This window comes from Lonchura striata, chromosome 6, assembly GCF_050655825.1.
Source record: "Lonchura striata isolate lonStrDom1 chromosome 6, ASM5065582v1, whole genome shotgun sequence".
Classification (NCBI taxonomy): domain Eukaryota; kingdom Metazoa; phylum Chordata; class Aves; order Passeriformes; family Estrildidae; genus Lonchura; species Lonchura striata.
Window position 1 is genome coordinate 32,688,536 of NC_140708.1, and position 269,908 is coordinate 32,958,443.

The window sequence follows — 269,908 nt, forward strand, 5'->3', positions numbered from 1 at the left end:
TGCAGTTCAGATCTTTGGTTATGATTCAAACAACCAGCCTTAGAAAAATCCTTCAGAATCATGGTTTATGAAAACTGTAGACAAAATTAATTGTGATGGATTGGGGAACTAAGACCACAACAGTGGGAATCCCCCCAGCTAGAGTGAGGTGGTGAAACGCCCACCTGAATTTGCTGTGTCCTGTCACACGATGACCAACGTGGGCCCCATCTTTGCTGGGGTCAGTGGGCTTGGAGCCCAGTGCTGGAAGCTGGGGAAGGCCAGGAGGCAACAATGCTGGGCTGGCTCCAAGGACATGGGAGAGGAATCTCTCCTGGCATGGCCAAACTGCTGTTGGTCATGACAGCTTAGTGCCAGGTCCTCTGATTCATCCCCAACCTAAAGAGGTTCCAGCTGAAATGGTAGAAGATTTAGAGGCATCAGAGATGGACTGAGTCACTAAGTAAACCATAACATGTTGACTAATAGGACATGTCTAGTAGAGTCCCCACAACTGAATTGGGAATGATGGCAGATCCGTGACCTCTGGATCATCCGTCTTACACAAAAAAAAAAAAAAAAAAAAATTCAAGGCTCCTCAGACAACTTATCTAAAGGGGTGTTTATTTTGTAAAGCAAGACTGAATTTCTTAAAAAAAGAACCCCACCTCATCCATCTATCTACACTCTCCAGGGTGAGGTTTTCTTTAGAAAGAAAATAGCCAAAAGCTAATTGCATGTAAGTTTAGACATAAGATATTTTAATGACACTTAGAAGGTGGGGAACAAAACCCCTGTCACCAAGTTGATGTTTCTAAAATATCTGCCAAAACAGCTCTTTAAAAAGATATTTACACCTTTATTTAGTTCCTTCTTGTGAGGAATGTTTACTGCAGTCCGTAGATGTGGTTATGTCATGTTTCCACTGTGTTTTCATTCAGTGTTGCTCTGTATTTGTGGTTTTCTCATTTGTGACAGTCTAGTAACTGGAGCCATTTGTACCTGAGCAAATAATATCAAATCTGAATACTTTATAAATATTTACAATATTTGGTGTGTCTCCCACTCACATCAAATGCAAAGTATAAAAAGCAAAAACAAGCAGAAACAAACAGAACCTGTGTTATGTTATAATAAATATTTACTGTATGTACTATTGACTAAAGAGTCCCATACAGCTATTTAGGAGGCATTGTTTCTGTCAGGCTGTTCTATATTAAAACACTCTAAATGAAGCTGTTTGAGAATAAAAATGTGCATGTTAGGGAATGATTGATGCCTACAACTTATTTAATTTTTTGGCAAGGGGAAGTAGTTCTTTTTTTCTCCCTGAACATGTGGGTAGTGAATTAGGCAGGAGCCTGGGACTCTCTGGCACAGCTGCAGAATTCATTGGAGTGAGGTCCCAGTGCAAAACTTGAGGGGAAGATGACCCTTTGGGCCCACTGGCTTCAAGCAGAGATCCCAAACAATCTGCACTGAAGGCAGAGAGGGCAGTGGCAAAGCAGCAGCCATGTTCCTTGTGTAGCAAAGTCAGCCTGAAAATAGGGAGGAAAGAAATGCAAGGTTCACAGAATCATAGAATCATTTAGGTGCAAAGGATCTTTAATACAACTGAGTCCAGTCATTAACCCAGCACTTCTAAAACACGTCCCTGAGTGCCATGTCCACATGCCTTTTGAACACCGCCATGGTGGTGACCCCAGCACATTCCTGGGCAGCCTATTCCAATGTCTGAAAACCCTTTCACTAAGGAAATGGCTCCTAAAATCCAGTCTAAACTCCCACCTAGCTACAAGCTCCTTTCAGGTAGTTGTCGAGAGCAATAAAGTTCCCCTCGAGCCTCCTTTTCTCCAGGCTAAACACCCCAAGTTTCCTTAAGCCATTCTTCATAAGACCTGTGCTTCAGACCCTTCCCCAGCTCCATTGCCCTTCTCTGGACATGCTCCAGCCCCACAATGTCTTTTCTTGCAATGAGGGACCCAAAACTACATGTTTTTGGGATTCAAGGCGTGGCCTGCTCACAGCTGAGAATGGGGGCACAGTCACTTCACTGGTCGTGCTGGCCACACTGATACAGGCCAGGTTGCACTGACCTTGCTGGCCTGGGCACACCTGGCTCTTGTTCAAGCACGGTTGACCCAGCCCCTTCTCTGGTGAGCCACTTTCCAGACACTGCCCCCAGCCTTCAGCACTTTCTTGTGGTGTCCCAAGTGCAGGAGTCAGCACTTGGCTGCGTTGAACCCCATACAAATGTCCTCATCCCATCGATCCAGCCTGTCCAGATCCCTCTGCAGAGCTCTCCAGTCCTCCAGCAGATCAACCACCTGGGTGTTGTCCTCAAACCTGCTGAGGGGATGCTCAATCCCCTCATCCAGATCATCAGTCAGGATGTTCACATGAACAGATAAATGCTGCAGAGCAGGGAGAAGGAAGCAGCTCAAGATATTTGTTTCCTCTGTTTTTTGAGCAATAGCATTACCAAGTCCTGAGCAAAGGCATCCTTAATGAACAAACAAAGACTTTTTAGCGTGTCATCAGGTCCTGCTCCAGGTGGAAGATTAGATTTGTATCTGCAGGCTTGGTGTTATGAGGGACCACCAAAGTTTTATGGATCAGTTTATAGAAGATCTCCCTCCCCCTTCCTCTTTACTCCTCTTATTTCTGTAGCCAATTTTTTCCTTTTGTTCCTCTACTGTGTAGGAACTTTTATCTTTTCTTCTATGCTTGTATTATTTTTCTAAGTGCCCTGTCCCCAAGCATCTCTATTTCTTTGAGATATTTATTCTCACAAGATTGCTATATCCCTTTTTTACCTATCCTGAAGTATCACTTTGAGTCTGAGATGGAGTTTAGGAGATCTGGGTTAAATTCTAGCTTGGCTGTGCAGTACCTGCCAGCGTGACTTCCTTTTGCTGTGTCCATTCCTTGTTTGTCACAAACAAATTGCCTCATATTCTTAGCCACCCATCTGCAAAGGCTTACTGGCTCACCTAATTTTAAATAAGTTTATTGAACTTATGTCCATAAGCCAGGTGGCTATAATTTTTAACACATATTTTGTCTCAATTAATCTCCAAGGCCAGTGTTCTCTCACTGATTCTGCAGAGAGGCTCTAAGATGTGGTGTTCTGCAGAGCTTGTGCCTCTCCTAAGGTGACAGAAACAGGCAATATTCAGGGGGGTTTTCCCTCTGCTCCATCCCAGCCAGTTCCCTGCAATGCAGCCCTGAGGGTCCCTGGATTTGGGATGAAAGGTCTTTGGGTGGTGGGCCATGCTGTAGGGTACACTGGCATCTGCTGCAGGGTGTGGTGAGGTGAGATAGGTTGGAAAAGGGGATTAGATAATGACATTTTAGGAGAAGGATCCAGTGCATAGACATGCCACAATCAGTGACTGCTGGAAAAGACTAGAGAGGAAGGATAGGAGAAATGATAGGAGAAATCCTGCCCTGTTATTCACATGCTTTCCCAGGGCATGAGAGACTCCCTGTTAGACACAGTGCTGAACCTTTAGTCTGGTTATTCTTATCTAAATGAAAGTAGAAATTCTGGTCTTTGTGTAGGCTGTGTTGCACATAACTGCAGATGCATCTAAACAGTTTCCTCTCAAAGTATTTTCCAGGACTATTCCTTTACCCACCTCCTCAATCTCTTCAAGCTGATTGAAATCCAAATTCCTGCAGCATTGGCTGTTACTGGGTACCCCCTCTGACACTGCATTGAAATCCATGTTCGAGTGAAATAACAGTACTTTAGAAAAATAGATTTGGTCTGGGTAAAAACTTGTCAAAACACTGAGATATGGTTTGGCCTATTTGTAAAACACACGGGCAGATCCCCTGCCTGAGAAGAACTTAAATTGTCAATATAGAAGTTGAAAAAGCTCATTTCAATTGGAAATTCCAGCTAAATTGTTCCCAGTTAGCACCAGAAAGGAATGCTTTAGACTAAGACAAAACAGATGCAGGCTGTTAGGTCCCATTGTACAGCAGCCCTCCCTTTCAGGGAGGTAGGTGGCTGTGCACTGAAGTCCCCCTGACTTGTAAACAGAGATAGAGCCAGCTGCCTCCACACCACCAATTGTGCTGCTTCCTGGGCTCTCCCAAAGCACACAGGGAAGGGCAGGAATAAAACCAACCACCCAAGCACCACTACCCAGGAGCAGAGGAGCCCTGCACGCTTCGGGCCCTGGTAAAAACTCTCCCTTTGACAACTGGCTTGCTCCAGGCTTCAGTGGCCATTTGAAGGGATGTGCCTTCAAATACCCCCTGCCTGGAGAGCCAGAGGCAGCCCTTGGTCCCTCTGGAGCCTCCCTGGAGTGCTCCAGCAGTGGAAAGCAGCCCCTGAGCAAGCCTCCTGTGAAGGCTGCTCTTCAAGCTCCCCACTCACTGCAGGCTTTCTCCTGCAAGGCCCCCAGGTTAACCCTCCTCCTCCTTGTCCCCAGACTGCCAGGCAAGGGAGTTTGTACTTTTTGCAGAGTGCATCAGGCGCTGGAGGAAAGAGCTGTTGTTTAAACTCCCTTTCACTGCGTGAAGGATGGGATGGAGATGCTGCAGGATATAGGGAGTAGGAGAAATGGGAATTAAAGGCACTTCAGCTTCTTCTTTCCTCTCCCCCATATTTGTACAGTCTTGGAAATGGGAGTTGTCCACACATGACATCATTCCACATTAACTACTGATGAATTAATTCCTTGTGTGTGTGCTCTTATATCCCAAAATAAGAGTGTGTTGTTCCAAATCTCCTACCCTAGATAGAGCAGTTTTAGAGTAAAGGGTTTTAAAAATGGGATTGGGCAATATGGGTTTAATCTGGTTTAAACTATTTGCCATAATACACTTTGTCTCTTGCTCACTCCTTGTATGGATGCTGTCATGCCTACCTGACGTATAGCCAGGAGAAGCCTTACATGGACACCAGGGGCCAAGGGAGATATTGCCTCAGTCATTATAATAAAAAATAATTCTTAAGACAAGAAGGTAATCTGCACTATATTGCCCTAATCTAAACTAGTCCTTGAAAAGGAACTGAGCAGGGAAGAGCAGTGCCATGGCCTTTGGGGAATGGGAAACAGAATCTGCACCTGATGCATTCATATTGTATCAATAGGCACCAGTGTAAATAACTTAAACAAGAAAATAAAAATCCTAACTAGCTGTAATGCAGTGCATTTTCATATATTTTGGGACACACAGTGTTGAAAGATTGGGGTTCTATAAATGCCTATTAAAAGAAAAGGCTCATTGTTTGAAAAATGAAAAATGTCTTAGGACTGCCCCCTCCTGCTCCTTCACCTTATTGTTTTTGCAACAGAAGTGTTTCCAGAAGCTATAAAAACATGTTGCTTTTGTTAAATGGATTACTTCCCTTCTTGTGGCACAAAAACTGGCTGACCCCACTGACAGGCAAAACACATTTGCAGTGGTAGTGAGTGACTGAGACCAACAGGTAGCCAGCAAAGGCTGGGCCAGGTCACAGCTGGTGTTGGGACAAGAGTGAGGCCTGATCCGTGGTACTTTTTGCAGGTGGAATTCTTGTTTGCAAAAGCATTTAAGCAAATTTGTGCTTTATAAACGTGTCTTTAAAGAACAGCACTGTAGGTCACATTTACAGGGTGTTCCACAAGCCCTGGGGGTGAGCCACACACCTTCAGAGGAAGCAGGCTGCAATCCTGCCCCATGGCAGGACTGGAAAGAGCCTGGGATGCCCTAGCCCATGTGTGCACAGCAGCCCTACTGCAAATCTCAGCTGCTGTTTCCAAAAATGCTTCTGTAATTCTCTAACAGACAGTGGTCACTACACCCTTTGGTTGTGCTTCCTTAAAACACTCTGGGTAGAAAAAGTCAGTTTTAATGAGCATTGTGGAGTAATTTGACCTAGAGAAAGGACAAGTAATAAAGCATTAATTTGCTTTACAAGCAGAAAATTAACTATGCATGTGTGTGTGTAAATTCTTCTGGTGGTCTCTTTGTCTAGAGCTTCTGCAAAGTTTTCTTTAGAGCATATGTGAGTAGTATATTATATAAGCAGAGAAATGTGAGAAAAATCCCATCTCTGGATCCACTTGCATAGTGGATCCTAAATGCCATATATAAGCCTGTATTCTTCTAAGGGCATATACTTTTAAAGACATGCTGAAAGAGGTAATAAAATATCTAAAAGTCTTTTAATATGTTCTAACTGATACACAGTTTTAAAAGATTGAATGTCCCTAAAACCGGAAGTGTTTTTGAAATAGAAAGTGCTGTTTGAAAAAATATCCTAGGATGGGTGTCTCTATTTGTAACCTAATCTTCAACCCCACTGATTTTTGTAAAGGAAATTATTCCAGAAGACATCAGAGGATACTCAACAGAACATAACTGGTAGTGGGAAGGGCAGGAACAGGATGAAAATCCCCCATTGCCATTGCTACCAAGAGAACAGAGAATTTCCTTTTACTCAGGGTGAAGTTTCAGGTGGTAAACAGCCTTCAGAGGTTCTGCAAGTATTTTCTCTTCCTTGCAGATATGCCTGTTTGCTTAGAACATGTCTGTATGCCTATTAATCAATTAGGACATAAATCCCATCTCTAAGTAAACAATCATTTTACTGTCCAAATTTACATGCCTTGTAGTTATGGAGCACTGCCACTGAAGGGCCTCTCATCAGATGGTGCCTGGAAGTGGGACCATTTTTCATCCTAGTAATGAACTGATTTCACAAGTGGCTTGCTTTAGAGCTCCTCCTAAGGCACTGTGCTCTGGATTTTGCCTCTCTGTTCCTTCCTTGCCTTGTGTGTTGGCCCATATGAGTATGGAAGACTAAAACAGGGACATTGGCCTGTGGGAAACATCTTTAATCAATCTGCAGAATTTGGGAGGTCCTTTCCTGCAAGGTGGCATCTCTGGTGCCTAAGATCAGCCCAGGACTTGGGCTGCTGATGCCTGTTTGGCTTGGCTTTCTGCCTGGGCCCTTTCCTTTGTCTCTTCTCAAAAGAATCAGGATGCTGAAGGTGTTTTCTCATGCATCCCCATTGCCAGCTCAGAGCAGAGTGTAACCAAAATGAACAGCTATGCTGCAGATGTCTCTCTCACTACTTAACAGCTCTTTTCTCTCTCTCTTTCTTTTCTACAGAACTGCATTTCCCAACCCTTTTTCCCTTGAGACACCCAGCTGAGCTCCCCCTATAAGTGTTTAAATCCCCTGCTGTCAGCTTGAGCTCTGCTGATTATCTGGGTCGAGGAGAGCCTGCAAAAACTCAGTGCTCTCAGAGTCTCTTTCCCTTTGCACCTTCCCTTCCCTCCTTCCCATTTTCCACTGCATTTTGCCTCTTTTGTCTCCATTTAAACCAAATCTGGCTCATGCAGAGCCTTGCTGGTGCAAGGGGTGTTTCTCCAAGGATGTGTTGCATTGCTTGGCTGTGATGCACCACCCCTTAGCCAAAAAGATCCATCATGTCTTGCCTTGCCTTTTTCTCATCTCCTCTCTCCCATCCCCATGTTCTTCTTCATTTTCTATCTCTTTGCTGTTCCTCTCTCCAGCCTGAGGTGGGTCCTGCCCGCGGGGGCTGTGCGTGTGAAGCGCAGCTGTGTCGCTGACACGCTTCCGCGCGCATCCGACGGCGTGTGAGAGGTTAACAGCAGTGGCATGTGCAGCATGTGGCCCAGATGTTCCTGCCACCCCCTGCACTTTCTCATGCGATTCGTTCCATTGCTGGTAGAGGTTATGGACTTGAGATACGGGGGAGGTGAAGTAGTGGATGGGAGGTGGAAGGAAGGCTATCCCTGACCCTCCCAAGCTCATCTTATGCTCCTGCGTGTTCCATTTGAGGACTGGGGATGGGCAAGGGCAGGTGTTGTGTCTAGGGGTGGATGTGCTCCATCTCAGGGGAGGATTTCCTTGAGTGAAAGCTGTAGCTTCTTCCCAAAACACCAGCTCTTCTTTGGGCACTGTCCTTGCCTGGGCAAGGAATACGTCAGCTGACATAGTTAAAATCCTGTCCAACCTCTGAGTTGGACATGGTTAAAATCCTATCCAACCTCTGAGATACCCTTTGCCTATCTCTGGCATGTCTGAAGAGATTGTTCTTTTTTAGTAAGTTCCCAGTTTGACCCATGTATAACAAGGAGGAAGAGAGGGTTAACAATAACATCTCTAGTACAGAAACCTTCCCTACAAATACCAAAGCAATGAGGTAAAAATCCATTTCTTCAATAAAATCTTTGTAAGATTTAACAGGGGCAAAAATAATGTATTTCCCTGTAAACTCACTCTGAAAAAAGACCAATCTGTCTTGGCAGAAATTTCCAATATATATTCTTCCTGAAGCAACTATTCTGCAAGAAAAAAAAATAATTCCAAACTGTTAAAGCCTGACCAAGTAGGTTATAAGCAACCAAACCAGGTCTTGTGTGGGAAAATCTCACGCAAGCTTAGCAATAGGTGTTGTTAACAGTGCCAGCTATAATACACACACAGAATTCAGCATGCATCTCCAGGAAGGTTTTTATGACTGATCGAATGTACTTTCCTTGAGAAGTTCCCTTCCAAGTCATGTGCTGTTGCTGTGCAAGGCATAGAAATCTCCCCTGGCCTCGCTGCATTCAACAAGTCAGGGCTAACAATGGGAACCGTGTTCGTCCCGAGGAGGCCGCAGCATTCGCAGGGAAGCTGGGCTTGCTGTACAATGTCAGACACTTTTTATGGGCTACATTTTTCAAAACACCGCAGGCGGAAAGAGGGAGCATTATCTGCTAAATACTCCAGGGAGGGCCTTTATGGATTTCTCAAGGGGGCTCAGAACCAGTGATCTGAAAAGATGCTGAAGTTCCATTGTGCGCTCTGTTTTGCCTGATTTGCATGGCTGAAAGAGGGGGTAAGAAAATGGACTCTGTGTCAGAACCTGAGACAATAGACAATGGTCGGAAACAGCCCGAGGTTTGTAGGAAAAAATTCTTTCCTCCGTTTTATCTTTGTCAGGATAGAGTTTGGCCTGTGGACTGCAGGATTATGCCTGAGGGTCAAGCCAAGAGGTTTCCACCTCTGCTCTTCTGGGTGACACCAGTGCTCCGAGAACACACTGCAGGGAGGAGGAAAACTCATTTCAACCTCACTGGATTCCTGGAATGTGTAAATGTCCTGAAAAACTGTTTTTGGTTATTCTCCTGTTTCTTCCCCCAAATTACATACTAATAACTTTGGTATTAGCTTTGCACTACCTAAAGCTAAGCAAAGCCAGTGTTTCTTAGTTTGCATGTTGGGTGTTATTGTGTGCTGATTCAGGGAAAAACCTGGGCTTGCCAGAAACACAGAGTGCCAAGTCACAAGTGTGAAGAAGTTCCTTATGCAACTCAGCATCCTGACTTAGAGGGACTGCTGTAGGAAGGATCAGCACACCTTTTCTCCAGACCTGCTTCACCTGTGGCTTGCACAGTGAGTGACCAATTAGGAAGATATTTTTAGAGACAAATCTCCAAGTGTGCATGAGCATTTGGGACCTAGCACTGGATCCCTTCAACATCACATAGACTCCAAAAACGAGCTTCCTCTCCCTGTACAATAGATAGTAAAGCCCTTCTTGTTTCTGTTTAACCTAACCCTGAGCAAACAGGTACAGAAGTTTTGGAAATACATTCTCTGGTGAGAAATTAGGGAAGAGGAGCTGGAGTGGCAAGTCTCCTTGATAAGCAGATGGCAAGATTTGCCAGTGATGGGAAATCCATGGTCAGAAGAATTGAGCAGAAGTCTGGACTGGGGTGCAAGAAAAGTGCTCTACTTCTTGGGTCTTTGCTCTCCTTCCTTGTGTGAAGAATAATGCTAATAACCTTATTGAGCAGAGTGATTTGATACCACACATGCAACAACACCATGCCTGGAGTTAGAGCTGTAGGTTGGCTTGGCTGAGTCAACACATCCCAGAGAAGTCCCCACACTGGAATCCGGCCCCTGGGAGTCTGGAACTTGGGCAAGCATGTAGGACACCTCCTTGCTTCATGATAGGCAGTTCATAGCATCCAAACTTCATGTGGGTCTCTGCACTGAGCCCAGACACCAGGCTTTGCAAGGTTTGCACTATGCTGATTTAAACCTGCCCACCTGCTGGTGCTCTGAACCTCCTTCTGTAAAGAGGAATGAAAGGTACTGTTTCGCTTAAGTCTGCTCCCATGAAGGCAAAATGGAAATTGTTTCATCTTCAGGGCTTCATTAAGTCTCATAAGAATTACATAAAACTCCCTCTCGCTGACTTTCCAAGGAGAAATCCTTTGCCTTTGTGTATTTATACTTGCGATGGATGCAGCCCTAAAAATGAGCTTGGATTTATTATTCATTATGTTTATAATGGCACAGATGTGTGCAGAACTGAGCAATGGGGAGCAGTAAATCAGCCAAAACCCTTCTCATTCCTGCTCTTTCTATAACATTTTCTACCTCATTGGGGAATTTTAACTGTTAAAGAGTTTCTGCCCAAGAACTGGCAGACCAGAGAAACAAGAAGCAAAGTTAGGTTGTGAGATGTCTATGTAGGTCATTATCTTCTTTGAGAGCAATGCTGGAATAAGATATTTCAGAATTTAAATTACATTTGACTATTATATGATCTGTAGTTTTTACCAGAACATTTACCTTAGTTTGGTATCTGGACTTTTCATAGCTAAAATATTTGAATATACATATTTTCTTTTCCTTCCAGAAAAAAAGGCATGAAATATGGGTTTTTATTCAACTTTGTAGTACAGTATTCTGTGTTTCCACCATGTTTGCTAAAAATTCCTTAAAATTTTCAATATCCCCATGAATCTTGAGCAGTGAGAGTGTACTACATTGTGACCAACACTTCACTTTAAAATAAAAAATCCAGATATTTTTAAAACGTTCTTCCTCCCTGGGAGCCAAGAACATGCCTTGACTGTGGAGCAGGAGATATTTTATTTCGGCAATTCTTAAATGGAGAAACACCCAATTGATTCAGTAGCAGAAGTGTGAAATCATTTACACAGAGAACAGCCAACTGAGGCCATAATGCCACTGCTCCTGGAGTGTCCATGCCTGAAAACAAGCCCAGCTTGTCATTTATAATCATTTTCTACCCTCTCAATAGGCAAACAATGCATTTGTCAAAATCCTATGCTGATGCTTTCAGATTTAGTTCATTAGCCCTCATTGTGTTGCTGCGGATGGATCACTGCAAACCAACACCCAACAAGCTCCTTATTTTATATTAATTGTGTGTCAGCAGTAGTGGGGAAACTGTATCTTTTCCTCTCGTTTCATTATATAGTTTCAGGGTATTTTGTCAGTTCCAGGGACCAGAAGTAAACCCTCTTTCCCAACCCTCTGTTCTGGAATCCAGGCTATTTGTTTGGTTTAAAGACAGTTCCCACTTCTGTTTATAAACCCTTTGCTTTGTCTTATTGCTAGAAAAGCCAGAAATCCCATACCATAGGGGCTGATTGATTTGCCCTAGACACCACCAATGCAACTGCCCTTTAAGAAGAATATCCTGAATTTCTTGGCTACTTCCTCCCCTCTTCTATTGTCTCAGAACTTGTCCACACTGGAATTCAGTGCTGAGTTTAGCTGTAAAACTCAGTGTAAATACAATTTCACTCACCCCACCATGCCAGCTTTGGAAGTGGGGAGGACAGACACTCCTAGTCTTTGCTGATCCATATAGGGGTGAGCTGCAGCCTTGGTAGAGTTGTGTACTCGTAATAAACATTAAGGGAGTCTTTAAACCAAGACATGAGTGGGAAAAGAGGAGGTGATATTCACCCACAAGATGGAAAGCAGACTGCACTTTCCTCAGGCTTTCAATTGTTCCAGCTGCTAGCAAACTCCTACCTCTCTGAACAGTTCTTGTCCTTTCTTGGGTTTCTTTCCTAATTAAGTTGGCACACTCCATCCATTGCTCCATCTCCCCTCATGGCTTATTGCAGTTACAATGGCAGGTGATGTTTTTGGGAGTTCCGACTGCCACGCAGAGGAGGGATGTGGAGAGGACATCCTCTCAGAGAACCTGGTATTATTGAAAATAAATGTGTACAGAAAATCTACAGGAAAAAATTAGTTCACTTTGCTAAGCCCTAGAAAGACAAAAAAAAAAAAAGAAAAAAAGACTTGCTCTAGTGATAGATAGCTTGAGGTCTCTGAAGCTAACATGTGTAACAAGGTCTATTAAAAAATCACTTAGCATATCTATCATACTATCATAACTATCATTCTTCTAATACATGCACTGCTAAAAGTAATATTAGCTCTTGTGACGTGTTGCTGTAACAAAGTATGTTCAAGGATGTATCATCTCTTCTGCACACTCAGTAAGGAGGATGAATTTTTTGTCAAAGATCTCTCCAGAGGTCTTAGATCTGATGGAGGGAGCTGCTGTGGTCAGCATATGCAGCAATCCTCCCTCTCCATGCCCAATTATCTTCCAGGGAATGGCTTACAAACATGTTGGAATCAAGGCATTTAGCATACACAAGATTCTGACTTTTGAGCACAGATGGGGTATCTTGGGCACTTACCAAACACATGATTGCTGCTATTTTATCTGCCATCATGTTCAATCCATGCTCTACTCTTGTGGGAGGAGGATGTTTCATAGTTTAGAAAAGATGCATGAAAGCTTAGAGAGATTAAAAAACATGGTTGCTAATCCAGCAAACCTGAAACACCTGAAATATCCTGTTGACAATTTTGTCATGTTAAGAATCCATGGCCTATATTTGTAAAGAATGTATTTTCTTCTCTCTCCTGTACAGGGAGCAGAAGTTTCCACTTAACTTTGCACAGGAATGCCCTGGTCATCTTCCAGAGTGGTCACAGTTGATTTAGAAACTCTGCATGAGCATGTTCATGAGGAGCTGGAATGATGCCTCCACTGTGCCTGGCACTGCATTCATCATTAATGAAACTCCACATGACTTGACATGACTACATGATAAAATTTATCAGGCTCTTGGAGTTATGTGACATCTGATTTTATATTATCACTAGATGGATCACACCTCAGAGTGTTTGCTGCAAAGTGTAACCACCACAACCTCTCCACACACAAAGATGGACAAAATCATTTGCAGACCAGTAGAAACAACAGAAATCCAGCCAAAATCCAGGTCTTTTGCTGCTGCACAGGTATTTGAATTAGGGGGTGAAACTTGACTGACAGCTCCTTTACTGTAGAGAAGCATGTCTACGCACATTTCTACAGAGAACATCTGCAATGAGGTTTTACCCAGGATGCCCTCCCCTGTATCTGTCAGTTCTCAAATAAACCAATATATCATTGGCTTTCATTTGTTTTCTTGCTAAATTTATTTGCTTCAGTGTGAATTATTCTTGGGAAAGGACACATACAGTAAGTCCTTGAAAGACAGAGGAAATCCCATGGATCCTGTTTTATAGTTTGTGTTGAATGTTGCCACAGAAAACATGAGAAAATTCTCTCCTATAGTCTATCAGTGTATAGATAGACTCCTCAGACTACAGTCTTGAAAGATTTATGGTCAGACAAAAGCAACATTTTCAGTGTGGAAATGAGCTACAGCAATAAACAGAAAAAATCTTTTATTAGAGAAGGATACATCTAGCTGGAAGTCTGGGAAATCCTGATTTAATCTACTGATTTAATCTACTGATTTAATCACAGTACAGGGACTATGCCAAATTTTGGATGGAGTGAAATTCATGATGTTTTAATTCTCTGTTCAAAAATGTACATGTTTATCATGTAGTCATGTAAAGTCATGTGTAGCTTCATTCCTTATGAATGCAGGAACAGGGCACTTATCCCATCTAACCAAGAGCCAGGCTTAGTTGAAGGAATTCTTTAGAGATGTCAGTTTATCCAACCAATGGTTGGAATTGTGGTGAGCATATCAGAAAGTGGAACTGAGTGCACACACACTTCTTAAAAATTGATTGTTTGGCTTGAAATCTCACAAAACCAGGCGTTTCTTGCGAGATTTGATCTGCTTCCTGCTTCAGACTAAGTCAGCAAGATAATAGAGAGCCCTTGTGTTTGGGCTGGAGTGGTGTTCCTCATCTCCAAAGAGATGCTTGAAGTATTTTGCCCATTACGACAAATGTCCACAGCTTTTGTGTGTTGACAACATTGTAGCAGTTTTGTGGGATAGAATGATATTTTTTTTCCCAAAACAGGAAAAAAAAAAAAAAAAGCAATTGAAGGAACAGCAGGTAGTTCAGGTATTCAGGTACTGGGAAACACAAACTCCAAGCCCTGGAACAGCATCATTCATTTATGACCTTGCTACAATTTCACTTCTACATTTTGAAATCTTCACATCCCCCAAAAAGAAACCATGGCTTGCTCAAAATAAAACTCATTGTCATGGATGGGAGAAGTCACTACTTCTGACCTCCCTGGTTAGAAATGACTACATTAACTAGAGAACAGAGTTCAGCTGTTGAGCAAAAGACTCATTACTGAAGAAAATTTCAGACTTTCTCTGGCTAAAACTTCACATAATTCACATCCAGGAACTAGCCAGACCCATTAGGGGTTGGTGCCAAGTTGAGTGACAGCCAGGCAGGCTCATGGGCTGCCTTTTTTTAACATGTAATCTTAGCTCAACGCTCTTCTGTCCCATGGCTGAAGCTCCTGGGTGCTATTAATGTGCATATACTGGTAAGAATTTAAATGCTGAAGCAACTAAATTAATTGGAAAACAGAACAGATCAATTCTTCATGCAATTCTTCTGTATGTGTCCCAAACTAATTGATTGCTGTCAACACTAGCAATATCAGACCCTTATATTCACCATGTGATATTGATCTGAGAAATGGCTGGAATTGTTAAGTTTTAGCAATATTTGAAAATTTGAAATGCGGGAAAAAAGTCAATGAAATTTATTTATATTTTCCTTTTAGTTTTCAGCCAGCTTAAAAATTGCATTACTGGACAGAGGAGGGGATCTATTTTATTTTTCTTTCTTCCATGTCCTGTTAAACTAGTTCCAGAGGATAAATTTTGTTCAGAGTGGAACAGAAAACTGGTTGTATTCTTAGATTGGTTTTAAGATGAAAATTATTTCAGTAAGGAAGAAAGCATGAAGCAATAACCAGCCTAGTAGAGTTCACTGTTCAGTCTTCTTTGTTCTTCGTGGATCCAGGTCCAATTGCAAATAGAACACATCCACTAGAAAACACCTGACTTATGTTTAGAAATTATTAGTGACAAAAATGAAGCAGAAACTTTCTGGGTTTTCCCAATACTGACAGATAAAACGGTATGCCTGGCTTTAATCTGAAATTATTTAACCCTGAACACTATCCTTCCTTGAAGCACATTTCCCTAGCCCAGCAGTCTCAAGCTCAGGAAGATCAAGGAAAGGGAGTTCTTAAAAATTTAGTTACATATACCTTAAAATAAATGTGAAATAACCTGTAGTTGAGGTGTTCTTTTTCTTTTCAAAACAAATCTCCACCACATTCCCACAGTTACCCAAACAGCAGCCCATTATACAGTGAGTACTCAATGGTCCTTATGAGAGCTGCACAAAAGGCTGATCCTTTCTAAGGCTTGTAAGAATTTATCATCATTGTCATCCTTAAATTTACTCTTCTATTGGAATTTCCTCCTTGTTTGACAGCTGCTTTTTCCTTCCATCTATCACAATTTAGAGTGACTAATCAGGTTAGTCACAAACCCTTCAGAAATTTATCCTCCAGGGTACTTTTTATTTTAGCTTGGGGAGAAAAGCATTTCAATTTACAACATTTAACAGGCATCCTTCTGCAGTAGCCATGAGGGTTTCTCTTTAGTTCAGATTTACATATGCAAATTATCCAAATATCAGTGCAGTTATACAAAAGAATGAGATTTAAAGAAAATGATCTGGAGATTGGAGGATGAGAAGATAGTTCAGAAGATCTGTCTGCTCTGCTACAGCGTCATTCTGTGACCTGCAGCACTATAAAGTGGATGTAATAGGCTGGACATTAGTTGTTCTATAAAGCAGTTAAAACAATTATTATCAAATTTTTTAAGAAGTGAACTCTATTTCAGAGTTTCTGTTCAGTGAAACTGCAAACATTTGTTTTACTTCTGAGATGTCACCAATGATGCAGCTATAGTATCTGGGATTTTTGGGATCACTGAATTGTAGAAAGGCAGATGGGCAGGAATTCCTGACCCAGTTCCTGAATAAAGTTTATCTAAACCATGGATTCCTAAACTTCAGCCCACAGATTCTTGCTTTTCTGTAGAACATTTCTAGGAGGAGGTGTGTGGGGGGGAGTGTCTCAAGCAAATCTGAACATGAGAAATCCCATTAACACTGGGCTATATCAGCTGTATGTGAAGCCCTCTGAGGTGCAATTTTAGGAGTTCACAGACTGGAAAAGGCTAAAAATTAATTGTGTAACCTGTGCTCAAAGACTGCCTTTGATATGAAATTTAGCAAGCTCCCAAGATAATGCACTCCTGGTCTTTTCCCTTTTAACAGGTAAAATACTTCTCCTATGTCTAGCCTTCACTTGAAGATCATTATTTCTTGTCCTGCCCTTGGTGGCTGTGAGGAATAGCATGTTCCTTTTCTCTTTGCAGAGCTCTTTTACATATATGAAGAGTGAGTACCAAGAAATTGTTCTACAAATACATTTATCATAAGATGAAAAGAGAAAGGTATCGCCAGATGATACCAAGGGGGTGAAGCGTTTAAAGCCTTTTTTTGTATCAGTGTTCATTTAAAAGATCAGTTGAGAGCAGGAGGCTAACAGTATTGGAAAATTAATTGAAAAAGGATGGGAGTTCAGCACAAAATAATGAAAGAAGTGAGAAAATTAGATAAGCTTCATGTTTTATAATTGGCTGAACCTGATGATCTTCATCCTAGAATATTTTGAAAGTGGACTGAAAAGATCTTAGATACCTGTGGTTACCTTTGAGAAGCCAGGAAAAGCTAAGTAAGATACCAGAAAACTGGAAAAGGGCAAACCTATCTTCATACAGAAGAAGGGAAAACAGAGGAACATGGGAATTACATACCAGCTCATCTATATTTTCAGCTCCAGCAAATATCAAGCAATTTAGTTGTTTGGACACATCTGGGAAAAGAAGAATAACAGTCAGTGTGGGTTTGTCAAGAGAAAATCATGTAATCTTATTTCCTTTTAGACAGGAGTGGTGAACAGAAATGAAAGTCTGATTTTGTTTAGGAATTGACAATGGCTGATAAGGTGATAGGCCTTAAACTGAAGAAAGAATTATTCAGAATCAGCTGATAAAATTCTTTAGTAGTGTCACTCAAGAAGCAGTAAACCAGGCTGTCTTGGGAGCTTGTAGGCTGTGCACCACTGGAGATCTCTATGAACAGGTCAAAGCAATGTCTATCAGCAGTGATTTAGATATTGCTGAGATTAATTCAGGGGTGAGGAATGCATTGAATGACCTCCAAAGATCCCCCTTAGCCTTATTTTTCTGTGGCTGTCTCCTGTAAACTTCCTCTTCTCTAGACAGAAAAAGCTTCATTCTTTCTGTCTCTCCTCATATTTTCTGTTCCCCAGGTCTCTGATCACTCCTGTTTATCCCTCCTAAATGCCTTACAGTTGCCACACTCCTTTCTTGCAGTGGGATAAGAATTATCAGGAAGATGCTGTCAAACCCCTGGCACATGCCAGAGGAGGAGGATGAAGGCTCTGCTGCACAGCCCCTTCTGCCAGAAACTCATCCTTAGAGCAAAACCTACCACAACCTAAGAATTAATAAAAAGTGGATTATTTTTGCCATATCTCTGTGTTAGTTCACATAAAACCATTCCTGCATTTCCTGCCTAAGAACTGGTGAAGAGAAACTTGAGTCCTCCAGTACTTTCAGGGATCTCCCATTCTCAGAAATTTCATATTTTGACATAACGTCAGCATTCCTCTCTGCCCTACTTGCCTGCTTTTCCAGCCTGAAGTAAAAGGAGTCCCATCAATAATAAAGCTAAAAAATAAAGACAGCATGAATTACTATATTCTTCTCATGGTACAATAATGGAGAAAGGTCCCATGTTAGGCGGGGGGAATCAATGTCACTGTTTCAATACTTAAGAATCAGAAGTGATTCAGTGCATAGAGCAAAATAGCAGCTGTGTTCAGATCTCAGCCATTCACTGGAGAGAAAGAATAGTTTTCACTCATAAAAATGAGTATGTGTCTTTATTCTGTCATGGGATAATGAGGCACCTTGGGCTTGATCCAAAGCTCCCTGAAATCCAGAGAAAGACTCTACGTTGACCTCTGTTCACCCTAAACCAAAGAGGAGAATCTTTTGGAGCTGGAAGAGCTTCCCCTTGCTCTTCTTTTCTCTCCCCTCTTGAGTCCCACACCACTGCTAACCTGCCCTATAAAGGAAGACCACCAACAAATAAAATCTCTAAGGCTGACAAAAGGATGTTTAAAGACACGTCAGCAATTTAAGCTACAAATCTCAGTGCTCACAGACACAAGCTGCAGTGTAGATGCCCAAGGTGCAGCTCTCTGCCATGTCATCCCACAGCAGGTGACAAGTCCCCTGGCAGCCCATAGCCTCAGGGCCACCCACCTGCAGCAGCTGCACGTGCACAACTGCAGGGGGAAAATATTACACTGTCCTACAGCTTGTGATCCATCAGAAAACAGTAATTTCTCATGGAGGATCAGGCTTATTTACTAGCATCACACCATTCTTGAGGAAAGCATCAGGAGTGAGGGCAGGATTGCCTCTTTTGGTGGTAGACTGCCCTGGATTGACCTAAAATTGATCCTAAGGCTGCAGCTGTAGCCAGTGTTGACAGTAAAATCAAATCACTTGAATTGCCTTGAAAATACCTAACCATAAAAACAGAAATCTGTTATTTATTATGACAGAACTATCACTGGGAGACCAAGGGCCTGTGACAGACCTTGCTTGTAATATATGCCAGAAACATTCTTCTCAGTTTTTTTTTAATTCTTGCTTAGACAATTTAAAGGAGAGACTAGTTAATTTATTTTTATAGGGAGGAAAACCACCTATTGCTCCAAAACTCTTTGAAGATTCATAGAGGTACTTCCAACTGTAGTCCAAAGTGGCCTGGAAGAGGAAGACCTCCAGAAAGTTGTAGAGCAGGAGCCCCATTATTGAATTACAACATGTTCTTGTTTTTGTTTTTGTTTTGTTTTTTTAACAGTATTTTGTTTCCTATTTTTTTTTCCCTTAGCTATTCTTCTTGTCAAAAAGTCACGGAAAGGGAAAGAAAAAAAGAAACTTTAACAGCAGCCTTCCCTGCCTCAACTCCACAGACAGCCATCTCACCAGATAAAGCACAGTCCTGGAAGGATTCCGTGCTCTTCTGCCAGAAGCATTTGGAAAAAAAAAAACATTTGGGCTCCTGCAGAACAGGGCACCATTTTTGAAAAGGTCTCTGCACTGAGAAAGACAATCGATTTTCTTCTTTTGGCCTCTTCCCCATGCAGCAGTGTTTTATAAAGGCAGAGAAACAGAGAAAAGGATCTGAAAGGGAGCGTTAAATATTTCACTTTCCTGTTAGCTGGAAAAATCAAATATGACACCTCTCACCATCTAGAAGTTTGCTTCTGGCTCTCTCCTCTTCTGTTGGGTTTTGGGTTACATCTCATGTTAAAAGGCTTGGGGCAAGGAGTGGGTGAAATTAGAGGAAAACTCGATCTGGAGGCAAACTTGAACAAATACTGAGGAGGGAGTTTGGTCTTATGGCTGGATACAATGCTGAGTTTGCTCTAGTGATTTTTCACATGGTGGGCTCCACACTGAATTCTGGGATTCCAAAGTAGTATCCAAAGATATTCCAAGGCATTAGGGAGTCACACAGAGCTGTTAAAAAAATGGGAGTTGTCAGTGCTCTTTAACTCTGCATCTTTCTTTCCAGCTCTGTGTGTCTGTAAGTGCCTGCAGGGGAAGGTGGGAAGCAGGTACAACGTGGAGGTGTTTTCTGCCCTTGAGATGTTGCCAGCACACTTCCTGTGAGGACTTTGGCAGATGTTGCTGCAGACTCTGTATTGTGAGAACAGGCTCTGTTTCCTCTTTGCTTTATGCCAGTAGTGGACTCTTATTTGGCTGCAGCTAGAATTGTTACTGCTGGTAATTGTTGGATGGAGAAGTTTGAGATGTAAGGATGAAAATATGGGCTCCTGCTGCCACCCTGCCTGTGTTTGTTGTGAGAGGCCTGAGCAAAGGGAGCTGTCTAATTTGGCCTTAAGTATCTGTTGATGTTGATCTGTGCATTCTTGGGTTTATACATCAAATTTTATGTTTACTTCTCTGTACATGCCTGTAATTCATATAAATACAAATATATTTTAAATATATCCCTCCTCACTTAGATGTACCTGAGTTCAGCTCTCAGTCTGAAATACAGATATAGCCATGTCTTAAGTATTAAATTTCAGTACAAAACTCCCACAATTGTTTGAAAAGATTGTACAGCAGCACTCTAGAAGAACTCTAAAAGATCAGTGAGTAGGACTTACTTTATATATACATATTTTAAATTGATACATTAAATATTTTAATTTTTGCCACTGCATAGGAAAATAACAAGGTTTTATTTCTTCAAGGGGAGATTTGCAATTCACTTTTTTGCTCTCACAGTACTGCAAATACCTCCTCTTTCTAAGTCAGTAAAGAAGTCTCTTGATAGTGTTTTCTTATGGGGGTCATTTCCTAGCACAGAAGTACTTTATCCCAAATATTCATTAGACATTAAAATGACATAATCCTGCCCAAACATTAAAAAGCTCTTAACTGGTTCACACTAGTTGCTCTACTCAAAGCTCCCTTTCAGGGTTTGTAAAAGTAGATCAAAGACACATCTGAGCCCTGCCTTGTGTTGCATTCATTCTGCTAATGCAAGGCTGCTATGTCCCAGGATTTGAGACTCCCAGTATCCCCTCCAAAGTGAGTGTGCCTGGCTCAGCTGGGAATCCCAGATCTACTCTGTGCTACTGTTTAGATGGAAAGGAGGAGGAAGGTCCCAAGCATGCCCCGAACATTTCTGCTTAGTTTGTACCTGGCTCCCCCTTTATCTGATGTTCCAGCTTTCCTCAGCTCTCCTAGCCCAGGAAATTCCCCATCACATCTCAAATGATGGCACAATGTCCACTTTCTGTTCTGTTTTAGACTGAATCTTAACACTAACCTCATTATAAGCTGTGTTCAGGCACTACATGATGGGACATGTGCATTCATAGTTGCAAATGCCCACTGGGTGTTTTTCAGGTCTCTATGAAGAAGTTGCCCTTTTGTTCACATCTTTGCCACTTTTTTTATGGCAGGAAGGTCAAAAAACAAAAGCTGGGCCTTCCTTTACCCTCTTTACCATGTGAATCCATGAGATAGTGTGTCTGTGGGGATGGGAGCTGCCTCTGCACAGAGCAGACAGACAGAGGAGCTTTGAGCTGGAATCACACGGTTGTGAAACGCTCGATGCCTTGACCTGTAACATGCGGCTGTAAATTCCTCTGCTCTTGTTATGTTTTCCAGGGGTCATGGTCTTTAACAGTTTACTTAGTGGAGGAGGAGGAAAGAAGCCCTTTGTATTGTTGAGCAGGGGATGAGAGTTTGCCTTGTCCTGGCAGCTGGTGCTGACACAGGGCTGTTCTTCAGGTGTTGCTTTGATGGACAGTGCCCCGACACCCACAGAGCAGCAGGGGTGATGGCAGCCTCCACTTACCTGGCTTTGGTTAAAGAGGAACCTGTGGAGTGTGTCCAAGTGGGACCCAGCGCTGCCTTTCTGGTGTTTTCATTGCATTTCAGATAGAGGTTGAGCTTTGCTCCAGACTAATTTTCTGCAGCGACCTGCTGAAGTGAACTTTAGCTGTGGTGCAATGAATGCACAGCCAGGCAGTTGTGGTGACAGGTTTGCATTCCTACAAAATCCAGCAGCAGATTAAGTCAGGCTGGAGTCCCAGGCTACATTCCTTGAGCATCTCTGGAGTGGGGAGGAGCAGATGCTGCTTTATTGTGTTCTGAACTGTCTTTGTACAGCAAAGCAACCTGACACTTTCAGTGAGTCACAGCTGCCTGTCTCTGCCTGGGATCTTCCTACATCCATGGTTATTTTGGTACTCAGGGACACCACAGCGCTGAGGTAGGTACTTTGAGTCACATTCCCAGAGGTGTTGCCAGCTCCTCTTTGGCTGGTGCCAGACCAAGCCTGAACTCAGTGTTCCTAGTGCTGGTAAAAATAGCACCAGGATGCACCAAATGTCCCTGGCACAGCCAGGGCTAAAAGCTTCTGGGCTGGTCAGAGCTCCATCTGCGACCCCACACCCAGTTTGGACTCTGCAGCTCTGTGGTCAGGAGAGGAAGATGGTTCAGACTTGCAGTGGTGAAAACTCCAGGGCTTTTCATGCAAACGATTAACTCTCTTGCCTTAAAAAATACTGCCTCTTCTGGCAACAGCTTTGAAATTAGAAGGAGCAATAGCAGAGTCCTAAGTGACTGCTGGCAGCACTTGTTGTTTTGTGACACCTGGGCTAGGAAATACATTGTGTGAAACCGAATTCCGTTCGGATGCGAGGAAGTGGGAGAGTATCCTGAGCACAGCCAGATGTGACCCCCAACCCCGCTCGTGCAGTAATCCACATACACACATCCCACAGACCTTCTGCCAGGCCCTGATCCTGAAGAGAAATCAGTGTACTGCTGTAGGTTTGACATATAAAGGACTTCAGCCGTTTTGTTTGTTTTGTTGCCTGTTTTGTTTTGCTTTGTTCGTTGGTTGGTTTTTAACTATTTGGTTTTTAGCTATTTTTCCCCCAGAAAAGAATAATCCTGCTGTGTTAGCCTTTCACTAGAAAGTTAGGGTCAAACATGCTGCTTGATCTCTGACACCACTTGTACTTTTTCCTGAGAACTTGCCAAGAGAGGGCTAACTCAGGCAGCATCGAAAGTTCAACATAAAAAAATAGGAGGTTATAAAATATGTTCTTATTTTATAAAATAGGAAGATATAAAATATCCTCTCTGTGACTGTATTATGGAAAACAAGGTGACAAAAAACCATGCAGGTAGAATGGGGATGAAGGCAAATTATTAGATTTCTCCAAGGCTCAAAATACTGATAAGATGAAGGCTTTGTGTGCTTACAGTTCACATGGAGGGTTGAAGTAAAAAAAGAAAGTTTCTCATGCAAACATAGAAAAACACTGCTCCATTCTCATATCTTTTTCTGTGTCTTTAACTGCACATCTTTTCACCTTTTTAATTTTAAAACACATGTGTGTTAAGCCTAGAATTTCCTGTGGCTACAAGGAATGGGGTCTGATTGATCCTAATAAGGGACACTCTAAATGAAGTGCTTGGACTTGCCCCGGGCACTTCTATCTGCAGGTGCTGGGAGCCCTTGCCAATGTGAATGACTTTTTGGAACACAAGTGATTATTTACTGCTGAAGCAAGCCAAAGGCTATGCTTCTCCTTGCAGCTCGCAGCCCTTGGCCTCCAACAGGAAATGTATTTCGTTTTCAAATCCCTCTCTGACCAAAAAAAGAAATTCCAGCAAAACAGCCATAAATATTCAGAGAGTCTCCTCTTCTGTAGGGGAAAAAAACCTCATGAGATTGGGTTTAAAATGAAATATTCTGTAACTAATCTATTTTAGGACCAGTCTGGGGTCAGTTTGCTGCATGTGGGAGTCAGCAAGATGACCTGGGAGAAGGTTGCCACACCTTTTTTGCCAGCCATCCCACTTTTAGAAACTCTGAATATTACCAACATGATGTTTTCAAATAAGGATTGCAAAAGGGTTTATTGTTTGATCCTCCTCTTCTCAGTTTGTCATTGATTTCCCCCATCAAAATAGTTTGTGCAACGAATCCCAGCTGTATTGCTGGTACTTTACTAGCCAGCAAATACAATCCAAATGTTAATTCTTTGGAGCTGAGAGCTGCGTGCCAAGAAATGAATAATCTGTGCAAGGCTAAACAAACAGTTTATTGACAGGGTGGGGTGGGGTGCAGGTGGGGGGTGGCTGGGCTCAGAAGCAGGCAAGCCCAACCAGAAGGACATCAAAGCTGCTTCTGTCAGAAGACTCAGCCACATGTGATTTGTTTTCTCCTGCCACTAATTCAGTTACAAGTTGAACTACCAATATTCCCAGGCAAGAGTGTGAGAGCTTTCCAGCCCAAGCACAGCAGGCAGGCGAGGCAGATGTTTGCTCTCTGCTCATCCCAACTTTGTCTTGTTTGGGATGTAAGTGTGCATGGACGCACTCAGGCCTGGCCAGACACTCTCTACGCTTGTCTCTACTTTATATATGGAGCACAGGAGGCAATTTGCAAGTTAACAGTGGCATAACTCTGGCAGCTGATGGCAATGTGATGGGGCTATTCTGATGAGATTTAAACCAATAAATTTCAATTACCTTTGCACCTTCTGCCTTTCTCTCTCACATTATCCAGGAGGTCAAGACCAGAAGCAGGATTAAAGCCTAAATCCCCAGAGTCCCAAGATAGCAATAGTGCAGACCACTCATTGCAAATGCTACTGGATCCTGACCCCAGATATGTGCTGTAGTAATCCACTTTGCAAATTCTGGACCAAAGCCAGAGCAGGATCCTGGGGATGCTGCCCAGCCAGGTCTCTTTCCTCTTCCATGCTGCAATGTTGTATTTTTTTTTTTTGGGGGGGGGTTGGGGGGTGTGGGGGTGAGGGGGATGGGGCTGGGAAGGACTGGATTGCACTTAAAACCTGAACCCAGTAAAATACAGAGAGAAATTCGAGGCTTAATGTTAAAAATAAAATATCTACTCAAATTTACAAGAGCCACGTGCTGGGGAGATTAAGTGAACAGGTCTCTGCTTCTTATTCCACTTTCCAGATGCACTGACAAAGAAGGTATCTCCACTTTTCCATTCCCCCCCATGGCAAAGAGGGTCCTGCTCACCCAGGGGTGTTCTTACACCGGCAGTGTCCCTGCTGGAGACACTCATCCTGCAGACAGACCTTTCCAGGCTGCAGCTCAGAGGAGATGGAGGCATTCCCTGGCCCCCCTCAACACCCATCATTGCCCAGACAGGGGAAGGGGAGGGCAGCATGATGGTTTAATAAGTACAAGGCAGGAAAAGTCCCAGGTGAGGGTGTTGTGATGACAGGCTATGGAGCTGCATGCACAAGCAGTTGAGTCTGTCGGGGGTTAATCTAACTCAGGTACTGATGCAGGCATTTAGATAGTGGGTAACTCATGCTGTCATTAACCTGTCAGCATTATAGCAGGAAGATTATATCTTCACAAGTATGTATTGATCTGGAAAGGGACGTGTTAGGCATGACCAAGCTTTTTATATACTGTCTTTTACCACCTGCTTTTCCCCTGATCAAAGATGCTTGATGTGTGTGGTCAGTGCAAAGAAAGCCATGTTTTCCTCTAGGCTGGAGAGATGTTTCTCTTTGTCCCCTTCCCATTATCTTGGGTGCAATCTAAATATCTTATTACTTACACAGCCCCTTCCTTTCATGCTCATGGGCAGAGAAGATTGGGTTGTTGTCTGTGTATGTTGACCACAGCCTTTTGCAGAGAAATTTGCACTTGCTGTGTGCACTACGAGCAGCTCAGGTGCAGGACAGCTCTGAACTGGAAGCTGTGTGTAACACAGGACTTTATTGGAGCTGGTAAATCTGTTCTCAGCAGGTGACTTACTGGTTCAAGGACTGCTGTGTGATGAAGTAGATCCCCAGCTTTTGGAGTAGAATTGGTTCCTCCAGGCATTCAGGCCTTGGGGAGAGTTCACCAAGGTGTGCTGCCTAGAGATGCATTCCAACATCTGTTTTCTGTCACAGCACACCAGAAAATGAAAGTTTATGGCCTTCATTTGGGAGAGGCTGAGGAACAGTGTGCATGACACAAGGAGAGGACAAGGGTTACAGCCAAGGGTTAGAGCCATAAATGTCTTAATATGCACCAAAAAGCTAAAATTAAGGACCATTGCACTGGCAATTCCTCCTAGGGTAAATGGTCTTTTACAGGCAACAGATTCTTCTGATGACATAGCATATCCATTCCCTGCAGTTCCCAAACTGGGGCAGTGGACTAGAGATGGCCCCCAAAACCATGGCAGAGTCATGCGTGCAGTGCCTTTGGGTGACTACCCAAGGACAGGACCTTGTGGTAGCCCACAGGAAAGCTGGGCAGTTGGCAGATATTCAAAGGACTAAAAGTGCAGGAATGAGCCACCCTTACCAGCAGGATAGTATTTCCATTACTGAGTAGCATCAGGATTTCTCACAGCATTGTGGCATCAACTAAAATTGGGATTTTTTTCCCACCTTATATCATGTGGATTGGCAAACACCCCAAAGAAAAGTTTTGCAGTATGAAATCAAAAAGAATTCCCTAGCACTGGCATAAAAATGCTGGTATTGGTATTTCTTACATTGGATAGGAGACTACATTTCTGTGAGTTGTGCTGATGAAACTTCAAAGGACAGGTAACCTTAACTTCCATTCTCCTGGTTCCCTTGCTCTGGGGATGGAGACCAGAAGTTAGCTGAGTTCAAGCAGATGTTCTTTGTTCATTGTTTAGGTGAGAAAACAAAGGTAACTGGAATGGAGGCATTCTCTGGGGGCTGTGCATGGGCTGTTGTCCTCCAGACCTGCTCCTGCAGGGACAAGTCATGGAAGGTCAGAGGAATCAGTTGTTCATCCTTTCCCTGTGCTCACCCCAAAGCACTGCATGAGATGTGAGCAGCATTTAAACACTTTCCTCTTTTATTTTCTTGCAATTGTCCCACTCGGCACAACCTTGTGCTTCCAGGGTCTGAATTGGAGATACCTGGGGAAGCATGAGACCAAAGAGTCTCCCAAGAACTGTTCTAATTTGTCATCAAAATGTTGACTGCATTTAAACAAACCTTGCTCAAAGCCTCCTGAGAAGAATTGTCTTCCAGGGAGGTGGTAGAATCACCATCTCTGGATGTCTTTAAAAAAAGACTGCACATGGCACTAGGTGAGGTGTTAGGGCATTTGTTGGACTTGATGATCTTAGAGGTCTCTTCCAACCTCATTATTCTGTGATTCTGTGAATTTATTTTCAACACTGCAGTGGAAAACTGGCAGCTCCTGGATAGGAGGCAGGTGGGAGTTCAATGGACATGTGTGGCTGGCCCTAAATCCTCCTGCCTCAGACTGGGAGTCTATAGCATCTGTTGGCAGCTGGGCTCTGGATTGCTGCTGGATGTGTGCAGGGCAGTGAGTGCACAGGCATACAGGTGCACACGCTGTTCAATTGCTCACAGAAGGTGCCTGCACTTCATTTATTCAAACTGAACCACAGTTCTGGGCAGATGACAAAATGGCTCTTCCTCTCCCCTTAAACATATCCAGAAATTAGGATTTAACGTTGAGAGCAGAGCAAAAATTTCACTGACTCTAGTGCCTGCACATGGCACCCCCGGGCTCCCAGCTCACCCAGCCCTTTGCGAGGAGGCAGCACTGCCTCACTGGGGCTTGTGCAGTCATGGCTATTCCTTGTGAGTGGGCCACACAATGATATAGCACACAGAAAAACCATAAATGGAGAGAGGAGGAGAAACCAGCATTCTTGGCAAAAATATGCCAAAGGCACGGCTCTTTGCCATGTGCTGTTTGAAAGCAGGCAGGCATTGGGCTGTCCTTACCAGCCTCCATCATTTGAGGGCACCCCAGCCTTTGATGCTGGCTGCAGGAGAGGTCCTGGCAGGGCTGCTGACTTTCACTGGAATGCTCTCTTCCCTCCAGCCCTGCAGGTCAGTGCTGCTGGGATTTGCTTCCTCACTGATGGCAGGAGCACATGCTGGGCTCTCAGGTCACCAGCCTTATTGGTATGTGGAGGATTGGAGGTGAATTGCCTAAAGGAGAGATGCTCTAGCATGCCAACACTGCTATTGATTAATGCTAATTATAATTTAATTTAACCTCGAATTAGTTTTAATCAATTGTCACATTCTTCCTGGTATGATTGCAAAGATGATGTACAGTAGGGAAGATAATTGTCTTGAGCTTTTCCCTGCTTGCCAGATGGCTATTTTCTATCCCTTTCTTTTGCTTTTAATGAAGCTGGGTGAATAATTTATTTACCAAATTTAGTTGCTGCTGCTGCTTCTTGTCCTGTGGAACTATCTGTAAGCATAGTTTGAGCCTGATGCCTGGAACAGAATTTCTCATCACATGTTATTGGTTCTTGGTCTGTACAACGCATTACAGCCATTTGATCCTGAAAAATCAAGCAGGGTGGTTTCACTTTAATCAGGCATGTGGTGGAGTACCATGACCCTGGCCATACTGTTGCTGTCAGTCATAACTCTGGGGATCCAGTTTTGCTTGAATTTTCTGTAACCGTTTCTTTAAAAAGTGGTCACAGTCATGTTTCTGTCACCCAGAGTGCTTCCCTTCAAAGGGGGAAGCAGGGAGAAGGAGCAGCCACATCTGTGCATCTGGATCATTGTCCCCAGGGCTTGAATGCAGGCTCTAGCAATAAGAGAATGGCAACTCCACTTCTTCTCCCGAGGGGCCAGCTCCTCTCTGTTACAGCACCAGCCCTCTTAACATTCTCCTCTGTGGTCTTCCCACTGAAGCTGGAGAGACTGGTTTTGTCTGAATATTGCCATGACAGCCTGGCCTTTCCATGTTGCATTTGAATGGATGGTCACAGAATAGATATAATCAGAGACACTTGTCCAATGCTAATAATAGCTCTGTCTGTCCAAAAGAATTACAAAAAAAGTATCAATTCATTAATCACCCCCACAGTTTTTGTGTACATGACTGATGAAACATCAGGCAGTGTTCCCTGAAGGTCAGTAAACTGGGGCAGTTATCCAAAATTACCTTCTGAGGTCTCTCTGAAAGCTAAGGGAAAAGTGAGCAGAGCACAGTCCCATCTATTCTTGCCGAGGATCAAAAGCAACTCAACAATACCTCAGGGCATCAAAGACAGCTGATAGATCTAACAATAACATCTTGGAGCCCTGATATTCATCTGTAACCTGGACTGCCCGTGCAGTGCAGTCTCTGTGCTCCACTCCATCTGTACCCAGACCAACACGGGTCAAGAAAGGCTGAAACTGTCAGGCACTCGGGGAATTCACTTCCCTTCACAACTTCCTCATTAACCATGCCCACACTTGAAGAACAAAAACAACACAGCCCCATCGCCAGCATTCAGCAATAGCTTGTTTTGGCACCTTCTCTGCACCTTCCGGAGATGCCTTCCACCCACCCTGTGGTGGTTTCTGGTGGGGCAGTTTCTTCCCCCAGCCCTGCCACCAGGTATCTGCAACGCTGATCAAAAGCTGTAGTGGACAATGTGGGCTCGTTTCAGCTCTTGGGCAGGTCACGTCCCTGCCACCAGTGCCACTGCTCATCTTGAGCCTCTGCTGTGACCTGAAGAGAGGCAGTGACTGTGTGGGAAGGTAGATGTGGCCCCTCTGCTCTCTGCTGGCAAGGCTTGCCACATGGGCATTGGCCTCCAGGGCATTTCCTCCCTTCTTTTCCCTGCAGAAGACTGGAAGAACCTCATTGTTGGAGTACTCAGAACCTCCCCTGCAATAGAAATCTGAAAGAACTCGGGTGCTTTGTAAGAACCATACATTCATCCCAGGACTATGATCTGACTTGTTAATTTTTTTTAGTTTTAGTTAAGAAAATAAAAGGTCAGCTTATGTGTACAGCTGAGCCTTCTTTCCTCTTATCCAGCCCATTCTGTCCCCAGGGGATCAAATTATGTGGGCTCACATGTCCCAGGCAGATAGTTATGTCTTGGTTCAATGTTATTTTATTATAACCATTTAAGTTACAGGAGAACTTCAGTGAAAAATAAAACTATGGTAAAGAAAATCCATTGCTCCATCGAAACGAAAGCTGACCCCTTGCTCGTCTCTGTGCATGGGCTGGATAACAAATCCATTGTAAGATTAAAATGAAAAAAGGAGGAAAACCAAAGCTTGTTTTGTTCATATAAACATGGACTTTCGATTTATTTTTCACAGAGCTTTGACTGGGCAACAGAAGAAATGTGAGATATCTCACAATGTTCCCTTGGCATAACATGGTGCTTTCAGTCTCATTATTATTGCATTATATGTAGCACATCTGTTACTGGTCAGGAGCCAAACTATTTAATTCTATTAGATACATCTATACAGCTAAGTGATAATCTACACCAGGTTTATGGAACAAGCACTTAATTCTTGGCAGGGAGTAGCTCAAGACTTGATACAAGAGCAACAGAATATATGCAGTGTAGTTGTAGATCAGTGTCAGAAACTGGCCAGAAATCATTTCTGCATTCTTCAGCATGCAGGCATTCCAGTGTGGGAAACTATTCATTCAATTTATTGTTCTAACATCTGTAAGTTATTGGGTGAGGGGTAGGGGAGAGGGAGAAGAGGAAAATGCTCAGAGGGTAAAACGTTTACCTAACAAAATACTAACTCTTTCAGGGGGTTGCATGTCAGCACTCTGTAAATAATAGGAGCCTTTTAATGCACATATGGTAGTATTTACTTCATGGAGGAGGTGACACAGAATCCTGCCTTGCTCAGAAAGTTTTGTGCCCTGATGCTGCTCAGGCATATAATTTTTGCTGAACATATTTTTGTCTCAATCCATCTTTTATCTCAGTGAACACATCCACCAAAGCAAAGTCACGTTGCATCGCCTCTGCTCACAAGCACCCCTAGAGCAGGCTGAATATCAGGATGTGGGGTTGAAAGAAAGAGCTCAACTCCTCAGTTCTGCTTCCCTTGCAAGGCACAATGCAGCTCCAGCATTTGCTGGATGGCAGTTTGGATCCTGGTGCTTTTTCCCTCTACCCTCTCTGCAAGACCCTTCCAAACTTTGAGAGGAAGAAGCCCTGAGCCATGTGTCTTTCCCAGAAATAAGCAAACATGATTTTAAACCCATTTTGGAGGGGAGGAGGAAGGGCACTGGGAGGTGATGACCTGCTCAGGGTTGCACAGGATGTCTGCAGCAGAGTGGAACAGGGGCCAACTCTGAACAGTCAACAGTTCCTCTACCTTTATCCACCAGGCCATCCTTCCTTCCTCTATGCTGAAGAGTTGAAACAATTCTGGAAAAAAAAAAAATTAAAAAAGGGGAAAAGGAAAAAAAAAGAAGAAAAAAAAAAAGAAAGAAGAAAAAGAGAGAGTCTCCACCTGCAGACATTTCTGACCTTCCACTGACAGGGCTTTTCTTTTCCTTTCCTCCTTCCCCCCATCCATTTTTTGGTCTCTCAGAGGAATTAATTGGATCTATTTCTCAAGGAAGTGATGTCAGGAGACCTGGGTGTTCCAGGAATAGTTATTTCCATATGATTTGAACAGGCTCTTACACACTCTGACACATACATTGTAATTTAAACAGATCTGGTTCTTCGGATTGAAGGCCATTTATAAGAGTCTCCAGCTGGAGAGGAATTCATTTACTCATGGCCTTTGGGGAACAGCAGCATCCTTAACTCTCTGCTGTCTCCTCCAATACCTGGTGTCTAAAATTTCCCTGAACTGTCTTATCCTGATCCTGACCCTGCCCAGGTAAGAACACACTGTTGATTTCAGAGGTCCTGCTCTGCTGTGGGTGAACGTGGCTGAGCTCCATGGCACATTGGATTCAGCAGGCTCATAATTCCAGAAAAATCATTCCTGGTCATCACTGGCAGTACTTGAGCTCATTTTAGAAAAAAACAGTCTTTGCACCTGAATTTGCAAGCTGAATCCAGGAGGATAAAAAAAAGGCTCTGAATGAAGGGAAAAGGCTGTAATGCTGAACTGTATTTAGGCTGTGAGCTTTGGGGACAAGTGCTGCATTTATTTTTCCCATGGAGTTGCACAGCATCTAATACAGTCAGGTTCTGGTTCAGGACAGATGTCTGACATGCAACTATATAGTGCCAAAATAATATCATTAAATACCAGTAATAACATCATGAGGTAATAAATAGCAATAAAACCTTGGAGGGAGGCCAAGTAGAAGGGTCTTCAAAGGCTGTGCTGCCCCCTGCTACTCTTGATTGTGAATTGTACATGGTCTTCAACCCTAAGTGAAGTGGAGATGTGTCAAAGAAACGAGGCTTTTGCTTAGTGTGTGGTCACAGCACTTGGGGATGGGTGAAGGAGGGAGAAAGGTCTGTGCCTTGCTGAGCCCCTACACCTTCCCCTCACACCCAGCACAATGTCCTTCTGACCATCCAGAGCAGTGCCAGGTCTTGTCACTGGTCTGGTGACTTCCAGAGGTCATTTTAAAATCATGTCATGATTTAGCATGATACAAATATCAGTTCCCGAGGGATGTCATGTCAGGGATGCCAAAAGCAAAGCCAGTGACTGGCTGAGGCTTATTAGGTCCCAACACAGCCCTGACCTGTCTTCTCCCTTTAGCTGAAGGCCTTGGGCAGGGCCAGTAAGGAGGAGGAGGTCATTGCTGTCAACAGCAATTTGTACCACACCTGTCAACATATCCACTTGTAAAAGATAATTTCCCAGCACATGGGTTTCTGTCCATTAAAGAAATATCTCACAGCCCCACATGGCCTGGACACACCCTTCAGGGGGCTGACTGAAGGAAGGAGTCACTGCTGAACTTCTGACTTCCAGCCAGCTTCTTCCAGGGGAGCTTTGATCTCTGTGGAGCAGGGAGCAGAACAGACACATCCTTTGTCCTGACCAGCCTGCTCCCACCACTGATTCTCTGACTCACTGTGGGGAAGGATTTATAAGGACTCCACATACTTTCTTGAAAATGGGGAAATCAAAAAGACCAAATTCAAATGGTGAGAAAAGTCAAATGTGGTTTTTACTCTTTATTTGCCATTAGCTTTGATAACTGCTCCAGAGTGCTGTACCTTGTGACAGAGTCCCCTGGGGTTAATGCTGCCCATGCTGAGCATATATGCTGATATCCAGAGGATTAGGGCAGCAGGTCTGGCATCACACAAACTATAATTAGTGGCAAAATTCGTATTCAAATGTTGAAGTCCTTGCCAGTTACCCCACCAGAATCACTGTGCTTTTCACAGCACCATTTCTCTCTTTCCTCCTCAGAGTTCTTCAACTATACCAATGAAGCATCCTGGCATTATGCTGCAAGATGGCTTTTTGCAGTTAGCAACTTTAAACTTTTCAAAAGAAATGATTTTTTAGTTGGTTTGGTGTTTTTTTTTTTTTATTGTTGTGGTTTTGTTTGTTTTTTTCTTTTTTTTTTTTTCTGATTTTTGGTTTGGTTTGATTTGGTTTTTGTCCTTTCTATGAAATCTGGCAAGATGCTGGTAGCACAGGTATTCCTTACTAAAGTGATTTCTCAGGCTGGGAAAATCTTACATTTATTATACAAATAATACCCCCTATGCCCTTGAAGTCTGTTCACCATTTTAAACCTACACATGTGATGATACCAATTCCTGATGCTGGGTACCAAAGAAAATGCTCTCACCCATCTTCTGTGCAATCTTCCTTTTGCATGTTATTTGCCTATACACTTGATAGGCAACTGTAATCCCTACAAAAAAAAAATATTTTGTCTACGATTTCCTTGCCATGGTCCAGAGCAAAGGACTAGGGACATGATCTCAGAACACCATTGCAAAAAGATGAGTAACAGGCATTTAATTTCCAGGGCTGCTCATTAGGTATTTTTTCTTGCTCCCTTCCCATGGGAGAGAAAATTATGTAAATGGAAAACCTCAATGGGAGTAGTTTGCAGTGATTTGGATTACATCTGGAAAATGGATGTGGGTTCTAAGATGCAGGAGTTTCACCTGGCAGAGCACAACGTGTTCCTGCAACCAGAGCTGGATGAAGCCTTGGCTTTGGTGCCACCACAAATCCACCTTTGGAGAAGTAAGGTGTTTCTGTCATCCTCTCTTGTCACTTACAATCCCCAGGGACCACTTGTAGGAGTATAGCCAGCCCCTGTAAGAATCATTCATCTGCCCATCTACAAACAACAGGATTCAATTCCCCTCTATAAAATCAGCATGGGACTGTGTAGGAAGCATGAGGACAGGAAAAGCCCAGCAGAACAGCCCCTGGGGCTAGTGCAGATCTGCTGACAGTTCACACTGCTTGCTGCTAGTGATAGCCCATTGGTCATGGTATTGGACAAGGTTTTCAGAGGTCTGACTTCGTTTTCTGGTTTTCCATAATATTTTTGTGCCCTAATTCCCCACTTCTGAAAGCAAAGTTGGTAGGGGAATACACATCCTTCTTGAATGTTGTGAGGGGTATGACCCTATAAATCCCACACAGTTATACCCTCAGTCACACTGCACTGTTTTTAGAGCCTCCAAGTTCTCCACATGCAGTGTAAAATAACCATTAAATCATCTGTAATGAAGCCAACTTAACTGTAATTCTATAAGGCATGGATTGGGGACATGTAACTAGCAGATCTGGTTAGAAAATGTGGGAAACTTTTCAAGGGAGAATTAAAAATAACCTTTGTATTTATTTTTATCCAAATTTACTTGTTTGCCTAAATGAACACTTCCTTCCTCCTTTAAGCAGCCTTAATTCTCTCTTTCTTTTCTCTTTCTCATTTTTTCATTTGAAAGAGTGAAGGAAAGAAGGGAATGAAAATCAGTAGGGAAGAGTGAAAACCTGAATCTTCAAACCTTGCTGGTTATTTTTTTTTGAGATCATTGAGCTGGGGATTTTTGTTTGTTGGTCTCAAAAATGAATACTTATGTAAATGCCAGAAATTTCTGTTCCATCAAACGGGTTGTTTGTCACTGGAAAGTTTGGCTGCATTGAAGAAAGCCAGGCCTGATCTTCTCCATTGCAGTTGGGGAAACTGAAGTGAAGCACTGGAGTGATGACCCTGAGGCCACATGCAAGGGGTCAGTGTCAGAAAAGATATTGAGATAGAGGAATCCCTGGCCCGTCTCCCATGTCTGGACCATCACTGCTCACAAGGCAGCTACGTGAGGTCTTCTACTGCAACCACGCTGTGCACAAGGAAAGCCTGGAGGGCTTCCCTCTCCCCCTCCTCACAAAAAAATGTCCCTACATCTCAAGATTCCTTTTCACAGCCCCTTCTGCAGCAGCGTGGTGAGGGAGCACTCCAGCATGGCTCTTGGTGATGGGTGTAGGAGGCAGAACGTTGGCGCTGGGGACAGGTGGCAGGTGGGGGGACAGGGGGCACAGCCAGGAGCGTGGCGAAGGGACTGTGCACATACAGCTACAGATGCCTGAATTAATTGCCTGCTGTTTACAGCTTGGGTTTATTGCTCAGCTTTTAATTAACTGTTTCCGGATTTAATCTCACAAATGTTCTGTCTTCGTCCTTGTTTAATCCGGCAGTCTAATGGCAAGCTGATTTATGCAGATCAATACTGTTTACAAACATGAAAGCCGCCAGTCAGTGTTTGAACTGGAGGCGTGATGGCATTGGTTATCAATAGCTGAAGCAGCCTCAGCAGGTGGCGTGTCAATATGCAGCCAGTCAATATGCACGGAGCAGCCAAGATTAAAACTTTTTTTAGCAGGAGTGGGAGGGAGCTGCCTAAACTCATATATTCATATTCATATATGGAGGATTTACTACCCGCTCCTGCTCCTGTTTTCTTTTATTCATTTGCAGCCATCCGAACGCAGCGCTAACGAGAATAATCAGGTTATTTGAGAATGTAGGTGGTGGTGGTGGTGGGGAAAATATCTGTTCCCACAATCTGTTTCAGACTCTCTCCCTGAGCCAGCTCACCTGCAAAGGTGTTTCCCCTCTATTAAACTATTTTAAGTAGCAGCAAGGGAGACCTGGCTTGGTCTTTGTATCTATTTTACCATTGATTTAAATGGAAATTACCGAAGGTATTGGATAATTTTCAATTTACTCTATTGACTTCAATAGTCAATAGAGAGACATTCAGCAAATGCTTCCCTGAAAACAAAGAATGAAAACCCAGTGGCTGGGAATTTTTGGTGAGGGGATGCATGGACAGAGCAGCTGTTGATGTGAACCTGTTTCTGCAGCCTTGTATCTCCTTGGACCTGCTCTTCTGCTTGTGCTTTGTGCAGCTGTTGGCATAATTGTGAAGGGGGAAAAGGGTGTTTTCCCACTGAGTTGCATAGGTTTGAATAGCACAGAGTTTGAGCCCTTAAAGGACTGATGAATGCTTATTTTATTGCTCTCATCTCTGTTAAAGTTCAGTGGCCCTGTTTTTAACAGGCCAGGTTAATCACGTGCAAACCTCTGGAAAAGCAGAGCTAAAGTTAATCACTAGTCAGGGCTAGTCAAAGCTTTCCTTGGGAAGAGCTATAGGCCTAAGCATGGAACACAGACCCTTAGCCTGATTTTATCTGATAGAACCTTAATCTACCAAGGTAAATGAGATCAGGCTTGCCTGTGCCTTCTCTTTATTTGTGCAGTACTCCCAACACCAGCCGCATTCAGGGGCCAAGGCCCTGCTGTGCTGAGGTTGGTACAAGCAAAGCTAATTGCATGTTGGCTAAAAACACAGCTCTTACACAGTTGTTACACCTTTCATAAATACATTTCTAATAATCAGCCAACAACAGCACGGGCAAGCCAGAAGCATAACACAAAGCATAAGAATAAATTGCATTTAATTACAAGGAGAATCTAATTAAGCCTGATTTTCTTAGGCCAGTGTTAGACTAGAAGTAACTTCATACACATTAATAGAGTTGTAACAAATGTGACCCGTGGTATAATGACAATGACTACTCAGGGGTGGATTGTCAGAGTGATGCACGGCGTGACATGAACACCATCCCCTAATTTCAAAGGTGCAGAGTGGATCATTTTTATGCAGAACACAAGGGCTCCGATCCCCTCGTTACCTTTGTGCCTTGGTTTTATGCTTTTGGCCATTTGCAGCATTTTCCAACATTTTCCAGTCTGTTTGTTCTAGAATTCATTGTCGATTCAGTAGCCAGGAACAAGACTCTTGGGGCAACAGCCACGGTGTTTGCTCTGGGGTCCTGTGGCTTCCTCGGATCGAACACCCTCCACAGCCTCCCAGGAGGGTATTTTGTTCTCTGGGTTCAGAGGCAATGCCACGATGGTTTAATCTGGACTCTTCCCAGATGACTCACAAAAGGGGGAAAATAGGACATGGGGAAGTGGGAAATGCGGGGACATTGTGGGAATGCCGGGCCAGCCAGGCTTTGCAGAACCAAGCTGGATTTCAAAGTGATGCACCCTTGTGTATGGGCGAGCTGGTTAGAAGCTGCTGATCTGTTCTCTAGCAACTTGTGGCACACCGCAGGCTTTGTAAGGCTGGCAAAGTCGGAGCAGCTAATCAATTCTGCTTTATTCTCCTCACCACAGACCTTCGCCTGCAAAGCACAGCGCCGGTTTTAATAGTGACATCTTGAGCGCCTTTCAGAGTCTGCTTGAAAGCAAATATAGGCCTTTTAATAGGTTATTTTAATGCATTAAACTATGGAGAGGAGGAAGAGAAGGGGAAAAAAAAAATCCCTGGCACATACATCTCTGCAAAAGTTTCAGAGTCTGGAAGAATCTGATCCAGAAACAAAAGCCCTTTGAATCTCTCCCCTTCCCTGCTCCCCCATGCCTGGCTCCCCCTCCCCTTCCTTCCTTCACTTCTCCCTCCTCCTGCTGAGCAGTAACAGTGCCAACTTATCAGATACTTTTAGCTGCCAGCTTCCCAGATACTTTCCTTTGAATGTGACCTGGCAGCAGCTCGCTGCAACTTTTGAACTGCTATGTATGTCATATGCTAAGAAGAAGAAGAAGAAGGAGCTGAAGTATAATGACTACTGGAATACGCGATTCAAGACAAAGTCAAAATGCTTTCAGTGGGGAGCGTGAGGCAATTTATTTTAACTCGTAAGGCAACTTTGCTATCCGACAGGTACGGGGGTGGGGAAGCGAGCAGGATAATCGCCGTGTTTTATCTTCACCTGAGGGCTGCGGTCCATTGCCAGCATCCACAAATTGCCCCTCCTGAGAGCCCCGAGGAGCCCGTGGGAGTCTGGGGTGAGGAGGGAGCGGAGGAAGGGCAGGTGCCTCCTGGCCAAGGAGGCACCTGCGGGCACCATCCAGCCCTGGCCAAGGGCGAAGGGGAAACTGAGGCAAACTGAGTCCTGCTGCTGCAGCAAGGCTGCACAGGGAGTAGCACCAGGGATCAACCACCTTTATTCCCATTTTTTGAGCCGTTGGGATTCTTCTGTTATAGGAAGGAAAAAAAAAATACCCAGAAATCCGAAATACACATGGAAACAGGCAAACAGCTAAGTTTCCCACATCAGTACCAGCTCAGGAAAAGGCAATCATCATTCAATGATAATTAGATCTTTTTTCCTTTTCTAGAGAAAAGTATGGATTTTGACATGTTACTTTAAAATTGCACAAATCAGTTATGGAGAGAAACATCTCAAAGCAAATTCCATTAACAACAGTACCTTCATTAAATTCATGCAGGAGAAATAGCTTTGATTTTTAAAGTAAATTTTCTTTTGGTAAGGTGGGAAGGAACAGAGAATATTTCAAGGCTGAGACATGGTGCAAAGTGATGTCATTTTTGAAAAGATGTTTCAAGTGATTGGGCACTGTTTTTTCAACTTTTGCCTGGGAGGAAATGGTTGAATTCCCAAGTATTTTGTTTCACAACAGGGTGGATGCAGTGTTCATGGTCTGTGGGGTATTAGCACAGAGGAGAAGCCAGTTCTTGAGCAGTTCTAATACTTTTAATACCGACAATGCCAGGGATCTCTCTGCCTGTGGCTGCCAGTTGAGGCTGTTAATAAAGAAGGAGTGGGAATGCTGAGACAAGAGGAAGGTGGTTCGAGATGTTCCCTCCAGCTCTAGGTTGTATTCTCCAGGAAACCCCCAAGTGCCCCGTGAGCCTCTGCTTAACCCTCACTGAAACAGGTAAACTAGTAATTATTTCCTATAAAGTTTATTAGTGTCCTTGGCACATTTCAGCAGATGCAGATTAAGACCACCTTGGCCCCAAGGAGTTTGCTGGTACACTGCCACCCTCACCGGGGCTTGGCAGGAGACTTAATACAATAATTTCACAAAGCGCTTTGAGATCAGGGGATGAAAGCTGCTACAGAAGTGCAAAATATAATGATTAATTGCCTTTTCTTGGTGGGAAGTTGCTATCATCTCTTCACTTTCTATGGCTGGCAAACCGGAGGGAGTATTTAACTTTTAAAAAAACCAACATCTTTACAAAGTAACAAATTAAGATGCAAATCTGGAGGGGTTTTTTCCCCTCTTCTTTTTTTTTTTTTCCCTCTCTCTCTCTTTTTCTTTTTGCTAATTGGCAGAAAATTAATGACTGTGTTTCTGACTGAGCAGATGCTCTCGTCAAAAAAGGCAGATTTGGAATTTCTCTAACCCTCCTTTTAAAAACACATCAAGAAGGCAGTAGCATGTGGCAGGTCAGAAATTAAGCGAAGGTAACTGTACAGATTGTAAAGAACACAAAGGAGGTTTTGTGTGTGCATGTGGGTGAGTGAGTGACTGAGTGTGGGGGGGTGATATTCCCCCCCCCCCCCCCCCATCTCTCCCTTTTGTTTTAACTTCCTTGCATTGGATTTTATGGGGGTTTTTGTTTTTTTGTTGTTGTGGCATTTTTTTTAAACCCATATTCCACTGCAGCTCACAATTAGCAGCCAGGCCTCTGGGACCTAATTAACCAATTCAATTAACAAAAAAAGCATACAAGTCACCCTGACATTTGTCAGCCATTAGGAGGGATGTCAGGCTGGTAGGTTCTACCGACACATTAATGATGATTAGCTCATTTGCGGCTCACTTTTACCCCAGGTGTCCACCTGGAGAGACTGGCACAAAACACTCTGCAGACAGGGAGAGGAGCTGGGGCTGGGGAGAGCTTTCCTGAAACTGTGGTGACCCTCGAAGGGAGTCTTGACCTTTTATTGAACGTATAATCAATAAGATTTTTGCCTCGGCTAAGAGAAGCTGCTGTCCCCTCATCTGGCTCCTGTGCTCGCTAACCTTCAGAGGAGCACTCGCCCAAAGAGCCAGGGGACCACTGCTTGCCCCAGGGGCTGAAAACCCTTGTTTTTCAACTCCTTCAGTGGCAGAGAAGTCTTTATAAACATTTTCCTTGTCGATAGCGCTGTTTGCTTGCTTACCACAGCAGGGCTCCTTCACTTGGCTGGGGCTGTTCCTCAGTTCAAGCCAAGCCCTTTGTTCTCAGGATTGATTAACTACAGTACTCTATATAATATAGGCAGATATTTATATAGACATCGCTTCCGTTCCTGCCTCTGATCTCCCTTAATTTAACTCCATTTCCCCAGCAGCATTGATTTGATAATAAGTGGCTGATTGTTACGGAAATGAAACCGAGAGAAACACTGTCAAAGATCACTTCCAGGATGGAGAGATGTTGCACCCTTTGAGGATTTTCCTTCTTTTTTCTCAGCACCTGAGTGCAACTTTCCTTTTCTGCCCAGGGTTGACTCTGGGTCACCTGAGACTGCATCTGGCTCTTGCCATCCAGAGGAGAGCCAGATGTGGCTCTCCCTGCCCCCAGGGGCTCACTTAAGCTGGATGGAGAAAAGGTATTGCTGAGATTTGCTCCTGAGGGGACATTCATGGGGTTGGCCAGGGTTCACGAGCAGTTCCCTTGCCCTGTGGAGGCTGTGAGGGTATTTCAGGTGAGTGAAGAAGGGCACAGTGGTGGGAACACACCCCCACGAGTGACACAGTGGGATGCTGCCAGCATCCTGCTTCATCCCACCCAGCCCTCCGGCCTTCACCATCCTTCTCCAACAGAGGCAGCCCAGTCCCAGCTGGGTGCTCATGGTGCTGTGTAACATAAAATGAGAAAAAAACTACGTGCACAGGAGTCACCAGAAGTATCCCTGGGGTTTCTCAAAGCTTCCTTCTCACTCAGGCCTGTCTGACAGTGCTTTTCTCGGAGGAGCAGAGCTTATCAGTTTCTTTCTCCTTGCTTCTTCCTCTTGTCCATAGCACTGCTGGCCAGCCCTAGCCAAGAACAAACTACAAACTGCTATCAAGGAATAGATTTCTTCCTTGATTTTGGCATTTTGCAAGTTTCCTGCCCTCAGGGTGAACTCTTCACGTGCAAAGGCAGCGACAGCGAAGTGTGGAACCCAGGCACACCATCTCCGAGCAGGGGAGAAACCCAGAGAGCAGTTCAAAGGCAATCAGGTGCTTTGCTTAATTTCAATTAAATCCTTACTGCCCCTTCACATCACCTAATCACTGAGGGGCTGATTCAGCTCCTTCTGCAAAACAGGACATGTATCAATAGCCAGAGCCAAACACTCCTTCCTGGAAATCTGCAGTGCACAATAGTAAATACAGAGAGCCGGGACTATTCATGTGTTAACAATGCAGCGGCAGCAGCCCTTTATTGTCACACACATTGTTAAACCCACAAAGAGCAACTGGTAGGTTAAATCTATTTTAGCTGGGAAAGCTTGACAAAAATCCTTGCCACCAAGCATTTGATACTGATCACAGTGTCACATCAGGGAACAGCAAGCTCAAAAGAACAAGTCATTTTTTTTTTATTTCTGAACTTTAGAGGCAACGGCCTCTCCTCTTCGCTGGCTCCCCAGGTCTTAGTCCTCTTAGTAGGAGGTGGTCTTTTTTTTTATTTTTATTTTTCTTCATGCCACTCAAGGAGAGCAAATTCGCAGGGGTGGGGAGGGGAGGGTAAGAAAAGCAGGAAACATAGAATGCTGTATTGAGGCAACACAGGTGGATGGGAATGTGAACAGAAGCTTCTTTCTCCAGGGAAATCAAATGCAAACCTCGGGATGGCAGCAAAGGGTGTGGCTTGCGAGGCAGCAGGACCGCTGGTGGCAAACAATCACAGCATAAATCAGCTGTCTCATACAGAGACAGCCTACCTAGAGCATCTCTCTGAAATAAACACCTGGGTATTAACACAAAAGGCTCGACTCAGATGGGTCTGTTTGAGCTGTAAACATTACTGTAGCCTATTCATTTTTTCTGGGAGTTTTCTATGCAATGGGACCAGGTGTATTTTCCCCCTCCCTGTAACATGCCCCGTTCTGAAATAATGCTAATTATCATGGGCAGTCTCCACAAAGGTGTCTTAAAAAAAACAAAAACAAAAACAAAACAAAAAAAAAAAACCACACAAAAAAAAAACACACAAAAAAAAAAAAAACACCAAACAAACAAACAAAAAACCTCTGGGTCTGGAAATGGACAAAACTCCCAGGAAGAAGCTGGGAAAAAATTCTTATACATCACCATTTGTTCAAATTGCAAGGATCACAGAATACTGCCAGGAAGGTCTGGCGTGACAAGGGGACATTAGTGTTATCCAGCTGGTGGGGTCTGTTGCCTAGTGGAATATTCTTATTTAGATGATGGCAATGAGTGACTCCTCGAAAGGGTAATTCAAAGCTTCCAAAGCAGGATCCCACACTGATTTTATAATCCACGTGTTGGTTTTATAGGGACATTGAAGATAGCTCTGTGATTGTGGATGCCTTTCGCATTAAGGTGCTCCTCTTAAATTTTACAGATGGATTTTTAACATTCATAGAAATAACAACACTGGGAGGATAAAACCCAGGGCTCTCAACACAAACCACCCATGCCTCAGAGTAACAGGGTCAGCAGGGGATAGGAAATTGCAAATGCTATATTTTCTGGGAAGAGTGGATGACCTTGGGTCCTTGAAAATCCTTCTATGTATATATGGGTGAAGAGAGGAGTCTGGATTAATGTCTTTGAATGCAAAAGAAACTTGGAAAATGCCAATAGGCAGTATTTTGAACTACCTACCAGAGGACATTGTGACTGGTGTGTCATACAGGGAAACCTGGGATTAAGGAATTTACCAGCTAAAACAAACTTCACATTTCAGAACACTAAAATAATTTTTCAAGGGGAGGAAAAAAAAAGATTCAGTTCAAAACCAGGGTGGTAGTAAACTCAGTGATCCTCATAAGCATCACCACCTTAGCTTGGACACCCAGGTGCCTTTCAGCTACCCCAGGGACAAGGGTAAACTGCAACTGCACCTTGATCCCACTGCCAGAGGCTGATGTGGCTCCTACACCAAGTTTCTTTGTCGTACTGCCACTCTGCTGAGAACCTTATGGCTCAATTTTATGGATGAATTTTATGCCATTGAAAGTCAGCCAGGCAGTGTGGAGAGGCTGTTTGCTCAGCCATAGCAGGAGTATCTGAAAACACTGACATCTTGTGACAGTTTGGAGTGAGATGACAACAGAAAAGAGATGGAGAGCTGGCAGGGTGTCCATGCCTCTTCAAGAACTGGAGATTTTAAGGTGGCTTTTACATTTATTGCTATTTTTCACATGCCTTCTGCACCACAGCCCATTTTTGAGGCCCCACTGCTGCCAGTGTGGGCAGGTTCATGTGGCATTGAAGGGGTTTGAGCCCTGAGTTTCTGTCCACCTTGCTGCTGATTCACACTGTTCCCCTTCAAACAAAGATGTGATAGCCTAAATCTTGTGATAGCATCTGTAGCTGATGTGGGGGCAGTGCCACTGTCACACTCTCCTGCCACCTACAGCCCCTCCTGTTTCCCACAGACCCCTTCCCATCCAGTGATGACTCCCAGGACTTGGTGGGCTCACCCTGCACTTCCCTGGACACCTGCAGGAGCAGTGAAGGTGACTGACCCCCTGCCCAAATGCTGAGTGAAGAATGACAGCAGCCCCACCTCAATAAAACATTTTGTGTTTCAGAAAACTGGTTTTAGCTTCTTTAAGACCACAATAAGAAACATCTGGCTGATGCTGCCAGTGGTTCAGAAACGGGGCAGGGTTGTGGTGTGTGCTGCTGCATCCTTGCCCAAATTGTCATCATGGCTCAAAGGGCCAATTGAGTGGCTGCCCTCCAAAAGAAACCAGAGGGAAATGTGCTGTCAGAGAAGCCACACCGAGTCCCTGGTCTGGACCAACCATCAGATTCTCCAAGGTTTCATCTTGTATTCAGGTCTTTGGTTTAGATTGAATGTTGTTTATCTGTGAAAAATAGGTATTCTTAAGCCTAGTCAGTTAAACTGGGGTGGCCTTTTCTAGCCCAGCCAGATTTTCCTTCCCCATGGGAGGAGTCAAGTCTCAACAGACCTGGGGACTGCCAACCTCAAATGTTTAAATTTCAGAATCAGGAGATTTGCCTTAAAATTACAAGATGAAAAAGGAATTGGAGCTGCTTATTTACTTAGCTCTTTGCTTAGGTCTTTTGAGGAGTGAGTATCATGTTTTTGAACTTTACTGGCAACCACTGTGAAAGATTTTTTTTCTTAAAGAAATGACAAGATTTTCATAAATTCATATGTCTCCTGGAGCTGGCAATTTAAGGAAAATTATCAGGACTCAAGATAAAACTGTGAAAGCTGGCATTGTTGGGACTCAAATTGAAAGTTATTTTGTAACTTAGCTACAGAGTAGAAAAGCAGTAAAAATAATGTGATTATAGGACATTATTTATTCCATATCTAACAGCTATATAAATACTATTAAATCTTGCCTGATTAGCTGAATTCCTTTTCATTTGCAGGAATATGTTATAAAGAGTATCAAATAAATAAATGTTGACAATTATGGCAAAAAACATAAACGTCTTGCTGTGAAAATTTAAAGCAAATTTGTTATAGTTTGAAATGAAATAGCTGGTTAAGAAACCAGTCAGCGCTTTCCAACATCTTTTATTAAAGAGAAGCTAGACTGTTTTTAAATTTCTTTCTTTGAAAGATCCCAAAGTGTTACGAATAGTCTGCTAAGCAGAGTCCAGGTAAGGCTGATGAACTGCTTTAACCAGCTTCTGTTTCCAAAATTAAAGTTCTGTGGGCAGAAGAGGTCGTCAGGGTGGCTTGCTTTTTCCTTATTGAAGTCGTGTTTGGGCTTCACAGATTTTAAAGCCAGAAGGGACTATTATGATTCTCTTGCCTGACCTCCTACATAACACAGACTGCAGAACCTCACCCAATAATTTTCGCATCAAACCCATAACTTCTGTTTGATCTAGAGCATATCTTTTACATCAAGACTGGATATCTTCTTAAAGACTTCAAAAGTGATGGGGAATCTACCAAGTTCCTAGATAAGATAGTTTGAATTTGTCTAACTTCAGCTTTCAATCACTGGATCTCATTATGCCTTTTTCTGCTAGATTAAAGACTCTTCTTCCATCAGAAACCTCTTCCCATGTAGGTACTTGAAGACCTGGAGAGGGTGAAAAGAGAGGATGATATTTCTTGAATGGTTGAAGAGAATGTGTCACCTTAACAAAGATAAAAACTTATCTGTGGATATTCTTTATTTTCCCCCCAGTTTAGTGCTGGTAAAAGGTGAAACCAGTAGTCTGCTCTGGTGAGCAAAGATTACTGCCAAGAATAAGGGCTACAGCATCAAACTCTGAGTAACTCATTGTAAGGTGTATTATTGTGTATTTGAAAATATCTGTCAATTAAATTGCCCTTTTTTTTTCCAGGTGGAGGCACTATTATATAGTAGGATGAAGCATCTGCCCATATGATTGGACATTGTGTTTTTAACAGTCATTTACAGTTTTAATTCACTCAGGAATGATCCATTTCACAATTTTTTTATCCTTTTCTTTCTAAACACAAGCACAAGAACAGCATCACCTCAGGCTACGTCTGTTTTAAAAATGTTTACTACAGTCCTAGGAAAAAGACTATTTTTTGTGTGTGTGAATCTAGATGAAGGGCTAATTTTTGCTGTAGGCTAATTGTGAAATTACATACACGTTAAAAAAAAATAAAAACCAAACAAGCAAAAAAATACCCACAAACTGAAATGCAGCACCTCCATTCCCAAACAACTCCTTTCCTGCCCCTCTAAAACAGTCTTATTGTTATAAAATAGGAGAGAACAAAGGAAGTATAAGAAAGAAATATTTGCTTGGAGGTCAGTAGCTTCTAATTCTCTCCATGAATGACCTTTTCCTCCCTCTTCAGACCACTGACAAGAATCCCAGAGATTATTTGGCCAAGGAGTTTACAGGAACATTACACTGGGTGTTGTTTGTCCAAGGTGGGTAGTGCCATAAAGTGTATTCAGCTGGAATGCTCCACACCTTTGTGTGAAGGAACAGAAGAGATCATTAATGAATAGTGGTAAACCACATGGTCCTGGATTCATGTTATAAACTCTGTCCTGCATCCTTTGTGACGAGACACAGCACTCACTTCCACACACACTGCCTGACTTGAACAGAGTAACATTTCCAGGCCAGCACTCGAGCTCTCAACCTCATATCTGGTGGTTTTCCAGGGCTACATCTTTCCAAAGGGAATGTCTGACTGTATATTATCAATGGCTTTAGGGTTTAGGAAAAATTGAGATTTTTTTTTTTTTCCATTTCATTATGCAATTCTTGACAGTCCGAGGTGGAGCCAGGAGCTCTGCAGGATCAAGTCCTCAAAACAGAAGATGGATATAATAACAAGAATTATTTTTTTTCCAGAGAAATTATTTTCTTACATCTGAAAAAAACCCAAATCTTTTTTTAACATCATGTTTCACTTTTTCCATTGTGCACACATTAGGGATAAGGATGGAAATAGCTAATGATATTTTTGGCCCAGCTCAGTGATGTTTTGGATAAAGATAAAATTCTGGGTGTTTCAGCAGAATTGGCTTTATCAACACCATGAGGTGCTCCAGCCTCTCCTGTGGGTTTGGCCACGTGCTGGCTGGGCAGTGGAGGTCTGGCATTTGGCCAGTGTCATCCAAAGAGCTGAAAGGGCCTGAAGAAGCTGGGAGAGTTACGTGCATACAGACAGGTCTGCTTTATTAAAACAGGCAGGGCACACAGTTTACTTTTTGGAGCCAGCATCTGCCAATACAAACGAAACTTTCCAGTGTTCAGTTGGAAATTAGCCCACAGAACCCAGTCTGAAAAGCACTGCTGGATCTGGAACTAACAGGTCCCTGTTCAGCCCCAGCAGAAGAATGCAGGCCTGCAGCAGAAAATCACTGTCCTTGGTGATACCCAGGAACTCTTAAGCAAGGAATGTTAAACCAACATTGGTAAATAAATTTTTTTAAGTAAAGGCTCTTGTAAAGGCCACTTATTATCCCAAGACATTTCATCAGCTCCCCATGGATATGGCAACCTGTCTCTTCACAAACAGGTGACAGCTAACACTGCTTCAAGAGATGGAAGACCTGTTTGAACACAGATTTCTTCCTATACCTACCAGAAGGTGTTTTGTTGAAGAGTGTGAGTTTTCTTCCTCTGTTTTTTTGCAAAGAAAATATTTCCCATGCACGCTCACTCCAAATGGCTGAGCACACCTGTTGGGGGTGCAGGATATATTTATAATATTTCCTTACATTGCCTCCTCTGAAAACATTGATTCTCACCATCAAGTAAAAGTATTTTATGTAGTTTTCTTCCTTGTGTGCTCCACAGTTTCCCAGGGCCTACATTATTAATCTTCACAGCACATAACACTCACCCAAAATTCAATGTGGTGTTCTGTAAAGGTTAGTACTCCCAGAGCCTTTTAACAAATGAGAGATCACCAGATATTGCCTCTACTGGATGATGCTTCATAGCTACCAGAAATCTGCAAAATAACCTTTCACAACTGGAAATACTGGATGGGAACCAGTCTGAAGGATGGCATTAAGACAGACCTAAACGCTGCATTAAAAAGCAGGCAGTATGCACATGGTCCTGTAATTAATATTTTTTATTTAAACTTACCTTTAAGGCTATCTTGCATGTTTACATTTGCATTTGTTATCCAGCCTCTTCCATTATATTTATGAAGCAATTTTTCCATGGGGTATCCCCTAGTGTCATGGAAAAACATTTCCAAGGTAACAGAGATCCACTAGAATTTGAAAATTAGACAAAAAATCTTATGCACTCTCCCTGTAGAAGAGTAGAAATTCAGTTTGGCAATGAAATAGAAAATTGAAAAATTTAGCCAAAATTAAAATAATTTGTAGGAGAAGACTGTGTTTTCTACTCAGTTCCTTTCTCTTTCTGGTTAAAAAGACCTGACATGTCAGGAATAGAAATACATATTTTACATTTTCTAGCAGGATTTCTTAGTGAAAAAAAGAAAAAAACAAACTTTGTTTTCAAAAATTGAAAATGAGAGTGGATTGAGGAACTATTTTATGGTTTTTGAAAGGAAATGCAAGCTTACTGCTCCCAGGCTCCAAGATGAGCTAACTCTGTATGATAGCTCACAGCCCAGAAAGTGAGAGTATCACCCTGCACTCAGTTCTCAGCTGCCTTCACATTTCTTGCAGTCAAGCCTTTGTCATAGAGTCAGGGCAAGGGTGGGCAGAGATATTTTTTCCCCAAGCAGCATAGCATACATAGCAAGAAACAAACAGAAATGGTCACAGACCACCCTGATGAGGAGCTGGTTCTCCTGGGCCATCTCCTGATGCCCCACCAGGCAGCAGGATGGCATCCTCGGGCAGGGGCTGTCATGTAGGATGTGGCACAGCTCCAGAGAAGGCGCCTGGGAGAGACAGGAAGGAAGCTGAGCTGCTGCTGGAGGAAGGCTTCAAAGAGCACCGCTTCTGAGGGTAAGAAATTCTGGGCTCAGTGGCTTGGGGTTTTGGAACTCCCAGTGCAGACTTTGCTGAACACATACAGGTTGTATCCTGAGCTGGCTGTCTTGGATCTTGAGCTGGCATCTTGCCTCATACTGGGCAGGGAGTTTCCCAGATCAGGTACTGGTGCATGGTCCAATGCAGAGCATGTTTTCTTTCTTCTGCTGGGCTTGTCCTGCTGCTTCTGCAATGCAGGAACCTTGCTAAGGGAGCAGAGCCTTGTTGCTCCCTGCCCTGAGCTGGCAGCTTTTGTGAGGCTGTAGCAGAGACCACTGCTGGCTACCAGAAGCCCAGGAGGTGTCAATGCAGCTGTGGAGACAGAAAACCACCTCTGATGCTTTTAGCAATCAGCCTGGCAACCCCACTGCCATTCTCTGGTGCTCTGGGCTTCCCTGCCCACGCACAGAGCAGCCTGTGTTGATGAAAGCAGCTGGTCTGAAGGTGTCTGCACCAGCAGAGCCCAGCAGGCTGCTGGTGGCTGAGTCAGGCACTGCCTGCCCTGCAGCCCCTGGGTACATGGGCATCCTGGTGGCAGCAGTTCCCCTCTGTGGTTCCCATGGCAGGTCAACCCAAACCTGCTCCACTATACCCCTGGGGGATTTACAGCTGCAGGGATAAGGTGGAGAGGCAACAATAAACAACACAATGCTTTAATTTGTTCCCACTGTCACAGTAGCACCTTGAGCACCGTTAGGAAGGTGGCACCTGGAGGAATGTTCTCCAAAAACCTCTTCTAAAGGACTGGACTCCTCACCGTGACCTGGTGTCCCCCTTGGAGGCATACAGAGCTGTTGCTCAGCTTGGTTTTCCTCTATATGAAATGCAGTGAGCAGAAGTAGCAACCCACTTCACAGGCATGCTGGGAGACCTCCTTAATGAATGTGCATGAAGGACCCAGGGTTGATAAATGCAAAATAACAAATAAAGAAAACCATGGAGTCTCAGAGCACTGCTAAAGGAAGTCAAGCATGTGATGAAAAGAGCTTTTAATAGATCCTGACCAAACCTCCCTGTGTTACAGGCCTGTGAGCAAAATGCAGTTTGCCTCATGCCACGTGTGAAGATACTTAGAAAGCCAATTAAAACTGTAAGTAAAGTCTGAAAATTTTAACTTCATTTTTTTTTCAGCGTGAGATTTTTAGGCTGTCTAATCCTAGGCACATCTGAGCTGTAAAGCACCTGTGCTGTGCTGTGGTTTGGTGAACCAGTGTTGATATCCTGGGCGATAGCATAAAATATTCACAAAGACAAATGTGAACTGAAGCTGTACAAGCTCCCTCTACTAGCTGTGTGGACCAAAAAAAAAAAAAATCAACCTAAAAACAAACCACCCAAAAAAACTCCCAAGAAGACCCAAAGCAAAAACAAACACAAACACAAAAACCAAAACCCAAAAAATATCCTACCAGTTAATGTAGAAAGCAATCAGAAGTGCCTCCACATATGTGACTTAGTCTTTGTGCTTTAAAAGCTAAATTATCAGGGTTTTGTGAAAAATGGTCTCCTGACAAGTCAGGTGAATTTTATTCCTTGCTTTTTGCTGCTCCAGTAAATTTTATGCAGCTCTCCAGAGAGGCTCAAGCTTACAGCTCTTCTTCCAAAAATGTTATCTTTTCTGTCTTTGTTGCATCACTCTCCTTGTCAAACTTCCACTGCTCCAGTCCCCAACTTTTTTAAATGGGCCTTTCCTGTTCATTTTTGTGCTTTAGTGGCTGCACATAGCCAAAAGTTTTTCTTCCTGTCAGACCTGAAACACCCCTGAAGTTAAAGTTCCCTTTGACAAAAGAAGAGGGGCATGGAGACTTGGAAATCTCCTGAAGAGAGAAAAAACAGTCAGGATGGGTCTGTGAGAGGCTGGTACTATGGGTGCCCATGGGTTAAGGCATCCTTCCTTCACAATGCCTTTGAGGATGTGCCACGACTTCCTGTAACATGTAAGGTTTGGACAACACTGGAAGAACAAGTAGTAGAGAAGGGAGGGTGTTGGAATCTGAGGTATTGATGATTCCGAGATTGTAGAAAGTCTCTGTCTCTCAGCCCCACTGCCAAAGCAGAAGTCATAATTGGTCTGTGCTGGTTCCAAGGTTGTTTATTCTGTTTATCTCTCACATGTTCTGCTGCCCTGCCCAGCTCTGTCCTGCAGGGCAGCGTGTGGGGCTCTGCCCTCAGTGGGATGTTACAAACATTAAATACCAGAAACTCCCTGGGCTGGATTTACAATAACGTGCCAATATCTGTCACTTATGTTGGACCGTGTGTCCCCAGCCTGAACCAACAGAAAAATGCCAACACCACAGTGAAACATGGAGGGCATGAAGAAGGAGAAAAAGGACAAGGCACACCCAATTTCCTCCATCTTATGCCCTTTAGACCCCTAATCTAGAATCCTAAAATTTTACTTTTGCACCCGTGCCACACTTAATTATTACTTATATCAAACACTCAGAGCTTGTAATTCATCTTGTAAGATTGAAAACTCTTTTCCATGGACAGAGATCACAGCCAGTGTCTCTGGGGGCTCTGTCCAGGGGGGTTCCTGACCCCTGCCAGGGTCCCAGACCTGCCAGGGCAGCCAGAGGGAAGCCCCAGATGCCCACAGGAGGGTGTGGGATTTGGGGGATTTTTTGTTGTTTTATTCTTTGTGATTCCATAATATGTAGGATTTGAGGCCCAAAGTAGAGGCTGAAGGAGCAGAAGCCTTTCCAGGTACTGTGTGAAGGCAGGAATAGCAGGGGCTCAGGCTGGCCTGTCTCAAACTCACCCTTCAGGGCAGGGTTGTTTACCACTGTTCCCTCCTGGCTTCTCCAGAGAACCATGGCATTAATTAATGCCACGTGGAATGCTGGGGACACCTGCCCCTGGTCCGTGGGGGCCTGGTGACCCTGCAGTGGCAGGAGGTGGTGGCTGCTCCATCCGGGGGAGGACTCGAATGCCTGACCCAGGAGCAAACAGCCCAGTATCCTGTTACCAGCCCAGCATCCAGCTGGATCCCCAACTCTCCCCTCTTTTTATTTTTTTTATTCCTTTAAAGGGCATTTGCTGCACCAGCTGCCAGAAGATCTCAATTGCATCATGTCAGCAGATCCATCTCAGCCTGGTGTTTTATTTCGGGGTAGGCTGGGCTCAACTCTTCCGTTAAACGATTGAAGCCATGCGCGCCAAACTCGAAACAGGCTCTGCTGGAGGAGAACAATAAATATTGAAGACTTGAGGCAAGCCTGGCTTTTGTGACGTTTGATGACAACTGGTATCACTTACAAAAATTACATCATAAAGAAAAAGCAATGAAATTGCATGTCATCAGGCATAACTAAATGTCAGAAGAAATATGTGTATCCTTTGTTTTCAGATCCAAATTCAGTTTTAACATTTAAATGAAATCTAGGACCATTTTGATATTTATCAGGCACCATTACAAAAAGTCCTAGGGTATTTTTGTTTGCTGACTTGCTCATTGCCAAGGGTGGTGTGTTGTTTATGTTCCTGTTCTTTCAAGCCAATTTATGCTTAGTGGAGCATCCTCTGAATTGAAACATCCCCTTCCTCTTTACCCCACCCACTTATTTTTGTCTGTTCTCATCCTCTGGAGGACTCATGGGCTGGCAGCTTGTTGAAAACCTCACTGTAATCAATGGCAATACTGGGCCTGGAGTGAGATTCACAGAGGTCTGGTATTAGCAATAATCCATGGGTTTATTGAGATACTTGGAGATGTAAACACTTTGTCTCCTGTTTTTTCATAAGCTAAATAAAATTAGGACTGTCTGGACCACTGCACCACAGCTCTGTGGTTCAAACAAAACAAACCCTCCCTCTTGACATAAACCTCAAGATCCTATATATAACCACGGATGTTAAAATAAATGCTATTATTAAGCAACTTTAGAATTTTCAGCTATTCTGAGTGCTTTAATATCTATTGCTATGCACATTAAAAAAAAAAAAACAAACAAACAACAACAACCCAAAACCAACCGAACAAACAAAAAAACCCAACAGAAACACACTGCGAAACCTTAAAATGCATTTCTTAGTATTGAGGTCCTTTTCCTGGTCAAATTCTAAAAATTTTTTCTTGTCTTTGCATGAAGTGGTAGATCACATGAGAAACCCGGCCTGGGGTTCATTACTGTGTTTGTCAAGTTTCATTTTTGATAATTGAAACAAATGTAAAAAGTTACAGTTCAGGGAGGAATAGGTAGAAGAAAGTAGAAATGGCACTCAGCAAGCATCTGGGAGGGTACAAATGTCATTTCTCTTTGAAACAGCACACAACAGCATTCAGCACCTTTTACAGCAACCCACATCTCTACGGTGTCTGAAACCAGTGAGCTCTTTGAGCAGAAGGGCTTTGCCATTGCTTTCATTGTTAACAATGTCCCCTGATGTCTAATGTCGGGGGAAAAAATATGCTCAAGTTTTCTGATTCCACCATTGCAGATGAATGTGTTCCCATCCTCCTGTAGCCTGTACACAAAAGGTGCAGCTGCCCCACGTGCATCTCCAAGGCAAACTGTGCGCACACAGCTTCAGTGTCTTCTCACACATCAGCCAGAACTTTGGATTTAAGCACTTGGAAGACTGGGTAAAGCCTGCCCTGTACCTTTATTGCAAGTTAAACCCCCTGAAGATTTCAGTGTTTTTCATTCAGAAAGCTGCTAGAAGGGGCCGGGGAAGTTGCTTTGGACTCTGGGGGATCTAAACCCAATTAAACTATGCAAAAAGTATATTTCTGGAACAATTTTGCAGTAAAAGTTACAGTCAAGTTTTACTCGTTGAGTTTTTTGGCTCATCCCTAAAGAGCCAAAAAAGGGGGAAATGTATTAATTTTTTTTCCTCCTGGATGGTGCACAGGCTGCCAGTTCATGCAAGCTGAATAATCATTGCTGGGTGTTAGGTCTCAGATTTTCTGATGATTTTAAAGCAAGACAGGGGCAGCTGCAGTTGTTTTACACTGAGGAATTTCAAAGAATCATCATATGCTTTTTCTTGTAGTTGAAATGCTTAAAATATTCCTGTTCCTAAAGTAAGCTGAATTTACACACATTTATATGTATATATAAACAAACACATACTAAGACTCTAAGTCTGCTGGGAAAAAAAAAAAAGTAGCAGTTGAAGCAGGAATACATCTAAGTTATTCTGGGAGATTATGAAAGCATCAAAAAATAAATAAAACCTATAAAAAACCCCAAACCACGAACAAAAAAAAAAAAAAAAGAAAAAACAAAAAAGAAAAACAAACAAACCACAGGGAAAAAAAAAAAAATCAAGCATTCTTAAGGACAGGAAGATATTTCATTGGCTTTGCTCATTTGCATGTCAATGCCACAATGCCATGCCAGCTTCATAGCAGCACTGGTGTCTGAGCCCAAGGGAACAATGTGAGAGGTCAGAGCAGCACATTTGTAGGTTCACTGATTTCTTTTCAGCATGCTCAGGAAAACAAAACAGGAGTGGAGAGACAGGATCTGCATCCTACGTGGTGATTTGTCACTGACCTTTCAGGTCTCCAGCACAAGCATGGTGGCTGGTTTTCCTTTACACTGCACAGTGTGGGGCAGGGAAAAACCCTGGAATTCCACTGTGGGCTTTGCTGCACCTTCAGAGTCAGCACAGCACCCATCTAGGTATGCTTTGGCTATCAGCTCTTCTGAGCCAGAACTGAAGGTCAGGGTGTCTTCAGCTGAAACAGGAGCAGTCAGCTTTAATTATTACTGTCAACTTCTCTAAAGCCTTGTATCTGAATGTTCCAGAGCATTTAATGGATTTTAAGGGGTAAATTTGGCTCTGTTACACACACAGAGTTTTCTTAAAGGATGTTGTATTTGTGGCTCTGATTTGAAATAATTAACGAAATTTCATACTATTACATCAGCAAGTGCTTTTAGGAGGAGCCTCCAGTTCCTGTGTGACATGGAAAGAAACTCTACTGATATGTGGGGTTAGAATAGGAAAAATATTGAGTCTGAGGATGGGAAAGGTAAAAAAGCTTGGTAAGAAGCTCCTGTTCAGTAGTTCACAGGTGAAATATTCGACTGAAATTCTGGCTGCACCTTATTGGTATTACACAGGACTCCCTTATCTTTCCTTAGCACCTGCCACTGGTTTCATGATCTCAGCCCTGAATTTTGTGGTTCATGCTTTCAGGTAGTTATGGTTCCCTTCAGGCTTAACTCTGGGCTACTGCCTTCATGAGATGGTTAAGAACTTAGAACTTGCAGGTCCAGGACTCAACTTTCTCTGTGGAGCCAGCTCCAAGTTTTCTTAACAAGTCCTTAACCATGCTTAAAGAAGTCCAGCTGTTGTCACATGATAAACACAAATGGCTACTCTGGACTGGACCTCTTGCTACAGCTACTACTGGTTTAATTTTTATTTTCTTAAATGCCTGGGAACTTATGCCACCATGCTGTAGTACCAAAGCAAGAACAAGTGACCTGCAGAGGAATCCAAAATCTCTAAACAAACTAAAAATAAATTCTGCAGCTGGAGGATACCAAGAGGAAAAGGAAGAGCTGCCAACACATGCAGCATTTTTCAGCCTATCATTATGTGCCAATTTTAGTTTCTCAACCATTACTAGCAGTGGCCAGAGAATGTGAGTGATGTTCATTAATTACCATTTCCCTGCCAATGCTGATAACCAGAACTTTCTTCCACCTCATTGATGTGCAATCTGACTTTTCTTTCTTTTTTCTCTTTTTTTCTCACTTACAAAACTTCCAATTATCTTTGGAAGCAGGAACTTTCACCAGGTCTTAAGCCTGCAGATTTTTTCCTGGATTGAAGTTGTGTCTGATTGATTTAAGTCCTGTTTTACACTTGTTTGCACATTCTCGGACACTGAATGTTGATCAGTTTTTCTGTCATTTCAGCTGTTTTTAGGTGATGGTAAAACCTTCTCTTCTCTGCATTTTTTTTTTTCAAAAGACAATTTAAAAACCCCAAACTTTCTTTCCTTTTTCAAAGGGAGCAAAAATATCCATTTGGGGAAGATCACATTGTGTTAATAATGAAGCAGAGTTTGTGGGAGTAAACCATCTAGAAAACTGGTGAAAGCTGAGATATTTGTGTTACTCTAGCTCATGTTTTGTTGTCACCTGAACAAATGGTGAACATTACCTTCCATGCTCTAGCCACAATAATCAAAGTACCTATGAGCAAGGGCTACAAAGAGAGGCAAAGCCACTTGGCTTTATAGAAGGTGATTTCTCCTTTACTTCTTCTGTCTTGCTTGTATTTTTAAATTAGCAGGACCACAATGATGCTGATCCATTGTCATTGGCAAGACTTTAATTATTTTGTGCAAGAGCTAGCAAGTGATTTTGAAGGCTACAGGGTTTTTGCTCAGATTTGCTCCAGTATTCAGTGGTTAATTTTTTTCTCCCTACATGGAATATTTAGTCATGGTTGAACAAATAACAGATGAGCAAGTTTGAGAAAAGTGAAAGCTAATTTAAACCATTGATTCAAGACTGCTGGTATAGTCAGAACATTTTTTCTAATGTTCCTGTTAACCTAAACTATTGTATCTCAAGCACAAAAGGAAAAATGCTGGAATTTTCCATAGCAATATTCTCAGCCACTCCATCACTTTCTGTGAGGCCAAGTTAATAGCTTTCCTCTCTTTAAAAGATAAAACCTGCTCTGCCCACAAACTTAAGGCTTCCTTTCTGAAATGATCCCTGCAGTTCTGTGTCTTAGGCTCTGACTTAACATACTCAATTTACTTCCTGTGTTGGCACAGAAGATCAGCCTGTGCTTCTCACCTTTAAACAACCTGCCATTGAAATCAGAAAAGTGTTTAGAAGCAAACAGGTCTATCTCAGTGATGGCTAGACAGTGTTTAGTGAAAAAGGTTTTGATGGCAAAATAACAGTATTATCCAGATTTCCATCAATTATTCTGAACATATCTCGTTTCTTCATAAGTTCTAAAGAGTACCGGTGGTCTAGTTTGATTTCTTTTCTTATCTTAATCACCTGGCCACTAGCATTTACGAAAAAAAGGTCTTTAAGATTGGATGTAGTAGAAATAATATTTTAAAAAGTAGTAACTTTGGCATGTTTCTCTCATGTCTCCTTTACGGTATTCAAGGTAGTTTTTCAACTTTGATTTGGTTTACCCGCAGCTTTATCTTTATAGTTTCGTATTAAATAAAATCTGATTCATACAGGAAGCATTTATATCCAAGTCATGACACCATGAAAAATACATGTAAGCTCCTGATTAGGTTCCTACCTGAGGAGATGCCCAGACTGACCATTTTGCACCTGTTTTGTACCAAAATACTATTTCCATTCTCCTGTTTCTGAATGAGAATCTGGTCACTCTTTCAGGTCATTTTTGTAGGCAGATTGAATCTTTGCTCTTATCCCTCCATCCTAAGGGACCCGAATCTTTGCTAATTCTACCTTGGGACCCTGAAGCATTTTGTTTCTTTCTGTCCTTCAGGCTGTACCACAAAGAAAATGAACCAGGCTTGATCTTGTAATTCACTGTCAACATTTCTGAAAGTCTGTGAAGAACTCTGCTAATAGTGCTTATGTATTTGCATAGCCATGATCATGTTTGAGTGTTTAGCTGAATTCTAGGAACAGTCAAGCCTCATTAACTAAACATAACTTTGGTGAAAAAATTGGGTCTGACATCTTCATGGACATAAATGCCCTCTAGTGACTGGTGAACACTGTAAAGAGCTGTACTTTGGGTACAGCCTGTGTATTCTTGGATTAATATCTTGTATGTTTGTCTTGAAGAGTTACTTAGATGGACTGTTGGCAACTTACAGTACTGGTCTCTTATGGGAAAATTCAGTGAAGTTTAGAGTTTTTTGAGAAAACATTCACTCTTTATTCTTTAACTCCATGCTTAGACTGAAGATAAACCCCTCTGATACTGCTCTGTTTTCTCAGTTTTTCCTTCTCTCTCTTTTTTAGATAACATGAGCAGATGATAGCTATCACTTTTGCCTGACAGCCCTCGGTGCCATTTTCTCCCCCAATATGGAGCAGCACATCTGCAAGCAGCATTACTGGGTCTAATTGTGCTTCTAATTGTGTTTTTCCACAACTGGAATAACTTAATTCTCCTTAATGAGCAGGAGAACTGAAAACAGGAGGATTGGAACTGCTTAATTCTGTTCCCAGCTCTTACTGTGAGATAACTTGTACAACTAGATCTTTAATATTTTAATTTTTTTTTCTTAAAGCTCTTGGATCCCTAATTCCTAGTTTCTGTTTCTGTTAGCTGGGGTTCAGAGATCAAAGGAGCGCTCTTGCAGAGAAATTACAAGATGCCCATTGCCTTTACTTTTTAGCATGACAGTGCCAACCCCTCTGGAGAAGAGCCTACCACTGCTTCTCATAGACCCATGGATGGATGGGTCTGCTCCCAGTCCGAGCTTTCGTCAGTGGAGGCAGAAGCCTTTAAAGCTGCACTTAACCAGCACCTTGAATCTAGACCTCATCCAAGCTGTCATCAGACCAAGAGATGTCTTTCATCCACTTGACTGGGAGATACAGGTCTTTCCCACTGGCACAAGGTGTGACAGCCACCAGTGGCACGATTTCCACACTGGAACCCAGCACCCTGCCACGCCGTGCTGGCCATCCTCTACCCAGCCTCTGACCGCCCAGCTTGGACCTGCTGTGCTTCCTGCAAACCCTCTCTCGTGTTCCGAGGCGGGTTCACCCGATTCCTGGAATTCCTCCTTCCCTGCTCCCAGCCATGCTTGTCCTGCTGTGTGTGCAGCGTTCTGGGCCGCTGGCAGCCCCGCCACGCCCGCGTGGCGCTGCTGCTGCTCTGCGGGCCAGCGCATCGCTGCCAGCGAGCTCCTGCTGGCCCCCTGCACCCACCCTGCGCCCTTTGGTTTGGGTTTTGTTCCTTTCATTGCTGCTCATCCCCAAATCTTACATAGGACGAATACAGGGCAGAGAAAGAATGATTCTTTTCTTGGCGAGAGAGCCTTGCAAAGATCTACAGTCAGCATGTGAATGCTGTCTGGGGAGGGGGAAAAGCAGCTGATCTTGGCTATGTCTCAGGGTGGCTGAAGGTTTCACATTAGTCTGGGCTGATTTGTTTGGATCTCTTTCGCACTAGGGTGCTTGCAATATCTGCTTTACAAACATATTCTGTGTTCTTTCATGCACGTGTGTTATCTTCCATGTTGCTCTTAAAAGGATTTGCCATTGCTATTCATATTCCTGTCCCTTTTGGGTGTCATTACCTTCTGCCATGATAATTAAACCAAAAAGAGGGAGGGAGAAAATAACCATACAAATAAAAACTACAGACTAGTCATATTTGACAAAAGCATCAATGTTAAAATAGAGGCTTTTGATACCATGACTGCTTCCTTGTTATGCCTAGCTAACGGAAAATGCAACTGATGTTGTGTTTTTTAGTGATTAAGTGGTTAATGATTTAATGAACTAAAAAAAAATCTCATTTGTTGCATCCCTTGGACTCAGAAAAAACCTCAAAGAGCTGATTTTCTGTGTACCTCAGTCCAATATTGCTACCTGCTGGGATATGAACACAATCTCTAAATAAATTGCAAGTGGCCTTGGGCAAATGGAAGAGTTTCGCTTTGATCTTGCTAGAGAGAATGAACTCAAATGTTCAATCAATCAAATTCATAACTTCTAGCTACAATCGGCCTGACAACAGCCTATTATTTATTTTTAAAATCATATATTTCATTATTGCAAAACACACAGTCTCTCGTGGGGGGAAAAACCTAAATTATTGATAAGCCTTGTATGTGACTGAGTTTGTTGGTTTTGACATGCTTGTCACTAACTATTGTCAGGAAGAATTTACTAAGATGTTTAGTCTGAAAAGTTGGCCAGGAATGTGTGTTGTGCCACATTTAAACTGGGTAGAGAAAACTTTAATAGCTGCTTTCTTCTTGAATTCCTAGTTGGTAAAGACAGCTGAAGGCAGACTGGGCTTTCTAGTGTGAAAACAATGCGTTAGAACAAGCGCCCTTTGTTTTAATTGCTGCAGACCAGATGATTCAGTCTCTGAAATTATCCATGAGTTGGGGATATGAAACTTTTACTTGATTTGTGTATTTCTTGAAATAGCAATTCTCAGTCTGCAAAATATTTATGTGTACAGAAAAAGGAGAACAATTAACCCCACACCTCAAGAGTCTGTTTTCAATGGTGTTTGCCAAAAGCATCTGAAGAGTGGGTAAAGGAAGAGTGTATGAGGGAAGTCTGTAGGGAAAGTCATCTTATTATACAAAAGCATTTACAGAGATGTTATAATGAGTAGTTTCTCCAGCCCAGATGGAGTTTGTGAGGAGGCTGTGCAGACACCTGGATGTAGCTCCTACATCCCACAAGGAACCCCATGCCTGACCTACCAGGTGTGCCTGGTACTTGGTTTTGAGTTTTGTAGGAGAGCCCACACCTCTTCACTCCCCATTGCTATTTATGTGACCCTTATGGGTCTTACATGTCTGTAAATAACTACTAATACTTCCTTCTTGATGATGCAGCTCCGGAGCAGATTGAGGGACACCTCGGATCCATGAGTATAATATAAGCAAAAATCTGCATAATTAACTAAAACACTAATAAGTCACACAGTCATAGGGCTGAAGATAATTTTAATGGGAAGGTTATAATATTACAAAATCAAAGTGATTGAAATAAAACTTGGTTTTCTTCTAAATTCTGGCTCTCTCTGGAGATTCTAAATAAGTTATTCTATTTCAGCTTAGTATAACACTGATTTTTTTGTTGCTGTTGTTGTTTTGACATGGCTTGATTCAAAATGAAATATTTCAGGTGGCCAAAAGAAGAAAAACTAAATGTTGTCATAATCCCCAGAATGTTCTTTTAGTAAGATATTGAAATTATCATTTTAGTACTTCTGGCTGTACTTGCTCCCAGACAATTTGTTCCATGAACTTTTGGACGATATTTCACCATTTTCTATTGGTTTCACAACAGTGGAGTATCCCATGGGTTACAAGTTCCATGAGAAGATAGTGGAAAAGCTGAGCAAGAGGACTGATTGAACCAAACTTTAACTATCTGAAAGCTGTGAATCTCACCCAAGGTCTTCCAGGGTGCTTCTGCAGACCCTGCAAAGAGAGCCCCTTCCAGGAGATGGTTTGCTTTGTGCTGAAGCACTTGAGCATGGACAACCTTTCTCCACAGGAACGGAGGTTACTATTATAAGTACTGTTTGTTTTTTTGACAGCTTTCCTTGTTTCCTTGTTTTAGCTGCCACCATTTCATGGTTTGTCAGAAGCAACTGTGCAAAAAATCTCCAAACCTTTCCAGGTCCCTCTGTTCAGATGTGTCAGAAACAGCACCACAGGAGCAACAGGCAGCTCCAATAAATCTTGGGGGCTTTGGGAGCTTCCCTTCCTGGTGCTTGCTTTGCAACTCTGAGCATGAACTCACACCATTTGCCTGGTCTATATCACATATGGCAGTCCTATTTGCACCTAGGCTTGAGTCCAGACAGCAAATGCCTTTTAAGCCCCACTCCAATTCACACTTGTTGCAAAGCCTGGAAAATTAAGCCTTTCTTTAGGCTTTCCTCCTGTGGTATCATTGCACTGTGTAATTATAGAGACTGTAATGTTATTTTATTATGAAGATTTAGCAAGATGAGCAGTTTGGGACACACTTAATGCCTAACATGCAGTTCAACTTGGCTTTGATTTCCATTATGAGATTTATTATCACAGGGAATACACACTTCGCTTGACTCTGCTGTGTGCCTGTCTAAGCTGATACAGTAGACTTTTTAAAACTAGAAAGATTCATTTGTTCTTTTTAATGTCTGGGACTAACTTTTGCATGGAAGGAATGTGTTGCCTAAATATAATGTGATCCTTCCAGGTATATAGTGGAATAGAATAATTTGCTTTATATCTGTTTTTGTCTGAGAAGTATTTCAAAGATCTTTCCTGCCCAGGTTTCCATAGGGCTCTAAGCGACTGTTGTCTGTTTTCAGAAGTTCACAGGTCTATCAAAATGTACAAATCATATCTCTTCCCTCTTAGCACTCACACAGGCTCAGATCATTGTGGGGAGGCAGTGCCAGCGTTGTGTACTTTGCCAGATGCTTAGCTGCTGTGATAATGAGGGTTATTAAGGGAACAGGGATATTAGCTGCTGCAATCCATGATAGTGGGGGACTGTGCCTGATGACTCAGAAAGTCTCCTCAGCTGCTGTGTTCTTGTGTTTAAGGAAGGTGGTGTTTGTTACCTGCCAAGCAGCCTCTGATTTACAATCTCAAAGCACTGTGAAGTGTCAACACCAAATTAATTTCTTTGTGTGTCAGTTGTGATCTCAGAAAGTCCCTTCTGATACATGGTGGTTATGGAAGAGTGGCGAATTCAACTCTGAGGTTGTTTTGGTTTTTTGGCTCAAGTGAACATCAGAGGAAATCCTTCCCTTTTTACTCAACTGTGCTATTGAGAAGAGCAGAGAAATGGCTCAACTATGCAGCTGGAGTCAGTTGGAAGTGTTTTCAAAGGAAAAACAGCACTTGAAAACTGGATTGTCCTGTGATTTCTCTTAACCAGGTATATTTTGCTTTAACTATAAAACATAATCCCAAGCAAGCCACATAACCATCTGTTTATCAACTTATCCACTTGGAAATGAACATGCAGCAGGTAATTCTGCTGCCATAGGTGGCTCGGCCATGTCTCTGGAGACGATTAATTAATAATTATCAATCACTTCTGTCTGAATTAAGATACCCTCTGCATCAGTTCACAGCAAGAGCAGATGTTGAAAGTTAACCACACATGGCTGCACAGGGGACCATTAGAAGATGTTTGTCACCCAGGACAGGGTCCTATCGGCATTTTGTGTGTCAGAAATTATTCATTGACTTCAGCAGCCACAGAGTTCTGGCCATGGCTTGGAGTGCACATAGCAAGGGTTTGTTTAGGAAGACTTTTGATAGCACAGCAATGCCTGCTGCCTTCAGTTTTGGGGAATGAGACAGCTGGAATTTTTTCTAAGGAACCTGTGCATGTTGCTGCCTCAGCCTGTGTTAGTTTTCTTTCCCATTCCAGTAATTTATCACAGCATTTCATGGCTGAAACCTGGGATTCAAGGACACCTTTTTGTCCAGGCAAGCAATTGTGTGCTTTACACATACACCATATGTAGGCACTTCTGAAGGAACCAAAAGTGCCATCTGATTGTTTGCTTCTGGATTTTCCATATAGGGCTCCCCATTTGGGTATTGGCATGTTAACATACCAAAAACAAAAACCTGCCTCCAGAAAGTAGAAATCATATAGACAACCTGATGCTTTCTCCAAGTGAAAAGTGGACGTAAACAACTCAGGCAGTGTAGGATGGTTCAGTTCCTTGCACTTGCTGTGAAAAATTCTCTGATCTAATTTGCTCAGGTTCTTGGGATGCTGCTCATCTGCATCATGGGCTTTATCAACATTTAATTATAGCCAATTATCTGTTTCCTCAAAAACATAATTATTGATGAATTTAATATTCACCCTTCTAAAAGCCTGGCCACAATAAACTAGGGAAATAGAGCTTTATCCCTAAAGACAAGCTGATTTATTCTAGCAGTGTAGCTGTAATGGGACTCTGTGAGTTAACAAAGGAACAAAAATGAAGCAAGAGGTTGATAATCAGTACACACAGGCTGGAAGAAAGGTCCATGTACCAGGCTTGGATGGCAGCTGGCCCAGGCTGGCATAAAGCAGTGGGTGATTCAGGGTGCCCAGGTACCCAGCCGAGCTCCATCTACTTCTGCCTTTGACTACATGGGCAGTGCTGAGCTCCAGACTTTACCTACACAGAGCATTTCCAGCTCTTGTCCTTATTTTGGTTTTTGATGCATACAAGAATTCAGGTGTGATGAATTCAGTGTGCAGCTGGTCCATGAAGCTCCCCAGGAAATGTTACTATGCAGCACCATTGCAGTTGCTGGCAGGTTCCCCACTGTTAGGTGGAACACCTTGGCTTTTGCCATGCTGTGGTGTTGCTTGGAGGTGTTCTGCTCCCAGGGGGAGCAGCATCTGAGCACAGAACCACTCCTCAATGTCCATCCTGATCCTGGCACTCAGCTTGCTCTCTATCCACCGGTTTCAGATTCACTGTATAGGTGGAGGGCTTGATTTCACAGGGGCAATGGAAAAGATTTGACTTCATGACTTAGACTAGAATGACACTGACAATGGGTGATGGCCAATTTCTGTTGGTCTCATTGTGTTATTTTAGTTGAACTTCTTAAACCATAAAGTGCTTATATTGCCATTTTTATCCATGTGGTAGCACAAACTGCAACTCATCTTCTGGATATAAGATGTGGTTCTCTATAAATGCATGGGAGAGAGTGGATTATGCAAATATGCTTATTACTTTGTTATGGTGCTGGTGGTGGTTTGTGCTTTCTTTGCCTTTGGTTTATTTTTAATTTGAGCTCATTAACACTTGAGGCAACATGCATTTTTCCTACAATCTGAGGAAAAAAATCATAGGAAAAAACATTGTTGCCACCTCTATTATGCCTGGGCTGAGACATAAAAACAAAGAGGCTGCACATTGTTGACCAAGCCTCTCATAAATCCCCCCAGCTCCCCCTATGTCAGTCCTTGTTTTCTCACTCCTGAGCTGAAAGTATCAACCAGGAGCAAACATACAATGTTTTTGTAGTTGTTTCCTTAGAAATTAGGCAGCTCTGCTACACCTTAATTGCATATATGGCAGATCCCATCATAAGTCATTCTGACAAAAAGGCCAGGGAACGTTAATATTTTTGTTTACAGTATGTTAAACAGATGTTTTTTTCAGTGTAGAGATAAGACTACATTAAATATGGTTTTATAAATAGAGGCCCTCACAGCTTAGCTCCTCTCGGGACTGCTCTGATTCGCTTGTTGGATGATTATAATGGGTTTTTAATTACACCTGTTAGCCAAGGTGTATATCAGAACTAAATTACAAAGCACCTTACAGTCAAGATTTTTCCAGTGTACAATAAGCTGAAAAACACTTTTTGTCCATAAGGACAAAGACATTATTTTTCACATTATCAAAATTACAGAAGCTTTCTGGGCAAACATAGTGATAACACAGTAGATTAAGAAAGACAAACTTTTCCTTTCTTTATTTTTCTTATTTGTTTATTTTGGAAGGTGCTTAGTAATTACTCCCAGCAAGTTTAACGCCTTGTGAGCAGCTAACTAAGCCTCTGCTGGTTTTCATACTTGGTGAAATTTGCAGCAGGCTTGGCTTTGTCAAAGAGTGTCTTGATTCATGATGTGTGTCAGGAAGCATCACTTCACTGTGCGAGTCTTTGTCTTTCAGAAGAATTTTTTTTGAATTATTGGTGGTTTTAGTGAACTGATTACAATAACTATTTAGGTCTGAAGTTCTCTGAAAAGCACAAGAGCAGGTTCTTCAATAGTTTGTCTCTTAAATGCAGAAGTCTGCTTGGAAAAGATGCTTGTCTCAGGGTATAAAAAGACATTTCTTTGGTTGTTACAACCTGGGTAATGCTGACCCCAGCTGTTTGCCCCTTTAGCAGCTCATCACTGCCTAGTGAAAAGAAAAAGAAATTTCTTTTCCCCACATGTTTTGAGAATGGGAGGGGTTGATTCTTTATAAAATTTTGGGAAAGTAAAAACTCTTCTGTAAAGGAAGAAGGGTGGATGTCAAATGAAGGAACGGTGAAATAGTCACCTATAGATACCATTGTTGAAATGCTGTGCAGTCCAAGGACTTTAGTCAGACATAGAAAGGGAGAAAGTGCAAAAAGCAAAGCTGATTGCCATGTTTACCCTGCCTTGGAGAACTTACCCAGAGGGCAGCCTTCCCTGTTGAGTTTATTTCCCATAAATGTGCACATGTACTAAGGAAGCAGTATCTCTATTCTTGCCTCATATATCTTTCAGAGAATGAACTTTCTGTGTTTCTGAAGGTATTGCTTAATGGCCGAGGGGTAAATGGACCACTTGAGATAAGCCATATTTGAAGGAGCCTGTAGGCATGTTGTTCATGAACTTTAATTTTTCCCTGAGTGGAACTGGAAGACAGTAAGCTGAATGTTGAAAGGTGGTGATGGAAAAGTAACACAAAAAGAAGGAGTAGGAAAAAATGCAGGGCATAAAAAAAATAAGAATAGATGAGTAGATGGGAAAATGGAAGAAATGGCAATGAAGAAAGACATTAGTGAGGCAGCTGGCACTAAGTCATTGGTCCTAGGATGAGCCTTCAGAGGAGATTTTATTAGCTCATTCTATTATTCTCATGCAGAGAGCAACTGACTATAGATATTGGCTTGAACACTGTTTCCAGACACGGGTTTCAACCAGTACAAGTGTTAATGCCAGTTTGAATAAAGCATTTGTCACAGATAAAAATGAAATATGATCCCCCTGGGCTCTAATCTGATGATGAACAGTGGTGTTGTCCATTGTGCTGATTCCAGTTCTAGTGAAATTCAGAGGTTTCACTCATACAGGGTGTCATCAAACTTCAGCAGGAGCCCCTTTTAGCACCAGGTTAAAGGCTGAGGAAAAGAGAGGCTAACTATGCTTCCATGGCAGCCTTATCTTTTGGAAATGCCCAAATAATGGCTGAATCTTGTTTGGTTTAGATGTGGTACATTAGAGCTGGCATGGTTACAAATGTCAGTCCAGTTGGTTTGGGGAGTAATACTTATTATTATACACAGCTCCTGATAGGAACACGAACACAGAGTATAGAAGGCCAGATCTGCAGCAGGTATGAATTTTCTACACAAAAATATCTTCTGTTCCATTGAACCAAATAGCTCTTTCACTTGTTAAATGTCTGCCACTTGTTTGCTGGATGTTGACAGTCAGGGCTCTTTCCAAATGTTCTCCTCATTGCTCTGCTGGCTTTGGCCAGTGTGTGATGTCTGGGACAGCCCCTCCCAAATGAGCACAGCAGGACTGCCAGTTTCTGACTTTTTCTTGTTTTCAAAAGGGAAGCAACAGTGAAATAACTGTATAACTTCCCTGATGTTGCTGAAGTGAACCCAGGTAGCATGTTTATCACAGATCACATCTCTCTCAGAAATCAAATTACCTTTGATCTCCAAATCCTCCATTTATTATCATTCAAGACCAGAAAGCCTGATTGATAAAAATGAAGGTAGAACCATGTTCAAGAAGCTGGGCATGGCCTCTGTTGCTCCTCCTTTCCTGAGGTGTTTGAGCCCATATGAGGGGACTCACATGCTTTAAGGCCTCCAAATGACAGTAGAGTGCACTGGCAGTAAAAAGAGATATACTGTAGGGCTGTGGCAACTGGAGTACCCAGCGTTATAACAAGTAGCTCTCCAGTTGCTGTCAGCCTTGACAAGCACCCTATTGAAATGCAGATGCCTCCTTCTTGCACCCAAGGAAGCAAATGGTTCAGCCAGAGTTCTTTCCTCTGGCTCTAATGAGAAAGAGGGGAAAGGATGAGCTTTTGATAATACCTAATCATCTCGGCTTGTCTGTGCCTCAGGGCAGGGCCGTATCATGCAGGTGCTCAGTGCATTATCCCGTTATGAAATTTAATATTTGGCCTTTCCTACCCACAATCCAGCCAGGGAAGATGCAGTGGTATCTGAGGATTTGCTCCCTATTTTTTGACTTTGTGGCAGTAAGTGGGAATGACCTCAACCTTGACAGAAGATAAAATTTTATACACATTAGGTGGATGTAAATAAATATTTCTTGCATTCTAATATCCTTCCACTTAAACATTATTACTAAAATCTCCCTTCTTCCTTTAATCACCAGAGCTAGACATTTCTGAGCTTTTGAAAAGAGACAAACACGCAACAAATCGCGCTTGACTAATTTTGTTAAATTCTACAGAAAAGCAAATGTGAAGTCAAGTCTCTAGAGGTCGAGTCTTTGGCAAGAGGAATTTATAAGCAGAGTACTATTTGTTCTCTGATTATTTGCTCCGCTGACAGTAGATGAAGAAAAGACGAAGCAGAAGATTTGTGCTAATTTAGAAAAATGTTTGAAAATGTTTGCCTTGCAAATCCAAATATATTAGCTAAATGTTATTGAATAATAATGAGAATGGGCGTTTATTGACTGAAGGACTTTGGAACTATGCAAAATTAATTTGTATTTATTTAACACTGCCTTTCAATGGATCTTTGTTCATGTTTCTGCAGCTTGGATTTCTTTGCAAGAGCTGATCTCTTTTTATAGCACTTCTTTATTTTAGTAACCAGCCTAAGTGCCTTGGTTCCCTAACAAAGCTTGAACAAGAAACGAAGTAAATATACAAAGCAAGGGCTTGCTTCTCAGAGGTGCTATTGTTTGTACAATGGTAAAGTGCCGGCATCTCTGCTGAGGCCTGGGCCACCTCTTGCTGGATGCGTAGTAACCCCAAATCTTCCCAGACAAACAGCTGAAAGAAAAGAACTCTGTTATCTTTGACTTGCAGGCAGAGAGCTGAAGTGGGGAGCAAGCAGGAGACCCGTCCCAGTCTCTGGTAGCAGTGATCTGGGCTTCCCCGAGCCACAACCCCTTACCCCAAGCACGATTCCCTCCTCTCATCCTAGACGAAACTCTCCACCTGATGCCTTTTTCTTACACAAAGAGAAATGTTTCATCAGATTAAAATGAAGAAGGATGAGTGTCATAGGTAAGGAGATCTGAGAAGGACTTACTAGTAAAGAGTAGCTATTAAAAGCAAAAAATCAAGATCTTGCCAATCTTTCATACAAAGATGACGTTGTCCAGCCCGTGCCCACAAACACCATGTGGGAGGTGAAATTAGTTGAATACATCCTCTTCCTCATCCTTCCAGCACCCTGGGTGTCTTCCTGGTGTTTATGCATCCCATTTTGTTGTGCCCTGAAGTACAGCAGCGCTCAATCCTGTGTGGTCAGCTCTCTGCTGGATGTCATTCCCCTGAGGGCCAGTGTGGAACAAGGCCAGGTGTAGGCTGACAGACTGGGGCTGCAAAGCCCCCCGTGTCTCCTGCTGCACCCCATATAAAGGGCAGCTGGGCTTATTTCATCCCTCTACATCCTTTGTGGTGCAGCCTCAGGAGCCTGTTTAATCCTTCTTCCTTGCTGAGATGGGATTGAGCAACCTCTAAATCCTTTCTGATACTTTCCTCAACAGCTCCATCGAGGGCACACTACAGCATTCTGCTGCTCCAGGGGGCTGGTGGCCTAGGCTCAACATATCTTTATGTCTCTGTGGAACACAGAGAGTTGTTACTCATTCCTCTTTCATAACAGCCATTCACATGTCAAAGATTTTGCCCTCTCTGCCTTTGTCTTTAGCTTTAGACTAACCAAACCCATGGGGTTTTGCCTCTGGTGTGGGTGGGGCTTCTCCGAGCCCAAGTGCTTCCACATCCCATCTCTCCATCACTATGGAGCCCAGGTCCTGTGTGTGTCCTTCCTGTATCTCCCAAAGACATGAGGATCCCCCCACCCTTCCCATTTTGGAAATGCCACCAAGGATTTGTGGAGAGGCCAGTGAAAATGTTTCACAGTTTCTCTGGAAAAATAGAATAAACAGCATTTTCCAATAGGAACAAAAGCAGAATGTCGTGTTCCTTTTCTCTATGAGTGTGGAAGTGTTAAAGGCTGTTAAGCTCTGCTGAGGACAAGGTAAAAGGAGTCCCCAGCATTTCTGTAACAGTTGCACCGATGCCTGCAGGTACATGTGTTATCTGTAGCAACACAATACTTTTGCAGAGGGCTTTGGGAAGTGTGGGAATGAAACAGACTCTTTTTAATCTCATTTATTTCCTCAGGCCATCTGGATTTAGTAAACACTCAAGACAACTGACAGGAAAAAGTTGAACCTTAGAACTAACAGGTTGATATGTGCATTAAAAGCCAGGACTTTCTGCACTCCAAGCATTGGCTGGATCATTGGCTTGCTATGAAGCCTTAATAGCTTTTCTGCAGTTTATATGTCTCAAAATAGGCCCAGCTCTGACTTCTTGCCTCATGGGGTGTTGGGAATGTTTATTACTTATTGCTGAGAGTGGACAGCATTACTGAAAAAAAAGCTCTCACTCAGTCTTATCCAAGGCTCATTAAAACCTTACAAATGTGGCTTGTGCAAAGTCATTCTCAGGAGTTACCTGTTGAATTTGCTTTACACCTTTTGTGAGAATGGCAGAGCTGAGCCTTTCAAATGGTTTCTAAATTAATCTGCTCTCAATCTGGTCAGGAGAATCTTAAACTGGCTTCAGTGGAAGCATGGGATACGGTCCAAAGGAAAAGAATCGGCACTCTGGGAGTTTGAATGAAAACTAGTAACTAATAAATGAAAAGTACTTTTGTTTATCCATGCTGGCAAGCAGCCTGTCTGTAGTGGGAACACCAGTGCCCAAGTATGTTCTTTATCCATTTGGATTTATATGATGCTAAAATGGGAGCCTGGCCAAAGCAGGAGGTGCCCCTGCCACGAAAAGCAAGCTTAGCTCTGAGAGCTGTTTGTGAAATCTATATGAAACAGAGCTCCCAACTCCATGAAATCTCTCTCTTTCCCCATTTCTGTTTGTGTCTGTCTAGCACAGACTTCCATTAAAGAGGCTGCTACATTGCTGACCTGTGTGCAATGCTCAGTATGGTGGGACTATTAGGATGCAAATTGTGCAAATCATCAGCTAGAGACCTGTATGTTTTTTGGTCTCATAGTCCTTAAAGTTCCTTCACTGGGAGGATTCTCAGATGGTTTAGTCAGCGTGGATCTTTTACTGCCTTGAAGTAGCATTAGGTGTCCAACTCACCAACACTTGTGTGACCATGTACCTACCTCTCTACTTGCTGGTGTCAGAAAGGGGATGAGTAAACCATAAGTTCACTTATGGGTTTAAAAGCAAACTTGTAAACCTTGATTTATTTTGATGTGAGGGCAGCAGAAGGTTAAAGTGGTATTTTTTCAGTATTGGCACCTATCTGATGCTTACCCTTATCTATAGTCCTGCTGTGAGGCTTGTGTAGTTTTACAGAAATTTATGTCATGGTAAGTGTTATGAAGAAGCTTTATTGTTCCTGATCCAGAAAACTGAGGATGCAAATATTCTGCTTAGACTTCAAGGTGGATTTTAACATTAGGAGTGTATTTTAGCATAAGGAGAAAGAGCTATTTAATGCCTTTTCTTGGGGGTTACACTCAAGTTACTGGGTTAAGTGATAAAATTTGGTCTATTTATTGCATGAATGAAAAGCTGCTGGAGGGAATTTTGAGGACTCATTCAGCTGAGCAACACCTTAAATATCTTCCTGATTTTGGTGCCTGAGCACACTAATTACAAGACCCTCCACAGCTGAAACTTGTGTAGGACATTTTATTCAAGTCAGGCATATATTAATAGCTGCTACAGCGTGATAAAATGCAATGATAAAACAATCTCTAGCTGCAGCATCATGGAGGGGCTTTTTAAATTGCAGACAAAAAGCTCCCACCTATTGCAAGGCATCTTGGTCAGCTTCAGCTGCTTCATGTGGTCCACTGGAGGGGGAGTGGGTGGTTTCATGCAGGCTGGTAAATCTGAACCCTGATTTGACACCACCTCAGTCTGAGGTTGAGCCATTTGAATTTCACGGGTATGCAAAGTGATTGGGATGGAAGGTGTGGGGGGAAGAGGCTTTCAGCTAGTTAGAGCCTTACGCTGTTCTTGGTATGATGCCTCCTGATGGGAAGCAGTCTAATAAAGCTTCCATTTTCAAGTTGAGATAAAAGCATTACCTATCCAATAGATCTGTGTGTAGAGACTAATGCCTCTCCGCTTTGTTTTCACGTATTATATGTACAACTGGCATTAATTGTTACATTTTCCTTATGTTTTTCCAGTATGTTTTTAATCTCTGCAGGCTGTATTGATTTTTTTCCTGTGTTGCTTCTACACTTGCCACCAGGACCTCCTTGTAGATAAGGTGTTTCAATTCAGCGTGTGATATTTCTTGGGAAAACACTCTAAAACACTTTTTTTCTTTTTAAATGTGTTTTTTTTTTTCTTCTCTCCCCCCTTTTGCGATGTATTAAAAGGAAGATGTTGGAAAAGAATTCAGAGCACAAAGCAGGGACTTGGAATGCCCTTTCTCTTTCAGCAAACCCTTTTATTCTACTGTGAGGAATGAAACGCTCCTGTTACAGCAAACACAGACTTGTGTTTTACAGCAAAAGCTGTTTAAAAGGTTATACACAGACTGTACACAGAGTTGAGCTTGGTAACAAGAGTGTTTCTGTGTTGCTAATATTAAGAAGAGAGCACTCATTCTGAAGTCACAGTTGTTACAGTAGGAACCTTCCTTTTAGTGCTTCTGTCATCTCTTTAATGCAGAGCTGAGGGGGTTCTGGTTGGAGAGCTAGGAGTTAAGGCAACATATTAGGCTGTCACAGGATTAGGCTTGGGGGCTACAAAAAGGGTGTCCTTGGCTGTTCCTCTTGCCTGATGGATGATGATGGGGCATAAAGTTTGACGTGGGGTGGGTAAATCCAGTGGTCCCAGATAGAGAAATCACAATATTTTGTAGGTTGTTAAGGTTTGTGATGCGTTCCTTAAAAAAAAATTAATTAAATTTCATCATTACCTCAGTGCATACAAACAGCAGACATGAAACAGTCTGAAAATATTGTGGAGGTGGACTCAGCTGCCATCTCCAGGCAAACAGAGCTGCTAGAGATGGCTTGTGGTATGTTGTGATCACCAGTGCTGTGCAGATGTGATTTACGTTCCTGTCACGCATCTCCCACCACCCCAGCATCCCAGGCAATCCGTATGGCTCTGCCAGAAGGCAGCTTTTCTCTCAAGCATGCTGCTTCTCTGCTGCCAGCCCCCACCTATGCCCTCAGCTGCCCAAACATAAACTGAGTTATTGAAACTTGCTATGAGCACAATTCACCTTGGCCCAGCACATCTAAAAAAACGTGTCAGAAAGCCCAACCACAGCACCCTGTGAAGGTCCTACGAGGGGCAGTGGTGCTCCTGTTCCCCCACCCTCCTTTGTCAGCCAGCTCCTCTGGCAGCCCTGGCCCAGGGGAATGGGAGTCATATCATTCAGTGACAAGTCCAGGGGAATCCACATCACTGCTGAGCCCTCTTCAGTTATAAATTTAGGGGTTTCATTTGTCTTGGGAGGCAGAACCTTTTTCTGCCCTATGCACTCGCCTGCACCCATGGTTGCTGCCTTCTCTTTTTCCTGGCGTGGGCTGTGTGAGCCTGCTGCCCTGTCTGCTGCCTGGACAGTATCCTGCTGGTTTCTGGATGTGGTATAAACAGGCTAACCCACATTTAGCAGTTAGAAAACTGTGCTTGGAGCATCATGCTGTGCACTTCCCACAGCCTGTATGATGTGCAAGCCAGCAGCCCTGTCTGCCTCAGCCATGCATCATTATCTGGGCCCTTCAGATCCACTGCTGCTCATTAAGTTTCTTCTTTAGCATGACAGTGTCCACCTGTGCACCCCAAAATGCCAGGGTCCCTCCTGGCTGCTGCTGCCAGGGTGATGACCCTCACACAAAAGCAGTGGTCACCAGAGGTGATTTTGGGAGACCACTGGAGCTAATTCAGCTCCAGACTGGTGCTGCTCTGGGGAGTGGAGGACAGGGAAACACAAGCTACCCTTGTTACCAGGTGCAGTAAACTTGTTTCTCTCCTTTGTCTCCCTTTATTTATGCCCAGTGTTTGGGTGCATTTGGCTGCCTACGGATCCCCCACAAAATGTGCTTGGGGTGATTGCACTGCATCCACTACTTTTGCCAGTACTTCTGTGGTGATCTCACTGTTCTGGCAAAGTTCTCAGGGCAAGATAGAGAAACTCCCCTTCAAAGCTCAGGGCTCAAAATCAGACCAACATCTCCCATAGCACTTCATTGCCTGGGAAGCCTATCTCAGCTGCACCTCCACATCAGCCTGAGATGTTCCAGCATCCAGCCTCCCACAAGCAGGAGAGGGAGAGGAGATGAACTTCCCATCAAGTATCAGGACAAGGGAAAGAGCAGCAGCCCAAGCATCTCCCAGTGATGCTCATCCTTTCCTGCACAGTGAAAGGAGTTGCCATGAGTAGGTCAAAGAACTACACTCTGTTGTCACGAGCTGTACCTCGGGCAAAATACAGCTGAAGGAAAAATCAGAAACCTTCCAACCCAGTCAACTTGGATCCTAAGCAGAGTGAACAATGTTAGAGCAGGACTACATTTCCATCTGATGTCCCTAAATACAAGTGATCCGTTTAGAAAATAATTCAATAATAAAAAATTCAGCCACCTTAATCAGAAATAAGCCCTGATTCAACACAGATGTACAAAAAAAAATGTTTTGAATTTTTAGGTCTACACCCCGACCCCAGAGAGCTAAACACTGAATCGTCACTGCTCTGAAATGCATGCTGTCTTCTGGAAAGTTCTCCAAAAGGTGAAATGTTCTGTGGTTTGTTTTGCTTCCAGACTGATCTAACTAACCGTTCAAACTTTCAAAGAAACTGTGTAGGAGCCTGACATTTAAAGGAGGGGGGGAAAAAAGAACTTGGGGGAGGAATACAAATTTGAAAAGATGTTTTTCTGCCCGCCCTCCCCGAAGGAGAGCGTGTCTGGACGCTGCTGGGCAGGAGGTTGGCCCGTGGGTGTCCCGGGGCTGCAGCAGAGCGGGGAGGGCAGGGGGGAGCCGGGGCCGGGCTCGCCCCGCTGCGCTGTCCGGCGGAGGGGATCGCTCGGCTCGGCTCTCCCTGCATGGCGAGATGCTGCTCGCAGCAGCAGGAGCTGTTTGCAGAGACTTCATGGGCCACGGGAGAGTCACAGAGCGTGCTGCACACCGCCCATCTGCCCAGGAGCCAGACGAGCCTTGTACTCCCCTTAGACAGTACAGGAATTTGCTAAACTAAACTGGGGTGCATTTCCAGTGTGCTGTTCCCACTCTGCAGTATGCAGAATTTCCATGCATGCATACACATGCAGATATATAATAGAATCTTATAGAGTATATACAGCAATGATATATGCAAGTATTTTCCCCACCTATTTAAGTATTTCTTCTATATTTTGAGATACATCATGGGTGAAAGTCAGTGATTTGGAAGCACAATAAAAAATTTGCCAGAGCCTATGTGTAAGCCATGAAAAGGTGTCCCTAGGTACAAGCTTTCTGAAATTTAGCACAAGAGAGGAAAACCTGCTTTTTCCTTAGGAAACCATCACCAGGCAATACATATTCTTAGAGAAAGTTTTTTTCCTTGCCATACTGGCATAGACAGACTCACATAAATGATCTGGATTTAGATAAAAACTCCTGAGGTCTAAATGTTGACATAGAAATGGCAAAGTTCCCTGTAATCTTGTTGAGCAGGTGCCCATGGGTTACTCAGTACAGCTTCACTCCTTTGCAGGTCCTAATGGAAGGTGCAGGTCCGCACTGAGTGCCAGAATGATGCTGTTAGGACTGGTAAGAATTTAGCTCTCAGAACCCGAAATAAATGCCTCGTTCAGGAGGAATGTGGTGGATGTTACTGAGGCTCGTGGCAGTGAGGTGTGGAAACAAACTATTAGGTTAAGTCCTCTCCCTTGTCAGCACTGGATGTGGAGTGCTGTCCTCCAAAACGGTACTCACACTAATTCTTCTCACTCATGTCATGCTTCCCATTGAGTAAAATCAAATTCCAACACTGTTCCTTTCTCTGAGCTTCCCTCTGCATCCTGTCTCTTTTGTTTCTAACAGAGGTTGGGAATGCTGTCTGCTCAGGATTGCAGCTTTCAGCACCAAGACTTGAACTGAAAATAGTGCCTTATTGGTGAGGTGAGAGACAAAAAATATCAAATAGAGGTTAAAAGTGCATTTTCAGGGGTTTCAGTAAAAAACGCAATCTTAAGAGAGTATTAACTTAATAATTCAATCTTAGGAGAGATACAGCTATCTGCAGAAATTTTTTAAACTAAGTTAATATTTTGATTTATTGGAGAAATGCAAATCAAGATCTCTCTTCCTTAAATAATTTCAATTTTACCATTTTTCTTTCATGCAAGAAACCTGTAAATCTCCTGGTTTTCTGTTTCCTTTTTTTTTTTTTTTCCTCACAGTAAGATAAGCTAAGAATATTCAACAAAAATTTAGAAAGAAATGTATTTACATGAAGTAAAATAAAATGTATAAAAACAGGACAGTAACAGGTTCTCTTTGCATTCCTTTATTGACTTTTGGTTGTTGCCTGGAAATTTTAGGGGTATATTTTGCTAAAATTATTTCAGGACTTACATCTTGCATATTCCAGTTACGTTTTAAATATTTCATATTATCTTAGTGGCATATTTTCTCTTATCGAGAATGACAGTCATTAACTTCTTGATGTTTTTAATGCTGGGGTTTCTTACATCTGGTTTATAGCTAACAAAAAGGTGTGAACTGATTTGCACCAAATTCCCTCACAACAGCAAGAGTTTATAATAAAAAGTGATTGTGAAAGTGAGGGAAACATTAAATATAATGGCAGAACAGTTCTTTTAATCACTCAGAATAGGATAAGCATGAAATGCAACTATAATATGAATGATAATCTGAAGGGGGACGTAACAGCTGAAAGACTGAAAGAATTTCAATTAAAATATACTCAGCTTAACTGATTGTGCAGATAAAGCCCACCGATACAGCAATGATGGGCACTCCGTACATGCCAGTGTAGATTTCCCGAGCACACCCAGCAGTTGAATTAGAAATTAATTTCGATACAATTATTATTTTTGCCTGAGAACCAACCGCAACAGAAAGTCTCATTTCATCTTACGAGCTCCCGGCGCACAAAGCGTTTCACCGTCGGGTATTTACCCGCCCCGGTTTTGTTTGAGACCCGGGGAGGGACATTTGGAACGCGCCGCAATGAGCAAATCCTCGTGCTGCTCCTTTGTTCCGGAATTTTATCCCGAGCTGTAATGAGGGGGAAGGCGGCGGCGCAGCCGGAGCCGGGCGCGCTCCATCCCTTCGGCTGTGTGTCACTGCCCTCTCGCGGCCCGCGCCGCGGGGACCGGGGACACGGGGGGACACGGGGGGACACGGGGGGACACGGGGGGACACGGGGGGACACGGGGGGACACTGCCACCCCGCCTCGGAACCCCTCGCACCCCACCGCGCCTCTTGCCTCCGGCAGCGCTGGGGACCCCGCGGCTCGGAGCGTCCCCCGGGCCGCCACCCCGCGGTCCGGTCGCAGCCCTGCGGGGCCGGGGCCGCCCGGCTGCGGGGCACAAGCCGTGCCGGGAGCGGCACCGCCCTCGCCAGCGGGACTGCTCGGGCTGAGCCCGCTCCCCGTGCCCGGTCCGTCTCTCCGTACCTGGACATCAGAGGATGCTGCAGCCCGAGCGGTGCCTGCCTGCGTGGGGCTTCTGTAGCGCTCAGGGGTTATGGGCTGTGTGATGGCTACTTCAATACTTAACCGAGCATTTCAAAGTTCCCCTGTGATCTATACATACGTGACATTTAAGACATCTTTCGTGTCTGTTTTGTTCCCATAATATTTTTTCTTTCCCACCAGCTGCTTCTTTCTGCCCCTTCCTCTCCTCCCAAACCGGGCAGTGCCTGTCTCACACTGCAGCGCTCGGCACAGGGGCTGCAGGCTCAGGAGCAGCCCGGCTGTGGGCAGCTGCCCAGGGAGCATCCCACACACATCACAACTTTCTCCCAGAAATGAAGTTTCTTGTTCTCTCCTAGTCCCGAGTGTGCTGCCAGTCACACTGATTTGTACCAAACTGTGCAGTACACGTGCTCTCATACAGAAAATTGTGCCTAATTCTGAATCTCAGTCACTTACCTAAGACTGGTTAGGAGTCAAGCTGTGACCATTACATTCAGATCATTTATGACACCAACTTGATTTAAACATATATCTCAAGAAGCATAAACCTGTGTCTTCTGACTTTACTACAGTTTTAGATGATGGTAAGAGTCAAAACCACCACTGTAATTACCCATTTATTTCTCATTGTGTTTTCTGTAGTGCCCATCACTGTAAAACCTAGGATATGATGTTTTAAGTTAAATAAATGATGTGGAACTTAGATCTTTCTTTCAGCCAGGCATTTTTTACAGCATCAGAGCTTGAGTGCAGACTATAAGCCTTGTCTGTGCACCACGTCTTTTATTGCTTCCTTGCTTGTACAGTGCAGCTTGGGGATTTTAAGGCAGAGGAGGGTGTATGAATTGCACAGCTCTGTACCACAGATGGAACAGATCCCTGATGTAATTCTGCTGAAGTAGGAGAGCTGTAAATGAGAAGGGGTTTTGCTCAATGTTTAGTATATCCATTTCACCAAGCAGTGCTCTGCCCAGCCCCTGAAGCCTCGTGCTGAGAAAGAGACAGCTGGTGGAGAGCACTTGTAGGTTTTAAAAGAATTTTAACTGAGCAAGAGTCATATTTCCTTCTATTTTTTGTGTCTCTGTGAAACTATGTAGACATCACTTTTTATTTTCAGGGACATAGCAAATCAAAGCCAAAGCAGGTCTGAGTTTTTCCTCTGATGCCCTCCAAAGGCATGGGAGTCTTCCATTAAGATGTTGTTGAATCACTGGTTTTATCTTCTGCTGATACTGAGCTGATGTTCCAAGCATGGGGAAGTTTCTTACAAAGATGTTTTTGCAAAAAAAAAATGAGGAGAAGAGGCATCCTAACTCTGTTTCTGTGAGGTTCTGGAAATTATGTATCAGTCGAACTGGGGCAGCTCATGAAGGTAGCTGCCATTTCTGCCTATTTTCCCAACTTTTTCAACCACACTAAAAAGAAATGCATCTGGTCTTTGAAAAGGGTGGAGAGAAGCATATGGGGTCATAGGAGCAGGCAAAACTTCTACTGGGACCATCCAACTCATCTGGTCAGGCAGCTCTGCTACATTATTAATATAAAAGTGTGCACACACAGTTCTCAATCTTGTATTCTGTGAATCATTAAAACCTTTCAAACAAGGATACCTTATTTTAAGTCTTCAGTATTTCATATGCCTCTAGCATTGAGTGCAAAGATGTGGAGAGAGTAGAGAGGAGTCATCTGATTTGTGGCTAAAATCCCAAAGGACCAAGGGCTAAGAGATATTGAGCATCCATTTCAGAAGGTGTTCCCACTGCAGACTAGAGAAACCTGCAGTTCCTGCCACGCAGATGTCAGGTGTGTGTCCAGTGCTGGGAAGAGCTGAGGGACTCTGTGGCTGCAGCCCCTTGCTGTGACTGTGAGTTGAAATGCAGCTCCCTTTGCAGTGAGAGGGAGTTTCTTTATTTGCCTGGACTGGGGTGAATTCTGGGTTGCCATGATTTTGCTTTTCTGCGACTCCTGTCCTAGTGAACCCTATCTTGTTGCTCACTGACATTTTCTTGAATGCAACTGTTACAGTCAGAACAGAAGGTGAATACTCAGAGATGTTTTTGGAAGCCGGTTGCAAAGGCCAGGTTAATGGTTACTTGTGTGCTAACAGACTCTGACCCACATGGTGCAGCCAGAGCAGTGCAGAGCGTGGCTATCATCTGCTCACACAGCACAGGATGGCACAACACAGACCTGGAGTAGTGCTGTCTCCTCGCTGCCTCATCTCTCATTAGCAGCAGCCTCTACAGCCAGAGATGCTTCTTTCAAAACTTAAAAAGTGAGCGTGAATGCTGTTCAAAAGCCTGCTTGTTAGAAGACTAGAAATGAGTGGCAGCCTGAGCCAGAGAGATATAGAAGACTTTAAATACATATATATGAATCATATATGCCAGCCTATGAACCGGGGTATATAGAAACTGACCTTTCTCTTTCATCACTGCAGAGTAAACAAACTGCAGAATTTGCTCCATCCATGTGTACTTGTCCCCTCTATGCTGTCTGTCCCAATGTCACACACTGCAGCTGCATTTGGCAGCTTGACTCCCTCCCTCTTCCCTCTATTCCTTCTGTCCCCTGTCAGCCAGCACAGCAGGGTACCCATTCATCTATCCCCCCTGTTTCTTCATCAAATATATGATCCAGTTCATTCAGGTGCAAGGGTGAGTCCTGATCAGTTGGGCAGAGGCAGGGTAGATCAAAAACACAGGAACACCTTGTAGGAGAGCTGTCAAAGCAGTCCCAGTTTTACTGGGACAGACGCTACATCTGTCTCAGATACAGAAGTTTAGGTGACTGGGTGATCACCTGGAAAGGCAGAGATCCTGCTCCTGGTGGAGGAAAAAAAAGTTATGGCCAAGGAAAGAGAGAACAATGTAAAGGTCTACCACAAAAAAAAGCACATGAATGGAGCACGTAGAACTGGTCTAATACATATTCAGGTATCAAGACTTGAGGTCACACTCAATGTCAACACATTTCCACAGTGTTTTTTGAGGATGTATCTGCTCCAGCTTGAAGAAATTCCACAAGAGTAGATATGGTTTTCCATTTGGATTCCCCAATGTTGGGGCACTTTCAGATTCAGCAGGAAGGGGTGCTTGGGCTTGTTGTCTAGACTGTGCTTTTGCCAAGTAAGGTTGGATCAGGTCCTTAATGTCCCCTTCCATCATGGTATTTATGATTCTATCATTTTGTGATTTGTTAGCTAAATTGCACAAAAAGTTAATGTTCTCAAGGCTGAAGATCTACATTCATTTTTTCCTTGAGGTAAGCAATCTACATCAGAAAATATATGTTTTTCACTCACAGAAGCAAACAAACATTCTACATCAAACTGATGCATAAAATAAGCAAATAAAGCACCCTCCTGTGAGTACACCAGCTTTCTAGAAGTCCTGAGTAAGCAGCATTAGAAATCTATTACTTCATGGAGGCTAGAAATGCTTTACTTAATATTGTTAGCCCAGTTGACAGTTTTGCTAACCTCTTTCCCTTTAGAACATTTTTCATGTAAATATTTTTCAACAGTAAGTATATAGATGCAGTGTGGTAAAGAAGCAGGGAAATATAAGAGGAGCACATGAAATACCAACTCTGCAGCCTGATCTCCACCTGCTCTTTAGTGGATGCCTGCACAGGGAAACTTCAAAATTCCCTTCCTAAAAATAAATCCTATCTCCTCCAGACTGCACACACATGCTTCATACATACTGCCAACACACAGCCTACCTGAGTGCATTCAGCTGGGAGCTCTGGCCCCTCGACATAGCAACTCTGACCCTTAAACATGAGTAAGAAAAACTCAAGTGTTGCAGACAGGCACCTCAGTGATGCCTCTGAGCACCAGATCCATGGTGCCTTTTGTGCCCAACTCCAAAGGGCCCAGGTGCCACTCAGGATAACTGGCTTCATTTCAGTGTAATGCTGAGATCTAGTTATGAAATAGGAGTGTGAGCTCTTTATTTGTTCTTGACTGCTGATTTCAGGCATTCACTGAGGGACAGCCATCCCAGAAGATGATAGGCATCTATTTAAACAGCCTTTTTCTCATTGTTCCAAAAGAGACTTTTTCCTATAAATTTCCAGATAAAGGTGAAACCATGGCCACAGAGAATTACAGATCATAGAAAGGTCAGGCTGCAGGAACACTCCCACCTGCATGCCCTGAATCCTACACAAAGTATTTCCTGAGCCTAAAAAGCAGGAAGAATGTTAAAGACTCACTGTAATGGAAATTCTGAACATGTACTAAAGCACCAAGCGTTAAGAGAGGTTTAGGTGATAGACTGGGGAAAAGCATTATTTGTGAGGAAGTGATGTCATAACTGGAAAAGCCATCCCTTTCCTTTGTGCAAGGTCCAGCCTTGTGGCAAGATCAGTGCTGGAAGGGGCTGTGAAACATCTCTGAGATCCTGCTACAGAACATTCCAGCAGTGCTAGGACAGGGGACAGACTGATGAAAATCACGTGAAGTTGTGTGATATTTGCTGTTTTCTGGCAGATTGGGTTGTTGGATGATTCAGCTATGTGCAAACCTCTGTCTCCTCCCTGCTGTAACGTCAAGTTACCTTCACTTCTCCTCTCTCCCTTCCTGTGCTGCTTATTTGGATGGAGGTTAGGTGACCTGGCATCCTTTATTCATCAAAGGAGCCCTGTAATATATGTACATTTGTTCCATGTTCATGAGGTTAATTTATTTTTTGGCAAAAAGTGCAGAGAAGCAGCCCTGAAGATAAAAATCCTGTATTTTCCCTCCCAGCAACAGACAGTGCTGCCCTGCTGCAGTGGTTGTCCTGCAGAATTTCTCCTGCCTCATCTTTAACACCACAGGGAATTTCAGCAGCTTGTACAGTCCTTGGCCTTGCTGAGATCAGGATAACAGCACCAGCCTGTTATGCTAGCCTGGTAGATTTTTCAGCTTCCCCTACCTCCTCCAAGCTATAAATTGGATTGGAGGAACCCAATTTTTTTTTCTCTGGGGAACCACAGAGAATCACAGTTGGTGACTGATGTCATCCTGTTTCACTACCCAGCTGTAACTCATGGGCAGGAGATTTGTTGTCTTCAGCAATTAAATGATGGTTTAAAAACTGGTTATCTATCCCTCTTATGGCAGGAAGTGTTTCTTTAATTGTGAAACTTAAAACCATCAGAAAACTCCTGTTTGTCCCACATGAGCTATTATGGAACTTTTGAAAAAGAAGCTGCATTTGTCACTGGGGAATAATAAGTCTTATTTATAGAGTAGCCCATGCATGAAATCCTCTGGGCAACTAACAAAATACAGTCTGGCTTTAAAAAAAAACAACAAGTAAAGTCTGAAAAAATATCTCCATGTAGCCCAATAAATGCCAAGAGGGGTGAAATAGTTTCTTAATGTTTTAAAACCAAATGTGGTCAGCAGTAAACGAGTGTCAAATGGATTTTTAACAGACATTTTCTGGAGTTGCTTGGCTATCCTCTTCCAAACAGTTGGTAGCTGTGTGGGATGATCAGAAAATGAAGAGAGAATACAGCTGAAGAGGTGACAATGTCTTGACCTTCAGCTCATCAGAGCACCCCTTCCGTCTCTCAGCAACTTTCATCTAAAACTGCTGGAAAAAACTAATACAGAGATGGCTCTGCTGAACACCAAGTGACATTAATTTTACCCTCAGATGTGGCAAATTAGGAGAAAAGGCTGTCTGTTTAAAATATTTCTGGGTTAATTCTTGAGATCCCATCGCAAGGGAGGAAATTTGGGGTTTTCCTTTTGGTTCATGTGAGCAGGGTGGTGCCATTCTCTGAAGGGGCTGAAGTCACGAGGGGATCTGGGAACTGCTGGGCCACCCTTGAAGATCTGCTGGTCCCAGTGTCAGGGGTGGGTGTGACTGAGCATCACACAGAGACAGCACTGCGGGAAAAGTGTAAGAAAGAACAATAATATCCAGACCCTTTTTATCCCTGGCAGGAATACATGTGAAGATCCAGGGAAGAGACTGAGGACCAGAGCCAGAGGTGCTCTGCATGTCAAGGTTCTCATCTCTACTTGCTTTTTGAGGAGAATAAGAATGAATTCAGGATGCTATCAAAAACCAGATGATAATTTATGCAGGTACAATGCATCTCTTAATATCTTCCTTCCAACCACATTTCCTGCATGTTGCAGCTTTTATTTTAATTATTGCATTCCAAATGACTTGCCTTTCAGTCAGCAAGACCGAAAGATCTTGAAAGACCCCAGAAGTAATTTATGAGCAATTATCTGATTTTCATTTTTAGCAGCTTGTACTGTTTCGATTTCTGTCACCTTGGAATATTCTTCGCTGCAGTGTAGATAATTTAACTAATAGAAGGGACACCCATTTAAAAGGGGGCTTTCTAATGACAGGCCCTGCTGAGCCTGCTGACACTGGTGCTGGTAGTTGGAATTATTATGGTGGTTCTCAGCATTTTCATTAATCTCTTCTGCATTCTCTGGGGTTTTTGAGTTGAAATTTGCCAGGCAAGGTCTTAGCAAAGTAACAAGTTTTATTCTATTTCCTTAGGGCCTTTTTTCCTATTGTGGGAGTCTATTAAATAAGTTAAAAGTAGTTCACAAAACTACAAATGAAGATGGTGACAACAGGCTGAAGGCATATGTAGGGAGAGCAATGACTGTCTTCTGGAGCAGCAAATTCCCCCTTTCTCATTCTCTTCTCCTGAACATCTGGGTCGAGTGTGATGGGGTGGCAGTGTGTTGGGAGACAGGAATGAAATGCAGGCAAAGAGCCCTGTGAGGGCTGGCAGATGGGTCTCCCCCACCTGGCAGGACATGCAGAGCAGGATGCAGAGCATTCACATTCCCTCTCTGCTTGTCCAGGCACAGCTGAGGTGTCCTCCAGCAAGTATTGGAGAGTGGGGCAAGATTGTCAGTGGGGCAGCACAGTCACATCCATTGTTCACTCTCTCAGCCCACCAAGTGGCCACTAAGTGCAGGAAATGGTCGGGTCTGACAATGTTTGACCAGCCCTGAGAGGATAGGGGGGTCATGGGAGAGCTGGTGGGACCAAAGCTCTTGCATTCCTGAAGCTCCAAAAGGTTCCCTCTTGGACAGAGAGCCCCATGGAGGTGATGGAACCCAGATATCTCTTGTCATCACATCACCAGCTGGGGAGAGGGTGCCCACAGCTCTTGCCAGCCAAGCTAACCAGAGATGCCCTGGCAAAATGAGCATTTCCTCATTCTGGTCACTAACAGAAATAATCTTTTTTCATCCCCCTTGTGTTAAATTTGCTTATTGAGTCTGCTGGTGACTCAGAAGACAAGAAAATTTCTCTTTTTGCCTGTACAGCATTGACTGCAGGAGGTCCCATTTTTGTGTGGAGCATTTGGGTGCTACCACAATCCAAATCACAAATAACAATTTTTGTGTTTATCTTGTCTTTTCTTTGATCTTTCCCACACTGTGATTGCTGATAGATTCAGCTAGCTTAGAAACAAATATTTATTGCAGCTATGCTCTTCCATAAATATTGTATACTTTTAATTTTTTTTTTTTTAAGTGTGTATCTAGAAGTTAAAGGGAAGGAAATCACAAGCATTTTGAAAGGCACAGGATGTAGGCATGTGTCCCATGTCTGCACTAGTGCCAAGCTGAGCACAAATACCACTGCTATTCTCAGCAAACATCAGAGCCTTTAGACATTTAAACATTCAGCATGCAGAGGAAGAAAAGGCATGGCAGCTACCAGCTAACTGGGAGGTTTTGTTTTATTTCTCTCTCTGTTCCTCTTGAACGCACTTAGAGGGGATGGCTCAGAGGATTCAAACTTCCTTGTATGCTTGTAGGGAAAAAAAAATCATCCCTGCTTTGGGAACCCAACTTCTCTACCCAAGTGGGAAGTCACAGATGTAGCACATCAGTAGGTAAGAGAAATGCTCACCTTGCCCCCACCCTGGCACATCAGAAGTGAAACCTAGGTCAAATCTTTTCATGTGTTGCTCATAGTTTCTTTAAAATAGTGTTTCCACTGATGCACACCAACATGATGAACATTTTTTCATGTATTATTAATGCGTTTCTTTGTACCATGTTCCCAAAAAAAAAAAAAGTTTTGATTTATTCTACACCTTAAACCCAATGTGACAAACTAGTGAGATGGCAGCAGGCTGCCTCTTTCTTTCTCCAAGATTTGAAAACTGAACTTAAAAGTCTGGAATTATACTCAGATGCATTCCACTCTTGTAATATTAACATTTTTTTTATTACCTGAACTATTTTCCCTGTCTCCCTTGACTCCCACAGCAGGGACTCTCATATTATTTCCTGCAGTGTTCCACCCCCACTTTCAGAGACCTGGATTTGAGGAGCTGCCCTACCGTTTATCAAAGCTTTTCCCTTGGTCATCAGAGAGAGTCTTGTCTGGTTTGGGCTCTATGAAATTGTCTGCTTCTACTTTTTTCCTTGCTTTTTCTTCCTCTTCTTTGTATCGAGTTATCTGTTCACAGCTGAGTAATCTCAGTAGAACTGCGGGGATGGAGATCTTCTTGCCTCACGTCAAAGATACAGAACCTCTTTCAGCTGAGCCAGGCATTGGCAATACAGGCAGGTATTTATAAGTGCTCACACAAAGTAGGCATGAGGTGTCCTCTGTGGCAATTCGGGTGCAATATTGTATTGATCATATATACCTCTGACCTCCTCTCCTGCCCTCTAACCCTACAGTTCACCTCCACCAAGACTAACTGCTTTCTGTCTTCTTTACTGCTCAGTGCCTCTCAAGCAGCAACCATCTTTCAAGGAAAAACAAAAGAAAACAAAATAAAACCCAAACAAGACACTCAAATCAGAAAAAGAAGGTCTTTGTTTCTTTTCTTCAAGATGTAGGATTTTCTCCCAAACCAGGGCTGTAAAATATATAATATCCATTCTTAGGTGAGCTGATATATTTAGATCTCAGTGGATTGTAAAAGACATTAAATCATCACTGTATTTATCCCACACAGATTTGGAAAGAATTTGTTTGACAAGACAGGAAAAAATATTAAGATTTAGGTGGGTTGTGAGATAATAGATTTGAAATTGCCAGTATTGTTGTACAGAGAAAAATCACAGATCATTTCTCAGTGAAATCAATGCTACTAAATTTGTAGATAGTGTCCATCATCAGTAAATATTTTCAGGATATGATATTAGTTTAAGTGATACAACTGCAGAGTGGTGTGATATGACTCTAAGCAAACATTTTTGTTAAACTTGCTTGGGGGCTATATTCTTTGTGAGCTTTCAGCTCTCCTGTTGGTGATCTTTTCTTCACAATGCAAAGCCCCTTCCCTGCCTGTGCTTTACTTCTGAAGCTCTTTAAAAACATTTCTCCCTGCAAGCCCTTCTGTGGTGCAGGGATTTCACACAGGTGAAAATTTTCAGTTGTCCCTAATCTCTGTCCATTTGTCTGATGGTCCCCTGCGTGGGAGCTTCTCAGAATAGAAATGAGTCTCTCCTTCCTGAGAGTTTGGAAATCATCTAGCCCAAATCAGCATCTGTGATAAAGATGCTGACAGTGTTGCAGATGGCTATTATTTATTTATGTTCTTGTAACAGGGTAATGGAGTGCTCTCACCTAGTGTTAATAGAAATATCTTTTTACAGCAGCTACACACACACATATATATATAAGAATACACATAATGGAAGTATCATAAACTTCATTAGTTAGGTCCTCTAATATTTTCTTGAACATAAATCTGAATCTCCTTTATCTCTAATTGTTTTTCAGTTATTTGGGGGAAAAAATATTTTTTTCCCCCGAATATCATTGTCTCATTTCCTTTTTAAATAAATAGAGAAAAGACCCCTCTTCTGCTGTGTTTTCATGTTGCAGCCCTTTTGAAACCTGGGCACTTGTGGGGAAAGTCATCACTTTCTGTGGCTACTCTGGGTGACAGCTGCAATCACAAAACACTGATGTTTGCTTGAGATCCTGAGATATAGGCAGAAAGCAAACTTGGAATGCTAAATGGAATGTAAGGAAACAAAATCTCATTCTAAGAGTAACAATCAATCTGTTAACCTGACAGTGAAAAGGAAACCCATATGAGCTATATATACCAAACCAAGATTTACCAGCCTGGCTCAAAGCACGCTTACCAGAGGGTTGAAGGAAACTGTTTTGCTCATGGTTACAGAATACAAAATCTGCAAGGTATTAGAGCACATTTTGTAAACATAAAAAGTGGGAAAATCTATAGAATAATTTATACATACTTTTTCCCACTTCTTTTTTATGACAGTATAACTCTGCCCATACTGTGCAGAAAAAAAAGGGTTTTCACAAATTCGTGATGTTAACTGTTGAATCTATATTTATGAGTTTCCATGATGTTCCTGTAATAATAAGATTATTAATGTCCTTTTTACTTAATATTAGGCACTAAGGCAATCAATGCATGAAATTTCCCCTCCCTAGCAGTGGCTGGTTCATTAGCCACGGACTGCTATAAAAACTGGGGTGAACATTATGGAATCTGCATTTATTTTTAGCAGGGACTCGATATTCTGTGCAAATCCAGCATGAGAAAGGGGAGTGTATTTCTCATTGGCAAAGAATACTTTCCAGAATGGCCTCATTCAAACACTTTATACCTTTTATTTCTAGTCCTGTGCCCTAAGGTGCTGGTGAAAAAGCATGAAAAGCACAGAGAGGTTTTTTTGGTGAAACTGGTCCTCTGTTTTGAGTGATGTCCGCAGAGTGTGGTTCTACCAACAACTGTGCCCATTGAATTCTTTGTCTAGTTCCCATTTTTGGCAATTAGCTCACAAGAACATCATGTTGGGTTCTTTCAAAAGCCTCACACGATCTTCAGACATACCTTGCTCGTGTTTAATTCTGCTCTGTCCTTAGTATCTCCTTTCCTTTCCAGTGAGACCAGGTTAGATGGGGAGGCAGCTCCCAAAACCTGGATTTCTCACCCTTCTGAGAACCCAGCCTTGGTGACACCAGATCTCTTGGTGGGCATTGAGTGGCCTCACCATCCATGTGTGGTCACAAAGGCCCTAATTCAGCGCTGGAATCCCACCGGGGTGGCTGCGCACCGATGGCACGGTGCTGAAAACGTCGCTCTGGCAGGCACAGCTTGTGAACATAATCAGTTCTTATGCTTTAATCAATCAGATTGGAAGTCCACTTGATCAGCTGAAGAGCTTGCAACAGCATGTGAAAGGGACAGCTATGGAAAATGCCATCATTAGGAGCATTCCCATAGTGTCTATGGCCCTCCATAAGCAGGCAGACATCCCAAAGCAATGCACACAATATTTTCAAATTAATATAAAGTGAATATGAGTGGCCTTTGTGAGTTTGATGTATATTCAGGGGAAGCTCAAACTGAGACTATGACCTGAATTTGGAATTGAGTGCTCCTTTCAGTTAAGTAAAAGCTCATTTTTCATGACTAGAATACATTTATTAGGTGAACCAAAAACCCCATAAGCAGACAGTTTTAGGATTTCAAAGTGCCTTCATACAGGTTCTAGGAAACAACTTGCAAAACATGCAGGAATTTATACAGAGATGTTTAATAAATCAAAGAGACACTTACAACAATGAACATCACTCAGTTTAGGTGATTAGTTCTTTACAGTCATTAGGATTGGAGACCAGAGTGTGTGGACTAGTCTCTTTTTATAGATGATTGATGGGATGAGAGAGATCAGAAACAATATTGTAGACAACAGATGAACAGAGAATATTAAAAAAGCAATGGGGGGAGGATTGAAGCCCTGCTGAAAGATTAAAGAATAGAAAGAAGTACAAATGAGCAAATCAATTATTGTGTGAAGATTTCTAGGATGCTGTTTAATTCATATTGGCCTGTTCTATATTTAGTTTCCTCACAGTTTCTTTTTTTATTGATGTTTCTTTTAGTTCCCTCTCTGGAATCTGATTCTAAGATGCATCACTGAATCATCCTTTGAGGGGAAATGTTACAAAATGAGACCCAATCTAGCAAACATTTTCTGACATGAGCCGTCTTGCCTTAACTAAGCAAAATTCAATGATGCTGTTTCAGAGTATGAAAACCACTCAAAAAAGCAAAAAGTTTGGAAATATGGGCCATGGAGGGGGGGTTCATCTTCTTTGGGAGGGAAGGGCAGAGAAGGAAGGAGAAGGAAGGGGAAAAGACATGCTTTTTCCTTCCTCTGGAATTTGCTTGAGCAGCCAGTATATGGGGCAGGTTCATGGAAGGATGGACCCACAAATGTCCAGAGCAAAGGGGATTTATGTGCAGCATCTGTCTGTCAGACCCCCTTGCTGGATGCAATGTCAGGAGCTGGGCAGTCCCACCATGGGATCATCTGTTCAGGACCAGCTTCAAGGTCCAGAGAAGCTGGATTTTCCAGCTTCTTCTCCTGCCTGAAACCTTCTTTTCCAAAGTATCATGTACATGGCGTGAAAGATCCTTTCCTCAACAGGGGTGTTTGCTTTGGTTTTTCGGGTCTCACTCAGGTGCACAAGTGAGGATATCAGAGAGGAGAAACCTTTGTGCTAAGGACCCACCATGGTAAAGGGAAAAGGGGAAATAAATACAGATTTTAAAAACCATATATTGTTATAACAGACCACAGACTTTAAAATAATGTAACCATATTGCTTTGCTGTCTTCAACATGTCACAAAAGAGATGAGATAAGGCTGTTCAGGAATCAGTTCCACTTTGGAGCACATTTGCATTAGTTTTAATAATAAATTATTCAGTGCCTGGCTTAGGAATTATAACATCACTGTAATTACTTTTAATGTAAACACTGATACGTGCCGCCACCTATACCAGCACCTCCACATTCCAAATTTGCAGTGAAAACTTAGGAATCATCTAATGCTACTGTATGAGAAGTGCTACTTTACACACAAAATATCAACTTTTTCTCAGAAGGTTCTTTTTAACAACAGCCAAAAGAATTTACTGATATCCTTCTTGTGAAGTGTTTCATAGGAACATAGTGACTTTTGCCTCTTTTCTTCTTTCTGGAAGACTATGATGCTTTACAGGAAGATTGTCAACCAGGATGTTCATGTTATTACCAAGGGCTAGGAAAGGAGGAACTTGACAGCTTCTATCATGAAACACTGTCACGGTAGGCTCATATAAAAATTTCTCAACCTTAAAAATGCTCAACTTTTGGTTTAGGAGTCTGGAGCATGAAAACCATGGTGACTTTCCAGTGAGCTGATACAGTTGTTGTTGTTAACAGGACAAGCCTCACTGGACACTGTCTGCATTTCCCTTTATGAGCCCCAGACTGATTTTTCATGGTGCTGGGTCTGTCCATTCCCAGTGTTGCCCTTTGAAAGTTGTGCTGGTGGTGTGGGCACAGAGACCCACTGGGCTGCAAATACCTTGCTTCCATCACTTCCACTGGGTCTGGCTCTTCGTTCTTTCCATCAGTGTATCTTTAAAGCCTGTAATGTTTGATTGCAATGAGAACAGAAATTGGAGATTAGAAAAGGTAAAAAAAGAGATTTGGTAGCTGCTTGGCCAAGAAAAAAGGATGGTTAAAGAGGACCAGAGGGAAGAAGACAAACTGTGCTGAATGCAGTGAACCAGGGGGAAGAACAGTGGTTGAAACTTTCAGAGTAAGTAAGGTAAATTAAGTGGAAATGGGACTGCTCACAATTCCAGTGGCTAACTTACAAACTATTATCCCTGAAGCTATTGATCTGGTACTCATATTTAGCATTGCTGCTGGAGAGACAACTTTCTCATCTGAAAAAGTCTGATAAAAACCATGATCAGTTTTACACTTCTACATGGAGAAAAGTGCAAACCATACTGTGCTGTTTCTGTTACAAGTTTCAGAATCTTAAATTACAAAAAAAACCCGCTTATTTGACTACAACTATGTTAAAAATGAGCTTGAATACTGAATCAGTGTCTACAGAAGAAACAGCTTTTCAGAAAAAAATCCAGGTCAAAGTATAGCTCTGAGATGAGGGAAGAAAAAGAGGAATTGTAACGTGGGGAAGCTGAGCTTGAAATTAATCTACACCTTTATGCTCAACCAAATTGGCCAAGTTCAACGCAAAACCAAGATAAGCATGACATAAGGCTACTCATGTCACTACCTCCACAGGGAGAACAGGAAGCTAAGGCAGGGTCTGCCACCATGCACAGCCTTCCAGCTGGCCATTCAGAGGAATAATTCTGTCCATATGCACCATTAGAATATATATGAAATTTTAAAATCTGCTTTATATACTTATTTAGTGTGCTGCAGAAGAAAATCTAAACATTTTAGGAGAATGAAATATTTGTATCATTTTTACTGAAGATTCTTTGGCTCTGTCAGAACTGCATAGCTGTGCTCATGACACTCGTGCATCTTTGCACCTGAAGTTGCTTGTCTCTGTTATTTCAGTCATTCAGACAATTAACTGAACAGCATATTAAATTATTCTGCCAAAGAATTCACAGATATTTAATATGTGTATTAGTGTTTGAACCTGTTGGATTCCATTCTTGAAAAAAAAGATAAGTCGATGAAAAATTTTTAAGTCTCTTTAAATTAACAACACTACAGCAAATGGGAAGAAAAATAATTTTTTAAATTGCAGTAATTATTATTTAATGATGTATATTTGAGGCAGGTCTTGATTTTTTTTTTAAACTCAAGTGTTTCCTAATTTGTGATTGCCTCTAATGCATGCAAAATAGCATGGGGGTCATATTTTATTACATCTTTGCTTGTATGAGTTCCCTCAGATTAATCTTCCTGCTCTCCACTTTGTCTGGAGAACGACCAATGGGGCCTGTGGAAGAGGTGTTTGGTAACTGGAGCAGAGAGACTATATTAGCTCTACCTTTGCAGTCTAAAAATATCTCTGGTTTAGGATGGTTGGACAGAATTTGGCCCTTGGGATTTATAGCCTAGGCAGGTTAAGTGAGTGCTGTGCACATTAAATGCAGACTTTGAGGTAGGCCATCACATCTTTCCTAAAATGATGTTACCCTACGGTCAGATTTTTGTTTGTTTTTAATACTCTGTAAATTTACTACAGGGGCTTTGATGCATGTTTTTCAGCTTTAAAGCAAAGCTGTCTTCCTTCATCCACCACTTTACAATTTTAATGCTTTTAGCAGGCAGCTCCAAGACACAGAAATGGGCTCAGAAAGCAGCACAGCTAACAAGAATATCTGGAGCTCTTCTAGGAAAGATTTAAAAGAATACCCAAGAGGCCAGGAGAGGACAGAAAATCTTTTAGCTGGGCATCTATCAATCTTTGACTGAGCACGTGGACAAAGCTCCACCATGGCAGGTTGTTCTTCAAGATGCTGTTTATGCACCTTCAGAGGAAGAGTTTGGTACCAAATCAGTGCCAGAGAGATGCTGCTGCTCCTGGTGTGCATCCCTGGGGTGGTATTGCCTCTCTCTCCAACCAGTTCAGCGTTTTGCACCAGCTTTGAGCTAGCATAAAGCCTTTGATGAGTCACTTCTGGGTTACAGCAGGATGGGCAAGGGTAGAGCCCTCTTGCACGTCCAACAGAACTTTCTGCTGCCTGCACTCATTCTGTTTTTTGTTTGTTTGATTGTCTTGAAGTTTTTAACAGTGCTTTTGATCTGAAACCAAGAATTGAAACCATCACTGGCAATGTGCTGCTAGAGAGAATTATGAAGCATAATGCAACCACAACACTTTAAATGTTGATTTAAGGGATGTCTAGACCTCATGCTGGCTTTCTGTACCAGTATTAATTTCTCATAGAGAATATCCCTCCTCCACTTTCCAGATTTTATATTAAAAGTCATTTCCTTATACTGTCTCTCAACTCCAGTCTTTCTGTAAAAAGAGGAATAACAGGGCTTCTGCTTTCTCATTTTCATTTGCAGATTGGAAAGGGCTTGTATTCAATGGAAGTGGAGGGAACACTAAAGAGGAAGCATGAACATGTGTAGGGCTTTTGAGTTATTAGGTTAATTTAAGAAAGCCACAAAATGGTGGCAGTGTAAAAAACCAAAGTCAAAGAATCATATTCCATGGCATTGCTGTTGACTCTGAAGAAAGATGTTCTTACCCTTGAGGGCTGTGCCTTGTGCTCCTGTGGGCTGATGCCAGCAAGTATTTCTAGAACTTGTGCTTTTGTTAGATTCACATAGAAGATGTTTTCATCTTTCTTTTATCTTTAGAATTTTCTCTCTTCCCTCACAGTTGTGGTGATTTGTTTATTCTGGTGTTAATATCTAGATCTGCAGTTAGTGTGTCTAACAGCATAATAATCCACATACACCAGACACACAGAGGTAGATTCAGCACAGAATATTCATTTGTGTTGGAGGATGGAAAAGAGTTATCAGCCAGGAATGGTTTGAAATGCTTTCCAGGGTGAGAATTCAAGTGATCTGTACAGTGGCAGAAAAATATCCAAGAGTAATATTTTTTCAGTGAAAATTCCCATTTTAAGGGGAAAAAAAAGGACAAAGTAATGTTTCTGCTGTTTATTCTGGCAACCAAAGCTGCTCAAGCATTATAGACTATAATACTCAGTAGTAATTCCAAATAAATCATTTGAGACTACAGTTGTTTCGGTTGGCTATTTTTTCCTTCCTTTATAGTAGACATCATATCTAGGACAGGGTATGTCTTTTGCCTGGAGCTGCTCATTAACACAGGAAAAAATAGTGAGCCAGAAGAGTTTATTATCTAAATAGACAGGACATTGTGAAAGTAGAGAAGTTACTAGTCACACTCTTGTGATGGGAATGAAGGAGTATTTAGAGAAATTATTTGTTCAAGACGATATCAACAGTGATACAGAAAACCCCCAGCCCACCATAGTCCTGATCCAGTACTTCAAACGTTTGTTTTCATCTATTTATTCTCACTTTGAAAGGATTTGATAATTTTTATCTTTTTTCCCCTACATGTTTATTATTGTAAGACACCTGAATTGTCACAGAGAAATGTTTCATGTCTGATGTGCAAGCCATGATCACTAGGATGGGCTTGGAGATGTAGGAATAGTCAATTCCCCCCCAAAAAACCCACCTCTACCTGAGTCCTGCACCACCCTTGAAGCCTCTTGGCATGCACAGCAGTGTACCTTATGCAGTCCCATGCCCAGAAGGGGGTGGCCATGGACAAGGCTTGTTCCTGATGGACAAGGAAAGCAAGATGTGCATGTGGGCTCACAACTTTGAAATGTCAGAATGGTCCCAAAGCTTCTTTTCAATTCCTTGAAGCTCCCTACTGACAAAATATTTCTGTATATAGGAAAGTGAAAGAATGATTTTCACTTGTTTAAACTTACTGTATAACTTCACTCTATCTCCCAAAACCAGAAGGAGTTGCAGGGAGGTTTGCCTTCCCATTGGATCTGACATGAGGACCACTTTGCCACTGTCAGGGAGCAGAAGAAAAATTGACACACTGGACATTCTCACTGGTCAAAATCCTCCTAGTAGAAAAGGGAGAGCAGCAACCTTGTGCCTTGCATCTAATTGGGTAGATTTATGTGGTATAAAAGGACCATGAGCATTGTGCTAGCTCTCTGTACATGGCAGAATTTCACTCAGCAGCTTGGAAGGTCAGTTAAGTATTAAATAGCACCCTGGATAACAGGGTAAGATCACTGGTTGCCGTGTAACATTTTTTTACATATCATGAGCTGTGCACAAGGGCATATCTAAATAAAATGCATAGGAAATAGCATCACACAAATATGATCTACATTTTTTCTTGATCAAAGAGGCTGAGGAAAAAAATAATTAAAAAGTAAAAGCCTTATGCAATGAGATTTAAAAGAAAACTTCGGAGGCTGATAAGACGCATCTGGCACAACTTCAAAGTCCATCAAAGTACATATAATCAATGTTTGTCAATAGCAGTTTTGCATCCTTTAATTTATCCTTCATGGATATAAAGCATGATGTTATTAGGATCCAGTCCATACCTTAATTCTGTTTGAGATTTGATGAATCAGGGCTCTATTAAAATTCAGTGCAAATCAGCTTACTCAAGGACACATTACATAAAGTCATGTGTTATCTAACTCCTTTTATCTTGCTGTCTTTCTAACTAGTTAAAGAATCTGCAATTTTGAAAACTTGTATTTGTGGCTGGCCACCAACATACTGACTCAAACACATATTGCTTGTAGGCACCTGTTTAAGGTATGCACGTGTGGCATAGTCAGGATGCCAAAATTCTTTCTGTATTTTTGGTATATGAAATCTCCTTTAGGAATGTTCATGCTCCAGAGTAAGGAATCATCAGAAACAAGGTTCTCTGGCATCCAAATTTCAGTATCTCTCTTTGTCACCACAAAATCACATTCAGGATGGGAAATTTTGAAGGCCTTGTGATTTCACTGTTTTCTTCCTCATATTTCAACATGTGGACACTATTTCTATCACTTTCTTCCTTTTCAGGTTCTAAACTGTCTTGGAGAAAGAATGGTCACTTGATTTGTTTTTGTAACATGCAGCACAAACAATACCTGATCAGCAAAAGTTTGTCACCATTTCTGCTACAGAGGGTTGTCAATTCTCACAATAATTCTCTGATTTCCTGTGTTGCTAATTTTGTTACAAATGCTTCAGCCTCAGAGAATAAAGGTTACTCAAGAATTTAGATTTTTAATTTAGAAAAATAATAAATCCCGGTTCTCACATTAGTGGAAAAAACTTGAGAACATGAACTCTGATTCATGTCTGAAATTCAGAAAATAATAAAATGACAGGTTTTGTTGCTTTTAAAAATTATACATTATGTAACAAGGCCTCACTGTTTTTCAGGTGCGAGAGAAGTAAATATGATTCACACTTTTTTTACAATTCAAAATAATAGTTGAAAAATAATTCTAATACATGGTAAATGCTTGTTTTTATTGTTAATTTATACTGTTCCCATCCTTGTTGCTTACTGATTTGCAACATTTGCCACTGGTCAGTGCAGTGATTATCTGGACAGGATGCATTATTTGATCAGGGCAATCTGTTGAACATTAAACAATATTTGAAGCACGGTTAATTATTTGCACTGAATTAGCCTGGCCTCAAAAGACTGTGGCTTGTCTGAAAAATCATAGGCAAGAAGAAAAAGCTAATTTCGAATTAAAAACAAGGATGGTTATCAGTGCTTTGATGCTTCAGGTTCTTCCACTGGTTATTCTTCTAGGGACCACATGTTTGGGCGTGAGTATGTTTTTATTCTCCTTTTCTTTCTGTGTGCCAGCTCTGCTGTATCTGCGTTTCAGGCCATTGAGGTGATTAAGTTAATGCAACGTAAGAGGGAAGCCCCATGGGTTTGTTTGAAGCAGACACCTACAGTGTCAAGGAATGGCTCTTCTGGGTACACTGAGTGGCCACACCATTCCCAATGGTCTGTGGTGGGGAGTGTGGTCTCTCTCCTGGCCCAAAACCCTGGGCTGCAGCATGGGCAACTCATCTTAAAATCATAGAATGTTTTGGGTTATAAGCACCTTAAAGATTACCTTGTTCCAACTCCCTTGCCATGGGCAGGGACAACTTCCACTGGAGCAGGTTGCTCAGAGCTCCATCCAGCCTGGCCTTGGGTGTTTCCATGGATGGGGCATCCACCATCTCCCTGGGCAACCTGTGCCACTGACTCACCTCCCTCACTGTAAAAACTTTCTTCCTTATTTCCAGTCTTCATTCTGAAGGGAGAAAATATCTGATTAAACAAGTCAGGTAGGCCCTGCCTCAGCAGCTTTGAAAACACTTCTGAAAAAGTAGAATATGTTTTGAATGACTGAATTATCATTGTCGCTAATGTGGGAGGAAGGTTAATGGCAAAATATTCAACACAGCTAGGGGTGACCAGAGCTCTGCTCTGGCAGAGCTTGATATACTTTCCTACATCTATTCATCTCCTCTTTAAAGAAGACTGGAAGAATGACTTGTAATCAAAGAAAAGTTAAAAGTCAGTTTTTAAAAAAATTCTTTTGTTCTTCCAAGCAATCAAGTAGATTTTCTCATGAAGGAATCTGAGGTTCTTTAAAACATCTGCTTTCTTAGTGACTTTTCCTATGTGTGCATGTTCACATTTACTGAAATGCATTACAAAAATTCAGATGTTGACATGTTTAAATTGAATTATTTGGGAAAAATATATAGTGAGGGTGTTTAATGGGACATAGATTTTTTTAAGAAGTCTGGAATTTGAGATGAGTGATTTTCACAACTTAATAGAGTAATTAAAAATTAGTGTATCACCAGGACACATGCCACACTTGGTCCAGTATGCATGTAGCATCTTACTGAGAGGACCAGCTCTAGGGTACTTAAATGCCAGTTTTACAGACTTTGTGGAAACCCTGTCTAATACAAATAAGTTCAGCATGAATTTGGCAGTGTTAATTCATGCTCAGTTAGGAAGATATGGGGCCAGTCTTAGACAACATGAAGTTTTGCCCTGTTTTTTTTCTAAAGAGTCCTAAGGGTTAGTTTGAGTCAATGCTTTGACATTCCTAAGTTGACTTTGCTTTAAAAATTGCTATGGAAAATGTACAGTATATCTCCTCCTGCTCCTGAAAATTCATTAACATTGCTAAAATGCAAAAGCAATTCTGCTGTCACTGAAAAGCAGCACGACAGAATATTCAGCAGGCTAGCTTTTAATAAAACATGTTTTTTCTTCATAATTAATATAACAAGGTTTTCTGGCTTAGCACTTGGCATGGATCCCAGAAAAAAAAAAAAAAAGAGGGAATGAGTTGCCATGATGTGACCATTGCATGACAAACAAGTTACGAGAGGATATTTTTGTCTTAATGATTTGTCCTGAAGAAAAAGTTGCACTGAAATAGTTTGAATGAAAAGATAATAGATGCTGAACTTTGCTGAAACCACAGAAAACACTCTTAAATTCATATTTTCTTCCTTTTCTAGCACTATCTTTATAATTTTTATTTGAATTTGGTTTTAGAAGTTTTTATAAGTAATGAGATGATTAACAAATATAATTGGTGAAATATAGCAGAAGTCAAACATGGGTTTAAGCAGTAGTTCATGCTGAGTTAGTCACAATAGAACAAGAAAATACTTGGATATTCATGGATCTGGCAGGTTTGGAGCAGAAACCTACGACAAAAATTTTCATTCAGTTCTTTCATACTACCTAAAAAGAAGCTGATTACATCTGCATGAATCCAAACTATTTCCATAAAAGGCATGGAGAGCTGCATGGAGAGCACTGAATTTGGTCCTTTACTTTAGAATAATAATAATGGTGATGTAACTGCACCAAAGATTGTTTTCACACATGGCAGGTCTTCTTGGGTTGGGGGTTTTACCCCTGCTTTTCATTCTACTTCTGCTCAGCAAGACACTGTAGTAGAAATATGCCTGCCATCAAGGTATTGTATTAAGTATTCCTTAATTAGTCAAAGAGAAAGCCAAAGAGCTCTGCTGCAACGGAGCTGTGTATCCTCAGTTATCCAGACTTGTATTGAGGCAACTCTTCTGGAATGCACTGAGAGCTAAATGACGTGCTTAAATGTTGTGCTGAGTTGGGCTAGAGAAATCTGGAACAGGACAATAGGAAGTTGGATCCCACAGCACTCCAGTGACAGCTCTTCCCGTACACCGGGCTGCAGCTCCCACTTAACTGTGTTCTAAAGTGATTCAGCGGGAAAAATCGTTATTTTAAAATCTACTGGTGTTCAGATCAGGCCTTTTCCTTGTATCAGATATCCCTGCAAACTCACCATCCCTGGCAGAGGGGAGGAAGACTCGCAAGGGTCAGGGTAGCAGAGGTGGCTCTTCACTTAATATTTTGGAACTTCAAAAAATCAATGTCCACTTAGTTGTGATGGAAAGTGTTTTGAAATCATGAGCCTTGCCCAATCCAATAACCAAGTGCATTTAGTAGTGGAAAGGGAAGGATAAAAGTATTACATTAAGATCAAACAATTGCAAAAAGGAAACTGTTGTCATAAGGGCCCATCTCCGTCTCGGAGAGCGCAGGATACTGCCAGCAGTGCAGGCCATTCCTTGCCTCAGGCGCTGGAGGCCAACATTTTTGGGTGTTCCAAAGCCAACTCTGTCTGGCATCTCTTTCTAACCCCCAATGGATCCGTTCCTGTTGTAAAGTCCCCTGCTGCTTCCCTCGCCCTCCCTGCGGGGCTCCGCACTGCGCCGTGCCGGTCCCCGCGAGGAGAAGCGAACGCTGCCGGGCCCGCCCGCATTGGTGGCCATGGGGTGCAATGTGCAATGCCCTTCTGCAGTGCTCGCCTAAATTTGCCTGATGCAGCAGGAAAGCAACACAGCCCTGGGAGTGCCCCCAGCTAATTTTGCACCGTGCTCTCGGAGAGGGAAGCGTTCCTCGCTGACCCCCGAAGGCAATCAGCTTATGCCCTGCAGCGTGCAGGTTGATATCCCGTGTAACTAAAGGGTCTTAATGACTTTGCATAAGCTTTAAGTCTAGCAGTATAACCTGCATTCCCAGTACTGGCTGCAGGAGTGTTTGATAGCACAGGCGCTCGTGTTAGTGTGACTAGCTGGCTCCTGCACCCCCCTGAATTTCTGTAGTTTCCCTGTGCTGCGGCATCCAAAGCTGACCCCATTTTTCACCTGGGAGCACAAGTGCATTTCAATCACCAGCGAGCTTTGAAAACATCCAGCTGCTACCAGGCCACCTCTTACGGAGCAAAGATTAATTTGGCAACTTTGATCTCCTGGAAAACAGGAGCAGATAACTCCTGAGCAGAGGACCAAACTGGTTGCAGCAGCAGCTCTGAAGGATCTTGCTTTTTTTTGGATCCCTGTGGGTTTTGTATCAGGAGCTACCATGGGAAAGGTTCACCGCTAAATAATCAGCAAAATGAAGATTTTAAGTGTGAATTTCTCTGGGGCTGGTTGATAAGGAACACACCAGTTACTCTGATGCACAAATTGCAGTTCAGTGTGGAGGCAGGAGATGCCTTGTTAGCAGAAAAGTGAAGAAGTGAAGAGGTTTTGGTGGAATCCTTTGAGAGAATGGTTTCCCAGGCTAAAAACACAACATGTGTTGCATGTGTGCTCCAGATGATAATATGCCCTGCTTTCATTATACTGCAACCATGGCCTTGGCTGAGAAATACAATGTCATTGCTGGAAAAGCCACTTTCCCTTGAAGTTCAAAGACTGTCACTACCCAAGATGGTTGCAGGCAAAAATCTGGCCGATTGTAAGAGCATCAGAACTGTCGATTCCCTCCTCCTTTGGCAAGCAGCCCAGACAAAGGTTCCTACTGAGAGCTGTCAGCAGGATCAAGGGGTTCACTACAAGAAGGCAGTAGCTGTGTCTGCCCTCGTGGCTCCTTCATGGCTTGTGTCACTTGTGGATGGAAGTTGATCAAATATCCATCTTCATTCTTCAGTTCAACCCCATCCCACCTCCTTCTTGGCTGCAAAGCTGTGACTGCACTCATGAACAAATGAAAGCATAATCTTTGTTTTTCTGCCACAGAGGCCACTTCATGACAAGTTGCAGGAGAATTTGCAGGACTTAATGCAATTGAGTGAATAAGCCAATTCCTACCAATGCAGTTTAATACTGGAATTCCTGATGTGCTTTGTTGCAGTTTCTGTGCATGTATAGAGCTAATTTTTGTCTCTCTTAATACACTGTCATGTAAGCTTGAATGATTACCCTGTTTTCTCTAGAAGTCTGTTTTGCACACATGTAAATTCACAGCATAACCCTGGGTTGTAACCTTTTTGCTCTCCTTCTCCACCTGCTTTTGTGTTTTAGTGATTCATTTTTATTGTAATAAGAGGTAGCAATGTACCCAAGACACAATAAACAGTTCAGCTGGAGAATGGTCTTGGCAGCTGTAAATAATTTCCCTTGAATTTGGGGCCAAATCTTCCTGGATTTATTCAGAAAGAATTGCTAGAGATTTACTGGACATTTTTGTCTGAGAAAGAGCCATAGGATTCCATCCTGAGATAAAGAAAGCTCATGGTTCTGTCATTCCTGTTTGAAATCTATTGCATTTCATTAGTCTCTCTTTCTTAAGGAGTTGAAATGGAATAATTGCATGTATCATGTATGTGCAATGTAATTAGTACAAAATCTATTTAGCAAGATGTTGAAGATTCTTTGGAAGAATGACATTTTAGTGAAGTGCTAATCATTACAGTGACGAAATACAACAAAGGTCAGGTGAAATTAGGATATTTTGAATGTCACAATTTTTTCTAGGAGACCTGTAAATGTAGTTGGCTCCATAGTCAGCAGTGCACTGTACCCATGTAAAATGTCTCTCTGAGCTTTTTTTTTTCTGTTTACTGTTTGGGTTTTGTGGGTTTTTTGTTGTTGTTGTTGTTTTTTGGGTTTTTTTTTTTTTTTTGTGGTGGTTTTTGTTTTTTGTTTATTTTTTTTTTTTGGTAGGGTTTCTTTTTTATGAGCCTGAAGTAGTAAAATTTAAAATTGCTCTCTGCAAATTCTTCCAGCTCTGCCCCTCATCACTGCAGAACTGCTATGAACAGAATCCAGTGATTTTATTCCCTCTTGAGAGAGCACACAAAGTATCGGTGTCGAGCTGCAGCAAGGAGACCGTTTGGTGAAACCAGCCCACGGTCTCATTTCTTCTCCTCCCGCCCCACTTCCTTTTGTTCAAATCCTGCTCCTCCTTGGGCTCAGCGTTGCACCTCGTCGGAAGGACAAGATCCTCCTCTGCTGGCCACGAGCAATACGGCACTGCAGGCAGGGGCCCTGCCTTCTCTGCCCCTGCCTGCCTCCCTCCTGCAGCCCCCATCCTGCATCCCACATCCTGCATCCCCCATCCTGCATCCCCCATCCTGCATCCCACATCCTCTCCAGCACACAGGAGAGAAGGAGTGAGCTCTTCCTCCTCCTCTGCTGCACACCACCATGGCAAGCTTCACGCCATGAGTCAAAAAGCTGAAATTCGGCCCCCTCCTGGCTAGCAGGGGTGAAAGTGCTTCAAAACCAGTGTGGTCTGGTGAGTGGTTCAAGAGACCCCAGGACAGAGGAGAAAACTCTCCATGCTGAGAAGTCAGCTCTGCCTGAGGTTTTGTCCCTTGTGGCTCTGCTGCTGCACCTTGTGACAGGCACACGAGGAGGGAGAGCTGCAGCACAAAAGGAGATACAGAAGCCTTACAGTAAAGATAGTGTTTAACTCCTGGATTCTTTATGCTGGGTGCTCCAGAAGCCTTTGTTCCTAGTAATATTTATACTGTGGCAGCAGACAGAGGCTTTCATCCAAAAGCGGGAATCAAAATCTGACTCAGTCACCAGCTACCAAGCTGCAGGATGATACTGTAAACCTGCACATTGTTGAGGGCACTACTTTATTGTAAGAGGGAGTTTGGGGTACCTGTCTTTCTGTGGTCAGCTCTACCCATGTTTGGACAGAGCAGCAGGTGGATAACCTGGGAAAGAAAGTAGTGCAGCACAATGCTGCATCTGTCATCTTTCCTATTTCCTTGGGGTATGAGCATTGTGAGACTGTCATCTCCACCCTACAGCTGGGGAAACTGAGGCACAGAACAGCAGGGTGCACCTCACTCAGCCTGGGCTGAAACGCTCCAGCATTCCCTGGGGTGCCAAGGGCTGCCCCCAGTGCAGGGGCAAAGTCACTCAGTCAAACCTTTCAGAGCCAAACCCTTTCCAACCCCATAAGGCAAACACCACAACAGGGCAGCACCGAGAGCTGGAGAGTGAGATGAAATGTTACTTGCATCATCGTGCTCCCAGTGCTGCTCCCTTGTTCTTTGTTTCATCTGTGCCTCTAAAAGAGAGGAGTACACTTGCAGGGTTTGTTTTAGTCTGTGTTTATGGATGAACACTACCACTAATTGTAAATGGAGCAATTAGACCTTTTAGTCTCCACTGGGGTCTGGCAAAGGATCTGACAAATTCTGTACCTGCACTCAAGAAACATATACACCAAGGACAGAGCTTTTACAGCCTTCTCATTTACCATCATCTCTGCACTAATTCAGGAGGGGCAATTGTGTGAGGATGTGTGTCCTTCCAGCTGCAAAGGATTTAGTGCTGTATGTGTGTGGCTCACTCAAATGCACCTGGGAAGGGGCTCTGCTGAGTGGTTCAGGGGACATTGCTCTCATTAAAGTCAGTGGGGAAGGGAAGAACTGGAGTTCCTGTTCTCCCTGGGTCAAACACAAGAGGGATGCAGAGATGCCTGAAGCAAGAGCTCATTTATATATTCCAGACAATATTCACAAACATGAATTCTGAGCTTTTTATTTTGTCCTGTTTCTGATTCATTGCTTCTGATTCATTTGTTCTTAGTCTCAACTTGCATTATCTGAGATTTCTTTCTTCTATATATAATGTGTGACTAATCAGGGCACATATTTACAGTTAATTTTATCTGTAGCAATGCATAGGTGCACATAATAATTGTATTTGTATGTATACTGTCTTTACTATGTGTGTTAAATTGTTTTGAAATACATTTTATTCCCTAAAATTATGTGAGGGATGAAGAATAGCAGCTTCAAATCTCCTTCACACCCACTGTTAGCATGTGTATCCTCACTGCAGGTGGGTAATCCTGTCCTCAGCTGGGATTTAGAGCAAGAGGGAAAGCAAACGGAAATTGTCACGCTGGGGATGTGTCCTGGTGTAGAGTCAGTGCCTTTCCTTTCAGAAAAACCTCACTCACACTCTTCAAAGGCTAAGAGCTCTGCCACGCCTGGGCACCTCCCAGGCTCCAGCTTTGGCAGCCAGCTGGAGCATGGCCTCTGTCAGCATCTCGGAGAAGCTGGACAAAGAGCCAATGTGCCATCACCTCACAAGCAAAGAGACAACACGTTCAGGTCAGGTTTACTCCAAATCAGACCAGCCCAGCAGCTTAGGCTGTATGCTTGGAAAAGCCAGACTCTCCCAAGGGTTGTTGACATTTTGTTACCCTTTTCAAAGAGCTCTTAAAATCTAGGTCAGCCAGCTCCAAAGTGGGGGTGGGAACATCCTTGTCTGGACATCCATCCAGCAGCAGAGGCAAACAGAATCTTTGTACTGTAAGCAAAGCTCTGTGCTGGCTTTTGCTTTATCCAGAAAATGACTCTCTGACCTTTATTATCTCATGCAGGCTTCTCATTCGTCCTTCTGGGCCAGCATGATGGAAGGTAAGTGGTTTCAGTTTCCTCATTTCCACTTCTGCCTGCCACAAAACTGAGAGGCTGGCAACCTGGTTCACTAAGACCCTTCACTAGTGCCCAGTGCTGAATTATATTAACTTCATGGAGAGCCTTGCTGTGCTTAACATATGGTCTATGATCAAGTTGAAAGTCTGTTTGACTTTGGACAAGTGATATGGTGGGTGCTTTCAGACCCTCACATGTTCTGTGTCAGTGCAGGAGACAATGCTGCATCATGTCCCAGCCAGGGGTGTGTCTGACACACTGGAGACAAAAACAGAGGTACAGCAGCACTACCAACATGCAGCTGATCACAGGGCTCTCCTGGATCACACCTGGAACTCTCAATTCTGTCCCAAACCAGGGCTTTTCTGCCATTCTCTGCTTTCTTGTTCTTTGGGAACTCGTGGGTGATACAGTGGGCCATGGTCTGGAGGAGAGGTCATGATGCTGGGCTGCAAACCTCACAGAGAGATGAGCAAAGAGCCTAGCTGGCGATCAAAACTGGAGGCCAAATAAATGAAGGCTGACTTTCCCTTGCAGCATGCAACTAACTGTGGAACTTATGCCTGCAAGGCTTAGTCCCAAGTGCTAGATGATTCAGAAACAAGCCCATGCAAGTAAAAATCGTTAAAGGCTGTGTCGCATTAAGATGTTGATAAGGGAAAAGCTGTGATGAATATTGTGGGAAGATGTGTAGGTGTGTGAGGATTTGTATATCCTTTCACAATCTACGTGGTCCATGTATTAGATTATGATTTTATTGATAAGTTTAGTATTTTTGAAGGTAAGCCCTGTTCTTTCTTTTCTTGATTTCAGTGGCTGTTGGACCTGAGTTTATAATGCATATCTAATTAAATATTACAATAATTTTGCTCTTTTTCCTTCAAAAAAATAAGGTGGATTTTAGTATGCACTCATTATTCATCTACATTCCTTTTCATTCCAGTGGTATTTGGGTTTTCAGGTCAAACCAGAAATCTTGTTACTCATACAGCGGTGCCCAAATCAATGTTGCTGTTCTAACAACCTGTATGTAGAAAACAAATTTCCAAATAATTTTTATGTCTGAGCTCAGTATTTGGGTTCTGCAAATATTTGGCCACAGTCATGCAGTTGATTCAGGGTTTACACAGCCTTGTGCAACCTGGTTGATCTGTTTTTTGATGGTAGCTTATCCCTTTAACAATTTAACTCATACCCTGCCTTATGGTGTATGGTCCTACATCTGTCTCCCCACTGTTCTACAATCTTCTACTCCCCATCCCCCTTAGCATCTCCAATCCTTCAGCCATCACGATTCCCCTTCCCCATCCATCCCTCTGAGGAAAAAAGTGCTGCAAAACTGCTTTTAAGTAACAGTCACAAAACTATTTGAAAGGCTTTCTGGCTTTGTTGTTAGCTGGTCTCCCTTCTTTCTGAAGCTGCAGCTACTCCCAGCCACAGCCCACTTGGAAGGGAGGAAATACTGTGAGGTCTCATCTCTGCAGAAGTAAATGTGGAATATCTCATTATTTAAAATACAGTCAGGATTTCAGCCTCATAAAAATAAGACTGCAATAATCTCAGAGCTGGGGACAAAAAGTATTTAGGGGGGTGGTAGGAAAACTCATCCTGCTTAAATTAGGCCAGATTTCAGTCCGTCTCCAGAGGTTCAGAGAGCTTGAATAAATGCTGGGTATTTTCTGGCACTCTTGATGTGTGTTGGCAATAGGCTTTAACTCTGCACATCACTCATCTTGACAACTGCAGTCCAACAAAGTTACCTCGTGATTCAGGTCACCCGATGGCATCCTAATGCATCACTTTCCCACTTGGAACATTAGTCATCACTTGATCCAGGGAAGGTTTTGAAAACAGTGTGACTGTCGGCATTGGGGTATCTGTTCTCTCCGTAACAGAGAGCCCATGTCAGCTAATGAACAAGGGGATATTGATCAGAAATCCATTGCTTGATTGACAGCTCTTGGCAATGTGAAAAACTGCAGATGAAAGCTTGCACAGTTTAAAAGATCACCCAGACCTCAAAGCTGATTTGAAGCTTTAAAAGTCAATCTCTGTCTATCAATTATGGGGGGATTTTTTGTACTACACAGAGGAAAGTTATTCTTTGAAAATTTGCATGCAGGATGTCTAATTTAATTTCATGTAATAGTCACATTTCAGTGACAAATGTCAGATCACTGCTTTTTTAAGCATGTTAAGGTTTTCCAGCACTTACAAAGAGCGAACACTCTGATTTAGTAATATGTTTAAATCAACCAGTGTATCAGACTTTGTGCCTTAATTATGTGCTCAGATAAAAAAAAGTGTTGCTTTTGCTTTACTAAACCTATGGCTTGTTATGAATAATTAAAAAAAATGGAATGGGAGCACTTCTTAAATAAGAGATGTGGAAGCCAAATAGTTATTTAGTGTCAGAACAGTGATAAATAAGAAGACATCTCTTAGTTTGATATCATATGCCCCAGTGAGGGTTTTCTGGTCTTTGTTTTTCACTGCTTTGTGCAGCTGGAGATGACATGGAACAGCTGGGAGATGGGAAACATCACTCATGTGACCTGAAGGAGCTATGTCTGTTTCTCAGTTTCATGAAGAGGGATAGCAATGGGGAAAGCAGGGACACTGGTCATTTCTCAGATCTGTTGCACTCTTACATCACCTTGGCTGGTCTCCCAGCCAGTAACCTCAGCTTCCTGACTCCCATATCCACATGGGGGACAGGGTCCCCAGTAGGGTTTGCTGATGTCTTCTGAGCCCTTTCCACATGCACCCTGAACTCCATGCCTTGGCCATTAAATTTCTTGAAATGGTAATTGCCAGCCCTTGAGGGCTGCTCAGTGTTGGCTGTTTTACCTCAGCTCTGGCAACCTGAAGCTGCCTTCTTCAAGGGCTGCTGGGTGCCCAGCTGGCCTCAGGTGTGCTATAGCCTCTCCCAAAATTGCCCCATCTGTGCACATGGGGGATTGTGCCCCCAACCATCTCAGAGCCACCAGAAGCACATCTTGCAAAACGTGAATTACATCTTGGCCATTTTGTTTACAGAAGAGATGAACTTAAAAATCCTTCCTAACATGTCAAGTAATTACATAAGTGTGCTTAATAAATGATTAATCTGTTGCTGAGAAATCATGCCAAAAAAAAATCAAGTGACAGTAGTGTAATTTCTTAACAACACACAGAGCAGTCGGCTTAAAAACGAGGGTAGGTGATTCTACAATGGCTTAGCTATTTGTGCTCATTCAAGGCACTAATTTTTCCACTGTTGATTCAGGAGAGTCCTCACCAGCCTCTGTAAAGCATGCTGGCATGTTTGCAGTCTGCCTCTAGTAGTTTTCACTCCTCTGTTCATCCTTCATAACTTTTAGCAGGTATATTTTTCCATAAAAAAGGATACCCGGTCCTTCAGACAGCAACTGTGGAATAAAAGCCAGCATGCCCCTCTAAGATTCTGAAAATAAACAGGGGGTACAAAATCAGACTACTTCAGAAAGTTCCCTCAACCTCAAGTCGTTTGCAAAATTTCTTCTCCAACAAAGTGAACTTGGAGGCTGAATTTCAGGCAAAACTTCCTTTTTGTTTTTCTTCCTTAACTACATCACATTAATTTTAATTTTTTTCAGTGTAGACAATGTCCTTATCTTTCAGCAAGATCCTTCTGTTCCTCAGCAAGGCGTACACTTCTGCAACACTTGCACATAGTCGAGACTCAGCTCCTGTGGAAATAATGAGCTGAGGAAAAGGAGTCTTGACTTGACATAGCAATAAATGAGGTGAAACTTTCCTCTATTTTTTTTTTTTTTGTGAGAAACGAGAGTTGGCATGTAGGAAAAAAAAAAAAAAAAGAAAAGAAGATGGTTCTATTTTAATATGAAATATAAAACACCCATTGTACAAATGTGAAATTTCTTTCTTTTTTTCAGAAGCAAAGAAAGAATAAAGATAAAGGCTGCAAGTGAATGAATGAGGAGAGAAAACTAAGATAATGCAGTCGATAATCAGTTCAAGGCAGAGCATTATCCATGGGGCCATCGGTCCAGCCCTAGGGAAGAGCTTTTTAAAATGTCTCTGTACGTGGCTTAGCTTTGCTCATTACCATAGCTTGTCTTTGAAACACTGGAGTGGCTTCCACTGGCAAGCGCTGTACCTGCTCAAGGAGCCGCCAGCCCACTTTAATCCAAGCCCCCTGCATGGCTGCACAGCCGCGCTCCCCGCGGGCCCCGGGACTCCTCTGGCTCCCGTAGGCCACGGGCTGGCAGAGCCAGGGATGGGCTCCTCAGCCCCTCCCTGCTTGGAGGCTGGTTTGTGGGTGAGAAGTCCCAAAGTTGTGCAGGTGCCTTCCCCCAGCTGCTCTCGGGATGGGGCTCTGTGTCCCCTGTGCCGGGAAGGGCCCTGCTTCATTCTGCAGCAGCACTGGTGATGGTCAGCAAAGCAGCTGGACAAAGAAAATCCCTTCTTCTTATAGGAAGCTAAATCTCTTTTTGTGCTGGTACCAGCCTCATCATCTGCCCTGGCTGTTGTGCCACAACGGGGCCTCCTTATGCTTTTGCCTGGAGAGCCCTGGCCTGCATCCCTTCGACTTCCTGGTAGTCACCAGAGGAGCCATCTGGGCAGCCAGAGCCCCAGTGCCCTCCAGGAGCATCCTTGAGAGAAGCTCTGGGGCCAGCTGTGCTCAGGCTGGCCATGCTGAGCACTAGGTGAGCTCTGCTTATGCCAAGGAAGACCTGAACAGCGTCTTTGTTCCTCAAGATGATCACTAAACCCACTGACATCCCAAATGAGCTGAAAGAGAAAAGTACTGTCCATCTCAGGAATAACTTCTTTCATAACTTGTCTACTTCCAATTTTAATTACTCTGTTCTTTCATTCTCTTTTCACCCCTGCAGATGAGGCTGATGACTATGAGAACTACTACTACTCTACAGAACCGAAGCAGGACACCAACCTCCAGCAGGAGTTCTCGGAGGAATTTTTCTGGCTCAAGACAGTTTTCAGTGACATCTTTTCCATGGAAGGTACCTGTCAGGGGTGGGCAGGAAGGCAAGGAAGGGGTAAAATCCCAACCCTGTGTTTGAAGCATGAGTGTGGCAGGTCTGGCTGCCAGCCTGCTCTCAAAATGCCTGCATCAAAGGGATGAGTTAGGAGAATTGTTTGCAGTGTTCTTCTTTGTATTTCTCTTGTAAGGATCCTGTGTTTTATCTCCAGGTTTCACAGGATGGATTCTGATAATGCAGAACATTTCTGATTGCTACTACAAAAAAGCACAGACTTATTTGTCTATAGACACTGTAAGATGTAATTGCTCTTTTCATGGGATGTATGTTCTGTATTTATGCTGGGAACCAAATGTAGAGCAGGTTTGGTTTTTTTTTTAATTTTTTTTTATTTTATCAGTTGCAGGGGTTGCAGGGGTTTTATTTCCTTTTCATTTTTTGTTTGCCAAACTTCAGGAGAACAGGAAAGGATCCTAGGGATTGCTCAGAGGACTCAAAAGGAGAGGCAGGGAAGTTGACTATCTCTGCTCAAAGGAAGGGACTTGCCCCATTACAACTCTGTAATCGGGCAAGGGGAGTAGAGGATCTCCAGACCCAAAGCTATGAGCCACTCCAGCTTGGAATAAACTCTGCAGCAACTCATACTACTCCTGTGGGTGCTGGGTTGATGCACAAGCACAGCACTTACAGGATGCTGTGCCTAGGAAGACAGACTCCTGCAACCGCAAAATGCAAGAAGAAAAAGCAGGTGATGAAGGTTGAGAAGCTGAAAGATCTTCATCCCTATCTCTGCAGACTCATGCTCATCCAGCCCCTGCAAGAATGGTGGTACATGTGAAGCCAGAGGAAGTGACTTCAGCTGTCTCTGTCCTGCACCATATGGTGGGACTACATGTGAAAAAGGTAATGGCTCTTTTGCTAACCTACATTCCTTATTTTTGTAGTTAATGCTAATGTTACAACTTTATAAACCCACTGTTTGCTGAGATGAGTGTTCTGACAGCCCAGAACAGTCATGTCCATAGCTCTTAGGACCTCATCCAGGCCAAAGTCTGTCTAAAGAGCATCCAGTGAAATAAACTTCAGGAGTGCAGAGAGTGCTCCTCTATGCCCTGCAAGGTGGGCTGTGGGGAGCTGCTCATTGGCACCACAGATTTTTTGCCATAGATGCCGTGAACAAGAAGTGAGATCCCAAGTCCTCATCTGTCAAATGAAAGCTTCCTTGGACTGTCAAGGGAAGGCATCTTCCCTTGATCCCTGCAAGGGCACAGTTCTTGTGCACACACAAATGCTGATGATGTGTTTTTTATATATGTTTTATATGTGTTTTATGTGTGTTTTCCACAGTGGAGGACACGTGTCTGGAGAAGAACTGCCACTTTGGTGACTGCCTGATTATATTAACCCCACCTTATTTTAAGTGCAGCTGCAAGCCTCCCTACAGGAGACCCTCCTGCCAGCGTGGTGAGCACTCAGCTGGGCACAAATTGTGGTGGGGCTAGCATGGCCAATCTGCAGTGGGAAATCACCCACTGCAGAGGGTGATCCTGCCCTAGTAATGCTGCAGCTCCCATCCATGGGCCAGGCCAGTGATGAGTTGTGTTTGATTTGCCAGGTGGTGGTTCAGTCACTGGTAAAACCCCCAGAGATATGCATTCTGCAAAATTTCATGAGAATTCAGAGAACTCAGCCACTCCCAACAGGCTGAGTGGGAGTTCTCCCCAGTTTCCACTAGGTATGCAAGTGGCTGTGTAGTGTTCAGCACCTTGACAAGGCTGTTGTGTGTTTTCCACATTGACAGCTTCCAAACAGTGCAGCCCAAACCCTTGCAGAAATGGAGGCACCTGCAAACGGAACAGATACAGATCAAAATTCACCTGCGAGTGCCCTGAACCTTTCAGAGGGAGATTCTGCGAGATCGGTATGTCACAGCCCCTCAGGGGGAGGGAGGGCTGAACCTCCAGAGAGCCAGGGGCTGGCTTCCCCCTGCAGCCAGACTAGCTGATGCTATTCCTGTAGCATCCTGTGGTGACCTCCTGTCACTGTCCCAAGAGCCTGACTACACTGAGGCATCAGGGACCTTGGAGAAAGGGTCAGAGGAAGAGGCTGACTTCTGCAGCTACTGCTGGCACAGGGACTTGAAACAATTCTAATCTTGGTGTTTTCTAAGTGTGCTTTGGCAAGGTCCCACTGGTATATAATAAGTGAGGACCAGAGGTCCTCAGAGGCTGCACGTCACAAAGGGAAGAAATGATGGGATTTCCTTAAACATTCAAAATCTACTGTAGTGAAGATACCTGCCCAGTTGCCTGTGACTCTTCAGGCCGAGGGGACTGCTTCTGATGGGTGACATTTGAAGTCAATCAAGCTAGATGTTGGGACATTATTCTAATTTCTGGCCTGTGTACAATAAGGAGCATAATTACTTGTCCCAGAAGGCACTTCTGATCTGCCATAAAATGAATGTACAACAAGAAAGGATGGAAGAGGAACCACTTTGAGCAAGGAACAACACAAAAGTTATTTTCATATAAGCATTGTCTTTCTACAGGACCAAATGATTGTTATGAAGAGGATTCCTCTACATATAGAGGTAGGGTGAACCAAGCAGAAAATGGCAGGACCTGCCTGCACTGGAATTCCCACCACCTCTTGGATCATCCTTTTAATGCCTTTATGGAGGATGCTGACTCCTATGGCATTGGGGAACACAACTTCTGCAGGTAATATTTTGAAGAAGCAGCTGTAGAGGTCTGTATCAAAGAGATCCTTGAGGACAAAACTGCTCACAAATTTAAGAAACTGATGGTGTTAAGATTTCACATCTTTTTAGACACTGCCTGCCCATAAAACACCAGAATGTTAGAGATGCCTTCTCTAACCATGCTGATATGAGGTTCCAGAAGTTGCCTGCTTTGTTTTGAACCAGTCCCACATTTTTCTTATGGCTAAGATAGGGAATAGGCATGGGAATAGTAATATGGCAGTATTGTATGCCTCACTCAGGCATCTTCTTTGTCAATCTTATGAAACATTATCTTTGTTCATCTCCCATATGGGAACATGAAGCTTCCCCTTAAGAATCCTCAGCTCCTTCACTAATTTCATGGAGATTTTCCCATTCCCCAGGAAACGGAGGATATCAGTTCACTGGCTGATTCTCTCAACTGTTCCCTTCAGGAATCCTGATGAGGATGAAAAACCCTGGTGCTACATCAGGAAAAATAATGAAGTGGATTGGGAATACTGTGATGTTTCACCCTGCTCAGGTAAAGAATTAATAGCAAGTGATTTGGCAGCATGTAGGTGGTCTAGAGCAGCAGGTGACTCCCTGCTGGCTAACCCTTCTAGTCTGATATTAAGTCTGCATTGTACATCTGCTGTCTCTTCCAATGCAGCTGAAGAGACCCCAACAGAACCCCCTACAGACCCCCCTGAAATATTCAAAACATGTGGACAACCAGAAGTTCATAGGACACTCAAGAAGATCTATGGTGGATCCAAGGCTACACCTGGAAAACATCCCTGGATGGCATCTCTGCAGACACAGACTTCAGATGGGAATGAACATTTCTGTGGTGGAGTGCTAATTAAATCATGCTGGGTTCTTACTGCTGCACACTGCCTTAAGTAGGTGCATGTCCTATCATTAGGATGGTTTGTGAAGGTAGCTTGGTATCCAAAATATTTGCAATCAAAATGATTGCTAGGAGTCAAATTGAAAGGGAAACATATATGTGGACAGAAAAAGAAATTAAAAAGAAATTTAAAAAAATATTTATATACTTGAAAATTGTGCTAACTGAAATAAAAAACTTAGGCCCCACTCAAACAAAATGAGCCAAAGAAGTTGTGTGAGAGGAAAACAAAAAACAGAAAGTAGGAAGATTTTGCAATGTGTAAAAGAACTATGCAAACCTCAAAAGATATTGGGATGCCATAAGCAACATCTCCTATTACATCAGAATTAAGTTCTTCAAAACAGTCAAAATATCCACTTAGCTTTAATTGTTTTCTGTATCAGCTAGCTTAGAATATTACATTTCTTTCAACATTTGTATTGAATCCGTTGGAAACCACCACCCTAGGAAACAGGTAAATTACACACTGGAAATAATTTCAACACATATTATTTTAAATATGCTCAGACAATGGCAAGCAACCCTACTCCCATAGCTATATGAGCTGCCACTCATCAGCACTGCCACAGTAATAGACTGTGCACACTGCTAGTCCGCCCTAAAATGTAAACAAAACCGTGTACAAGCAGCTTTAAATCACTTTATTTCATGATTGCAACAAGTTAAGAGCACATGCATATTCCAACACCACTGCTTTCCTATCTAAGCCTTCCTATAATGATTTTAGGAAATCTTCTTGCCAAGCTTTACAACAGGCAGAAATAACTTGACTTCTTGTTACTAAAAGTGCAGGTTTACACCACCACTGATATAAAATGTCTGTGTATAAATTTTTTTTTTTTTTTTCCAGAAAACCAAAACGAAACATCCAAGTAGTCCTTGGCAAGCAGAACCTCAAGAAGAAAGAGGATCATGAGCAAATATTTGATGCAGTGCAAATAGTTTTACATGGCAAATACAGAGAGGTGACGGGTCATGCCCTATACAATGATATTGGTAAATCCTTTATTTGATACTCTCATGGCTCACCTCCAACCTTTGTTGTTTGAAGTGCCTCTCTCCCACTGAAGTCAATGCAAAATTCTCATTGATACTATGCTCTGGAAATAATCAGGGAAAATTGTGATCTAGACAAGATTGAATCTTGAGATGTAAATTGTGATGGGCAAGCAGGAGGAGCCGAACAATAGGAACAGGTCCAGCAGAGGGGGGCAAACGGAATGTTGGGTTTATGCAGCTTGGCATGGTAACAACTGCTAACAACAGGGATCAAAGTTAGCTCCAAATACTTTTTCTTATTGTTTATCTCCCCTCTAGCACTACTTAAACTGCAGCCTGTTGATGGTCACTGTGCAGTGGAAACAAAGCATGTGAAAATAGCATGTGTCCCCGACTTCTTCCTTCCTGCTGGGACCTCCTGCTTCATTTCTGGATGGGGCACTACAGAGACAGGTACTTGTGGGCTAACTGGATTTTGGTGGGTGCTCCAGTGGCAAGGTGGACTGCTACTTTCAGTAGTAATTGCCAGACCCAAATGAGGACTTAGACAGTAGTGAAACCAAGACATGGAATTCAAAAATAAAGTTAGCTAAACCATGCCATGCAAATTACTCATTAGCAGAAATCTGCAACTGCAAAATCAACCAAACCTGTCAGAGTTCTGATAAGATGCCTGATGCATTTTTTAGCCTGCCATCCATCTCTCCATGTCATGGTCTTATCTGAAGACAGCTACAGAAGCAAGGCAGTATCAAGAGAGGCTATTGTATAGCTTGTGCGTTTCAAGACAGGACCAAGAAAGACAGGTATTTTCACATGGTTTTCCAGCCCATTGAGTCAGATAAAGCTCTTTGGAAGCAGCATCTGGACCTTCAGATGAACTGAAAAATAAAAAAACATCCCAAGCTTTTCAAGTTCAACCAGCCCTATCCAAAACCCTGTCTTGCCCAAGGTAAATCCTAAGGGGAGAAATTATTATGCTTAAAAAAAGATAATGGCAATTTTCTGAAAAATGCATTATCTCATGTTCTGATTGATGTGTTGCTGTAAAGCAGCAGAAGAAAAACTTGCCACTGAGGCTGCAGTAGGTATCCCAGTGCTTTGTGACTGATACAGCCTGATAAGGTACATGGGACCGAATTCTCCCTTTGTATAACTCTCACTGAAGTCCACAAGAAACAACTGTGTTCATTTGATCAGAATGCACCAACAGAATTTAATGGACATTTTTTTAAAGTTACAAATAAAAAGTCTCCCTTAAAAAGGGTAAGGGGTTTTTTATGGGTTTTTCCCCCAACAAAGAATATCAAATACCCTGTACGTGTTCAAACTAAATGGATCCTTCTTTGAGCAGAGCTATTATTAGCATTTCAGGAAATCACTGCAGAAATGGAATATTTCCTGAAACTCAGGCAGAACCAAACTTATAAACCACCTTTAATTATCTACAGATGTAGTACTTTGAAACTAAGGCTATTGCCTTTAGATGTCAAGTTATGTCTTTAGATTCACTGTAATTAATCATTGCCCTTAAATATTGTATGATTTTCAGTTTTCATCTGTTTCATTAGCTTGCATGTTAAAGCATCTTAATAGTAGCAGTCTTAGAAGTGCTGAGCAGCTCCAAGTCCCATGGGGATCTTTGGAGCTGCAGATAACCAGCACCTTGGAAAAGCAGAATTACACAGAGAGACCTGATTGGAACTAAATTCTGAATATGTGATTTAATTTTCATTTAGACAACAACTCTGTCCTGAGTGAAACTTCAGGGTGCAGCTCATTGGAAACTTATTATTTTATCCAGATAGTTCTTTCCATCCCAGGCTAGCGCATGCATGTCCTCTTGTGTTCCCCCATCCCATCTGTTTGCCAAGCAAGCTGGTTTTTTGAATAAAAGACAATTATGACAGGAATGGGAAAAAAGTGACTTCATTGTTTTGGTGCATATACCATAGGTGATTTATCCCATCAGCTGTTAGATGCCAATGTCAAGCTGATTTCACAGAGGAAATGCAATGAACCCAAACTACATAATGACAAACTGGACGATAGCATGTTTTGTGCAGGAAATCTTCGGAAACCTGGAATCGATTCTTGTGAGGTCTGTTGCTTTTTCTGTATTTGAGCACTAATTTTTTGTGTAAAGAGTCAGGCTGTGTAGAATTTTGGCAATGTGTTGCATATGTATCTGTTCTCACATCAGTGTATTTCAACAGCTTTTCTGCAGTACCCTTTGAGCCGTCCATCCTTAGAGCTAATATTGCCACTGTCACCTACAGGTGGATCTGTGGAATAAAGAGACTTCTGAGGCAGTTTGTCATCATAACCTGAAACCTTGCTCTTTTTTCCCCTCTATTTTGTTATGGCCTCTACTTCAACTGCCAAGTCTAATCTGATTCTCACTATCAGAGCTAAGGCTTGCAAGAGTCAATATTGATATTTCTTTTCATTACAGATGACACAAATGTGAAACAAGTTCATACTTATACCATTAAAAGGTAGAAAACAGTTTGAACAACACTTCCTAACATGTAAATTACCACTGTAAGGTGTAAAAGAAATCAGAAATGAAACACAAAAAATGAACAAGCAACTCAGAATAAGGCTATTTTGAGGCTTGTGAGACAACTTAAATTTTCATTAATTCCAGGGATCACATCTTTATCTTTCTGAGTTCAGACTCTGAATTCCTGGTACTTTCATGCCAGGGAAATTTCATGTGACCTTGTCAGATTTATGTCACAGACTGGAAAAAATTGAAAACTTACATCCAGAAAGTCTGGTATCACTTGACCTGATCACAGAACTGCAAGTCCACTTAGGGGCTAAGCAGCATCTGATGGTACATCTTTTAGGAAAAAAACATCATTACAGCTTCAAAGTCTTGTGATGAGAGAGAGGTATTCTGATTTTGGATACTATTTTGCTCCATGCTTTGAACATGTGTGCTTTCCTTCATCAGGGAGACTCTGGAGGCCCCCTGACTTGTGTACAAAATGGCTCCTACTACGTATATGGCCTCGTGAGCTGGGGTGAAGGATGTGGGTTAAAAAACAAGCCAGGAGTTTATACCCAGGTGACAAAATTTGCCAGCTGGATTAATGCTGCAATTCAGTCTGCATCAAGGTCATGAGGAGTGACTTGGAATGACAAATGGTAAGACTGAGAGTTTTACTGTTTTTATTAATTCCCTAAATGCCTCATCTTTGATGAAAAAGATTAGTGATATTTTCTCATGGCCTACATAGGACATACTTCAGCACCATCTTGAAAATAGCCCTAATGTCAGTGAGTTTTTCTGTTGTGGGCTTTGCAATAAGCCCACATTTTGTAGCTAAACGGATCGGAAAGTAAAGCTACTCCATTTCTTCTCCAAACAAATCAAAGGCCGTGATATCATGTTTCTAGATCTGCTTTACAAGCTGTGAAGTTTCTCCCATCTCAGCTGCTGCCAGACATTTCCTCTTCCCCTCATGCTTCTGTCTAAGCTGTGTTTCTTCTGAACTCACCAAAGCTATTGGTGTGTGCTCTTAAAGCCTGTACCATTTTTTACACACATAAGAATCACCATGTGATTGAGTTTGCAAGATTGCAGCCTTTGGAATTTCCTGAGGAGGGAGGATTTTTAAAAGCACTTCTGTGGGTAAATAAGTACAAATTTCATTAGTGATGCGTTTCAGATTGAAAAACCAAACAAACTTTCAGTAATAGAATTATCTACTTTATTCCTGACTAGAGAATAATTACATATTATGCTCCAGATCTACAATGGTTTATATGTACTTAACCAGTGAGAGCTAGTAGTACTAAATGCTATTAAAAAAACTGTCTAAAACCATTGGGTAATTTGAGAGTTCTCATAAGATGTACCTGTCAAATTGTGTCATTTTTGCCCAATGATTCTGCAAATAAATTTGAAAAACAAGGGATTGGTATTAAATCAGGATATAAATAATAGACTTGTTTGTGAAGAGTAATTTTCTTAAAACAGTAATTTCACTCTCACTTGAATTCCGGGGTTTACAACCTTCTCTAAGCAGCTACCTAATGTGTCAATAGCTACTACCCCTACTGCAAAGAGTGATTCTGATTTTTTACTTTGGAAGGTTTGGAAAAAACTGAAGAACTGATGATCTGAATACATTCTGATAGTCTAGAACAGATTCCCTGATGTCTGCTAGAAGACCTGCCTTTGGCAAGTCAGTGATAACTTTTCTCCCACTGGCCTTTGACTTGTTAATCTCTTAAACCACCTGAATCTTGCTTTTGTATTCTCTTAGGTAAATGGTGCCAATATTCCAGGAACACAAAAATATCCAAAAATTACATACATGGAATAAGAGTCACCTGATTTATTCATTACAAATTATTTCATATTCTACCATCAGTGGTACAAAGCTGAGCCTGCCAGTCATCTAGTACTAATTTCATTTACAGCTTTAAATAAATAGCAGAATCTGTAATACATTCAGTGATAAATCACAAAGTATCCACACAAAAATAAAATTGTCTGTTATAAATTGCAATGTTTTGATTGCCTCTTAAAACAAAAATTCTTAAATGCCATCTATTGTATTTCCCAGAAAACTGGAAAAGCTACAGGATTTGCAGGACAAGATGAAGAACTATTTATGTTATGTCATGCTTCTGTTTACTTCTGATAAAGCTGCATTTGCCTTCTCTTGACTTGCAGAATTTCTGAAGCATCAGGATTGACGCCAACTTGCTGAGATCCTTCTGTCTCCAACTGGTCCTGTAAAATCACAAGCCAAAAAACTGTGAAACCTGCCAGTAGACGGGGAGGGTTTTAACTATTATCCTATAACAATATTTCATATTAAAAATTACACAACTGGCAAAAAATCTAAATCACTGTTCTGCATGGAGTGAATTTCTGCTGTGGAGAAGTGCAAAATATGGACCTGTTCATATAAGTGAGATACCTCACATACCAAAGGACTAAATGTGCTCAAGTCCTAGTTTCTATTTTGAAATAAAAAGCAAATCAGCAAAGGCCTGGGTTCCACATGGATTGCACACCTGTGGGTTTCCCTGGGGTCATCAGGTCATTATCACACCTTTGACTTAAGAAGATACTGCCTGTAATTCCCACTGCCTCCATTACTCAACCACAGTTTTCACTTATTTCCTGAGCAACTTTTCAGATGGGTATGTAAATCATGGATATATACTGTTTCTCTTGGTCTGGATTATTGTTTGACTTCTTACCAAAATTAACAATTAAATGATCAAAGCATCTCAAGTGCAGTGCTTCTCTTTCATTATAGCTGGATGCTTCCTAACTGTAAGGGCTATGAGACTCCTGTATGGACTTGGACTGCTCTCTTCTGCTGGGACACTGCAGCCTGGGAGTCATCCCTGTGACAGAAGGAAAACCTGGACGATCCCTGCTTGTACTGCCTTTAACCTTGAGCTGGACAGAGGCAGAGGAGGCTGGAGCATTGCCCCTGGCACAAAGCCCCCCACAGCACATATTACGCTGTCAGGCACCGACGCTCATCCTATCAGTACGGCTGCCAGGGGAGATTACGTGGCAACATGGAATTACATGGCAGCAAGTGGTTCCTGATTAAATTAGGAAAAGAGAATGGGACTTGCATGGGGAGTCCCTTCTACCTCTGCTTCTGCTTTCCTCAGAGGTACTAGGACACTTGGAGATATGACATCACCCACAAGTTGGGGAAAGCACATCCTGACATGACACTGCTGAATTCCCTTCAATGGTTCCTTCAAATTAAGATGTGCACTAATGCACAAAGCTTCATGAGGGAAGTGCACATATCCTGTTCAGGTAACAGGGAGAACTGTAGACTCCAGGGAGCATTCAAAAGTGTTAGACAGGATGTGTGCAGGTAGGGAGCAGAGCTGTTGTGATTTGTGAGAAGGATGGTTTGCTCTACTTACAGCTCCAGGTCTGTACTGAGTAGAAGCCTGCAGCAATCCCATTTCCCGAAGGTATGCCAGCTCAGCAGCTCTTCTTGCCATTTCAACTTTGTGAGAGCCTGGGGGAGTCCAGCCAATGCCTCTGAGCCAGTTCAAGTCAGACTTGTATTTTATCTGAAAGAATGAAACAAGGACCAGGATGTATTATTTTGTTGCGCTCTAACCAAATCACATGCCCTGGGTATTCAACAGAGAGCATATAAAGGAGCAGCAGAGTCAATAATAAACAAATTATTCATTTTTAGCAAGCAGACTGTGGTTCTTTCAAGGTGATTTTGTTGGTAGGTAAGGTTTGCAAAGGAGATTGCACAGACAGCTGCCAGTTTAGGGAAGGACAGCACTGTTCAGCCACACTTACATCACTCTGCAGCTTGTAGGCCTGCTTTGCATGTTTCACATTTAACTGCTCAGGGTCACAAGTGTATTGGTGCAAGGGCTGCCTGTAGTTAACATTGCTTGCAAGCTGCTGGCTTCTCTTGGCATGGAGGAATCCTGGCTGGTTGAGGTGACTCTGGAACTGTCCCATGTTTAGGGCATAATCACTTCTGTACTGGAGGTCACTCTGGAGTTTCCCCACTCTGAGGACATGTCTGATTTTGGGATCATCATTTGCATTGAGGAATCCAATCTGCTGGCCTCTGTCTCTCAGGAAGGCTTCTCTGTATTTGTACTGCGTGAAGTACAGAAGAAAATCTCATTTTCACATTCAAATTACCTTCAAATTCTGTTATGAAATAACTTATCCTCTCCTGGCTATCAATCATGTTTCCTGTAGTGCACAAAGACCAAGGGTTTGTTTGATATCAAACCACATCTCCTAATCTAACAAGACACTTTAGAAGAATTATTTTTGTGATCATTTTTAAAGGAGTGGAAAGACTTAGGGGGCCTAAAATGCTCATCTCTCAAAAGTAATCAGAGATCTTCCTACTGTTGCACTCTTGGGTACACACAATACACAGCTCAACCAGTGAAGCTCCTCCATCTTTAACTTTCTTGCCAGCTGTGGTCTTCTGTGTTCAAAGATAACCCACTTTATCCTAAACCATGCTTTAACTATTCATAGCCTAGTACATATATTATTTGATTAAATCATAATATGTCTTCTTCCCAAGAAAAACTCTTGGGATATAAGACAGAACAGCCTGGTTTTGGACATTACTAATGGCAGACTTCAGCTGGAAATCTTTGCACTTAAGCAGTACTTTGTTTCATTGGATCACCAATTTTCCACACCAAAACAAAGCTCATTCATGTCAGACTTCACCCATTTTTACAGGATGGGGTGGCATGGGAAGAGGTTTGGGAAGTGCTTGAAACAGAACAATTCTTACATCACTAGCAATCTCTCTTGAAGCCTTTGCTGTCTGGAATGGGATGGCGTCAATCCTAAAATCATAGCCAGATGCCCTTGTCTGTTCCCAAGATGTTTTATACAATTTCTGTGTTGAAAAGAAAAGAAAAAAAAAGTCATTTCCCCCTGCAGTTTCTTAAGTGCAGTCCCATAACTGCAATAATAAATGTTTTATCCTACTGGGCTTATTTGTATCAAGAGTCATCAGTACTATCTCCAAGGTTTTGATCCAGTTCTATAGCACTTCAACTTCTTTTCTATTCACCATAATGATAAAATGCCTCATCTGAAAAGTGCCACCAGGGTTTCCTTTTGTACTTGAATGTGGTTGTTTTTGATGTGATTTAATTTCTATTAGAAACTGTGATGCATCAGTCACATCAATATTGCATTGATATTGCCCTTATTCTCTCTTTTGATGCATCCACTCACAGTGTCTTGGGTTTCCTGGCATCCTAATTTCAATACCAGTTATTTCAAGCTTTTCAAATGATCCTCATCTCTATCCCCAGCCACATGTGGCTTCATTAACTCATGTGGAATAACAGCCGATTCTAATGTGACTTTGAGGATGTGAATCACATTTACATCCTGAAGAGAAATTGCTCTAGATTTGGTTCTTCTTCTATTAGTAGCTTTCTTAAAATAGCTTCCAGTCTACAGGTCCTACTACACAGCCATGGTATCTTAGCTAACATTTTCAGCTGTCCCTTTCTGATTTTATTCATTTGCTTTCTGTCAGTCTTTGATTCATCCCTCCTGGGGTTTGTGACCATAGGAAAAGAAGTACAAAATCCACTCCACATTTTATGACAATCTTCTGTTTCGCTGGTGACTGTACTGCTAGGTGGTAATAAATTTGAAAGTAAATTTAGATGCCAGAAATCCTGCAAGACAGCCAGGGCAGAAGCAATGCAAGCATCACCGTACACCCTGCTAGCAGGGATGACCTTTCATTTGTGTGCAATCTTTGCACGTAATATTTGCCTTTTTACATTTTCCTCTATTGCTTCAAAATGTAATTTCTACTTGTTTCTTTCACCTGTCTCAAAGCTCCTAGCAAACTAAGGTCATTCTGACCCTACGGGTAAAGACAACAGCTATTTAGTCAGGGAACAGGACATTAGGAATAGACTAAGTTCCTCTGTATGAGATAATGTGAAAACAAATTTTCTTTAAACTAATTCCACTCACTGATTCAGTTACATCCATTGATGACAACTATGCCTAAGGGATCATTCCAACACAGTGTTGCAGCTTCAGAAAGGTAGAATATATAGTCTAGGAAAAAGGAGTCTCCCTCCTCTCTCACCCAAACAAAACAAAAATTATTTTAATTTGTATCTAATCGTATCTGTAATGAAGGTTTGAAATTCTTAATAATAGCTTACTGCCCTCGAAAATTAAATGACTGCTCAAAAGAAAAATTAGCAGACTTGTCCAGATTCCTCCAGCTCAAACCTAGAAACTGTTGGCTGTTCACTGCCTCTGTCTTCTTTTAATTCTGGACAGGTTCAGAGAATTTGGCTTCTACATATATGCAAGTTTTTATTCCCAAACAAGTTTACCAAGTCGGCTGCCCAAAGGAGAAGGTTTGCTTACATCACTGATGTAGAGCGCGTTCTGGCGGGCTCGGATGAAGTCCGGATGATCAGGAGGCAGCGTGTACCTGTGCCTGTCTTCAGAACCTCCAGCCTTGTACAGTCTCTGTGGGGCCAAAAGTCATTGAATGCGGGTGATACTGGAAGCAATGTCAAGATCAATTCTTTCATGCATTATGGTACAGCAAAAGTTAAGATCACTTATACAGTAGAATGAAACCTACATCATTGCACTGGAGGTAGCTGTTTTTGGCATGGATCAAACTCGGAGAGTCAGCCACAGCAGTGAACTTCAGACTTTCTGGCTTCTGACGGTACTTTATCTGACAGGGGCAAGAGGCAACAAAAATAAACAAAGGAAAAAAAAAAAAACCAGGAGATGTTTCTGTTAATGATATATGACAATTCCAGGAGTGTGATAACTGGGGTAAAACATAAAAGACACTTTTCTGAAGCCACTGTTCTGCTTTAGTCTCAGTTGCTCTTTCAGCTAGGGTCTGGGGATGCCTTTGTATCAGGCAGAGAACTTTTTTGTGAGTGTGTCTATGTGTGTGTGTGCACAAAAGACTTCCCACTAAAATTGACATGCAAAAAGCTTTTGAACACTACACTTTTGACAGCTCATAATTTTTCTCCATTAATGCATGATGCTTAGCAGGCAAATGCCCCTTCATTGTGGTTGTCAGTGCTGTATCTTTCTATTCAACTTCCATAACCACCTGCTTAGAATTTCATAATGGAGTATCCTGCATTTATTTATTGCTACATGTTTTGCTTATACTCTTGTGTTTCATTTGGAATGGAAAATATTCAGCAGGTGTCACACAGTGGACTTGCGTCTCCCATACTGCTTCTTGGTAACTTACACCTTGTATAAACAGGCTCCCACATCAAAAGGAAATGATAAGCTACATTCGTAAGTGTCATGTAACGAGGAGCCTTGATGGTAAACAATTCCTACAGACTTGCTATCCCATGAAAGATTTATCAGTTACCTCACTGATGAGCTCTCCAGCCTTCTTTACACTTTCTATCTGCGGAGATCTCAGAGCCATCCAACCAACTCCTTTCATGAAGTTCAGGTCTGATTTATAGCGATGCTGTTAAAAAGGAAAATCGTTATCTATCAGTTTTGTACCCACAGCTATTAAGGTTTTTTAAAAAACTCCCTGGTTCATATTCACATTTTGAGGTTTTTCATTTGCCATGCACATATCAGATCGTAAAGCCAAACTGTTTGCATTTGTTCGTTCCACCAGGAATTAAATAATGTATCATATGCAAGTTACAAGAGAAGGCCCCACGAGTGAATTAGTATGACTCAAAGCAGTAAGTAATAACCTGTTTGTACTGGGCGTAAAGGAATCTCATTTGAAATAATTTTATGAGGTGAGTACAAGTCAGGAATACTAATTATTTTATCTGGTTCATGGTTCCTCGTTAACCCCATTTCTAGGAGGACACATTACTCTTTCTTTACTCACATTAAAGGCTTGCTTTTAGCTCCTAATCTATTAAAGAAAATCAGGCAGACCCAATAAAAAGTGAAAGTCAGCAAAGTGCCTGGAATCCCAACAATCCTGACTTCACTTTAGAATCATTGTGTCTCACTCTACGACTAATCCAACCACCCAATTTTCTTTTTTGTTCTCGCCTATATGTAAAAAGGACATGACAATCAGCTAACTAATGTGTGCTGTACATTACTCTACTAGGCAGTGAGGGCATCAGGCAAAACCATCATCACCTTTTGTCTGGACTCCTGACTTGGGGTTCTAAAGGCAAGAGCCAAGTGCTGAGGTTCTCCCTCACGCCCTAGCCTTTCCCTGTCTAGGCAGGCTCAGGAGTAGCCTGAACTACTGGTACAGCCTACCTACTGAGGCTGGCAGGGTCCAAAAGAAAGACTTTACCTCACTCTGCAGCATGTGGGCTCTTTTGGCACACTTCATCTTCATGTCTTCTGGGAGTGCTGTAAATTCATGGAGTCTCTTTCTGTAATCTTGATCACTTGCTAAGGCCTGGGCTTTCCTGGCATGGACAAGATTGACCATGTCCATGGGCAGATGAAACTGAGACCACACATCTTGGGATCCCTTCTTATACTCTTGTTCACTCTGTAATTTGGCAGCGTGCAAGCAGTGCAGCAGCCTGGCATCATCCAGAACACTCCTGGCACCAATGCATTTTCCTCTCTCCATTACAAAATTGTGTTTATATTGGTACTAAAAAATTTAGAAAAAGGGTAAAAGTGAAAATGTGCCAAACTTAGACCAGCTATTCCAGATAAATACCTTAAGATAAATTACTAAAACATCTATGTTTTCTGTAAAACCAGTCAAAGTATGTAGCAGTAGAAAGCAATTATTTGAATATCTCATTGCTCTCAAATTTAAATATCACAGGAGCTAAAACATTAAAGTTAAATGCATCTCATTGTATTTTCTGAATATGCCCAAAACATTGACCATGTTTAACCTCAAATCTGTACTTTTATTATCTCTCTATGAATTCTATTCCTATAGCTCGGAATGAGAATGTGAGAGAAACAAACAAAAGACAGAAGAAAAAGAAATCCATACAAAAGCAAAACACTGTGCACTCTGTAGCCTTCAGATTTGCAAATGCCACCCAGCTATTTTAAAGAGTAAATTCAGTTTTCTTGGAAAGAATAAGAACCAGCAACCCCTCATTCTCATCTTAGCTGGGACTATGACTCTCCCTGTGATCTTGCATTTATCCTCTCTGTGAAATAGTGATGATGATGATAATGCTTATTTATACAGCATCAACAGGGTGCTTAGAACTTTAAAGGAAAGGCCTGGGCCCTGAAGAGTTCATAATGTAGTTGAAATGGGATAATAACACTTATCTACCACACAAGAGAGTTGTGGGGATTAAATTACAGCATCTAATGTTTATAAAGTGCTTCCAAGATGAAGGGCCAAATTCAGATCTGTTGTAAGTGGATGTAATTCTATTACAGACTTGTACCCTCTCGAGCAGATCTGAAGCTGTAACCAAAAGCACTCTGCAAAATATGGTTAAGTATATATTATAAATTACAACTAGAAATGGTTGCTTCATTAAACAAACACATGTGAAATATATTTGTATTTTATCACATTAGAGATACAGTACGCAACTAAAAACTACACAAAATGAAGACCTTTTTCCATCTTCCTAGAATTTATTAAATATCTTGTGAAGGAGGGATGAACCTAGGCTTTCTGAGAAATGGGTACCACCATGTCTGAGTGTTTTGCATACAACAATCTAAATGATAGGATATTTATAAGGATAAGATTACTTGTTTCCTCTATTTTAGAAGTTAATGGGATACATATATACAGGAATTTGCACTGATTTTTACTTCCTAACCAGACAGGGCACTCCTGAGTTTTGGAGATTGGAAGAACCCTCAGCCTTTTCTCATTTCATTTCAATTTGGAAATACCAAATACTTCCAAAAGTCAGTTCAAAACAGAGTGGACAGAGTTATCAGGCACTTTATAATATGAGGAGCCAACTGCCTGAAAAAGAGCAGAATTCCTTTTCTTTCTATTTGCAAATACTTTAATTCATTTGCTATTTCCCACTGGAAGATGTTTAACCTGGCTTGGTTCCCGATTAGCAGCAATTCTTCCTCTTCTTTTTTTTCCTAATTCACACAAAGAATCTCATTCATAAGTAATATATTCTGTCTCACACTTGTCTCACATGGTTATGGAGTTGCTTTAATTCAGTAAAATCTGCTTTAGACATTGTTTTACATGAAGTTAACAGAAATTAGGCAAGAAGGGAGGTTGAATCATTCAACTCACATCACTGGCAATTTCTCTGGAGGCCCTGGCAGTCTGGAACGGGAGTGCTTCCATTGTCAGCTTGTAGCCTTGAGCACGTAGATTATGCCAAGATTCTCTGTATTTTGCCTAAAGTAGGAAAGGCATATGTAGACTGCTGCTTTACTTTTAAATGCACAAAGGAACAAACAAAGGAACCATCTTTCATTTGTTATTCTGTGTTACAGTCTCATTCTTTATAATCAAAGGATTTTTTTTTTAAATTATCTTTGGGAAATCCTACTAACTCAGACAAAACATGTCTCGTTCTTTATGTAGATTTAATTTACTCACAACCGTATATATGCTAATGGAGATAAGTATCATTATAATCAAATCGGGGAAAGCATAAATAGAATAGACCTCAAATTTCCTCGACTTATCCATCTTCCTTGCCACTGCACAATTCATCCTGCATCTGAAATAATTTGTAAGAAATACTGAACAAATTCTTACATCACTGAGGTTGGCTGCATTTATTCTTGCCCGTGTAAACTCTGGCAGACCCAGGGTTGGTGTGTAGTGATGCCGACTGTCCTCTCCTGCTGCTTTATACAGGCGCTAGGAAAGAGATCAAAGGGGCAACAGAAATTAAATTTCTCTCTTGTTTCAATAATACAACAGCAGTACTTAAGTTGTTAATGATTGTGACAACTGTAGTCAGCCATCTTTGAAAATAGCTGAGGATATCGTTGAAATTGCAAAGTTTTTTTCTGGGCATAAAGATGGGGCTTTTGCTGGGCATAAAAGACATTTACATTAATTTTTATAAATATATGATGGCTACATTCTCAGTCTTGCATTGTTACATTCCCAGCAGGGCAAAAGTAGACCTAAGAATATCAAGAGCATCATGAATGTGTGTGAAACAAAAAGGCAAGCATTTCTGGTCAACTGGGCATATTTTCCAGCCTGAATTTTTTTCTTCAAGTTATTATATATGATTTTGATAATTTTTCTACAGGTTTTATCTTGGTTTTTTCAGATTTTAGAAAAGTGATTCTTTTCTAAAAAGAAGAGAGTCCTTGAGAAGCCCTCAAAAGTGGATCATAGTATGCAAATAAGCTCCCTCTAGAACACTCCACAGTCCTGATTTTTGAGTCTCTGTTTCATGCAAAAAACTTGATAATGGAACTCTGTTGTATGGATACTATGTGAGCTTTTTGAAAGATATTGGATTGAAAATGGTATTAAATGTTTGAGAAAAAAAAAGATCGATCTAACTGTGAAAAGGCACAAATCAGTGATGCTTTCGCTTTTTTTGATGCATTTAGCTTTCAGAACAGGGCTGTCTCTTTCCCAACTCCATCCCCAGCTTGCTGCATTTTGAAAAGCATATTTTCTGATTCACGTTAGGAGAGCCTACCTCATTAGCAATCATATTGCTGAATTTTGCATGAAGGAGGCCAGGAGAGTCTGTCACCGACGTGTACTTGAAGGAATGTGGCTGCTGACGATATTTACTCTGAGTTCACACACAAAGAAAAATGAGCAGAATAAGTAAATTGCCTTGTCAGATAAGGGATTTTTTTCCAATTCTAGTGGTCGAGTACTGCTTTTTGTGCTTAAAACTCTAGTTTGTCTATTGATCCTCAGACTAATTTACTTTTTGCTATTCTGAGTTAGGTGCATTCAAGTCTAACGGGGAAAATGAAAAGTAAATAAGGAATAAGACATGAAAGAAGAGTGCTGCCGTGCTGAATATGCTGAAAACAGTAATGAGATTATTTCATCCCTTGGTGTCATTAACCCAGGGTACTGGAATTACAGCAAAGGCAGTCCGGTCCAGAGAGAGAAGGAGCTGTATAAACCCACTGGATTTTTTTTTCTTTTGGTGAGTAAAAATGGTTTCACCTGGCCTGTGGCCCGACACAGCTCAGAATTATGAACAAAACAACTGCAAGATCACTTGTTCCCTGGAACACAACTCCTACTTTTCCTCATTTCACATATATGTGAATATGAGTAAAGGATGCAAGATTTGAAGCTAGGAGAACTGTATGAAGAGAACAGATGAAATAAAAGTCCAGTTACAGAGGGAGAAAAACAACAGCATACATAAGCAGCAGGTGAAAAACAGACTGACTGTAGAACAGGTGTAGAGATGAGGACCCTGCAATACTATGGGCACTGCACAGCTCATTCTAATTTTGGAGGACTAGTACAAGATATTTATTATAGATAGGCACAATTTTATTTTTAGTTGAAAAAGCCCATTTAAATTCTTAAGTAAATAATATAAAATAAATACCCCCTGGGTCTGAAACACAAGAGAAAAAATTTGCAAAAAAGTTAGCAAAGTTTGCAAAGCCTAAAATTCCATCAGGTTCACCCATCTGCAGTTGGGACACGAGTGGAATGATCAAACGCAGGGGGAGGGAGTGTGGCATTATCCAGTAAGTCACTTTGCCAGCCCAGTCTAATAGAAAGACATCTGGCAAACTCTTGTTCGTAGTGGAGAAATCAAAACCCTCTTTTGTTACCTCGCTGATGAGTTCAGAAGCTTTCTTCTTTCCTTCAATCTCCAGGGCCCCTGGGGTAATACATCCAACGCCTCGCATAAAGTTCATGTCAGACCGATATAAATTCTAAGGAAAACCAAGCAGAAGTAATTACGAGTTTGCATTTGAGATGCCCTATATTTATTCACCCAAAAATGTGCAATAACTCCGTTAATATTAGTACCTACCACAGGGAGTTTGTACACATTGCCCTAAGATCTTGTGTCTGTGTGAATACAGCCCTGACAGATCTACAGCACAGATGCAGGATTCTGAGGACTACTGACCCTCATGAACACCAAATGCTGCTTCAACTTCTGTCTTCCTTTTGTAACCTTGAAAAAACCTTCTTTAGGTACATGGATTTTCTTCATATATAATACATAAATCACAGGTAGATATTATTGATTTATAAATATACATAAAATAAGATTAGTTTATAAAAACATAAGAAAATATGGCTTTTTCTTTCTCTTTTAAGTAAGAGAAACTGCAGACAAACTAGCCTTGATTTTTAACAGTTCTGAATGGCCCTAATATAAGCAAGGAACTCTAAGGAAAAATAGCACTGAACCACTGCATACAGTTCATTAAAATATTTTCCAGATCACCAAACCTAGCAGTGACTCCCTGTAAATATTACATTTTCAAAAGTTAGCAAAAGATTCCTGATAAATACATAACAACAATATTATCTCATTTGAAAATGAGTAGGATGAGGAGTAGGATGGATGAAACTTGCCTCAGAATATCTGATAATGTGCGTTTCACCCAAATTAGGATTACATTTGTTTGAACAGAGTCTGTCATCTCTAAGTCTGTTAGCTGAAAGTGTTAAGGTGATATACAGTAGCATTTTGTGGCCAGGTATGTTTTTAAGATACAGCCCTGAGGTCTGCAGGGGCAATATGATCTATGAAAAGCCCTTTGTTCAAGACTCTGCCTAAGGATTTGTAAGGCATTATTTAGTTAATTTTACTCAAGGCTACGTAGGGAGTTAAGTTCATCCTTAGAATTTCAGTGGATATGTCTTGGGCCAGAGCTTAGAAGTGTCTTAGAAATAATATTTTTAGTGCGAAAGGACACATGAAATTTCACCCAGATCCAAACCAAATTGTTAACACCAGTTGGAAGTGGGTTTGCATTAAAATGGGTATTTTTACCAACTGTCCAATCATCCTCACTTGCAAATCCTTCTCTACCCAATCATCAAAGACTGCTGGACTTTATCTCTTGGAATAAACACATTTTGTTCCACTGCCCAGTAAGATAAATGTCTCGTTCCTACACGTAACCAAGGGGAAACAGCGCTTGTTGATCCCTCAGCTGCTCAAACACATGCTGCCCGGTGTGACGAGTTGGAGCAGAGCTCCTTGCAGCAGAACCCGTGGGGGAACAGCCCTGGGATGCTGTGCAGTCACCTCGCTCTGCAGCCTGTGCGCGTTCTTGGCGCAGCGCAGCCGCGCATCCTCGGCCAGAGCCGTGTAGCGGCGGAGCAGCTGCCGGTACCCCCGCTCCCCGACCAGCGACTGCGCCCGCCTGGCCTGCACCAGCTGCACCATGTCCAGAGGCAGCTGGAACTGAGCCTTGGCGTCCTCGAAACCTTGCTTGTATCTCACCTATCAAATGAGAAACAGATCACATAGATACCGCAGCAAAGTAATTAAAATTCAGGTTTTGATCAGAAGAGACGTTCCTCGTATTTCTTCCATTTTGCAGTATAAATTATTCTTTTTAAAACAAGTTCTCTAAGTTGTTTAACCGTACTGTGAAAGAGCAGTAATTATAATTAGAATATGAGGTAGCCTATTCTTCATCAAAAAGTAGCCATCTATATTATATAAAATTAAACTGAGATTATTTAGTTAGTTTTTTGTTAAAACTTGATACATTGAATCTATAAAATTAAGCAAACTGGCAAGAGAAGTCCTAATTCACTGCATTTTTAGAAAGTGCTGCAAAAAGAGACAGCTGCTGACTGAGTCATTTATATTAGAATTAGAAAAACCCTCAGGACAAAATATTTGTTGGTTTGGCCAGTTTAGTTTCATAATTTCAGACTACTGTTTAGTGCTGGGTTGGATTTTTTCACTTCTTGTATCTGTTCAGGAGAAGAAAGGAGCAGAAATCTTCAAAGAACTTTTTTCACATGACATTTCCCAATCAGATTATGCAAATTTGAGATGTTCAGGCTGTTCACCAGGATAATGAACATCCAGAGCTATTGGTGATCATCAAATGACTTAGAGTAACCTGACAGATGGATAAATTCTTCAAACACTTTCTACTACCTGTTTGTCTAAGCCTGCCATCACTACAAGACCAGCACTTCTGAGAACCATGTACACACTCCCATATATGTCACTGCTTTCTGGATCAAGCCACAGTCTTCAAAATGCACTGAAGAGTTACAATTCTTATAAGCAAACAACAAATGATGTCATTCTTGGCACATGTCAAGACCAGAAGGAGACTATTCCCCAACCAAAAAGGTCAAACTTGAAATACCATAAACTCATTTATCCTCTGGTCTTTCAGAAAAACAATAAATTGAAAATCAACACTGAATGATTTCATTTACTTCTGTACAAAGACCACTGCTAATTCTCAATTAGACCTGCTTCTGAGTGATGCTTTCACAGAGCAAAATATTCTGTGATAGGCAGCAGTGGTAGGAAGCAGAGGAGTGTGCTAGAACACAAGGTTCTTTTACTGACAAATTAATGGTTTTGTAAATAACATAGAAGAATGGCAAGAATATCACAATTATATTAATACACCTGAAAAGTGGGACAGAAAGCACTAAGTTTACAATAAATAGGCTATTCGACAGCTAGTCCACAACTAAGTGCACCTTCATTGAGGACCTACTCACAGTTAGGAAACCAATTTAAGAATGCCCCCATCGTTTTCCTTGTACTCACATCACTCTGCAGAGATGTTGCACGGACTGAATGAGCAATATGAATGTCACCATCCAGGCCACATGAGCCAGCCATCTGGCCTTTCATTTTCTGAAAGGCTTCCTTATATTTGTGCTAAAAAGGAAGTAGGAGCAGAAATGTGGATAGGAGTAAACAGAAGTATTTGTCCAGCTGTTAAAACCTGAATAAAAGGGCTTTCATAAGATAGTAATTTCTGACAATATTCAGTATGATAATAAATCTGAATTAAGATTTAGTGGGTTCTAGGAAGACCTCACCCAACTGTAATCCCTGTGACTGTGCAGGTAAACTGCTCAGCTTTGCTTTCACAAACGTGCCTTTGCTTATTTACCAACAACCCCTCACCGTGGCTGCACCTCCAAAAGCAGCACTAACTAGTCTGAGGCCAGATGCCTCCCAGATGCAGAGCTGGCTGGACATGCTGTTCCCATTAAAAGTCACTCAGCAGGGCAGATACAGTCTGGAGTGACTGACATGTCCTACTGGACAGAATCAGCAGCAGGTTCACGTACATCACTGATGATTTCACCCGAAGCCTTTGCTGCCTGGAAGGGGATGGCATCCAGTTTCAGCTGATAGCCACCATCTCTCATCCTTCTCCAGGACTCCTTGTAACGAGTCTAGGATATATGGAACAGAAATAAAGAAGAATTGCTGTTCAGAGGGCTGACATTGCAGCATTATTGAAACCCTAGAAATGTTACCACATGAGTTTCATTCTATTCTAATGCAAAAGGCAAGCACAAATCAAACTATCAATGCACGACAGGAATTATGGCAAGACAAATGCCCACTATAAAAGATTATTTATTTGATCATTCTTAATTTTTCTAATGTAGGTGAAGTTGGATAAGAACTTTGATTGTCCACATTACTTCAGAAATATTTAGACCATAAAATGATCATATACTGCGTAAATGAAAGAAATCCTGTAGGATTTCCTGTTTAGGACAAACAGCAAAACACTATCAACATCTCCACTTTCCTTTAAAATATTAAAGGTCAGGTTTATACCTCACTGATATTCATAGCATTTAATTTGGCCTGGAGGATTTCAGGAAGATCTGTTGTTGGTGTATACTGATGCTTTATACTCTCTCCGTGCTCCTTGTACAGCCTCTGCAAACAGAGATGGATTTCAGTAGTAAGTACTCTCTACATGTTGAATCATTAGTTCAAACAAAAACATTAACAATTAACTTTATGGAAAGCAAACACTACAGAAAAGCAGCAGAGGCATTAATAAATACAGGTAATTTTATCAATGAAAATGGATTCAAAAGGCTTTGGGATCTGATACACTTATCAGCTAGAGTATGCTAGAGAGGAGCTCCTTGAAGTTTTGAGTGTGTAAATCAATGTATATGAAAATTCAGATATTTGAATATTAATTTGATAAAACTTCCAATATATGTGGGTGGGGAGAAGAAAAATAAACAGTAGTGATTAAGGGTGTGCAGCAATGAGTAGCCCACTAACACTTTGAAATTCCACAGAAATACAGGAAGTTGAAGATCCCCAAACACCTCTCCAAAGGTGCTCAATTTTAGCAGATAAATGGGATGGTAATTATCTACACAATTACTCCAAATTTATTTCCAGAGTTAGTTGCAAAGGGGTGCTCAATAGTCAATGGGAAGAGATTGAAACACCTCAGAAGGTGATTTATCCCATCACAGGTGTCTGTGTGTGTCACTCACACCAACCCTTGGAGGAAGAACACAGAGCTGGCCCAGGACCAGATAACTTTCAGATGTCTGCAGACAGGTAAGAGGAGTTCTATGCAATTAACTGGAACTGGAACTTCCCCTGCAGTGGCTATGCAGAGTTCTCCTTCTCATATTGTTTTTCTTTGCTAGCCTAGTTTTCTTCTTTCATTGACACCATAACTTCCAGATGGGTACAGACAGACACCTTTCCTTGGCCTTAGACACGATCCATGTCTGGAGCACCTGACTTGCTTTCCCCAGGGTATTATTTCTGCAGAAGGGTTTGAGACCCTCTAGATTAGAATGGACCCCTCCATTTCACCTGTCTGACACATTTTAGCAGCTGGGCCCACTTGTATTGCAGCTCCATAAGAAGAAAATTAATGAGAACTCCATGTCTGAAGAAGTAGAGCACCAGACTGATTTTGACTGTGGCTCAGTGCAACAAAATTACTTATATTTATCCTGCCTGAGATGTAAGCCTTTTGGATCTTATTAATTAAACCAAAGGCGCAGACACCAAAAGTATTACAATAGCATGTGTTTTACACAAAGTCTTTCATCTTCTCCTTCACTTTAAAAATATCTATTTTCAAAATAAAACATCCTCTCATGTTTGAAACTTGTCTTTTTTGAGTGACTTTTGCTTATTATTCACTTCTGTATTATCCCAGTTAAGTCTACAATATTTTTAAATCGCTCTTCTATTAAAAATAAACATGTTTAAACACCAAACAGCCTCAATTCTTCTCTTTAAGGTTTCCCCTCCTGGATTTCTCTCTCAGCAGGATGACAGCTTGAAATAATTTATTTTTCCTTCCTTGTCATGCTTTACATTTTATTTCCAAAGAATATGCAGAAACTGAAATTTGAAAGATCTTTTTGTAAAGGGGAAAGAACCCCAAACATGTTCTTCCTTAATGAGTATCAAAAGGTCAAAATTCTTTAAAGGTCAAAGGTCAGTCTTACTCCTAAATTTTACTTCTGAAAATAAATGAGACATAAAGTGCTTTCTGTACGAAAACCCCATTCACTACTGTGGGATCTCCTCCCAGTCCAAGTTAGAAACATGCTCTTTGTGGGATGCACCACACCAGAATACAAAAGTTTCATGGTTCCAAGGGATAATCTCAGAGAAAGGAAGAGAGAGAAAGCCAGTGCTTCAATCAGGTCGTTCAAAGAGGATACCACTCTTATAATCATAATGTATATACATTATAACTTACATCCACAGCCTGGTTATAACTAATTCTAGCCTGGATCATCTCAGGAGTGTCTTTAATACTGGTAAACTTCAAAGCATATGGATGCTGACGGTACTTCTTCTGTTGAGCAGAAAAAGATCAAAGCTGTGAATTTTGTGCTGCTCTTTCATGCTATTTGAAAGAGAAAAATCATAGGTTGCTGGAGATTAGAGTGAATTTGTGAACATAATTATTATTCCTCTTTCCTCATCTTTATGTCCTAGGTACTTTCAGATTAATATTTGTTTCAATTCAACAATAACCTTTTGCCAATTAATATTAATCTTTAAATATAAGAAAAATATTTCAAAATCAGGTTCTGCTTACCTTAATACTCCAGAACTCAGTATTTTTAAATCTTTTCTACATTACTTCAAATTGAGTATGAAGGATTGTATTTTTAATTTAAAGTTCCTTTAAGCAAGAAATTATAGACAATTGTAGTGTGTTAATAATGGCAAATATTTAACTTACTGGTTAGGTTACCTCCTTAAACCTGCAGCAAATCTGTGCAGTCATTGACACGGTACCTAATTGTTATGGCATATCTTCTATATAATGATACTAATTTTGCTTGCTGTTAAAGACTCATAGTAGCTTCTGAGAGCTTCTTGGTCTTGTTATATATACATAATTAAGGTGTAGGCAGTTCAGTGGCAAAATGACAGTTTTTCCATTTGGCCAGGTCACTAAAAGCTTCCCTTCCTGCAGGACCTGTCTGAAATCCATCAATACCTTTATCCCTTCTCCAAAGAGCACATACTTAATTTTCCAAATGCCTGAGATAAACTCATGGCTTGTAATTTTCTTTAAACTGAACTGTGACCCACAGAAGTTTATTTGAAGCAACATCTTGACCCTTCAAAGACTAAAAATACCAATGTAAAACACATAAACACTTTAAAGTACTATAAACTTATAAGTAATGTTTTGGTTTTCAAAAGTAATATCTTAAAACTGAGCAAGCTTACTGAGTTTACAGGGAACAAAAGTTAATCAAATTTGCTTTCTTAATCAAATTTGGAGACAAAGCAGAGTTGACAAAACATCTCTGCAAAAAAATTGCTAGAGATTATATCCTAGCAATTGTTTTTTATCAGTATTAGAAGGACTGGTCACTATATATAAGAAAGGACAAGGCTCATAGCAACCTAATATTACTTAGTACTCACAGAAAGGTTGAGACTAACAATCTAGGGGGTTAAATTTCTACTCAGCAGTTTTCACTACTGAAACACCCAAGTGGAATTCCTATACAGATTCACAGTTATTATTCCAGCTGGCCTTACTGTAGCAGCTTTTATAAAGCTACCTTGCTTGACACCAGCTGAGGATCTCATTGATTTGTCTAAAAAATCACTCTTCTTACAATGGATGATTACATGGGGGAAAAAAGTAGCGTTAGCAATCAGTCTAAACGATGACTGCATTTTTTCTGAGACTCCACAGACCAAATGGACACATGATTCCTGCATCATAGTTATTGAAAAACCACATGATTCAATCTCTTGCAGCAACAGCTTTGGCCAGCAGGACTACCTCTGAAATAACTGAAACAGAATACTAGGAACCTTTTAAACATTTCCACCAGAGCTTCATTTGAAGGGCTCATGGGACAGGCACGAAGTACTCTAGTCTGACTTCTTCTGTAAGTGATATTGGTTATAGGGAGAAATAAGGATGAAAACTATTTGGGCTGATAGACAGCTACAGACAGAGATATCTATATGAATTTCAATGAAAAACCAGCAAGAAGGAATCATGTATCTGTTACAAAGGAAGATTCTGGGTCCAATGGCTCCATCTTTTTATCGTCTCTCCTGTTTTGGTTCATTAAAAAGGTAGGCTAGTGGGTAGCAATTGAGCACTGTTTGATTGCCATTATTATTCATAATATCATTTGTCACCTACTTTGTTTTTGCAAAGGCTATATGGACTCCTACTGGTATGTGTTTGGTATCTGGTTTCCCTCTAATTATCAGTCCTATCCCTGGTTTTGAGGGCTTTCATGTGGTATGCCTTTTTCTTTCCCCTTTGAGTGGAAATTATTTTAATTTTATACAGACATTTTGCACGCATTATGCAGCAAATTCTGTTACATGCTGTCATGAAATCTCACCTCACTAATGAGTTCTCCTGCCTTCTTAGCCTGTTCCACATTTAATGACCCAGTGGCTATCCATCCAGCTCCTTTCATCCAGTTCAAATCTGCTCTGTATCGGTTCTGACAAAGAAAAGAAAATGTCCTATTGTTGGTGTTCATACACTTAAAATGCCATTAAAGGATTCAGACATCTCTGGAACAACAATGAAGTCAAATTAGTGCCTGCTTTTGTTTTATTGCATAGTTGCAAGGAAAGCAAAAAAAAGAAAAAACCAGAATTAAATAGAAGTATAAGGACTCATTGTGCACTATGCCTTTCAAGGTAATTTTTAAAAGGGGTTTACACCTTACTGTTGTTTACAATTTTTACTCTAACTTCAGTTTTATTGTATATGGAGCACTTTTTAAAAGATCATCCATGACTTGCAATAGAAAGAAAATTACACTAAGCATTTCCCAAAGCATACCCTTTTGTTTTACTAAAGAGAAAGCATTTTGGTTTATTTGTTTTTCCATGTGTCTTTAAGGAAGAAGAGTACAGGAGCACTTCTCACTTTCCTCACAAAATCTCTGCTACCAACAGTACTGCATTTCAAATGCTTGGCTGTAAATCAGGTTTCTCAAAGGTGTCACAAAGGTTTCAGCAGCCATATCTCAACAAGGCCTGTATACATTTCTATCTCAGTCTCCTTGAAAAGTTGTGACTTACAGAATGAAAAGTTTAGCTTAACTGTTTACAGTATCAGACAGTTCATCTGATGGTTACATGTGGTGTCCATATGGAATTTTATCACCAATTTTATCACCATACATTATTTAGCCTCCCTGCACATTAGGAAACAAAAATAAATGTACATCATATAGGAATCCTAGTGTTTTATTAGCATTTGAAGGAAGCTTTGAAGAAGCCATGCTCATAAACAGAATTATAACCCTCCTGAGAAGCACTGCACAACTTAAATATACCTCTTGAGGAAATAAGTGGTTAACAGTTACTGTTAATATCCACTATTTAATAGCTGAAAAATTAGATGCATAAAGATGTCGTGGCATTACAAGCATAAATGCCCGAGTAAAGTCAGCCCTAAGTGGGCTGAGAGCAGGCAGGATGAGAGGGAACAGGAGAAGCTCTGGACTTACATCACTTTGCAGCCCGTAGGCCCACTTGGCCCATGCCACTTTCCTGTCAGTAGGCAGGGCTGTGTACTGATGGAGAGAGGTCTTGTATCCTATATCTGTGGCCAGATTCTGAGCCTTTTTGGCATGAACAAGGTTAACCATATCCATGGGGATCTGGAACTGACTCTTTGTGCCCTCAAAGGCCCTCTTGTACTCCAGATCACTCTGCAACTTTGACATCTGCAGGGAATGAGCCATCTGTGAATCTTCCTCCACAGCTTTTACTCCAATGAGCTTACCCTTCATCTTCTCATAACCTTCCTTATATTTAACCTGTGAAGAAGAAAAGAGACCAAGAGTAAATGCTTTCAGCTGCCAAACTGACAGCTCTACTGTGGTCTGTCAGTGGTGTGGCATGCTAGGTCCTCAATACAAGCAAGAAAGAAGATAATTTGCAAAATATAACTGGAATGTCTTAGAAATTAGTGTCTATAAAGAATAAGCCCTTTCATGATGATAATAATATGTTCACAAAAACCTGTAACAAATATTTTATTTTTGGTTCTCTCTAGGACAAACAACATTCTTCATGCACAGAGGTCAGAAGGTTCTTTCAGGAATTTTCTGGCCAGGAAGAGATGTATTATGGTGCTTCACAGGAGATTTCCACTTCATTTTGAGTTCTAAAATTCACCCTCGGGTCAAATTGAGAATAGGAATACACAGTCAGCATGTGGGGAAAAGCTCTGAATTGCTCAGAGCAAACCTTCTGACTAATTACAGAATGCCAATCACCCAGACAACTCCTCCATCGCTCCTTAGCATGAATGAGTGAGGGTGGCTCAGGGCACTGAGACATATGTGACACATCCTTAACACTAGCAGCAACCTGGATTGTCAGCTGTCCTAAGAAAAAGGAGGCTGATAGAGACCATACTCACATCACTTGCCAGATCCCTCTTTGCCTTAGCTGTCAAGAATGACAAAGCATCCAAACGAAGCACAAATCCTTTCTCCTTCTGCTTCTCCCAGCTACTCCTGTAGAGTTTCTAAAGAGATGACAACAGCACAGTTTCTTTATTACTATCAATCCTTTCTATTTGTTCTACAGTCACAGTGAAAGCTCTCAAAGTAATTAGTCCCTCCTGCACTCCATGCCCAGAGACTGTATGGCTACAGATCAGATCCTGGTGTCTTCCCTTACATCCTGTATCTGTGGATACTGTGGTTACTGCAACCCCAACATCCCAGTGGTTCCAGTGAATCTGGCAGTGTGCCACTTGCCTGGAAGCATGTGAAAAGTGCACAGCTTCAAGCTCTAGAAGTGGCAAGTCTTCAGAACAGCAGATGTGACTACTATTTATTAGATGCATGGAATTAAATTTTGAGGTTTTATATCAAAAACATGAGGATCTTCTCTGAGAAAAAACATAACTTTTACCTAGAGAACAATTCTTTCACTGCAGCTGTAACTATTCACAGGAGTGAGGGAATCACACAGTACCTCACTGATATTGGCAGCATTTGCTTTGGCCAGCATGAAGACAGGGTCATCTTTGCTGATGGTGTACTGATGAAGAAACTGCTCTTTCCCTGACCTGTAGGCAACCTGTCCACAGGAAGCAAAGCAGGGTCAACAAGCAGTAGTCCACATTTAATGTTGAAGGAATACTGGCTAAAATACCCCAAATATTCAAGGATTTGTAAGGGTTAACTCATTCTTTAGCATCTTTAACTTTTGTGTTAAATATGGAGTGAAAAACTGACCTACAGACTCAGGTTGACCAAAGTACTCATGATTCAATTTCAAGGAAGCTGTGAAGCAGCACATATATCAGGATACTTTAATTTTATTTCCCAAAGTTATCTACTTTTCTACCTATAAAGCTGGCAGCAATTCATACTCTATACAAAATGCAAGAATATATTTCAACCAATGTTAAACTGCAGTTACTTCTTGGGTAGAATGAAAGTCTTTAATAGGACATAGAAACAGAGAATTCTAGGCATGAAATGAAGAATAGTAGCAATTGAATCTGCAGAGAACATTTGTGACCTAAATGTAATTGCTGACACAATGCTCCAGTGAGGACTAACATTACAACTTTGAATGAAAACATCAAGGACCTTTTATGATCTGAGTAGAAATCATCCTCATTTTATATCCCAGAGCTACAACAGCAGAGAAATGAACTGCTCTGTTTTAGCCCAAGAAATTCTTGGAGGAGCTGTTGAAAAACTATGAAAATATGCCCCATTCACAAAGTATTACATTTCTTACACCCCACAGAAGAAGTCCCTACTATAAAGCTTGGAATCTATGATTACTATTCTGTTTCTAGCACACACAGAAAGGCAGCTTGTCCAGCACACAAGAGATTCCCAATAGTGCTTGATTTTTGTTGCTGTTGTTCTAGTTCAAAGTATTCAAGGAGAGAATTAATCCAATAAACAAATAAAACCCCTTGGAATTAATCTGAAGAAACTTTATATATTGAAATGCTTCATGACTGTGTAGATATATCAGCAGTGACCACATTATCCCTAAGCTGCTTGCAAAGTGACAAATTCAGTCAAGGACTCACATCACTTTGAAGTTCCTGGCTTTTCTTGGCGTGCTTGATCTGAGAACTGTCAGCCACACTGGTGAACTTCAGAGCGTCAGCCTTCTGCCTGTACTTTTTCTACAGCAAATTAAAACAAGTTACACAAAATTTTTCTGCAGTACTTGTCCCCCCCTAAAAATGTATCACTTTTAAAAAATACATGAGTGATAGAGCCAGAAGTGCCCTGTAAATTTCCAAGACAGTTTTAGCACAGGCATCAACAAGACAAACTTCCAAGTGTGGTATTTTGAGGTGGGGAGGGCAGTGCACAAGTGTGTCCCAAATGCACTGTTGCTGACACTGTGGGCATGGATACCTTTGGTGCCAGGTGTGCTGTCTACATACCTTACAGGACCTAGGTTGCACACGAACCAGTGAGTGGTGCTCACAACCCAGGTATGACTTCAGTCAGGACCCAAGAGAGCTGATAAGCCACACAGTTATTGTTACTGTCTCATTTCCTTATAAGAGACTTCTCAAGCACATGCATGGGTGGTTCAAATCACTGAACATTTGTTACTGAGATATTTTTAAATTATTAAGATGATGCTTAAATTTGAGCAAGCTATTTCAGAGTCCTGAAAGTTACTTGAATTCAAAATCTTCCCCATCCTCTCAAAATCTTCTTTTCAAAGAAGAGCTAGGCATAGACATTGCTGTCAAGCCTCCACAGGCTCAAGTCTCAGTTATGGGAAAAAATATTGCTCTTTATTCATCCTCTGGTGCCAGTACTTGTATAAAATCCATTTGAATGGACGAATGTGAATAGAGACTAATATTTTCAGTTTAGTACATAAGACCATGCATAGTTTCATTCCATTTTAAATTCTGTTTTACACCAGAAACACACTGAAGTGAATGGAATACTTTAATTGACTTTATAAGGCTTTAGCCTGTTTTAAATTAATGTCTTTGCCTCGATATTTTGCGGCACTCATTTGAGAGCAAGCTAAGCACCCTTTCTTTCTTTGAGATAGTACAAGGAAATGCAGGACTCTGTTTCAAGACCACAGTATGACAGGGGAGACCAAGCAAACTCTTGTGCACTTTAATTGAATTCTTATTCTACCAGTTCAGTCATGAAGTGGGCCATTCCACCTAGAAAGAGTGTAAATGCATTTTTTTTTCATTATCTGGCATTTCAGGAGAGAAATTCTTCTGTTTGAACTGATGGGTGAACAGATCAGTTTACACTGTGTCTCTGCTAGGGGAACACAAAATAGAAGTTAAAAAAGCATGCAGCACTTCAAAGAGGTGCTCATCGCTTTACTTTAGAAAGCTGGAAGGGAGGGCGGCAGATTAAAAACAGCATGTTTTGTCACCTTGCATGGAACACAATGTAGTGACACCCTGCAAAGAAATGACAAAACACCAGGCTTTGTATGGCAATAGAGATCTCTAAAATAATATCCACCAGTCTCCAGTTTAGGTGACTGTCAGCCGTCTCGTGGCCTTGCACAGCACTGGAATGAAAAGGCAGATCATTATGGATTAAATATTTGTGGAAGTGATTATTACTACAGCACACCCCAGAAGCAGATGTCAGTAGCAAGACACCAGATCTGAGGTAGCTGCTCTTCTTTTGTTTCTAAGATGTATTTTTTCCCCTCATAGGAGTAGTGAGAGGGTGTCAGAGACCCAAGGTGTCAGAGAGTGTGATCGCCAGTAACTAACTGGCTTCTGTTCCTCCTTCCAGAACTAAGTGGGATTTTATGCCTCTTGTCAAAATTCCCCTAATTTATTCTTCTCTCTGTTCCCTAGTTTTCCTAGCACTAGTGAGACTGCTCAACCATAGCTAAGAAGCTGAAGAAGTTTACTTCCATAAGGTTAATGGCAGTGCAAAGCCATGAATTAATAAGGCGAAAGCAATGAAAAGCAGGAAAAGCTGAAGCTGCCAGTAAAACCAAGCCTCTACTTGCCACGGAGCAAGGAAATTTTCAACTAAAATAATATCTAATTTTTCAATACTGCTCCTTAAAGCTTATTTGTACTACATGCAGCACATGAAACTCAATGGAAATTCAATGCTGATCTGCAAAATGGACAGGAGAATGAAAAGACGTGGAAGCACAAATACAGGGATTTCTACCTCACAGATTATTCTGATAATTATATAAATGAAAAACGTAATTTTAATCTCTAAACCAGGATCTTCTAAACTATAGAATAACTAAATTATGCCCATCAGTTTTTCCATTTCTAGATATTCCTTGTTAGGAATCCCTTACCTATTCCACATAATGTAATGGAATGAACCTTTGAACAAAAAACAGACAGAAGCCTGAGAACTTTGCTTACCTCACTGACTAAATCTCCTGCCTTTTTGGCTTGTTGTATATTAAGGCTTCCTTCTGTGATACATCCAGCTCCTTTCATCCATGTCAGATCTGCTCTATATTGGAGCTGCAGAGGAAAATGACATTTACTGGCACAGGGAACACGAGTATAATGTTTTTAAGTAAACATGTGCACCCATTCCACTTTCAAAGCCATTGCAAAGACATTTAAAAAGCCATAGTACAATCAGACAGCATTCATAATGAACAAGAATTAACATCAAATGGAAAAAGTTATAATCTCTCACACTGTTTTTAACAGTTAAGCTGGGTGTACATTATCTTACATCACTCTGGAGATCATAGGCCTTCTTTGCCCACTTGGTTTTCATATCTTCTGGAAGCACTGTGTACTCATGGAGCCTCGTTCTGTAATCCAAGTCACTGGCCAGTGCCTGAGCCTTCTTGGCATGCCTCAGGTTTATCATATCCATGGGCAGATGGAAATGGGCCTTGCTCTCCTCAAAACCTTTTTTGTAGGCAATCTAGACATAGGAATGAAAATAGACTTTCTGTATCAGATATTACAATGCCATCTTAAGTCACCCCTCTTGTTTGGGTCCTTATGCTGATTAGGCAAAAAATCCCCCAAAACTGTAGAAATCACATCCTAGAAGTGACAAAACAGATGCCAGGGTAAATTTTCTAGATTCTAGAGACATTATTTCTATTACAGTAAATATTACTTTTAAACATACCCTTAAAGACTTGAAAGTTCTGTGTAGAAGTGCCTATATTGAGGTTTGAATATGATATTTTATTCATATTGAGATTTTAACTGGGTGTTATTTTCCTGCCCCGAAATAAGGGCACCATTTCCCAAAATCCCCTGCTGTGCAATCATTGGAGATTAACAGATGGTGAAGGAAACCAATTTTTTTAAATGCTTCCAAGAATTTGTTAGAGTGAGAGCAGTAACAGTGGTAGATTGCATAGTGTTGGTGAAAGTTTCCTAATTATGAAAAATTTTACCTTTTGAGTAAGAGAAATAATTTACCTCACTACTCATCTTGGCCACCTTCAGAGAGTGCAAAAGTCTTGAATCCTTGGTTTCAGTTGCTTTTCCTTTTGTTTTTTCATATTCTTCTTTATATTTAATCTGTCAAAAAAACAGTGTAAATTTAAGAATGTTTCCAATTACCCATGAAATACAGTACATTTTTCACTGGTGATTTGGATGGTCAAAATTTAGAAGAGCTTAGTCTGATTCTGTCATTGTCACTTCAAATTTCCCATATTTGCTCAGAAATTCCAAAGATGCAAGATCAGTCTCATTTATGAGACTTCTTTAAGGCTCAGCCCTCTGAGGTATATATGCTTATAAACTTAAATTCTTCTGATTAGCTAAATTATCTTGCTCTTTGAGGCAAAGATAAAAAATCAATATCAATCCAAGCAAGGAATTTGAGATTTGATTTTTTTTAATGAGGTGGGAGTTTAGAATCCCCACCACTGCTGAACACTTTCCAGCTGCAGAAGAAGTATCTGCGTTTTCTGCCTCTCCATGGGTTACAAATCTTGATATAATTTGTTTAGAAAGATTTTGTTTGGATTTTTTTATATACATTTATATACGTTTATATTAAGGAAGCAGACTAAAGAAATATGCATTCCCTTTGTAGTAGAAGAGAATACTGTTTTTGAGGCTATAAAAAATTCAAACCACTGAATTTCACTATGGATTTATTATGTAAATTTTGCTTCACTTTGTACACATGATTTAAAAAAAATAATTTTTGGAGAGTAAAATTTCATAGCAGAATCTGAGAAAGTTTCCAGCGCTCATTAGCCATTGAGAAAGATGGACAGCCAAATGCAGGATTCAAAAATCCAGAAGAGGTGAGCTGTGCTTGATTTCCCTGTGCTATTGCTACTTATATAAAGAATAATTCCCAGGTAACTCAATGTAACATACATCACTGGCGAGATCCCTGGAAGCTTTGGCAGCAAGTAAAGGCAGAGAATCAAGTTTTATTTCAAAGCCCCGGCCCTTGCTCCTCTCCCAGCCTTCTTTGTACTTAACCTGAGGAAGGAAAGACAGCAGCATGTGACTAACACAAACACACAGGACTTTCAAACAAACGTGGAAATTACTCAGAGAAAAACAGAAGCATAAATATGCTCAGTCCACAAACTGGGACCTTCTTAAGTCACAGTTCATTGTCATTTTGAGCTAATTAATTGTCTAGGATTGAGTCAAAATTTTATTCTTGGAGATCACAGGCACTTAATGCTCCAGAACATCCTGCAATAATTCTCAGTTTCAGACAGATATGGAGGAAGGAGGGTTTTCAAAATTGCCTCTGGTTATGTCTACCTATGAAAATAGTATAGATCTATAGGAGCTGATCTAGAGGCAAGACAGCTAAGAACCAGACAACACTCCACTCATTTCAGGGTTTTTCTTTCCCACCCCCAAAATGTAACTAGCCAATGCACTGAATTTGAAGTTCTTTGCATGAGCTGCTGGAGCACATTCAAAAGGAATCCAGCTCTGAGACCAGCCCAGAGGCTGAAGCAGAGGCCAGAGCAGCATCCCTCACGATCAGATTGTCCTCAAAGCACACTCATGAGCCTCACTACCTCACAAACACCACTGAAATGCATGAGCATCACACACTTAACTTCTGAAAGTCAGTGGAACTTCAAGGAATAGCTTTTTAAGCTCTTTTTCAAGACTCCACTTGAAATTCCATTAAAGCAAGATTAAGCATGCCTTCATCCATATAATGCATGCACCTAATGAAGGTAGAAGGTTTTCAGGAAGCCCCAGTTTCTGGACTTGTCTTTCTGCATGTTTATATTTTACCAATATCTAACAATGGGCATGCATCCCAACACAGTACAGTCGCAAAGAATGTTCCTCCGCAACACTCTGCCAATGCAACTCAAATAAAACTTAGGGGAAGAGCACAAGACACAAAAACCTACAGTAATGACAATTCAAAGTCATGAAAAATTATGAAACTTAAAAAATAAAGCTTAAAAAATAAAAGTCACACCACTAATATCTGGAGGTTTTTTCCTCATTTTGCCCTTATTTGTCTTGGGCCTTTTTTCCTCCAAAACTTTCTACGAAAATGGAGGCCTGAAAAATACGCTAAAAATTAAATATAAATTCAACTTTTCCTGCAAGCACGTGGTTTTAGCCCACAAGACTCTAAGTGAATCACTATTTATTGCCAGGAATTATGAATGGAACAACAGTGGGCATGATCCAAGTTGGCTGAAGTCACTGTTTCATTCCATTGACTTCAGTGCACTTTGAATTACTAGAACTGTGCAAATGTTGGCTCTTCATAAAAATTTCACCTCAGAAGCAGTTAGTTTTGTGAAGTGAATATTGATTTAAAGAAATTCAGATAATCTCAAAATATCTTGGGAAAAAAGTCTAGATGTTTCATTGTCCTTGAAATTGGATCTCTGTCTATTCTGGGCACAATATTTCATGTTGTTTAGTACAAAACCAAATGATAAATGATAAATGCTTCCAGAAAGAGTGTCAACATCTTAATATTAATTTCAGTCTATTAACAGCATCATGAATGCCAGTATTTCCCCAAGGCTTGGCTTACCTCACTGTATAACTCAGCATTGGCTTTTGCTTTCACTAACAGTGGTACATCCTGAGGTAGAGTATAATTTGTTTTTGTCTTCTCATACTGGGCTCGGTAGTTCAACTGCATATGTTGAAAAGGTCAGCAAGAAACTCAGTTATTTTTAACTTAATAAAAATATATCCATTAGACTGAATGATTGCTGTTAAATTTCAGGTTATTGGTGCCATAAATTGCAAATATGCTCATAGGAATTTATGATGTAAGCATGAAGGCTATAAGGCTAACTTTTACTTAAGAAGTAGGAAGTAGAAATTTACTATATGAATAAAAGTTACTGATTATCTTTAAGTACAAAAGATATAATTAAAAACCTTGCCTTAATAAAGACACAGAAAATTATTTCCTAAAAAAGCACACTGATACAAATCTTAAAAGTGGAGACAAATATTGGATCTACTGGTATGCTTGCCACATTTTGGAAAGTGATTTCATTCGATATGTATTCTTGGTTTGGCTATGAATCTGCTGAAGAACTGTCAAGAATAAAACACATAAGGCTACAAATCCTATGAAATTAGATTATTTCATCATTATAATAAACAACAATGGTTAAAGATGGGACAACTTACATCACTGAGCTGCTGTGCATTTATTTTGGCTTGAGCAATTTGTGGAGTACTGGCCACAGAGCTGTACTTCAGCTTGTCTATGCTTTGTCTGTAGTTTACCTAATTTAAAATTAAATTAAAAAAAAAAGATTTAACAAAGGAAGAAATGGTCAGATCAAAAAATGAGAGATTGAATAAATGAAGTTTTGCTAACTAATACTCTGGATAAAATGTTACTAAATCCATAAATAGAGCTGAGGAAAAATGGCATGATCTCTTGGATGAGATCTGAGTTAGTGCTCTGAAAGTTTCCTTGTCTGAGGTCACAGTTTTTATCCCACTCTGAAAATTACTTCACTTATAATTCCATCCTGTCAAGCCCACAAATTCTTACAAAGATGCAGCCATTGCTATAAAATCCCCCAAATCACTGCTATAAAATCCCCCAAATTATTAATAAAAATAATTTTTAACCATCACTTAGTCCATTTTTATCTTTATCAGACAAGAATTATTGTAACTGCCTATGAAGTGGTCTGTCCAGTGTACCACCATTGGATAGAGTAAATGAACTCTCTTATACTTGGTCTTTACTGAGTTTTAATGTAATAAATTAACCACAAAATTTACCTGTGGTGAGAGCTTTGTGTGGATGCTGAGAAAAGAAAAATATGTACTTATAGTACAAAAAAGTCATTTTAATGTCAGCCATCAAGAGGTCTGGAGCCCACTAGATTATTACTAGTTACAAAATAAATATTTTAAAGCCCCAAATTAAGCATGATAAAAAAATCATATGACACTTCCTTTCAAACCTGTTGCTGCAAAAGAGCTCATTGATATACCATAAAACACAATTATTATTCTCTGTAGGCCCTCATTAATATTCACTGTAGTTAATCACCACTTTGCAAACATTTCAAATCACATTGTTTAAAACTAGTTTCTTAAGAACACTTCTTCCCAGTAAAGTGGAGCATATTTCTGGAGACTTTGAGTTACTGAAACGATTTCAATGCAAACCTCCTTATCTCCCGTATCCTCACATAAATTTCCTCATTCTGCCAGAATGATAAAAGCTAGGAAAAAAGGCCTGAATTATCTCACAGGTCCAAAGTGATTCAGGTACTTAAAACAATGCATTTGCTTTCTCAGAGACGAGAGAATTTTAATTCCATGGAAAGGGGTCATTTCTTTTTAACTGAAGCTGTGTATTTATTGCTACTTGTGATTGCTTAGTGTATGAGAGAGGTGTATTCCTAAAAGAGTTCAGGGTAAGCATGTTGGTTATTTGGGAGCACACAGGTCCTGGGACTAATGCAAAATCCTAGATCAGGACTGGTGCAACTGAGTCTCTGTGGCCACTGGAATGATGTGTTTCAAACCCTGATGCTGACTATCAATTGGAATTGCTGAAATGTCTTTTACATTTTGGACATAAATTTATGCTTACCTTGAACTCTTTAAGAACACAGTAAGCAATCAAAAACTGAATTTTACTGTTTTCAGCTTTTACAAAGGCAAAGCTGAAATTACTGCTGTAGAGGCAAGAGTTCATCTTAGAGTTGAAGTATACCAAATACTTCCTCAAAAACACCAGGGTTCCCAATTCCAGATCTTCATGTGCCATCCTTGTCTTGGAAGAGGTGGTTGGGCCCAGAAAAATCTCACATAATGTTAATGACCTTTCTAAGGCATAATGCTCCTGGATTTTTGCCATTTCAGTGTAGAGACAGGGTGTACATACTTTAGGAAGTCAGAAATGCCCTGCAGAGCTGCTGCTCTCTTCCTGTTGATTTTCTAAGCAGTGCCTGGTGAATGTGCTCCTGTCTAAGGCACAGGGTGAGCTGCCAGTGGTAGAGGAGATGAGTGAAGCTTTTAATGCTTGTGAGAAGTGAAAGGATCATACTGCACTTGCCACGAGTCAGGGCACAGGGGGCTCCTCTCTCAGGGACCAGAGCTGCAGGAGGTGACGCGACCAACCCGCTCCCCTCCAGAGGGAACATCAATCCCCAGGGAATTCACAGAGGATTCCCAAAGGCTCTTTTAGTCTCCCTGTGCTTTCAGTGCTTGATGCTGCTGCTGAAGCTGCCCCAGGATGGTGAGACTTTAGCAGCACAGAGCTGGGATAGGGCAGAGTCATGATTTCACTTGGCCCTACAGTCTGTGCTGAGCTGACACAACAACAGGACATGGCAGCACCTTCTACTGCTCTGAGACCTCTTGACACTGCACTTTTTTGCTTTAGCTTCATTAGCAGTGGCTGCTTGTTCCTGTCATTAAATCATCATTTGACACACACAGTCTATCACAATCTCTCCTACAGAGAGATGATGAGCTATGCAAGTCATAGGGAAAAAAAAAAAACCAAAAACAAAAACATAAAATTATTATTTACATCTTTCAAAGGGACCAACTTTCTTGTTGTCTGGTATGAAGGAGTGAGAGTAGCTGGGTAATTGTAGTCAACACCATCATGTTTGTAATCAGACTTATAGGCTATCTGAAACACAAGGAGAACAAAAAAAAAAATCATTATTTTTTTTTCAGCTGTCATTTGTTTGAATAATTATCAGTCAAGAGGAAAGGAGAAACAATAATATTAATATTAAATGCAAGAAACAAAGTAAGTTCAATGTCATGAGTGACAAAGAAAATGAAATTATTTGCATAGTTTAGCCACTAATTGATTCTTTTTCAGCTTCTCAATTAATCCAATGCCAACAGTGGGAGCATTAACTTAACTTCCACCTATGACACATCTCTTTTATCTTTCTGCTTAGTTCTCAAGCTTCTTACAGATTTGTAAATAATGTACTTGAAGGAATGGTATGTAATGAAATAGCTTCTTGACTAACCCAGTAAATTAAATTGCAATCCAGCAATCTTCATTAAAGACTGTTTTTTCCAGCAAAGGTCTGACCCTGGGGGTGGTGGCAAACAACCTTCAGCATCCTACTGATGTCAAAGAAAACTGAAGGATCTCAGTGTGTTGCCAGATCACTGAAATTTCTTATTTTAACTTCTTCCACACAGTGAGCCATAAAACAGTACAAAAGGGTTTCCAAAATTTCCCCTCTTCTCAACATATCTATCCGTCAGATCCCCAGTACAGTATGATCTAAAGTTTTCTATCAACTTAATTCTGGAAAAACTGAAAGACACGGAGGCCACAAGCATGCAAGTGTGATTAAAAGGGACTCACAGTGCTTGCCAAGCTGCCAACTTTCATGGCATGGAGCATCCTCTTGTCCATGCCAATACCCACATAGTGACCTTTCATTTCATTCTGGTAGGTTTCTTTGTATTTAAGCTGTACAAAAAACAAACAAACAAACAAACAAACAAACAAAAACCAACTCTGAGAATATAATTCAGCTTTTCTACTGACGAGTTTCAGCTTTTAAGAGTTTCTATATTTTAAGCAGGGAGACAAATTGTTACAGCTCTGGTCTACAAGTGCTGCTCCAATACAGCAATTCATTAGTCTACAACAGCCTTGGTATTTTAAAAAATAAAAGCTAAAACCCTCAGTGAGTTTCTTTTACTACAAGATATAATTTACTTGCTCTTCATATCACCTAATGCCACATAAAGAAGATACAGATGTGTTTCATCAGAAATAAATACTAGAACAAAGTCCCAAGGAGACAATATTTGTACATTAAGAAATGAACAAAATTGACTTGTTTTGGTGCATCTTTCACAAATCCCAGAGTCGGGGATTTGACAAGAAAAATTGATCATTCAACCATCTGAACTGTATGGCAAAATATTTACTCCCCTGGGATTTCAGAGAATGGTAAGAAGCAGTATGAAACAAAATTGTTTCATGAGAAACAAGAGGTTTAACTATTAACACTGATTATTTTCACACAGTAATTATGCTCCTCTCTGGCATGAACTCTGGTGAAGCATCTTCTGCCTACCTGTCCAGTCAGGAAATAGACATGCATAATGAAATAAGTAATTATGACAGTCAAGAGTAACAACAAACTTCTACTTCTCTAGATCAGCAGTACATGGCAAGTGACCTTTCTTCTAAATACCATAATAGTTCTTTCCATAATCCTAAATAAAATAAATGTCCCAGCTATACATCAGGACACATTAGGATAAGTGCTGTACAAAAACAGGCTAAAATGAGTTACAATCACATTTCCAGCACACATTTATATGAAACACACACTCACAGATGACCTGTGATTCCAGCAGCTACCAGGGCAAGCAAGCCACACACGAGGTACTGCAAACTTACATCACTGGTGAATTTTGAGATCTTGCTCATATTCTTGAATTGTGGAGTGTCACAGTAGTTCATGCTGTAGTCTTTGTTGTTTCCAAGATCCTTCTTGTACTCCACCTTAGTGACAAAAATGCACAACAGGAAGCTGTGGTAAAACCTTAATCTGCTCTAGCAAGTTCCTTCACACACCATTTATTAGGCAGACCCACTGTTCAGAGATTTGGACACATGGTATTAATCAGATGGCATATGATGAAAATTAATATGAAGAGAATACTCATATACTCAGTTCTCATTTTATAGGCAAAAGAAATGCAATTTCATCCTCTGCAAAGTATACAAGACAGTTACAGGAGGAAAACTATTAACAAAAACTATGGTATACAAAGAAATTCTAAGGTGAGTTTGGAGCAAATGAGCATGTACAAATGTGCCATGTACCAAATTCCAGCAAGACCTCAGCAAGAGCTTTTGTACTCTTACAGTCATTCCTGTTTAAGGAACTCAGCCTGTAACAGCTGCAGTGAAAGACTGAGAGATGAGAAGAACTCAGCTTGCTTAGTTGAGGAAATCAAAGGCAGAGAGAAGAAAATGATATATTTGTAAACCTCTCAGAAAAGAAACCATGCAGGGAGAAGAACTTTTTAAACTAAAGGGCAATGCTAGCACAAAACACAGTGGTAATAAAGTGGACAGGAATAAATGTAGGCTAGAAATTGGAATAGGAGGATTATACAGTGCTGTATCGAAGCAGCAGGAACCAGGAATCATTGGCCCAGGAGGCCCCTTCCAGCCCTACTTGCAGGGGTTTTTCATTATTGAAGGTTTTATACTTTGACATCTCAAGAGTATAAGTTTATAAAGTGCCATGGGGAAGTTCTAGAAACTCACATTTATTAATAGTTTTATAGCTGATATGACATTATAAATAAATTAATAATTCAGAATCTACTGAGAATTCTCTTGCAATCTTCCCTTATCAAGCAGAAAAAGAATCAATTATCAGTGACTCACAGTCTTTTACAGTATGGAAGAAAAAAGAAATCTGCATAACCAGAATGGTATAAATTTTGTCTCTTTTCTTATTTTTTGATTATTAGAATACCCTTTGAGACACTCTAAGGCACACACCAAACTGGTCCTAAAGCATTATATCTTAATATCATATTAAAAGCACAGTTCAGGTTTGGGGTGGGGTTTTTATCAGATTTCAATTCTTCATGTGGTCAGAACTAGAATTGCTCTCTGGGGTTAATTTCCCACACTTTCACACAGATGATTGGAAGGGCCACAGTGCAGCACCTAAAGATCTGCTCTTGAGCTTTTCTCTCCAGTTGCTGTCCTACACACCAGACGACTTTTGTTATGTACAATGCAGTAAGAACAACAGCTTTTTTATTTACTTGCAGTCCTTACTCATCAAACACAAATATTTGTATGAGCTGCTCCCAAACTTGTTAAGAGATCGATTCAAGCCCTTACCTCACTGACAAGCTTGTTAACACTTTGGGCTTGTTTAAGGACCAAGTTGTCTTCAGCTGTTAGGGAGTGAAAGTGAGCTGCACCTTTCATCTTGGAAAGATCTTTCTTGTATTTTATCTGAAAAGAAGTAGGGAGAATTATAAAATAGATGTGCACCTTTTCATCTTTACTATTTAGACTGGCTTCATGAGTCAGGATAATATCTTTCCCTGTGCTTGCTTTGATAAGTAAGTGGAACTTGCCAAGCTGAAACACAGTATTTACTACCTTGAAAAACCCAAATATAACCCCTTAGCCCCTCACAGACCCTCTCAAGACATTTTACATAGCATTTAGATAGCATTTTTAATAAATTTTTCACATAGACTGAACAGCACTGGTTTTTGTTCACGGCTTGAAGAGATTGCTAGCAGATTCCTGGCTGGAGCTTGTGTGCTCTTCTATTAATGAAGTTAATCCTTGGTACTTAATTTTAGTCAGAGGATTACAGATAGTCATCAAGCACTCTGCAAACTTTTCCTTTTGTAGAAACCAGCTTTTTAAAAAGCTGTATGTTTTCATACTTTTAGTGTGTTTAAGTGAATTATATTTCTCAATAAAATCAAGATTTAAATAAGGGATTTCTAAATTAAATTTAACCATCAGGTTTTTGACATAAATTGGACTTGGATGGTGAAGAGAGGTAATACTTGGCCTTTTATAAACTATTTTATATGAACTGAAATGCAAAGTGGCTTGGGTTTTTTATTTTCCAAGACTGCACACATTTCTTCAGGCTTCAAAACTATAAGGAAAGTTTGTAAGTACTGTAGTGTCCAAATGTTACTTCCATGAACCAATCCTCCTTTTCCCTCTATGTATTATAAATTAATGAGGAAACTACTGACCACTGGCATTTTCAAAACCTATTGAACTGTGATCTTTATGTGGAAAGGTTAAATATTTCATATTTAAACAGGGGATCACTGAGTTTGTCATTAAACTGGGATTGGTCACAGAGGATTTGAGGTGTTTTATATTCTCTCAGTGATAGGCTCAGGTAACAGAACATGACTGATCCTTTCACTCCAGTTTATTGCTCGTGTCTAGTCCAGACTAATACAAGCTGAAAGTCTCCACCATCTGTTATCTCCCCAGAAGTCAGACTGAGCTCATCAGCTCAGGCAGCCCTACTGGGGACAGGTGTCCACCCTACAAAGGTTGTCACTCACAGGAGCCCTCAGAGCAGACACAGGGTACTGATCTACACACTGACCCATTTTTGTCACTGCCTGAAATGGTCTCCCCAAACAGGGCTCAGGCCCTCTCATAGATGGGCTGGATGCAGGAATCACACACCACCACCTTTGCCAATTCTTTAGTTTACCACCCAAAATCAAAAATCACATCCCAGAAATAAGCTCACTTTTGTGAAGTGACAGTGTCAGACTCTCTGCTTCTTTCCCTCCATATGACTTGCTTTGTGCTAGGGGCATGATACATCAAAATATCAAAACCAGTACAGTTCATTCATCCTCCATTTATTCACTACTGGGAATACCACAGTAGTCCACAGGATGATTAAGGCAGTTGAAGGTTTCATTAATAATACAGGTGCAGATTTGCCAGGAGGGTTAACCTAACAGTAGGGATCCCCATTAGTTGCTACATCCATCTCCTCCTTCGTGCAAGCTGGAGCTGTGCTCCCTTCTATTAATGGATATTATTAATCCCCTGAGCTATCCAGTTCCCAGCAATGCAGCAAAATGTCACTTTTGTTTACTTCTCAAGTGCAGTTTTAGCATCCTCCTCCCAGGCACTGCTCTGACAAACTGCTGGTTTTAATTGTTTATGAATTGTATTGATTCAGGTTTCATACTTACATCACTTGCCAATTCATTTGCTTTCTTGGCATTTTGATAAGCTGGAGTGATCATAGCAGGAAAGCTTCCTTTCCCTCTGCGCTCCTCAAACTCATCCATATATCCCTGAAGAAAATTCAGACTGTTTACTCATCATACATGAGCAGGTGGGGCCATGAGTTATTTTACAAAGCCCCACAGTCCTTGTTAGTAGGAAGGTTCATGGCTTCAATGATTTTTTTTTAATGAAAAAATGACCAACATATAAGAATAAATTTACCTGTTAAATTACTTATGGCTCTGAAGCTACCTGTGCTGCATTCCAAGAGAAATTTAGGTAGCCATTAGCTGTGGTAAAGACAACGTTCAAGTGTACAATGACATAAACCCTTCTGCTCTCACCTCATTTCTCACAGAGATGATATCTGCTTGCTTCTCTGTTTGTCAATATATGTTACCCTGTAATACTATATAAATAGCTAATGGCTTGATTAGCCAGGAGACTGGCTTAAAGTTTACAAGTTTAATACAGGATCAGCCTTCTTTTATAGTGTTACAGGAGCTGTTTAATTTTTCCATGGTCATTTTTCACATAATAATTGACCAAAAATAGTTCACTAGTGCAGTGATGTATTTTGAAGAGGGATGAATAAATGAAGCAGAGATACCTAGATATCAAAATGCCAAACTCCTTAGTGAAAAAATCACAAAATTCCACTTGTCTGATTAAAAAACATCCAATTGCTGTGCAAGTAACACCCTTAAATACATCTATAGATAAGTTTATCTGTAAATATCTGACAATTTGAAAGCCATTTAGATAGTTTAGCAGCAAAATACTGGAGATTTTTTTTTAATGTAATTGACAATAATAATCTCAAAGCCTTCTATGGCAAAAGCTGGGGAGAATATGGAGTACAAACAAGAATACACCAAGTGAGATAAAGAGCAATGTGTCTTCTCTGGAATATTTTGTGAATCTTTTGTAGTAAAGAGGCAGTTTGAGCGAAAATAGAATGTGCCATGAATAGAATGCATGTCAAGAATGCCATGGACAACACAGATAGGAACAGCTACAAATATCTGGGATATCTCTTTTGTGTGTTCTCAGTGCAAAACCATCCATTGTTGGTCCTTTTGGGCACCACCAATGTCACGTTTTAAAATAGGTCACACCACAAGTTTGTGAACATTACGATGCACACTGGTGAATAATAGTTACAATGGCATTAAATTATTCTATAAACAGGCACAGAAAAGAAAATGCAGTTGAATAATCAGCTGAGTTAATTTCTTAAAATATCATTAATAAGTTTGAATTCTCCAGACCAACCTGTCTTTTGCTTCTAACTTTCTTAAATACATTTTAATATAATTTATTATATTGTGTATATGTTCAAAGTTTCAGAAACTATTTTAGCCACTCTTAAGGTTTTTAAAGATGAACAAAACAGATGTTCAGTACAGGAATTTTATAGTAAGATTCCTTAAATTGTCTCATGTTATATATAAATATGCATGTACATATATATATATCTGTCTGATGCATACTCAATTCATTGTTAATGATCTCAACAGTTAGAAATCTAATCTCTTTACCCATGTTAAGTCACAGTTTACTCAGAAAGATACATTAATTTCAGTGACTCTGTGTTATTTGACTAATAATATCAGTATCCAATCTACAAAGATTAAAACTCAAATCAAATTTGAAGTCCATGACTGAAGTTTCAAAGACACTTTCAAAGAAAGAAAACTTAAATTAATTCTAAAACAGAAGCATTCTAATGCTTAGAAATGTAATTAGTCCTTTCTCAAATTAATTTTATTTGTTTATTCCTATTAAAACTTGTAGCAGTTCAAAAGACAGAAGTAATTGAAGGCTTCATTGCTCCAATTCTAGACTCATACTTTTCAAGGATGGTTTGCTTTCCACAGAATACTAAATGTAGATTTCAAGAGAAGAAGTGAAGAAATGTAAAATACCAAAATTTTTAGGAAAGCAGGGCTGTAGCCCCTATTCCTTCATTTCTCCAAAGTATATGGGCCTACTGAGAAGCAGGACAAAAACCCTTGAGATTAACCATATAGTTTTCTTTATACAGTATCACTACTCAATTCCTTTCAAATTCCATTTAGCTGCATTCAGTTCTATATAGCTGTGCTATTCCCCTAACCTAATTGGAATTTGGTGCATTCTGGGCAACCACAAAACCAATTGTATTCCTTCAAAAATGAAACATAAGTAAAACAAATGCCACTGACCAAAACAGAACTAAAGCCTATCTGGTTCTACAAATACAAAACTACAGTTTGTCAGGTTTATAATTCCCCTTTTATAGATGAGGTGAAATCTAAGAGATTGTGTATCTAAGAGATTCAGTGCTGTTCACACATATTTAGAGCTGCAAAGCTCCCAAGATTTGTGAAAATACCCACAGGAAAAAGGCACCTAACTATCTGCCAGGTTTCTACCATTTCACAACCCTTTAGCTTTTCTCCTGCCTGAATTTACTTATTCATGGAATGGGAATATTTCCTCGGGTAAACACATTTCAGTGTGATATACAACAGCACCAAAATAGAAATTCAGAGTGCGTACGTGCACACAGATAAAATTTGCCAAGGTCAGTGTTTAGGAATGTCCCTACCATGAGGGTCATGCAGTGACAGTGCAGCTACCTTCAGGTGCCAGTGACAGATGCATTACACTTTAGGAGCACAATGCTCTTTGCACACCATCCTTTCCCTTGGGACCTTGTTTTCTCACACAGGACAACAAAGTGAAAATAGGTGTCACCAGTTTCTAAAGCCTTGAGCAATCAGCTGTAGTAATGATCAACACCAGCATGGCCATCTCTCGGATGTTGCATACCTGTCCATATTGATCTGCATTTTCCCTTGCAAGAGCAACATCTGCTCCAGCTGTATGGCTGACTTTTCCCTTGATCTCTTTTTCATATCTTTGATGATACTTCACCTAACAGGAAAAAAAGGAAACAAATAATCCAGTGAATTTAGTCTGGTTCACAGATGCTGCACAATAAATAACAACCAATGGCACGCACATGTTCTCAATAAAGGATTGTCAAAACTCCCATTGCCACCAACCTGCACAAGTCAAATATGCCACTTGAAGATACAAAAATAGAATTATATCTGTACTTAATAATGCACTAGGAATATGGGACTTGCCATTTCAACCCAGCCTGTTGGGTCAATGTGTTCAGCACCACCTGCTTGACAGTGGCTAAACCCTGATGCTCCAACAGTTTAAAAAAATAGAACTGATTGTAATGCAAATTCACAGTTACCACAGAGCACTTTTTTGCCACAACCCAATTGATGATGAATCCCATCAATAAATGAGTTTGTTTCTGAAAGATGCTTTATCCCCAGTGATAAAGGGAATTTTAGGCAATCATCAAGTTTAGACCAAGATTTGCACTACATTTGCTGAAGTCAAGACAATGCCTGTAACCTGATGCTGCCCTTTAATCACCATGTGTGTTTGCTGACAAAAGTGAAGGGTTTTCCAGAGATCAAAGGCAAGTAAAAATAGCTAATTGTTTTAGAGTCAGTTGCTTTTACCTTCAGAATTATGGCTCTCTTATTTACCTCAATGATTCTTAACAATGTTTTAAATTCACTTCGAGTTACATGTTCTTCCATATGTTATCTTCTCCAACAAAACGAGCTTTTCTTTCAGTTTCCAATAACAAAGCACAATTAACTGTACATTTTGAAGGAAGACTGATGTCCTTTTATGGTGCTTATTAAAGAGTACAGGGGTGTTGTGGTTTTGTTATGTTTGGAAAGGAAAAGAAAGCCAGTAAAGATCAGTAAGCCATGCTCTTGGAATTTCTGCCAGTAAATGTTTCAATTCAAAATTTGTGTGTCAGTTTAATATTTTCTTTCCCAAAAGAGACTTTTCTTTGGACACTTACATCACTGGCTAATTCATTCGCTCTCTTGGCTATTTGATAAGCTGGAGTGATCATAGCAGGAAAACTGCCTTTTCCCTTCCGTTCTTCAAAGTCTTCTGTGTATTTCAACTGTAAAAGTTCAAGACAGTTCAGGAGCAATTAGAGCAAATGTGCCTTGATTGCACACATAATCAATCCTTAAAGTTGCAAAGTCAGGCGTTGGATGGCTGTCATCTGCCAAAAGGAAGATGAACCATAAAGTCTGAATCTTTGCAATTTGGTCTTTAACTACACAATCACACATCTTCTGCATGGCCCCTTTGTCTTATTCAGGGTGTAGAATGAAAAGAGTTGTTTAAAGAAAATACTTGAAGTGCCTGCAAGATGCCTTCTCTATTTACATTAGTCAGGCAGCTTCTTTCTTTACTTTGCATGGCAGCCAGTTGCTGGGTATGGAACAGACTGGTTCTGCAGCTTCTGTTCTGACAGCCTAAAATGGCCTCAAATTTAATGTGGTCTTTGTAACTGAAAGTATTAAATGCTTCATGGTAAAACAAATCTGCCTTTAAAATATTATTTTTTTTTCTTTGTGTTCATATTTTCAAGTAATTTATAAATACCCTAGGAACCACTTGCAGAGCCAAAACCAGATCAATCTATTTTGTTTCACTTACATCACTTGCAAGATGTGCTCCAGCCTTTGCATGAAGTATATCTGGAGTGTCTACAACAGAGGTGAACTTTGAAACTCTCTCTTCATGTCCACGCTTATATTCCACCTGAAGAGGAAAACATATATATCCATATTACAAACAATAAGCAGCAAAAGGGCTTCAAGAGAAAATGAGCAATAGCAGTCATGACATTCTCCAGTCTTCACAATCAAGCTATCCATATATTTAAGCCCCAATTTCCTTAAAGTGATTACCAAAAACAAACAGAAATAGACCCAGATATTCAAATTTTCACTTGATTTATGTGAGCCATACTTTTGATTAAAATACCATGAGAATAGTCATTAATGTCCAAGATCAAACTCCAATGACATTGTGCTTAAATAAATGAAAATTTTTCTGTGCATAAATTTAAAGTAGCTTGTATATGAATTAATTTCAATCTTACAGCTATTTGATTTCAAATGATGAAGTGAAAAGTGTCAAATGTAAATAATTTGATGAATACAGCCATAATGGGAAAGCAAAGGTAATGAATTTTATGAACATTTCAGTGCAAGTCACAATCTTTTTCAGGTTGTGATAAATTATGCAAAAGTTGCTACATTTTCCAGGAAATATCTACATTGTCACTTATTCTATATCATTGTCTTCCCAGGCCAAGCAGTTTATTTATCAGTTTTCTGCATCATGTTAACATTTTCTCACTTTGTAACAGTATAACAAATATTCACCATAGAATCTAACATCTTAAGTGAATGGCCTGAACCCAGGATTCTCCAAATTCAGAGGTATAAAATATAATTAAAAACCCTTGTGACTTACATCACTGCTTAGCTGGGTGGCTCTCTTAGCAACCTGATAACCTGGAGTGATCATAGCAGGGAAGCTGCCTTTGCCTCTTCGTGGCTCAAATTCTTCTGTATATTGAAACTAGAAGATGAATTTGTTTAATAGAAAAGCATCCACTGTAGTTTAATATGATTCTCCTTTTCATGCCTGCTTCCTAAAGGCATGTATCGTTTTATTTAAAATAAAACAAATAAAAGAACTTCTACTTTTTTTAGTTACAACTATTTCCTACATACAACAGAAAACATTTCTCATTTGTATCAATTATCCACAGTCAATTGCCTATGTTGATTAGGTCACTAATCCATTGTATAGACACAGTCATAATTCAGAAGTGCTTTTCATCTGTCTTGAAAATTCAGTCAGTGAAAGTCTGGTCTGTGGAAAATATATTTACCATCATGAGTCCTGGTCTACTGAGAGAAAGAGCACTGCCTGCTAGATCAGATCACCTCAGCTTGGTCAGCAGTTGAAGTGCTTCAGATTTACATAAATATATAAATGTGTGATGGCAATAGAACTCTTATGTGACTTTAATCACTTACATGGCTGAATATTGTTGACATAAATGAACAAAGCCAAACGTCAGTCACTTACATCAGTCAGAGCCTTCTGTGCCTGTGTTATCTTGACCATCTCAGGATCTGGGATTGTTCCTGGGTACCACGATTTTCCTTCCTCGTAGGCAGCATAGTAAGCATTCTACAAAACAGGAACTAAATAAGTACCTATCTTCACCCTGGTTTTAGCACTCAAACAGCTGATTTGACAGGAAAGAAAAAAGGCAACGCACAGTGCTGTGGAAGTGAAATTGCACAGCACAAGGCCTGAGTTCCCCATCCCTTCAGAGTGCCAAGGCAGAACTGGTACAGCAAGAACTGACATCAAGATGACAGGATCTAGGATCCTGGAGTGAAACTCAAATAACACCCCCTGGGAATCAGATCTCCTGCTGTGAAGCTCCAGTGCCAGTAGAGAGAAGACACATAGAGTATGGCTGTACATGCAGCAGTCCCAACAGCTGACTATAGACACACTTTCCCTTCCTCACCTTCTGATTTTTCTATCCTATGCTACAGTTGAGCTATTTTGTCTCAAAAAGTTTAGCCAAATGAGAAGCAAAGGCTTTTTTTTTAAGCATTGAAATGTCGTGGTTAAACCCCTGACAATCAAGATAGACAGGGCAAATCCTTGGTGTCCTGCAGGCTGCTGGCTGGGAGATTTGAGGGATATTTCTTACCTGGGTAGCCAATTGTTGGGCTTTATAGACATTTTCAATTTCTCTGGACCTTGCATCCCACTGAAAGACTGATTTGAATTGTTCACTCTCTTCTCGATATTTTATCTAAAAAGAAAAGACAATGACTCATTTTAGTACTTTGTTAGTGCATACTAACACACACCCCCTTCAGAAAAGAATATAGTTTTAATAATATTTGCATTTAGCCCTAAGGCCAAAACCCTGCTTTCTAGTCCACACCCAACTTTTCCCTAGGATTTCTGCCAGTATAGGAGCAGCACATCTGTAAAGGAGCAACATATTACACCTGAGACCTGGCATGACATTCTGGAAGAATAATTTGATCTTTAGATAATACTTTTGGGGGAAATAATCTATGAGAATTGAAATCCCTAAAAAATTTAAAGCAGGATGTGTCAATGCGTTAGATGAAAGAACTACTAGCAAGTGAGCAATATTCTCTCCTGTTTCCCTGCACAATGTCCACAAAGTGTCATATCCTAACTGTGCATATGTAAATGACTACTATATTTAGTCCTGGGTCATTATGTTCTTACTGCTACTCTTATCATGATAGCATGTAGGAGAAATCCAACTGAAATCACAGACCTCTTATACAACTCACTCTCAGATGTAAAAACTCAGAGTAGAGAATTTAAACTGACAGGACAGAAATGTTACTGAGCACATATACCATTATTCCCATTTATAAATTAAGCACAGAGGTGCAGAAAGCTGAATGATTTGCCTGCTAACACAGAAATTCTGTATAGAGAGATCTAATTTTTATCCCTGCATTCCAGTTGATGTCTCAACATAAGACTTATGTGAGAACATAATGTTGGGATTGAAGAACCGTTCTATTTTCTGCATCAGAGATAAACTTCAATATGAAAACAACAAACTTCCACATCAGCAAATGAAACCTTTTCCCAAGTCATCATTATTTTATACATTTACTAGTGAAACATTTTCCTACTCTCAAATTTTTTACAGAAGTACTCCCTTTAAGCAGGTACTGCAGAATCAGCTTCTTTACTACCCTTAGCAATTTTCTCTCTGGAACAGAACCTCATTATGTGATTGAAAAGGACAGAAGGTGTTTAAGGTGTATAAAACAAGGGAAAGTGATCTTTGAGCTATAATTTCTCTGGCTTGTGTACTCACATGCACTGGAAGTATCAGTCTCATATCACTGCCTAAACCAGAAATAGAACCTGCAGTAATCCCAAACTCATTCCTGAGCAGATCTGTCACACACAGTTTAAAGTAAGTGAGATAGTCATTGCTGAAATAGTTACAGTCCAGGATACTGCAAAAACTGACACATAAGAATGCTGTACAAAATGACAAATGATCGCGTGTGACAAAGGCTATTCATGTGCATCAAGTTTTTACAGCTAATGCAGGACATCAGAATGAATTTAGCAAACCATAATCCAAGAAATACAACTTTCTTTGTTAATTTTAGTGATGGCTAATCACATCAAAACACGTTGCTTTTCCTGTGAAACATATTCACAAGTAATGTTATTTTAGGATATAGGAAGATGTGACATTCAAGAAAACAGCATTACGCAGAGAAGTGAGTTAGCCATCAATTATTGGGCGTTCCTGTATATTTTATTCCAGCAGATCCTTAGCAGGGCATGTTTGAAGATGATGTTTCTGGAGGGAAACAAGGCAGGACATCGAGGGGAGGGGTGGTGCTGGGAATGCTGGCAGCCCAGAGCACCACTGGTGGCTGCCCGCAGGGTGGATGTGCCTCCATTCCCAAAAAACACCTCCAACAAAACCCTGCAAAGCTCCCCAAACCTCCTGCTCTCCCACCTCAGGTTCAGTGGAAATACTCAACACAGCATGGGAACTTCTGCCTGCGTCCCACCTAGCTTTAATTCATCTGTTGTTTCCTCGCAGTTTCTGGTGAGATCACAAAGCAAGTTGGTTGTTCCTGCTCCCAGAGGTTGTGAAACCCTGCTTAGTCACTAAGTTTACACAGCTCTGGGCAGTTTAGGGGAACTGTGCTTCCGTATAGAGTATCAGATATACACGTGAGCAGTTCCAGTCAGTTTTCCTTCCGAGAGGAGAAGGAAATCCAGATCTGAGATTTCTTTCACATAAGTAATCACATTGAAAAAAAAATATGGTTGAAACCCAGCTGAGGTTTGAGTCATATACAGGAAGATACAAAACAAAAGACATCAATCAATATGTTACCAAAATGTGGAACAAACACATTTGGCTCTCAAGCTTCTTACCTCACTTACCACTTCTGACAGTTTTTTTGCATTCATATTTGCTGGTGCTTCAAATACACTCGTGAATGCATTGTTTTTTGGATTGTGCCTAGAAAAGGGAAAGTGTAAAAGGATATTAGGAAGGTACCAGACAGCCCACCAGAAAGGTTCTCTTCGAGCACTCAAAAACACAACACCAGCCTCCACCCCTCTGTACACATCTTTTCCCCCACTCACACAGAGATCTTAGATTACATTCAAGTCATTATTGTAGGGAGTAGGTGCCTAGAGCAAAATTAATTTTAATGATCATCATATCAATGCTGTGTTTCTAATAACAAAAGAGAATAATAGAATAAAAAACAACTGTCATCTCTCCTTTTTCTGCTGACATATTTGACAGGAATTGATCATTATAAAATAAAACTTCCTAGAACAAGCCAACTCCAAAATCTGCATTTTATACATTTTCCTTATGATTAGCTCAACCTTGTTAACTCTTAACCACTGATTTGGAAAACGCTGAATTTTGTGGTTGGTTTTATTTTCTTCCCACAATACTGAAATGGAACTTAATTTGGTATCTTTTAATACACTGGCCAAATGAGGGAGCTTTATGTGTGGTAAAAAGTTGTCCACAATTTGTGATTGACATAAATCCAAAGACACACATGAAGGCACTGACAATACCTAATTTCACATCACACATGGGACAGACTGAGTCCAAATGGTGATCTTCCATTATGTTAAAATGACTAGCCAAATTAAACCTTTGCTTAAAAAAATAAAATGGAAGAGAAAAAAGGAAATACACTTACGCTTGACAGTAAGGCTTTTTCTCGTGGCTAACAAAGTTGTTTACTGTTAACATCATCTTGCATACTTCACAGTGAAAACAGGCTTTATGCCACGTCTGGACACGCCACAAAAGAGAAACCAAACAGACGTTATTTCTATTTCATTATTATTCTGCTAAGTTTAAAATCTCACTGTTGATCCTTACCCTTCATTTAATGAATCTGACTATATTTTCTTCAAATATATACATGTTATTAATTTGTTTCAGTTCTGAACCCAGTTATGAGCAAAGAACTTTTGGAACTGAGAGATTTGCACAGTGTTAGAAGTGCCAATCTGTACATTTATTATAGTCCAAAAATGATAAAGAAAGAGAACTGACCTGATCTATACAGTTAATCTTCTCAGCAGGGTAAACCCCATAGCCACATCTAGCACACGGCTGCACATTCATCTTGAAATCCACAGAGTGAAAAATATATAGGTTTATACAAAAGGTTCAAAGAGTATGAAAGTGACTTTTTGGCCTGTGCAAAGCACACTCTAGACACTCCAGTCAAGGCCTTTTGCTGTGGTCAATGGCTCCCATTAAAGCTCTGGATTGAAGTCTGTTGCTCCCTTTGCTGACCTTCTGTTTCAAAGTCAGCTGCAGGCTGGCTTTTAAAGCTGCCAGTTAGTAAGAGTGGTTATTTTGGCAACTGTGTCAGTGCAGAAGGGAGGGCAGCAATATCATTCTCTAAATAGAAGAATGAACTCACAGAAACGAATCACGTCCATGTGAATGTTAGAGCTGATCATTTTGTATTTCAGTTTTGCAGTCGTAAACGCAGGATGAAGAGAAAAAGTACAGACAACACCAGCAGCAATTTACCATTCATTTCTCCTCACCCTGATAAACAAGTGACCTCATGGGGGAGCATTGTGTACTTAGGAGCAGCCTCACAGCAGAAGGAGGTACCACCAGAGATACAGGCCAAAGATGGGTTTGAAGCTTCCTGGCCTTTGGGTGGATGTAGAAGTTCACTGCCAGTGCCCCAGACAAGTCATTAATTTTTTCCCTTGGTGCCAGCTCAGTTTCACCTTGTATATTATGTCAGCACACTGTTTTCTCATATCTTCCTGAATCATCCACCTGTCACTCCATCTCCAGGTGTAGGAGGATGCTCTGTGAAACAGGCAAAGCCTCTTATCTCAAAGAGCTCTAAACATGTTGGGTACAAATCCAAACTTCTATCTCCTACAGGAAAAACTTCTGAAAGGAACCATTTAATTTTTAATAGAATGAACAAAGCAGCTATTTAACACTGTTCACCAAGAGTAGACTGCAATAGATCAGAATATAAAAATTCCTTCACCAAAAAAAGATAAGGAATGTCTGATATTAGGATTCAAGCAAGCTATTAGGGTTGTGAAGTCTTCTCTGAACAAAAGAAGCTATTAAATTCTACCAGCTACAAATGGTCAGGATTTAAGATTTACATCTCACCTAATCATAGTACCTCCAGCTGCAGGCTCCATAACCCTGGGACATGGCCAAGAGTTATCTCAATCTGAGTAAAAGTCTACTTAGTCATCTATGCATCTGCCCCACTGCCTGCAGCAGTCCTGGAATATTGCAAAGCACTTCCCTTTTCTGTAAATTGCAAACAATTCCATCAAAATAATTTCTGTCTAAACCTTCTGGGTATGCTTGGGGAGACTCCTATTCATCTCTCTCTATTGAGATATGCAGTTCTCCTTAATTTATTATTGCTACTTTTACTGAATGCTGACAATGTACTGGCACAATGTCCTGTCAGCAACTGGTGTGCTGAAAATAGAGTCTCTAATCTAAAGAGCAGTGGCACAAAGTCCTGAAAACACTTAAGGCCTTTCAAAGTAACTAATATCAGTATATAAACAGATGCATTTTCATCTTTTAAAATGTCCACAGAACATAATTTCTTATACTAAAATAACTGCTGAGTTACCTTATGTTATTCTTCTTGGGATCAAGAGAGGTTTATGTTGACCAAGTTACATCACGGTAATATTTATCTCATTCACACCTGTGAACCAAAGCAATTTGGAAGGCTTCCAGTTCCCTTCTCACACAGCTTTGCATCTTGTCCCAGATTGCCATTCTGTTTATGCAAGTGACCTGTATTAGGGTCACAGTGGGCTGTCCCCTCCTTGCTTGGCACTTGGCACACTACCAGTTGTCACCTCTTTGTGTTCATCTACTCCAAGAGTCACCATACTGTGTGTTTTCTATGCAGTCCCAGTTGTCTCCATGCTGTCTGAAGCCATGCTGGAGCCCTTGTCTCACACTTTAGCAAGGAAAGGGGTGCATTACCTGCTCCTGTCTCTGCATTGCTTAAGACCCTCCTGAAATGAGTTCAGAGAGGTGGTGAAAACAGGACATCCCTGAACCACACAAAATCACAAAGACTTGGCAATTACAAAACAAATAATTAATCCAGGAGTGACCTGAACATCTGGAGAGGACTCCAGCACGGATCATCATGCTGTCCATATGCACTGTGTACCACAGAGCACAGAGATGTCCCTGAAGGGAATGACACCATGTGCTCTTTCCAAGAGGCCTCTCAGACAGATCTTTCTGCTTCACAGACAAATCCTACTTTATTTCAAGGTCTACAAAGCCTGTTTTTCTATTTTCACAGTGACAGACACTAGCAGCTTGACTGGTAAATGCATTTTCCAAGTTCTCCTGCTTCTCTCAAGCCACAGGATGTTCAAGAGGAGAAGTGTGGCAAGACACAATGTCCTCTACAGCTACTGCCTTCCCCAGCCACACTACTTCCCTCACATCCAATGTGCACCAGTTCTGCTGGAGTCTCTTAAAGACTTTCCCATTTCTGAGGACCCAAAAACTCTCTTGTTCTTCACCACCCTGGATTAAAGCCAAGTTGCTAACCAAAAAGGGAGTTTATTAAAAAATAAACATTGAATGGTCTCATTACAAAGTACGTGCTGCATTTTGATCATACAAGGAATTAAATCACAAAACCAGTGTGAGTTTGTTATCTTGACAAATCTTAGGAAGACATTTTCTCTTCAGTCAAAAGCTCATTGTGGCTTTTTTCCTCCTTTAGTAAGGCCTCATAAAGGCTTTTGGATATCAATGAAAATCTTAAAAGGCTTTACTTAACAGTAGAACCTTAATCAATGTGGTTTAAAAGGACTGTGGTTACACATAAAGTACAAGGAGACAGTACCTTGAAAGTGCAAATTAGTGGGAAGAAACATTGTTACCTCTCCAGCCTCCTTAAATTCGTTGAATTAACTGCACAGAAAACTTGAAGCATGTCTTCATCCTCAATCTGATTGTAAAAAAGCACATATTAGTTACACAAAGTAACCTCTCAAGAGACATTCAAGTCAGGGTCACCTCCTCTGTCACTCCTGAATTGAAGCTGTGCCCTTCCAACCACATGAAGAACAGGAAGCCAGACATCACTAATTATGGCAATCCTATCTTCCCTCTGTTTGCAAAAAAAAAACCCAAAGGTGTTGGTTCACTACACAAAGTGTAGTGTAAAAGCTGCCTGTAAAATTTCAAGCATTCAACCAGCCTTGTCTACGTTCACCTTCTCTGAATGCTGTGGTTGGTTAGTTACCTGGGCTCAGGGCCTTTTGCCTCACACAGTCTCTCCATGCTAGCATGGTAGCAAATCAAGCTTGGAAAAGTATTGAAAGAAAACTGGAAGAGCTTTATCAACACTAAAATCTCCCAAGACTTGAATAAAAACTTCTATGGAACTTTCCAAACTTATACAGTTGCTTTTTCCATTTTTGCTGTTTTGGAAACCAACCAACAACTGTTTATATTTCATGATTAAAGAGTTTATGCTTGCACTTTCCCTTGTTGCCAGTGTCAGGAAAAACTGAGAGTGTAGGGATTGTGCAAATGGTTCTAACAGAGTGAGATAAAATAAGAGAGAAATCAAAAAAAGAACCAAGGGGCTAAGAAGACACCACTGTTACACAGCAGAAAAGGAATGGGTTAGGATGTGCTACAATCTAAGCTAAAAGCTTGAAGAAAAGTGTGAAAAGCACATAGAGTATAGCCCACATAACCACCAGTGTCCAAATATGTCCATTTGTTGCGTATCATAACACAAATAAGCCTCAAGTTTAAAACTCACAAAATATGGCATGTGCATTGTTCTCATCTCTGCCTGATTACAGAGACAAAACACATCCATCAAGCTGACTGAGGTGCATTATTCTACAGAATTCCATAATTCTAGAGCTCCTCTCCTCTCCTCTCCTCTCCTCTCCTCTCCTCTCCTCTCCTCTCCTCTCCTCTCCTCTCCTCTCCTCTCCTCTCCTCTCCTCTCCTCTCCTCTCCTCTCCTCTCCTCTCCTCTCCTCTCCTCTCCTCTCCTCTCCTCTCCTCTCCTCTCCTCTCCTCTCCTCTCCTCTCCTCTCCTCTCCTCTCCTCTCCTCTCCTCTCCTCTCCTCTCCTCTCCTCTCCTCTCCTCTCCTCTCCTCTCCTCTCCTCTCCTCTCCTCTCCTCTCCTCTCCTCTCCTCTCCTCTCCTCTCCTCTCCTCTCCTCTCCTCTCCTCTCCTCTCCTCTCCTCTCCTCTCCTCTCCTCTCCTCTCCTCTCCTCTCCTCTCCCGCTGTCCATGGTGATCCATTACGGATTTGGAAGTGATGCTGTTTTCTTGAAAAGCAGCAGCTAACAGATGGCATGAGAGAAACCATGGGATTCTGTTAGTTTGATTTTCAGGAGAAAACTTTGGCTGCACATGCAGCCAGGAGCCACAGGCATAATCCCAGGAAGGAGGGAGCAGTCTCAGCAGCAGCGTGCAGACACACGGCAAGAGCTCCTCCATCACATGGAGGCACTGACCTGCCGGGGAGCAAAAGCCTGTTTGTTACCATGCCTGTGTTTTGTGCCAATTAGGAGGCAGTTACACTGAAAAATGTCTCTTTGATGTAAATCTCTTCAGGTAGTGAATGTTAAACACCACGCACCGCTGGGTAGGTATATGATTTTGCAGGATTGGAGCCTGCATCCAGGAGTAATTAGCAGGACTGTGCCAATCTTCAGTCCAATGTACTGGACTGCTAGGGCTGCACAGTGGGATACCGTAATTAGCAGAGATGCAACACGCAAAATAATTGGGAGGATAAGGAAATGCCACTGAAGTTTATATAAGGGGGAAAATTTCCTTAGATCTAGACAACCTCGTGTCACCATGAAACTTTCCACTCCTCTTTGGCGGGGTGTGCCGGAGCACAGCTATTAAAAGGCGGTTAATTTCGGTTTCGCTGTGATGTGGCCGTCATTACCTGGGGAGCGAGCAGCGCCCAAGACCCTCTGCCGGGGGGACGGACGGGGATGGGATCAGGGATGGGGACGGGGATGGGATCAGGGATGGGGACAGGGACAAGGGTTAGGGATGGGGATGGAGACAAGAATTAGGAATGGGGATGGGGACAAGGGTCAGGAATGGGGACAGGGACAAGGGTCAGTGATGGGGACGGGGACAAGGGTTAGGGATGGGGATGGGGACAAGAATTAGGAATGGGGACGGAGACAAGGATTAGGAATGGGGACGGGGAAAAGGGTCAGGGATGGGGACGAGGACAAGGGTCAGCGATGGGGACGAGGACAAGGGTTAGGGATGGGGACGGGGACAAGGGTTAGGGATGGGGATGGGGACAAGGGTCAGGGATGGGGACGGGGACAAGGGTCAGGGATGGGGACGGGCACACGCCAGGGGAGCTTGCCCCGCCCCGGCGCCGCCCTGCCTCTTTCTCTTTAAGTTTTCCTTTAAGTTTCACTTTCGTTCCCGAGCGGCCGGACCCGGCACCAAGGCAAGCCCCGGGCCTTTCCCAGCCCTTCCCCTTCCCCTGCCTGCCCCGGCTCCTGCCCGGCTCCTGCCCGCTTTCCCCCGGGCTGCGCATCCCTTGCTGCGCTCCCTGCCCTGGCCGCCCCCGCTGCTCCTCGGCCCCTCCGCCCGCGGCCTGCGCGCTCGGTTCTCTTGGTGTGTGTGCGTTCGAGGTTCTCTTGGTGTGTGTGTTCGAGGTTCTCTTGGTGTGTGTGTTCGTGTGTGTGTTCGCCAAAGCCGAGGCTGGACCCGGCTGTGGGAGCTGCTCTTCCACCCGGGGAGCTCCCAAAGCTCTGGCACCCCCGCTGCCCGGCCGCTGCAGCCTGCTGGGCCCTGAGCTGCTGCTGCTGCGGCCCGGTGTCCGGGGTGGTTTTCTATGAAACGTGTGCTCTTCTCGGTGAAGGCGTGATAAATGCAAATTTAATCGGCCAAACTATGGGAAAGGGGCAGGAATCGCTGCTAATTTCCTGATGAAAATCCGGAAGCAGAGACCAGATGTTTCAGTGCATCCGGCCCCGAGTGAAGGTGCTGGCGCAGATCGTTCTGCTGTGCTTTCCCGACTGCTTAGTGACTGAATTACAGCCACCATAGGAAATACGCAGGATTCTTTGTATATGCAAATGAAAACACAGGGGCCCTTGCTTTCATCCCAACATGCTTCTTTCTAGACCATGGAAAACTGTCTGGGAATTACTTCTGTGCTGAGGACAGCTCACTTGGGCACATGGCAGGGTACTTGGGACTACCGTGTGCAGGCCAGGTGTTGGACTTTGATGACCCCAGAGGGCCCTTACAACTCAGAATATTCCGACTCTATGTTATTATTGTATTCTATGATTCTGTGATCTTCCACCATATAATTATTCTTGATTTTGCTTTAATCTGCATTTTTGGGAGTGATGTTAGACAAGTTCCTTTTGGTAACTGGCACAAGAAAATAGAGATGGCTGAACATGTGCAATGCCACAGAAATTCAGGACCAGAAATCCATAGCCACTCTTTCTTGAGAAAGCATTATACAATAAAACTGCCTAAAACCCTCACATGTATCTTCTATAAACCAGGCCATAAATAATCTGGTTCATAGAATTATCTCTAAAATGTCAGTGCTCACTGAGGGACGCTTACATTCTTGCACTTTCATTTGTAGATGTCAGAGGATCAGCATGGTGATGTCTCTGCTGGAGAGGGAGGTGATGAAGATGGCAATGATGTAGTTGATGCAAGGCCAGATAGACGCAGCAGGTTCTCACTTTTTAGAACGTAAGTTCCTATTGTACTCCTGTTTTTGTTGTTGTATCAGCTGCCATGGTACCCTTTTAATCAAAGAAACACAAAAAGTCTTGATTTGGTGTTCAGTTTGCCATGTCCACAATGTTATTGATGGTCTGGATAGAAAGGTGGTTTATGTTGTATGAATTTAATGTATCTTGTCTGTACCTTAAATCATTTCTTTGTAATATCCCCTAAAGGGAAACCTATAATGTCTCCCATAAGTTTTATTTGGCAGCTAAGAGACCACCAAGTTCATTTAGCATCAATTACAGTCCCACATCTTAAACATTGACCTTTGATGGAGCTGGGAATTGAATATGCCATTAATTATCTATTTTACTGCACTCAGCTCAGCTAATCTCCAGCATCATTGGAATCTCCTGCTGACTGTCTAAGTTACTTTAAAGCCTGGATGTGCCATCTAGGTTGTAGCACAAAGAAGCCTCCCCAAGTCTAGAGATATAACCCCTTACAGAACACATTAAAAGCCTTTAATTTTAAAGCATTGTAGTCTCACTGAAGCATAAGCTTACTTTCATTAAATCAGTGGGAAGCAAGAACTATTTACTGCTCGTCTGTACTCCTGAAAATACTGGAAAATTTGATTAGAAATGCAAAAAATGAAAAATGAACACGCAAGGTTTATAAATGCTGTTGAATATCAGCAAATGGCTACTTGACATTGGATTTATTGAGATTTTGCAGGAGAGATTTGATGCAAAGTCTAATGCATTTACAGAGAGGTTTTGAGTTTTTTTACTATTGGAAGTTTACATTAAAGTGAGCATTATAATTCAGAGAGTACATGGTTAATATACTTTTATTTTTGCTGTTTATTCTATGAGTTTAATAGGGGTAATTCATGAGAGAAGTGAAAATGTTCTACTCTTAGAAGACTTTTGATGTGCTGTTAAGCAAATCACTGTACTTTGTCTCATTTTATCATTCCTCAAACATGTTTCATTATGTGTATGTGTATTATTAATTTTAACAAGTAGACAAATGTAACATTTGTTTCTAAATCTTGTAAAATATTTTTTCAAATGTTTCTTTTCAACTTCATAAATTGTGTGTTTTGATATTTGATTTAGTCTTCTTTATAAGAGGTGATATGCTAATACTATTATTAAATTATGCAACTCAAAGTTAATAATTTCCAAAGAAAAGGCAATAATCAGCATTTCTATGACTTTTTCTATAAGAAATATTTCAAATAATTTGGCTATTCATCAGTTTGAGGCATTCATCTTTTGGGAACTCCTTGAAGATGCAATTTACAACATTTTTCTTTAGAAGTAAAAAAATTGCTCAGATTAAATATGAGGTAATTGAGAGAATTCAACTTAGATTTTGAAGAAAATACTTTTGAGAAATATAACAGAGTTTCTTGAAGAAGGTAGTGATTTTTTTAAAGAGGAATGAGGTGCTTGACAGTTAAGGTATTTATCTTTGTCCTACAGAAACTAAAAGTCTTTGGTCTGAAGGAAGATATGGGAAGAATATTAGAGGATAAAGGAAAATGGAATCTGATCTAAACTATGATTGTAATAAAGGAGAAAATTAAGAGAGAATGATCTTTGTTCCTGGCAGGGAATCTAGGGGACATCCAATGAAAAGTTCGTGTAGTAGGTTTAAATCAAGTGTTAAGCTGCAATTTTAACATAGTGCAGAATGTCACTGCAGCCAGGGGATATGCAGATGTCAAGATTTTAGGTAAATTCAGAAGAAATTAGATGTATGTGTGGAAGAAAATTCCAGATGTTAACATCTTTGGTGGGTATGTTCCTAAGTCACATCTCTGTGAGAATATATTCTGTATCCAATTTCTTTTGTTTTTTTTCTTCAGACTCATTCCTAGTCAGTACCAGGCTAGATGTATTTGAACTTGAACCAGTGTGGCTCTCTGTCTTGATTGCCAAAGCTTCATTTTGACAACATGAAGTAATGCATCTTAAATAAGGTGCCTAGAAAACTGTGGACTGAGTAGGAGTTTATTCTCTCTTTTTTTTTGTTTATTCTATCAACCTAGTCATTACTAGTTGTGCAGTACACTCAATTAAATTCTTCACTGAATTTCATGTACTATTGCTTAACATAAGTTCAATAGGAAAACAAGTAACTTGTGATGTTACATAAGCACATTAATTTTAATTGGAGAGAACAGAGCAGTGAGAAGCCAATTCAAAGCTGTGCAGCTGTTTCCAGGAGCCTCACAGCTTCAATTTGCCACTCTTTGTGACTGGAGATGTGCCTTGTCACAGCAGCAACTAGAAGTAAATTAAAATCTTATTCACTACTCAGATTCTTCTGATATCTCAACGATTTAGGGGAATTATCTTCTACATATTTCCTTCTCTTTGGAAAGGTGCTAATACTTAGTTACTGTTGGTAAGAAAAACTGTCTGGTGGGGAAAAGAGTTGGAAGAAATTTTGGATTAAATCTGCCAGTCGTGTTTGACTCCGAGTTTTTATTTAGCCACTAGATGGCATGAGGGGATTAATTTTGTGTACTGCAAAAAGAAAAAAAAAAAAGAAAAAAAAAGGGGAAAAAAAAAAAAATAGGGGCTGTGCTGCAGTTGAGCAAAAAGTTATGTTCCAGAAAGCAAAAATATCAAGACCATTCTGGCAAGGCTGCACACCAAAAAAATTATAAAAACATGTTTAAATAAAGATTCAGCTGAGAATTTTAAATTTGCATTTTATTTTTATTTTTTTTTTTTAGCTAATAGAATTTTTCCTATATGAGTTTGGGGTTTTTTACTATGCTATCTGTGTTCCTTTTACACTTTCAAGGCTTTAAATATAGTCTTGCTTCTCCACAGGATTATTTAATATCTTCATTTGGTATATTTTGTGTTTTATTAGGGACCTCCATTAGGGAGATTGATAGCAGCAAATGCATTTTAGCATCCAGAAAGCTAATGTAACATGAAATTGAATAAAATTGCACTGTGCTAGGCAGAGCTAAGATTTCTCTTGATCCTTATGAAAATTGGGTTTTTTTTGAAAAGCTGCATCCAGAAATTCCCAAGGCTTGGTAGACTTGTATTTGCACTGTCAAAAATCCTGACTGCTTGTGGGCTTCAGTGAAGAAACAGTGCAGAAGAGTTTTGTTATTATCTAGGCACCAGTTTTATCCTAATTTAATTGTATAGAACCATTTATCATCTGGTTACTTTTATCTGCTCCAGCCCTGCTGTCTTGTTTTCTAGTCAATATACTCCTTCTCATCTGGAAAGAGAAAACACAATTTAAGTATCTATTCAAAAATCTTTACAAATACTTCGTTACAAGTGGAAGTGTGTGATTCTATAGTGTCCTCAATGCAGATGCATTAAATGGATTGCAAGTAAACCCCACTAAGAAATTTCAGAGGTTTTGTGGGGCACATAGTCATCAAGAATATTTTAGCTGTTTAACACTGCAAATCCAAAATATCTGTAAGGTATTTATTTCTGTCAAGTCACCTCACTTTAAAGTTTGAGACTTTAGAGTAATTTGTAAAGCTTCCTGGAAATGCCAGTGTGCCTCTCACCTTCTGCAGTCCCATGGTTGTGATAGTTATATAGTTAAAATATCTACCAAGTTTGTAAATTAGTATTTAGATTTAAAATATTCAGGGATATATACCTTTTCATTTAATGTGTACAGTGTTTATTTGGGTTGCAGAACATCAAAGTCAGGAAGCAAAGATGTTACCAAAGGCTGTCTGCTTTAACTTCATGACCCTTGTGTCAGTACAGCCATATTTCTCAACATAAATAACCTTGTCCTTCAAAGAATAAATATTAATTTTTGAGATTCATCCTCAGCTGAACCTCAAGTCTGTAGTTGTAACAGGTGTAGAAAGTTGTCTTTCTTTCAGTTAAGCTTTTCTGTTATTCCTTTGTCTTTTGGGGGTCTATTTTCCATCCACTTTTCACAGTATCCCATTCATTCTGAATTAGAAGGGACCCACAAGGATCATCAAGTCCAACCCATAAGTGCCTGTATGGGGATTGCCAACAGCTTGTTTTTATATTGATTTGTAAGAAAGGCTGCTTTTCAGGTAGAAATTTTATGAAGAATAGCTTTATACTGATGCATATATATATATGTTTTCCAGCATTGTCCATTCTGTTACATGTTTTTCAGTGTCAGAATATTATAGACTTTTCAAAATAAATAGTGGTAAGAAAAGTACCTTTTTTTATTCTTAGATAGACTAAAAATAGCAAGCTACTTTAAAGCAAATAACAGCTGATGAATCATTCTCTGAAGTTATGTTCTGGACTGCAACTCAGATGTCTGAGCTGACCTCCTGTTTCAGCCTCATGTTTCCTTAATATCTCTAAGGAAGTCACTGCTTGCCTTAGTTTGTCCTGTAAACGGGTGATGAGTTTTCATTTTACTGTCACAGATCCAAAATCTATCACAATATAATTTTAATTTTGTTTGGAGTTTACTTGGTAACACAAGTAAAGCACAAGGTAAACAATATATAAATTCTTTATGTTCACCTGAAAGCATTAAACATACAATTTCAGAAGTAGTTTATAGTCTGGAAAAGTTCCTGCAAAGACAATTAAGATATTGTAACAAAGAACAAACAGGGATATTTCATTGTTATTACTCTTTCTTGAAGTCAGAGGTTGTTTTGGTTTGTTTTGGTTTTGTTGTTTGTTTTATTTTGTTTGTTTGGGAGGTTTGGTTGGGATTTTTTGTGTATATGTGTATGTGTGTGTGTGTGTGTGTGTGTGTGTGTGTGTGTTTGGGGTTTTTTTTGTTGTTGTTTTGTTAAAGCAATTTTTATTAAATCTGAAACTCAGCTTCTGGAGAACACAGCAGGAGTATTTAGCAATGAGTGGAAACTCATTGATTTCAGTGGCCAGTGCTTGTACTTTCCCTTGGATGCCTACTGCATGTACTTCATAGGAAAAGCCCAAGCATCTTGAAATAGTGTTTAGTCTATTTTACAAGAACTCATTGATTCACAGTCAATATTTGTTTCCAGTCTCCTTAGAGCCTTTTTAATGTGAAGTACAGCAAACACTGGGTTGTCCAGGAACTGTATCTGAAGTAATCACAATCAAGTATCCTAATTGCTTCTTAGGGTAGCAATTTCTTTCCTTCATTACAACAAACTCTGGGCTGTGTCATACAGAATTTGGAGGACAGTTACTTTGTAGTGTGACGTTTAAGCTTTCAGAGCAATCCAAACAAATTTAAGCCAAATTTATAATAAACAAAAACTGCTTGAGGGTAAATATGTAGGAAGTAGTTGTGCCGGAGCTCATCTCTAGGTCAGGGGTAGCTCCATGTGGTGGAAAAGTCTCTCCTCCAACCTGTGCTTCCAAAGAAACACTCAGTATTCTCCTGTTGTCCAGTCTCAAGGTAGTTTACTGCAAGTTATCTAAAAGATTTTCTTCTTGAGCTGTTGAGGTTTGCTCAGGCAGAGGCACACACACACCCTGACATCCTTTCTGACTCTCGACTGCTTCTTCTCTCCCTGCCCAGGGCTGCTGCTCTCTTTTATATGGTACATTAGGTGTTGAATATTTATAGATTTTCCCTAATGCCTATTACCTATATTAAATGGTGCTTTTCTACTCTAAACCAATCTGCAAGTGCCAACATCACCAAGAACATGGAGGTAAGGAAGAAGAAAGAGGGAGGACAGGGCAGGACCAAATCCCTCCATCTTAAAACTTCTGACCCCCATGTACAAAACTAAAACCCCCCTGTACAGCACTCAAAAATTATTCCCTTTAGTTTGAAACTACTTCTACTATAATATCTAAACTTTTGTGATTTCTTGTTCTTCCTGCAAGGTTGGTAAATCATTCCATGGCTCAAATCCAAAATCACAGCTGTTTCCAGCTGCCTGCCAGGGTCTCAAATGCTTCTGACCTGGACCTGGAACATCCAGAAATGTCTGAGGGACATTTCGAGTTCCAATATAGTTGTATTAGTTAAAGTATAGACAGGCTTTGCAAACTATTTATGTTAATTTGCATTATTTTGCCAGAAACATTCATTGTGTAAATATTGTAGCAATGGGGGTCAGGTTTCACCAAAAGGAAGAGGTGAAGCCTGCTGTCCCACCTCCATCTCAAAAGCTATTTTCCTGTACTCTTACACAGGAACAGAGATGGACTGAGTGATGGGAGCCTGTTTTCTGCTCGTCAGCAAAGGTAGCTCGGGCTGCATGACCTCAGCTGGCAGGGTGATGGCTCGGGGGGTTTGAATGGCCCCACAGGACAGAAGAGTCCAGCGTGAGCCATGCTGACACAGGCGAATGCTGGGGCCCGAGCTCACAGAGCATCCTGTTCTCTCTGCAATGTAACCCCGAGCATGGTGGGCTCCCAGCAGTGCCAGGCAACACCAGAGTGCTCCTGAGGGCAAGCTGAAGCTGTTTTCAGATGCAGTGTGGAGTACCATTTGATGATGAGCCAAGGTACTGTAGAATGTTACTCACCTCCTTCTTCTCTGACACCTGTTTGGGAAAATCATGAGTTTATACCCTAAAACAGTTTAGTTTAGCTAATCCTAGCTCCACTGGCATTTTGCAATTGCTAATCCTTGCCAGAGTGTTCTCTGAGCATTAGTGTTTGGAAGGCTTGCTTTGTTTTGAGTCATTTTCCAAGCAATCCATATGTACCTGTTAATTTCTCTTAGTACCTATGAAAGGTAAAAGAACCTTCATCTTTTTTTGCATATAATTGTCAGTTGCCTGTGTACATTATGCTGCCTAGAACATGATCATGCATGATTTCAGTTTCCAGAACAGCCATAGAAAGTATGGATGTGCAGGTTTTCTAGAAATGAACAGAAAGCCTTTCAGCAAGCAAAATTCTTTATTTGTAAAAAATTACCTTTTGAGTGTTTTTGGCTATTATGTTGCATACAATATTGTGAGGCCTGTGTGGCAGATAAGATGCAGCTAATTGGGAAGCTGAATCTCAATTACAAAGTGATGATTGATAGTTTAGAACAGTATTTTGCAGGCATCACACCACAAAATTGTCATATGGGTTTTAAGTGATCCCTAAAATATTAAGTGTGCAAAACTAGGGCGTTGCTACCAGTTTCTTTTCTTTTTACTTTTGTCTTTTTTTTAATTGTTGTGAAATTTGGACAATATTAGATATTTGTCTGTTGAAACTTCTCATCCAAAGTGCAGCTGGCTTAGTCCCAATGCACTTGTTCTGCTTCATTTGTATATAATAAATTAAATTGTAGTTGTGGTTTTGATTTGCATTAGTTAAGGCCATCACTAACACATACTTAAAAAAACAGGAAGGCATATTTAGATTACTATCAGAATTCAAATGACATTCACAAAGGATGCCAGAAGTTGTAGTCTGAGGCTTGTTCTTTCAAACAATGCAACTCTTTCATTATTCTCTGAGTTATCTTGGACTGAGTTTCTCAGTTTTCCAGGTTTTTAGAGAAGATTCTCTCTCGTAATTGGAGATAGATCTGAAGCTAAAATGGAACAAAAAAAGCTTCAAGAGTAGCTTAGGGTCTGAAAAATATCTTATAATGAGGTATTGAAAAGGTATTCAGTGTTTCAGTTGATGTTAAATAGTCATTCAGGCACTAGCATTGTTCTCTCTTCAGAGAAACTAATGTGAAGTAATCAAAGTAAGGAGTTTGTTTCTGGACTGAGATCCACTGTAAACCTCCATAGTAGAAGTTTACAATAAGAATATAAATAATAACTTTGCAGTAAGGATGATTTGTTTCATGTATTTTCTTTCCAGGAGGCACCTGTCAGTAAACTAACCCACACACTCTAGACATAAACATTGCACAGAGGGACAAAACGTGAATTTTAAAATTATTCTCCACTTTACTGGGCAGAATCCCAGAGTGGGTCAGGTTGGAAGGGACCACAGTGGATCACCTGGTCCAAGCTCCCTGCTGGAGCAGGATCAGCCCAGAGCACACAGCACAGGACACAGGATTGCCCCTGAGATTGGCTCAGCTGGCTGGAACATGGGGCATCAGTTTTTGTACCACGCGCCCCCTGGAAAGAAGCCACATGATCTGCAATTGCTTTATGAAATACATTTGTTTAGATTTCATTTCGTGATGGAAGAACTGAGATCAAGAAATACAGTGTTACTTCCCCAAAGTTATTCCACAGCAGAAGCACTACTCATTTTGGTTTGTTTAATACCTTTCATCAAGTTAATTGGGCAAAGCAGAGCCAGCAGATGGTCTTAATAAATATATTTTATTCTGTGTTGTACGCTCAGATGTGATATTAAGAAATTCAGGGAAATGCCAGGATTTCTTTAAATAAATTGAAGCAGTTTACTCTGCAAATTTTCTGTGAAATCTGTTACAGTACTGTTTCATATCAAGAACAAAAGTACGTTTTTAGTATTAATTGGGTTTTTTTGGATGAATGAACTCAGTCCAGTCTTGGAAAGAATTTTTTAATGATAGCTTAGGTCCTTCCCAGCTGTAGTATTATCTTGATAAGTTCAAGTAAATAATCACATTGTTTGCCTAACTCCTTTCTTTTGATACTGTTACAGCAATATTTTCTCTTCAAAATTACTGTGTTTACAATTATTTGAAGGGCCTGTGACATGAGTTTCCAGATGAACAAGAGGTACTGTCCTAGTAGGTTCATCACTCCAGGTCCATTCAAAGAAAAGGCTTTGCCTCTGTTGGCTTTCAAACTGGCTTTGTTTGGTCAGCTGATTCCAAAGATGCCCTTAAGAAGTTATGAGCTAATGGGCAGTTCAAAAAGAAGCTGAGGGCTAATTAATTCCTATGGCCCTGTTCTTGAGAACATTTACAGTCATTATTTGATTGCCTGAGCAGTTGTGTTGCTCCCAGGAGGAAGTGGAGTGTGTTTGTTGGGGGCTGTGGTGTTCCAGGAGGCACAATGGCCATTTCCCTTTATTCTACCCATTCCCAAAAATTACTTTCAAAGTTTAGACATTTCAGCAAAGCAACACATAAATAGGCAAAGGCAGTACAGACTTCATATATCATCAATAAATATGCATTTCTACTGAAATTTTGAATTTCTTTAACAGATGAAACAAGATTGTGACAGGGAACAGAAATCTAGGAACTCTGGTTTTTTGTGGGTGTATGTGTGTGTGTTATTTTGATGTTTATGTTTGCTGCTCCCAATTGCAGCTGTCAGTTTTCATGCCTTTTGTGTGAGACATCTGGGTGCTGTGGTAAGCAGTGTAGGTGAAATAATGTTTAAATGCCTTTTTGGGAACTTCTATGTGCATTTTTGTAGGATCACTTTTCTTCTCTCTGCTATAAGACTTTTCTATTGTGTGGAAAATATCCTGACTTTAATATGAGAATTGTTTTCAGTTTTCTTTTGACATATATCTGGAATATATTTTAAAATAACCTTCTAAAGACTGGTGATTTTGTTGGTGCTTATCTATCAAAGCCAGCAGTCCATTGCTAATGTTTGCTAATAGGGAAATTGAAAGTATGCAATGTTTACTTGAACTTCCTCCTGTACAGTTTGTATTGCCCCTTTTTCCTCAGGAGACTTCTGTTTCAGATATTAAGCTTTTTCTTTCAGTTTCTCTCAAGGCACATAATTTGCAAGCCTGAGTATGCACTTTCAAGTGCACTGTAATGCAGTTTTCATATTTGGTCTAGTCCTTGTGGTTTAGTCTTTAGCCCATGTAATTTATACTTTCTGATTTTTAACAGTAAATGAATATTCATTTTTATGAAAGACAATTCAAGTAGTGACACATTCTTCTTGTCCAGAAATGTTGCTGTTCTGCCAGCCTGATGCAATATTAATGAAAAAAGGCAACAGGATAATCTGTTATTTGCATGCAGTTCTAAATCTGTGTGACACTACCAAAACAGATCTGACAAAGAACAAAGAGTGGGGCTTAAGAGAACTTAAGATCTAAAAAGCTGTAGTCAGGTTTAACAAGTGTCTTTTGCTTGATAATGCCCACAGGGTTCAAGATAAAAAAAAAAACTCAAAGTGGGGAGAGTGTACAGTAATTAGAAGTGTATTAAATACAGTGAAAATAGAGGGAATAAAGGTATTAAAGCTGAATAAAAGTATTAAAGCTGGTAGCTTGATGAGAAGTTTATGTAGAAGTAAGAGATCCTAATGCATGATTATCAGAAAGCTTCAGAACTATCAATTTTGGAGCCCACATCAGGACACTAATTATTGAGGCTAAGGTAGAAACATAGAACAAAATATTGAACCTTGTTTTAGCCAATTTATAAATTCTGTTTCCTGTTCTTTTTTTTTTTAATGAATAAATTTAAATTAATCTTCAGGACACTCAGATTTACTGCACATAGCTTGGGGATGCCTTATGAATTCAAACACGATCTTATTTGCATTTTCATTGTTTTTCTGTCTGTCCTTTCAATGTTTTTAAATATAACTAAGTCCAGTCCAGGATTTTTCCCCAGGAGAACAAACAGGATTTGTGATGAGCAGTAGTCAAAAACATAGTTTATACTGTGCACACAACAATGGAAGGAAAGTGAGGGGTTTTAGGCAGAAAGTGCAACACAGCCACACAAACTGCATAAAAATAAATCAGCAATATAGGCTCTGTAAGTTTCTTATGAGGCCTTAGAACTAAAGCATTGTCCCATGCACCCCACAATAATGTAACTTAATGGGAAACTTATTCAAATTTATGAAATTTCTGTCAATGGATTACCTGAGAATGTTTGCACTGTCACTGCTCTAATCTTGCCCAGACTCAACAGAAAGGCTGAGAATGTGACAGAAACTAGAATAAAACTATTCACCAATGCCAAAAAAGCATTTGGGCTCCAGAAGGAATCCTAAGTGATGTGTTTTGCAAAGACACCATGTTTTCAAGGGCATATTTTCCTTTTAACAGTCATTTAATTGTCAAGCAGAGGAATAGATGAATACTAGATGAATAAAGACAATGCTCAAGGAAGCCTGTGTCTGCAAACGGATTCTTAGTATGTTGGTATGTCACACTAATATACGGTAGCAGCAGGAATGGAGGAAGGTGCAAGTAGAAAGGAAGTCAAAGGAGAGAAAATCACAGCTGCTAAGAGATACTGCTTTATTTTTTCTAAATGATCTTTAGGTATAGTTAAATGCTGTCAGTGATATTTTTATCCTTAAATCTTGAACCATATTGAAACACTATTTTATTCCAAGTATAAGAGAAAAGAAGGTTTGTTGTGATAGGTAGCAGTCCTTTAGATGATCAAGTCCACTACTTGTGCAAGTGAGGGATCTCCATTGACTTTGGCAGAATTTTAGCCACTCATGATGATAAAACACTTTACTACTATTTAAAAGTTCAGTAACAAAATGATAGCCAGAATAGATTACTTTAGTTTTATATTTGAAAAGTGAGAAGTTGATAATAATGATTTTCTCAGGGTTGATACTGACTGAGTCTAGACTTGATGAAATCACATTCCCAAATACGCAGTTGGCAAGCCTGAGGCCTGGATTTAGAGACATGGTGAGGGTGAAAATGTGCAAGCTATATGAGAGTGCCAGAGTGGAGTTTCAATTTTTCTGAACTTTCGACCAAAGGGAGAAAATATGACATAGATGTGCATGAAATATAATGGCAATAAAGGGGAGAATATTTCTGTGTAAGGGAAAGATCAGTGACCACTAATGGAGTGAGGAATAATGGCACAGCTGTAATTAAGACCTGAAGAAGGACCAAACACTCATGAAATTCAACTTTCTGTTTAGTCCAGGCAAGTTTGAATCTCAAAAGAGGGAAATTAAAGACACTATATGTCAGAGAAGGAGAAAGAAATCAAGCAGAGGGCTCATAGTTTAAAACATTTTCTAACAGCATATAACTAATCTGTGGAAACCTGTTTGGAAAATACAGTAATTAGAAAGCTTAGTAAGAACAGCAGTAAACATTTATATTAGCTGGTGTCCAGTTGAAAGTTCAGAAAAAAAGATTTAGGCTTTCAATCATAAGCCTGCCTGTCAGTGAGAGGAGATTTCCCTTAAGGCCTGATTATTACTTACTTATAACTTAATTAGTTATCATTACAAGGTCTGATTTACCTTATGGAATCTGAAATGTTGGGTATTATACTGTCAGTGTAGTCCAGTCAGGCAGTTCCTATATTGTGCTATGTTGGCAGAAGAACCAGAATATTCAAAAAATAATTTGTCTGGATTGCAGGTCCAGGCTAAGTAGAATCCACAGCTTTTGCTCCCTTATTCATTCAGTTTGGACTGATGCCAAAAGATTTCTGGAACTTTTTATTGTCTGCCAGTAAGGAAGTGATAGGTGTAACCACTCTGTGGTTTTTTGAGTATCCCATTAACCTGTTTAGCTTGGGATGAATCATTGGAATAAAACCACAGTGACCTGTGTAAAGGAATGGGGAAATGGGCTGCCAAAACTTGTCTGTGGTGTTTGCCATTGACTGGTACAGAGCTTCTGGCTGCTCTTGAGAATTCCAGCAGCAGGAATTACATCCCTTAAACTCACGAGTATTTCTGCATGAATGAGTGCAAACTGTTGAACTTGGGAGTGAAGTGGTTTTGGAGAAGCTGCGTGGCTGCATTGCTGTGCCACTTAACCCTTGCTGCTATTTTCAGTGGGGCTTTTTGTGGGGTAACGTGGCTGCCACTCCAGATTTCTGGGCTGGAGTTAGGTCACTGCCAGCATTTTAGAAGAGCAGACAGTGCAAACATGATACTGCTCAAAGGGTCTGTCCTTGAGTGTTGACAGCTGTTCATGGGTTGGACATAAACAGAAAAGTGTGCACAATCCCCTTGAAAATATCCTGTTGTCTCTAGCAGCCACTGTTTGAACTACTTTTTCAGGAAATCACTGGAGCCAGGTAAATCTGTAGAAACTGAAATCTGTGGGCTGAGGAAATGCCTCTTCATGGACCTGAGTGGTTATTTGTTGTTCTGAAATTTCTTTTTCTCTCTTTGGCAAAGAACTGTCTGGTAATGGAGGATGAGGGGGAATTTTAGGTTAAAATAAGAATCCAAAATCTCTTTGAAAGTCAAATATAGTACCAGCATCATGCAACTCTGACTGATTCTTTAAAAGAATTAGTTAAGAATTGGTTAAGACTTTTCTTGAGGCAAAGCATATTTAATTATTGCTTCCAGAGCCCTCAAGAAACATATGCAAGGAGAATAACCATACTTTCAGTTTGTCAGAAAAAAACCCTGTATTTCCAGACATAATCCTCAAGTAGATACGGTTCAATACCTTGTTTTTTAGTCCCTAAGGGGAAGTCTAAAAGAGGACATGATATTAAGATGGTCACATGTTAAAAGAGTATAATGGAAGTCTGCCAGGTGCAGCTCTTTAATTTGGCCCTTTATAATAGAATGTGACGGTACTCAAAGATAAGAAGCTGTTTTGAAATTGAATTGCAGTAGCATTTATACATGATGAATCATTTAAAGAAGGTTTATTATAGGCTCCAATTGATCTTGTCCTTTAGTAATAAAAAAGAGGACACTTAAAGCTAAAAGACAACCATTGTTAAATCAGGCAGGTAGGAAAATAGATTACCTAAACAACATTTAATCAATTCACAGCAATCTCATATCTACAGGTTATTATTGAAGCAAATAAAATAATAATTCTTTAGGAAGGTGTCAGGATGAGAATAATGAAAGTACTTAAATTAATTGAGGTTATAGGAAAAATCTGATGTTGGTATAACCAAACTGTATTATACAGTTCTTTCTGCTGTGAAAGTAGTTTATGTTTTCCTCTCAGACATCAGCAATAAATACTATTGGAAGCTGGATGCTGGAACAAATAAAAGAAGTGCCAATAGCTTCTTCTGCCCTTTCCTGAGCATTGTTTCTAAGTGGGCCGGCTCCAAAGCTTGCTGATAATTCTGGGATTGAATCAGACTCCTTATAGGCTCTTACTGCCTTCAGTTTTGGTTGCGAAAATCTTAACCACACCTGAAGCCACCTTCTTGGACCAAAAAGTCCACTGTACTCAACAAGTACTGCTGAGTTCCTCATGCTTGTACATCAGGTGTGCATGCTAGCTGTAATTTATTTGGTGTTAATACTTTAATTAGATTAAATCTGTGCATAATGTCTGTGCTATCCCTTGGCATCTCTTTCTAATCCTGTGTAAGACTCCAGTACACAGCAAAAAGATCAGTAGACAGTCATATAACCAGAGAAGATTTATTAATATAACTCATTAACATAATTATTGTAATAGTTTGACTTGATTTTTCTTAGGTTTTATTTGACATGAAGTTCAGGTATCAGTGATTACATTGAAATGTGCTTGGGTTTTTGCATAGGTTCTGACTGCTGCTTGGCAGACCAAATTGACACGTGGCTTGTTCACATCTGTAACCTGTATCAGTTGAAACTACCTATTTCTTAGTCTTAATCTGCACAAAATTTAGGGATGATGGGGATTTAGTAAACAAATCACACAGTTGGGTAAACTGCATATCTTCATGTTCCTGGAATAGCTGCTATGGGAAATCTGTCTGTTCTTGCATTAATTACTTACAGTAAAAGTAAAATATGTCCAGAAAGAGTTTGCAAAAGGTCACTGCCAGCCTCACTTCATGTAGGCCATTTGTTTTATCTCTGGGTCAGGATCTGTGTCCTGCTGTTGGCTGCAGTTCACTCCAGAAGTATTTCACCTCGTCAGACTCCATCCGCACACAGTAATCACTTCATGGAAATCACAAGATCTCTGTGCCTTGATCCAAATGTAAATGAAGAAAACAAATATTTGGGAAGGAAAAACATCGGGCAGGGCTGCACGAGTGGTTTGAATTACGGTAAATAGGCCATGCATGTGACTGGTCACTGACAATAATTTCATTTGGTTCACCTAGAAAAAAGAAGAATGGAGAAGAAGAGCAGCCAAAGCCCTCTCTCAGTAATCAATACCGAATTGTTACACCCACATTCCAGTATAATATGGATTACAAGAAAGTTGGCAAATGTATTATTATAAACAACAAAAATTTTGAAGACAAAACAGGTAATGTTCTTTCTTTAATGATACTCATTACAGATCATAGAATTTTAATACTTTAATTAATAAGTAATCTGTTTTTAGCACATGGAATTTTAATGAATGTTTTTATCTTTTTTGATAAACAGTTGTTCCTAAAACTTTTCCTGTTCTCTAACACTTACAATACAATGGCTCTTTTCAACATCTTTTCAGTATATGTCTCAAAGACCATGTCTCGTTGCTGTACCAATTTCAAACTAAACCTTTGTTCCAGAGTTTAAAACTGTGTTGTTAAAACTTGACCTTTGGCATCTGCGACCCATTTTATAAATTCTATGTCCCTGAGCTATGGCTATGAACTACAAAAGCTAATAGCTGTAGGTGTGCTCTGTTCACACTCCTGCATTTAACTTTCCAGACCACATGTGGTTCCAAGGTAGACAAATATTTCTGTCATCACCAGGTTTGTAGGATTTTTCCTGTACACTTGACAAACACAGTAAGTTGTTTTCCCCAGAGATTCTGTATCAGTTCCTTTTACTGGGTATAATAGGGACACTTTTCAACAAGTTTTCCATGGGGTGCTTTGTGCCTGTGTTGTACTGCATAACCAAAAGGAGATGGATCATCCTTAGAGCTCCTGTGTTGCAGGGTGCTGGGGGCACGCCAGCAATTTTCAGGGTAAGATATGTGTTAGCACTGAACATTGCCTTATTTTTAAAATCTCAATATTTGTTCTCAGTGCTGCCAGAGGATTGTTTTAGAAACATGTCACCGAGACACTGTTTAATTTTATCAATGATAAACTTAAACATTTGCCTTGGAACACGTGAATCATGTTGAGTTGTGTAATGTGCAGTCAATCATGTTCTTTGTTTTCCGGCAGGCATGGGCACACGCAACGGCACCGACAAAGATGCTGGAGACCTTGCCAAGAGTTTTAAAAACTTAGGGTTTGAGGTTGATATACACCATGACCGAAGCCGTGATGATATGGAAAAATTACTAAAGAAAGGTAAAAAATCAGAATCGTAGAATAATTTAGAGGAGAACAGACCTTTAGAAGTCACTGAATCTGCTCCCTGCTCACAGCAGGTTAAAGTAGAGCAGATTGCTTAGGCCCCACATATAAAATTTTCTGTATGGAAGGATTTATTTTCTGAATGGACTGGGCTTAATTCCCCACCTCATCCCCCAGCATCAATTCAGAAATGCACGGTGTTCTTGTCCTGTGTATTAGCTGAAGAGCCATGTCATATTAGATAAGGAGTTCAGCCTGTTGATTCCAGTGGGCTAAACTCAGACTCAGGTGAAGGATGTATCCATGTACTCATCACATTTTAAAAGATTATCCACTCCTTCTTATGCCTGACAGTAGGAGCCCAGTGTATATTTAGCCTCAGAAAAATGTGTTTGCTAAACATAATTTCCATTTTAAACATGGCTTCCTTTTGACTCAGAAGTGCTTGCCTTGTAGCTGCTGAGGAGAACCACAGTGATGCTGCCTGTTTTGCCTGTATCCTCCTAAGCCATGGGGAAGAAGGGCTCATCTATGGCACAGACGGACCCATGGCTATCAAGAGTCTGACTGCACTGTTCAGAGGAGACAAGTGTAAAAGCCTTATAGGCAAACCCAAACTGTTTTTCATTCAGGTAATAGCCCTGAGGTAAATACAGTGTCCTACTGCTGCAGCAAAAACATGCTTTGTTGGTTGTCTGTCCTAGAAAAACCCTGTAGCTTGCCTTACTGAATGTTGCTGGAAGTTTTTGAAAAAATGTGTTGAAAGAAGTATCTATGGGTAAAATTATTGTTGATTTTAAAAGATAATTTATTTACGAGATTCCCAGGTGTAAAGAATATTGCCATTGTCATTTCCTACATGTATTTTCTTAGTAATATATGGACTTCAAAGCGGAAAGATAAACTCACTTTTGTGCAGACAGAGCTAAGGACAGTACATGATTTTCAATAGGAATAATACTGTCCAGGTATCTTTCAATTAAGGTTGCCTCTACAAATTACTGCTTAAAGAAACACTTTTCCTCAGTAGCTTAAAAATTTATATTGCATTTTTAAATTAGCATGTAATTAATTGTATATCAGTTAAACTTTTAAAGACAACTGTTTCAAATAACATTAGCTGACATATCATGGGTCTAAATTATCTTTTTTACATAATACATAGTATTACTTACATAGAAGAGTTAGCAGATGTGGTTTTCCTTAGGCTTTTCTATCAATTAATCCTCATCCTCAAAGTGAAAACTGCTTTAGACTCTTCATACTACTAAAGTGATGTTTCTTCTAGGTACGCTTTTGAAATGGTTACTTTATAGACTTTAAAATTATCTTAATAGAGGCAGTCTTATATAAGCCAGTCAGACTTGTTCTTTTGCAAGAGCTGTCAGTCAAAGCTACTGATCAAGAGCTGAAAATTACCCACCTGGACACACTGTCCCAGTGTGCCCTTTAGCTAAACTCATGATTAAGAGAAAATTAAGAATCAAATAGATAAATGGAAAAGTATTAAAAACACAATATACTTGTAACAGGTGGTCAAACACTAGAACCAGTTGCCCACACTGTAGAGTTCCCACCAGTGGAGTCCATTGTCAAGAAATTGTCCAGAAATCACATTGCACATGGTATTATGTAATAATTGGATGCTGAGAATTACTCTAGACTGGTAAAATTACTCATGGTTAGAATAAACCAATGCTGACATGGCACTTGTTGACAAACAACTGAGATGCACAGCCAGCCTCAACAGCTTTGCCTCCCTCTGCTTACAGGATGTATATTTTTCAAAGGGTAAGCTAGTAACTTTATCACTGAACAATTAGATATCCCCCAGAATTGCATCTCTGCTTTTAATACATTCAAAGTACTGCTTAGAACCAAATCCATCAAAAAACTTTGATGAATACTTACTATTATACCACCTTGTTTCTGCTTACTGGAAACATTCTATTTTGTTCTGCTTTCAGGCCTGCAGAGGCTCTGAATTTGATGAAGGTATACAAACTGACTCTGGACCTGCCAATGACACCCTGGAGACAGATGCCAACCCGAGATACAAAATCCCAGTAGAAGCAGATTTTCTGTTTGCTTATTCCACGGTGCCAGGTAAGGAAAAGAGGGTCAAGATGGGGGTAGAAGCCTGAAAATTCACCATCCATCCTGACTGGATTGGAGATGGAGCCCCTGATGATACACTGTGCACTGATGGACAAAACACAAAGGCCTGGTGTGCATTGGGTGTCCCCCCCTTCTACACTGGCTGCAGAGGAAAAGGGAGACTACAGATGGCAAAGGCAGTACTGTGTCCTGGGAATCCTGCCCTTCCATTTCCTGCTGTGCTGAATGTGTGATGAAGGCAGAAAAGAAGAGGAATAGTTACAGTACAATACTTATTCTCAGAAAGAAAACCTGTGCAATTTTACTTCTTGCAGATTCCCTAATGCCAGAATGTAGAATGGTACTTAAGCAGTGTGAGGTTTGGAGAGTTAATATACATTATTCTCAGATTTAATGAAGTAGGATATGTAACACAACAGTTAAGAGCTCAGCTTTCTGTGTGTGCATTGTTAATCTTTGCCTGGAATTTTTCACACAGAAGATCAAAAATAACTCCTTGTATTTTCTTCCTCATCTTTTCCTGTTAGGTTATTACTCCTGGAGAAATCCTGGAAGAGGCTCCTGGTTTGTGCAGTCCTTGTGCTCTGTGCTAAATGAGCATGGAAAGCAGCTTGAGATCATGCAGATCCTCACTCGGGTCAACTACGTGGTGGCCACGAATTTTGAGTCCCAGTCCGACGATCCCCGCTTCAGTGAGAAGAAGCAGATTCCCTGCGTGGTCTCCATGCTCACAAAGGAACTGTACTTCTAAAAGTGCATTTTAATGCAGCCCGTGGTGGAAGGTCACGCTGTGGTTTTGGGTGGAGATGTGATTGTGGACAGGAGTAACACATTTTTAATAACAGAAATATGGCAACACTAGATTTTTATGTTGTATAAGCAGGGGTATCTGACGGATGGAGAACATGCAATATTTTAAAGAAGCTGTGGGCCAGCCTGACAGCTGTCACTAATTATTGTGTCTTGGTTTCCCTTGGTGTGGCTGTCATGATTTATGGCTGCTGAAGATGTCATGAGTCAGCTACCTGACCCATAAAGCTTTTTCCCAGAAAACAGATTGTAAATTAAGAATAAAAACAAAAAAATCTTGAGACTCCTTCTCGTTTACTACTAGCTCATGGAACCATAACCTCCTTGGAAATTTCCAAAGATCATCATATTATGGGTTTGTCCAGTAGTAAAACAGTTTGTAGCTATTTAAAAGGGTGTTTCTTAGTCTAATATATTAATTTCCTTTTAATGAACATTATTCATGAAGGCCAATGGTTGCTCTGTGCTCAATCTGGAAGTCAGTTTACTTAGTCATCATTCTAGTACAAGATGAATGTATACAAAAATCAATGTTTTTAGATTATTTACATTATTATATCAACAGTATAGAAATGTAAGAAATAGAACAATCAAAATCTTTGTAAAAGACTGGCAAATTTTACTTGGATGATACCATATTAAAGTGCCTTTGTAAAGATATTTTGCCTTGCAAATGACAATTGACTGAGAGAACAACCTGAAACAGTGGTGTTGCAGTTCTTCTGCTTGCAGAAATAAAAATGTCTGCTTGTTGATTCAAAACTTTTGAACCATCAGAAAGATAATGACAAGGCTTTAAAACATTAAAATTTTATGTTGAAAAGGTAGAATTATATGTTCCAGCAACAAATGCACATTTAGATTTAACTTCTAGTTGTGAGGAGTTTTGCCAAAACTGGAAATGCTTACTTGAATCAGAAAGCAGAAGTGCCTTCTTAGTTACTGTACGGTCTTGATTTTGTGTTTTAGAGTTATGTTCTTGATCTTTATATTTCTACTTTTTATATTCACTTTAGTTGGTAGCTAGGTAAAAAAAGTAAGTTTAATGATTTGGTTAAACTGATAAAGAATTAGTTGTTCACCCTTTTCCCAGGTAATGTACTCTGTACTCCTTGCAATCTTCTGAGAAAAATAAAGCCAAGTTACCAAATTGTTAAGTTTATTTTCTTACAAATACTGTGACATAGTGAGACATATATTTTTTTCATAAGTCAAATTTACAGTTGTTTGAATTAAATAAATGATGATTTATGGAAGTATTGAGCATGACATCAATAAAGACCTTTTTGTAAAAATTTCTTTTGTATATCTGCATGTTTGTAGTTGATTTGGTAAAGCAAAAACCAACCAAGATACATCCCAGTCCCTTTCTCTTTAAGGAATGCAGGTGGTCTCTGACATCTTTTCAGGAGGAGGTTTACAGGGTCAGGAGAAAGGTAGATTAGAAAAGTAATTTGGCATTAGGTGACTCAGGTTGGACAGGCCACATCCTCTCTTGGAGTAAACCAAAGTTAATGGAAGTATTTTATTAGAAATACCATGTTCCACCAGTGCTTAATCTTGCCCTTTCTACAGTAAATTGTACAGTGCTGTAGCAGTGCATGTGAAAGTGTTTTCCCAGTTGCTTCTGCCAAATAGCTCCATCTGAAGCTATTTTCTAGAATTAGGGATGTTCCTGGTTTACCATGGCCAGCCACCATTTCAGTATTTGTTACTTCTCTAGAGGCTCTTTCATGTCTTTATAGTTCATTAGTGTTATTTGCTTGAAGTCTAGCCTGTGTTAAAATTTCTGTGAACAATATTCCCCCACTCCAGAACAGTCTTTCCAGTTCCAATACATGAGATATAGAAAGATCAGCATAAAATACCTGAATACACTGCCAGAGAGGAAAAAAACATGTAAAGATTAACTTAGAGTAGAAGTAGAAATATAAGTAGAAAAACATCCCCTTTTGTAAGTACCAGGATCTCTGGTGATGAGCATTGCTTTAGATTGTGTCCAGAAAAAAATGTTATTTCAAAAGAAAATTGTATACTAGCAGACATGACCTCTGAGTGGTGATAATGACATAGCTGAGAGCTGTGCAGCCCATGAGCCTGAAGGAACCCACTCAGAGTGAGGAACCCTTGACCCTTTCCCTTCATCTGAATAGTGATTTAAAAGCTGCAGGGTGCTTTAGCTTTTTTCCCTGATCAAATTTATGACTATTTTCTGTTGGAAAGCAATTCCATTGCCATCTGCAGTATTAGCCAGATGGTTTAGTGTGTAAATCCACTTTCATTATTGATACACTGAATGTTTCTGGAGAGAATCACAAAAATCCACTTTTGGCCAAGACTAACTCTGAAATTACCTTGTCATGACATAGGCAGCATAAGAAATCCTGCTTCACCATTGTATGTTTAACTGAATGCTGTTTAAATCTGAAATAGATTTCAATTGATGGTACTTTTATGATCTTTAAGGGTTCTTACTGCTGCTTTATATTCCAGTCAGGGGTGGATATTATGCCTTAGAAACAGTTTAGGAAATGAAGGGACTGTTCAGAAAGCCGAACCAACAAAACCAGGCTGTCTCCAGGCTTTTTTTTTTTTTTTTTTCTGTGTGGGAGACATTTATCACTACCTCAAATGTGCATATTTTTCATTGCTTCTAAGTGAATATTAATCTTCTGGATTTCCCCTTTCCAGAGCAGTCTTTAGTTACTTCCCATGCAGAAACAGGAATTTCCTTGGGTCAGGTTTCAGGGTGTTTGTATTTCTGCATGGACTATAAGAGGGCAGTCACAAAGCAGGGCAAGGGCTCACCACGTTTTGCTGCAGGAGACAGCACAGGGAAACTGGATTTACTTGAAGGTGTACTTCTCAACCTTCTTCATCATGAAGACATTTTGCTTGTAAGTATTAGCACAGTTTGTTTTCCTTATCTTGGAAATTTTTGAAGTTTTGTAATAGCTTTCATCACAATGATTTGAGGCATTTTATTTGCGTTTTGACTGAAATGTCTCATTGCATTTCAAAAGGTTTGAAGCAATCAAATCCCTTAATGCCTGGCATACAAAAATCTGAGAGGGTATAATCATGGAATTGGCATTTTGAATTAACATAACCTGTTTACAATGTTGCTTTCTGTTGAAAAGACAATTAGATGTAACAATTAATTTTTTTCCCAAAAGGCAGAGTGAGATAGCACAACTAATCTCACATTTGTCTTCCCACATGCAAATCTTGACTTTTGCTGACATCCAGAAGAGACTTTTATCCTGTCAGAGACTCTTGGAATATTGTTCTGTAGTAATTGCAGCATTTGCCAGTTGAGGTGACTGTCAGTCACATTGAACAGAGCAGTACATTACCTTTCATTGCAACCCCAGGTGTGTGCCCCTACTATTGACTTTGTGTACAGTCATTTTTAATTTTGGAAATTGCTTTTTTGTCCTTTTATTTTTCTGCTAGGCAACAGATGAAAATTCTAGAAGCAAATTTTCTAAGTTTATCATGGCATTTGTACAACAAATCTTTCTTCCCAAAAGGCAAAAATGGGAAAAGTTTCTCTGAAAAAAACTCAAAAAAAATACAAACAAAAATGTACAGAAACCACAGATGAACCTAAGCTTGCAGTGGTTCATTCCCGTTTATAGCCTGGAGCAGGAGGAATGAAAGTCTATAGTTTTAGTTGTGTTTTAGGGGTAAAATTCCATGTATAACCCACCCATTCCTGACCACCCTACTCCTGCCTGGACCATGTTTACTTCTGGCACCATGGAGTAAATCACGGAAGAAAGAGAAACAAAGGAAAGCCCTTAAATCTCTCTCTGCATCCAGGGTTCTCAGTAACCAGAGAACAGCACTTGTAATCCTTCAGATTTTCCCAGGAGAGGCTCTGTGACTTCAGGTGGCACAAGAGGGTCTGTGCAACCTCCTTGTAGGTACAGCAGCCTCCAGCCAAGATCTGATTTTGCAGGGAATGAGAGTTGTGAGGTAAGGCAAAGGGGAACTTTTAAAAAGGCATTGTATTAATATGATAAACTTGCAAATTATTAAAATTGCCATAGTATTATAATTGTATTATAAACATGTATTTGAAACTCTTTAGGCCAAGTTATGCCAGTTTTATACAGGACTGATCCTACTGGCAAAGCAGTGTCAGTAACATACATGGAGGCAGTATTCCTAGGTTAAATGTGTTGTGACTAGTGCAAAAGGAAGGGACAAGTGAAGTTCTCTTGGCAGCCCTCATCACTTCTAGGCAAATTGTCTTTTTGGCCTACGAAAGTAAATTATATTTGTTATTTGTAATTTTGTGATTGTATTATAAAATAACAAATGTAGCATATACTGTGTAATTTAATAGGATATAAATTATTTATAAATACATTTAAATTAATAGTTATTATGGCTGTTTTATGTATTTTGATCATCAGCATGAAAATTAACTGTTGTAACTGTAAGATTTTTGTTATTTTGTCAACAGCAATTGTGTGTGCAGTGAAATGCTGCTCAGCAGCAAGCAAACTGAAAGGAATTAGCTTCAACATTTTTGCTCTTTTTGTTATCTGGGTAGAAGAAACAATTAGGATGGCTTCTACAAGTAAAAGAAATTCTGCAGGTACAAAATTTCTTATACTAAAATTTGTCAGTAGTAAAGTTGTGAGATGATCTATCCTTACTTGACTGACTGCCATCTATAAATTTCTGTAGGGGTGCATTTCATATCAGTAATTATGAAGCTAAAGAAGACCAGACCCCTAAAGTTAAATAAGATCAGTTAAATAAGACAGCAGCTCATGGTATCTTCTGAACCCCTACATTTTCACTACCATTACTTTGCACTTTGGGCCAGCTGTCAGCATTAACATAAGGGAAGCAGGGCCTGACTCTATATTTTATAGCTTTGATTTATGTTTATCTTATGGCCATTTAAGCACAGAAACCCAGTGCTAAGCAACAACTGCCAGTTCAAAGAGGTCTTTTTAAAGAGATTATCTGGCAGCAAGTTAAGTAATGGTTCTGTTCATTTCTCTTTGATTAGTGAGAATTCAAACTACATTTTGCCCTGAAGGTGGAGTCTGCAAGGACGGATTCCTCATCAAATCACCACCTCCTCAACTTTTCAGCTCACAGGTATACTAGCTCAGATTAGTCATACTTCAGCAATCCCTCATATCTGCTATCCTGAATTTTAATGAGAGACAAATTGCTTTCTCTTTGGCAGAATTCCTGGAAAAGGCGTCTTTTTGTCCTGTCCAAATCCAGCACAGGGAATTACATCCTGAAGTATCTAAAAGGCCAACACGTGAAAGGCTCCATAGCTGTTGATCAGTATGTAGCTCAAATGCATCATCTTTTTTATTTTAAGTCATGTATCAGCACTCTTCAATGGCCACTGATTGTACAAGCACTTGTTCCTGACTGAACAAGTCAGGATTGGGTTCTTGATTCAAACCCAATTAACTCCACAGAAGAGTCCCTTGGGATTTGTCAGCTTTGGGTGCAACTATGATATATATAGAAGTGGAAATCCTGAATAGCTTTATTATAATTTACTTTTGTGTGAGTCATGTTGTGATGTATTTCCCAGTGAGATACCTGGTTTGGCTCCAGGATCCCACGGGCTGAGTTCCTGCAGTAGAGCACGTTTTACCTCCTGTGAGGGCAGTGCCATGCTTTCATTCCCATGTGAATAAGGACAGGCAGTGCCACTCTCAGCTGTGGCACACACCCTTTCCCAGCTTGCAGCTTCACAAAGTGCTTTGCAGGTTTGTGCAGAGGTCTCCTGACTTCTCATAACCCTTTGGGGGTTGTTCACAACCTCTTATTCTGCCAAGAAATTGCCCTGCTTGGCTCATTTGGGTTGGTCATTTCCTTCCTGTCAGCACATGCCTCCTGCAGCAAGACTGAGCATCCCTGCCTTTGGACTGGCACCCTTCACCAGGCCATGGGTGGTATGAGATATGTGCAAGGGAAGCAGAAGATGTAATGCAAAATGTAAACATTTTCCTGTCAGATCTAGGGGTTAATACTGCAACCACCTGGAGTATTGTTAGGCAAGGAGATCACTCACCACATTGCTGTTGTGTTTCTTCCATTAAAAGGATTTACATTGTGAAGCTTTCAAAAATATTGCAGCTTGCTCAGTGGTCTGTGGTTACATTATTACCATAATTATTGTTGTTATTACTTTTATTAATTTGGCTTCTTGGAAGTTAATGGAAGTAGTGCTTCAAGTGCTTCAAGTACCCATTAAGAGTACTTCTGTTCCTCTTCCCCTCCATTAAAATACTATTAATACACAATTAGTTTCAAATCAAATCTATTGTTTTATAGCGGTTAAAAAACTTCCACAATAAATTTTTCTTACTTGTTTCTTTTCAAGATTCTGAATTAAACAAAAATCCCCTTTTTCCAGATATGAGGATCCATAATCTGGGCACTTTGGAAAAGTTATATATAATATATATTTTTATATATTTATATATAAATATTATATAATATATATCACTGTCAAGGCATGGCGGGAATGAATAGACTTGACTCAGAAGGCTGTGAAAGTAGACTCTGGTGTATTCAAAATACACTGCTCTTTTATACAGAGCTTCGTAAAACCCAAATCCATTGGTTCTGAAGTGAAAACAACCCACATCATTGGTGCAAAGTGCTTGATGCACAGTGATAGAACTTAACTATAAACAATGTGAAAAACAAGAGAGATAAAGAATTATTTACATTCTTTCCCAGCTCTTTCCCAGGCTTTTAGGCTTTTTGCCTGGCTAGAAACTCTCAGTTTCTTTCTTTGACTGAATCTGAGACCCACATATATATATATATATATATATATATATATATATATATATATATATATATATATGTTTTGTTTTTTTTTTTTTGTTTGTTTTTTTTTTTTTTTGGGCCTGGAGATTTTCTTCATTTAAAGACAACCTCTTTTGAATGTGTGCATTTATTTTCTTGAGCAACTTTTTCTGTGGAAAAATATTTAAGTCTTCCCTTGCAGATCTCATCATATGCTGTGCACAGAGTAAAGTATGGACATGCACGTGTGTGTCTATTGTATGTAACTGTGTAGAGTTATACAGGATGTTTCATGTGGTTATCTTCACAGAATCATAAGTATTCAAGTTGGCATAAGTAATGCTGAAATTATGGAAACGGTGAGGAAGATGTTTAAGTGCCTTCCTGAGCAGGTGATGTCCATCAGCACTGGAAACAGGCGTTACTACCTCATTGGGGACAGCAGGTGGGCATAGCACCATGTGCAAAAGCAGTGACAGTGCTGTTACACTAATGCAGCACTAAGCTGTGCCCCAGGGAAGGGTCCTGCTCCTTCACAGCCCTTCTGTGTCTCAGCTACTGATGGCACAGCTCTGGGATGAGGTGATTCAGCTGCCTGATCCAATGGAAAACAGCTTGTTTTTCTATGGCATTGCCTCCCCTTGCTCATGGCTGGGTAAAGTTTTTGCTGCTTCCCATCATCTCCTCTTGAATTTCCCAGTCATGAGCATGTCAGGGGACTTCTTGTGTTGTTGCAGAAGAGCAGCTGATGTGTGAAATCCTGATGAGAAGAAAAACACATACCTGAGTGCTACTTGAGCGTGGCACCCAACACCTTCCCCTGGCGTGTGGCTCTCACAGCTCACACTCAATGGGAAGCATTCCAGAATTAATCCAACTAAATCCATTGCAAGCATGAAAAACAGCTTCAACAGTCCTTTCATGGCGTGTTTCTCATCCTGATGGCCCAAATGCATTCCCAAGCTCTCTGAGCCAGACTTTGCCATCTGGCTGTGACCACACAAGCACTCTTTCCTGAAAGGCAGGTGCAGGGTTTTACCTTGATCTCAGGAATTTTTGTTTTGGGCCCCATAGAAAGAAGTAGATAGGTAAAAGAAGTGCCCTTGTGTGTTACCTGTCAGTAAGTTTTCACTCCTCTTGTTCCACCTTCAGGCAGGAAATAGACGACTGGGTCACTCTGATATCTTCAGTCTGCAGGGAGGACAAAAGTGGATGCTGCCCTCAGGTGACATGTTACTGTACCTTATCTTAGAAAAAAATAAGCCATTTCTTTTTTTCATTACAAAACTGTGCAAAAGAATTTTCCTGATCTTTACCTTGCCAGTTGCCTCTGACTTTGGTTATTCAGAAATTCATTTTCATGTAAATCCTGTACCCTGGCTTTATACATCAAGCAGGCATTGCATGGTCTGTCTGCACTGGGATTGATTTTACATTGAAGAAATCTCTTTGAAGAGTAAACTATATGGAAATGAGGAGAAGATTGATATTATGCTGCAATGAACCACACCTGTGATGCATCAGAGTGAAAACTTGTGTGTTATACTTGGTGCATTTTGGATATATTAACATGTTGTTTTACATCAGTCTGTCAATGTTGTAAATCAGCTGGAAGCCGTGGTAGTTCAAGCTCAGGCCCAAGTTTCTGCACTTTGTCAGGTAGCCAGGCCCACCAGTTTAGACTCAGCACTAAGTACTCACATCCTGTACCTCCAGACTGCTCAAAATGCAAGCAGGGCAAATTTATGTCTGCCTGAAAAATGCCATGCAGACAATGCCTCTGAGCCACTAGAAATAAAATTTGCTCAAGTGATTTGTGTCAGTACATTTTAGCCCACACCCAGCAGGTGCCTATTTTCTTATACTGCTTTTCCCTTATTTCTAGAACCAAGATCTTCCAAATCCAGAAGTCAGAAGCCGGACTTCCTCTTTGCCACTCTTCCTGAGTTCTGTAGATATGACCAGCCTTCCTGACAGGCAAAGCTACCAGAAGGTAAACAAATTAATAATGTCCTTATTAATGAGTCTGTGCCTAGGCATGACTGTGACATTTCTGTTGCAGTTTTTTTTTTCCTATCAAAAATTGTTCACAGTTTCTGCAGTGGGTACCTGGGTGGTCTGTTCTGATGGGGTTCCTGAGTAGGATCTGGATGGTAACACCAGAGTCCCCACAAGGGAAATACTTTTGAGCCAAGTCTGAATGTAATAAAGGCAATGAGAAACAATACTCATTGGTTGTCTCAACTGACTGGCAAATTTTAGTGAACATTAAGTAAACTCTTGAAGATTTGCTTTGACATGCCTTGGCAGAGGCATGTGATGATTGTTTTGGCAGCTCCTAGCCACATTCCTCCTTATTTGTGATTGTGCTTTTATTTCTCTCTCTCTTTTTAGGCTGCAAATCTTAGAAGAGAGTTCGATCCAATTCCTCTTCTCTTACTGACTTTCCCCTCAATATTTAAATAGAAGGGAGGGAAAGCATTGCTGCTGTCCCACAGCAATTGCAGTCCAGTGTCAGGGTGAAATAGCATCCAAGGAATTGCTGAGTTTCTGTAGTCACAAAATTTTGTGCAACTGGCCAGGCAAAAGGAAGCTCAATGTGGGTCAAGCACCTCCAGTGTATCTTTATGAGAAGTCAACTTTTTTCCTTTGTATACAGGAGAATGGCTTCTCAGAAGACAAGAACAGGCCTTATTCAGATCCTGGCACCCATCAGGCTCAGTGTGACTCACCAAGAGGAGTTTTTCCAAGCCTGGTGAGCAGAACAAATCAAACATCTCTTGCCTTCACATCTGCAGAAGTGAATATTGGATTTTATCTCACCTGGGTATCTGTGACTATAGATTATCCACCTACTTTCCTAGCACATCAAGTTGATTTACACCATGAAAGCTTCCTGAGTATTTAATCTGTTTTCTTGTTTACCACTGAAAATGATCTTCTAAAACCTGCTTGAAATTCCTGTGTTCAGGGGTTTTGGAGTCAGAGCCTCAGAGTTTCTGTGCAGCAACTGCAACTTGTGGCAGCTCTCACAGACTTGATGAAGAAAGTTCTGCATTTGCACTGGCTGAGGGTTTGTCCCTCCCTGCACATGTCTCAGCTGTGCCACAGTTGTTCCTAAATGCTTTATTTCTTCAGCCTTTGCCAGTAGCAATCGAGTCAATATAACTAAATTACAGAACAAGAGCTTGTTAAATTGGGGCACATCTTAGAACTGACCTTCTGTCAGCATTAATATGTCTTCAAGTAACTTTACTTCCATATCCAGTGGGAGCGATTTGGAAAGATAAAAAGATGAATGTTATCTTGTATTAGTGGCTAAGTGTTCTGACCTGTGTTCCCTGAACTAGTGCCTGCAGCAGCTTTGCTCTGCCATGGATTGCTGCCTTTGCAGCAGAGTCAAGAGGAGACAAGGCACAACCAAGGCTCTACCACACCACTCTGCAGCTTAAACCCATCTTTATTGACAATTTATGCATTGAACTCTGACCTGGAGAGGACGAGATACAGGGCAAAGAATCTGTTCTACTATCACAGCTAACAGGGTGGTAAATCACACACTGCAATCACCATCCTTGTATATAGGCTGACAGCAAGTATGAGATAATACAGCTAAATTTAGTGGAAAGGAGTGAATAGTTGAAACTACATTGCAATGCCATGGGCAGTCAGCATAGCTCAGCTGATGCACAGTACTTTATAAAGTTGCAGTGATCCAATTGTGAGCCTGAGCTCTAAAATGCACTGAGTTAACCCTTGGTCTGATTTTAACCAGTCCTGCTCTGGGTGTATGTCAAGAATTTCTTTGTGTTTCTTTCTTGTACATACCTTTTCTGTCTTATTTTTCAATTTTTCTCATACTTACAATGCCTCAGAGAGCAGGTATTATATGCAGCTGTTCAGGCTAGGACAGGCTGACCATGAAGGTTAGAAGATAAAGAACTTGGATTTTAACTTTTTAGCCTGAAGCAGAGGGAATAGCACAGAGCTCATGTTTCTGTTTTGGCATGTGTGAAAATAAATAACCTTGCTGTATAGAGAACAAAAAACAATATTTGTCCATTGGATAAAATATTTGTCTTGCCTCATAAGTTTAACATTTGCTAACATCTCCAGACCTATTCTCTGCTCAGTGACATACAGCCAACTGACATCCTAACTAATCCCTTGTCTTTACTTCCTTTTAGCAGTGTGAGTCCCCATTTCAAGCTTCTGATGTGTTTTGGTTTTTATTGGTGGTTCCCTCATCCAGGCCCAGATCTTGAAAACTCTTTGTTAAGTAGTTGTCACTAATGCAAACAGGATTCTCCATGTCAGTGAGTTTAGTCATGCTGGCAGGGACCCTGCAGGCATCTGGGGACCTGGCTCCTTTTCAAGCCACCTTTTGGAGCTACCAAACCTCATCTGACTCAGGAACTCAGTATCAGCTATTTTGATAACAGCTTTCAACATCTGAAATACATCAAAATTGGGAGCCCTGCCCTGCATCACCCTATGCTGTGCATTGCTGTATTTCAGGCAGCAAGGCACCCTTGGGATCTGTTACACACCTGATTTTTTCAAAGAGGGATTCCTCTCTCTAAGGGCAACACGTCATTTTAATTAAGGAACTTTTAGGTAACAATGACTCAGTTGTTCTCCAGGTCTCATTTCCATCTTTTCCTACAGCCAAATTTTCTTCAGGGTCTGCTTTCTCCCCAGTGTAAATCCATATTATGGTTCCACAGACACTTGAAGTTTGTCCTGCCTCTCATGGCATGGGTTGATTTTAATACCATCTATGCCAATAAGGGAAAAAAAATACAATAATCATCCTTAATTAAAGTTCATTGGCATTTTTTTCTTGTTACATGTAAGAAAGTAAATAGTTTAATTTACTTTACCTTGAAAACAGTAATATATTTATGGCATATTTAGCAATTATTCAAATGTTCACCATGGAAATTAAGGATGTAAATGCAGAGATAAAAAACAGTTACATCACAAACATGGCTCAGAGAATTGAACTGGGAGGCAGCTAAATACAAATTACCATATTCTTCACTATAGTGAACTCAACAGAGAGACATAAATATAAATAATTTCTCTTTGTGACTTGAAAAGGTAAACTTGGTGGAGGGATTAATTTCTCCTTGGCTTACCAAATTGCTTCAAATTTAATGTTTCAGGTATTTATGAAAGCAGAATATCACTCAGGACACAAAGGATTCTATGTCAGAGCTCCAGCCTTCTGCAGTGTCTTTTCGTTAACAGAGAAGTATGAGATAACAAATTTCTCATTAGTCAGGGAAATCCCAAATTCATTCTTTATTTGATAGCAGTTAAAGGATGCTTTGAAAGGACAAATTTATCCCAATTCACCCCTGGATTTCCTACAGATTTTCTTCTTAATGTAAGGACTTCAGGACTGATTGCAAAAAGAAAATCTTTTCCCACACAAAAGACCCTAAATTCAAGCAGATTCATACACAAAGTGTTTAAAACACTTGATTTTTAAACAAAATAACACGTTGTGATCATAAAATCAATTGCAACAGCCTGGTTACCACTAATCCATCTGTGAGAGATACTAATACCAGTGGCTGTTTTTTCCTGTGTGCATTGAATTTCAAAAATACAGGCAGGAGCACAGATATAGAAACCTTGTTTCTAAAATAGGCTGGCTCTGAGCATATCTCACTTCAAGGAGAAATGTATCTTACCATGTTTTCTGTGGATATTTGCTGATTCTGTTACTTCTCCACAAAAAGGAAAAATGTATGTTAATCTGTATAACTGAGCCTGTTAAATACAAATCCATTCTTTCAGCAGGATAAAATTCTGGGAAGAAGTGAGGAAAACCTGCTGCTGTCAGATCCAGAGGAAAACATCAAAAAGGACGAAGAAGATTATTACCAAACTCCCAGCAGTGTTTTAGCTAAGGTAGTTTATCAGCTGGGAGTTCTGCTGGTCTGTTAACAGCTCCAAGGACACAGGAGACATTTAATGAGCCAAAGAGGAACTGGTAGGAGGAACCACTTGTACCTTGGGAAAGGAATGCATTGATAAAGCAATAGGTAATAGAGTTTATATTCATACAAGAAAAAAAAAAAAACAAAACACTAGACTTTTTCAAAGGATCTTCCTGGTGTAAAGTGGCATTTTGAGAAAAATATTGCTGAATTTATTGAAATTCCCCAAACTGACTGTTTCATTGTTAATGACTTTTTTCCTGTTGTATAATGGGGTAGTGTTGGTTTTTTTTTTTTTTTCTGAAATTGGAAGCTTCATTTGGAGAATGTAACAGTACATTAGTTTTATGTATTTTGAAATGTAATTCTGTTGAAACACCAGTAAGCTGCATAAAAGCAGTACTTTTAAAACACTGCAGTAGATTTTGGCATCTACATTTCACTGTGAAACAAGGCAGCAGGAGAAGTCATGCTGTTAATTTTATACAAATTTTGACACACAATTTGGGAGGCTAATTTCAGGAGAAGATAAGTGGTCAGGAGAAGTGGTCAGTTTTCTGCAGAAGTCACAGACTGCACATCTGACTGAAGGACACTAACAATGGTGATGTGGTCATATAATCTAAGTGCTCTAAGTCAAGCACACCCAAAGAACAAGTCTTCTTTTTAGCCTGCTTGAATTAAAAGACAACTGTTTTTTTTTTGTTTTGTTTTGTTTTGTTTTTTTTTTTTTTGGTTTTTTCTTTTTTTTGGTGGTAGTACTTCAGTACTGGTCATGTCCCAGTAATAGTTCCAGCATTAACTTTTAAGTTTCAAGCACCTTTCTAGCTCCCAGTTTCTGGGAATTGTCTGATTTGAGGAAACCCAGGCTATGTTAGCCAATATGTTTAAACAGCATGAGCACTGAACAAAATAAAGAAATTAATGGGGATTTCTTCTGTAGGCAGGGCAATCACATTAATGCCTTGTATTGCTGTGTTTCTGACAGTGCACTACTGAAGTATTAAAGCCTGACCCTACAGCTGAGTCTGATGTCCCTGAGCAAGAGAAGCCAGTGCAGAACAGCCCAGTAAAGGAGAACATTTATATGTCAATGAAATCACTGTAAGTAATAACTTCATTAAGGTTTTGGAAATTAAATGTTGCACAGCAGTAGAGATAGAGCTGACATCTCTGGTATTTGCATAACAAGATCTAGAGGCTGCATCTTGTTTGAAGGAGTTCTTGTTGGGTCTTAGTTCACAAAGTTCAGCATTCATGAGAACACTGGAGTCAAATTCAAGCTCATAAATATGAAATTTAAGCTCACACTGCAGACTCCTGCACTTACACAGGCTCTGACTATACAATGCAGCACCCTTTGGTGACTCATTTATTTCTGGGTTTTCATGACAACAGCTCACCACTTTACTGAATCACTGCAGCCAAACTCCGACAGCCTTTCAGACAGGTGCTCTCCAAAGCAGGCAGCATTATCTAGAGGTTAAAAGAGAAAGGTAGAGATGGGGCATTAGCTCCCAGCTTTTCCATTAAGAAGTTGTGTGGGTTAGGACACATCCTCCCTTTCATTCTGCCATGCAGAGAACAGCTCTGTTGCTGTGTGTGTTGAAGGTACTGTGTTTGCCACGTCACAAAGAAGGACCTGAACTTTGTGTCACAGTTTCAGGGCCACAAGGAAACTTTACAACCTCCACAGTATAGCAGTGAATACTCAACAAAATTGTGCCTGCAGGGTAAACCCCTCCTGAGCCAGAGGGGTGGTCAGTAGCTGAGAGCTGTCTATCAGAGCTGATAGCTCTCCCCACATGGGGAGAGGCAACTGGAAATGCAGACCCACTAACCAGACAATCTCCATAGATTAATTCAAGCTTGTCTGTGTCTTTGGGACCCCCCCAGAGGGAATAACTATAAAAACCTCACAAGGTTATGCCATCTGAGTTAAAATGTACCAAGAGCAGCTTTTGCTACTAACCCCAAAAGTCTTGTTTGGGGCACAATGGGGAGTCAGCTCCAGGCAATGTAAGGCTTATCAAATAAAACTAAAATGAGTTGAAGTAGTTCTGAGTTATCACATCTCCTAAGGGGCAGCTTTACATCCCTGCAGAACCCAGTACAGCCAAGGCCAACAATTTGTACTCAGTTTCTTTGTCAAGGCATGCTGTTAGCTGAAATGTTTCCAGGCTTAATAAATAGTTTTTGCATACTGAAAACGTTTATTTTGAGATTTATGGTCCATTTTTAGAAGGGCTGTTTATTTTACTTAGGTTTTATTTCATCCACTGGATATTCTACAAGAACTTATTATTCTTTGCTTTATTGAGGGCTGCTTGATCCAGCTTCAATCACAGCAAGAGTGCCTGGAATTGTCAAACCCCTTAATTTTTTATCATCATTCCTCTTTAGTAAGCTGCTGGATGGGACGTGCCAGCTCATGTGCAGACATGATGGGCTCCCATCCCCTCCCAAATGCCAGAACAGCAGTGCATGTCCAAGAGACTTGGAAACAGACAAAGGCACAAAACTCCCAGAAAGCAGCACCAGCCTGCAGCCAACCCTCCAGAGAAGGCAAAACTCATTACCCCTCTCAGTGGTTCACTTGTCTATACTGCTCAGGTAAGTGTCTTCTCCAGCTGGTTGCAAAGAAGACAGACATGTTCATGGGTTTCATCTTGCCAAGCCTGTCAGCATTCCAGAGGCACTTTAGTCATGCTTTTAGTAACAGCATTTAGTTTTAGGGAGTCTGCAAGGAGCAGGGAGTTGGACTCAATAATCCTTAGGAGTCCCTTCCAATTTAGGCTGTTCTGTGATTCTGTGGTCTCTGATGTTTTTCTCTCACAGTCAAGTTACAGATGAGATGCAGCTGCAGAAATTGGATATTTTCGTACCCCTGGCTGATATTAACAATTACCTAAAACTTACTGAAGCAGCAGGACGAATATGGTAAGTCTGGATGTCTTGTGGCCGTGTCTGTGAGATGGGAACAAGTGACAGGCACAGAAGTGTTCAACTGCAGACACCCACGTGCAGTGTTGGCAGGGCAGGGGCAGTGCATGCTGGCACTTCAGTGATTTCTTCTGCTCTCTCCGATTCTTTGTGACCTTGAATTTGTATTTCAAATGCTGTTGTAAAGGCCTCCAAAGAATCCAGCATGCTGTGTAATAATTAGTGATGGTTTCAACCAGAACTATATCAAAAAATTACAGTCATTGAACATGTGTGTCATTTCCAGAGGGCAACCCTATAAATGCAACTGACTGCACATCCTGTGTGTTTCCTTTCTTGTCTGCCCTCCACAGCATTTCACAGTGGGCTGGTCCTCTCAGGCTGGGGTGTTTGTTTAACCATGGAGACCATGTGGTGGCTGTGAATGATCTGCAGCCCCAGGGTGTGGAGGAGGCTTTCTTCTTCATCAGCAGGTCCACGAGAAAGGAGGTAAGCTTGACTAACCTTGACTGAAATGGATCGAGCCAAATCATAAAGCAGTTCCCTTTTCTGCATTTCAAGAGGCTCAATTCAAACCAGTTTACTCTGGTCTAGATTTGACATGATGCACTCCAGCATCAAGTACCTCCTCAGCATCATTCCCATGTGGTGTCCTGTATTTCTGAGCTGTGTGGGGAACACAAGGTCAGCACTGCAGAGTTTAAAAAAGAGTTTGAGCAGCACCAAGAGATGTTACTGGGCAACCATAAACTAGAGTTACTTGAAGTTTTTTTGCCTAATGCATATAAATTGCAAGTTTTGGGAAATAAACCATTGCCTCCAGTGGATGTTTATAGTGGTTTGGGTACTGAGGGCAGAGCCCTGGACTCCTATGTCCTATTGCTTATCAAGCACTACACATCTCCTTGTGTGAGACTGTATTTTTTGAAGAATGTGGGACATTTCTGAGATGTTCTTTAACCCAACTGTGATCCATTTCCAAACACATTCATATTTGAATTTTGCTGAGAAGGTTGGGGTCATGAGATGTTATTGCCATCTAAAGAAAGGAAAGCCAGTCTCAGCAAGTAAAAAAATATTCATCTATCTTAATGGAGAATTTTTATTTAGCTAGTTCAAATACAAGTCAGATAATTGCACAAATATTGACCAAATATAACAAGCTATAAAAATGTCCCTTTTTTCTTTTTAAGGTGAAACTTACTGTATGTAGGATTCCACATTCAGATATCTTCCATGCTAAAGGCTGCTCATGTTCCTGAAAAAAAAAACCTCAATGATTAGGTAAGTGCCAAAACTCAAAGGAAAAGATCAGAGAGGAGAAGGTGATATATTGTATGTAGAGATAATCATCTCATTGAGCAGCTGGACATCTTTTGTTGCTAAAGTACAAAGAATGGAGAATGCAGATTTCGTTTTATGGCCTCATCACTTATTTTGTGGTGTGAATGGCATGTACTTGGCTTATATTTCTTGTTGCCATGTATTTCTGTTACAGGGAAGAAAATGAGGGTCAGATAATTTATGTGACCTTTTCACCGTGCATATTTTTCATTTCAGCAGAAAATACTGGTTTGTGCCTCTGCTCACCTCTTTACACTGAGTTACAATGGTTTATTAGTGAACTCCTAATCACTTAGAGGTGGGCAAACAACCAGCATTTGGACTAAAGCTGTGTTTTCCCTGGGTTCCCCTTAGCTACAGAAAGGCCCAAGTGAGCTAAGAGCTGCAGTGTTGGAGGCAAGGCTGGTGTATAAAATGTCCTGTAGTGATTCAGTGGGGTCTCCTTTTGTGTTATCTCCTCTTATGATGCAGCCACAAAAACACATCCAAGGGATAACAGGAAGAAGAGCTGGCTGGAGAAAGAATGTGTCTGGAGCACCTTTGGGTTCATTGACAGCCAAGATAAGCCCCAAGTGAAAAAGGAATGAATGGATTTGGGAGAGAGAAGGGCTGGCCTGTTCTGTGAAAGGGCTCCTGGTAAAGACAGCTGGGAAAACCACAGAGAGGAATGATGTACCTGAAGGCATGTGCCCTCACCCCAGTGCAAACAGAGTTCACTGTTTCTCACAGAGAATGTTTTGATTCTACCAAGTGGTACCACAGGGATGTCACTGGTGCAGCAGGATTTCCAGAGCAAGTGCTTATTTGTTTCCCAAACAAGGATGTTTCCTGTAAATATTTATTTGTGGATATGCCTTCCTCGCATTGCTACCATAGAAACATGACCAATTTTCAGCTGATAGCACACCAAAGGGAAATTGATAAGGGACTGCCTTCAGGAGTGCTCCAGTGGATGCCAAAAGGGAGTTTTGTCCTGTCCTAGAGTGGCTTCTGTTGCTTCCAGCACCGTGATGTGACATAAGAGAACACATACCTGTGCCCTGCATGAACACAGACACTTTGTGTGGGAATTTTCACACACCCATACTGTTGTAAAACAGATAGAGTCAATATACAGTGATATGGCAACAGACAGAATCACCCAGTTTGAGTATTGATCATTTTATCTTGCCAGACACAACCAAAATAACTATTTGGTTTAGCAGGCACAGGAGATTACTCATATTAAGAGATTTATATAAGCTTTGATTAAGGTGGATTTGGCTCAAAGGAGGTTTTTATCCAGCCTCCAACTGAATAAGGCCAAGTTGGCTGCTATGGTAAGGAAGGAACTACACTCACTAAAAATCAGCATTGGTGCAACTTATTTCAGTAATAAATTTGACAAATTTGCTGGACTTAAAAAAATCATTATAAAATTTTATTCAGCTGAAGATGAAAATAGCATCATGTAACTCAAAACAGGCAAACAAAAATATGTATATAATCTATGCAGACTCAGCTCCTGTTCAAAAGATTAATTTCCAGACTGAATGTTTCCACAGCCTGTCACTTCTGCTTTTGAGATAAGAGTGTTTGGGACATGCTTGTTTCTCAAGGTGGAAAGGATCACATTTTTATTTTTCTGTTTCAGTGGTGTTCAAAGGCCTGTTTGTGCTGCATTCTGCATAAATACAGAGGGAATTCCCAGTTCTGGAATTACAGAGGCTGAAAATGGAAGAAAACATTCCTTGGGAGCTCTGCTCCAACGCTGCCATGGGAGTCCTTTGCTCTGCACTGCTGCTTTGAGCACAGCAAATCCATTTCTGCCTAAGGAGCCCCTGAGGGATGGGATGGCTGACTGTCACTGTCCAGGGCTTCTTCCTGCCCTGTAACTCTGTCAGTCTGCTAGGACAGTCCTCACAGCCTGAATCCTAAAATCACAGATCACCTACTTCAAGAGCATCCACTGAGGATGTAGTCCTCAACCTTTCCTGGTCAAAGTTTGCCTCAGCTCTTCTGAACTTTGGAAAAGGAAAGTCCAAACTTTTCTGTGTTGTTCCAAGACTCATATCTTTAAAGATCTCTTTTAAAAAATCAGGAAATTATTTTCAAGTATTTATCCTAGACAATTTTTTAAGAAAATTAACATGATTTTTTTTCTTGCCTTGTTTTCAGTGGGCATAGGGAACATTTGGATTGCCACTGTCTGCAGAGAAATCTTCATTATGGAAGGTATTTTTTCTACCTATTCTCCCTTCTCTTAGACCAAACATCCTGCATTCTTCCATCATTTTTTCAATCAGTTCCTGAAAATGGTAAAACGAGACAAATAATTTGTGTTTCCAGTTAGAGATGAACGAAGGAGGTGAGAAATTTAAACTTAAAGAATTCCATTCAAATTGAGTTCAAAGAATTCAAATTCTTTTTGAATTTCATCAAAAGGAAATCCAAAGCCATGAAGAAATTTCCTAGAACTTCATAAAGAAACATTTCTCCAAAGAGGTGAATTAGTGAGGAAGATCCCCCATGGTGGTGGGAGAAGAGCCACCTCCATGGAACCTTCTGCTGAAGCAGATGTTGAGCACTGCATGCTGCACCTCTCAGCCATGGAAGAATGTTACTTTTGGACAAAACCAAGATTTGGTTAGATATATCATGTACAGAACAATTCCAGAATATTTTAGAGAACTGGGGGATTCTGTACTTCAGTAAGCAGTTACAGATGTGTTACTCCATGATTGATCATTATGTCAGTTTGCACAATGCTAAATGCAGATAATTAACGTCACATATTGGCTGATTCATAACACTTACAGAGATACAATATGGAAATGACATTGGTACAGTAAATTCTGGTAGGGTGTGTGAAGTTGTCTGCCCACATATGATTAATAAATGTCCTAACAATTTACAACACATTGTATGCTGCAAAGCACCTCATTTTCTCCTAATATGGCCCCTCCTTGTCATGCAAAGATTACCTGTAACTTCCCAGTAATCTGCAGCTGAGTCACTTAACAGCCCATTTCAAAAAAAAGCTTCACTTAAATAAAGATTTAGGTTGTTCCCCTGGCTGTTAATTTGTGGCAGGTTCCTATGCTGCTCTCACTCATTAATGGCTGCTGATATTTCCCCGTGGATTCCCAAACTTGAATCATGCTCTTTCTACTCCAGCATCTAGCTAGGAAGATGGCAATTGCCCAGGAGAAAAGCAAGTCCTGGAAGAGAGAGAAAGTAATGGTAGGGGAAGTCTCTGTACTGACGTGAGATAATTGAAGTTAAGAAAAACAAAAAGCCCAATGAACAGAAAACACAAACCAGACCAACAACCTCCACACTTCCTCCCAGGGGCAACACTCTGAGAACTGGGCTTGGAGTCATAAAGTGATCAAGAGAGCACAAGTCCTGCAGGAGAATGAGTCCAGCCAGGAAAGGTTATCTGTGTCCACCCTGAAGTGAGCCAGAGACAAGTTCTGTGTAATGCTTAATTCTCTTATTAGAGCCCCTCCAGCCGGGGTATTGGAGGGATATCTGTATATGTAATAGGGATATCTAAATAAATACCTACATATATATAACAGGTATATCTAAATAACAACCAGACATACTTCAGTGTGGCTGGAATTTCTGCAGAGGGATGCAAAGAGGAGGAGCTGCAATAAAGGAGAGTGATGATACCCTGCACACTGCAGAGAGAGTGGATCTGTGGTGAGCTGGGGACACCAGGTGCTTAATCTGTGTTTTGTCCCAGATTTTCTGGTGACCTCAGGAGAACCATTCCCTCTCACACACTCAGTAAAATTCAAGGGGTGGTTTCAGACACATTTGCATCGTGCTGCCTCTTACCATGAAGGTGATCTCCAGCACCACATTCTATACTAGCAATTGCTTTAGCTCCCAGAAAACTCCTGGAAAAGCCTCCATCAGATCAGTATGTTACAGGCATCAGGGTGGGTTCATAGATCCCTGTGCTATGGGGAGATGCTGGCTCCATGCCAAGGGAGATGCCACCCTTGATGTCCTGCAGAAACTGCCTTGCCTGAGTCCTTCAGGGGCTCTGTCCTGAGGGAACGCTGGGTGATGTTCCCATTGTCCTGAGGGAACGCTGGGTGATGTTCCCACTCTCCTGAGGGAACGCTGGGTGATGTTTCCACTCCCCTGCAAGGAACTGGCTCACAGCATCTGTGCTGCTCTTGGAAATCTGCACAGCAAGCACTGTGCAAATCCACATGGATTCTTCCAGCACTTCAGGACACAGTAATATTTACAAAGATATTTCCCTGCTGGTGCTCCCTTGGTCAGAGCAGGGGCTGGGAAGTGCAGGTACTGACTGCCCTTGGGTCTCTGGAGATGACAAGGTAATCTGAGATGCTCTAAGGGCTTTTTTGCTTTGTTTCCCAGGGATGAACAACGTACATGCCTTGCCATAGTCAGCCACTTCCCTCCTGCAGGCTGGCCAGCAAGTCACTGCGAGGAACTTGGGGCATGCCAGGCAGTTCCTAGAAGTGCCACTGGAATTTTGGATGCTCCTTTTGGCCCTTTATCACCTTCTAATTTATTGCATCCCTTAAAGAAGTGGAGAAGCCAGACAAGGTTGATACCAATCTTTCATACAGGAAAATCACTTTAAATGAAACCATTCCTTCACTGCAAGGAGCCCTTTGCTTGCTGCTGACAGCTCCTTGGTGGCTCCATCTTACAGCAGGACCAGCACTTTGGGGGGCACCAAAGTGTTCTGGTGGCAGCAGGACTGGACTTGCCCCAGCAAGTGTCTGGCCATGTTCAGTTGTTCATCCTGGAGTGCCTGAGTTGATCTGTGCCTGAGAATTTGTTTTGTTTTTAACCCAGCAGTGGAGGATGAAATTGAAGCATTGGTGGGAGCATTAAGATCATGGCTACCAGTGATGCTAACCTCCTTTTAAAATGTTGAGTGTTTGTGACGTTCATCACTGAGCTACATCCTTTTTTATTTCCTGCCTATATAAGTTTTCCCAAGAAATCTGTTTCTGTTTCTGTCTGTGCCTGTAAAACAGCATAAAGCCATGGTCTGTGCATCAAGGCTGTTGGAAGGATACAACCTCCATCAGGGATGAGGGTTGCACAGTTTTTTTAACCAGGAGAAGCCATTGTTTTTGAGTAGTTGCTCTCAGCAGCATCTACTGATCAGTCACATATTCTACACCAGGACACTTTTTGCCAAAATAACCTCATTTATATGTTAAATGTCCTGAAACTAAGTGCCCTTCAGGAATTCTGGCCTTCTGTCCTCCAATTTGCTCCTCTTCTATTTTATTCAATGTCCAAAGTCATTCTTCACAGGTGTCATTTTGCTTCCAAGCAATTGCCCTTGTGCTCCAGTTTCTAAGAATAGAAGTGAATTTTGGCAGCATAACATTTCTGAGAAATCCTCAGTAGTGGAAAAGTAGCTGGAGGGGGAGAACAAAGAGGAAGGAAAACTCAGTCATGAGGAACAATTATGAACAGCAAGAAGGACTGTGGATAGGAAAAAAAATATGTCAAGGATGGTAAAACAGGAGTTCTCTGCTGTAAGTACATTTTTGTTATATTTGGTGTTAAAATAATAATAATAAAAAAAGTCTGCTTCAGGTTATTTCCCAGCATCAGACAAGTGGCTGTAAGTAGCACCTGCACTCAAGGTCAGCTAAAACACTGAAATAACCCAGAGTAAATATGTGACCAGTCTCTCTGGCACCTGGATGAAACGTCCCCTGCACAATGGTCTGGTCACCCTGGGATTTCTCCATCCATTTGTCTTTTTAACTTGTGCCAGTGGCACACATGCTGATGATCACAAGGCTGGGAAGAGTGCAGGGGTGTTTTGGCATTGCAGCCAGGACACAGGAGGGTGTCTGTGCCTGCAGGAGGGGGTGGTCACTGCTGTCACTGCTGTCACTGTCACACCAGTGAGCCACACGTGCCAGTGGGCTGTGGCACCACGTGGTGATGTTGGCTGTCCCTCTGGCTGTGTTTGGTGTGAAATCCGGGTGAATGGGGCCCATTCCAGCTCCTGCACTGCCCCGTCCAGAGCCCTCGCAGAGCTCAGGGACTCGAGAGCTGCTGCCACATCTTGAACTGAGCCTCCCTGAAGCAGCAGAAGTTCATGGCAGGTTCCTGCCCTGGCCCTCATGTGGGACAAAGCAACGCCACTCTCAGGGAATGGTGCCCAGCAAGGAGGTTTAGAAATGTTTGGAATGCCAAAATTTCCCTGAGTCACTGCAGCTGGAGTGTGGGGGGCTCTGCTGGTGTGAGCAGGAGGATGAAGACCCCAGCTCCCCCTGACAGCAGCTCCAGAGCCATTCCCTGCTTGCCTCCCAGCCTGCTGTCCTCAGCCTGGCTTTCCCTGTGTTCTGAGTCATCCTTTGCCAAATGGGGCCAGGGGACATCCCTGCTGCCCCCACCCCACTCATCTGCTGCGGCTGCATTCACTGTCCTCTCTCTGTCCTGCTGCATTCACCTTCTCCCTGTCACTCCTGTGTCAGGTACAGAACACTTTGGGATTATATGGCACCTCACACACTGCTGGAGATGTTTGTCTGTCCTGGAAGGCAGCAGTAGTGCCTAACAGCCCTGCCATGCCCACTGCCCCAGGGCTGTTAGTCCGTGCCCAGCCCCTCTGTGGGATGCCAGCTGTCCCTGCCTGGCTGCTGGCCCCAGGGATGAGCTCCAAGGAAGGAGCTGGGCTGGACCATGAAGGTGTTAGTGAAAACCAGGCTCCTGCTGTGCTGCAGAGCTCAGTTCCCCCGATGGTCGCTGGGTAGCAGCACAAAGAACACAATTTCAGCTTTACCTCCCTTGTTCAGGCAATAGATGTGACCGAGAGCAGGGCAGAGAGCCAAGTAAATAACAAGGTCTCATAACAAGAGAAATCCAGCCTGCCTTTCTCTGATTGAAGAAGCCCTGCTGAGATAAATGCTCCAATCCATCTCTTCTCTGAAACAGGAGCTGAAAAGTGGGTCAGATCCTGCTGCTGGCAGTGCTGTATTTGGGGAGGTCTCTGCCAGGAGCTGACAAATGACTGGAGCGATCAGAAAAAAAAATCAGCTTTGCTTCTCACAACAGAGTTCACCGAAATCATGGCTTCTGCAGGGAGGAAGATTGTGGTGGACAAGCAGGAGGGGTGGGAGGCAGCACATGCAGAGCCCCACAGCCAGCCCTGCTCTTGCTGAACTCAGCTCCAAAGTCACTGCTGATGGCATTTGTGTCCTCAGGTCACCTTTTCCTCCAGTGCCTTGCTTGTATCTTTTTCCCTGAGGTGGTGAACTTTCTTCCTCTTCCACCCCTAATGAGCCAGACAACGTACAGAAGGAAAGGTGAGCAAAGTTTAACTGAAATGCCAAACGGGAAAGCTTAGAGGTTTTTGAAACAGTTTGGTTTATATAAGAACTTATTGGAAACTGGCACAAACAAGTGTCTATCTGCTCTGAGATACCAGAGCAGATGTGACAGAGTGGAAAAGCCTTTTCCCTGCCAAAGTATTTGCTGGAGATTTGATAACAAGGTGCCATTGTAGAACAGTGGGTAAAGGTCCAGGGTAGAAAGCAGAAAGAGAAGAGGCCTCCAGGCAGAGCTGGCTGGATTCAGTGGGAAGGCAGCAGTCAGCTCCTGTGCTGCTTTCCTCCTCTGCAAACAGTGACAAACTGTCCTACCCCTTCATTTCTGTTAGAGACTGAAATCACCAAGATTCCTCTGCACTGCTGGGGTGAACATTAAATTCAGCACTCCAAATGCACATTTATAATCTGTACCATGATGTGAAACTTAAGTACCACATCTTCAATTTTTAATATTGGTACTGACAAGCTTTCAGCATTTCCTGTGAATTTCATTCATGCTGGTCATAATTCCCACTAGATACTAATACTGTGTGGCTTGCAAACATTAATACTGAATGTTTTGCAAACACACTTGGATTGGAATGGTGGTTATTGAATAAAATTTCAAATTGCATCATTTCACTATAAATTCTTAACACATAAAGCACCCGGTGACCCACCTTTAAAAGTAATGGCCTTATTTGTTTTGGTTCTGAAAAGAGAAGCAGCTGGTTTTCTGTAGCCGAAGGAGGATGGAAATGTTTGCATGGACTGCATTCTCTTGTTTTCAAAACTCACCTGCTACCTTTTTTTTTTTCTCTACCAAAGAGAATTCAATAAAAATCAGTCAGATACAGAAAACACACCAAAGCAATAACTGCATCTTTACCCTGACATGGAAATAAGTCTCCCACAGTCCCTTCAAAGCAGTGTTCAAATTCAAAATTCATGTTCAGTCAAAATCAATCCCCAACTGCATGAAGGATGTGTCTCAAGTCACACTTCCTTAAAAAGAAAACAAACTTAAATTTCAATTTATCTTAACAACCTTTGGGAAGCTCATATGAGCAGACAGTCTTGATCAAATAAGAGAAATCTTTTAACCGTGCCAATGGCATCTCAGTTCCTCTCTCCATTCCAAATTGCTATCAATTGTTATTTCACATCAAGGTTTAGAGAGATACCAGCACCTTGAAATTCCCTTTAGCTGCTTTTATTCTGCAATGCTTCACATGTGCCTTCCCAGCAGCCTCCCCAGTGGTGACCACAGGCCGTGGGTGCTTTAATTTATCACAGCCAGCCTGAAACCCAGTGCCAGAGGCAGCACAGCCAGGAGCTGCTCTCCTCATCTCCCCTCTCTCCTCCCGCTACCCTTTTCCAACAGAGTTGCTTTTAGCTCATTTATCTGCCCATGGGGGCGATATGTAATCAGAGCAGGAGTCCTGATGGGAAATACAAAGTGATCCTTCAGAGGGGCTGGCTTTGGAAGCTGCTCTGGGCACCGACCAAGCGAGTGCTACAGCTGCCCCTTTCGTTTGCTGAGCCTCCTGCCTGAGCCTGTCAGCACCAGACAAACAGCAAGAGCCTTGGGGATGTTCACAGGCCCATCTTGCTTCAGTGAAATATGGTGTTTGTGGCAGTACAGGCTGACTCCTCCACCCCACTGTCCAGGGAACCTTGGTCTAGTGCTTCTATAGCAGCACAGAGGTCTAAGTCCCCATCCACTGACTGTGAAAAGGTGGCACCTTTGCTGTAGTCAGAACCCACACACTCAACCAAAATAATAAATGCTTTAACTCATCTATCTCTAATGCCAGCACTACCCAACGACTGAAAAAAATTCCAATTCTCCATTAGGAAAAGTAGAGCCAAACTCAAAGCCCTAATTAATGACATCTGTACAATACCACTGAAACTTGATTTATCCCAGGTCTGCACGCCCCAAAGGACTTAAACTGCTGAGATCACAGAGATGCCCCTTGGAACCACCAAGACAAGGGAAAAAATCTTGCCACACATCTTCCCACAAAATTCTTGTTAGGTATATTCAGTTTTCCACATCTGTTTATATGTCCTCCCACACAACCTAATCCTGTTATTCATCTTCTTCTTTATTATAAAGAGAACAAAAATAATTTATTCCCAAATTTGGATTCTGAAAACATGGGATTTTTCCATAAAAAGGCAGCCAAGTAAGCAGGTAAGATGGAGATCTCCCCTACCATGAAGGTGGATGAAATGCTGCAGAACTCATCTACACACAAAAACCATCTGGTGGAAGTGCAAATACAAACCAGAGAGGGAGGAATGAAAGCACCCAGTGGGCCAATGCAGGAATACCTACAGCACAGCAGGGAACTGGAAAAAGCCTTCAGCACTAAAGCCCTTCTGCTTTGCTGACTGAAATGACCATCTGCTCCACATCAGGGCAGGATTAACTGGGTCAGTCCAGCAGATGCCAGTGCCAGTTTCTTCCAAGATACACCATTCCTGGGGTTAGTTTCAGAAATCTGTTTGCTTTTAAGAGGAAAAAGACCCTCATTATGGGTAACACAGGATAGGAAGTGATAGCAGGAGGTCAAGAGCCACAGAGAGGTAACAGGTGCCTCACAGTCATCAGGCTGCACTGAAAGCCGAATTTTTTGGGTTCTGAGTTACCAGTGGTACAAACTGAGTGAACTGCAAAACCAAGAACAGCATCAGCTTGGTGGGAGCCCCCCCAAAACACACTCATTCTCTGTAGGAACAGTCATTTTTGAAAATGCAACTATGGAAGCAAAATGCTTGAGCTGTGACTAAGATTTGACTCTGGGGTGCTCATTCCAGCCTCTCATACTCTGTGCAAAAAATAGACAGGTAAAATACTCTGAAGGCAAACAATTGCCTGCCAAATAGAATCCCCAAATTTGCTCTGACTTGTACAAGGCATTCATTCAGGTTTGGTACTTGCAAAAGTCATAAAAGATACTTCTTCATACACCTTCAAAAAGGAGTGGAATCCCAGGAATGAGCACTCCAGTCCAAGGCAGTTGCTGTTCTTGTGACAGCCAGCTAGCACTATGCATGATGTAAAACAAAAACTTCAGAGTCCTTTAAATGCTTAATGTAAACTGAAGCATTTAACAATGCCTTATGTCAGTGAAATACTCATTCACAATTCTTTTAGTACAAAGAATCTTTTTGCCATCAGTTCCTCAGTTATTTCTCTCACAAGACAAATAAAACAAGTGACTTCATATTACACAGCTTGTCACTCAGAGACAAGGATCTGTTTATACTTACATTGATAATTAAAAAAATGGTTTTACAACATAAAATAGCATTGAGGATTCCAGGCAAGCTACTCTGAAGAGCTGGAGAATGATTCTGTACATGTGATTCCATCCTGGAACTTTGGAACAGTTTTTATTTTGGTGATTAAAATTTTACTAGTGTGCCTGCATGTACCCACTTACCTCAGTACATAAACACCAAGCAGATGCAAAAAAAGCAGCACTGGATCTGGTAGGAATCAGGGCAAAAAATACAAAGTGAAATTTACCTTTCTGCTGCCAGTGCTAGTATTTGCCTTTCTTTTTTTCCAGAATTCAGGTGACAAACCTGTATATAAACAACCCTGCAAAGCCCAGTGGATTACATGGTGAGGAACCACTTCTGTGCTTTGAACACCTGATTAGAATTGGCACTACAGAGAACACAAGAGCAACTTTATCCAAGCAACATACAGAACACATTCACCAAAGATAGTGCAGACAGGTTGTTCAGTTAGCAACTCTGGCACTGAAAGGAAATACATCTTGCTCAGAAAGAACACACAGGCATAAGATACATTCTTTATTTTAAAAAAGATCACTTAAAAAAGCAAAAAATCTTGAGCAGAATGTAGAAGTGTCTTTTGTAAACAATTGTCTAAAGTACATATGCTGCAGGAGCCCAAGTCAATACTGTCTCACAAGGTAAGTTTTTTTAACAAGATTTAAATCACAATAGTCAGTTCTGCCTCATGAAATGAGCTTCTCTGAAGCCTGAGTTGACAGCATGTGACACAAGCTTAGCATTGTTTCATTTATTACAATAACTTATCTTCAGAAATTATCCTGGAGACTGTTTAATCCCCAGCATTATACATCTGAGCATCTCCACAACCTGAGGAAAATTAAGAACAGGGGAAAAGGAGTAAAATGAAAAGAACCTAAAATATGAACTTGCAAAAATGGTATGTTATGGGAAAAAAAAATAGTAGTAGATACACAAAAAAGCAAGGTGCTTTTTTTTCTTTTCCCAAATTTATCTTTCTTCAAAGAATGGCAGTATAGTCCTCCCAAAAGAAAGCTTCATGGAAAAGGGAGATAAAACCCACAGGAACTCAATTCCCATTCCAGCCTAGTTCCTTTGAAATATACATCCTTCCTTATATTTATTTATGCCTATTGCCCTCGGTCATCCAGTCTCTAAAATGCATTTCCATCAAGCTTCTATCTCTCCAGTCACCAACATTGACAGTGGGGATGATTTTCTGTGGCTTCAACCACTGAACAAAACGCTTCATTTCCAGGTAACTGCTGTGTTCACTGTAAGGAATCCCTGAAATGAAAACAAATCACAGCCATCTGTCAGGCTACTGAGCTTCCTCCAAGCCTTCCAGCTAAGAAATACTGTAGATAAAAGGGTTTTTAAAATTCCTGTTTGGGACCTAACATTTATAGCTAAGGTAAAACACCTCCCCCCCTCCAATTTTCCCTTTTAGGAAAATTACCTTGCATTAAGTCACCAAGTCATTCATCAGTGCAAGCTAAGCAACATCAATGACCTGGTTAAAGGAATGTTAAGGTTTTAGCTCCACCCACCAATAAGAACTGAGAGGAAGACACTCCCAGAAACAAGTAAGACACAGAAAGAAATCTTAGCTCTGGAACTACACTGCCACCAGCATCAGTCAGGCCAAGACTCCACCCTTGAAGTCTCTACCTGTATCAGGTGAAAGTCTTTATTTGCATGACAAAGACGAGTACAAAATATATGTAAAAATCTGCATTTATGGTGTTTTTAATTGCTCATTCCACAGATCTCTCCTGAAGAGATCTATTCAGCTTCTCAATGAGTTACCAGAAAAAGCAGCAGTAACAAAAATCAGCAGGAGTTTCCAGAATAAAAATAGGAAAGCATCCACACAAAGCCAAATATACTGAATCTTTGTCACTCTTATACCATATATAGTGATTTTTCCTCTTGTCTGAGGCTTGATATCCTCCAGAGAATGGCATGAATCAGAGTAGGTCCATCCTGTAGGTTTGAAAGCCAGAACTTGATCAAAATTCTCAGAAAACTTATTCAAGTGATCTTGTAATCCCTGTGGAAAAAAAAATAGCATATACTCAGTCCCATTAAATAGCTAATTAGACTGAAGTTTGGCCATTTCATGATGGAGAGGACTCAGACTTCATTGTATTTTCATGTGCTGGTATTTTTTAATTTTAATTATTACCTACCTTGCAATTATTAATGAAAAATATTGACATTTACAAAACAACTTGTCCCTTAGGACTCAATTTCTTTATCTGAATTAGGTACATATGAACAGCTATGCATTACAGATTAGAACACATAAGGAATAATCACAACTTCTTATAAATCTTCCTCCACAAATCATTTATTTCCTCCTCTAAAATAGAGGCCAGCAGCTGAGAGGAGATAGAAGACGGTGAAATGCTGCTTCAAAATCATCTGGTTCATTTGCAGTGCCACAGAGGTTCTGACATCTGCTTATGCCCAGAAATAACCAGATTTAATTAACCTACCCCAAAAAACTTACAGCAAGCTAGTGCAAGAGCTAAGTATTGCTCTGAGCACTAAACCATGTTTTACCACCTCTCCAAGACAGGAAGGAAACCACCTCTCATCTTCTCACTCTAAAAATTACCTTGAAAAAGTTTCCAAGTATGTACAATCCTATCCCTGCATAAAATGAAGTCAGTATTGCTTCAAGTTAAAAATAGAAAATCAATTTCATATGTCCTGTATAAAATAGGCAAATTCCTAATCTGAAAGTCCTACAAGTTACAGAACTCAAAATCAAACTTTATATTAGCAGGAGAGAGAGGAATATAAAATAAAGGCTGATTAAAAAGGCGGGTAGAGTGGGATAGAAAATTATCTGACCTCTTAGACACTCAGAAACTATAAAACAGGGCAACAGAAAGCTGCCACATTTAATAACACCTTCAGTACAATGTCCAGTAGCAACATACAGAATCCATCAAACCAGGTACATAAAACAATTTTTAAAAACCCTACCAGAAAAGACATTTAATTCAGCAACAGAAATTATGGCTCACTACTGACTTTGAATACACTGTGAATGTTCAGTCCTTACTTGATTAAAGGTATAACTGTAGCAGTCTAATTCTCCTTCACACTTCATTTTGGGAGTATTAACATAGATTAAGGTAATTATTCACATTTTTTCTCCCCTTGCTCTAATGAAATCTCAATATAGTACTTCAAATGCAATGATCATTATACTAACAATGCTAATCCGCTTTTGAATTTTGTTATAAATCAAGTGTGCAACATTCACATTAAGGATGCAATTTCAAGCTTATAAAAAAACTATTTGTGCATTTCAATCACGAGCACTTCTGAAAGTTTCACCTCAATGCCAGCACAGGGCCTCGCTGAGTTAAACTACATGAAAGAGTCACAGACACACAGAACTCATTTCCCTGGAAATTTTCCACCCACCACATAGTCAAGTTAGGCAAAAGCCTCAATCTTTGAGTTACAAAAAAATTGTTTGTTGCAAAAGAACCATGCATGCATTTTGGAAAAGATGGCCTCTTTCCCCAAAACAAATTACTACAGTGTTTGCTCATAACAAGTCCATTTAAAATACACATTCCAATTTCTTTGTTTATTGCTTTAGCCAACACTGTTCTAAACCTTCACCCTTCTGAATGGAAAATGTATTTCACTGCTACACCAGCCTCCTTCAATCACCATGACAGCCTGATATTCAGAGTGTCACTAAAGTCAGCAGTGCACACAAACAGATTCCGTAAGTTAGAAAATGACTCAAACATTATTAAATATTTAATTTACCACCAGCCCTAACACTACTTAAACTCATCTGGCTTATTCAAGAACAGGCATTCATCAGTACATACAGCAATCCCTGCATTTTACTGGGGTAAAACCAAATACTGCAGTGAAGTACCACATCTCCGGGTGTTTTGTTTTGTTTTTTTATATTTTCTTAATATATCTCAAATCCAAAAGTAAGATAAATGATCATACAAACTCATCTTCTAGCATTTAAAATTCTCCATGTTACTGACAGTACATCCCACCCAGGCACTCCTCAGGCTGCAGCCTCATTGGCAGCTTGGCACTCTCACCATGCCCAGCTTACACAGCATCACTCATGACGGCACTCAACCCTGCCCCAGAGGGCACAGCCCCAGCACAGAGGGCCCTGCTGTCAGACCAGCACTCTGACCCACTAGATCACTGTGCTTTTCATCTTTCCTGGCCCTTCTCAGGGTCCAGGCATGGCTTTTGTCACACTGGAAATTTGCCTAGAACCTGCTGATCTCAGAGGCAAGACCCTGCCTGACACAACTGCCTCCCTTGGGGAAGTAAAGCTGCCCTTGAATTCCTTCACTCCCTGAAAGTCCAGCTGTGTGAGTATCAGCAACCCAGAAATCTGCAGAAGAAACTAAAATAAATTCCTGTTTAAGACAGCACAACAAACTAAAAATAGATCCATACATATTTCCATTACTCATTTTCTGCTCCACCACAGAAAACATCATGGAACAAAGTTAAAGCATTAAGATACTAAGCTCCATCTCCTGCAGCTCCATCCAAACCATATAGCCTTTTTTACTCCTTTTTAGGTCAACTCTGACCTTGACTAGTCCTGCAGCTAAATACCATGTTGGTCTGAAGGATTTGCTTGAGATGGCACAGCAGGCCTGAAGCAAAACAGGAAAACGAATCCAAGTCTGAAAGGCATAAACAGCCACTGTTTTTTTCTTCTTTCTTCCAGGGTACTTTAATCTAGAGCCTGCTGCTTTACCTTACTGCCCTTCAGTATTTTGTCTATTTACAATAACCTTTCCAAACTAAGAAATGCCCAGAAAAAATGCTCAACAACTCAGGGTCTCAAATCTCAGCTGAATGTGCATTTGAAATCAACTTAGATGAAATCATGTTCTAAAATTAACTGGTTACCTGCTTTTGTGACAACTACTAGAGAACTGGTAGTTGGCATGTTCATGGGTTGCCTGAAAACAGAGGCTCACAGGCAGAAAATCTTTAGATTTTTCCTACACTGGACCAGGTAAAAGGCTGAAAACAGGAACTCCATGTCACAATATATTAATTGCTAAGAGGACAGATCAGGCAGTTGTTACATAAATCTACTTCAAAAAGGCCTGCAAAGAGCAGGTCTTTGAACAAGCCTCACCTTATCTTGTACAAGTACCACATCATGTTTGGAGAAGTTATTAGTGTTTAATTGCATTTCATTTTCAATGTATTGCTACATGTCAAAACCCCACTAAATAAATATAATCTGACAAGAAGTTAAGAAGCACAAAACACAACACTGGTTGGGAAGAGCCAAGAGAATTTTACTAGCACGTTCATCAACAGTCCATTTTCTGAACTTACCTTAAAATTAATTTGCATCATGGGAAGAACATGAAGCAAAGTACCCTTCCAGTCCACACTGATGAGGGAATTGACAGCTGCTGACTCCAAGCACTGCAGGGTTTTGTATTTGTCACGGGACACACTTGCCTTTGAGCCCAGAACTTCAGCAATTGCTTTAGGATTCATTAGGAAGAAATCAGATAAAGAAATTTGTAAGAATTCTTTTTTTGGCTTGTTTTGGACATAGTACTGATTATTGTACGAGATAATTTTTACTATTAGAAAAGAAATCCATATTCAACAGGATAGAGTGTTTTGTATTCTAACATTAAGAAGAGAATCCTATAATGGGTGTTAAAAGCCTTCGTCCCCTACATTTTAGCAGCAGAATTTTGTATGACAATTGGAAAAAGAAGGAAAAGGATCTTGATAAATTCTAAGTCACATTTCTTTGGTAGACGGTTACTGAGGTGAACTGGTATTTATTCCAAAGATGCCAGAAATGTGCAGTTTTTGGAATGTGTGACAAACAGCCCACATTGAAGACAGACTAAATCTCAGTGAGAGCAAGTCTTGTATTGATAATTTTAAATATGCACAAATGGTGCACATCTGCCTGCTCTGAAGCAGACGTTTGGGCAATCATGTTGGTTCCTGCTGCTGTAACTGAGTGAAGTATAGCACGTAAGATCTTAATTTAGTTAGAAAAGATATACAATATAAACTGGAAGGAAAAACTCAAAATAGAAGTCTAAGAATAACATCCCTTCAATGTTTCTTGAAATTATTAACAATAAAAATGTCATAAAGACCTCATTTGTTTATTTTTTAATTGCCCTCAGCAATTTTCTCACCACAATCAAAGAGATTCATACAGTTAGTGTATAAACTGGCCACAAGTATATGCAATGTGGGGGGAAGGTTGTAAACGTGGTAGAACACTATTTCTTTGAGAAAGTTAAAACTTATTGATTAGAAAACTTTAAAAATAGCAGGAGGATTATTAAGTACGTTTAATTTACACAATATCTGAACACTCAGACTAAACAGCCTTTTAGATCTTTAAGAAACCCATCTTGTGAAACTAAATTAGGTATTAAATTCTTTATCCACTACACTTCTTTTACATACCTAAGAAAACTTTTTCTTTTCCAATGGCGTAAGTGCCACAGACAACCAGAGTCCGTGGGTTTAAAGTCACTGTCTCAAAGGCAATGTTGACAGCAAACTGGATAACCTCTTGTTGTGAAGGAAAAGTGTACTCAGGGCTACAGTATCTGGGGCATAAAAACAAAATATATCACTTTGTTACAAAAGACATCTGAAATTACCATGAAGGCCCTCAAAACTCCATGTACACAGGAAGTGAAAAAGACATTACTCCTCCATATAATTGCAGTCTATTAGAAACACTGAAATGCCCAGATGAAATGGTTTCAACAAAAATCACACTGAGCATATCAGTGCTTTCTCTACAACTATTCACTCTCTGGTACTGAATTCTACATTTTCTTCTTCATAAATACCAAATGCTCTTGCCAGCTAGATATTTGTATCATATCCTGATTATATCCTTGTATCTTTTTTTTTTTGTCATACACAAACCATAATATAAGTCATTACTCATTCACAGAAACATATGGAACAGAAATTAAATCTGCAGCTGGGCATTAGTCATGATTCACACAAAACCAATTTTTTATAAATGAATCAGAGAAAGGTCTAATGAACAACCCCAAAACTGATCCAGCCTTTTGGCATTCTTTCATTTTTGAATTCCTTCATACTTCTTTTTGTAATAGAGTTGAATCCATTGGAAACTAGTGTTCCATAAACCTCTTGTTTTAAATCTGAACACCCGATGTACGAGTTTTGACACCCTGAATTTAATACCACTTATAAATAATATGGGATCTGAGAAAATACTTCAGCATCTTTTCCACCACCCACTTTCATTCTCTAATGTAACAGCATAATCAATGAACAAGCTACACATACATGTATTTTTAATAAATCTCTGCTTTTATTCAACACTAAATAGAGCTAAAAAGTGTTATCACAGCAATGTCAGTTACACTTACATGTATCTGGTTCATAGAAAGCCTTATTAAACTGAAAAGACAAAGAATAAATTAAAAAAAAAATCTATTTCCAGACAACTTACGTGGTATCAAGGTACAAGGTGTGGATTTGCTGGCCCATCAGAGCAGGGTAGCGCTCCATGGAAGGGTCTGCTCTGAAATCCCCTGTGTGCAGAATAACAGCCCCACTTGGCAGGTAGAAAAGGATCATTGCTGCACCTGGGCAACTGAAGCAAACAAAAAAACCCACACACAAATGATGCCAACTCTCTATACTGATAAACTACTTTAAGAGAAAGATCATCCTTTGGTAGTAGAAACATGTGCAGAATAGCATTATAGATCATAGCTACTATGCAGATGATTTTAGCTAGAAATTCCTGATTTCTAAAGAAATTCTGCGGCTACACACAAGCTTGAGTACACACAGGGAATTCTATGGCCACATACAAGCTTGAGATCTCACCTGAAATGGAAGGAAGAAACAAAAAACCCACAGCAACAGTAAAGCAATCAAACATTAATTGCCTTTTTGGGATGCCACACCTTCTAGGCATGGCCTCAGCTGCAATCATTCTGTTATTTGATTCAAAGGGGAAACAGCACACCAAAGAGAAGCAGCATTCTTGCTCAAGAGAAACAGAACTATTGTTGCAGATTCATCTTCCTTCCTTGCAGGACTTACTGGAGCATTTTCTTTTAAATTCTATTTGCAGATTTTAAATGTTGTTCTAAATTCAGAAGTCCCTGGTTAGAAATACAACTCCCTTACTGGTGACAGTGAATCCATTGTGCCTTCTGCGGTTGCTTGCCAAAGCTTTCTGAAGGGCAAGACTGGAAAACCTGAGTGGGAGTGTTTTAGATATCAGTCACCTGCAAAGGGTTAATGAAATCTCAAAAAAAGAAAAACTGGCATGAAATGAAATCAAAAGGACAGAATTGGTGAACTCTTCAAGAAGCTGAACTTTTTAGCTAAGGTATGTACACCTTGTAATTGGAGCAGAGAATCAGAAGGACAAAGAGGAAAAATAAGCATACAAATTGTACAAGCAACAAGGCTTCCTTCATTCCTAGAGAGGGTTCTCAGATGACTTACTGGAGTTTTGTCTCTCCAAGTATAAATAAATCCTACACTAAGCAATGTTCAAACTAGCTGTGAAACAGTCCTGCATTTCAATATATGTACTGCAAGGAAGGGAGTCTTCCTCTAGCCCATGGCCAAAAGAAGGAGGCAAAGCAACAAGAGCACAGGACTGGAAGTCAGGTGCTACTGAACATTAAATCCAGCATTACCACACAGTGCCAGTCTAACAGACAAAATCTCACCCTTTATCACCAAATTCAGCAGAAATCCATATTTCAACAGCCTTTTCTTCAAAGCCCAATTTTCAAAATGTTAGCTAGATTATGTCACTCACAGAATCCAAAGTACCACATTTTTCTTTAGCTCAAGATTTCCCTATCAGTTCAAGCTACAGAAACCTGATGTATCTCATAGTCAAATCTAATAGGTTCCCAACTAGACACCAAAATCAGGAAGTGTTCAGACCACTAGAAAATCATTCAACCTCTCAAACAAAAATTATGGAGCTACATGTGGTTAACACAATTTAGACAAAAAAAGTTAAATTAAATTTTAAAAAACCCTGTTTAATTTTTGAAGATAACTCACCTATTTCAAAAACTAACTACCTGTAAGAAATTTTCCACAGGAAATGCAGTGATACCTACTGATTGGCATCGAGCAACAGCACCTTGATCCCATTGACCACACACTGCGTGTCCATGGGCAGCACATGGACATACTGCTCCTGCACTCGGAGCTTGCTCTTCACCAGATTGCCAGTTACCTGCAACACAGACAGGATTTAAAACAGGAAAAAAGCCTAAAAGAAGCACTGCTTGTTTTAGAAACAAAACCTCTCAAAGCCAGACTGGCTTACAGAGAAACTATAAGGCCCTGAGCATGAGCAAGCCTCTCAGCAGCATTTCAATTCTCAAACAGCAAACTGAGAAAAGCTGTCTTCAGGTAGTAAACTTTTCTAAAAGCCTGTCAACAGGCTATGCGTTGGAATCAGAGAGAGAGCAAACAAGGGGGAAGAAGATCTCTTGCAGACTATCAAGAGGAAGAGGTGGGTAAAAGCTTCTTTAAACAAGTAAAGAACTTTACAGGTAACAGGCCCCTGGACCTTATCATGAAGGACTGCAGTCACTGCAACTGCAAGGGCAACACAGAACTCAAGCATTCCAGGAAACTTCCAGAATGAACCATAAATAGTTGTTGTTTTTGGGGTTTTTTTTGATGCAAGCTCTGGATGTATTGATTAGGCAAGGTGCCCTACCATGTTGCAAGTAAAGAAGAGCTGGTTGGATGTGAAACAGCTGATGGCAGTCATGGCCATTCAGCAGCCCAAAGTACAGGACACAAAGCATCAGTCTAAAATAATTCCACTTACTTAATGTGGAAAAGAGATGGCTTATGCAGAATCTATTTCAGACTTTGATCACTGAAATAGTTCAGAGAAAATTAATCCAGATTCTTCATGATGCGCACACACACACACCAAAAAAAGCTACAATGTCAAGTTGCAAAACCAGAAATTTCAAATGTATTATTATGGGGGAAAAAAAAAAAAAACAGAAAAGGTAAGCACTGCAACAGGTTGCAAAGTGACATAGTAAAATCTGGCCAATGTTCAAAATTTGACTTACAAAAAGACTCCCCACAGTCTGATCTAACTTTGAAGGTAGACCCACACTGTGCAGGAGATTGGTCTATGTGACATCTAGAGATCCTTTTTAAACCTGATTTTTTTTCATGGTATCTAGGGAGGGAAGTTTCACTAATCCTCTTGATCAGTCAAATCAAGGTAAGGATTTCTCACAAACAAAATTCTCTTTCCCCTGTACATATCCACTGACCCAATAAAGGGCCCTAACCACTGATCTTCTATTTACTTCCATCAGTACAAAAGTGAGTACAGCTACATTTGGATATAATGGTATCTAATAATCTTGAAAAGCCTTACCTTACTACAGTAAATTGGAAACCTGAAGTTTTTTGTTAGTCCACTGTAGTGGTCAGAGTGAAAATGAGTAAGGAAATAAGCTGTGCAGCCTTCAATTTCTCCATACTGGAAGGCATCGACTGTAAAACCAGTTCCTACAGCAAAGAGGGAAGAGAATCCAGCCAGTAAACATGCATAGTTCAGAACTAATTTCTAATCAGATATTGCTTTTGGTTTTTTTCTTTCTTCCCAATTAAAAGGTAATAGTTACTCTGCATACAATTGAAGGAGCCATTTAAAGATTAACATGTTTTGTGTATCAGTCAACAGTTGCAAAAAGGTATTTTCACTTATTAAAATAAAAATTTCACAAATTGCTCACAAATACACTTTCAAAGCCCTCCCAAATATGTTGTTCAGCTGCTCTCTTATAGAGATGGCAACTGGTTAAGAAAATAAGACACATTTATCTGCATTCAACTGGTATTCTTGGAAGCTCACATAGATTGAAATCTAATACTAATATTTTAACACTAAACAGGTAACTGCAGCTTAACAGAATTGCATATTGCAATCAAACTGCAATTCTTCAATTATTCTAAATTTAATATTTCTCTTAAACCATGCAATAACATAATTATTAAGCAAGCAACCTGGGGTTTTCAAATCTCTCTGCTGAGATGAAATCTGCCTGAATTCCCATTGTATGCTTTCAGTGTTCATATAAATATGTTGCATAAAGACAGATGTATAGAAGACAACCATTCTCTCTGCAAATACTCCTTTTAAATGCAAACATACTGATAAACAGTCCTTTTCCATTGGGTTATACCTTCTTAAAACCACCAAACAGTGCACAAAACTAATTCAGCTGGTGACACTAATTTTTCATTTTATATTACACACATTTCCCAGATCTTCTAGGAGAACTAGAAGAAGTTCCACTTAATTGAGGCTAGAATGTCAAGTCAAAAAACCATAGCAGTGTGATCTAAGTAAAAATCCCTAAACAAAAATCCCTCAAGTGTTTGAGAAGTACCAGGCTCAAAACTAACTTTAGTGGTGTGAGCATCTGAAGCTTTTTAAGATGCTAAACTATCACCCTTTAGTTTACCTAATTGCTTGAGGAGACGCTAAGAAATTCTTGGCTGTTTTCTTAACTAAACGCTTCTGCTCAGTTTTCTTTGTTTTCATAGCTGAAATAAATCATATTCCTAATACTACTGAAGCTCAAATGCAAAATGAAACTCAATTCATTTACCTTAGTGTTAAGGAAATGATTGCTATTGGCAACACTATTTTCAGGCACAATTGAAGCAGTGCAAAAAACTAATTTCAGGAATTAGGACTGTGAATTGACCAGATATATTTAAAAAATAATTTAAGAAAGTAGTCATTAAGAATAAAAATACTGAAGTCTAAAATTAGGACAAAAACACAACACTTCAGCCAAATATAAATTAACCTCTATGAAAAAGCAAGTTACCTCTCACCTGGTATTTTCTTGTAGAAGGGGCAGTGTTTTTTTCTTGACTCTTCACCTGTAGTAGGTGATTCTTTAAATTTCTTCCTCCACCTTCGTACATTTAAATTTCTTCCTCCACCAGAACATACATCTGCAATGGCTTCATTTTTACTTGAACTTTCTGTAACTGCTTCCACATCTCCCACAGACCCCTCAGCCTTCCTTTTTTGCTGTCTAGGCCTCTTTCCATTAGGAGATACTGAATCTGGTATCTGCTTTTTCTCATTCAAACACGCCTCTCCTTTACATTCCTCCTTTGCTTTGGGTTTTAACCCAAAGAAAACACCAATGTCCATTTGTTTAAGTTGTTTGGCAGGACTGGATTTAGTGTTCATAGTTGCTAATGAAAGAGATGGCACTGATTTAGAAGAGATAGGGCTGGGAAAGCACACAGCAGCTGTACTACGATTTCCTTTTTTCTCCGCTGCTGTCTGCAAACTCTGGTGAACTGTTTTTCCAATTGCACTGGCAGTCATTTTATCTGTACAAATTAAAACGTTACTTGGCTCCCTCAAAACTCTGCTCTTCTGTGTCAGAAGAGAGCCAGCATCTTCTCTGTCTACAAGTGATGACATCCCAGTAAAATTCACACATGCAGAATCCAGAGCACCAGCATCTTCTGACTCTGTGGTTCCTGCTTTGGCAGCAGAAGAAATAAATTCTAGCTGTTCAGTCTCCTTGTAACTACAATCAAAAGAGGACCCACCATCTAGATGGTTCAGTGTATTTTCTTCCTCACAGAGGGTTTTTCTAGTTATGAAATTTTCCATTTTTGCATGCTCATACTGAGGCTTCCTCTGTAAGAGAAGTCCATCAAATGTTTTAAACACCACAGAATTGGAGTCTTCTTCTGAGTTCTGCACTTCAAATAATTTATTCTGTGATACTTTTACTTTCTCCTCTTCTTCCTCTTCACTTTCCTCAAATGTACTTAGTGGTGAGTAAGAAATTCCACAGTCATTGAAGTCCACTCCTGACTGCAGGAGACCTGGCTGACTTGTATCTTTCTCCATACACAGATGTTTTCCTGTTTCACTTTCTTGAGAGGATGCAAAATCAAAAAATTCAAATGTACAATGATTATCTGCCCTCTGTGGAAGCTGAAGTGTCTGTTGAGATTTTTCAACACCTGCAAAAAAGGAAGTACTTCCACTAATTATATTTAGGGACTTCATTTGTGGTGAATTCCGTACCATTGATGCACAGTCATCATTTGGGGTATGCTTTATTTCAGTAGAGGGTTTCTCATTCCCTGAGGTTTCCTCTGCATAACTTGGGGAACAGCTGGGCTTTGCAGCAGTAGAACATGTCATCTTCATCTCCACAGTGGTTCCCAAAGGGTTTACAAGATACTCCCCTGCCCTGTTTGCTGCAAGCAGAAAATGGCTGTAACGCTTGTAGTGAGATGGAATGGTGGAGGTGCACTGTAAACCATCAGGACACTCTAGGGGAAGAATCAAACAAAGGAGCAATGTTAATACCTTTGCAAGTATAGTTGTCACAGTTAAAATAAAAATTTAGGAGCTTTTTCTTGTAAATACAGCTGCTGGAGGACAGAAGGCACAAGTAAAAAGTAATTTTCAAACTATCAAGGCCTCTTGCTCCAAGCTGAGCAATGAGAAGCTTCCACCCTAAAAACAAACAGTTGCTGCTCATACAGCACTATGCCTGAATTATACAGCCCATTAACAAGAATACTTGACCCTGTTTCAATGCTGTGCTCCTGTAACCACATGGCTTCTGGTTTAGAATTGTTTCACATTCAAGCAACAAGCTCAAAGAAGTAGTACCAGAAAGAGCCAGTACACTTCAAATATAAGTAACAAACAAATTTCTGAATTAACCTGAAATTCCATTTTAAATTGTCTGATATTACACACTAAAAAAAAGAAAAAAGTTGTGCATTTACCTATAAGAAGAAAACATTCAGCATTGAGGTGATAGGAAAAAAAAAAAAAATCCATACCACTTTCCTAGGCCTTTCCCAGTAACAAATTACCAGCCTAACTTTTCAGGCTTTTAAAGTGAACAACATAAACCCACCAGAAGGACTCTTCACCTGTTAATTAAGGGAGTAAGACAGAAACGAGGCGTTAAAACACCTGCCTTAAATTAAAAGCACTGCCAAAATCATCATGTAAGAATTTACATGTCATTTCTCTGAAGAAGAAACTCACGGAAAGTTATCAAAATGTAAAAAGAAGAATGGTTGCATTACCCAAAATAGCCTTTACTCACTTTTCCAGACTGTATGCTTTCTGTTTTACAAAAATTATGAGGTGTATTAAGCACATATATTGGATACCTGAATTTGTTTAGCTATGGTATTTCCCCATGAAACTGGAATTTAGAATGTGTCAGTTTTAGTCCTCTAGTACAGAGCTCAAAAGAAAACGGTTGTCTTATGATACAGGGATATTAGTCTATTTCTATTTAAAATTTCTAAACCATAGTGGGCCACAAGTTTATTAGCATATTTCAGCTTCCAAATGTCCATAGACAACGGAACATATCACATATCAACATGAATACAAGATAATAAAATCTATACTTAAGGAGATAGAGGCTTCATGTCAAAAGTAGCACCCTTGTGCCTGAAGGTTCTTTTCTGACACTGTCATTGTAACAAGTCTCATTATTTTAATGTGCACCTTCAGTTTGTTCAATGAAATACTAAAACTTGATAAACAGCCATGAAACTTTCTCAGAGGTTTGAGATTAGATTTTGAAATGAGATTTTCATGGCAGATTTCCACATTTTTCACAAAGAAGCAAAATTTCATATAAAAATAGGACTGATCAGTAAAACATAACAAAACATGATAAAAATCATACCAACTACCATTTCAGATTTTGAGCTGAATACAAAAAACGAAGTTTACAGCAACATTTTGTGAGAAGTTTGTAAGCTTTCTCTGAAGGCTTTCTTCTTACTCTATTCATACCTTTTTCAATGGGTCCTGGAGTTTCCAAACATTCATAGACGTGCCACTGAGGTGTCTGGACCAGCAGCAAAGAGAAGGGCATCTGGCAGCTGGGACAGAACCCATCGTGAACGGGCTTTGCATTTTGTGAGCTCTGTTCTGCCAGTCTACCCACACTTTCCTGCGAGGGCTCACTGCTGTCTTCTTTACATTGATCCACATCCTGACCTGGCCGTGAGCTCTGCTTGGTTTTCGGAGGTGTACCAGTTTTTTCTGTGGATTTCTTTTTCCTATTTCTTTTTCTTTTTGGCCTGCCTTTGCCAACACTTACTTCCTGCACAGTAGAGATGCTCTGTGAATTACTACAATGCTTTCGCTTCCTAATGGATTTGTACTCCCAAATGTCCTCTTCCAATAAAGCATCTTCAGACATGTCAACACATGAAATATTCCCCTTTCTTTTAAGCAACAGTTCACAAACCTGCCTTTCCCCCTGCTAATATATTTTCTCTTCCCTCCACTCTTCACTACCTGAGGAAAAGCTCCAGAAGCCCATGTTAAGAAAGCAACGCTGGGCCACAAACCAAGCAGGAGACCCTGGTGGGACAGGAGCATGGTCGATCCTACCCCAAAAATAAATTCAGCGAGCGTGTCTTTGTAGATTTGCGATTTCTCCTGTCGCACAGGGCTCGAGTCTGCAAAGCCTTCCAGGGTGAGCCATTTCCTTCAGCTTCCCCCCGGCATCGTAAGCTCCACCCGGCCTCGGCGGGGGCAGGAAGATTTTAAAAATTCCTGCCCGAGCAGAAAAAAAATTTAAAACAAAACGAGGCAAAATTCAGCTACGGGATCATCATCAGGGTGTCCCGGGACGCTCCTCGGCAGCGTCCCCTCGGAGTGCCCTGTGATGCTCTTCCAGAGGGTCCCGGTGCTGCTCCACGGTGTGTCCCAGTACCCGAGTGGCGGGGATGTCCCGGGGTCCCCCTGTGTCCGGGATGCTCGGTGGGATGTCCCTGGGATGTCCCGGAGTGCCCGGGATGCCGCCAGGGATGTCTCAGTGTCCCGGGATGTCCCTGGGCTGTCCCGGAGTGCCCGGGATGTCTCAGTGTCCCGGGATGTCCTGGTACCCGGGATACCGCCAGGGATGTCTCAGTGTCCCGGGATGTCCCTGGGCTGTCCCGGAGTGCCCGGGATGTCTCAGTGTCCCGGGATGTCCTGGTACCCGGGATACCGCCAGGGATGTCTCAGTGTCCCGGGATGTCCCTGGGCTGTCCCGGAGTGCCCGGGATGTCTCAGTGTCCCGGGATGTCCCTGGGCTGTCCCGGCTCCGGCCGGTCCCGCCGCCTCTCCCGCCGCTTCCCGCCGTGGCCGCGCATTCGCTTCCGCAGGTTCGTCACCGCCGCTGTCGCCCAGCTTCTCTTCTGTCACAGACTGCCCCCCTAGAAGAGCCCCAGATCCCACCCTTTAAATCACTGGACTCTGGTTTCGACTTTTTCCCGTGCTGCTCAATTTTTACACCTTAGAAACGGTAAAGCATCCTAGCGGGAAACACGGGTTGTGTTGAATCTGCTGCGCGGGAATCTCCACCGTGGGCTCGCTCTGGGAATGTGCTGCTGTGGAAACCAAGGATACGTAAAAACAGGGAATAAGTGAGGAGGTCCGGCTTTAAGACAGAGGAGTTATTGCGTGTCTGTGCCTTGTGTTTACTTTCTGCTCCAGCCGCGGGTTCCGCCCTGGCGGCGCGGCGGTGCCGAATGTGCGGCGGCGAAGCGCCAGGCGGGTGAGCACGGCCGGGCGATGGCGGCGGGCGGGCTGGCGGGGCTGCTGCCCGCCCAGACACAGCTCGAGTACGCGCTGCTGGACGCCGACACCGCCCAGGAGAAGGAGAACCTGGTCTACCAGTACCTGAAGAAAATGGACAGCCGCGAGCGGGACCTGGCGGTGCCCGAGCTCGGCGGAGGTGGGTGGCGCGGCCCGGGCGGGCTTTGCCGCGGGGAGCGCAGGGCCGGCCCCTGAGCCGCTGCGGCCGCGGGAATTGGCACTCCTGGGAGCACCGGGAGGCAAAAAGAAGCCCTTTAAACATCTTCTCCCTGGTACTGGCTGCAAAAACACTGTTCTGTAAAGCCTCTCTTCTAAGTCTGTTGCTGTCTGTACTGTGTATTTACGTGAGAACCTTACTAACTCTCCCTGCGTTCTCCTGAGCTCGCTTGGTTTCCCGGAGCATCCCTCAGGATGTTCCCCGGCTCTCTGCTCCATGACTTGTCAATTTTCCTGCCCAGGGCGATACAAACTCTGCTGGAGATGTCATTCGTCCTCCTGGTTTGCCCCTCACACATTTCTGTGTCTCTCCTTGTGGCAAGGAGGAAATCAAAGGTTAAGCCTTGTAAGGTTTTGCAAGTCCTGCTCAGGGTCTTTTTAACCTTTGAGAGGCTCCCTGCAGCTGTGGGAGCTCACGTCATACCGCCAGACAGGGAGCTCAGGAGGTGAACTTCAGGGTTAAAATCACCCTGGGTGATTTTAAAATTCATATCATGGGAATGAATTATAGCTTGGAACAAAAGGAGTGCTCTCTCTGTGTAGACTTGGGGCCCTGAATTGAATTTTAGATTTTGCCATTAGTGTTGTTTCAGTGTTCTGTCAAGGCTTATTTTGTCCTCTAAAAAGAGCTCAAATAAGTAGCAAATATATATGAAAGTTATTTTCTAGTGAAAAAAGAGAAATGCTGTAAAATATATAAACTACCCTTTTCTTTTAAAAACCGAACAGCAAAGCTCCTACACTGTGGAATAATGCATATACTTGAATTATTCTCATTATTCTCACCAAAATTAAACATGTGTGCATCCATTTATGTCTGTAAATACATGGAGACAGAGAACAGCCCTCCTCTTAGTGAAATGTAAAACAAGCCTCCTGCTGACTTGAGTAGGAATAACTTCTGGATCAGTAAGAACTTATTTTCTGAAAGTGTCAAAGTGAAAGTTCAAAAACTAGTTAGCTTTGCATTTTTATCATAACTATATTTTCCTTTTATAATTTTCAGAAATGCTAAGAGATAATACTGGCAGACTAAATTTTAGGATATTTATTCCTTATCTTGATACCTCTGATAGGATCAGAGGAGGAAAGAATGTTTTCATGTCTCGTGTCAAGTGGTTAAAATAAATGACCAGGTGTACTTTTGTGCATATCTGAAAAAGTTGTATTTCTTCCCATGTGACAGAATTAATTGATACATGTAATTTCAAACTTTGAATATCAAGATCAAACTTATAAGCACAAGAATATTGCAATGATCTCTGAAATCAATTCTTTAGAAAACTGTTGGAAAAAATCATTAAGAGTTTAACACTTTTAAACTTTTAGGAGCCTTTATGTGAGTTTTAAATTATTGATTGTTACCCACATGGCATTGTTGGGGGTTGAATAATGTAGATAATGTTATAACATATATGACATTTGTTCTGAGGCTTTCACGTAATTTCAAGTTAAAAGTGCCTATATAAAGATATAAACTACACTTTTATAATACAGTGAATCTTACTAATAATATCTTAATTTGCTAATTATGAAGAATTGCAGAACATAAGGATGAGTTGCATAAATAAGAAACTTTTTGTTTGCTTTTCTACCTGCGTAAAAGGGATGTCAAACTCTTTTTTTTTTCTTTTTTTTTTTTTTTTAATTTTTTTTAGGTTAAAAGTACCAGGAACATTATGTGGTGTTGGTGCCTTTCCCTACCCTTCCCCTAACTGGCTACCACTGTTCTCTGAATTCCAGATCTGCAATGGTTAAACACTGAAGGTCCTATTTCTCTTCACAAAGACCTTTGTGGAAAAGTTGTGGTGTTGGATTTCTTCACTTACTGCTGCATCAATTGCTTGCACCTGCTGCCTGACCTCCATGCCTTAGAGCACCAGTACTCTGATAAAGGTAAAAGTACTTTGGCTGGCTTGGAATAGAATTTCCTGGCACTGTTGCAGGCTGAGGAGCTGAGTCACTTTGTTGCTGGTTACTGAATTGCTGGCAGTATTTCAGGGTTGTCTAAAAATGTCTTCTAATCTTTAAGTAGCCTAAAAAAGGTGACTGTGTGTACTTCCATCACATTTTTAAATGGGTTAAATAAAGTGCCTGTTGTGTCTGTGAAATTGGGCAAAAGGGATATGTGCTTAAAGCCCAAATCTGATACCTCTGTAAATAAGGTGACTTTCAAAAAGCTACTCAAGAATGTGAGATACAGGCTCAAAATTAATATGAGTAGGTAATTTTCTACTCTTGACTGAGGAACCAGCTCTGAGAAGAATATAGTAAAGGTGGTAGAGGGGATACAGATAGTTGTAGAATAAGATATAGATTACTTTTTTTTTTCATTGGAACTGAAATAACAAAATATGTAAGCTTGATATAGATTTTTTTTTTTATATTGGCATTATGTTGTATACCATTAATCGCCCTATATTCTAGAGGGGGGATTATGGTCTTTAATGTCACATCTGAAATGAGATCTGTCGATCTGTCTGTCACTGACTGAATAAAAATGCAGGGTAATTTCTGTTTAGAATGCAGTGTCTTGTCATGATGGCGTGTTAGAGATAAGCTGTAGTCTTACACAGAGTGTGTCAGCTACTCATCTGGGATATTTTAATTGTCTGAACAGAGAGATGAAGAACAGTGTTACTTTCAGTCCTCAGTAAAATATGGTATTATATACAATATATATGTAGTAAATAACATTATAATGTTTGAATCTCCTTTGCTGTTTCTGATTAGTTTTAATTTTGACAGTGTTAATTTTCATGCATTACCTTTTTCACTAGAGAAACAAATTGCATTATCTTTGAAATTTATGTAGTGCTTTAGGTAGGTTATTTAGTACTTCACAGAAGATTCAAACTAATTTTTCTATCTTGGAAAGCTTAGATGTTTGCTTTGGAGAAATTTGAGATGCAGTGTAATGTTTCAGAAATAGAAACTTTGTCTTATAAAGAAAAACTTTCATGGCATTTTTTTGGAGAGCGTTAGTTTTAAGTGGAAGGTGAATGGCAAGTGATAAGTGGACTGTTGTAGATCAGGCACATAGGAAAGAAGGTCTAGATACAGATTTTGGAAGATAATATTGGCATAAAATGAATAATACCTTTAAATGATAACTCTTTTATAGTATACTGTGAGTGTAGTAATATAGCTGTCATAGCCTTAATCTGTTTTTTAATGCTAAGGTGTTAAATCAGGTGATAACAAAATACTCATTTTAACAACCTCTCCCCACAAGCTTTCTTCTAAAAGTGCTTGAATATCTTTATACTGGTGTAGAAGAGGCTGCAGCACTCTGAACTAAAGGTCCACTTGGAGACATATTTTTTCCTTTGACGTGTACTAAACTTCTGTCACAGGAGTTACTACTTTGTTGATGTGTGATAAATGATTTTTGTATTTGAACTACCCCTGTAAGTTTTCTTTGGATTTCAGCTATCCTGTTCCTGTAAAAACTGGAGTGAGAAAAGAGATGCTTGGGGTGAAAGTGGAGGTAAAAGGCAAGAAGAACAGGTGTGTGGAACATTAATCTTGAATTTAAGCCATTAGGAAGCAGAGGATAGCAGTTGGATTCAGGAAGAGATTAAGGTGCTTGATAGTTCAAACAAAAAGAAAAGTATGTTGGGTTTTTTTCACTGTAGATCTCCCTTTTAGTTCTTTTTTACTCTTTTAATGTCTCGATTGTCAGCCCTTTCAGGATTATTTAATCTCTCTGCTGTGCTATGTGTCTAAATCTTAACATTACAGTACTATGTATAAATATACAAGGCAGTAAGGGTGGTGGGTTTTTAAGCCATGGAAAAAAAATTCAGTACATGGTATTATATCAGTGTGCATCTTTACCCAAGGCAAATGAGATTTACTAATTACTAGGAGAAATGGAAGGGGGGAGTTGTTGACTTGAGAAGGCTGAGAAAGAGAAAAGTTGAAAGAACGAAACATCTTGCTTGGGCAAAGCATCTGTCTCATAATGCATTTGGATCTTCAATCCCTTGTTTGAATACTTGCATGCATATTGCCTATTTTTTCTTAGTCACAAGAACAAACCTCGATCTAGTTGATGTACATTGTGTACATATATATTCTGATGATTTTGTTTTAATGTGGTTCAAATGCCCTTACATGGAGGGTGTTGAAACTTCAGCTTGTGATCACCAGACAGGAGAAGTTTAATCAAAGGAGGCTATGATGTTAGGGTGATCCTAAATCATTGTAAATATTATAGTACATGTGCCATAGTTCTGTTGTCTGGAACTTCAGGAGATCTGTTTCAAAATGAAGACTGCTTTCCATAGGATTGAATGTCACCCAGCATCTTTATCTGATATGCTCTCACTGCTATCTTCAGTGGTGCTATTTCTGTATTTCAAGTGGCATTCAGAAAGTTATTTTAAACCCCAGTGCATATTCAGTTCATGTTATCAGCAGTCCAGAAATTACTTCTATAAGAGGAAGTACTTTTTAATATTCAGAAATAGCTTGGCATAGATCCAGTGTTGTGCTCTGCTGTAATCCTTCAAACAAAGTGTTTTAAATGGAATGTATATTGTTATAGTGTTTTGAATGGAGTGTATATGATGTTTCCACAGGAGGGAATGTTGTACCTTATTTGTGCTGTTCAGGTGTTGACTATAGACTTGTCTTTCTAGCTTTAATGATGTTTTTGAAGGACAGATACAAGCACTGGTGCCAATCCCTTTACAGTTAAAATATTTGACCTGCTGTTTGGACTTCAGCAGTTAATGACTGTACAACTTCAGCTGTCTGATACTGCAACATTCTGTTCCAATGGGTCTGATAAGACTGTATCAGTTATAGTGAATTTTTAAGTTTTTAGTTGTGAAGTTGTTATATTCAAGCCTGCCTTGTTTGTAATGAATGTTGTCATTTTATCATAGTTGTCAGTATTGCCATTTTTATTTGAAATACAGAATACTATATTGATTTATGAGGCCTATTTATTATATCTTCTACTGTTTAGCTAGAAGTGGTTATGTCCAGGTAATTCTGTTATTTTTGTGGCTTTTAGGTAACTGTGAAAAAGAATTTTCTAAAACATTATGGTTGTATATAGGAATCAGAAGACAAACAGGTAACCTAAGTAGCTTAAAAAAAATCCAAAGTATCAGTTGAACAGGTACAACTTACCCACAATTATTTTGAAAGTATTTTCAAAAATATTTTCATAGCTTAGTATATAGAGGTTCAGGAACTGAGAACAAGTCGTGTCAGCCAGCTGGGGAGATAATGGTCCTAAAATTTGTTAGTTTTACCTAAGTGTTATTTCTGAGTTTCTGTATTTTCTATACATAACTGTCTATAGTCTCTATAGTCCAACTGAGATGTAATTGCTTTCTCTTTGTTCAAATCTTCTCTCATTCTGGGAAGTGGTCAGTCAGAGACATTTTTCCTTTTTTTTTTTTTTTTTTTTTAATTATTATTCAAATGCATTTCAGTGCACAACTTCATTTTTCTTTGCAGATGGTCTTGTTATTGTTGGTGTCCATTCAGCAAAATTCCCAAATGAAAAAGTTCTGGATAACATTAAAAGTGCTGTTCTGAGATACAATATTGTCCACCCTGTAGTAAATGATGCAGATGCAACACTCTGGCATGAGCTGGAAGTGTCCTGCTGGCCAACTCTGGTCATTCTTGGGCCTCGTGGAAATATGCTGTTTTCTCTTGTTGGAGAGGGACACAGAGAGAAATTGTTTTTATTTACTTCGATAACACTGAAATTCTACAAGGAAAGAGGACAAATCAAAGATAACAACATTGGAATAAAGCTGTACAAAGACTCCCTTCCACCTTCTCCTCTGCTGTTTCCTGGCAAAGTGGCTGTAGATGACTCAGGAGGAAGGTTGGTCATAGCAGACACTGGACATCACAGGATTTTGGTTACTCGTAAAAATGGACAAATTCTACACACTATTGGAGGTAAGGACATCTTTGTAAGTTTATTATAACAATTTCAGTTTAGGAGTAAAGTGTGCTTGCTGTGCCTCCTGGGCTGATCCTTTTCCTACAGGACCTGGCAGTTTGTAAGCATTACCAGAATTTTGTTTTGTACTAAAATCACCTTTACTCAATTTGAGGGCATATGGTGTAAGACCATCAGTGGGAGACTGTTAATGCAATTGTCAGAGATGCCTAATTGTTTTTCATTGCTTCATTGACTAAAGTTCATGTTTTCATGTGATGTCCAGTATGAATTACAAAAATGCATTTTGTATTCCTCTGAAGGAGTTGCAAACAGTTTTAGATATAAAGGATGTACATCTACATTAAACAGCAAGTTAGGGAAAAAAACAGAGACTGTAATGCCTCCCTTTCCAATAGAAGTGAATTTTGGGTTATGGTGGTAATGTTGTGAGGAGAGGTTTTTCATGTGTGTTTTTTGTTTGGTTATTGATTTTTTTCAATGGAAGAGCATTTCTGTTTAGGATCTCCTTTGGTTTCAAAAGCAGAGGAGAATTACGAAGAACAGTGGCATTCCAGTAAGAACACAGGCACCTGAGAATACAGTTGCCTTAGTACATATAAAAAGACCTGTTTTCTTATTTTAAATTTATTTACATTTGTTACAAAGATGATAAAAGTTACATTTCAGCTTTAGAAAACTAACATCCATAGTTGCTTTTTGTGAAATAACAATGTGCTTTACAATGCAAATGAAGACAATTTGCACTCGCTTTGTATGCTTTACTGTTTCACAAATGAAATTGTTCTTTTTTAAAACCTATTAAAATGGTCAGTTACTTCTTAGTGCAGCAAGGATGTAACTGTTAGGATAACCGAAACAGACAGATTTGGAAAGCCATTGAATCCTCAAATTATTGAGAACAATAGTTTGTTTATGTCTTAGAATCAGGACCTGTGTGCTAATATGTCCTGTCTGCTATTGACTAATGCCTGCCCCAGGGCAGGATCCTACAAATCTCATAAAAATACTCTTCTGTTTAAAGAAAGGAGGAAAAATTCCCTTGCTATTTGAAGTAACACTGCATTGTCTAGACAGGCAATTTATCCAAGTTAACCTGATTTATCATTAAGGCATTAGCCTAAATACCTTTCTCCTGTAGGATGTGCAAACAGAATTTCTTATAACAAATGTGAGAGAATTTGATTTCTGCTTGATATGTGAGAGGAAGTCTCTGCCTACAAGCTACCCTTTAGTGTTCTGGGATAGTCATTAAACAGGAATTCAGGAGTATCCCAAGCTCCAAACTGGTACCCTCCTTCCTGTGGCATTGTGTGCTATTCCCTTCCCTGGGAATGTGCACCCTCACAATTAGAAGGGGAGCTGCTGGAATCTGACACACCAGTATATCCCGTGTGTCTGATAAGGTCTAAATTGATTTCTGACAGGAGGTTGTAAAAGTTTGTGTATTTCAGTGACTCAGTTAAATGATTCAGTGGGCAGAAAATACTGTAATGAAGTTGATAGTGCAGTAATAAATGTGGGCACGCACAAAGGTTGAAATGGTTATTTGCATCATAAATCATGGTACACACGTAACTCATACCTAAATGTCTTCTGCTGACACTTCCTACTAATGCACTTTAAATGCTACCTCCTCTGAAGTACAGTGCTTACCTTCAGACTGTTATGTTCTTTTCTATTCCTGATTGTGGTATGGAAAACGATGTCAGTCTATCATTCTTAGTGTTCTTTTCTGTAATTAGTTCCATATAATCTTTTTCCTAATTAGTTTTCTTAATGAGAAAATGTTGCTAATCAAATATTAGTTTCATTTGTGATTACATCAAAATCTAAACCAATGATATGGAGTTGAGCTTTGGAATTTTTTTTTCCTACTGGCTTGCTATTCTTGCTTTGTCAAGAATAAAAAAAAATGTATTTTTTTATTTTTGTCTTCCATTGTTGCTGTTGTCTTTTAGTGCAATTTAGAGCCCTATTAGGACTCGTCTAGAACAATTTAGAACCCAATTAAGACTTCTCTTTAAAATATGAGCTTAAAAAAGTAGAGAACTTGTGCAGTATGAGTATAGAGCTTAATAGCACCAGGCTATTTTGATTACATAGCACAGTGACTAAAATGAGACTACACCAAATAGTAATAATATAAAATGTACAAGGTGCTGTGAAAGCAGCTCCTGGAATATGTAATGCTCTTAGTATGTATGCATTTTATTTTTTAATTGACTTTTTTCAAAAATTACTTTTGAGTTTGCTGTGTTTTATTTATAGGTCCAAACAGTGGAAGGAGAGATGGAAGATTTTCAGAGGCAGCTTTCAACTCACCACAAGGAATCGCTATAAAAAATAATGTTATTTATGTAGCTGATACAGAAAATCACCTAATTAGAAAGGTAAATTTTTCATAAGGAAATTCATAGTTTAATCTTTTATACTGTATTCTCCTTTCACAGGGGAACATTTCCACCACATGAATTAGTCTCCAAATAATGTCAGAAAGGAAATTTGGTCCACTATCTTATAAAAAGAAATATGGTCCACTATAAAGAAATACTGTTGTGCAGGGCTTTTTTTAAGGGCTACATATACTTTTGTTCTTCCTTTCAAATGCAGAAAAGGTGGTCTACTCCTTATAGCATAACAGGGTTTTGGTTTCAGTTTGGTTTTTTTCCCTAGTCACTCTTACCTTCCTGTTTTGAGAAACATCTATTCTTAGTACTGGAAGCAAAAACTGGTTTTGTTTCACTTCCAGTAGTATCAGATTCTTATCTGAAGTTATTGTAGTGCTATGGTGCAGTGTATATCCAAACTTCCGTTGAGTGTTTGAGTCTCTCAAATGCAGGTAAGTGCCCTAGTACCAGAATTGGCTGCAAGTGGATTCTTTTTGATTAAACATTTGCAAAGTTTTAGCATGTAGGAATTGGATCTTACATTAGGCTAGGTCAAATTTAGGATAATCAGAAGGTAAGCTTGGTGATGCAATACAATATTTCCTTATATTTAAAGTGTTGTGTGCATCTCAGAAGATCTTGGACTTGAGTCCTCACCAATATCCCATTTGTGATTAGAGGAGGTGTGCCCTTCATGCATCTGAGTTGCCTTTGTACAGCTTATTTTATATGGAGATGGGAAATACTGTTACAGTATGTGAGTTTTTATGTCATATTCCTCTATGAGTTTAAAATTTAAAAACGACAGCCATTTTTTATCTAAGTATTTATGCAGAAATTTGTGATGCTTTCTTCTACAGCTGTCAAGCAAACGCTGACAGAGCATTGTTAATTTTTGTTGCACATGGACTAGAGTTCCATGTACATGGTTTTCATGCTGCCTGCTGCTTCCCCACCCCATACTCCCTGTCCATCAGCAAGCATTGTGGTAAAATTATTTCCCTTAAAAAAAAAAAAAAAAAAAAAAGCCTGATATTTGTTAAGATTTCTCTGGTTTTGACATCTATCTCAATTTATCAGTAACTTTGGTCAAGTTAATTTCATACACTCATTTAATGTGTCATTTTGCTTCACACAGATTGACCTGGAGTTGCAGATGGTGACCACTGTAGCAGGCATTGGGGTGCAAGGTGTTGATAAGGAAGGTGGAGCAAAAGGAGAAGAGCAGCCCATCAGCTCTCCGTGGGATGTGGTCTTTGGAAGTTCAAGTACTGTATCAGTTGAGTTTTAACATCTCGTATTTACACGTGTGACTGCTAAATGTTTTGTATCAAGTTATGTAGTTACTGGATCCCAACACAGAAGGAAATAATGATTGCTTTTGTTAGGCCAGTGCCTTAAGCCAGGATCACTTAAGAAGCAGGTACACTGTACAGGAAGTGAGTATTGTCTAAAATTTCCTTTCCTTGACTATACAGACATGTCCAACCACTTGTAAATATTTGAGTTTAGGAAATAAAAATAATTTTATTGGGGGCCTCTGTTTATTCCTGTTTAGGTGACATAAAATCAATTAGGCTCAAGATCTCTATAGAGTCAGTCAGACACAGAGGAATACCTTAGCACAAACCATGCAAACATCACGAGGTAAAATAAATCTTTTCATAATAGGATGCAAGAATCACCTTCTGAGGACTTAAGTAGCTTTCTTTCCCAATTCACTTAACACACACCTGAGCTTGGCATCTCATAGCTGCCATGTTTTCAGCTGCTACTGACTCTTGAGTTGAAACACAATTTTCTCACATTTCCATTTAAGTCTAATTTAGAAGTTGCAGATACCAGTTTATGAACAATGCTTTGATTTGGCATAAAACCCTTAGATTTGTATTTCAGACATGAAAAATTGACTTCCAATATTGGAATTTCTTTTATCTGCAGAAGAATGGGGTTGGGAAAGAGCATGATTTATTTCTAATATCTTGAAATTAGAGGTGCTTTGCAAGTTTAGTAACATTTTACTGATATGGAAGCATTTGTTAAAATCTTGTGTCAGTTATGAGGAAGGAAAATACACTGAAATGTGAGGGAACGTAGAATCATGGAATGATTTGGGTTAGAGGGGACTTTAAAGACCATTTTTCCCTCCCTCCTGCTATGGGCAGGGGCATCTTCCATTAGACCAGGTTGCTCAAAGTCTCATCCAGCCTGGTCTTGAGCAATTCCAGGGATGGGGCATCCACAGTTTTCCTGGGAAACTAGTGCCAATTCCTCACCATCCTCACGGTCAAGAATTTCTTCCTAATTTCTAAGGTGACTCTGCCCTCTGTCAGTTTGAAGCCATTTCCCCATGTCCTATCACTGCATGCCCATACCAAAAGTCCCTCTCCAGTTCTTGTTTAGCCCCTTTATGTGCTGGAAGGTGCTCTAAGGTCTCCTCAGAGTCTTCTCCAGGCTGAGGAGCTCAGCTCTCTCAGCCTGTCTCCATAGCAGAGGTGCTGCTCCAGCTCTCAAATGCTCCTTGTGGGCCTTCTCTGGCCTTGGTCCAAGAGGTTCATGAAGCTGCTTCAGAAATGCTCGTGGTGTAGAATCTTCTGGTACAAAGACTTGTCAGTATAGACAGTACAACCAGCAGCCTTGAGTACTTGAGTGAGCAACTGGGATGTGTTTTCAGATTTAACACTTCTATTAATGTGTCTTGTACAACAAAAAAAGCACCTTTTTTCAAAGGTCTGGTCAGCAACCCTTAACAGTCTGTGTTAAGCATATGGAATCCTACTTGCAAGGGCAAGGAGAAGCACCTGAAAGAGAATCTCACTAGATGTGGGCTGCTGCTAATGCAGGCATGAGTTTTACTGAATTTTGTACAATCTGATTTTTCTTTTGTGTACGAGGAGACTTGTGTGGCTACATGGTGTCATTTTCAAGAGATCTTGAACCAGAAAGCTGATCCCTGTGGGATGTTATTGCAGAGCTGTTTCACAGATCAGCAAAGAGGGGACTAATAACTGATCACTGCTTCAGAAACTTGAACAGATTAACAGAATTATTCAAAGTATCCTATAATTTTACTTATAATTTTTCATTATGCTTTCTTCTGCTTCTGTCAGTAGTTAAATATGTGATGATTTTTTTTTTGAGAGCTCTGCTTGTTAAATGTTAATTGATATGATAATTGTTATCAACATGAACATAGTATTTACTGAGTTAGTCACCTGTAGAGGATTAGTCATCTGTACTGTTCAACACTGCTGAATTTTAATAAGCATTTGCACAGAAATCACATCTTCTGAGTGCACTTTGTTCAGTCTAGTGCAGTTTTTTTCGTATTCAATTAGAACCTACTAGTTAGATGTCTATTTAGATTACCACAAATATAATAAAAGCTGTCAGTTAAGTGGAGATTAAATAAATTAATTTTTTTGAGAGGTTAATAGGCCTAATAGATAAAATTGGGGGGAAATATACATTACTGTAATAGCAGTAAATTCTAAAATTCTTTAGAAAATTACAGCTGGAGAGAGTTGTGAAAATGGAGAGTTACACTGAATGGAATGTTAACAGGAATCTGTCTGAGAGCATGAGGAGCAGGGCTGCAGTGCATGTCTAGCAAGCATGTTTTACTGTCATAAGCTGCAGTGACTTACTCTAAGTTTGTTACCAGACATCAGAGTAGTTTGTCAGAAATGCAGCAGGGTTTGCCAAGGGTGCCATTGTTGAGTTGCAGATTGCAAAGTTGAGTTGCAAGTTGCTTGAGCATAGTGGTATCTTCTGCTACTCTGCATTGAGTGCATTTGTGTCTGTCAGAATGCTGTCCTACAAGCTTATACCCTATTACCAGAACATTAAAACTGGTCTGCCAGTGTCAACATGTTTAGGCATTTGGATGGGTGAAGTAATTTATGAGAGTTTCAAAAATTGCTTCTGTTTGCACCCACATAGCAATGTCCTTTTGTTTTTTTACGTTTGCTTATATCTTTCTCTGCAAGTTGCAGGAGTTAATATGCACTTCAACAAATGTAGCTTCATTATTACAAATTTTCAAAGTTTGATTTTTGTATTAACTGGTGTGGCATGTGGGAAGTAACACCATACCTTCCCATTTTCCTTAGATCTTTGTAGCTCAAGCTCTACAGTTTCAGAAGATAGATTTATAGTTGTTTATTTAAATATGGATTGTATAGATTTTAAACAACTGATACTTCTGGAAGTTTCCTTTCACTGTCCAAAGCTGTGCTGTCCAGAACATGAAAGGGAGAAAAAGGAAGTTGAAGTGTTTAGGCAAGTTATGTACTAAACTAGATAGTACTAAACAGCTTATGCTGACCTTTTTCAAAGTCTCAAAGGGGAAAGATGGCAATCTTTTAAGAGAAAGGTTTTTCCTCTATCATTGGCATTTCTTGAGTTTACTCCTTAATACGGTTTAGAGTATGTATTGACCAACTGAATTTTTTTTTTTAAACCTTAATATGTAGGTGGTTGAGAAATGGAAAATACTGAGAAAAACTTTGAGGACATGGATAAGTTAATATTCAGAACTGATACTATGTAGATACTTTTAAGTATCCACATAGTATTTTCCTAAGGAGGTTTTTGTTGCTCTCTTCTATACAGATGCTGAAATCTGACACAGAGATTAAGTGAGTGTGAAACACCATTTAAACCAAATTTGGCACAAATGTCTACCTTTGAGGCAAGGGAGTTAATGGAGACAAAACAGATGGTAGGATTCAGACAGAGTATTCTTCCTTGTCATCTTTTTTTATTTCTTTAGTTGTGGCCAGTGAGCTTGTGTTTTACCCTCCTGTTAAAATTCTTGAATGAACTCCATGGATTAAATTCTGGCTTTGCTGAGGTTGGTGCTGAAATTTGCATTGATATAGATTGTGTGGGAAGTAGAAGGGGAGGGGACAGCAGCTTAAAAATACATTACAAAATTACTGTGTGCTTTTTTAGCTTTCTCTGTTGTGCCCTTCTATTTTTATTTAGTGGGTGTTGAAAGCAAGTGATACTTTAATGCACGGTTGATTTGAGCATGAAATGTTCTTGATAGCTGCATTCTTGGTGGAAGGAGCAGGACAATGACCTGTGCTTGATGACATAACTGTGTGTTCCACATTCCAGAATCTGGTTTTAAACAGCAGGATTGGAATCTATTTATAGAAACTCCCAAGTACAGCATTGACCATGCTCTCAGTAAATTTGTTGGAATTTTTTACATCAACTTAAGTATTATGTAGATATGATTTAAATGAAAGTACAGTACCTTATCATACTGGTGCAATTTTTATAGCCCTTAAAAGGCAAAAGTATGTAAGATATTTTTCATCCTTCTCTGTGTTTCTGCTTGAGGGTTATTTGGTACAACTGCATTCCAGAGCAAACACTTTTTTTTTTTCTATATTACTCATGGTGATTCTTTCATAATGTAAAAAAAAAAAATTAAAATCAGTTAAGCAGTAAGCAATTAGCATTTCCTGCCTGAGCTCAGATCATACATGAAGTGTTTATGTCTGAACTGTCTGTATCTTGAAGGGATGCTTTCTTCTACATGTCACAGTTTTCCTTGTAATCTGGTCTCATTCTGTCATTGAGGCTGTGGCTGTCACTGTCCTGTAGAAGGAATTTTCCTGGGTAATAGCTGAAAAGAAAAGAGTTGCTTTTGCTGTCATCAGGCTTTAATTTGGAATCATTTTTCTGGGCAAAGCAAAACTAGAATTCTTCCCAAGATATGTTGCAAATGTTTTCTTTCCTGTGTAAGAACTGTTTTAGATGAAAAAGTCTTTAGAGAAATTAGAAATTAGGAAGTTACAGGGCAGGATTGCAGTCAAACAGGACCTTACCCAGTCTTATTTTGGGTTTGTGAATATTACTGAATAGTAACAGTAACAAAATTGATTAGTATTTCACATGTTCATTATATAAACAATTTAAGAAATGAGGTAATTATGTCAATATTTTGGTAAAAACATGCCTGTGACATACAAAGGCTGAAGTCTTGATGTAAGGATATAATGGGAGTAGTGACTGAATATTCAACAGTAATCTTACTCAATTTAGTTTGACAGACACTTTTCCAAGACTTCTCTGTCTTGACAAAATGCATAATGTCAGTGATTACTTTCTGCAGTGAAAAAGAAGCAGTTGGCTTAGCAGAGTTGCCATCCTAACTGGTGTCAAACTTAGAATTGTTTTGAAGTCCGTGACTCGAAACTGCTTTCTGTAAAGAAAGTGTATTTGTACATGGAGTGATGGATCTCATTCTCTTTCCACAGTCTATAGTCTGATTCTAGTAATTAAATCTATGTTCACAATAAAGAAGCTTAAATTACAAATCAGATTTCTAAAGGATAGTTGGCATATCAGTTCTTAATTTCAGATGCCAAACGGCTGAAAATGAAATATCTTAGTAAGTCTTAGAGAGGCTTTGCCAGGCATGCTGGGATCAGGAGACACATTTTTTAGCTGTTACCATTTGAGGCTGGAAGTGCTTTTGAATATGGAATGCAGGTGTTGGAAGCAGAGGGAGACTGTGGTGCTGAAGTACCCTCAAGTGTGTGTGTTGGCTGTGCTTAATTGGGAATGAGTCAAACACATAATCAGACTTAGCCCCTTCTGTAGTTACAATGATGTATCCCAACACTAAATAATCCAAAGTAGTTCTTTCATGTTTGCAAATACTCTCTTCTGCTTCGGATTGTTTTGAAATATTTACTGCCATTACAGTTAGAAGGCCTGAGTTAGAAAACTTGGGAAATAAACAAAAAAGTACTTCATTACAGTCATAATTTTTAGCTCCCTATTATCTCCACTGTATGAAGTCTCCTTGGTATCTAAATCCAAGGATTTCCCTTAATGAGAGGGGAGGTATGTTAACTAAGAAGGAAAATTCCAGAAGCATTTTGTTTCATAACAGGTCATGCCATTTGTGTGATGCAACACTGTGTGAAAGAGTGCCAGGTAGCAAAAAAAAAAAAAAAAAAAAAAAAGGAAGAAAATTGATTTTTAGTAATCCAAAAAGGGTTATAAGGGTTATGTGTACTTGTAAAAGTCCAGGCTTCACTGATAAAGCATTCCTTTGGAGCTTTGCTGTTTGTATGTCACTGAAGAACACTGATTCTCTATTTGTCTGTCCCATTTGCATTTAATTTGCTGAACTTCCACTGACTGAAGAGCAGGTGAGATGTGCATTCACTGTGCATGTGCCTATCTGTGAATTGCAGGATGTGTTGTGTAGCCCCTTTTGCTTCTTGAGAATTTGCAGAGGATGAGTATACCAACAGACTTCTTTTTTGGTTCTTTTTATTTCTTCAAAGATAAAATTAGTAGACAGGAATAGTATTTTCAGACTTCAGTCTATTTAGAAAATCTGGTGGTGCCAGCCACAGAATGTAACTTTGATTCCCAGGCTTTTATTTCCCAGACTGGAAGTAAGCATGCAGTCCCAGACAGGGAGGCTGGAAGTGTGGGTAGTCCTGGGAATGGAATCCTTTCAAACAGATACTGCTCCTGACTGGTGCCAAACAAAGTCATTTCTGTGCATTGAGATTGACTCAGCAGTGATGGTCAGCATTGTTCTTTCTTCTTGAAGATGTGCCTGTCTACGGACAGGACTGTGAATTCTTAACACACAGATACAGCAGAGGCAGCTTCAGGAGCTGCAGCATTGTACAATAACCGAGGCATCCTCTAATGGGGAATGTTTGTGCACTCAGAGCTGTAGTTCACTGTTAGAGAATGTTTATAACATAAGGATATCCCATTTGCAGGCCATACCTCGCTTGGATACAGGCACAGCACAGATAAGAAGGCACATACCCTAATAAGGAGAAACTACTCTGCATTTTTAAAACAGCTCAAATTGGGTTGGAATGTGGTGCTTAATTGAATAAATGTAAGAGAATTGCTTTTTTCTCCTATGTTGTTTTATAATAAATTCTTTAGCAATAAATACTTTCCATTCATGGATGATAAGGAGTTATTATAATGATGGCATTACCATAATTTTAGCATTCTGTCTCTCTCTGGCCCCCTTGTCCTGTGAGAACTGTACAAGGATAACAGTGATGATGTCCTCAAACTGTTCTATTGTGAAAGAAAAAGTTTTTCTGCCTTTTGTGTCAGAACATAAAGTATTAGACCATGAGAGGACTATTGTGTGATAAAACACTTCAGCTGTGTAGCATTAGTTTTAATTTTCTGTGTTTGTGTATTTTTTTATTAAAGCTCTGACGTGTTTTCCACAATTTCAGAAAGAGTTTGTGCTGTTTCCATGCTTGCATACATTCTCTTTGTTCTAATGGCCATCCAGTAGAAAATATTTGTGTTAAAATTTACGACTGTTATGGAGCTCTTACTTATTTTTACTGCCTTCTTCTCCAGTTGAAGAAGAGATCTTTTCTCTATCAATCTTACATATTCTGTAAAATTTGAATTTAATATTGATACATTTTTCTCATATTTCATACGTCTTGCTGGGTGCAGAATTAGAGTAAGAAGCTTTTTCAATTTTTCAACATCTAGCTGTCACAGGAGAGTTTTCAGTCTGTGGTATTAGAGGACTGGATAGATGAATGGAACAGATTTTTCAACAGTACTCAGTTCAAGTCTTACTCCTTCATTTAATTGGTGGGTAAAGTGAATATTAAATAATTAACAGAACTTTCTGAGACAACTCAGAATGATTTGCATAGCATAGCAAGATAAAAAAGCTCACTTTCTGAATAGCCCAGTGATTTTAACAGTTTTCATTCTGTGGTACTTAGAATAGTAACATCTGAAAGTGCAAGATATGCATAATGGAAATAGAAAATCTTGAAGCTGAGCAGTTACTATATAGAAAGGAGTGAAATTATTTCATAATCTATTTTCTCAATTTAAATCTCTTAGAAATGAGCTCTGATCAAAAAGTGATTGGGATGGTGAGGTGTTGTTTTTGTTTTTTATACTGGAGTGTTTTTGGCATTGTTGGAACTTTGGTAGCATTTCTGGTAATTTATAAAATGTGTGTTTTGCAACTCAATTTGCAAACCTTTTTTGATCAAGAAAGAGCTTTTAGACACTTTGCAAGTTTGACTTTCATTTTTGGAGCTCTACTTTATGTAAAAACATGGAGGCACAGGGAGTTGCAGAAAAGAGTCACCAGAGTTATACAAGTCTTGGGAACTTGTATATTTATCCAAGAAACAGAAAATGCTGAAGAAAAACTGTGCTAAAATCATACCAATACTTTTCTGAAGAGAGCTCACAGTTTGAGGAGATGAATTCTGGAAAAAGAAGGATGGCATTTTTCCTCTCTTGTGCTTTATAGTATAGAAAAGATTTAGAATTAGAAGAAGAATGTCAGGATCTCAGCTGGGGGAATGATGTTAATTTCATTTTTTGAACTAACTTGTCAGATTTTAAATGCTTGCGAGCATTTCACATAACATTGCTTTTGCTTTGAAGCTCCAAACTATTTTGGTTTGTGGGGGAGTTATCCATGAGATTGTTTTCAGGAGCAGCTATGAGATGCACAATGCTTTACAAGTTCATGTGATTACAAAGCAATATGAAGGTATTTTTCTGTTGAGTGGCTGATGGTTATTCCAATACCTAATATATTTCTTTAGAAAAAACATGTTGCTGTTGTCTATAACTACAAGGGACAGTGTTAAAAAGATAATACTATCCTCATTTTAATGCAGTTTTTGAATGTCAACTTTCTGTTCCTTAAGATTTTCAGGAGAGACTAAGAAAAGTAAATTTCTTTTGCTTTTGGGTTGATGGGAGTATTTCCATTGTCTTCCAGAACCTGCCTTCATGCATTTTTTACTGCTGTACTGTGATTACATTTTAAGCTATAGAGTACATATTCTTCTATTTTCACTTGTATAATTTTCTTTGTGAAGTATTTTCTGGGCCAGATGTGTGTAGTTATTTAGAGATTTGGGTTGCTGAATAGTAGTTTTATACTTCAAGTTGAAAAAAAGTAGATGTTTGACACATGCTTGAGTAGGTCTTGATTAGAAGGTCACTGTTCCACAGATCTGCATCTTGCATTTGGGTGGTTACTTCAGGGGAAAATTAGGAAATGCCCAGGTCATGTTCACTTTTAGAATAAACTGCAGTTGATGCTCTCCAGGGCAAGCATCAGTTGCCCTTAGCATGATGTTCTTTGTGTATAATTGTACATTATACACATGGTCTCCTTTGTATATAATGTACAATGGTACTGCCATGATTATTTCTTTCAAAACTTGTTAACAACTCCTTCTAGTTTTTTTGGAGTATCTTATTTTGTCACTAGTGTAGTAAAAAAAGAATCAAGATTGCATCCCCCAAAACCATGCTTAGCAGAGAGGTACTTTTTTGGCTGGTATGAATCAAAAATCGCATGTGAAACAGACATGATAATAGAATGTTGCAAAGAGCAAATTTCACTTGAAACATTGCCTTTGTCAGGTAGGAATATTAAAACCACAATTTTAAACCCTGGGAATAAAATAGCAAGAAGAAAAGAAGAAAAATAGCAAGAAGAAAAGAAGAAAGATAGCAAGTTTTGGTAGATGAAAGACATTATCTCTCTCTTGCCCTGTTTTTTTGGTAGGGGGTGGAGGAGACAGTGGGGTTGGTTTGATGATTTCTTTGTGTTACAAAACATTTCCAAAGTGGGTTTTTGTCTGACCTGGTTTCTGTATCACTTTTTAAAAGTTTCAGGGACGCAGGAAGATGATGTGTTATGGATAGCAATGGCAGGCATTCACCAGATATGGGCACTGATGTTGGAAGGGGGAAAATTACCAAAGGGAAGGTAAGCAACGATACTAAGATAAATGTGAAATTGCTACTTGTCTTGATGAACAGCTTTCAAATCCCAAAGAGAGAGATAATCAAATTAAACTGAAAATAATTTCATTTAAAAGCTTATGTGCTTAAAAGTCTGCCTCCTTTTCCCACATCTGTTAGATGAAATGAAAGATGCTATTTCAGCTACACAGCTATGACTTGGTAAGGTACATTCATATAATTGAATGTTACTTTCCCTTGCATTTGCTGAGTTACCTAGTAATGAACGATGTGCTGAGGTGATATAAAAGCACAAAGGCATTGAATAATACCTCACTGCTGCATTACTGTTGGTTTTATAACTCACAAGTGCCTGTTCTGTAGCTTCTGTTTATGTATCTTGTCTGAGCTGTTTCAAACTCGTGATTGAAATTGGGCGCTCTTTGCCTTTAGCGACTTAAAGAAAGGAGTGTGCCTTCGCTTTGCTGGGAGTGGGAACGAGGAGAACAGGAACAATGCCTACCCCCACAAGGCAGGCTTTGCCCAGCCCTCGGGGCTCTCCCTGGCCCCAGAGGAGCCCTGGAGCTGCCTGTTCGTGGCCGACAGCGAGAGCAGCACCGTGAGAACCATCTCGCTCAAGGACGGGGCGGTGAAGCACCTTGTAGGAGGAGAGAGAGACCCATTGGTAATCACCTCAAACTTCCCCACACTGCCCTACTAATATTCCTCAAGCCTGACCTGGAGGAACCACTTTTGGGGTGAGAGGGTAAATCAGTTTCCGTGGCCATCAATTTCTTAACTTCACTGCTTGGAATGCAAATGTGTTGCAGTTGTGATGCTCGGGTTGTAATGCAGACTGTTGCTCCTTAGATAAGAAATTACTTCACTTATTCTTAAAACAGCCAACTTGATTCAGCTTTGTGTGGTCATTAAATCAGCTGGATTCATACTTATAACTTAGATGTGAGAGTTTCCATTTCTGTGGTTAGCATCCACACTTCCAGGTTTCAGTATCTTTGTTTTGAAATTGTCTTCTTTTTTTTTTTTAAGTCACTGAATTTCCATTTAACTACAATCATTTAAATTCATGTCCACATTGAATAATGAAATCTATTAATTAAATAAAATAATTTTTCAGAATTTGTTTGCTTTTGGTGATGTGGATGGAGCAGGCATAAATGCAAAGCTACAGCATCCCTTGGGAGTAACATGGGACAAGAAAAGGCAGCTGCTCTATGTGGCAGATTCCTATAATCATAAGGTAAGTGTATAGTAACTTGTTATATATGGACTTGGAAATTTTTATTACTACAAAGTATTGTTTTAGTAACATAGACAGATTTTGCTTTGTCCAGTTAAGCTGAGGAAATGAATTACACAAGTTCCTTTGTGGGTTCTTTTTCTTTCCTTCCTTCCTTCCCTTCTGGGTCCTTCTCTTTACCATTGTTTTGCTGTCACATTCTTATGTGTTGATATGGTGGTCTCTTGGGGAAGGTAAATTTAAAGTGCCAAATTACAGTTCAGACTTAAGACTTTCTGTGTACCTTCCCAAAGATGCTGAGCTACAATAAAAGAGCTGGAACGGCTTATTCAGGAATACTGCAGGTTTGATAAAAACTGAGATGAAAAGAGGATTTGTTTCTCCCTTAAAAAAAGCCACCTAAATATTGAAATACTGTGAGAAGTATTGTGGGTTACCTCCATGGAAATCTGGGTTTTCATGATTGTTCTTATGTGATGTTATATAAGCATTTGTGTCAGAAGGTTTTTAACTGTACACTAACTATATGCATTAAAAGAGAAGTAGCCTGTTTGATTTGAAAAGTAAGGTGTATAACACTGTATGCTTATTGAAAATTTAAGGTGAATGATATTTTGTTTCAGATCTTTTATAAAACATTATAAACTACTTTGTTATTAAAAAAACCCATCTATTTGTAGAAGAAAAATAATCTAGAAGTTAGCCTGCCAACTTTGTTAAGCTCTCACTGTTTTGCAAATGTTTCTAAAAAGGCAGTAAACATTAGAAAAACAAGTAATCCAGCATACTTTTATAGCTGAGGGTTAGGTACCTGCCAAATCATGGAAGGGAACCCTGAATGAAGACCAAAGGAAGAAGCGAAGTCCGTGAGGGACTCCATGAGGGGAGAGGGAAGATGGGACATGTTGCTTGATCAAAAGTGATAACACAGCATTTAGGATGCACCCCTGGTAGCTGAGATACGCAAAAAGCAGTGCTGGCTACTGGAAATGTGGGACATGAGATAATACAGAACATGTAATCCTGCTGGGTTTTCTCAGAAAAGCTTTTTGTGTCTTTGTTGATCTTAGATTAAGGTTGTGGATCCCAAGATGAAGAACTGTGCTACCCTGGCAGGCACAGGAGAAGCAGGCAATGTTGTTGGTTCCAGCTTTACCCAGTCAGCTTTCAATGAACCAGGAGGTTTGTGTGTTGAAGAAAACGGCCGCCTAATGTATGTTGCAGACACAAATAACCATCAGATTAAAGTGCTGGATTTGGAAACAAAAATTCTTTCCATGGCAAGTAATACTTATTAAACAGGCTGATAGTGGTGTTTCTTGTTATAAATTGCTATTTCAGACTTCAGCAAGTGTGATAAAAATGAGACAGCTAACTTTGGGTACAGTAGCTGTATCTACAGGATGTTTTGTGATGATCAGGGAAATGAACATTGCCTGTTAGCACAGTTGTTGAAAGCCTCAGTCTTCAGAAAGCTAACTTTTGCATGGAAACAGAAAGTGACAACCCTCTAGAAAAGGTTACTTCAGAAACATAAGTCACTAAAACGTACAGCCCAGTTTTTCAGCATGAAGGGCATTTCACAAGCATTTTGTAAAAAAAGGAAGCAAAATCAATTACCAAGCCATGTAATTACTCTGTAAGAGATGATTTTGGGAGGTCAGTGACTTAAAGCAAGATATATAAAGGGCTTTCAAGTTGTCAAATCAAAATCACTGTCAAAATTGAGCACAGATTGTGAACAAACAAATCTGTGCTCATGTCCACCTTACAATGCAACTATATCTTAATGATTTTTTAAAATGTATATATACATATATTTATGACATAATGATCCTAATGTTTTCTTATATGTTTCTTGCATTTAAAAATACACAGTCTCCAATCTGTGTTTAGATTTTCATATCATGTAACATGTTGGTGGCTTTTCTGGGAAATTCTCCTCTATTTTACCGTGCAAAGTGCATTAGTTAAAATCCTGGATTTTATTACTGAAGCATGCAGTTTAATACCTTAAGAATTAGAAGCAAATACATTTACAATTTATCTAAAGCAAAAATGTAATCCAACTGTAAAAATTTTAAATTAAGGGATATTATAATGTGCGTTTTATGGCTTTAGTAGTAAATATTGCTTTTATTTGGAATAATCAAGGTTTTTTCATTTTAAGAAAATATTTTGTCCTCCCCTTTTGCTATTTTGTCATAGTATTGTTTCATGCTGAAAGTTTTAGGTCAATAGCCATATGATGTGACTTTGAAACTGTGATTGTGTTGTGAAAGCCCATTTGTTTTCAGTACTAATAAAAATAAATATTTTGTTTGATTTCCACTGATAGTTGCCTATCCTGAAACCAGATGCATGTGATGTTCCAGATAACCTGCCTGTGCAAAAGGATAAAATAACAAACCTGCCAAGGCTGCCTAAATCTGCACCAAATGTTAAACTTCCTTCACTAACTGTAGCTCCTGGCCAGACAATTCAGTTTTTATTAAAGTTGAATCTTCCTCTGGATTCAAAACTGAATGAAGAAGCTCCCAGTGCCTGGTTTATCACAGCAGAAGGTAAAGTCCTGGTTGGGATGGGAAGTGGGATGGGTTAGGATGGGAAGTACCAGCACATCCTGCAGTGCAGGGGATCTCAGTCTGATGAATGAAGATGTCCCTTCCCATCCTGTGTTCCTGTTTGACCTTGTGATGCAATACTTGATATTTAGAGTTGATGCATTTAACAGCTGGAGTGCAAAGACTGAAAAAAGCCAAACAGCTGGTAGACTGCTTTTTGCTTGAATTAATACATGCTGCATTATTTTATGGCTCAATGCAATGAGTTAGCTGTATGTAGTATACAGTGGTTTTTAGTTCACATACTCTCAAATATTTCAATAAAAGTGAAACTCAAGTTTCATTCTAACAATCAGCCTGAGCATTGATAAATTGCACCAACCCAGCTATAAGACCAGCACTGCTATTTGGAAATGCCATCATTTTACCTACAGTTTAATGCATTTATGGCAGATATCTTACTTGGTGTATTAGATCTCTGATGCAAATGTATGGTAGCCATTAATTTAAGAAGTTTTGCTTGTGCATATCAGAATAAATTTTAATATCCTTTAAAGAGTATATAGGAGAAACTGCAATTTCATTGCATTCAAATAAGATACACTGTATATATATAGCTATAGTGCTGATGCAAAGCCATGGATCTCTCCACGTTTAAATGACTGATAAAGCATTTGTAAATTACTTTTCTTTTTTTTTTTTTTTTCTTTTTTTTTTTTTTTTTCTGTTCATGACTGGAATAGTCAGGAAGGAAATTTCCTCTAATAATTTCCTCTAATATTGCATGTGGAAAGTCCTTGTTGTCCTACAGGTAGAATTTGTGTTTTCTGTAGCTTTCAGACATGGCGTTAAATACCACAATGATAAAATCTGTTCTTCCTTTGCAGATAACACCTGGTTGCTGCAAGGACAGTGTCTGACAGGAGAAATAAAGGATGTTTCTTCTCAAACTGTCATTCCCTTTCAGTTGCCTGGGAGCTGTGTGGCAGCTGAAGCCACCCTGGCCATCAAAGCGTGCCTCTACTACTGCAGCAAAGGTAGCAGTGCCTGCTTGATGGCAGGAGTCTCCTTCAGCCAGCCCTTGCAGGTCACTGGCACAGACCAAGGCAGCTCAGCTCAAGTGGAACTGATACACACCTTTGTAACCAACTAACACAAAGCCAGCTGATTTCACGCTTTATTTTGCTATCCACCATTTCTGTAGGGGAAAGTACAAGCAGATAACTTGGCTCTGTTTTTTCCTGGAGCTTATGACAAAGCTAAGAAATAATTTGCTTGGTAAAATGAAGTAGTTTTTCCTACAGCTTAACAGGAAAATTTATCCTCACAACCTCATTTCTTTACATTACAGTAGCAGCAATAACTTTGTAATATTGTCGACTGTGTTGCCAATTGTGAACACGCTGGATGTCTGCCAGTCTTAAGTGAGCAACAATTTTTAGAGTCCATTCAAAAGAGCTGGTGTTACTTTGTGATGTTACTGTAAGATTTTTGCACTCTAAATAGTGTTAGAGTAGATCATTTTGGATTAACACTTCAAAATTCCTTTTATGCCCTTACTGCATTTTAATAGAATGTCAAAAGGAAGTTTCTTTCTCCAGTCTATAAAAGAAATACCTTGCTTATTCTTCTGTAATGACACTTATGACACGTGTATTTTGAAAATACACCTTAAACTAGGTGCAGCTCTAGTTTTATGCAAACTGAGCATTTTGCTTTAACTCAACATCACCGCCTTACACGAAGAACAAAGGTTCATGGGAAATTTTCTGTGAAAGGAAGCCTTCAATTTCCTGCAGAAGAATTTCATGCTGATTTTTAACAAAGAATGTGCCTCTCTGCAATGTGTATGTGTATATAAAATACCCACCACAAAACCATGCTGGAGCTTTTCTGATACATACCAATTTACATTTTATAGAAGGTGGTAGGTAATGGTTGAGTACCTACACTGCAAAAATTAAATGTCAACCATTTCAAGCAGAGTGATTCACTCCCATTTTTATGATTTCTCTGCAAAGACTATTCTGAAGACTTCTGTGTTTCAGATACGTAATATTTTGAAGATTACACTCTTGAAGTCTGATTCAGAGTCTTTTGAAGGCACTGTTAGTCCTTGGATTTGTTATAGTTGCCACTGAACCAGAAATGCATACTCAATAATGGATTATTTACATTCATGTTTAGAGCTTCTGATCTTTTGCTAGAAAACTGGTAACCTAATCTTTGAGTAAGATGCTTTAAAACTCTATTGCAAAACTCTGCCCTTGGTGGTTAAATGTTTTGCAAATAAAATTTCCTCAATTTGCCATAATAAGAAGGGTCAGGGTGATAGTGGTGGTGCAAGATTATTACTTGAACTGAGTTTCCATCATGCTTAAGTGGTAATTGGGTTAGGCCCTGTGTTCTGATCATAATAATCAGTTCTGAGAAGTTGATTTTGTTTTAAGTTGAAAGATACTACTGTCACACATATTATAAAGTGCAGTAGTGAAAGAATTTTTTAATATAGTCCTTTCTAAAACAATTATTCCTGACACCTGTCAGTAAATCCCCACTATCAGTTGTTGTTGCTTTTTCTTACTTCGAGGCTGATTGAATTGTTGGTCATGAACCCAAGAGGCTTTTGTTTTAAAGGAGTGGTGTGGTTCTTCCTTCCATTGAAATGCCAGTCTATCTGAGAGTTCTTTGTGGCACCAGAAATGGTTGTTATCTCACCTGTCAGCAAAGCAAGGGCTGAAATATTATTATTCTTATGTTTGGTTTTTAAGCAACTTTCCTAATTCACTCTTTCAGCTCCTTTGGATAAGCCTCTCCATTCTCACATGCCATTTTGAAGAGTGAAAAAGCTTTGCTAATTTGTTCACAGATGGCAAATGCTGTTGGAAGGATGAAGATGAAGAAACTGATTTGGGCACTTATTATTTTTTACACTTTAGTAAAACTTAGTCTCTCACAATTCCTTGTTTGTCTGTCCGCCTTTGGATAACAGCCAGGAAACCTTCAATCAGCTTCTAGATAGCCTGCAGATTTTCTGTTGCTCTCTGGAAAAAACAAGCTGTAGGTTCAGAAGCTCAGAATAACAAACCAAACTGTCTCAGTTACCTTGAACGTGTAATTCATCAGATGGATCTTTTGTCTCTCATTTTGTCCCATCGTGGAATGGTTTGGGTTGGAAGGGGACTGAGAGGTCATCTTGTTCCAGCCCCCTGCCATGGACAGGGACACCTCCCACTAGAGCAGGTTATTCAGAGCTGCACCCAGCATGATTGTGAGCACTTTCATGGATCTGGCATCCCAGCTTCTCTGGGCAGCCTGTGCCAGTGTCTGACCACCCTCACAGTAAAGAATTTCTTCCCAATATCCAGTCTAAATCTGCCTTTCAGTTTGAAGCCATTCCCCCTGGTCCTATCCTACATGTCCTTGTCAAAAGTCTCTGTCCAGTTCTTGCAGCTCCTTCAGGTACTGGAAGGTGCTAGAAGGTCTCTCCAGTCTTCTCCAGGCTGAACAGCACTCTAATTTTCAGCTCAAATTTTCAGCTGGAATGACATTATATTTTACTATTTCAATTAGATCACTTTATCAAATTCCACCTGTACTCCAATATTAAAAAAAAAATCAAAAACCTCTTTTGTTATTGACACTTTTGATTAATGTATTGCTGTAGGGGAAAGACTATTCCTCACTTTATTTAATTATAGTGTATAATTTTTAATTTTCTATCTAAATGTTGTCTCCTTGCTCAGTTTCTCTGTTCACCGTGATTGGCCGTTAATCCTACAGTCTAACATAAAGTTTTGTTTGTCCAAGGGATAAAAGGATGCACATTCCCAGAGTCACTACTTCTGTTTCACTTGTAGTGTACAGATACTCGAATGTTCTCTGATTAGAAAAGCACAGATTTTTTTACAGCTTATGATATTTAGGGATGCTGTTTCCATTTCTTCCTCCAGGGTTTACAAGCTGCTCTTACAGTTAAGCAACAAGTGCCATAAATTTCACCAGACAGTCAAACTACAAGAAATTTACAGTTGTACAAGCTACAAAAAATATATTTAAGTACCAGAAAGTATCTTCCAAATATGATGCAGAAAACTAGGAAATCTTACTATTCTATAAAAAAGAATCAGATGCATTGATGACTGCTACCTCTTTGTATGGGAACTAAGTTTTTTGATGTTCCCTAATATAAAAATTCTAAGCAGATTGGAATGGCTCAGCACTTGAGATTTGTTTCTCATAGTAAAAGTTTGTAAATCAAGGCCTTTTCCAAACATTACTTTCTCCTGGCTTTAACAGGTTTTGCAGCAGATCTTAATAAAATATTAAAAGACTATAGCAAGTCTCTGAAGAGTTGATCATGGTTGATTTGTATAATGGAAACAAGTTCAGTGGCATTTTAAGATTTTAGTTGTAGTGTTTGCATTTCTAGGACAGCTTTTGGTTTTGATTGGATGTATTAATAGTTCCATGAGATGTTTTTAGTAATTTTATTCAATTGCAGTATAATATTTTTATTAGACTAGAAAAAAAAAAGATCAAGTGGTTTCAACGGGGAAGGATAATTTGTTTTAATAGCTCTTTCTTGTTTGAATTCAGTAATAGCTTTCTGTAGTTTGCTCCCTTCTGTTGAAGGAAGGGTAGGGATGATGACTGTGTAAATCTGTTGGTTTATGCTTATATTTTTTTTTAATTTATGCTTATATTTTTAGTTTATTTCTTTTTGTGTTAGATTCTTACATCATTTTTAGCTTTACTGTTGGATGTAGATCACAGTTTGTGTTTGGCATCTCATACCTTCCACCTATAGGGCATTATAATGTTTGAGTAATGCTGTGGTAGTGTGGTACCAAGCAAGAGAAAATAGTTTTATAGCATCAGGTAAATGCCTTACCTGCTTGTCCTAAGAAAAAGTGCATATGGCTTCCAGTATATTGCATATATTCTTAATGCACTGATTTTATTTCAGTAGGAACATATTGTAGCTGAAACCATAGGTAAAACTGTTTTGATGAGAGAACATCAAGAAAAATATATTCCTTACCTCTCAGTCTGAGGAGGGGTATGATGAAAATGTAGAGACTCCTTCATATGTAGGGCCATGTCCTTTTGTTTCTTTAATTATTGACTATTTATTTAAGCAAAGATGGCATTATTGACAACAAATTGTCTTGAATTTTTTATTCCTAACAAGGTTTTCTATGTACATGGAAGCTTTAAATGTTGACTTTGTAGTTATGAGTGATAGATCTTGTTTTAAATGGTTAGTTTAGCAGAAAATAGCAGATTTATATACATTCTTAAGATCTGTAATTTTTTAAAATCACTGGTATTCATTGACTTACCTCAAAGACACATTGAGGCTACACTCTCACAGAAGTGTGAACTCAAAATTAAGTTTTCTTTCTTGTAGAATGTGTGAGATGTGCTGTGACACGTGTTCTCCAGGCTGTAGTTGTGCTACCTACACATGCACCACAGCTCCTCAGTTACCCCCAGTAAGTCTCCACTGAAATCTGCCAGGTCACCTGCTCATATAACCAATTAATATTACTGATTTAGGTTAGCAAACATGTAGCATTCAGAATTTATCATTACAATTTTCATTGAAGTTGGTTTGTCAGGGAATAGAGGAATTTATCTGTCCCAAGCAAACGAAGTATAGGAATAGTGACAAGTAATTGGAGATAATTTTTGAAAATGTGAGACCTGGTTATTTTTTAATTAAATCACGACATCTGTTTTTGCATTCAACAAGAGATCATTAATTTATAAGCAATATTCTAATATTCTACAATATTCCAATATTTTACATTCCATTATATTCATGTAACCAGATTTGACTACTGTCTTCCATTAGAAGCAGCAGATCTATATTTTACAGTTTTGTACTCTATTATAGTCACTACTCTCTCTTAGGATTAGGATTCATTCCCTTTCAAGACTCATCACACCTATGATTGAGTTTCCAAGTTTGTCTTAGTTTGTCATATATTTTGGGGGATTTTGGTTAGGTTTTTGGGTCTGTCCATTCCTCCTATAGTTTCCACAGTGAAATGCAGCCCATATCTTGTTATCAGTGAGGGATCCAAGTAGGAAGGATAATTCCCTCCACCAGCTCCTTGTCCCTCCCCTGCTTCAGGGACAGGGATGTAAACAGCAAGTAATTCTAGATAGCATTAGAACAAGATTATGTCCTCAGGTCAGCTTCATCAAGCTTTGCACAGATGCAGCTGCTGTCAGAAGTTTTCCCTTGACCCCTGGCCCTGCCCACTGAGGTTCTGCAGTTCTTTGTGGCTGTCCCAGAGCATCTCATCAAACTCGAGTAGCTTGTGCAGGGATTCTGATGGCTTTTGGCTTCAGGAAACTTTGATGCTAGAGATTAAACACTTCAGCTGCTACAGGTTAAATATGTTAGCTCTTAAGTAATTTGCTGTCTTGTTGGAGGTTTAATTATTGTCAGGTAATGCACTCCTGCTGCAGATGAGAAGCTGGAAGCTTGGGTGTGAGTTGAGGAATGTTTGTGTAGCTATAATTAAATATTGCTTAGTTTACCTCTTTGGTGGTCCTTTGCTTTCAAGCATACCAGGGAACTCTGTCCAAAGGCTCTAGGGCTAAGCAAAAGAATTGCAAGTATTTTGTAAGTCTTGCCTAGTTCCTTTGAAACATTGACAATTTTGAGCTAAAGAAATCCTCTTTGAAGAAAACCTGTTCATACATCTGCCTTAACTTAATGCTGTGTACTCAACATGCCTCAGAAGAGAGATATTCCACACTGTATTCTTTCCCATTTTGACTAAGGATTGAGAAATTCAACCCATCTGGCCACTGTCAGACTTCATAGAAAGCAAAACAGCAATTCCCAATTTGATTTTACATCCATTAAAAAAAAAGAAACAAACAAACAAAAAAACCCCACCTATTTTCCAAGCTTTTTATTAAACTGAAATACTGGGTTTGAACCATATGTTCAAGGGATCTGTCCTGAGAGTTACTTGAATCATATTTCCAAATCTCTTTCCAGATTTTAAAAATGAATTGATATCAAAGCGAAGAAACAAATTGCTAAATGTTTTATCTATTGAATGTTTAACTTCAGAAGTCTCCAATTTTGCTTTTAAAATAGGATTAGAAGAACTAAAACATTCTCTCTGTCATTACCATTAATGTACCATTAATCATTGTATCATTAAAACCTGTGATGGATCGATGTGATTTTGTATGAAAATCAATAAAGAAAAAGAAGGTGGTTGTTAAACAGTGACTGGGTGAAATCCAGGTGCTCTAAGGTTGGTGGCAAATACCTTTAGGGCCAGGAGTTTGGCCCAATGTGACAGAAATTCTGTGTTTTTATTACATCTTGATGGCTGAAGGAAAACATCAGTGCCTTTTGTAACAATACTTGAAAGTGTTTCTTTACTGAAATACTGGAGTACTGATTGAAATAAGCTATTTGATCTTCATAGTTTGCAAGTTTCGGAGGGATTTAATTCTCCTAATTCTGAAACTGTGAAGAATTTTCCTTCTCCCTTCTGTTATTGAATTTATTTGAAATTAAGGTGCTTATTTGTCAAACTCCTTACAAAATACTTCAAAACGAGGTTGTTTCTCAATCTTGTGAGCTTATTTCTGAAATTATTGTTACCTCTTTTGTACACTCCAGATCAAACGTGGCGGGGAGACTTCAAACAGTTTGCTGAAATTGTGGTTTGAGTGAGGTGGAAGGCAAAACATGCACTGATCTAAAGGGGCAAAGGTGACACTTCTTGGTATTTGAGGGATGGAGAGTTGGTCTTTGTTTTAGAGTTGTTTTCATCTGTTCTGCAGATCAGCAAAGATGCTTTACACAGCAGAGGGCTGTGTGTAGGGGCAGTGAAGAAGAGTCAGGTTATGTCACTGTGAAAACGTGTCACTTCATTTACATTCTGCTGCTGGCTTGTCTAAAAGTCCCAGCAGTATAATGCTAGTGAGGGAAGTCACATTTGAGCACTTAACACCTTAATAAATGTCTCCAGGTGGTTTAAGAGGAAAGACAGGAATTTTATTTTCTTTCTTGAGACTTTCAATGTTGCTTTGTAGGAATTGGAAAAATTTGTCTCTTCTTTGAGATACTAAACCTTTGTTTCTCCACTATATTTGATGCAAAGCCTTTCACATATCTGAATACTTTAAAAACGTGGTTTACATTTGTTGTTACAAAACATGAGAAGAACTAAAATGAAAGCACTTCATCTACAGCTGATCTAGGTTGTGTCAGTTCTTCATTGACAGTGTTGCCTAACGTTCTTAACAATATTCGTAGATGATGATCCTTTTTAAATAAAGGGTAAATGTCCTGTAATATTACGAGAACAAATAAATACACTGTAGAAGAAATGTCAGCCTTGGCTATCAAACCAACAGATAAACAGTGATTAAAGAATGTATGCTTTCTCCTGTGCAGCCTCTTTATCCTTGTAAAGCTTTTTAATGGAAAAATAAACATTAAAAATTTTATGTTTTCTTTCATGGCTGGGTTTTTCTGTCAATCTTCATGTGAACATAGATCTAGAAGTTATGAAATGTGTCTGCTGTGAGGGGTTGCAGCTTGACTAAATGGCTTTAATTAAGAAGAACTGATTGTTTCCCACTCCCTTTGCCACAGGCTCTGCAGCTGTGGGTGTCAGCCGGCCCTCAGTGACCAAGGGTCTGGAAAACAGCATGAGTCGTGAGGACTCCCCCCTCCAGGGCTCTGGGAACAAGAGATCTGCTTTGATTTTCATTTCTGCACATAAGAGACATTAGAAATGCTGCACTGCATGAGTCACAGGCTGCCTGATTGTGTCCTCCAGTTTATTGCAGAGATCCCAGAGAAAATTTAGCTACGGGATGAGATCCCTCTGCATGGAGCTCCGCTTGACTCAGTGTTTGTTACTGTGGTTAGATTGTGTCACACTTTGCAGCATGTGGGTTCCTGTTTAATTATCATGATGGCTGAACTGCATTTTAGCAGCAGCATCTAAAGAAACATAATTGTTTTACTCAGATAACAGTTCTGCAGCTTTGACCCAGAACCTGAGGGTACAGGGCAATATTTCAGCCTCTCATGTGCTCCTGTAGAACTGGAGATGGACACCAACATGCCTACAGAGATGATCTATTTTTTGTGCTGCTCATCATGTTTTTATTGATACAGTGATTTCTCATTATTGAAAGCATTGTGTGGCAAATTCTGGAATGTCTACGGTAGGTCAGCCTATAAATTGTAGTGTAACTATTTATGCACACTACTTACAAAATTCAGCTAACTTTCTTTCATTTCCATGCAGATGCAATATATTCAGCATAGTGTGATGCAGCAAGTCTAGATTTGACAGACACTCAAATTCGATTGTAATTTCTCTGTTTTAATCAAAAGTTCATCAAAAGCTTCTGCCAAGCTAAACTCAGCAAGCTTAGGCCAGGTCACACAATCTCTCAGCATCTCAGTGAGCGTTTGCCACAGGTCACAAAGCTGAGCCTTGATTGTCATCTCCGAAGTGACACCTTTGCCCCCAGCTTCTGAGTGTTCTTAAAGCAGAAATGCTGTGTGGACACAGACCTGCACATGCTACATGCAAACCAGTCTGATGTTTTTGTGTCTCATGGCACTCGTGGGACTGGGCTGGGCTGGTGCGTTTTGCCAGAGCCTCGGGAGGCACCCCTGGTGCAGATTTCTGTGGTCACAAAGTCACTGCTCTAGGAAACTATTAATTAGCTTCTTTCTAAACGCAAGGGAAAGGAGCCTTTCAAGTTAAAATCACTAACAGGGCCAAGATATTTTGTTATTGCAAGGGATTCTGCCATCTCCTGCCAAGAGCAATTTATCCAGAGATTGGGTAAATGGGGCTTTGAACAGCTCCTCTCCCTGCCCTGTCCTTCCCATCTGAAGTAGTTTCCTGTGGCTGTTCAAACTCAGGACTCTCCTGCCCCATCTGAATTTTATATTTTCTGCCTGTCACCCTGGTATTTTGTGCACACAGTCCCACCAGAAACTGAAATCAATACCTGATGGCTATTTTACATGCCAGTGTGGGTGGCAAAGTTCCACCCTTGCTCTAACTGAGCTTTCTAGAGCGGGTTTGTGCTCCTCTGCTCTCTGCTTTAAGCACAGAAGTCAAAGCAGAGGTGAGGATTTCAGCCTTTAGTGTAAAGGAGTAGCTTTCTAAAGTGCTGCTGGAGCAGCACATGCTGTTTCTTTTTTTGGAAAAGCATTAGCAAGTTATAACCCTTAGTTAAACCTAGCCATAATTTTACTATCTCAGACATTCCCTTAAGCAAAGTATGTGGGAATGCCAGTGCTCAGAGCTCCTAGCTCAGGCTGTAAATTCTGGGTGTATTTTCCAAACACTGAACAAAGCTGTAACATTAAGGAGTAGTTAGATATTAATGAAGATTTTGTTTCACTAAAACCAGATACTTTGTTTCACTTAAAACCAAACTTACCCTTGTGCTGCATAACTTTTGAAATCCATTTACCATGGAACTATAATGTTATTTTTGAAGCTATCATTGCAATTACTGTCCTTGAGAACTAAATAGTTGTTCTAACACCATCTTCATTTTCCAACAAAAAGGCAGCACATCAGGTTTAATACCCACTTTAGACTGCAGGGCTTGGGCAAGCACATTGCTGCTGAAGTGAACCCTGTGTCTGAGATGACAGCACACAAAGTGTGACGTGTTTTAATCAGAGCAAAGCAGACTCAGCAGTTTATGATGTTTTCATTGATACAATGATTTATCACTGATGAAAGCATTGATGTGTGTCAGCAGCAGGCGTAAGCAGTCGTTTCATCAAGGTCTGTGTGCCTTCCCTCCTCCTCCTTGTGCACTTGACTAAAGCTGTGATGTTTTCCAAGTTATCTGGGGTTGATACTGAGACACAGAGATCACCAAGAATGAGATATAGAACCATTTTTTCAAAATCTTAATACATTGAGCCAGTGGAACCACAGGATAAAATATAACATTGAAATGCACCCAGCACTGTGTAGGTGCATCAATGCTTAAGTGGCAGTTAAATCCAAAGGAAACTTGCTGGGGGCTACTGAGAAACCCATCATTTAAATTTTTCTTCCTTTATGCAGTTGAGTGAAGAAGATGGATTTAATTTGCATTTTTGCCATGCTGTTAGCAGTGGAAGTGCTATAAAGTGCTGCTGTTATCATAGACTCAAATCAGACGTGCATGTGGCAGAACTGAGAGCTTATGAGGAAGATGCAGAGGGTGTAATGGAGTCTCTAGCAGAGAGTGACAAAAATTTGCCTCACAAATTCACTGCCAAGTGTAAAATGAAACATTTACTGAATCATAACTGGATTAGTTATGAATTTAAACTATCAGGGGATTAAAATTCTTATTTACTTGAGGCTGCTGAACAGAACAATTCTCTTTACAGGAGGTTTAGATTACATGGAAGTACTTAATACTGAGAAAAAATACAAAACTTAGCAAAGAGAAGTGAAATAGGATGGATGATATATTTTATATAGAAGTGTGTCTTTTTTTTCAATATATAGTGAGCTTTCTGATTTTTAAATAATACTTATTTTCAAATATTACTGGATGGAGGTCTCAGCAGCTTTAAGACCCATTTCTGGTCTATGCAAGTGCATCACCTGTAATCACAAGATTGTATGTTTTTCTTACACACTTGGTACAGGATCTTTCACATGCAGGGGTGGCCTCTGTGACTCTGCATTTCACAGCTTTTTTCTTGGCAGTATAAGAGGGACTGCCTTGCTACAGACACCTGACAGCAGGCATGCATCTGTTTTCCAAGAACAGCCTAGCTCAGAGTGACTGTTTTCCACCTTCTCCTAACATGCAAAAAGCTTAAGGAATACCTTGTACAGTGACAAGCAAAAAAATCACCAGGATTTAATCCATGCTCAGCTTCTCACAGTCTCACAAGAAAGTTGTATGTACAAATAAAGTGCTCCCAGGAAAGAAATAATTTGCTGTTTGCAAAAAACCCCCTACAAGTTAACCTAGAAAATTTGTATGTTTTAAACTCAGAATGTTTGCAGTCAAGCAAAGAAATT

The 269,908-nt window shown here is 40.5% G+C and overlaps 6 protein-coding genes and 1 long non-coding RNA gene across 22 annotated transcripts; 5 read left to right on the forward strand and 2 right to left on the reverse strand.

The window, feature by feature from the left end:
• The first annotated feature begins 35,779 nt into the window (after window positions 1-35,779).
• LOC146767077 (uncharacterized) lies at window positions 35,780-74,126 on the forward strand. Its single transcript, XR_014956177.1, has 3 exons — window positions 35,780-48,464; window positions 49,513-49,578; window positions 51,523-74,126. It is a non-coding gene; the product is annotated as an uncharacterized LOC146767077 (long non-coding RNA).
• A 21,650-nt stretch (window positions 74,127-95,776) lies between these two features.
• On the forward strand, window positions 95,777-118,778 carry HABP2 (hyaluronan binding protein 2). Of its 3 annotated transcripts, none has more exons than XM_021525958.3 (14): window positions 95,777-95,941; window positions 103,833-103,869; window positions 108,768-108,896; window positions 109,671-109,778; window positions 110,223-110,339; window positions 110,677-110,796; window positions 111,427-111,598; window positions 112,056-112,144; window positions 112,274-112,505; window positions 113,367-113,512; window positions 113,834-113,968; window positions 115,471-115,616; window positions 116,478-116,671; window positions 118,209-118,778. In XM_021525958.3, the coding sequence occupies exons 1-13, from the start codon at window positions 95,873-95,875 to the stop codon at window positions 116,646-116,648; spliced, it is 1,671 nt and encodes a 556-aa protein (XP_021381633.1). In that variant the 5' UTR covers window positions 95,777-95,872; the 3' UTR covers window positions 116,649-116,671; window positions 118,209-118,778. The 3 variants fall into 3 exon arrangements, with proteins under 3 accessions (XP_021381633.1, XP_021381635.1, XP_077640823.1); XM_077784697.2 differs by lacking the exon at window positions 95,777-95,941 and adding an exon at window positions 101,586-101,717; XM_021525960.4 differs by lacking the exons at window positions 116,478-116,671; window positions 118,209-118,778 and adding an exon at window positions 114,205-114,321 and having other exon boundaries at window positions 115,471-115,577.
• NRAP (nebulin related anchoring protein) lies at window positions 117,215-164,959 on the reverse strand. 6 transcript variants are annotated; one of them, XM_021525954.3, is made up of 42 exons: window positions 164,684-164,958; window positions 164,322-164,416; window positions 163,534-163,612; window positions 161,267-161,371; window positions 160,624-160,728; window positions 160,000-160,107; window positions 159,175-159,279; window positions 158,522-158,629; window positions 157,450-157,554; window positions 154,596-154,700; window positions 152,734-152,850; window positions 151,264-151,368; window positions 150,211-150,318; window positions 149,404-149,508; window positions 147,027-147,125; window positions 146,413-146,517; window positions 144,753-144,860; window positions 143,835-143,936; window positions 143,125-143,322; window positions 142,800-142,904; window positions 140,481-140,579; window positions 139,400-139,504; window positions 138,837-138,944; window positions 137,917-138,228; window positions 136,792-136,896; window positions 134,655-134,753; window positions 132,734-132,838; window positions 132,232-132,339; window positions 131,699-131,812; window positions 130,196-130,393; window positions 128,757-128,861; window positions 127,640-127,738; window positions 126,730-126,834; window positions 126,256-126,363; window positions 124,345-124,656; window positions 123,430-123,534; window positions 122,659-122,757; window positions 122,436-122,540; window positions 120,814-120,921; window positions 119,838-120,149; window positions 119,441-119,593; window positions 117,215-118,268 (listed from the first exon to the last, which is right to left on the reverse strand). In XM_021525954.3, the coding sequence occupies exons 1-42, from the start codon at window positions 164,753-164,755 to the stop codon at window positions 118,167-118,169; spliced, it is 5,205 nt and encodes a 1,734-aa protein (XP_021381629.1). In that variant the 5' UTR covers window positions 164,756-164,958; the 3' UTR covers window positions 117,215-118,166. The 6 variants fall into 6 exon arrangements, with proteins under 6 accessions (XP_021381629.1, XP_021381628.1, XP_085438923.1 ...); XM_021525953.3 differs by having other exon boundaries at window positions 163,525-163,612; XM_085582797.1 differs by lacking the exon at window positions 160,000-160,107 and having other exon boundaries at window positions 163,525-163,612.
• A 5,059-nt stretch (window positions 164,960-170,018) lies between these two features.
• CASP7 (caspase 7) lies at window positions 170,019-191,613 on the forward strand. 3 transcript variants are annotated; one of them, XM_021526023.4, is made up of 7 exons: window positions 170,019-170,134; window positions 171,299-171,411; window positions 186,259-186,407; window positions 187,270-187,398; window positions 187,861-188,036; window positions 189,372-189,510; window positions 190,050-191,613. In XM_021526023.4, exons 2-7 carry the CDS (start codon window positions 171,299-171,301, stop codon window positions 190,271-190,273), a joined length of 930 nt encoding a protein of 309 aa, XP_021381698.1. In that variant the 5' UTR covers window positions 170,019-170,134; the 3' UTR covers window positions 190,274-191,613. The 3 variants fall into 3 exon arrangements, with proteins under 3 accessions (XP_021381698.1, XP_085438931.1, XP_085438930.1); XM_085582805.1 differs by lacking the exon at window positions 170,019-170,134 and adding an exon at window positions 170,177-170,304; XM_085582804.1 differs by lacking the exons at window positions 170,019-170,134; window positions 171,299-171,411 and adding an exon at window positions 177,723-177,859.
• Window positions 191,614-193,021: 1,408 nt separating this feature from the next.
• Window positions 193,022-212,866, forward strand: PLEKHS1 (pleckstrin homology domain containing S1). 6 transcript variants are annotated; one of them, XR_014956179.1, is made up of 16 exons: window positions 193,022-193,229; window positions 194,807-194,941; window positions 195,365-195,456; window positions 195,548-195,654; window positions 197,453-197,587; window positions 198,295-198,367; window positions 199,028-199,135; window positions 199,802-199,897; window positions 202,951-203,064; window positions 204,082-204,197; window positions 205,497-205,706; window positions 205,932-206,033; window positions 206,390-206,525; window positions 207,230-207,320; window positions 209,014-209,594; window positions 211,764-212,866. XR_014956179.1 is itself a non-coding variant. In XM_085582802.1 (15 exons), the coding sequence occupies exons 2-14, from the start codon at window positions 194,911-194,913 to the stop codon at window positions 207,296-207,298; spliced, it is 1,389 nt and encodes a 462-aa protein (XP_085438928.1). In that variant the 5' UTR covers window positions 193,022-193,229; window positions 194,807-194,910; the 3' UTR covers window positions 207,299-207,320; window positions 209,014-210,278. The 6 variants fall into 6 exon arrangements, 4 of the variants coding, with proteins under 4 accessions (XP_085438928.1, XP_077640613.1, XP_085438927.1 ...); XR_014956180.1 differs by lacking the exon at window positions 211,764-212,866 and adding an exon at window positions 209,709-210,278; XM_085582802.1 differs by lacking the exon at window positions 211,764-212,866 and having other exon boundaries at window positions 209,014-210,278.
• Window positions 212,867-218,509: 5,643 nt separating this feature from the next.
• DCLRE1A (DNA cross-link repair 1A) lies at window positions 218,510-234,261 on the reverse strand. Of its 2 annotated transcripts, none has more exons than XM_021526022.4 (9): window positions 232,911-234,261; window positions 229,934-231,409; window positions 228,462-228,595; window positions 227,164-227,282; window positions 225,516-225,659; window positions 224,483-224,628; window positions 223,370-223,524; window positions 219,905-220,046; window positions 218,510-219,280 (listed from the first exon to the last, which is right to left on the reverse strand). In XM_021526022.4, exons 1-9 carry the CDS (start codon window positions 233,320-233,322, stop codon window positions 219,114-219,116), a joined length of 2,895 nt encoding a protein of 964 aa, XP_021381697.2. In that variant the 5' UTR covers window positions 233,323-234,261; the 3' UTR covers window positions 218,510-219,113. The 2 variants fall into 2 exon arrangements, with proteins under 2 accessions (XP_021381697.2, XP_085438926.1); XM_085582800.1 differs by lacking the exon at window positions 232,911-234,261 and adding an exon at window positions 231,875-232,039.
• Window positions 234,262-234,471: 210 nt separating this feature from the next.
• On the forward strand, window positions 234,472-261,451 carry NHLRC2 (NHL repeat containing 2). Its single transcript, XM_021525952.3, has 11 exons — window positions 234,472-234,846; window positions 236,667-236,819; window positions 240,402-240,857; window positions 243,133-243,254; window positions 244,390-244,519; window positions 253,944-254,043; window positions 254,472-254,703; window positions 255,157-255,279; window positions 256,350-256,559; window positions 257,618-257,843; window positions 258,731-261,451. The coding sequence occupies exons 1-11, from the start codon at window positions 234,684-234,686 to the stop codon at window positions 258,994-258,996; spliced, it is 2,181 nt and encodes a 726-aa protein (XP_021381627.2). The 5' UTR covers window positions 234,472-234,683; the 3' UTR covers window positions 258,997-261,451.
• The last annotated feature ends 8,457 nt before the right edge of the window (window positions 261,452-269,908 follow it).

Excerpts from the sequence above, each read along its gene's own strand:
- DCLRE1A (XM_021526022.4), bottom strand. The coding sequence starts at position 233,322 with ATGTCTGAAGATGCTTTATTGGAAGAGGACATTTGGGAGTACAAATCC. Across the intron at positions 227,283-228,461 it reads TTCCAATTTACTGTAGTAAG|GTAACTGGCAATCTGGTGAA; the intron begins GTAAGGCTTTTC and ends TCTGTGTTGCAG. Across the intron at positions 223,525-224,482 it reads AAAAGAAAAAGTTTTCTTAG|CAATTGCTGAAGTTCTGGGC; the intron begins GTATGTAAAAGA and ends TGAATCCTAAAG.
- NHLRC2 (XM_021525952.3), top strand. The coding sequence starts at position 234,684 with ATGGCGGCGGGCGGGCTGGCGGGGCTGCTGCCCGCCCAGACACAGCTC. Across the intron at positions 236,820-240,401 it reads GCACCAGTACTCTGATAAAG|ATGGTCTTGTTATTGTTGGT; the intron begins GTAAAAGTACTT and ends TTTTCTTTGCAG. Across the intron at positions 244,520-253,943 it reads TGTGGTCTTTGGAAGTTCAA|TTTCAGGGACGCAGGAAGAT; the intron begins GTACTGTATCAG and ends ACTTTTTAAAAG.
- HABP2 (XM_021525958.3), top strand. The coding sequence starts at position 95,873 with ATGGTTATCAGTGCTTTGATGCTTCAGGTTCTTCCACTGGTTATTCTT. Across the intron at positions 103,870-108,767 it reads CTGGGCCAGCATGATGGAAG|ATGAGGCTGATGACTATGAG; the intron begins GTAAGTGGTTTC and ends TCACCCCTGCAG. Across the intron at positions 113,513-113,833 it reads TGCCCTATACAATGATATTG|CACTACTTAAACTGCAGCCT; the intron begins GTAAATCCTTTA and ends TCTCCCCTCTAG.
- PLEKHS1 (XM_085582802.1), top strand. The coding sequence starts at position 194,911 with ATGGCTTCTACAAGTAAAAGAAATTCTGCAG. Across the intron at positions 195,457-195,547 it reads CTCAACTTTTCAGCTCACAG|AATTCCTGGAAAAGGCGTCT; the intron begins GTATACTAGCTC and ends TCTCTTTGGCAG. Across the intron at positions 205,707-205,931 it reads CACTTGTCTATACTGCTCAG|TCAAGTTACAGATGAGATGC; the intron begins GTAAGTGTCTTC and ends TTTCTCTCACAG.
- CASP7 (XM_021526023.4), top strand. The coding sequence starts at position 171,299 with ATGTCAGAGGATCAGCATGGTGATGTCTCTGCTGGAGAGGGAGGTGAT. Across the intron at positions 187,399-187,860 it reads GGAAAAATTACTAAAGAAAG|CTGCTGAGGAGAACCACAGT; the intron begins GTAAAAAATCAG and ends CTTGCCTTGTAG. Across the intron at positions 188,037-189,371 it reads CCAAACTGTTTTTCATTCAG|GCCTGCAGAGGCTCTGAATT; the intron begins GTAATAGCCCTG and ends TTCTGCTTTCAG.
- NRAP (XM_021525953.3), bottom strand. The coding sequence starts at position 164,755 with ATGAATGTGCAGCCGTGTGCTAGATGTGGCTATGGGGTTTACCCTGCT. Across the intron at positions 163,613-164,321 it reads AAAAAGCCTTACTGTCAAGC|GCACAATCCAAAAAACAATG; the intron begins GTAAGTGTATTT and ends TCCCTTTTCTAG. Across the intron at positions 154,701-157,449 it reads ATGCAGATCAATATGGACAG|GGATATATGGATGAGTTTGA; the intron begins GTATGCAACATC and ends AATTTTCTTCAG.